At 44.0% G+C, this 239,180-nt stretch overlaps 16 protein-coding genes and 2 long non-coding RNA genes across 38 annotated transcripts in view; 10 read left to right on the top strand and 8 right to left on the bottom strand.

Moving 5' to 3' along the window:
- Window positions 1-4,041: 4,041 nt before the first annotated feature.
- Window positions 4,042-9,976, bottom strand: EBP (EBP cholestenol delta-isomerase). Its single transcript, XM_075185567.1, has 5 exons — window positions 9,900-9,976; window positions 6,815-7,130; window positions 6,392-6,428; window positions 5,876-6,006; window positions 4,042-5,551 (listed from the first exon to the last, which is right to left on the bottom strand). The coding sequence occupies exons 2-5, from the start codon at window positions 7,110-7,112 to the stop codon at window positions 5,328-5,330; spliced, it is 690 nt and encodes a 229-aa protein (XP_075041668.1). The 5' UTR covers window positions 7,113-7,130; window positions 9,900-9,976; the 3' UTR covers window positions 4,042-5,327.
- A 948-nt stretch (window positions 9,977-10,924) lies between these two features.
- On the top strand, window positions 10,925-19,957 carry PORCN (porcupine O-acyltransferase). 2 transcript variants are annotated; one of them, XM_075185564.1, is made up of 15 exons: window positions 10,925-11,049; window positions 11,172-11,347; window positions 11,694-11,886; window positions 11,966-12,009; window positions 12,646-12,827; window positions 12,992-13,122; window positions 13,713-13,730; window positions 14,713-14,727; window positions 15,396-15,521; window positions 15,694-15,794; window positions 16,418-16,494; window positions 16,909-16,972; window positions 17,726-17,811; window positions 17,905-18,015; window positions 19,452-19,957. In XM_075185564.1, exons 2-15 carry the CDS (start codon window positions 11,212-11,214, stop codon window positions 19,551-19,553), a joined length of 1,386 nt encoding a protein of 461 aa, XP_075041665.1. In that variant the 5' UTR covers window positions 10,925-11,049; window positions 11,172-11,211; the 3' UTR covers window positions 19,554-19,957. The 2 variants fall into 2 exon arrangements, with proteins under 2 accessions (XP_075041665.1, XP_075041666.1); XM_075185565.1 differs by lacking the exons at window positions 13,713-13,730; window positions 14,713-14,727 and having other exon boundaries at window positions 10,927-11,049.
- A 46-nt stretch (window positions 19,958-20,003) lies between these two features.
- On the bottom strand, window positions 20,004-27,411 carry LOC142101244 (uncharacterized). The gene is made up of 3 exons (XR_012678976.1): window positions 26,164-27,411; window positions 25,584-25,644; window positions 20,004-20,370 (listed from the first exon to the last, which is right to left on the bottom strand). It is a non-coding gene; the product is annotated as an uncharacterized LOC142101244 (long non-coding RNA).
- A 3,236-nt stretch (window positions 27,412-30,647) lies between these two features.
- Window positions 30,648-49,591, top strand: LOC142101242 (organic solute transporter subunit alpha-like). The gene is made up of 7 exons (XM_075185563.1): window positions 30,648-31,303; window positions 32,661-32,812; window positions 33,448-33,521; window positions 33,604-33,759; window positions 34,283-34,394; window positions 46,509-46,761; window positions 47,448-49,591. The coding sequence occupies exons 1-7, from the start codon at window positions 31,237-31,239 to the stop codon at window positions 47,909-47,911; spliced, it is 1,278 nt and encodes a 425-aa protein (XP_075041664.1). The 5' UTR covers window positions 30,648-31,236; the 3' UTR covers window positions 47,912-49,591.
- On the bottom strand, window positions 49,538-54,877 carry FTSJ1 (FtsJ RNA 2'-O-methyltransferase 1). Of its 2 annotated transcripts, none has more exons than XM_075185561.1 (11): window positions 54,797-54,877; window positions 53,137-53,265; window positions 52,730-52,799; window positions 52,545-52,644; window positions 51,471-51,549; window positions 51,270-51,322; window positions 50,773-50,826; window positions 50,584-50,686; window positions 50,166-50,249; window positions 49,975-50,078; window positions 49,538-49,890 (listed from the first exon to the last, which is right to left on the bottom strand). In XM_075185561.1, the coding sequence occupies exons 2-11, from the start codon at window positions 53,255-53,257 to the stop codon at window positions 49,675-49,677; spliced, it is 984 nt and encodes a 327-aa protein (XP_075041662.1). In that variant the 5' UTR covers window positions 53,258-53,265; window positions 54,797-54,877; the 3' UTR covers window positions 49,538-49,674. The 2 variants fall into 2 exon arrangements, with proteins under 2 accessions (XP_075041662.1, XP_075041661.1); XM_075185560.1 differs by lacking the exon at window positions 54,797-54,877 and adding an exon at window positions 54,330-54,425.
- Window positions 54,493-56,098, top strand: SFT2D3 (SFT2 domain containing 3). The gene is made up of 2 exons (XM_075185562.1): window positions 54,493-55,158; window positions 55,199-56,098. Exon 1 carries the CDS (start codon window positions 54,536-54,538, stop codon window positions 55,136-55,138), a length of 603 nt encoding a protein of 200 aa, XP_075041663.1. The 5' UTR covers window positions 54,493-54,535; the 3' UTR covers window positions 55,139-55,158; window positions 55,199-56,098.
- Window positions 56,099-60,642: 4,544 nt separating this feature from the next.
- LOC142101725 (synaptonemal complex central element protein 1-like) lies at window positions 60,643-71,087 on the top strand. 11 transcript variants are annotated; one of them, XR_012679137.1, is made up of 13 exons: window positions 60,643-60,686; window positions 61,109-61,159; window positions 61,709-61,752; window positions 61,845-61,904; window positions 62,400-62,474; window positions 63,400-63,447; window positions 64,040-64,094; window positions 64,397-64,486; window positions 64,817-64,880; window positions 65,632-65,698; window positions 66,143-66,260; window positions 67,628-67,764; window positions 69,665-69,752. XR_012679137.1 is itself a non-coding variant. In XM_075186117.1 (13 exons), the coding sequence occupies exons 3-13, from the start codon at window positions 61,713-61,715 to the stop codon at window positions 70,945-70,947; spliced, it is 837 nt and encodes a 278-aa protein (XP_075042218.1). In that variant the 5' UTR covers window positions 60,644-60,686; window positions 61,109-61,159; window positions 61,709-61,712; the 3' UTR covers window positions 70,948-71,087. The 11 variants fall into 11 exon arrangements, 10 of the variants coding, with proteins under 10 accessions (XP_075042218.1, XP_075042208.1, XP_075042216.1 ...); XM_075186117.1 differs by lacking the exon at window positions 67,628-67,764 and adding an exon at window positions 70,815-71,087 and having other exon boundaries at window positions 60,644-60,686; window positions 61,848-61,904; window positions 69,665-69,754; XM_075186107.1 differs by lacking the exon at window positions 67,628-67,764 and adding an exon at window positions 70,815-71,087 and having other exon boundaries at window positions 60,644-60,686; window positions 69,665-69,754.
- A 1,529-nt stretch (window positions 71,088-72,616) lies between these two features.
- Window positions 72,617-79,207, top strand: LOC142101239 (uncharacterized). The gene is made up of 8 exons (XM_075185559.1): window positions 72,617-72,760; window positions 73,242-73,394; window positions 74,925-75,098; window positions 75,556-75,656; window positions 76,382-76,541; window positions 77,029-77,121; window positions 77,956-78,065; window positions 79,043-79,207. The coding sequence occupies exons 1-8, from the start codon at window positions 72,736-72,738 to the stop codon at window positions 79,121-79,123; spliced, it is 897 nt and encodes a 298-aa protein (XP_075041660.1). The 5' UTR covers window positions 72,617-72,735; the 3' UTR covers window positions 79,124-79,207.
- A 7-nt stretch (window positions 79,208-79,214) lies between these two features.
- On the bottom strand, window positions 79,215-89,094 carry MON1B (MON1 vesicular trafficking associated B). Its single transcript, XM_075185557.1, has 6 exons — window positions 88,978-89,094; window positions 84,961-85,044; window positions 82,684-83,487; window positions 80,916-81,714; window positions 80,091-80,238; window positions 79,215-79,669 (listed from the first exon to the last, which is right to left on the bottom strand). The coding sequence occupies exons 1-6, from the start codon at window positions 88,982-88,984 to the stop codon at window positions 79,442-79,444; spliced, it is 2,070 nt and encodes a 689-aa protein (XP_075041658.1). The 5' UTR covers window positions 88,985-89,094; the 3' UTR covers window positions 79,215-79,441.
- Window positions 89,095-97,610: 8,516 nt separating this feature from the next.
- Window positions 97,611-144,861, top strand: PTPN18 (protein tyrosine phosphatase non-receptor type 18). The gene is made up of 15 exons (XM_075185556.1): window positions 97,611-97,762; window positions 124,459-124,567; window positions 125,410-125,486; window positions 125,699-125,794; window positions 126,199-126,237; window positions 127,774-127,842; window positions 127,928-127,990; window positions 129,449-129,591; window positions 130,022-130,088; window positions 131,252-131,329; window positions 131,701-131,787; window positions 134,739-134,824; window positions 136,796-137,142; window positions 142,820-142,885; window positions 144,441-144,861. The coding sequence occupies exons 1-15, from the start codon at window positions 97,670-97,672 to the stop codon at window positions 144,503-144,505; spliced, it is 1,485 nt and encodes a 494-aa protein (XP_075041657.1). The 5' UTR covers window positions 97,611-97,669; the 3' UTR covers window positions 144,506-144,861.
- A 19,195-nt stretch (window positions 144,862-164,056) lies between these two features.
- TUBA3E (tubulin alpha 3e) lies at window positions 164,057-169,455 on the top strand. Its single transcript, XM_075185552.1, has 5 exons — window positions 164,057-164,197; window positions 167,052-167,274; window positions 167,655-167,803; window positions 168,156-168,836; window positions 168,998-169,455. The coding sequence occupies exons 1-5, from the start codon at window positions 164,195-164,197 to the stop codon at window positions 169,292-169,294; spliced, it is 1,353 nt and encodes a 450-aa protein (XP_075041653.1). The 5' UTR covers window positions 164,057-164,194; the 3' UTR covers window positions 169,295-169,455.
- Window positions 164,251-166,541, top strand: LOC142101236 (uncharacterized). The gene is made up of 2 exons (XR_012678975.1): window positions 164,251-164,747; window positions 165,296-166,541. It is a non-coding gene; the product is annotated as an uncharacterized LOC142101236 (long non-coding RNA).
- A 388-nt stretch (window positions 169,456-169,843) lies between the features above and the next one.
- On the bottom strand, window positions 169,844-177,952 carry IMP4 (IMP U3 small nucleolar ribonucleoprotein 4). Its single transcript, XM_075185553.1, has 9 exons — window positions 177,835-177,952; window positions 173,083-173,191; window positions 172,920-173,003; window positions 172,572-172,681; window positions 171,326-171,458; window positions 170,950-171,104; window positions 170,558-170,652; window positions 170,412-170,485; window positions 169,844-170,011 (listed from the first exon to the last, which is right to left on the bottom strand). Exons 1-9 carry the CDS (start codon window positions 177,835-177,837, stop codon window positions 169,899-169,901), a joined length of 876 nt encoding a protein of 291 aa, XP_075041654.1. The 5' UTR covers window positions 177,838-177,952; the 3' UTR covers window positions 169,844-169,898.
- Window positions 177,953-177,968: 16 nt separating this feature from the next.
- On the top strand, window positions 177,969-181,299 carry VMA22 (vacuolar ATPase assembly factor VMA22). 2 transcript variants are annotated; one of them, XM_075185555.1, is made up of 6 exons: window positions 177,969-178,027; window positions 178,816-178,961; window positions 179,235-179,338; window positions 179,674-179,789; window positions 180,441-180,593; window positions 180,680-181,299. In XM_075185555.1, exons 2-6 carry the CDS (start codon window positions 178,833-178,835, stop codon window positions 180,790-180,792), a joined length of 615 nt encoding a protein of 204 aa, XP_075041656.1. In that variant the 5' UTR covers window positions 177,969-178,027; window positions 178,816-178,832; the 3' UTR covers window positions 180,793-181,299. The 2 variants fall into 2 exon arrangements, with proteins under 2 accessions (XP_075041656.1, XP_075041655.1); XM_075185554.1 differs by lacking the exon at window positions 177,969-178,027 and adding an exon at window positions 178,487-178,616.
- Window positions 181,300-181,982: 683 nt separating this feature from the next.
- LOC142101232 (rho guanine nucleotide exchange factor 3-like) lies at window positions 181,983-190,546 on the top strand. Of its 2 annotated transcripts, none has more exons than XM_075185550.1 (12): window positions 181,983-183,043; window positions 183,262-183,319; window positions 183,411-183,464; window positions 185,323-185,427; window positions 186,028-186,189; window positions 186,650-186,712; window positions 187,278-187,374; window positions 187,959-188,035; window positions 188,123-188,380; window positions 188,463-188,633; window positions 188,972-189,161; window positions 190,106-190,546. In XM_075185550.1, the coding sequence occupies exons 1-12, from the start codon at window positions 182,991-182,993 to the stop codon at window positions 190,342-190,344; spliced, it is 1,527 nt and encodes a 508-aa protein (XP_075041651.1). In that variant the 5' UTR covers window positions 181,983-182,990; the 3' UTR covers window positions 190,345-190,546. The 2 variants fall into 2 exon arrangements, with proteins under 2 accessions (XP_075041651.1, XP_075041650.1); XM_075185549.1 differs by having other exon boundaries at window positions 185,320-185,427.
- Window positions 190,547-193,920: 3,374 nt separating this feature from the next.
- On the bottom strand, window positions 193,921-200,406 carry LOC142101231 (transforming protein RhoA-like). The gene is made up of 5 exons (XM_075185548.1): window positions 200,301-200,406; window positions 198,631-198,788; window positions 198,423-198,543; window positions 196,801-196,931; window positions 193,921-195,173 (listed from the first exon to the last, which is right to left on the bottom strand). The coding sequence occupies exons 2-5, from the start codon at window positions 198,784-198,786 to the stop codon at window positions 195,000-195,002; spliced, it is 582 nt and encodes a 193-aa protein (XP_075041649.1). The 5' UTR covers window positions 198,787-198,788; window positions 200,301-200,406; the 3' UTR covers window positions 193,921-194,999.
- Window positions 200,407-204,259: 3,853 nt separating this feature from the next.
- UBA1 (ubiquitin like modifier activating enzyme 1) lies at window positions 204,260-221,726 on the bottom strand. Of its 3 annotated transcripts, none has more exons than XM_075185544.1 (26): window positions 221,626-221,726; window positions 216,277-216,390; window positions 216,132-216,190; window positions 215,306-215,474; window positions 215,076-215,210; window positions 211,817-211,923; window positions 211,507-211,597; window positions 210,922-211,054; window positions 210,716-210,813; window positions 210,466-210,612; window positions 210,196-210,372; window positions 210,008-210,118; window positions 209,832-209,912; window positions 209,542-209,697; window positions 209,201-209,366; window positions 208,701-208,897; window positions 208,519-208,583; window positions 207,627-207,822; window positions 207,433-207,507; window positions 207,139-207,343; window positions 206,916-207,004; window positions 206,748-206,840; window positions 206,346-206,537; window positions 206,164-206,265; window positions 205,867-205,967; window positions 204,260-205,127 (listed from the first exon to the last, which is right to left on the bottom strand). In XM_075185544.1, exons 1-26 carry the CDS (start codon window positions 221,722-221,724, stop codon window positions 204,992-204,994), a joined length of 3,294 nt encoding a protein of 1,097 aa, XP_075041645.1. In that variant the 5' UTR covers window positions 221,725-221,726; the 3' UTR covers window positions 204,260-204,991. The 3 variants fall into 3 exon arrangements, with proteins under 3 accessions (XP_075041645.1, XP_075041646.1, XP_075041648.1); XM_075185545.1 differs by having other exon boundaries at window positions 207,154-207,343; XM_075185547.1 differs by lacking the exon at window positions 221,626-221,726 and adding an exon at window positions 218,889-219,003.
- A 6,444-nt stretch (window positions 221,727-228,170) lies between these two features.
- The window catches only part of CCDC120 (coiled-coil domain containing 120), a 71,906-nt gene continuing 60,896 nt past the window's right edge, over window positions 228,171-239,180 (bottom strand). For 4 of the 5 annotated variants that reach the window (XM_075185541.1, XM_075185539.1, XM_075185540.1 and 1 more), the window contains 9 exons: window positions 237,180-237,252; window positions 236,006-236,139; window positions 234,481-234,597; window positions 232,553-232,793; window positions 232,164-232,214; window positions 231,885-232,047; window positions 231,057-231,158; window positions 230,025-230,903; window positions 228,171-229,233 (listed from right to left, as the gene is read on the bottom strand). In XM_075185541.1, coding sequence (XP_075041642.1) covers window positions 229,125-229,233; window positions 230,025-230,903; window positions 231,057-231,158; window positions 231,885-232,047; window positions 232,164-232,214; window positions 232,553-232,793; window positions 234,481-234,597; window positions 236,006-236,139; window positions 237,180-237,225 — 1,842 coding nt within the window. In that variant the 5' untranslated portion in view covers window positions 237,226-237,252 and the 3' untranslated portion in view covers window positions 228,171-229,124. Of the gene's footprint in view, window positions 229,234-229,469; window positions 230,904-231,056; window positions 231,159-231,884; window positions 232,048-232,163; window positions 232,215-232,552; window positions 232,794-234,480; window positions 234,598-236,005; window positions 236,140-237,179; window positions 237,253-239,180 lie in introns of those variants that run through there. The other variant, XM_075185543.1, reaches the window with a different exon arrangement.

The raw sequence follows: 239,180 nt of genomic DNA, 5'->3' as shown, positions 1-239,180 counted from the left end.
TAATATAATACACGTCCCTGGACTGTACAATAACATCACTGTGTACTATTAATTACTAAGTCCTAATGTAGTAACAGACAATGAAACAGAAAGTGAGAGAGTCCAGATCCCTAGAGCCTATTAGGGGGGGGGATATAGCGATATGGAATTTGCTGCCGCTATATAAATAATTTTTGATGATATAACAATCCAATCCATAATATATATATATATATATATATATATATATATATATATATATATATATATATATAGTCACAAAGATATAGGTGTTGGGAGATCCAGTCCAGTTCCCTCTTTACTGTCCAGTTCCACCTAAGTGGACCTGCTTAGTCTACGAACCCACTGAAGTTAAAATTATACGTTTGACCTCCATTGTTAACGCACGTTTAGTGCGTGGAAATGGATGTGAAACTCAATCAAATGAGACCACACATATTTGTATTTTTTTCTGTTGTTTTTTTTTATAAACCATCTTTGAATGATTTGTTTTCCAAAGAGAAGTAGGAGGGTTACAGAAAAAGCAAAAGGCAAGGCAATCCCAGAGATACAATGCTAGGTAACCAGTTGACATCTCAAAACAACTACACCCTATTATCAAGATTGAACGTTAATAATTACAGCATGGTGAGAGGTGACCTTAGGCACAAGTAGAGATGGCTTTATAGACACATTTTGACTTTAGAATTTGTTTGGGCAATCGTGGATTATACTTGTATTATGTTCTAGGTGGTGTATCTGCCAGTCTTGATTAGTCACAGCTAAAGCAAGGTGGGGGGGTGCACACTGGCAAGCTTATCCCACTCATCGACTAAATTAGATTATGTACTCCACACCAAAACCTGGTTAGCTTGGGATAATGTCACTACAAATGGTACAGGGTGCACCCCTCAACCACCAAAGTCTCCCCCATGTCCTCCTCCCACTTCAACTTCAGGGGATCTTTCTTCGAGAAAACCAATAATCAGTAAAATGTTGAGCCTACACCTGTGGAGGTTGCTTTATGCAAACAAAAGGCTTCTAGTCGGGATGGTTGACACCTGGCGTGCATTGCTACCTGGCGTTGCCACCTGCGTGGCTGAGGACCGGCTGAGTGAGGTGAGCTGCTGAATAGTATTTTTGTATATTATTCGGCAAACCAAGTCCGCCCTCTGTAGAGAGTTTCTGGAGTACTGTGCACATACCCAGGGCCAAGAGATATGGGCACCAAATCTGTGTTTTATATTCCCATAGATATGAAAACTGGTGTTGATCGAATCTCTCAAAGCCAGGAGGTCTAAGGGAAAACATCAGCACGTCTCAGCTGCCAGGCCACCCCACTCTATCCCACATATTTGCGTTTTTAAAACGTGCACTTACTCGCTGTGGGCATTTTTATTCCACGTCAATGCATTTGATGCACGTCAACGCAGTGGAAAATATAAGTTCAGATGAAAAATTCCATCTCATCCCAAATCCAGTACACAAATGTAACGTGATTTACATGTGATTTAATTTGACTTTTAACATGCATTAAAAAACACAATCAAAATGCTAGTGTGTATGTAGCCTATATGAGTATTGCTCTCTAGTGTACCAAGTCTGTTATCATTCCTCTGTCTGTGATGGAAGCATTACACATCTATGACATCATGTCATCCTGCTAAAGTACCACCCCCCCAACTATGCCAATTATATCAGGACTGTCCCGGTATCCGCCACAGTAAACACTATCTTGATTTGTGACTGTCCAAGCTGAGCTACACCAGAAAGGGAACGAAAAAGCAAACTAAGGGGCTTGTTTGGTCTATAAGTGAATAATAGGCGACGTCAAAAGGAGCGGGGCTTTGGAATCATTAAATGTTCGTTATTTTGTGACTACAGTATCAATATTTGAACGTTATACTTTTATTTCAAGCCAAGGGGAGAATCCAATTAGTCGCCATAGAGGTAGGAGAGAAAATGAGCGGAAATTTCTACCGTAATTGTCGGCAATGTGTGTGGCGCGATGTAGGTGTGTCATATCGCTGCCAATTGAATTCCCCCCAAACAATAACAACATTATCTTGTATTAAAAGGGGTTTTCACTATTGTTTAACAAACTATTTAATATTCTTTGGGGGGAATTCAATTGCGGCCGATGTGGCGGATGGACATCGTTCCACGCACAATGTCGGCAATTACGGTAGAAATCTCTGCTCATTTTCTTTTGCACCCCAAAAATGAGAGATTTCTGTCAAATCTCCGCTGCGAAACGTCTCACGGAAATTCTGGAGACACTTTGCGGCTAATTGAATTCCCCCCTTTGAACGCCAAAAAAGTAAATTAGGAAAGAGTGTGCTAGTGAGTAATAGAGAGCATTTGTGTCATCACCGATTCAGTGGATGTTTTCAGAATCTCTTTATCACCCCCCAAAAAAGTTGATTTTTACAAGTCCTTTGAGTGGCAGAGATCAGACTCCGGCCATTATTTTCATAGGGAGGTATTTTACGCCATGCAGGCAAATTCCCATTAGTAAGCAAATTCAAACCAATGCAATAAAATAATACGATGTAGAAATGTAACACATGAAATGAATACTGCCGCGGGGTCCCTTTCCACTAAAAATAATCCAAGTTTTAAAAAAACGAGGGTTGTCCAAAAGTGATAGTGGCCAGAATTTCATCTGCATGAATATGTATCTGTTTAGTAAATGACCAGAATAGTATTATATTGTTTTTAGGCACAAGTGCATCGTTGGCAAACATTTTTACCTATTTTTGACACAATATTCTGTGGTCAATGGGTGTTTTTAATGTTCACTGGATGCAAGACATCCACTGTATGCACCGTTACTGGCATCACCCTTCCCCTTTATTGTACAGAAATGGGAAATTCACAAAATCCACTGAAAAAAAGTAAATACATTGTGCTTTACACTGTCTCGGGGTCCTTGGAGCACCACAATTCCCATTAGGTAATCTTTACTGTATTTCATTACAGCATATTGCTTTGTATTTTGAAACACTTCTCTTTCCACTTATTTTAAACTTTAAGGGGTAGATTTACTAAAACTTCTAAAAAAAGAAAAGTGGAGGTGTTGCAACCAATCAGATTCTAGCTATCAATTTATCCAGTACATTCTAGAGAATGACAGCTAGAATCTGATTGGTTGCTATGGGCAACATCTGCACTTTTTCTTTTTAGACGTTTTAGTAAACCTACCCCTTAGTATCTAGAGGATAAGAATAAATGGCACAATGTATGTATCTAACATGCGGTAAAGTGGAATTGTATGGTTGGTATTTTGTCACTATTAAAAAATAGAGACACTTGCAGGGATAAATATTAAACATTTGGGACTATACCTGAAAATTAGGAATAGTTGGCCACGTTACAAGACAGCCAGTGATTGGAGCATGCCTACAGTGAAATGGATAGGATATCTGTACAGCAGGCCAATTTTAGATGCAATTAGTCTTTGCATGAGGAAATGTTACCATCACTTCAACACGTTAGGGGGAGAAACAGAATATAGCCCTGGAAACAGGATCCATGCAAGACTAGCAAAGATGACCTCTGACCTGTGCCCTGTGACCTCCAAGCTCTGGCTGATGGATTCACCATGTGTCTGTCTGGCTGCCAATCTGAGTTATGTTAGGCTGACACTGATCTACCCACCTGCAAAACCACTTGTCTGTCAGGGTGTGAAAGTGGCGGACACATTATATCTCTAAAGAATTCCACCCTCCAATCACTTTACACCCACAACTAATAAAATATTTGCATTTCTGCTCCTTAACCACTGCTTGTTTTAGCCACGTTTATGGCTTAAGCTAATCTTGAGATCTACTCTGTACTTAATGAGGACCCCCCCCCCCACCTCCTAGCAGCTAGTGCAAACTTCTGCTACACCACAAATGCCGCCATTTTGTTCTGCAAACCCGCGCACCTTGGTGGATAGCTAGGCGTGTATGGATTCTGAGCTGTGTCTCAGCCTTTTACACAATATAAACGGGGCCCAGAGTAGTTTAGGCGACAAATGTTGCTTCGTTCAGGAAGAAAGACTGCAGGAAATAGGTATTGTTATTAAAAATGAATATTTATTTTTATTATTTAACCGGTAAAGCACAGGAAGCCAGTTCCATGTCCTGGAGACCGATACATTTTTCTCAGTTGTTATACGTCAACCCTCCAATCTGACCTCTATATAGACAGAGACCTTATCGATGTCCTCTCGGTAAACAAAGATTAAACAGGGCGAAGGGCGCTTGTCTGAGCAAGACCTTGGGGTAATCACAACACAAAGTCCAAGAGATGCCATCGGACTATTGTATAGATAATTGGATAAGCCACAGCTTAACAAAGGTTCACAAACAATCTTTATAGTAAATGATCACGCAACAAAACACGGTGTAGATAAAGTGATTAAAAATGAATTATCCTATGGTCGGATAGACTATTCTACCCTTTGCTGATGATTTTAAGAGCTTGATGAAGGCTCCTAGGGGGAAAATGTACCAAGCAATGAGTTTCCGGCGGGTTTAAAAAGTGGTGACGTTGCCTATAGCAACCATTCAGATTCTAGCTGTCAATTTGTAGAATGTAGTAAATAATATATCATATGTCTGGATGGTCTCTAAAGTAATCTCAAAATGAAAGATATGCCCTTTATGTACCTTTCCTCTACCAAAAGTACAATGATGGAGACTAACATTATTTTTACACTGCTAGAATACCTGCTCACTCTATCTCTTCTCTTTCATTTCTATATTATGTCAGTAGCAAAAGAAAGGGAGAAAACAGGTAAAGGGGCTTGAGAATTTAGGAAGATCCTTCAAATATTGACTCCACTTTTGTACTCGGTTATTCTCAGGACTGCAGACATGATGGTAAAATGAACATGGAAAGAAATAAGCAAGTCAGGAAAGTTGTATAATTCCAGACTGACAGATGCCTCTATTACTCCCGGCCTTGTTACAATGAGAATTATAGTCAAAAGGAAAGTTAAAGACTTGAAAACAGCAGGTACTTAAAAAAAACATTCTCACGGTGGTACATATGATATGTCTGACATGTAGACATATGAATAAAAAAATGTATTTAAAAAAAAACGTGAATATAAAGCCTTCGGTAGTACCCAAGACGAGCAGGTCCCTCTCTAACCTCCGTCTGCACCGTCTCCATCAAATGTATTGTCTGTTTTCATGTATGATTTGTTGTTCTGTACGATTCTTTTATGCTTGGTTTGTTATACCCACTGTCTGGCCCCTTAAACATAATTAACGATGATACAAAAGTCAGGGTCTTTCCTACAGGCCGCCAGCCAAAGACTGTGACCTCCTGCGAGTGGGTCAGAACAAAGCTGGTCAGTTCCTTTTCGCCTTGCTCGGCGGCCGGGCAGCGTCAGCTTTGGCCTGCGAGTGGCTAAGGTTTATCCAAGCATCTACGATCAAGCAGGAGGGGATGACAATCCACAGGGCGTTCATGAAAACAAAGTAGAACCAGAAATAGATTGGGTGCCACATCTCACTGTGCGAGAATCCCTCCCGGTACTCGGTGTAGAAATACAAGACGTCACCGTAAAGCTGCCCTGTACGGGGAGAGAAGAGTTAGCAGATCGTTCCTACAACAAAGTCCTTAATAAATGGAGGGGAGTCTAGAAAGTCGTCTCTCCCAAGCGAGGGAACCTATCAAAACACTGATGTATGACTTTGAACCAAAACGGGTTACTAATAAATTACCAGACATTTCTTTTGTCTACGATTGTCCATGTCTAAGAGTCAACCATGCCGAGTTCTCCCCAGCTTCACCTATTGGCATTTAAACCACAGACAACCACCAACTAGGTTGTCCGTCTCCCACTTGGAGGAACCCCAACCCAGTCCCAGGAGCGTAACACCGGGGCACTTCTCACCAAGAGACACGATGAGTTGCAGCACAAAGCGGTACGGATGTTTCCGAAAGAAGGCGATCACGGTCCACAAACTCAACGGCCCCCAGGCCCAGGCGGTGATGGACTCCATGCAGACCGTAAAATTATCTCCTCTGTGGGAAGAAAGGAGTGTGACGGAGGGCATAAATAACAGAATACGAGACAACCACCAGCAACAGAGGCAACATGGCTAGACCTAAATCTGTACTTGGGTCAATGAGGAGCCGGGGACACCGATATGGAAGAAACGAGAAGGAGACATTCACTGAGGAGATGTTAGGTAGAGACACCCAATAAAGAGAAGACCAGAGGCAGACACAGGGAAGAGACAACCACACAGGGATAAGGTAGGAAGAGACACGAGTGGTAGTGATCAGTCTTACAAAGGAACATTCAGAGAGAGAGACACACAGAGAAGACAATAATAACCGAGATTGGAGATATGGGCCAATACACTTGCACAGAACACATTGGAAGGATGCGCCATTGAATACTCACATGACATATCTACTGTCCCCTTTGCCATATTCTTTCCCTGGGAAGAGATATAATTACAGACTGATGATACAGATAGAAGACGATCACCCATCCCGGAGATGTCCTACTAAAACCACTTGCATGTCGGTCAATAATGGAGCGTTACCAGTTGTAGACAACGCCTACAAATCTAGAACTGGGTCTTCCTCCATACAGAGGGTCTCCTCGTGATACCAGTCCTACTCCACGTTTCATTCTCAAAGCCCCCCACCCTCGTCTAATGTAGGCCACCCAGCCGTTGGACCATGACCCACCGTGATCAGGAAAGACATTGTTCTCACTTACCCTCCTACTGACCCTTATAAGCCCATTTCCTGCTTACTAGCCCGTCCAACCAGAGATTTCCTCCAACCCTGAGACAACCCCCCGCCATCCCCTTCTTACACAGCTGCGACAGAAACGCCTGGTCCTTAGGGATGACCGAGTAGTACCAGGAGAACCAGCCCTCGATAACGCCATGGATGAAGGCACAGATCATGAACCAGCAGACCGCCAGGCGGCGTGCAGGACTCATACCGGACACCTTTCCGGAGAGGATCCATATTAAAACCAGTAGGACCCCTGACACAGAGAACAGGAAGGTCAAGATCTCCCACATGGGACGGTCATTGGGACGGTAACCCTCTATGTGCAGGTCACGGGGCCAGTAAGGGTGGGGAGGAGATCCTGTGTCCGGAGCCATGTTGTGTCTTGAGTCCACCTGTTGGAGAGGAAGGACAATGAGTAAATCCAGCACAGAATATACATCACCAAAAGAACACACACTGACCCTGATTCATTAAGGAACATGTATGCCGATATGTGCTGTATTTTGCGTAAAATCGCTCCATGCACGGCCCAAACCGGACCAAACACCACTGAACACAGCAAAGTCCAATTCATCTTCGAGCCCAAAGTACCCTTACTCCAGCCTACGATTTCATGAGCGAAACAGGGAGGGGACTGGTGGTATATACAGTAGTGAATGTACAGTAATGGCGTGCCAAGCTGGAGCTCACACAGCAAAGTCCGATGCAAGCTTGGGACATCTCTACTGTATGTGATTTTCTGTTGTATCACTTGCACCAGCTACAGGTCTGCTGTAAGTGCCGATTACTAGTGATGACGGCTGTGTGTGCAGCTAGAACATGTGTTTGCAAACAAGAGCAGCTGTAAAAATTAAAGTTATGTACAGTAAACATTAATAACATCCTAATAAATGTATACATATAACAAATGCAAGGGAAAAATGGCGATTTTCCCCTTGCATTTGTTAGATGTATATGATTATTGAGTACCATTGGGAATTGTGTACTGTAAGGTAAGAGGCTGCTTTTAGGTCTTATTGCGCAGGAATACCCCAATTTTGTTTTGTGTATATAACCTAATAAATGTATTATATAGGGGTGACAAAAACTTATTTTTATTTTTTAATGTTTTGTCATTAATGACTACATTATTAACAGGTGACATTAATTGAATTTTTGTTTTCTGTGCGTGACTCTATATTCCACATATGTATTGGCCGTATCCTGCAGCATGTTGTCTGTTAGAGCAGAGCGGACCTAGACCCGTATTTATCAACAGACGTATCTTCACATACACTCCTTGTTGAATACGGACGAGCGTACGCCCAATGTACGTGCTTAAAAAAAACAAAAAAGCACATTACATATTCTATGCGTTCCTTGATGAATCAGGAGTTCTATGTGCAAGAAACAAGGGTAAAAGGAGATTGACAATCTCTGCACCAAAGTACCTACAGGAAACTAGTTCCCTAAACTCTACACATGTTCAGGACAGAATGTGTCGGTATAAATCCACCATTGGGGCTATTCCTGGATTCCAAGCAGAAGATACTCAGACTGGGGGCATTAGATCAGGTAGTTTTACAGTCAGCGTAGAAAGGGGTAGTCACACAGGGGACGATGGGCGATTCACTAAACACATTTAAGAAACTGACATCCTTTCTTGTAAGTTTTGTTTGTGAGATCTATAAATTAAACTCTATAAGTAAATCCCAATTGTAAAGCGCTACGGAATTCGTTGGCGCTATATAAATAAATGTCGTTGATGATGACTCATTGGTGTCACTAATCTCTGGGATCCGGGAGGAATTGATATTCCTTTGAGAGTGTAAATTGCCCCCTGTGTCTGTTTCTATTATTCTAGAATTTATCAGCACAGTCACACTATACAAAAGACAGTTTGCAGGATATGTTACCCCTGCCTGCATGATTCCTTATCACATTGCGACAATAGTCTAGTTCTATTTTTTTCACCCACTTATTTTTGCATTGCAACAACTGAATCAATAAAATTGAGCAAAAATCATATCTCTTTTTTTTTTTTACTTTTTTAAGTTTTGAGTTTATAAAGTAAAGCAAAACAAACATAACAATGTATAGGAACCATTTAATGAATGAAGAATGAAGAACACCCTACAGTGGAATATCTGAAACCAATGGTTTCCATCTCATAGCTGCGCTGTATTTTGGCAATAATTTTGGAGGTAGTGGAGACTTCCAATGCTGAGCTATAGCAGCCTTACTGGCGATGAGTATATGCCCAGTAACGTAGGGGTTATTGCGTTGGAGATGAGGCAGGTATAGGTGTAATATTGCTACAACAAGAGCAAGATAGGACATTGGATTTAGTAACCTGGGATATCAGATGGAAAACCTCGGCCCATAGTGACCTGAGTCCGGGTCATGCCCAGAAAATGTTCACGAAGGTACCAACATCACCACATCCTCTCCAAGTGTTTAGATACTGAGAGCCAGATTTTGTGGAGCTTACTTGGGGTAAAATAGATCCTGTGGACTAACTTAATCATCAACTCCGAGTGGTTGATGCACTTGGGACATTTTATAGATATTCTGAATTTTTCTTTCCCAATCTTCTTCTGAGTTACTAATCCCCAAGTTGGTTACCCAGGTAGCTTGGACCGGGAGGTCACGAGAGTCAACGGGGGGGGGGGACAGAAGGGTCTGGTACCATATTGGAATGCCACCAGCATGGGAGGGGGGAAGAGAGTGACATTCATACATGGGTGGGGGCAGGCTTTAGTGCTGGGGGTTGTGATGGGTAAAATTGTATCCAGTGTCTGATCTGGAGATATGTATAAAAATCTGAAAATCATATCTTTAATATGAATGAACTAACAACTGGAAACTAGCATGGGGAAAAAGTCAAACAAATGTAATATAATATAATATAATATAATATATATATATATATATATATATATATATATATATATATATATATATAATATGTGTGTGTGTGTGTGTGTATATATATATATATATATATATATGTATATATATATATATATATATATGTATATATATATATATACACACACACATATATATATACACACACACATATATATATATATATACACACACACACATATATATATATATATATATATATATATATATATATATATATAGGGTAATACATATACATTCTATGCACTCACCTGCTCTTCTGTCTGCAGAACTCACACACCTCTCTCTGTACAATCTATTCTATACCCAGAGTAACCCCGCCCACTTGTCACACTTCCTCCAATCCCTGCCTGGGGGGTGTCATGAGCCGGCCAATTACAAAGTGAGGTTTCAAAGACTCATAGAAGAACGACAGCGCCCCTCCCTATTGTTGATTGAAATACCACACATCATTGGTTAAAGCGAAGAGGGCGGGACTTACTGTGTTCAATGGACCTCGCAAGACGCTCGTCCCATGCCCGCTGATTGGTTAGAAACAGAGAAAGGGGCTGGCACACACGGTGTTCCTATAGCGTCGCTGCTCGCCCCTCCACGATGGGCGGTTACCATAGTAATACCAGCGCTAGACACTGGAGGGCGGGCTTTCTCTCAGAAAGAAAATGTTCCAGGTCAGTGCGCCGCCATTTTATTGGTTAGACAAGAGTAATTCATGAGAGAGCCACGTTCCTAATCTGGAAAATCAGTAAGATCTATTATTACCACATGATAATACGTTAATGCCACTGGCACTTAGACAATGACATGGTTCAATTAAATTAAAAATAAAAGCACAAGCTGGCATTGTGTGTCAGCTAGTAATATCCTGTCATACATTCACTCTATGTTTAAATTTAGATTTGATTTATAATAATGTCCCATGTTTCAAAAATAATATCTCCATTATAGACATATATAACAGCACTAAATGTCATTTTCAATTTTCCCGCCTCTGTCCCACTCTTATTGGTCAATGTGACTGACAGTCACTCTAACCTCTTCATAGATTGGAGCATTGGAACGTTCCCGACTTCCTGCTTTCTCATTGGTCCAGCTGATCGGTTCCTGTTTGGTGATTGGTCAATCCCTGCCTCTTCGCTCTGTGACCAGGATAGGTATGCATATCTTAATCGGTGATTGGTCGACTTCCCCATGTCTTGGTCTGTGATTAGACAGTTTTTATTGTTCCTTGATTGGTTTATCTGATACAGTCCTGCTTTGTCATTGGTGTATCTTTTTTTATACTCTGCCCCCATTTGTTCCCTAAAAGAATTAATGATACCAGCACCCCCTCTCCTAGGGAGAATGGGAGAAGGAATGGAATAGAGCAGATGAAGAGGAGGAGGAGGAGGAGGGAGCTGTTGGGTAATATATGTGGCAGTTTTGTCATTCAGACCATTGTGTGATATATATATATATATATATATATATATATATATATATATATATATATAGTGTGCTGATAGAACTGTGTTATGTGTCTACAGGTTGGGACCACTAAAGCCCCCTGGACTTCCAGGACCAAAAATGGCCGCCTTCAGCCGCAGGGAATTCTATGAACAACTTCTTCATGGATGCGTCTTCCCCACCGCCCTGCAAGGACTGGAGCAGATCTGGGTCCTTCTCCTGATGTGCCTGGTCTGCAGGGTGCTATGGAGGCTGGGTGAGAAGATAGATGCAAATCCTGACACATGAATACATGTTCACATGCATTGTGCATGACTGCACAGGGAAAAAATAAATAAATCGCATGCCCCATGTGTAAATCATATGTGTCTGGATGTACATGGATGATATGGCAGCACTAAGGGCGAATGTCTAGTTCAGACACCTGTGTAAACTGTCAGGGCATGAATTCCATTCGAGGGACTGATCCAATGATCAATAACCAGTGCATGAGATGGGGACTGATGAGAAAAAGGGTTTTCTGAGGAGTTGTGATTTTATGCGATCATAGGATGCCTGATTTATAATTTTATATCACTATATCCCTCTCTCCACCGGTCCAGGTCTTCCGTCCCACCTGAAGCACCTCTTCACTATCGCTGGCGGCTTCTTCTGCCTCTATCACTTCTTTCAGCTGCAGATGATCTGGGTGGTCCTACTGAGCCTGCTGTGTTACCTGGTGCTCTTCCTGTGCAGACACTCTCAGCACCGGGGGGTCCTGCTGTCCACCACTATCCTCATCTATCTCCTGATGGGGTGAGAACCAGCAAAGCTGCTTATTAGGCGTTAATCACACTCACACACTTTAACTATCCTATTTCTTTCTCCACCACAGGGAGATGCACATGGTGGATACAGTCAGCTGGCACAAGATGAGAGGTTCGTATCCTAAGACATCATTTGCATGAATAAAATATGTTTAGATTCAGCGTCATCAATGTTTTTTCTTGCAGACACCAAATGAGCCGTTATTGTTCTCTGTGATCATTTTAGCCCTAATCATTTATTAAATACTCTAAACCGTGTGTTTCTTTCAAAGCAGTCACAATGTTTCTAGACTGTGTCCCCTGTATAACCCATCACAGCTCCGCTCGTCAAATTCCTGATCCTTTCTATGGTACTGTGGATCTTCTTTTCTTCTCTCCTGAAATGAAGATCCAGTGTGGTCTGTAGTGTAGACGGCATAAAACGTTCTCTATAGGGGTTCAGGCCATTCATTTAAATATGGTAATTATATCGCCCTGTAAACACCTCTTTTCTAGTGTAAACATTGTTACCTGGACTCCTTCCTGTGTCCTCCTGGAGGTGTCCCACATTTCTCCAGGATACTTCCTCTGTTCCGGCACTCTTCCCTGGTTACTCCTTCTGTTCCGGCACTCTTCCCTGGTTACTCCTTCTGTTCCGGCACTCTTCCCTGGTTACTCCTTCTGTTCCGGCACTCTTCCCTGGTTACTCCTTCTGTTCCGGCACTCTTCCCTGGTCGTCTTCTCATCGTATTTTCGTTCTTAATTTTAGGAGCGCAGATGATTGTGGCGATGAAGGCTGTGTCTCTGGGCTTCGATGTGGATCGTGGCATCGTCCGCTCTATCCCGTCTCCAGTGGAATTCATGGGATATGTGTATTTTGTGGGGACCGTCATCTTTGGACCTTGGATCAGTTTTACCAGTTACCAGCAAGCAATAAATGGGCGGAAACTGGTGAGCAATGGGGATGGGGAAAACTGGGGTGACCGGTGTCTGCTACGGGGGGTTACGTGAAGAGGACACGTGGGATAGGATTCGTTGTTGCATGAAGAGGGAGGTTGTTTCCTGTCTCCTCCTTTCTGTCTGGTCCTGATTTCTTTATTTTTATTTGTTTATAGAGTTTCAGTTGGTTCCGGCGCGTGTGCCGCAGTTTGTTTCTCTGCCTCCTGTGTCTCCTGGTGTCCACGTGTATTTCACCGTATCTCTTCCCTTACTTCATCCCCCTCTATGGAGACCGGCTGCTGAGAAAGTGAGTATTCAACTCCCAAGTCAGGAACATGGACATAGTAATTCACGCTCCCCTGGTCTCGCCCAGCACATGCCTGTTCCGTGTTCTTCTACTTCTCCTGGCCGTTAAGTTTGTGCTATAAAGTGCCATGGGGATGCGCGGAGCTGGTTGGTGGGAGAACAGCGTACGTAAAAACAGTAACATGGCAATAAGAGGAGTGCAGATGTGAAATAAGGGTGGAGACGTCCATGATCTCAAAGGCTTACAGTCTAATGGGGTTATAGTTGTGCAGCAAGTGTGACTTAGGATGGGGTTTGGGAGGAGTGGGTCAGGTTGCTGGTGAGTAGGCTGTAGAGAAGTTGGGGGGGGGGGGGGAGATAGTGGAGCAGAAAGTGGGGTAGCGGAGAGGAGGTAATGGGAGCTCCTTCATAGCACCTATCTAGTCTCCCTTGCGCATCAGCCCTTTTAGGAAATGATTCTCCTGGAAGACGTTACCCCGATCTCCATGTCCTGTATGACCGCCATCTTCTGTTCCCTTCTCAGTATTTGAGGTCACTTTCTCAGCATTTTCTCTTTCCTTCCTCTTCTTTACGCTTTCATGGATCCTCCAGTAAGAAACGGAAAGCCAGGTATTCTGCTGTCCTCTGTGTCATCTTACACCTCTGATTACCCCCCCCCCTCTCACTCTCTCCCTCCCCACTCTTTTCCTCTCTCCCTCCCCACTCTTTTCCTCTCTCCCACCCCCCTTCTCTCTCTCTCCCCCCTTCTCTCTCTCCCTCCCGCCCCCTCCGCCCTTTTCTCTCCCTCCCGCTCCCCCCTTATCTCTCCCTCTCGCTCTACCCCCCCTTTCTCTCTCCCCCCTTTTCTCTCTCTCGCTCTCTCTCCCCCCTTTTCTCTGTCTCGCTCTCCCTCCACCCCTTTTCTCTCTCTCGCTCTCCCTCCCCCCTTTTCTCTCTCTCGCTCTCCCTCCCCACTCTTTTCCTCTCTCTCGCTCTCCCTCCCCACTCTTTTCCTCTTTCTCGCTCTCCCTCCCCACTCCTTTCCTCTCTCTCGCTCTCCCTCCCCACTCTTTTCCTCTCTCTCGCTCTCCCTCCCCACTCTTTTCCTCTCTCTCGCTCTCCCTCCCCACTCTTTTCCTCTCTCTCGCTCTCCCTCCCCACTCTTTTCCTCTCTCTCGCTCTCCCTCCCCACTCTTTTCCCCTCCCATTTGCTCTCCCTCCCCACTCTTTTCCTCTCTCTCGCTCTCCCTCCCCACTCTTTTCCTCTCTCCCTCCCTCTCCCTCCCCACTCTTTTCCTCTCCTCGTCCCGCTCCCTCCCCCCCTTTTCTCTCTCTCCTTCCCCCCCCTTTTCTCGCTCTCCCTCCCCCCTCTCTTTGTGTCTGTTTCTTATCCTTTCTCATTGTCACTCACCTGTCTTTCTGCTTCTCACCCTCCCGCTCCCTCCCGCTCCCCCCTTTTCTCTCTCTCGCTCTCTCTCCCTCCCCCCTTTTCTCTCTCTCGCTCTCTCTCCCTCCCCCCCTTTTTCTCTCTCTCCCCCCCCCCTCTCTTTGTGTCTGTTTCTTATCCTTTCTCATTGTCACTCACCTGTCTTTCTGCTTCTCTCTGCGGCAGAGGGTTTGCTGTGAGGTAAGTTCATCGCGCCTCTCTGCCTTTTTTTTTTTTGTTTTATCTTATTGTTATGAAGAATAGACCCTTTTTTTCCTCCCCAAGTGCAGCAATGCATCATGGGAGGTTGTCCCTCATTGGGGAAAATACTGAATAAAAAAATCAAACCTTAGAATCATTTATAATACATTTTGCCCTTCTGGAAGGCAGTGATTAGCTGTCCAAATGGAGATACATAATTACTAGCAGAGGGCAGTAGATATATATTTCTTTTAAGTCTGGTCTGGGTACCTTGTTTTTGGCAAATGTTAAAACAAAGGACCTCGGACCTCATGCACGATGCATCAGGCTCACATCAAGGTCAGGAACGACCTTGGCAAATGCGGTCCCTCTGCGATGCCCATTGCGGTGCCCCCCTATCCCATTGGAGGGGACGTAGCTATTGCTATAGGGCGCGTGGCTGGGCTCAGAGGGGTGTGTGTACCCCACGAAAGTTGACCCTGGATGAAATAATGTTGTTTGTCCGAACCTCACCTGCCTATTAATCCCCTTCCTGCTTATTCTACAGCGCTACATAATATGTTGCCGCTTTATACATGTGATGTGACACCCGGTCCCCACCTCTAAGCTGCTGATCTCCCCTCTTCCTATATGACCCCCGCTTACGGATGTATCTGTCTTCTCTCCAGGTGGCTGCGGGCCTACGAGAACACCTCTTCCTTCCACTTCAGTAATTATTTTGTGGGGTTCTTGTCGGAAGTGACAGTTGTCCTCTCCGGAGCTGGGTTCACTGAGGAGAAGGATCACATTCACTGGTGAGTCCGAGGGTGAGTGGACCCTCTGTCTGCACTCACTCCTTCTCATACTGTGGTCCATGTCATTTGTTTGTCCTTCTTGTAACTGTTATTCCAAAACTTCCCGTGTTCCCGTCTCCGCTAACTTTCCATGTCAAGCGCATTCTATAAACTGCTCCCCGATTTTCCTCAGGGACCTCACGGTTTCTCGCCCCCTGAATGTAGAGATCCCTCGCTCAATGGTTGATGTTGTGACCAGCTGGAACCTGCCCATGTCCCGATGGTTACACACATGTAAGTATCCACTAACATACATGTGAGCTTACTCCAGGCACACGCAACTCAGCTCCCGGCGACGAGCTCACTCCGGGAGTACGTGGTTCTGCTCCCGGCGGCGAGCTCACCCCAGGCGCACGCGACTCTGCTCCCGGCGGCGAGCTCACTCCGGGAGTACGTGGCTCTGCTCCCAGCGGCGAGCTCACCCCAGGCGCACGCAACTCTGCTCCCGGCGGCGAGCTCACCCCAGGCGCACGCAACTCTGCTCCCGGCGGCGAGCTCACTCCGGGAGTACGCGGCTCTGCTCCCGGCGGCGAGCTCACCCCAGGCGCACGCAACTCTGCTCCCGGCGGCGAGCTCACTCCGGGAGTACGCGGCTCTGCTCCCGGCGGCGAGCTCACTCCGGGAGTACGCGGCTCAGCTCCCGGCGACGAGCTCACTCCGGGAGTACGTGGTTCTGCTCCCGACGGCGAGCTCACCCCAGGCACACGCAACTCAGCTCCCGGCGACGAGCTCACTCCGGGAGTACGTGGTTCTGCTCCCGACGGCGAGCTCACCCCAGGCGCACGCGACTCTGCTCCTGTAGAGGAGCTGATTCAGTGTTCTCAAACTTTATTAATCTTCCTAAATATCCTCCTCAGATGTGTTCAAGAACGCGCTGAAGCTCGGCACTTTTCACGCCATTATCGTGACGTATGCAGCCAGTGCTCTACTCCATGTAAGTGTTACATATGTGTATGACGTTCTGTGTGTATTCTAGATGTAAGGATAGACCCCGCCCCCGCGGATCACTGGTATTGTGCTGTGTAATATGGCGGCTCTATATAAATATTTAATAACATTATGTAACACCCCCATTATTATTACATATGACTCAATGGGAATAACCATTGTCATTACTGAGATCATACCAGTAATCCAGGTAACAGGAAAACACTAACTGGACCTTTTACATAAACTGGTGCACTAGTAACTCTGCGGAATAGGGAGCGACAGTTCCCCGAATGATTCTATCCTCGGTCCAGCTTCCTGTACGTCCCCAATGTGTCTGTGGGAAAGTCTGACACCAGAGGGATAAGACACCATATGTGCGTGTTTACATCATGTATGTGTTTTACATGTGTCTTCTCAGGGTCTCAGTTTCCATCTGGCAGCCGTGTTATTGTCCCTGGGATTCATAACATACGTGGAACACGGTGAGTCTCTTCTAATATAACGATTCACGATACGATGAGTAACACAATCTCTAAACCCCCAATTATACTGTTCCGTAGAGCGTTCCACCCGCCACGTCGCACCCACAGTTATTGTTAATATTAGTATTATTATTGACGCCTGCTGTATCGTGCCCACACCTTCCCCGGCAGCGTAAACAGCAAGTGGGCATTATAACCATTACATAACATATACACAAACATGAGGCATCAAAGGAACTTGCAACCAAAAAGTATCAAAGCAGTAACTCCGCAAACATTATATGTCAGAGAAATGTGCCGTTAAAAATAAAATCGGTGAATAAAAAATGTTATATATAGTACATGTATGTATATAGTGTGTGTGTGTGTGTTTATATAATATATTTATATCTGTGTGTTTGTTTTACCTGTGTTCTTAAGTGTTTTACCGCACATCGTTACTCCCAGCGAGTAAACTTTAAAAATAATACTACATGTTAGCAGCCTTTCAGATTTCTCCTTCTATGGTAAATTAAAGGAGAACGCCACCGCCACTGAGCCGTGAAGGCAGCCATATTGGGGGGCGGTACTGATACGTGTATGAATACTTATCAACAGTGGTATCAAGGTAACGGCCCTATCTGAGTTTCCTGGGTAGTACAGACCCGGGGTGAGGAATTGTATGTGGTCCGAGTTCTCCTTTAAGCATGATGCACCCTAGCGTTTAACCATTACCCTCTCCCACCATGCACATACCCCTGCCTTGTATTCCAGTGCTCCGGAAGAGACTGGCGGACATCTTTAGCGCCTGCATTACGTCAAAGAAATGCCCCCCGTCTTGTGCCCACCGCCACAAGAAGGTGAGAATCTGCTCTCCTATAACAGAGAAATGTCCTCATACAGGACTCTGACCTCCTCGCTCTCTCACGTTCATTATGTGTCTCTTCTACCAGGGCGTCCTCGTGTATCTGATTAACATTCTATTCGGGGTCCTGGCTGTACTTCAACTGACGTACCTGGGGTCTTTATTTGATACAGACTCGGAGGACACCAGCGAAGAAGAGGTAAATCTTTTGTATCAGTTAGGACTTGCTAAACCGTCTTCTAACAGATTTGACGTTGATCTGACCACCGTGGGGCGCCGTTCCATGATATTTAATTCTCTGATAATTCCCAGGGGACTTAATTAATGTCAATGTGCTCGCAGGTAAGTGTCACTGTGCAGTATAAATCATACCCCTATCTACATTCATAGTAAATTGAAGATGAATCCTACTTCTATTTAGATGTAGACTTTTTAGTACATTAGCCCACACTTCTGTATACTTTATTGTTCCAGCATATGATAGTATAAGTGTTGTACTTTCCGATATCTAAATTTGTTACACACAGCTCGGTTGTGTCTGCATATTGCCAGAGAAACACACTGGACTAAAACACAGTTGTTTAGGTTCCTTGTGAAGGAGACAAAGCAGCGCCGGGATAGGTCCGTTGTGATGACGTCTTGTGCGGCTGTGAAAAGGCGCTAACTCAGCAGCGCATACGCCATAGCATCTCCTAACGGGACACGATTTCAGGATTTCCCTGTGTGAAATCTAGCCCTTAAAGGAAAACCATAAAACGTGATCTGTTGCGATCACTTCAGATGTAAAATAGCAACAGAGAGAATTACCCTTCTCTGGTCATATCCGAAAATTTAAATTTTGGGGGTTTAAAGGGCCATTAAATGGTTTGTTATTATTTTAAACAGGTTACTATGGTCACAAAACCTGTTCTTTACCTATGATTTAAATTTCTGCTTCAAATCGGTCACGTCTCCCTCCCCTTAGATGGTGTATACAGGGGCAGTTAGTGTCCTTTTAGGGTATGTTGTTTCTGTGCTCACCACACAGACGGGACATATAATAAGGATCACTGATCCCTACTGAGAATGAGGTCCTAAAATACACAAGCGTCCAACTGGATTGGTGCATCGTGCACTATTATAAGTCCCCTATGGGGGTGATGTTCGCTGTGAACATTCATGCTTATTGTAGACTAGTTTTCATTAGGGATTAATGATCCCTACCCTCTCTTCTTCCTGATGTTAATGGAGCAGAGGTGCACCGTATCTTGGGCAGTACAACACCACCGTTATGTGGTAGTACTTATCCAGGGTAGATGTGGTAATTATTGGGGCGCATACCTTATAAACTAAAGTGGTTTCAGAGTTTCTGGAACATTATTGGGCGTTTAGGCTAACGAAGGTCACAAGTCCCTTGTGCTCCACCTGCTGGCAGGTTGTAGCACAGCAGTGGTATGTATGAAAGATTTAAAGGGGATCTCCAGCCTCAGAGTTTTATTGTCCAGTTTGTATCCAATGTACAGGCCTGAGCTTAGGCTGCATACAAGGACACCAAAAATGAGCAACTTGACCTTAGAATACTCTGAAGTTGGAGTTGCCCTTTAAGGACGGGACTTGACGGGACTTTCTCTCATTTTCTCTTTTCTCGTTCTTCAGGGTTACGGGATGTCGCACACCATTAATAAGTGGTCTGAGCTGAGCTGGACTGGCCACTGGCTTACCTTTGGCTGTTGGGTGCTCTATCGCTTGATTGGCTGAGAGGGGGACACCTACAAGACTCACTCTGTGACATCTGCCAATGAAAATGTCTGCCATCTTGTGGGTGTGACCAATTCCTGTCATTCAGTATTTCAAGAGAAGCCTAGGGTATTTAACGACTGATCACACAGCACATGGGGGGGTTTGGGGAGAGGGGGTGTCTCTCGGTGCCTTGGCTTACAGCTAGGGAACGAGAAACGAAGATGTCTTCTCTCTGCAGAGATTGATGTGAACTGCCAGTTCTGTGTGCTCTACTGACTGTCTGTGGTCTTACAGCCCCAATAATCATATCCGTCTTCTGGTGATACAGACTGAAAGTCTCCTTTGCTACAAGGGGAGATTGGATAAAGGTCATGACCTCACTGCCTGCCCTGATTCTACTAATAAAGTTGTTTTGTAAGGAATGTGTTTTCTTGTACCTGTTCCAGAACAAAAACCCTCAACATGTAGACCATTCCAAAAAGATCTTTAATCCAAGAGCCAAGCAACATCACAAATACAACTCTATGATACAGATGTGGCCGTCCCGGGGAACCAGGAGGCAGGCTAGGCTCACGACACATACCAGCACACCGTCAGATCGTCATTCATGCACACTCGTTTATCATCACCCTCAGAACCCCCTCGTGGCTCGCACCAACAGGAAGGGCCTGACCGGAAGACTGTGCCGGTGCCAAGACATCAAAGTTTTGCTCGGCTGCACGTGCTCTGTGGACACGTGATGAATCCCGCGTTTCCTGCGGCATGAACCCAGCAGCGTCTCCAGCGCCATTCGCACAAAGGCCTGGAAATTACTGCTTCGCTCTCGTCGGCTGTCCTTCAGGAGGCAAAAAGAAGAGGACAGGTTGAGCTTATCATGGTGCAGGGGAAATGAATGGATGACAAGGTGTATTAGAGGTTGGGGGAAAGCGAGGGATAGCGCAGGCTGTTTAAGATAGAAAAGAGACAAGATGGAGGGTGAGGGACAATGTAGATGGCATCAGATGTAATAGAGACAAGATGGAGGGTGAGGGACAATGTAGATGGTGTCAGATGGAAGGGAGACAAGATGGAGGGTGAGGGACAGAATAGATGGCATCAGATGGGGGGTAAAGAACAATGTAGATGGAAGAGAGACAAGATGGAGGGTGAGGGACAATGTAGATGGCATCAGATGGAGGGTGAGGGACAACATAGATGGCATCAGATGGAATAGAGACGTGATGAAGGACGAGGGACAACATAGATGGCATCAGATGGAATAGAGACAAGATGGAGGGTGAGGGACAACATAGATGGCATCAGATGGAATAGAGACAAGATGGAGGGTGAGGGACAATGTAGATGGCATCAGATGGAGGGTGAGGGACAACATAGATGGCATCAGATGGAAGAGAGACAAGATGGATGGAGGGTGAGGGACAACATAGATGGCATCAGATGGAATAGAGACAAGATGGAGGGTGAGGGACAACATAGATGGCATCAGATGGAATAGAGACAAGATGGAGGGTGAGGGACAACATAGATGGCATCAGATGGAATAGAGACAAGATGGAGGGTGAGGGACAACATAGATGGCATCAGATGGAATAGAGACAAGATGGAGGGTGAGGGACAATGTAGATGGCATCAGATGGAGGGTGAGGGACAACATAGATGGCATCAGATGGAAGAGAGACAAGATGGATGGAGGGTGAGGGACAACATATATGGCATCAGATGGAATAGAGACAAGATGGAGGGTGAGGGACAACATAGATGGCATCAGATGGAATAGAGACAAGATGGAGGGTAAGGGACAATGTAGATGGCATCAGATGGAGGGTAAGGGACAATGTAGATGCCATCAGATGGTGGAGAGACAAAATGGAGGGTGATGGACAACATAGATGGCATCAGATGGAAGAGAGACAAGATAGATGGAGGGTGAGGGACAACATAGATGGTATCAAATGCAATAGAGACAAGATGGAGGGTGAGGGACAACATAGATGGTGTCAAATGCAATAGAGACAAGATGGAGGGTGAGGGACAACATAGATGGCATCAGATGGAATAGAGACAAGATGGAGGGTAGGGGACAATGTAGATGGTATCAGCTGGAATAGAGACAAGATGGAGAACCAGGGACAACAATGGCTGCATAAGATGGAAAAGAGATATAATGGGGGGTGAGGGATAGCATAGATAGCATGAGATGAAAGAGACAATATAGAGAGTGAGGGACAACATAGATGGCATCAGATGGAGGAGAGACAAGATGGAGTGTGAGGGACAACATAGATGGCATCAGATGGAAGAGAGACAAGATGGAGTGTGAGGGACAACATAGATGGCATCAGATGGAAGAGAGACAAGATGGAGGGTGAGGGACAACATAGATGGCATCAAATGCAATAGAGACAAGATGGAGGGTGAGGGACAACATAGATGGCATCAGATGGGGGGTAAAGGACAATGTAGATGGAAGAGAAGATGGAGGGTGAGGGACAACATAGATGGCATCAGATGGAAGAGAGACAAGATGGAGGGTGAGGGACAACATAGATGGCATCAGATGGAGGAGAGACAAGATGGAGTGTGAGGGACAACATAGATGGCATCAGATGGAGGAGAGACAAGATGGAGTGTGAGGGACAACATAGATGGCATCAGATGGAAGAGAGACAAGATGGAGGGTGAGGGACAACATAGATGGCATCAGATGGAGGAGAGACAAGATGGAGTGTGAGGGACAACATAGATGGCATCAGATGGAGGAGAGACAAGATGGAGTGTGAGGGACAACATAGATGGCATCAGATGGAAGAGAGACAAGATGGAGGGTGAGGGACAACATAGATGGCATCAAATGCAATAGAGACAAGATGGAGGGTGAGGGACAACATAGATGGCATCAGATGGGGGGTAAAGGACAATGTAGATGGAAGAGAAGATGGAGGGTGAGGGACAACATAGATGGCAGCAGATGGAGGAGAGACAAGATGGAGTGTGAGGGACAACATAGATGGCATCAGATGGAAGAGAGACAAGATGGAGGGTGAGGGACAACATAGATGGCATCAAATGCAATAGAGACAAGATGGAGGTTGAGGGACAACATAGATGGCATCAGATGGGGGGTAAAGGACAATGTAGATGGAAGAGCAGATGGAGGACGAGGGACAACATAGATGGCAGCAGATGGAAGAGAGTCAAGATGAAGGGTGAGGGACAACATAGATGGCAGCAGATGGAAGAGAGACAAGATGGAGGGTGAGGGACAACATAGATGGCATCAAATGCAATAGAGACAAGATGGAGTGTGAGGGACAACATAGATGGCATCAGATGGAAGAGAGACAAGATGGAGGGTGAGGGACAACATAGATGGCATCAAATGCAATAGAGACAAGATGGAGGGTGAGGGACAACATAGATGGCATCAGATGGGGGGTAAAGGACAATGTAGATGGAAGAGAAGATGGAGGACGAGGGACAACATAGATGGCAGCAGATGGAAGAGAGTCAAGATGGAGGGTGAGGGACAACATAGATGGTAGCAGATGGAAGAGAGACAAAATGGAGGGTGAGGGTCAATGTAGATGGTATCAGATGGAATAGAGACGAGATGGAGGGTGAGGGACAATGTAGATGGTATCAGATGGAATAGAGACCAGATGGAGGGTAAGGGACAACATAGATGGCATCAGATGGAATAGAGACAAGATGGAGGGTGAGGGACAACATAGATGGCATCAGATGGAAGAAAGACAAGATGGAGTGTGAGGGACAACATAGATGGCATCAGATGGAATAGAAACAAGATGGAGGACGAGGGTCAACATAGATGGCATCAGATGGAATAGAGACAAGATGGAGGGTGAGGGACAACATAGATGGCATCAGATGGAAGAGAGACAAGATGGAGGGTGAGGGACAACATAGATGGCATCAGATGGAATAGAGACAAGATGGAGGGTGAGGGACAACATAGATGGCATCAGATGGAATAGAGACAAGATGGAGGGTAAGGGACAAAGTAGATGGTATCAGATGCAATAGAGACAAGATGGAGTGTGAGGGACAACATAGATGGCATCAGCTGGAATAGAGACAAGATGGAGAACCAGGGACAACAATGGCTGCATAAGATGGAAAAGAGATATAATGGGGGGTGAGGGATAGCATAGATAGCATGAGATGAAAGAGACAATATAGAGAGTGAGGGACAACATAGACTTCATAAGATGGAAGTGAGAAGAGATGGAGAACGAGGGACAACACAGGCTGATTAAGTTAGAAGAGAGACAAGATTAAGGGTGAGGGACAACATAGATAGCATGAGATAAAGATGGCGGGTGAGGAATAACACAGACTGATTAAGGTAGTAGAGAGACAAGATGGAGGAGGAGAGAGTTTATAGGCTGCATAAGATGGAGGATGAAAGACAGAATAGGCTGCATAACAAGTGAGTCTTTGGTAGACAAAACATGTTCTGTTCAACAGTGGCAAAATATGAACAGATAAAGGAAACAGATCATTTACTGACATGTAAAACAGTGGGTAGAAAGAGAACCAACAATATAATTGTATAAAGCAGCGGCTCTCTGGCCCACGTTGGGTGGATCTCATACCTGGAGCTCAGGTGAATGTATCAAGCTGAGCTAGTAATTAATCCACCGGTGCTCCTGGGAGAAGATCCATAAAACATGCCAGGAAAAATAGAAGCAAGAGGACAAGTTTGAATAACTTAGCTCTTAATCCTGTCCTCTGGCCTCACCCACAGTGCATGTTTTCAGGATTACCTTCCAGGAGAAGAGGTTGAAAAATAATTGATCCATCAATCATATATATATATAATATCCATCCAAAGCAATAACTTTTGATGAGAACAAGTTTGAGAACCACTAGTCAACAACATGGTTGGTCATCTCCAGTCCTGAAGTACCCACACCCGGACATGTTTTCTGTATTTCCCTCTGTCAAATTCACCAATTCATCATCCAAAAAGTGAAAACGTGAAACGTGGGGCACTTGAAGACCAAAGCCTGGTCTGGATTACTCACAGAGGCTCTGCTGTTTATAGCAGAGTGGTGGGAAAGAATAGAGGCTGTTCTAGAAGGGTAACACTGAGGACCTATTGTTCTAGACGGATCACGGAAACAATTATTAACACAATAAAACATTTTTGCCACAGGTGTGAATCAAAGGACAGATTATATTGTTCCGTCTGTGTAAAAGTGTACAGGTTTCTAAATACTAGTGTGGGGATGGGGGGTTTACTAACAAAATATATAGCCGTAACTAATGACACATTTTCTTTGTATTAATGAAGGCCTTGTTGCACATTGTTAGTGAACAAAACACACTATAGGTTGTTGTAGAGAAATGGAGAATGCCTAGAAGAGAGGGAGTTTGGAGAATATTAACAGGAAAAGAGGTTCTGTAATCCTTAGAAACCTTCTTTAAACAATTAAAACAAATGTCTCATTGGCTGCTGCGGGTTACAGCCATATCTCCCTTTGAATCCGTTTTGATAAATGTTGGTAACGGCATAGAGTGTTCTAGAGTTTGGAACACAGGAAACGAAACATTTGTTAAAGGGCGTGTGGGTGTCAAGCTGAATGGATTTTTCTAGATGTCCACACCAGGAAATTTGTTCTAGAGGAAAAAGGGCAGTACACTGAGTATTGTGAACCAATATTCCCAGCATGCTCTGCAGATCAGAGGCTGGCAGTCAGCAGTACCGCCTGCTTTGAAAGGCGTCAATCATGGCAGCTCCTATGATGGCACCTTTTAAAGTGTGCTGAATATACTGAGAATAAAGATAATTTAATAACCAAAATGCACTGCTCATATTTTTCCTTTAAAATGTGATATGCAAAGAAGAAAAGTTTGCTGTGTCATATATTACTACTGACAGGTGTATTTACTGACCTATATCAGTTACTTGGCATGTGGGACAAATTTTCAAAGAAATATGGCAGCGTGCAATGAGCAGTACCAACAATCAATCTATTCAGAATTTTTCTGTTGCGTCTATTTCACAAACTGTTATTTTGTTACCTCTTTGCTTTTTAACATGTGTTTTTTTCTCTTGCACCCGGTGCTTGTGTTCTGGGAGATTCTGGGGAGAGAAGAGAAGTAGAGAGTCATGGAGAACATTCTGGGCTGAGAAGAAAGGGTGGAGGCCACCGGCCAAGATTGGGGGGGAAAAGACTATATATAGTGGGGTGGAGACAGGGAAGACCGGGGAGTACTGGGAGTGGGCAGTGGAGATGACAGGGAAGGTTATGGGAAGAGGCCACTTGAAAGTTTCTGGGTGGAAACCGGGGTAGGCAGATTCTGGGGGGAGCGGAGGGGGTTTAGAGTAACATGGAAGATTCTGGGGAGGGGATTTGAGAGTCATAAGGAAGATTTTGGAGAGAGAGCAGAGGTTGACTGTCAATAATGAAGTTTATGGCGGAGAGGAGAGGTTGAGAGCTACTGGGAAACACTGTAGGACAACGGGACAATTCACCTATGCGTGGAATCTACACATATACCAGGCACACATGGTCAGACTGTGATTACAAATCTTCACATTGGTGCCAGAAGTGGGGAGGGATAAATTTGGCACAGAAGAGAAAGTATAGATGTCACTTACCTTGTGAGGTTTGTTTGACTTATCCTCTGCGGGGAAAAAACACAATTGATTAAAAAGAGAATTGTACTTTTATGATATAACATAGACATGACCAGATTAAAATGCCCATTTATCTTCCAATTACCAATGCACATTTGGGCAGCAGAGAGTGGACTACAACACTGCAGGTGTACCGGTAGTGGTATAATGACAGCCTCAGACAGTATCAGGGGACTTTGTAATCTTGTAAAATGTGCAAAGCAATCCTGAAACTGTTGCAATCAGCAATGCGAGTGCGTCAAAATTTTAAATGACATTTAAACATGTTATAAGGACTGAGGATGTTCATCATCTCCAAATTTGGCTGTATATTAGCACCGAAAATCTATAGATGCCTTCTATTAGGAATGGCTGAATTTGTTAGTCCCCTGTGGGGTAGATTTACTAAAACTTCTAAAAAAGGAAAAGTGAATTTGTTGCCCATAGCAACCAATCGGATTCCACCTATCATGTATGTAGTACATTCTAGGAAATGACAGCTAGAATCTGATTGGTTGCAATGGGCAACACCTCCGCTTCAGTGCAGTTCACTCTTCACTCTTCGGCAATCTGTAGCGCTCCAGCTTGGGCAGAACTACAAGTCCCAGCAAGTTTTGAAGCCTGCTAGAACTTGCAGTTCCTTGATAGAGGCACAGGTTACGCCTCTGTCCATACTATGTGTACCTCTTACAGATAAGTGCGGTGTTCAGAAGTGGGGTAAACAGGCAAGAACACAGTTCCAAATTCAGTGTTAAAATAAACCCAAATTGTGGATTATTTTTGATTTCTAAAATGCATGGGGGGAACATGGGGGATGTTCTGCAGACCTCTCTAGAAATGCTCTGCAGGAGAAGAGTTATGAATTACTAACCAGGTGATACAAGATTATACGTTGATACTTACAGTTCTCTTATATAAATACATTTTACTTCCGTCCTGTTTCTTAATGATAACGTAGTGGTCATCCAGATGGGGGGGAGTCTGTCAATTACTGGGGTGCAGCAATAAATTATTGAATAATAAACGTAACGTTTCTAAGCGCACCTGTACCCCAGTTCAGGGGTTCCTGTGGTTTCTCTTCCTTTCCCAAATATAGCAATCTCTCAGTTGTCAGACAAGTATTACTAAAATAATCCCTGGTAAATATTTCAATTATGATAAGGGGGTCTCCCAGTTCTGATTTGTCTCTCTGTTAAGGGGTCTCTCAGTTCTGATCTGTCTCTGTTAAGGGGTCTCTCAGTTCTGATCTGTCTCTGTTAAGGGGTCTCCCAGATCTGATGGATGTTTGTCTCTGTTAAGGGGGTCTCCCAATTCTGATGTTTGTCTCTGTTAAGGGGGTCTCCCAATTCTGATGTGTGTCTCTGTTAAGGGGTCTCCCAGTTCTGATGTGTGTCTCTGTTAAGGGGTCTCCCAGATCTGATGCTTGTCTCTGTTAAGGGGTCTCTCAGTTCTGATCTGTCTCTCTGTGAAGGAGGTCTCCCAGTTCTGATGTCTCTGTCTAATAAGGGGTCTAGCTGTGAAGTGTGTGTCCTGTGATACGGGGGTCATTCAGGTTTGGGGCATCCCAGGCTAAGGGTAGGGGGGTCCGGATCGCTCTGCACAACGTACCTTTTGCCTCTGGCATCTTGCCCCAGTGACTGGGTTTCAATGACTGATACTGAGGGTCTCCGTGTAGTGTGGGCAGATTCTGGCACCACCCACATTTATTGCCCCTCCCTGAATGCCCCTGGTGCCGGACAGAAGGGGCAGATTCTAGAACTGGGCAGAGAATCTGCTTATTCAGGTAGATGTGCTGACCTAGCACAGAGACCCCCCCAGACCCCCCCCCCCCCCCCAGTTGTGTATCACTGGCAGGATTAACCCTTACACCACCAGACATGTCACACAGTGTGATCCCCATTAGTGTGATATATATTCCATACATTACGTCTGGATTTTTACTTGTTTGTTTGTTTGTTGAATCTCTAATAAACATGTTTACATCGCTCAGCAGACCTGGAAACTGACCACAAAACATTTGCTAAATGACTGAAATGCACAGTTAGTGTTGTCACTCAGCGTTTGTGCAGTCAGTGACCTTTATTAATGCAGATTATTACAGTTGTGCCCCGTCTGTCCCTAAGTCCCTGCATTCAGCCCTTTGTAATATCAACCCACCTCCAATATTAATATATTTTACTTATATATACCAACATACCATGAATGAATGCCCTGTTCCCAAGAGCTTGCCATCTAAGCCTGGATACACCTGCGGTGTCAGAGAATAACCCAGATATGGCAGCGGCCACAAAATACAGTCCCTCGGTGTCACCAGAATGGACGTCTCTTGCATTCAATGTTTAATGGGTTTTAAATATTCTTTAAATCTTTTTTACATTTTTCTTAGTGGAACTGAAAGCCTAAATCTAATCCCATTTAACCCTTCCTGCCCCGAGCCAGTCTTGCCGGGGCAGTTGAGTATGCCATAATTGACTGATGATGTCAGAGATTAAAGAGGATATATGGAACAATGCAGCAGCCAACAGTGATACAGATACTACGAGTCATTGATAAGTTCCGTGACCATACAGCAGCACAATCCTGTAGGTACAGCGCTATGATATAGGTCACGGAACTCGGAGGTAACTTCTGTTATCCCTAGAATTCATGTTAAGGGGTGAATTATTCCTTATAATTCACGCAGGAAGTAGAAGCCAGAATAAGGGTAGTTTTTGGGGGGGGTTTTTAGACGTGGTTCTGCTAGGGGCCTGATTAAGGGTTCAGACCGCCCTAGGCTAATGCGCTCGCCCAACGGTGACTCATTGTCTTCAGCCTTTACCATAGGAATACATCAAGATTAAAACCTTACTACATGTTTTGTTCATGCCATTTTTTTTTGCATTGGAGGACAACAATTCTCTTATATTTTAAAAATGAATTTTAGTGTATATCTCTCCCTGTCACAATTTTACCCCCTTTCCCCCCCTAAAAAAAGCCTTGCACCCTAGGCTGCAGTCTATCAGCCTATTGGATACTCAGGCCCTGGGTATGATTGGTAAGGTAACTCAACCAGCATGCAGTATGAATTTATAGTTTTATTACTGGACGATAATAATGTATTATTTTATTACGGGGGATAATACTATTTGAATTATAATGAGTGCAGTAATAATGTATTTATGATGGGGGAGGAGGCACCATTTATAGCGCACACGTGTGAACTTTATATAGTATGTAGTGCCCCCATCATGAAATAATAAGTGTTGCCCCTTTATAAATACATTATTATTGCACCTGTTATAAATCAAATAGTATTTACCCCTGTAGTAAAATAATACATTATTATTGCCCAGTAATACAATTATATCAAAATATTGGCTTTTTTAGTAAATAAACTGTTTGAAGCTGAAAACCACATGTGACGTGTGGCGGTTTGCAAACCGCCCAAAAATACGCGGCTTAGAACCTGTCTTGTGAGAGGATCACATGATCGGTTGCGGCAGCTTTGACTGAAGTATTGTGGAATGAATTAGAGAAGCTGTGAGTATTGTTCAAACACAGCGTATGAACAAATGTTATCTTTGTTGACCAGTGATGTCAGCTTTGTACTCACGCCACTTACGTATCAGTTATCAGTAACCATATTGTTAGGTATATTTTTGGGAGTTTTTAGTGATTGGGAAATTCTGATGATGTCCTGCTCTTTTCTAAGATTAGTTTTGCAAGAAAGGGGCACTGATTCCCATCTACGCAGACATGTCAGTGCACTTTGGCTGATTTCCAGACACTAATAAACATAAAACACACCTTACTATACACTGTTTGCAACAACATGACGGCAGTAAAAGTCACAATAACATGCCTAGTCAATGGGAGTATGCTTCATATATATATATATATATATATATATATATATATATATATATATATATATATATATATATATATATATTTATTTATTTATATATATGTATATATATATATGTCACCTTTTTCATAAAGGTGGGTTACCCAGTTGGCTGACAATGCATATTGGGAGCTTAACTTATATATATTCTATATATTTACTAAACTGCAGGCTTGAAATAGTAGAGATGTTGCCTATAGCAACCAATCAGGTTATAGCTGTCATTTTGTAGAATGCACTAAATAAATAACTAGACTCTGATTGGTTGCTATAGGCAACATCTCCACTCTCACAGTTTAGTAAATATACCCCCATAATCTTTCATGTGTCGTGGTCAACAACCAAATCCGGCCCCCTTGTGTCTTATGACTTGTTTAGAAACTGTTCAGGGTTGAAATACATGTCAGAAAGGGGGACAAACATGGCGGCCCCCAATTAGGGGGTGGTTGCAGACCCCTTTTCCACTCCAACATAAAAAAAACGAGAAGTATTTTAGGAGACAAATAGAAAAGTGTCATTAATGAACGGGGCTGGTTCTAAAATGGTAGTAGAGTGGACTTGGAGATTTTAACACCATCTAGACCCTAAATCTTATTGTATTCTTATTATATGGGGTGACCTTACAAAAGTGGAATGTTAGCGTGCGCCTATGTAAAGGCGGACAGATTGGTGCATGAGTTCATGCAAAAAGGCATTGTATGGGACATGTTTGCATAGTCATAAATAACTTTTGGCAAGCATAAAACTAGATATGATTTGTGGGTTTGTAGGGTGGACCAATGCCGGGGAAACTTATGAGCCAGTCAGAACCGTGAAACGGGGGGTGTATCGGAGAGTAAGGATGTACTAATTTAGGGCCCCCATCGCAATCTCTGAATACAGCCTGATAATCCGGAGATTTATTAATGATCAGTGGAAATGTGGGCGTGGTCCCTTCCCTCCCCAGGTAGATGTTACCTGTGGACTTCAGTCAGTTACCTGGACACCTGCACCTGCCTCTATTAATGATTAATGCTCTGAGGTTGGGAGCATCCTGTGTTGGAGACAAGGGGGGATCTGTCCGTCCAGGAAAGAGGAGGATGTCACAGGGGTTGGGGAGAGGCTGCCTGGAGAAGATGGAGGACGGAGAGAGATCCTCTAGGAGGGAGTGAGAGAACGCAAGCGAGACCATGGTGAAGGCGTCCAACTGCTCCCTGGATGGGGGGAGTTTCCCCCTTTCTTCCGAATTTTTCCAAGGTATTACGGTTCTTATGCTGTACGTGCCATTGTATGATCTGCACAGACCCATATACTTCCAGTGGTTGAGGTTCTATGTTTGTACAAAAGTATTACTGAGACCAGCTAGACAAGCCTACAGTAATTACTGGATTAACCAATTCATATTTAGCGATGTAGTGTAAATAAAATCCATAACCTAGTTCTTCACTACCCGAGCAGCCATAGATGTAATATCTTATCTCTGTTATAGATGAGGCTAGGTGGGCAGCAGAGGTGGCATAGTTATGTACGGTCACATCCTTATCAGACGTCTCTGTTTGCATCTTAATATAGAAGGTTTATTCATTGACAATCACAGTGTATAGAGTGCAGACTTGCTGCATGTAAACAGACAAGGTAAATGATGATATATTATATCACATAGTTTAGTCACAATTGGTATAAATCGGGAATATTTTAAGACCACTTAATTGCTGAAAAAGTGCCGCCTGACATTAAAGCGATATCTGGCTTCGCCCATTGCCAGCCAATGTGGTAGGAAATCTACACTTATATTTAGAGGTGCGAGGAAAGATGAGCGGAGATTCCAGCCAGAACATCATTGGGATGTGTCACCCTGGATGTTCCAGAGACACGTTGGATTTAATCTCCCCCAAAGTTCCAGGTGTACACATTAGAGCTCTTCACAAGTGCTCATTGGTGTGATCTCAGGAATATCAGATGTGATCTCAGGAACATTAGACCTAGATTAGGTGTGATCTCAGGAATGTTAGATCTAGATCATGTGTGCTCAGGAATAGTAGACCTAGATCAAGTGTGATCTCAGGAATGTTAGATCTAGATCAGGTGTGCTCAGGAACATTAGACCTAGATCATGTGTGATCTCAGGAACATTAGATCTAGATCAGGTGTGATCTCAGGAACATTAGATCTAGATCAGGTGTGATCTCAGGAACATTAGATCTAGATCGGGTGTGATCTCAGGAACATTCGATCTAGATCAGGTGTGATCGCAGGAACATTAGATCTAGATCAGGTGTGATCGCAGGAACATTAGATCTAGATCGGGTGTGAACTCAGGAACATTAAAACTAGATCGGGTGTGATCTCAAGAACATTAGACCTAGATCAGGTGTGATCTCATCACTATTAGATCTAGATCAGGTGTGATCTCAGGAATGCGCTCACCGGAGACATCTTGGGAGTGCGCCAGTTTCTGTTATATTTGGTGAGTGCCTTCTGACTTGATCTTAGGAACATCTGGGCTGGTGCGAGGTCAGGAATGTGCCCAACGGTGTTATGGTGATAGAGGTGGCGTCATCTTGTTCTTCGTTATAGTATTTGTCCCTCCTGGTGTGCTTATTTTTCTCTTTAGTGATAAAAAAGGACCTGTGGATATTCCTCATCCCCCTACTGGCTGGTTTGGTCCAGCTAGCTTTATTCCTGGAGGAGATGGGATTTTTCCTACGCAATATTCGGAGCACGCGGAGAACGGCCCTGTACCTCTGGATCCTGGGAGTTTATCCGGTGAGAATCGACCTAAAAGGTCCAGCAGGAACGGGGTTTAGCTGCAAATGGGTTCAATTATACCGTTCACTTCCCTGAGAGGAAAAAATGTTTAGTGATTGTTGTGTTGTTTTTTTGGCATGAGAGGTAATGACTGTGTCCAGCCCATTAGCATGAGAAGGGTCAAACTGGACACGTCACACACATGGAGGCAGCCATTTTGTGTGATGAACCAATATTATGGAGAATTCACTAAGAAATATTACCTCATGAATACAAGTCAGACCTGATGAATGTTAGTCAGGCAGTGCCTCAGCGATGTCCCTGGTTCCTAGTGAATGAATAGCCTGCATACTGGTTTATCCCATAAAATGGCTGCCTCCACAGCGGGTAGACCCACTTTAAGTGTGGTTAGGCTGTTACAGGAGAGAGGGCACCTGATGCTGGACTCTGAGAACGGTTAATTGGTGCTGGACTTTGTCAGGCGAGGGTTTGAGTGATACTTGGCTCCGGTAGGTGAGGGGTGAAGCCATACTAGACTCTGGCAGGATAGGCGTTAAGTGAGGTTGGGTTCTGGCACTAAAGGGGTGATGCTAAATTTTGGCAGGTGAGGGGTTAAATGACATTTCCTTCTTTCTGTATCACCCCCACATTAGGTATTCTGTGTCTCCGCCCTCATCGGACTGTACATTCCTCGCTCCTCAAGTATCTGTAACTTTGTGGCTTCCATGTAAGTCTGGGCCCTGGGGATAGAGTCTAAGCCGTGAGAATCACCCGAGTCTCCATTTTTAAATCTCTCTCCCCGTCCGCAGATATCACTCCATAACGCTGTGGAAGTTCCTGGACCTGATCACGGATTTCTTTGGGGGTAAAGCACAGATGCTAAAAGAATTGGGAGGTCGGACCATCCCCCCCAACCCTCCGCCATGCTGTTGTTGCTGCTGTTTCCCGAACATCACTGTGAACAGGTGGGCTACATGGCTCCCTCGATTGGTCGCTGGTGGATTTGTAAAGTGGAGATGTTGCCTATAGCAACCAATCAGATTATAGCTATCATTTATTTAATACATTCTACAAAATGAAAGATAGAATCTGATTGGTTGCTATAGGCAACATCTTCGCTTTTCAAACCCACCGGAAAACTCTCAGCTTGATATATTTACCCCCTAGATTACAAACAGGAAGACACATTGTGCACTGGGGCAGGCAGTAGGCTGCTACCTTGTAATTATGGTTTTCAGAAAATAAAAAACGTGTAATATATATTTTTAGATTAGGCAACACTCAGAAATGTTTACCCTGTTTAGCAAGGAGTTCAAAGGTCAACAAATTGCCCACAGCCCATGATCTGTCAGACTTCACGATACACTCATAGCCCCAGATCTGTGGCCTAAATTTCACATCCTGCTTTGTAGTGTAGCAGTAGGCGTCCATACTAGTGGGCCATGTGTATCTTTTAATATTGTACCTGCACTTCTTTCTGTGTCTCAGGAGTAATTTGCGGTGGATGAACATCGCTGTGTACCAGCTATCGGTTGTCCGGACTCTACTGTTTTTCATGGGCCTAATACTATGGACAGATGAGAAGTATGATTACGGAGATGTGAGTAATACCCAGAGTGGACTCCTGCTTGACTTCAGCGGAACAATATCCCGAATGACCACATTACTAACAGAACGGTGTCCCTAATGATTACATTACTAACAGAACAGTGTCCTAACTGATTACATTACTAACAGGACAGTGTCCCAAATGACCACATTACTAACAGAACAGTGTCCCAACTGACCACATCACTAACAGAACAGTGTCCCTAATGATTACATTACTAACAGAACAGTGTCCTGATTACATTACTAATAGAACAGTGTCCCAAATGACCACATTACTAACAGAACAGTGTCCCTAATGATTACATTACTAACAGAACAGTGTCCCAAATGACCACATTACTAACAGAACAGTGTCCCAACTGACCACATTACTAATAGAACAGTGTCCCAAATGACCACATTACTAACAGAACAGTGTCCCAACTGATTACATTACTAACAGAACAGTGTCCCAACTGACCACATCACTAACAGAACAGTGTCCCAACTGACCACATTACTAACAGAACAGTGTCCCAACTGATTACATTACTAACAGAACAGTGTCCCAACTGATTACATTACTAACAGAACAGTGTTCCAACTGATTACATTACTAACAGAACAGTGTCCCAAATGACCACATTACTAACAGAACAGTGTCCCAAATGACCACATTACTAACAGAACAGTGTCCCAAATGACCACATTACTAACAGAACAGTGTCCCAAATGACCACATTACTAACAGAACAGTGTCCCAACTGACCACATTACTAATAGAACAGTGTCCCAAATGACCACATTACTAACAGAACAGTGTCCCAACTGATTACATTACTAACAGAACATTGTCCCAACTGACCACATTACTAACAGAACATTGTCCCAACTGACCACATTACTAACAGAACATTGTCCCAACTGACCACATTACTAACAGAACAGTGTCCCTAATGATTACATTACTAACAGAACAGTGTCCCAAATGACCACATTACTAACAGAACAGTGTCCCAACTGACCACATTACTAATAGAACAGTGTCCCAAATGACCACATTACTAACAGAACAGTGTCCCAACTGATTACATTACTAACAGAACAGTGTCCCAACTGACCACATCACTAACAGAACAGTGTCCCAACTGACCACATCACTAACAGAACAGTGTCCCAAATGACCACATTACTAACAGAACAGTGTCCCAACTGATTACATTACTAACAGAACAGTGTCCCAACTGACCACATCACTAACAGAACAGTGTCCCAACTGACCACATCACTAACAGAACAGTGTCCCAACTGACCACATCACTAACAGAACAGTGTCCCAACTGACCACATCACTAACAGAACAGTGTCCCAACTGACCACATCACTAACAGAACAGTGTCCCAACTGACCACATCACTAACAGAACAGTGTCCCAACTGACCACATCACTAACAGAACAGTGTCCCTAATGATTACATTACTAACAGAACAGTGTCCTAACTGATTACATTACTAACAGAACAGTGTCCCAAATGACCACATTACTAACAGAACAGTGTCCCTAATGATTACATTACTAACAGAACAGTGTCCTAACTGATTACATTACTAACAGAACAGTGTCCCAAATGACCACATTACTAACAGAACAGTGTCCCAACTGACCACATTACTAACAGAACAGTGTCCCAAATGACCACATTACTAACAGAACAGTGTCCCAACTGATTACATTACTAACAGAACATTGTCCCAACTGACCACATTACTAACAGAACATTGTCCCAACTGACCACATTACTAACAGAACAGTGTCCCTAATGATTACATTACTAACAGAACAGTGTCCCAAATGACCACATTACTAACAGAACAGTGTCCCAACTGACCACATTACTAATAGAACAGTGTCCCAAATGACCACATTACTAATAGAACAGTGTCCCAACTGATTACATTACTAACAGAACAGTGTCCCAACTGACCACATTACTAACAGAACAGTGTCCCAACTGATTACATTACTAACAGAACAGTGTCCCAACTAACCACATTACTAACAGAACAGTGTCCCAATTGACCACATTACTAACAGAACAGTATCCCAAATGACCACATTACTAACAGAACAGTGTCCCAACTGACCACATTACTAACAGAACAGTGTCCCAACTGACCACATTACTAACAGGACAGTGTCCCAACTGACCACATTACTAACAGAACAGTGTCCCAACTGACCACATCACTAACAGAACAGTATCCCTAATGATTACATTACTAACAGAACAGTGTCCCAACTGATTACATTACTAACAGAACAGTGTCCCAACTGACCACATTACTAACAGAACAGTGTCCCAACTGATTACATTACTAACAGAACAGTGTCCCAACTGATTACATTACTAACAGAACAGTGTCCCAACTAACCACATTACTAACAGAACAGTGTCCCAACTGATTACATTACTAACAGAACAGTGTCCCAACTGATTACATTACTAACAGAACAGTGTCCCAACTGATTACATTACTAACAGAACAGTGTCCCAACTGACCACATTACTAACAGAACAGTGTCCCAACTGATTACATTACTAACAGAACAGTGTCCCAACTGACCACATTACTAACAGAACAGTGTCCCAACTGATTACATTACTAACAGAACAGTGTCCCAACTGATTACATTACTAACAGAACAGTGTCCCAACTGATTACATTACTAACAGAACAGTGTCCCAACTAACCACATTACTAACAGAACAGTGTCCCAACTGATTACATTACTAACAGAACAGTGTCCCAACTGATTACATTACTAACAGAACAGTGTCCCAACTGACCACATTACTAACAGAACAGTGTCCCAACTGATTACATTACTAACAGAACAGTGTCCCAACTAACCACATTACTAACAGAACAGTGTCCCAACTGATTACATTACTAACAGAACAGTGTCCCAACTGACCACATCACTAACAGAACAGTGTCCCAACTGACCACATCACTAACAGAACAGTGTCCCAACTGACCACATCACTAACAGAACAGTGTCCCAACTGACCACATTACTAACAGAACAGTGTCCCAACTGACCACATTACTAACAGAACAGTGTCCCAACTGATTACGGTACTAACAGAACAGTGTCCCAACTGATTACATTACTAACAGAACAGTGTCCCAACTGATTACATTACTAACAGAACAGTGTCCCAACTGACCACATTACTAACAGAACAGTGTCCCAACTGACCACATTACTAACAGAACAGTGTCCCAACTGACCACATTACTAACAGAACAGTGTCCCAACTGATTACGGTACTAACAGAACAGTGTCCCAACTGATTACATTACTAACAGAACAGTGTCCCAATTGATTACATTACTAACAGAACAGTGTCCCAACTGACCACATTACTAACAGAACAGTGTCCCAACTGACCACATTACTAACAGAACAGTGTCCCAAATGACCACATTACTAACAGAACAGTGTCCCTAATGATTACATTACTAACAGAACAGTGTCCTAACTGATTACATTACTAACAGAACAGTGTCCCAAATGACCACATTACTAACAGAACAGTGTCCCAACTGACCACATTACTAATAGAACAGTGTCCCAAATGACCACATTACTAACAGAACAGTGTCCCAACTGATTACATTACTAACAGAACATTGTCCCAACTGACCACATTACTAACAGAACATTGTCCCAACTGACCACATTACTAACAGAACAGTGTCCCTAATGATTACATTACTAACAGAACAGTGTCCCAAATGACCACATTACTAACAGAACAGTGTCCCAACTGACCACATTACTAATAGAACAGTGTCCCAAATGACCACATTACTAACAGAACAGTGTCCCAACTGATTACATTACTAACAGAACAGTGTCCCAACTGACCACATTACTAACAGAACAGTGTCCCAACTGATTACATTACTAACAGAACAGTGTCCCAACTAACCACATTACTAACAGAACAGTGTCCCAATTGACCACATTACTAACAGAACAGTATCCCAAATGACCACATTACTAACAGAACAGTGTCCCAACTGACCACATTACTAACAGAACAGTGTCCCAACTGACCACATTACTAACAGGACAGTGTCCCAACTGACCACATTACTAACAGAACAGTGTCCCAACTGACCACATCACTAACAGAACAGTATCCCTAATGATTACATTACTAACAGAACAGTGTCCCAACTGATTACATTACTAACAGAACAGTGTCCCAACTGACCACATTACTAACAGAACAGTGTCCCAACTGATTACATTACTAACAGAACAGTGTCCCAACTGATTACATTACTAACAGAACAGTGTCCCAACTAACCACATTACTAACAGAACAGTGTCCCAACTGATTACATTACTAACAGAACAGTGTCCCAACTGATTACATTACTAACAGAACAGTGTCCCAACTGATTACATTACTAACAGAACAGTGTCCCAACTGACCACATTACTAACAGAACAGTGTCCCAACTGATTACATTACTAACAGAACAGTGTCCCAACTGACCACATTACTAACAGAACAGTGTCCCAACTGATTACATTACTAACAGAACAGTGTCCCAACTGATTACATTACTAACAGAACAGTGTCCCAACTGATTACATTACTAACAGAACAGTGTCCCAACTAACCACATTACTAACAGAACAGTGTCCCAACTGATTACATTACTAACAGAACAGTGTCCCAACTGATTACATTACTAACAGAACAGTGTCCCAACTGACCACATTACTAACAGAACAGTGTCCCAACTGATTACATTACTAACAGAACAGTGTCCCAACTAACCACATTACTAACAGAACAGTGTCCCAACTGATTACATTACTAACAGAACAGTGTCCCAACTGACCACATCACTAACAGAACAGTGTCCCAACTGACCACATCACTAACAGAACAGTGTCCCTAATGATTACATTACTAACAGAACAGTGTCCTAACTGATTACATTACTAACAGAACAGTGTCCCAAATGACCACATTACTAACAGAACAGTGTCCCTAATGATTACATTACTAACAGAACAGTGTCCTAACTGATTACATTACTAACAGAACAGTGTCCCAAATGACCACATCACTAACAGAACAGTGTCCCAACTAACCACATTACTAACAGAACAGTGTCCCAACTAACCACATTACTAACAGAACAGTGTCCCAACTGACCACATTACTAACAGAACAGTGTCCCAACTGACCACATTACTAACAGAACAGTGTCCCAACTGATTACGGTACTAACAGAACAGTGTCCCAACTGATTACATTACTAACAGAACAGTGTCCCAACTGACCACATTACTAACAGAACAGTGTCCCAACTGACCACATTACTAACAGAACAGTGTCCCAACTGACCACATCACTAACAGAACAGTGTCCCAACTGACCACATCACTAACAGAACAGTGTCCCTAATGATTACATTACTAACAGAACAGTGTCCTAACTGATTACATTACTAACAGAACAGTGTCCCAAATGACCACATTACTAACAGAACAGTGTCCCTAATGATTACATTACTAACAGAACAGTGTCCTAACTGATTACATTACTAACAGAACAGTGTCCCAAATGACCACATTACTAACAGAACAGTGTCCCAACTGACCACATTACTAATAGAACAGTGTCCCAAATGACCACATTACTAACAGAACAGTGTCCCAAATGACCACATTACTAACAGAACAGTGTCCCAACTGATTACATTACTAACAGAACAGTGTCCCAACTGACCACATCACTAACAGAACAGTGTCCCAACTGACCACATCACTAACAGAACAGTGTCCCAACTGACCACATCACTAACAGAACAGTGTCCCAACTGACCACATTACTAACAGAACAGTGTCCCAACTGATTACGGTACTAACAGAACAGTGTCCCAACTGATTACATTACTAACAGAACAGTGTCCCAACTGATTACATTACTAACAGAACAGTGTCCCAACTAACCACATTACTAACAGAACAGTGTCCCAACTGATTACATTACTAACAGAACAGTGTCCCAATTGACCACATTACTAACAGAACAGTATCCCAAATGACCACATTACTAACAGAACAGTGTCCCAACTGACCACATTACTAACAGAACAGTATCCCAAATGACCACATCACTAACAGAACAGTGTCCCAACTGATTACATTACTAACAGAACAGTGTCCCAACTGACCACATTACTAACAGAACAGTGTCCCAACTGACCACATTACTAACAGAACAGTGTCCCAACTGATTACATTACTAACAGAACAGTGTCCCAACTGACCGCATTACTAACAGAACAGTGTCCCAACTGATTACATTACTAACAGAACAGTGTCCCAACTGATTACATTACTAACAGAACAGTGTCCCAACTGATTACATTACTAACAGAACAGTGTCCCAACTGACCACATTACTAACAGAACAGTATCCCAAATGACCACATTACTAACAGAACAGTGTCCCAACTGATTACATTACTAACAGAACAGTGTCCCAACTGACCACATTACTAACAGAACAGTGTCCCAACTGATTACATTACTAACAGAACAGTGTCCCAACTGATTACATTACTAACAGAACAGTGTCCCAACTAACCACATTACTAACAGAACAGTGTCCCAACTGATTACATTACTAACAGAACAGTGTCCCAACTAACCACATTACTAACAGAACAGTGTCCCAACTGATTACATTACTAACAGAACAGTGTCCCAACTGATTACATTACTAACAGAACAGTGTCCCAACTGATTACATTACTAACAGAACAGTGTCCCAACTGATTACATTACTAACAGAACAGTGTCCCAACTAACCACATTACTAACAGAACAGTGTCCCAACTGATTACATTACTAACAGAACAGTGTCCCAACTGACCACATTACTAACAGAACAGTATCCCAAATGACCACATTACTAACAGAACAGTGTCCCAACTGATTACATTACTAACAGAACAGTGTCCCAACTGACCACATTACTAACAGAACAGTGTCCCAACTGACCACATTACTAACAGAACAGTGTCCCAACTGACCACATTACTAACAGAACAGTGTCCCAACTGACCACATTACTAACAGAACAGTGTCCCAACTGATTACATTACTAACAGAACAGTGTCCCAACTCACCACATTACTAACAGAACAGTGTCCCAACTGACCACATTACTAACAGAACAGTGTCCCAACTGACTACATTACTAACAGAACAGTGTCCCAACTGACCACATTACTAATAGAACAGTGTCCCAACTGATTACATTACTAACAGAACAGTGTCCCAACTGACCACATTACTAACAGAACAGTGTCCCAACTGACCACATTACTAACAGAACAGTGTCCCAACTGATTACATTACTAACAGAACAGTGTCCCAACTGACCACATTGCTAACAGAACAGTGTCCCAACTGATTACATTACTAACAGAACAGTGTCCCAACTGATTACATTACTAACAGAACAGTGTCCCAACTAACCACATTACTAACAGAACAGTGTCCCAACTGATTACGGTACTAACAGAACAGTGTCCCAACTGATTACATTACTAACAGAACAGTGTCCCAACTCACCACATTACTAACAGAACAGTGTCCCAACTGACCACATTACTAACAGAACAGTGTCCCAACTGACCACATTACTAACAGAACAGTGTCCCAACTGACCACATTACTAATAGAACAGTGTCCCAACTGATTACATTACTAACAGAACAGTGTCCCAACTGACCACATTACTAACAGAACAGTGTCCCAACTGATTACATTACTAACAGAACAGTGTCCCAACTGACCACATTGCTAACAGAACAGTGTCCCAACTGATTACATTACTAACAGAACAGTGTCCCAACTGATTACATTACTAACAGAACAGTGTCCCAACTAACCACATTACTAACAGAACAGTGTCCCAACTGATTACATTACTAACAGAACAGTGTCCCAACTGACCACATTACTAACAGAACAGTATCCCAAATGACCACATTACTAACAGAACAGTGTCCCAACTGATTACATTACTAACAGAACAGTGTCCCAACTGACCACATTACTAACAGAACAGTATCCCAAATGACCACATTACTAACAGAACAGTGTCCCAACTGATTACATTACTAACAGAACAGTGTCCCAACTGACCACATTACTAACAGAACAGTGTCCCAACTGACCACATTACTAACAGAACAGTGTCCCAACTGACCACATTACTAACAGAACAGTGTCCCAACTGACTACATTACTAACAGAACAGTGTCCCAACTGACCACATTACTAACAGAACAGTGTCCCAACTGACCACATTACTAACAGAACAGTGTCCCAACTGATTACATTACTAACAGAACAGTGTCCCAACTGATTACATTACTAACAGAACAGTGTCCCAACTGATTACATTACTAACAGAACAGTGTCCCAACTGACCACATTACTAACAGAACAGTGTCCCAACTGACCACATTACTAACAGAACAGTGTCCCAACTGATTACATTACTAACAGAACAGTGTCCCAACTGATTACATTACTAACAGAACAGTGTCCCAACTGATTACATTACTAACAGAACAGTGTCCCAACTGATTACATTACTAACAGAACAGTGTCCCAACTAACCACATTACTAACAGAACAGTGTCCCAACTGATTACGGTACTAACAGAACAGTGTCCCAACTGATTACATTACTAACAGAACAGTGTCCCAACTCACCACATTACTAACAGAACAGTGTCCCAACTGACCACATTACTAACAGAACAGTGTCCCAACTGACCACATTACTAACAGAACAGTGTCCCAACTGACCACATTACTAATAGAACAGTGTCCCAACTGATTACATTACTAACAGAACAGTGTCCCAACTGACCACATTACTAACAGAACAGTGTCCCAACTGATTACATTACTAACAGAACAGTGTCCCAACTGACCACATTGCTAACAGAACAGTGTCCCAACTGATTACATTACTAACAGAACAGTGTCCCAACTGATTACATTACTAACAGAACAGTGTCCCAACTAACCACATTACTAACAGAACAGTGTCCCAACTGATTACATTACTAACAGAACAGTGTCCCAACTGACCACATTACTAACAGAACAGTATCCCAAATGACCACATTACTAACAGAACAGTGTCCCAACTGATTACATTACTAACAGAACAGTGTCCCAACTGACCACATTACTAACAGAACAGTATCCCAAATGACCACATTACTAACAGAACAGTGTCCCAACTGATTACATTACTAACAGAACAGTGTCCCAACTGACCACATTACTAACAGAACAGTGTCCCAACTGACCACATTACTAACAGAACAGTGTCCCAACTGACCACATTACTAACAGAACAGTGTCCCAACTGACTACATTACTAACAGAACAGTGTCCCAACTGACCACATTACTAACAGAACAGTGTCCCAACTGACCACATTACTAACAGAACAGTGTCCCAACTGATTACATTACTAACAGAACAGTGTCCCAACTGATTACATTACTAACAGAACAGTGTCCCAACTGATTACATTACTAACAGAACAGTGTCCCAACTGACCACATTACTAACAGAACAGTGTCCCAACTGACCACATTACTAACAGAACATTGTCCCAACTGATTACATTACTAACAGAACAGTGTCCCAACTGACCACATTACTAACAGAACAGTGTCCCAACTGACCACATTACTAACAGAACAGTGTCCCAACTGATTACATTACTAACAGAACATTGTCCCAACTGACCACATTACTAACAGAACAGTGTCCCAACTGACCACATTACTAACAGAACAGTGTCCCAACTGACCACATTACTAACAGTACATTGTCCCAACTGATTACATTACTAACAGAACATTGTCCCAACTGATTACATTACTAACAGAACAGTGTCCCAACTGATTACATTACTAACAGAACAGTGTCCCAACTGACCACATTACTAACAGAACAGTGTCCCAACTGACCACATTACTAACAGAACATTGTCCCAACTGATTACATTACTAACAGAACAGTGTCCCAACTGACCACATTACTAACAGAACAGTGTCCCAACTGACCACATTACTAACAGAACAGTGTCCCAACTGATTACATTACTAACAGAACATTGTCCCAACTGACCACATTACTAACAGAACAGTGTCCCAACTGACCACATTACTAACAGAACAGTGTCCCAACTGACCACATTACTAACAGTACATTGTCCCAACTGATTACATTACTAACAGAACATTGTCCCAACTGATTACATTACTAACAGAACAGTGTCCCAGCTGATTACATTACTAACAGAACATTGTCCCAACTGATTACATTACTAACAGAACAGTGTCCCAACTGATTACATTACTAACAGAACAGTGTCCCAACTGATTACATTACTAACAGAACAGTGTCCCAACTGACCACATTACTAATAGAACAGTGTCCCAACTGATTACATTACTAACAGAACAGTGTCCCAACTGATTACATTACTAACAGAACAGTGTCCCAGCTGACCACATTACTAATAGAACAGTATCACAACTGATTACATTACTAACAGAACAGTGTCCCAACTGATTACATTACTAACAGAACAGTGTCCCAACTGATTACATTACTAACAGAACAGTGTCCCAACTGATTACATTACTAACAGAACATTGTCCCAACTGATTACATTACTAACAGAACAGTGTCCCAGCTGACCACATTACTAATAGAACAGTATCACAACTGATTACATTACTAACAGAACAGTGTCCCAACTGATTACATTACTAACAGAACAGTGTCCCAACTGACCACATTACTAACAGAACAGTGTCCCAACTGATTACATTACTAACAGAACAGTGTCCCAACTGATTACATTACTAACAGAACAGTGTCCCAACTGATTACATTACTAACAGAACAGTGTCCCAACTGACCACATTACTAACAGAACAGTGTCCTAACTGACCACATTACTAACAGTACAGTGTCCCAACTGATTACATTACTAACAGAACAGTGTCCTAACTGATTACATTACTAACAGAACAGTGTCCCAACTGATTACATTACTAACAGAACATTGTCCCAACTGATTACATTACTAACAGGACAGTGTCCCAACTGATTACATTACTAACAGAACAGTGTCCTAACTGACCACATTACTAACAGAACAGTGTCCCAACTGATTACATTACTAACAGAACAGTGTCCCAACTGACCACATTACTAACAGAACAGTGTCCTAACTGACCACATTACTAACAGAACAGTGTCCCAACTGATTACATTACTAACAGAACAGTGTCCCAACTGATTACATTACTAACAGAACAGTGTCCCAACTGACCACATTACTAACAGAACAGTGTCCTAACTGACCACATTACTAACAGAACAGTGTCCCAACTGACCACATTACTAACAGGACAGTGTCCCAACTGATTACATTACTAACAGAACAGTGTCCCAACTGATTACATTACTAACAGGACAGTGTCCCAACTGATTACATTACTAACAGAACAGTGTCCCAACTGACCACATTACTAACAGGACAGTGTCCCAACTGACATTACAATGGAAATTAGTAACATGAATCATTACTTTTGAACAAAGCTCTAAGACATGCATCAAAAAAAGCTTTCCTGTGGTTATGATGAGTATAATACCTAGATACAATTTTCTAGGTATTAGTTTGAATCCATTTATTTGAATAAAAATCCAAAGTTGTAAGTAAAGTAACAGGGGGGGGTGGACAAAATAATGTATGTTTTAAGACCAGTCAGCTAGATCTGGTAGCGAGCAGGATCTATGAAGGAACCAGATAATATGAACACCCGTTGATACGAGTAGAAACGGCTCCCGAAAGTTAGACGGCAGAAGTTACTTTATAGGCGCATTATCTACCTGGCATCTGGGATTTGTCCAGCCCTGGTCTCACTCTTGCCCAATATTAAAACCAGTGTGTTTGTTTCTCTCCAGGTGCATTACACCAACCCCAACTCATACATCAACATCATCATCGGCCTGTCCACGTTCCTGTCCATCTATGGCTACTTACTGTTCTACAAGGCCACCAAGGTATCCCTGGAGGGCTACAGTCCACGTTCTAAATTCATCTGCATCACGCTGGTGCTGGTCCTGGGGAGTCTGCAGAACGGGATCCTAGAGACGATGTCCGCCCTGGGAGCAATCCCTTGTGTGCCCCCCTTCACGGTGGAGACCCGTTCTCAGAGTAAGTGAGAAGGTGGGGTAGGTGGCTTTGAAAACTAGGCAAAAATCCCCGAAGGGCTGTAGGTTGGCAGGATCCAATTACCTTGGCTATAAAATGTATTCCTGTCCTTTGGTATTTCTCATTTTCTTACATCATGGAGTCAAAAACGGTGCAAGTCTAACACTGCGCATTGTCCATAACGTGAATCATGTTGGCATGACCATAACACGGTGCTTCAAAGACGGGGAGAGGTTGCCCTCCTGCAGAGGCCCAATTATAGCCCATACTGTAACCCCATGAAGAATCAGTGGAACAATCGAAGAGAAATCGATTGGACGCTGAAGACTGTATCCAAATTGCTGACATCAAAATGCCCCTATATGGATGCTCTCGTATAAAAAATGAAGCAACATCATTTCTCCAAAACTGGAAGTTTTGAAGTTGAAACTTTCAAAGAAATTTTGAATAAATTCAATAAAATTTTGAATTCCAATAATTAATAATATATGATTTCTTTCCTTTCAAATCAAGGAGGTAACGTCAGCGTATCTAAATATATTTGGGGGTAAAAAGGTAAAAAAGTTTCCTGACCCCTGCACTAGGGGAAGGGTGTTCACTATAATATTGGAATAAGAACATTACTACTCATATGTTATAACAGTATAATATGCATCTGAATAGATCAATATATTTATATATCTCCACAGCCATCTACAATTATTCCATCACGCTGGAGATGTTCTTTATCAGCCTGTTCGCCCGCTACTGTTTCCGGAGGGTGGAGCCGTGCCCCGAGAGAGACTCGTTGACCCACGAGGAGACGCACAACAAGTCCTCGCAGACCACCCCGATGGATGTGTACAGTCTGTCCGAGGAGGATGGGGTGGGCATGAACGCTGGTTACATGAGCGACGGAGACGAGACCCTCTGCCACATTGAACACGCGCCGCTGGATAAGTACGACTTCCTGCAGGCAACCGTCCCGGTTCTGCCCCGCCACAGTACTGTCAAACCCCAATTGCGGAACACGGGCCTGGAACTGGGTAACATGGTCTTCCCTCCGGGACATGAAGGTTCCGATGTGTCAACAGCGCCACCAACTGGTAAAGGTGGGCTGCAAGTGCAAGCACAGATTAATTATATCGGCATTAATGACGCGACGGTCGTTTGACAGCTGGGATAAGAATCGAGTTCTCACTACTAGAACTTTATATCTGACTGACGGCTGACAGGGAATGCCAAGACTTGTAGTTCCACAACTTGTCCATAATGCTCTGCACTGTGATAGGTACACGTCGGTCTACATCATTAACCAAGTCCCAGGCGCTCAAGAGTTTAACACATCCAGAGGACTTTAATTCATCTGCTTGCACAGGCCTGCGACTTTAACTACATCCAGTATCCTGTGGTTTCCTTCTGAGTGTTTCCAGCGGTGTATCTGTATCATGAGATGGAGATTTAGTTCCCTCGCCCACAGAGAGGACACAAAGCCGCCCTCTAGATACGACTGTACCCGATGCAGAGCGCAAGGTCGTATGCAGGCGCAAAGAAAATCAACAACTCTGATTGATGATGCAGATACATGGCTGAAAACACAGAAGACAGAAAAAAAAAAAAAAGAAAGGTGTTTTGTAAAGTTGGAAGGAGAGCAGTAAATTAAATTCGTGCGAAGGTGGACAAACCTTTTCTTGTAAAACGCGCTGACAAATCTCAGCGCTTGACGTAATGGCTCTTAAAGCAGGAGTAGGCAGCGGGTCAATTATATGCTGAGCAGAACGTCATTATATAAGAAGAAGCAGAACTTTATTGTAGAGAATGGAAAAACATGCAAAGTGTTTCGGCATCTTCAAACAGGAGCTTCGTGTGATGGGACTTATTATAGAAAATACAGATAGTTATTTTTATAAAGGTGCCACAAAGGTCCTCAGAACAAAACAGCAACAAATTACACGGTACAGTGGGGGAGGAATACAAGCAGACCAGCGTGAGACAAGCCTGTGCGCAGGAACATAGACGCAGCGTACAGACTAGGAGACGAGGCAGGGAGAGACGTAGACACCAGGCAGGAGGTGACTGAAAGGGGTCCTGTAGGTGGACAAGACCGGGGTAGGCTGGAAAACAAGAGGATAGAGAGGCCTGTTTCTGAGAGCTTACAATCTAAAGGGGAGGGGTTGACACAGAGTGGATTTGTAGGTGTGGGGCATGAGTTAGGAGGAGGGCTGGTAGGCTTTGATGAAAAGAGGAGGTTTGTGGGAACATTTGAAGCTTTAGAGACTGGTGTAAAGTCTGGTTGGACGCAGGAGTTCCATGAGTGGGAAGCAGCACGGGAGAAGTCTTGGAAGCGGGAGTGGGGAGAGGTAATCAATAGGGAGTTGAGACGGCGGTCAATGGCAGAGCAGGGAGGGCGAGATAGAGTGTGGCTGGAGAGGAGGTCAGAGATTTTGGGGTAAGAGAGGATTGGCTGAGAGCTTTACAGGTGAAAGTCAGGAGTTTGAACTGGATTACGTAGGAGACAGAGCCAGTGCCGCGACTGGCAGTGAGGGGAGGCGGAAGTAGGGCGACGAGAGAGGATAATCAGTCAAACGGCGGCATTGAGGATTATAGTACAGGTACAATAATAACCAAACAGAATCAAATACAAATAAACTACAAATCTTGTGTCCATATACAATGCTCATGTTTTACATTCTCTACAACACAGCTCTGCTTTCACCTATTTCCCCGAACGGTAAGCCAAAGGGTTGGCCAAACACAACGCACCAATTCTTCCCCTGTACACACACACTCCAAACTCTAATGAAGATGTACAAGTCCTTCTTTATTTTTTTTACAATTAAAATGCTAATAAATAAAAGAACGTTTCATTGTGTATAAAATAACATACGACGCTCTAATCGTTAAAAGATAAAAATAAAACCATTAACAAGAAGGACATCAGGAGGAGATGGAAAGACGCTGGATGGGCGCCCCTTCGCGGACGTCGGAGCCTTCTCCCTCGTTGGCTGTTGCGTTAGGGGGCTTACTCAGCGGGGACGGCGGTCTTTCTTTGGCCAGAAGATTATTCTTCTTTAAGAAGCAGGCCTCTTCGTACGGTGGGTGAATAGGGGGCTGATTTGGGGACATGTAGCAGTATTCTTTACCAGTATCCAACTGCAGAGAGTAGGAGAAAAATCAATGCAGATGCGAGATGTCTATGCTCTAGTAGGAATCCTAACATGTATCGCACACACTTACCTGCAGAGGGTATGTTCTGTCAGAGTCATAGGCACTCAGATCCCCACACGCCAAGAAGGGTACAATCACCCGGTTAGGACCTTCAAGCTGGTTAAAGTCCACATCTAGTGAGGAAAAAGAATATAATGTGATTACAGCAAAGCGCGGCGCTAGATCACAGTCTGGACCGTAACATGACCCCTCCTGCTCACCGTAGCAGTGGTCCAGTAAGGGATTTGACATGTTGGGTATGTACCCCTCGGGTGGGCAGTAGCCTTGGCACACAACAAAGGCTTCTGCAGGAGAGACGAAAAAATTAACAACAAACTGGAAGGAATCGCGGCTCCAGGTACACAATATTTGTAATAATAATTACATCTTCATGTACGAGTTTCATATCCCATTGCGTTATTGATAGTCTATAAAAAACAGCCCTTGTCCCCCAATCCATAGGTGCCATAGACTGAATACAACCTAAGTTCGCGAACCTCAACCTGAAAACTATCCAATGCCCCCTCCTCCATTTTTATACTTTGATGCTTTGTAAAGACATATAAAAAGGAGAAGATGAACTAAAGTCAATGTAACCCCCCAGAACAGTCCCCAGGCCCTTCCTCCATCTCGCTTTACCGATGCTGGAATTCCGGCTGCTTCGGGGCTTAGCACAGGTGACCTCTCGGAAAAAGATCTTCAGTTGTGAATACAGAAGGGTGACGTCCTTTCCTCGAAATATCTGAAAACAGCGAACCTCCCGTCGGTAAGTGGCTCAGCTGCCTGTTATATAGTCAGAGAAGTAACCACTGACCTGGGGGTACCCACCTTAGCCACGAACGTGCCCCCATTCCTCAGCACATGAGTGGTAATGTTTAGAGCCTGCGAGGAATCAGACAATGTTACTACAATGGGAATCGGGCTCGGTCCTGTACAGGTAATATCACGTGAACTAAAGCTGGTTACAAGTCAAGCGACCATCATTCAAGGATCATCGTGCAATGGACGGACGAGCTAGGTTGATGTTAAAACATACCTAGGAAATCATGTATTACTTTTATCAAACAGTTCCATGAGAAGACTTCAAGTCAGTGACTTAGGGTAATAACTGTACACCCTGCCAGTAGCAAAACTATATATATTGTTAAGAGTTTATAGATTTAAGTCAGTGACTTTTAATTTGCTTTCTCTAAAATATGACAGCCTCCATCAAACAACTTGTAGATTATTTTCTGACCTCCAAGGAAAGCCTTTGATTATATATTACAATGTATGGAAAAATCTTTTCCCACTTTTTCCGAAGCACGATAAAAACGTAGACTCACCGCCAGTAGAAGCTGTGCTTGAATATATTCATCAATGTCATGTAGACCGGTGACTAGAAGCCAAAAAGAAGAGATCAGATCAGGTAGTGACCTCGGCCATGTTTACTAACAACACCGGGGGACAGAACGAAGAGGGGAGAGTAACTGCAGAGAGACGTCACAAACAGGGGAATTGGGGGGACGGAGGATGGTCGTCATTACCATCCGGAGCGCCGTCGCACACCACAAGATCCGCCGGCTGTCCCTCAAAGTGACGGATGATCTCATGAGCTGTGGAAACCTGAAGTGAAGGAAAACCAAAAGAGCTTACAATTTAGAATGCAGGATGTGAGCCCAGCATGTTCCAATTAAATACATGGAAAAGCTAATTATTATGTAATTTTACACAGTATAAACCAGAACTGACAAATTTAAGACGCAACTAAAGATAAGATATGAGTTGATTCAATATGAAAAAACTTTTCCTGTTCATCATCAGCTATTTCTATAGCACCATTAATTCTGCAGCGCTGTACAGAGAACTCACATCAGTCCCTGCCCCATTGGAGCTTACAGTCTAAACTTGCACACACACAGACAGAGAGAGAGAGAGAGAGACTAGGGACAATTTGATAGCAGCCAATTAACCTACCAGTATGTGTTTGGTGTGTGGGAGGAAACCGGAGCACCCGGAGGAAACCCAGGCAAACACGGGGAGAACATACAAACTCCACACAAATAAGGCTCTATACACTGACAGAATCATGATAAAAAAAAAATACGGTGTCATGAAATGGAAGAAAAAGACGGCACTGTCCAACTGAGCTTACAATCTAAGAGGTGTGGGTATTTTGCATTTTTGTTTAGTTTTCAGTGGTACGGCTGGAATGAGCAAAGATGATGTAGACATAAAAATGAACATTGCGTTGGCAGCTGCGGACACAAACAAGAACGTGGAGATGCCCAAAGGAGGAGCTAGACTGCCCACCGGTGATGCATTCATCGGAGAAGGGGTACAACGCTAGTCTCACATGGACTCTGCCGATTCATCTCTGGGGTACCGTTGGCCTTGAAAAAAACGCTAGGGAGCAGAATACCAGTCCCCTTCCGCCTAATACTGTATATATATAATATCAGACCCCAAGTTGTGTTATGTTATCAATCCATCAGCTGCTTATACAGTTACGGAGCTGCACTTTTCGACTGCCAAGACTCAGTATTAAAGCAAAGTCTTAGCTAGATGCTCCATCAAATACCCAACCACAGCTGGTACTAGGATACCGCAAAAGAAATTACCTTGGTAATATCACCTTGAATTTGGATTACTCCAGGTAGAGGAGCCATGGCTTGCAGATCCACCGCGACAATCTTCACCTCCGAAGTCTCACCGCTAGTCCTGTGTGGACAGAAGACAAGTCCCTCACCTGCTCTAGATCATACGTCTGCCCCAGACGAGGTGTAATACAGAAGACCCCTCTCACCTGAGCTTCCTACTGAGAACCTGGCTCCAACTCCCAGGTGCCGCACATAGATCCACTGCTCTCTGCACCCCTAGAAGACAAAGAAACGCGCTGCGTCATCCCAACGTCACCATAGCACATTGGGGTCATAGATCGTTGGAGCCGTCGGAGGGATCCGCCCTATTGGAGAACTAATCGAAGATAAGTAAAGCTCTGTATTTTATCTCATCTTAGCGAACTCTACCCAAAACTAAATTTCAACTTTTGGGTGCAATTCTTTATTAATGTTCCTGGGACAGAGCTGTGTGTTATCAGAGAGCTGGCCTGACACGGCGAGGTGACCTATGCAACAGACTGGAGTATTACAGTGGTAGACGCCACGGAGCTCCGGCACTGTTGCGGTGAGCGTAGCGTTGTTATGATAGTACCTTGGAAAAGCTGATACTCCTCGTCCAACTGAAGCAACTTAAAAGCACTACGCGCCCTCCAGCCCTCCTCTTTTGCCAGACGGTAATAGATGTCCCTCTTGTCCTTGGAGGAACGCCCCATGATTTTTCCTAAAAAGAATAGAGGAAATAGGAAAAGATCAGCTCAGCGATGAATAACAATTCAGGTATCACAGGGAAAGAGAAGGGATACCGTAAGTGGATGTCAACGTTAGAACAGGGTTAGGCAAGCTGTGGCTCGGAACTAGTAACACCGTGCAGCCTGTGTACTATAGTAAGGAGTTAGGATAGCAACCATTAAAACCCATATGAAAAACTCATGCCATACGGGTTTCTAATAAATGTATACTGGGTTATGGATAAAAAAAAAAACCAGGATATTCTAATCAGTTCCTGGACACTTATAATTTTATAGTAATATTTTGCATTTTATTTGTTTTGTTTTTTAATTTGGAGATAAGGGGTATATAGTACGTCTGCAACCAGTTATCTGGCATCAAAACCAAAAATGTGAACATACTTAAACTGTAAAGAGAAAAGAGCATATAAACTTAATTTTTGGATTTATTTATTTTTTTGATACTTAAAAATGCTAGTATGACCTCCACTAAGTGATCATTAATGAAGTGCATACAAAACACAATTTAAATTACATGGGGACTAAATAGTTACATTACTACTATATTTTTTAAACAGCAACAATTTATCCTACAGCACTTTACGGTGTAATGATAGGAGCATGACGGACATATTAACAGATGAGAACAGACTGAAATAGAGAACTCTGCTGCCTCTGTGAGAGCTCACAATATAAATATTATCAGATTTTGTATCAAACCCCATAATCTATTAATGCAGGTGATTAGTAATACAGGAGACTGACAAATACAAAATATAGGACAGAGAGGATTGAGCTGCAGAACTGTCCACAGGGCTACTAGATTGTATGCATCAAAAGTAAATGACCACTCAATGCAACATAGGAAACTTGTGGCTCTTCAGATTTTGGAGGACTACAAGTTGCAGCAAGCCCTGACAACCTCAGTGTTGGGACCTGTAGGTTGCTTGTGCCTGTTTAAATGGCGTGGTGCATGGGGTGCAGACAGCTAGTGGCAATATGGTGGAAGGTAGGGGGCAACAAGGGTTCACTTAACGTGGCTGCAGATTATACTCACCCACCAGCTCCCTCCTGTGTGTCCCAAAATGAAAGAACTGTCTGAGAGGCGGATTTGTGACCTCACAGTTTGTCTAATGCTAAGTCTCTAACAAAACGGCCGACAGCGGACATATGCGTGTACCAAGGGTAATACTCTAGTGACGGTAACTGAGGAATATTCACCCAATTTTATTAACACAGAACAAACCCGGAAGTGTCGCTGCGATGGCGGAGCTGGGCCGGCAGTTACAGGAGTACGTGGCGCAGAATAAAGCCGGGAGCGGCGGGAGCTCCGCGGCCTCGGCCCCCGGGGAGAGCTCGGAGCCCGGCTGGCGGGCCTGGCTGCCGTCCTCCGGCGTGGTGTGGTCGTGGAGCCCGGTGGACGCGGACCCCTGTCTGCCGGGGATGACCGGGACGCAGCGGCTGATGGCGGCCGGAGGGTGCGCGGCGATGGCGGCTCTGTGCTTCGGGCTGGCCGGCCTGTACCTGCCGCTGCTGGTGCTCCGGGCCCGGAAGTTCTCCATGCTGTGGTCCCTGGGCTCCGTGCTGGGCCTGTCCTCCGCCGCCCTCCTGCGGGGCCCCAGCCGGCTGCTCCGGGAGCCCGAGCCCTGGGCCCTGCTCTATCTGACCGCCCTGGGGGCCACGCTGTATGCGGCCCTGGGGCTGCGGAGCACCCCGCTCACCCTGCTGGGAGCCGCCGCCCAGGTCATCACTGGAGCCGCCTTCCTCCTGGGGTTACTGCCGGGCGGAGCCGCCGGGAGACGCTACATCAGCGGCCTGTGCGGGTCCCTGGTCCGGAGAGGAGTCTCCAAAGCGCTGCCTGTGTGAGGGCTGACCCTGGGGGGGGTCTGAGGAGCTGAGGATCTCTGCCCTGGTGTGGCCCCCTACCCTCTGTGGCCCTGAGGAGCTCTGCCCTGGTGTGGCCCCAACCCCTGAGGATCTCCGCCTTGGTGCCCGCTACCCCCTGAGGATCTCTGCCCTGGTGTGGCCCCTACCCTCTGAGGATCTCTGCCTTGGTGTGGCCCCTACCCCCTGAGGATCTCTGCCCTGGTGTGGCCCCTACCCTCTGAGGATCTCTGCCTTGGTGCCCGCTACCCCCTGAGGAGCTCTGCTCTGGTGCGGAGCCCCCCTACCCTCTGTGGCCCTGAGGAGCTCTACCCTCTGTGGCCCTGAGGAGCTCTGCCCTGGTGTGGCCCCAACCCCCTGAGGATCTCTGCCTTGGTGCCCGCTACCCCCTGAGGATCTCTGCCTTGGTGCCCGCTACCCCCTGAGGATCTCTGCCCTGGTGTGGCCCCTACCCTCTCAGGATCTCTGCCTTTGTGTGCCCCCTGTACCCTCTGTGGACATGAGGAACTCTGCCTTGGGAGACCTGGAGACCCCCCCCCCCCCTTACCTGAGGATCTTTGCCCTGGGGGACTCCCCACCCTGATGAACTCAAGATCTCTGTCTTGGTGTGGCGTCCCCTGAGGAGCTCAGCCCTGGGATACCGATGAAGGACAGAGTATAGGCCTCCTCTGCACCAGAGTAGGGTCTGTGGCCATACAGATAATAAACTGACTTAACAATATTTTAGGATATGGATACAACTCTTGCTACTCGTGAATGTGCTACGAATGGTGGACACTGCTTCTTGTCATTCACAAGCCTAATGGCAGGGACATGGCCATTAGTCATTACCTTAATATCCGTGAGATTAAACACAGTGCATTAATTCCAACAATGGGAGCCCCCTGGACGTTACCTCTTTGACATGAACAAAGTCTTCATTTTGCTACTAAGTTTGACTAACTGTAATACAGAAAACAAAATGGACAACTTATTAATCACAATGATTATTGGCACTTTAAGCAGAGTATTAAGGGGACCTCCACCTTCATTCAAGGAAATGTGTTTTTAAGTTACTCTTCGATAAAACAACAGATCTGCTGTGTGGCTACGATTGTCTCCATCTATCTGTTATATGCAGTGGTAATGAAAATTAACAAACCTGCTAGGAAAAATAATTCTCTAAAGGTCTAGGCCCCCTTTATCATCATGGGGGGGTTGTGTTAACTGTTCTTGGATTTGACCTGTCTGTTGTGTTCTGTGAATTACATGCGGATGTATTTAGAGTTCAACTTTGTTTATATATTGCAGGTCAATAAAATAAGAAAGTGTCTTCTACAAAGCACAGAAAAAATTCAGAAACAAGTTTATTTTGAGGTGGAACCCCCCCCCCCCCTCTCTCTTTCATTTAGTAATATCTTCAAAACAATCTTTGGGATGGTTTGGAGATTTGTGGTCAGAAATAGTTTAATTTTAACTATGTTAATGCCAGCTGAAGAGACCGGATACATACTATGACACTTTTTATTGACGTGAAAAGGTTATTACAGATTATTCATTGGTAGGTGATTTAAATAATATGGTTAGCCTTATTTCCGCTGAGAATCTTTTACATCACATGATTTAAAAATGATTTATTTTTTTTCTAATTAATAAAAATTGTAAGTTATTGTACAAAAGTGCCCATAGTATTGTTATAGTATTATTTTTTCCCCCAATATTTCTAGTTTTCTAATAAATATTCCTTATATAAATGTGGCTGAGGGTTTTTTCTTTTTATAAACTACTAATGAAATAGTATTATGTTGCACACTCCTGATTTCTTGTTAGTCTAGTACAGTGATAGCTAACTTGTGACACTCCAGGTGTTGTGAAACTACAAGCCCCAGCATGCTTTGCCAGTAGATAACTAGCCGATAGCTGGCAAAGCATGCTGGGGCTTGTAGTTTCACAACACCTGGAGTGTCACAGGCTAGCTATCACTGGTCTAGTATCATAGGGATATTTCGCAATGTTTAACGTCAGTAAATTGTGATGTTTCGTCCGGGACAGTGTGGATTTCTATCGCGTACAGGTGACGCTAACTTTAGGGTGATTTAAGTAATTGTATTCTGTGCTTCTTGCCCAACATCCAGCAACGTTCATATAGTCTCTCTCCCATAGTGAGAATCCTCTTTCCCTGTCACATTAATCCCGCTCAGCATGACTATTCCTGTGTAAACACTACACATGTTTTTACAAGATTTACCTTCAAACCTGCACTGTTCATCTGTCCATGTCATCGGCAGAACAGATTGTGACTCTGTAAACTCTACGGACATCTGGTTGTGAGTGCAGACACACTGCAGAATTGGAACAACATTGTTCCATCGTCGAACGAGATTTTTAGTCCGTTTATAAAATCAAATCCAATGTTACAATAAGCTTTGGAACGATAATCGTTCATCGTTGGATCGTACAAACTAATGTGATATCGGGCCAAACGGTCGTTTATTGGGGGATTGGTCCGATCGAGTGAAAAACCTGTAGTGTGCTCCCATTATCATCAGATATTTATATAGCGTCACTAATTCCGCAACGCTGTCCAGAGAACTCGCATCAGACCCTGCCCCAGCCTAATTGCAAAGTATAATTGGTTGCCTGCTCTCTCATGCACCCACCAGCGTACTCGTTCAATTAGTCCAGCAAGTTGTGATTCAAGTAAGTTAATTTTATAGACGGATAATTAATATATTATATCCATTTTTACATAAAAAGGGTACCCTGGCTTTTCCAAGCAAGCTCTATCTCTGTACACAGTTCTTATCTCACACAAATACAGGAGAAATATGTCTGAGAATGTGTCTTGATACTTTTTATTGCAATAAAGGATATGATATACACTCTGTGTTATATAGGGGAGGCATTTACAGTGCCCCCATTGTATACCAGCAAGAATATTCTATTTATAAAAATACATTAAAGGAGTAGGATGGTGTTCTAGTAGCAGATTAGGCTTCATGACTGTAACAGGACCCTTCTCAACCCAAATACTACTCAAAGAGAGGGCATCTAAAATATATATTGTAAAGTGGGAACATACCTTTTAATTTAGTAGACTGATTAAAGCTAATTAGAAAAATATTTTACCTCTGTTTATGGCCCTCTTAAATTAATAGGATTTAGGTGAAAGAACGCTGCTTAGCTGAGGTTCTGAGATCCTCTCAATTAAACACACAGAATTTAAATCCCAACCTTATAAACAATATTTAATAATTAATTCATATATCCAGTACTTCAATCTACAATCTCCATTCTTTATTTTCATAAAAATTCATATAAAATAGTATGCTCCAGACAAGGAAACAATGCTAATTGCAGCGTGATTACAGCTAATTGGCATCAGATACTGCACTATTATTTTATTTAAAATAGTTTATATAGCGCCAATCATATTAAGCAACGTTGCACATTGAACATATAGTCCTTAACGACAGTCCCTGCCCCATTTGAGCTTACAATCTAAATTGACACAGACACTAAGCTCCATTCGACAGATGCCAATTAACCTACTAGTATGTTTTTGGACTGTGGGCGGAACCCCACTCAAACATGGAGAGAAGATACAAACTCCACCCAGATAGGTCAATGATGTCATGACCTCCAGCGCTACTTTTGAACCTAGGTTGGTAAATAACTCCTATGGGGCTATTTGTAATATAGCAGAATGCTAGGCGCCATCACTCAGGCTCTGCCTGACCAATATTCATGAGACCCGATTTATATGCATGAAGTATTGGTTCCTAGTGAATTGATAGGCTGCATTTTAGTCCTGCCCACAAAATGGCTTCCTCCGCCGTGTGTAGGTGACCTGTACACTCGTATTTGCCCCATGTTGTTCAAAATGAGCAAGGGGAGATCCAGTGACATCACTAGAACATCCCGTCACTATCAGACAGGCCAGAGAAAGGAACCAGAGACCCAACATCTCGTCTCCATTACCAGTCTGTGCGGTTAGAGCCAGGAAAACTGTATCTAAAAAAGCTGGTTTACTAGTACTATTACCATTAAATAGTAATATTAAAAAAATGATAATATATAATTTAATAGTATATATATAAAGAAAAGTACTATAAGCGCTGGCCAATGCAAGACTTTGGAAATAACAAACTTAAAGTGCACCTTTCATCCACACACAATGGCAGCGTACCTCACAAAAGTGAAACATTAGGACAAAACTAAAAATACAATCCTGAGCGCACCCAAACCTGGCCTGACCTGCCCAACAGAGTCATCTTGTGGGCTGACGATGCAGCCTGTCAGTTCACTAGAGGTAAGGAGTGACGGCAGAACCAAGAGTTAGGGCCATGTGCCATAAGCACTGGTCCTATTTAGTGGATGAGCTACAATCTCAGCCCTCACATCTCAGCTCATCCACAATGTGTTATATAATGACATTGTTCATGTACTCCACTAACATGACAAGGTCATCAGGTACTGCGATGTGTAATAGCCATCTGGGGAAACAAACTACAGGATAACATCCATCCATGAATGAAAGTCAGACACTAACGATAATCCATATATATATATATATATATATATATATATATATATATATATATATATATATATATATATTCCCAAAACATACTAGTAGGTTAATTGGCTGCTATCAAATTAACCTTAGTTTGTGTGTGTGTTGGGGAATTTAGATTGTAAGCTCTTATGCGGCAGGGACTGATGTGAGTGAGTTCTCTGTACAGCGCTGCGTAATTAGTGGCGCTATATAAATAGCTGCTGTTGATGATGATATATACATACTTGCCTACTTTCAGTAGCCGACGTCTGGGAGAGGGGAGGGACGTGACTAATGGGTGAGAGGGGGTGGGGCGCCTCGAAGCATTTAAAATGACGTGATTCTCTGTGGTTCGCGTCATATTAAAAAGGGAATTCTGGGATGCAGGAGAAAAGCCAGCGCTCGCGGGAGCCCGGGAGACTGACCCTGAATTTCGGGAGTCTCCCGGACTTTCCGGGCTAGTTGGCAAGTATGGATATATATATTACATTAGACACTGAGAACACTCTCACTCTCTCTTTATAATACATATATAGATATATAGATACATATGTATAGATATAAAATAATATATCAGATACTAAGGATTCTCTTTCTCTCGTCAGACACTAACGATAATCCCTATATATATATATATATATATATATATATATATATATATATATATATATATATTGTATTTATAGATAGATAAAATTAGACACTATATGTATAATGTATCAGACACTAACAATAATCCATATATATATATATATAGACATAGATAGAAAATAATACATCAGATTCCATTATCTCCCCTCCCTATATATATATATATATATATATATATATATCTCAAACACCAAAGCACGCACACGTACACGCACACGCACACGCACGCACGTACGTGAGGGCATGCCAGGCTGTGATCAGCTGCACATGTCTGAGCTCCCAGGCAGAAGCAGCCGATCGCAGAAATTTGTGTAGAGGGGCGGGGCTAAGTGACACCTTGGGGTGAGAGGAGAGGGAGGTGACTGGGGTGTGAGTCTCAGGGGACATATGAGGTAGTTTAGTGTTAGCTGTACTGTGTGAGGGGGCAGATATATAAGAGTGAGGTGAATGTGGTGGGATGAAGATACACACCTGGGGTTTGTCCCACAAACATTACTGTGGTTGTCATGTTTGTTCACCATCCTGTCATTTAAAATGCCAAAAACCAGTTTACATAATTATAATGAGATTCACAGCTGAAAATGTTGTTAAAATAATTTATTTATTTTTTTATTTAAAAAAAAAAAAAAAAAAAAAGATATATACATTGTATTTGTTATAATATTTTGGAAACCATTTTTGAATAAAAAATAATAATATTTCTAATGGGATAATGTAAGAAAATGAAAATATTTCCACCTTTTCACTCATTGTTTTTACTTTAGGTCATTTGTATAGAATAACCCCCCTTTGTAGGGTACAGACGGCTGCTCGATGTAAGTGACGCCTGACAATGTTTCTCTAAGGGTTGGGATGGGTGAGCTGTAATTACTGAAGGGTAAATAAATTAAATAGAGATCTGCGTGAGATACAAACAAGCGAGTTTGAAAATTGTATATTTGATTCTTTACCTATTGTGTTTGAAGTATTAATAACATACAGGGAGCCACGGATCAGTGACAGAGTTAGCAGTACACATGAACGGTGCTTGCACTCAGATAACAAGCATACATTCAATTTCAGTTTTAAAACTAGTGCAATACTATTGGAGATATTTTTTACATCACCTATAGTTCTGGGACAAAAGTTATTAAATGCATAGGAAACTATTTAAATCCATTTATCGCTGACACATTTTGGAACCTCTAAATTAACTCTTTATAAGCTAGGTGTCAGCATCTGTTTATATTATGTACAGTAATATTTCTTTCAGGATAACACTTTTCTTTGTGCTGAGTGTTGTTTTTTCCTGTGTACTTTGGTACAATAGTTTTTGGGCGACCTCTAACCATTATAACCGACTGTTCTCTGTTACCTTGATGTAGCAACATGGAGGCATTGCTGAAGCAGTTTCGGGAAATGCATGGAGGTACGTATGGAACAAAATAATCTAAATTTGCATAGCAAATGGGGATATACGATCACACCCTTGAGACTCATAGAAATATTGTCTTTACACAGCAGGAAATGAAGACCCAAAGATGGAAGATATTCTGAAGAAGCTCAACATGATTCAGAAAGGTTATTAGGACTATGGAAGGTCCCAGGGCCGTCACCTGCTCCGTACTTTGACTTGTCTGTGTCGCATTTCCGTGCCTCTTCTTGCGGTTTATAAAAACAGATGCACAGATAACTGTGCAAAACAAAAGTTCTAAAGCCCAGAGCAAAATAATTCGACTTTAATAAGTTTTTCTAGTACAGTTTAGAGAACGGAAGCAATGCACACACACACTGGAAGCAGCCAGTTTTTGTAATATTAATGAGACTGCAGCCTATCAAGTCACTAGGAACCAGTAGCTTATGAATATTAGTCACACCTCATTAATATTAGTCAAGCATTGAGTTGCTGGAGAACAAAAGTTTCCTTACACAGCTGTGCCCCTTATATCGCCAATATCCATCACAAACCAAAAACTTTGTGTACCTACCGATACTTTTCAGGGGTTTTTGGGGGAGGGGGTTTGTCCTGTGATTACCTGAGTCTGATCGCATCCATCGCTGTGTTTGTGTTTACAGCTCGAGAACAGACGGAGGAGGAGAGGCAGGAGTTAGAGAAGCAGAGAGTTGCAGCGCAGGACGAGCTAGAGAAACGTAAGCAGCCGTCTATCACCCGGTCTCACCGGTGTTGCCTTTGCTCAGATGCCAACATGATCCATAGCTCCATGCACTTATAGCTCATTACAGGACCCCGAATTTCATCCTTTAATAACACATAGCCAATTTACATCAAGTTCTGTGAAGTACAGATATAATATTATTATAATACTGGAGCCACTCAGAAGGGATGCAATAAGTAGTACAAAGAGCCAAGCATATACTTCCTGCACCCTCTGTAGTTCAGCATCCGATTCAGCTGATTATCAAAATTGTCTGCAATATTGTAGATAATTTAGCACTTTGGTCCCCAAGCTATTAAAATGCATATGTCAACCCCACTTTTGGGTCATTACTTTGTATTGTACCATTGATACTGTATTGTATCCAGTCACTAGGAACCAGTGACATCACAGAGAATGCAGCCTATCCCTTCACTAGGAACCAGTGACATCACTGAGAATGCAGCCTATCCCTTCACTAGGAACCAGTGACATCACTGAGAATGCAGCCTATCCCTTCACTAGGAGCCAGTGACATCACTGAGAATACAGCCTATCCTTTCTCTAGGAACCAGTGACATCCCTGAGAATGCAGCCTATCCTTTCACTAGGAGCCAGTGACATCACTGAGAGTGCAGCCTATCCTTTCACTAGGAGCCAGTGACATCACTGAGAGTGCAGCCTATCCTTTCTCTAGGAACCAGTGACATCACTGAGAATGCAGCCTATCCTTTCTCTAGGAACCAGTGACATCACTGAGAGTGCAGCCTATCCCTTCACTAGGAGCCAGTGACATCACTGAGAGTGCAGCCTATCCAGTCACTAGGAACCTGTGACATCACTGGAAATACTCATTTGCAAATAAGTGTGAATAAGGAATTGTATGAATTTTGCGAGATATTATTTCATTTGTCTTTCAGTACACGCAGAGAAGATAAGACTACGAGACACACTTCAGAAGAAGCAAGGTGAGGCTTTTATAACAGTTTGTGGAGGCAAATAGAACTAAATGATGTAATTTGAAATTATCTAGTACATTGAGACAGTACACACTGAATCATTCTGAGGGTGGTGTCACACAAGAGCTCTTTCTACTTCAGTTTTCCATTAGATGACAGCAAACTTTAAAGACGCTTCCTTACCTAAATATTTTAGGTTTGCTTACAAGGTGTCACACAAGCACATTTGCTGCACTGACAGCTGTTAAAAAGTTGCAAGCTCAGTTTAAAACCAGCAGTGAACTATCTTATCCACCAATCCACGACTGGTAATGGATGTAAACCCTAAAGGGGTCTAAAAATAGCCAGACAGGGCCTGGATGAGCAATCCTGTTAAAACCCACTGGGTTTTGCCTTTAAAACAATTGCCGTTTTCAATACCACCAGGAAAATCGTCAAAAATCAGCACCTTTTAAAAAAAAACAAAAAAAACGCTGATTGATAGATTTACCCCTTATTCTACAGCCACATTTGTAAAAGACGTGTCAGTGTGTTCACAAGTGACATTTAATATACACGTGAAAAATCCCAATGACCTCGCTGTTTTTCCAACACTTTCTAGAAAGCGTCCAGGTTCTGAAGCTGCAACGTGACAATCAGCTGGAAAAGGAGAAAAGGTGAACACAGGTTTCTTGTCAGTGTTTACGTGGCTCTCACTTGTTCTGCAATGTCTACTGACTTAAACATCCCGGCTGCACCAATTTATTACTCTTGGCTGCCGCCATATTTGTTTCTGTCAGAAAGTGTGAGATTCCCTGTAAGTCACATTTACTCATAATAAGTTGCAAGTAAATTGCTCTAAAGATATTTGCCCATGTATGTTATATAAAAGCTGCTGTAGTAACATCGCTTTAGGGCTCCTTGAGTTCTGAACTATTGCATATTAAGTCTCTGTATTTCATAAAGTGCTGTTCTGCAGGCAGCAGGGGCAGACGGAACAGTCCAAAAAGAGAATTGACGACCTGGCTACCAAAATTCAGGAAGAAAAGCTGAAGCAGAGGAAACAGAGGTAAGGGAACCAGAAATGTCCGTTTCCCAATTCATAATCTGCTCCGTCTTCCACTATATCATCCCAGAATAAAGAAAGATTGGGGTTTTCTGTAACCCATCATTTTTAAAAATGAATAATTAAAATACTATTAAAGTTAAAAAAATAAAGAAAGATTGGGGTAGATTTACTAAATCTTCTGGAGGTGTCACCCATAGCATATTTTCCATTTAATGTAATCATCTAAGATTTGGATATAATATTTGTAAACTTGGAGAGTCTGTATAATTATTGCAGTATTGCGTATAACCGCGGTTCTCTTCAACTAACTCTTCTTCTCCGTTGACCTAGGATGGAGTTTCAGGATCAGCTGGAAGATCTGATGGCGAGACACAAAGCCCTGGCGGAGTTTTATGTGAGGGCCTAAATGTCGACTTCCGATTTACCAAATACACCTTTATCTCACACACACAGAAGATAGGAACGGGCAGTGTCGCATCGTAATACGTCAGCAATCTGTTGCAGGTGTCCCAGGGGGGGGCGAGCTACACCTCCTGTTTGCGCACAGCGGGAGCCGCCATTTGGTGTCTTTCGCCAACGTTCCTGAGAATGTTGCCACAGGGACCGAAAGAGAGATGTCACTGGTTCCTAGGACTGCGATAGGCTGCATTCTCCATGCTGCTGTGATGTCACAGGAACCTAGTGATTTCATGGTCCGTATTCTCTCGATCATTGATGTCCTACACAAAATGGCTGCCTCCGATGTGTGACAGGTACTCCTTAAACTGTATATAAGGGATAATGTAGCTCTTACTGTAAATTATAAGGATATTATAAGTCACTGACGAGCTCTGTTACCATGTCAGGGCCGATGGACGAATGCTTTTATGTAGATCCCCGAACTCAGTTACAACACAGGGTACCATAAAGTCTTTACGTATAGAAGTGTCAATGGTTTTATTTATATATATATATATATATATATATATATATATATATAATAAAATAAAATCTCTGCCGCGAAGTGTCTCTCGGACATTTGGGAGACAATTCGCAGCTAATTGAATTCCCCCCTTAATGTTTTAAAGATAAAAAAGTGTTTTCGCGTGAGGGTAACCGTCTCATTTTAGTCTTTCCTTCCATTTATTTTCACCGTTTTGCTACAGGATTCAAAGAGACTTACAGCGGACATCTGTCAGATGGAGGAACGGAAGAAGGACCTGCTAGGAGAAGGCTGGTGTTGAATGACATTACAGAATTTATACAGGGCGGCCCTCCATACACCCAGGGCGTGATAGCAAGTAGAGGTCTGAGATGGGAGTAGACGTATAGAAGGAAAACACTGAACGCAGGGGGTACAGCTAAGATGATACAATAAACTGCTCATACATAGCCACGTGGGCTGGAGAACACGTATAACGGGAAACAGACGGCTCTCGCGATTTATAAGCTTGAAGCAGTGATTAGAGAATGAGCGGGAGGAATGAGGGGGCACCAGTGAAGTTTTTGCCCCCTAATCTTAGGTGCGCTATTGACAGCAAACTCCCTCGTCTCCAGGAAGGGTCACATGCTTAGCTTTAGGGCCACATCCTCTGACAAAATGGGCTGCTAACGACTGATATCCTGAACGAGGGGGACAGGCCTATAACAGACAATTCGCTCTCTTGTTTTCCACAGAGAGAGAGAAACTCGCGAAGCTAAAAGAAGTAAACGAAACGCAAGCCAGACTGCGAGCGCAGGGCGTCCTGACGCCTGAAAATCTCTTCCTGCACAGCGAGGAGGCAGCGAGCGCAATGTACTGTGTCCACCCTCATAAGACTGACATTTCTTATTATACCGTTTTATATTATTATTTATAAGTTGTCTGTATTGTACTAAAGTTACCTCTTATAGTAGATTTCTTAAAACTTCTAAAAAGGAAAAGTGGAGGCGTTGCCCGTAGCAACCAATCAGATTCTAGCGGTCATTTTCCACAATGAACTACATAAATGACAGCTAGAATCTGATTGGTTGCTGTGGGCAACACCTCCACTTTTTCATACGTTTTAGTAAATCTATCCCTTAAGCTTTTAATTAAAAATATCTAAATGTGTATTATAGATGATTATGGTGTGTAAGGATAAAATCTTGACATAACAACCATACATATAACATTTATATGTACAGCTTCTCTACATATGTATAAATATGGTGCAGTTTAAATACTTATAGAGGTTTCTGACTGTAGATTATAAATCTGTTTAATTTTTTCTGCGTTGTACTGCCCTATGTTATGAACCCCACCATCAGCAACTGATAAAGCAATAATAAACGCTATGCAAGCAAGCGCCAGTCAGGGGGTACAAAAATATATATATAAACAATCAAAACCAGTCTAAAAAGTCCAAATCCAAGGGACAGACAGATCTTCTGCTATGGTCCAGGAAAACTTCATAGATCCTCATAGATCAAACATACAAAAGAAAAGAACAAAAACATAGTGCAAACTGCAAATATAAGTAAAAATGAAAGGGACAAAAGACCCTTATAGTCTCCGTGTATTATATAGCGAAGCTGGATCACCACGTGATTTCAAAGGGTAAAAACTTAACCCCTATGGGCTGCGCACTCACCAGTAGGTGTATATCATCAAGCCCATAATATAAATGTCACTCCTTCCACAGGATAACTGATAACCTCTATACAGATACAAAGGTACTCCCAGGCGCAAGGATTTGAACATAAGATGAATCTAGGTGTATAGGTAAAGTTGATGTGTATCTATAATTTATTCTACACAATACCTTCAGTGCACTGGGTATAAACAGAGTGACAATACAAGCATTAAAATCAATTGATTAAAGGTTCCCCTTATAACCATAAACAAACAAACAATCAAATATTATTGACAATGTTGTTGAAATTGGTATGATATACCGATACATGGCTCCTTTTTGACTTTTAAGTTCACAGATAACAGTTTTCGTTCACTCCGATAACAGTAACAGGCAACGGCAGGTGAACCAATTTAGATTAAGTAACGTTTCTCTTTACAGATTCGTACCTTTCACCCTGAAGTATTTGGTACTTAAGGCAGTCAGTAAATAAATCTCGTTATTGGGGTATTTAATAAGACTTCCATGGTAGCTTGCTTCTTATCGGAGTTTGTTTCTCCCTTTATAGAATGCAGTGAATCCGCTACAGAATGAGTGATGTCTTCTTTTAAGCTGTTACTGAGACTAACCTCTGTCCAAACGTTTTGGTCTCCGTCTCCTCTTTCTCGATGCAGTGGTTTCCCCAGCGGTTGCTCTGTACCTAAGGTCCTGTATGGCCGTACAAAGGTCTTTACAGATGTGCGCGTGATGTCAGCATACAATCTTCGCGCATACGGGCGCTCTATTGTTCGCATCCTGTTAAGGCTTGGATAGTGATAATCACAAAAGTTCGTCAGTAGTGAAATATCTGAATTGTATGAATGAAAGAATATAGTACTTACGCGTTTCGCCCGCTTGGGCTTTCTCAGGGAACAGTTTGTGAGAGTTGAATGTGTGGATCACAGTCCACATATATAAAGGGTTGGATAGTGTCCATAGTCTCCTCTCATTGGTTGGTCCTTTAGATTGACACATAAGGGAGCATTTTAGGAATATATTTGAAGTCTCTCACTTTTCTTAATAGTATCCAAATACTTATACATGGCTAGAATGTTACATCGATATTTTAAACACTGTAGATAAATGTTTTCAAAATCATACTGTATAAGGTCTCATAAATAAACTCTTTCCGTCTTGCTTATATACGATTGAATTCAGTACAGGCTGAAAACGACAATTAAACGCTGAACAGTAATATTTTATATATAGTATTAATTAATTACCGTATTTCCCCATGTATAAGACGCACCTTTTTCCCAAAAATGTTGGGTCTAAAACCTGGGTGCATCTTATACAGGGGCAGTGGGGGGGGGGGGGCGAGGGGGAGCGGGGCATCGTTACAGTGGCAGCAGGATCCAGCAGGCGGGGGACAGGCAGAGTGGCAGCAGGGGATCTAGGAAGAGGGGGACAGAGGCACAGTGGCAGCAAGGGGGGGGGGAGCAACTGCAGGGAGAGTGTGCTGCATGGTTGCTCTGATTACAATCAGAGCAGCCGGCCATTACACTCTCCCTGCCTTTTTTGACAGCTACCGTAATATTTTTTTTCCCAAATTTCGGGGTCAAAATTAAGGTGCGTCTTATACATGGGAGCGCCTTATACATGGGGAAATACGGTAGGTTGAGAACCTACGTTGCGGGATGTTTTTCACCATCTGCAGCCGCTTTTCCCAGAACCACACTGTTGACTGGTACTTCGTTGCCCCCTGGACTTGATCCCAGTAGTGCATAGTTGTTAACAGCCGTGAATGAGTCATGGAGGCTCACAGCTATGAAGCAACAAGTAGACAAAACAAGACAACCAGGAAACAACTGAGGATAGTCAACCAGCAGGCCGGGTCAGAGGGCAGGAGAGGTATACAAGGTCAATAAACAGGCCAAGAGTTCAATGGCAAGTAGAGATCCAACAGCAAGGTCCAGTAAACATAGCCAAGGGCAAACACATTGAATCCAGCAGCGGAAAATATATCAGTCTATATAGAACAAAGGTACAGGAACTAGCCTAGGTAAAGTCATCAGAGCAAGGCAATAATGGCACTGAGTGTATTTATGTAGGCCCTGGCTATTCAGTTGCTAGGTAGAAATGTGAGCAGAGAATGTTGGCTGATCAGCCGCTAGGTAGTGAGCTGTAATGAGTCTTACAAGAGCCGATAAATCAGCTGCATTGTGGAATCCCTGTGAGGGTGAGTATGGTTGCTTAGCAACCTCTCGCACACAGAAACACAAGTCTGACATTCAGCAAAAGCCTGGAATGGAGTCTGTAGACAACAGAGGAGTCAAAACATAACACCTTATAGTTCAGTGGTGGCCTGCTCACATTTTGTTGGCTGAACTAACATCCAGGTGAATTCAGCCTATTCGCTGAGTTAATGACACTACTTAGACATGAGGCACCCGAGAGTAGGGATAGTTATGAGGCACTGACATTTTCAAAAATATCAGAAGTAGACAAGAAAATGTCTGTTCACTGCGTGGAGGTCACTGTTGTGTTGTTATATTATATATATATTATTATGTAGTATATTATTATGTTCTTATGATTGTCTGTTTCTCTCCTATATGCCCCACAGAAAACTGTTTGAGGATGAAAACATTTGTGTCAAGACCATGCTGGAAACTGCAGCTGCAGGTCACACTGATTTACTAAACCAATATAACAGGTAACTTGGGAAACCTACACAGCTGCACAGACTTCACACAGAAGGGTTAAGTTAAAACAAAGCTAAATATCAGTAAGTTGTATAAACCGATTACATAGAGATGTGCACTTAACCTCACAATTGCCCAGTATCAGTGTAACAAAAGCCTCATGTCACTCACTACATATGCTGCTGGGGACCCTGCTCCTTCCACTATATAACCCTGAGTCTGCTGCCTCCATTCCCCTCCTCAGATCATGTCACTGCCCCTGTCACATGCAGCCCTGTCCTCACTAACACATTACTCATCTCCTGATATACTCTGTGCTGCTGGGGACCCTGCTCCTTCCACTATATAACCCTGAGTCTGCTGCCTCCATTCCCCTCCTCAGATCATGTCACTGCCCCTGTCACATGCAGCCCTGTCCTCACTAACACATTACTCATCTCCTGATATACTCTGTGCTGCTGGGGGACCCTGCTCCTTCCACTATATAACCCTGAGTCTGCTGCCTCCATTCCCCTCCTCAGATCATGTCACTGCCCCTGTCACATGCAGCCCTGTCCTCACTAACACATTACTCATCTCCTGATATACTCTGTGCTGCTGGGGGACCCTGCTCCTTCCACTATATAACCCTGAGTCTGCTGCCTCCATTCCCCTCCTCAGATCATGTCACTGCCCCTGTCACATGCAGCCCTGTCCTCACTAACACCTCACTCATCTCCTGATATACTCTGTGCTGCTGGGGGACCCTGCTCCTTCCACTATATAACTCTCAGCAGTGCAAGAAAGATATTGGGAGACAGCATTATGACTTGTGCATAAACACACACTCACTCCAAACAGAACCTGTTCAAAACCCTGGACCCCAGGACTGAATTGGTTCCATAAAACTACAAAAATAGAAGCTGTAACCCGTAGGAACCAATGAGACGCTTGGTTTAATTTTTGCAGTGTGCTAGAAAATATGACAGAATCTGATTGGTTGCTATGAGTCACAGTACTTTTGTGCACGTACCTGTGCCTCCATATTCCTGCTCCTCAGAATCTCTGATAACTTTGTCTTGTGTCTCATAGAATGAAAGCAGAGCTGGAAGCAGCAGAGAGGAGCCATTCTAAACCGGCAGAAGCTCCCTCTAGTGATCCCCTATGTGAGAGCAGCCAGGGGGAGCTCAGATCCCAGAGTGCCCTATTTCCATGCATTAAATAGTGTCTGTATCCTGAGTATCCTACAAGAGTTGGGGGCTTTCCTCTATATTCAGACCTGGTTCTTTTTCTTCCATTAGTAATTAATCAGTAGAATGTTTCTGTCCTGTAGTTGTATCAATAAAAGAGTTTTCTCCAGTTTAACTCTTGTCTGTGGTTATTCACTCTTCCAATCGATGGGATTGAAGGATAAAAGAGCTAATCTGTGACATACGGAGGATTTGGTTGAGAGTAATTTTAAAACTAGGCTCTAGGACTTGGGCTCCAAGACGCTGAACACCAAAGCATCACTTCTCTCTTAGGTTTACTAGGTGGAGAATACAGTGTCTGTAGTGCATACACATACCAATTACAAACATCAGACAGGGCCTCCACAAACTAATTGGCCCTTGAATTGCCCGGATGACTGTGCAGACAACTTTGCAGTTTCTATTGGTTCATGCTGTTAGATCACTGTAGGTTGTACCTACAGCAGTGGGTGTTGCTGGAGGGAGGGGGGGGGGGAGTTTTCTGCTCCAGAGCCTGAACTTTCACCTGAGAACCTGTCCATGTGCCATAGTTCTAGGTACCACCAAGTATCCACGTGCTGCAGTTCTACACCCCCTAGTGTCCACAACCCATAGTTATAGGACCCCAAGTGTCCACATGCTATAGTTCTAGAACCCCAAGTGTCCATGTGCTATAGTTCTAGAACTGAGTGTCCACGTAGCATAGTTCTGGGACACCAAGTGTCCATAATACAGTAAGATCACTCTGGTGCACCAAGTGTCCGTCTGCCATTTGGGGTCAAAACCCACAGGTTGCCCAACAAAAGGGTTAAATGCAGGGCTAGAACAGTGCAAAGTCATCAGGACCCTAGCAAAATGTGGGTAAGGGCCTGGCCATGCCACTTTGGGCTTCCAGGCCCCTGCTCTGCACTTAAAAGATATTTCTGGTCTAAAAAAAATATCTAACAAACATTACTGCATATAAAACACTGCATTAAAAATAGACAAAGTATTAAAGACATACAAAATCATTCAGATAAACTCTCTGACACCTGTATCATCTATATGCTAGTACCCAGATATATCGGTCATTTATTCATTTTCAAAGCCTCCCTCGCAATAAAAAAAAATATATACTCTGGCATAGGCCATGGCATGTTTTGTTCCCATTGCCGTACCACAGACTTCAAGTGAAAAATGCAATAGTTGCACCACAGGATGAAATTCAGTGTTGTGGATTTGGGTACGATTCCAACCAAACAACTGTCCGCGTGGAATTTGTAATTTCTCCCTGTGTTTTTAATGGGGGCTCTGTTTTAAGTCCATAGCTCTAAGACATAGTGGTAAGTTCACTGACCTCTGACTTGTGTGTGTCAGGTAAATTAGATTGTAAGCTCCACAGGAGCAGTGACTGATGTGAACAGTTTCCTAATAATAGTGCAGCAGAATATTATTAAAGATTAATAATAAATTGAAGAACATTGATGCAAAAAGAATATGAAAAGGGAGAATAATAAATACAATTAACATAAACCTTTACTTTCTGTGCTGCTAAACGATGCTGCCCTAGGCAGGTGCCTAGTTTGCCGACAGTGATAACATTTACACCCCTCCTATACCCCACTAAGTCACATGATACATTTGCACCAACCCTTCTGTTTGTGTGTGTCTAGGAACCTCCGGTGTCAAGGTGCATAGGACATAAGTCCGTACAGTTAATTTCACTTTAAGGAGTTTCCTGTTGTGGAGTCTGTTTCACTTTCACTGTCAGGAGGTTGGAAACACGGGCTGTTGCATTTACAAGAATGCAGGATTTGCATCAGCAACCAGGTAAGTTACATACACTAAGCAGGTGGCAATAGCTTTTTAAAACATGGTAAGTGGCCCCTTTGAAACACCACTAATTTTCTTTTTGTCTTTTCAGGTAACATCTTCTCCTCAATGTCTGCGTTAGATGTTGTGCTGTCTACATAGATAATGGTTTCACTTTGTTATCAGACATTTGTTTTGAAGAGAGAGAAGATTGGGGCAGAGGGAACCCCCGAGGACCGTCATGGCAGCCTCCTCTGTGCACAAACCACCCCCTCAGTGGGTTAAAATCTTCTGTTTATCTCTTAAAATGCTGCTCAGTTTAACTTCATTTAGGCTTAAGTTAATTATGAAAGTAAAAGGTCATCCGGGCTGTTCTCCTTACATGCGGCAATTTTGTCAGTACAGCGCCTGAGGCAGAGGTGTAGCCTTGAACTGCTTTACCTTTCCGGGACTACTCCCCTCGTCTTCTCCCTCATATTCTTTCCATATTGCGTTGCAGAGAGAATGGATCCAGCTGAGAATTTCGAGATACTACAGAGATCTTTCATGAGAGAAGCTGCAGAATATGATGATCTCCCGAGTACCAGCTATTTTGAACCGAGTTCCCAATCAACTTTGCAAATTTCTGGCTGCAGCAAATTCTCCGGACCTGGTAAGACTCAAGGCTAAAAATGTCTGTAATAACATTGTTTAACGGTACGATTTTGGAGAACCCCATACGAATATATCGCCCCCTTTTACATGAAGCCAGGAGCTGGATTAAATCATTTTCACAGCAGCATAGCAAGGCCTGCGACTTAAATGAATTACATTTGTTGCCCAAGATCCCACTATAATTATCCGTCATTTTGTATATGTTAGGTAGAGATGTCCGAGTTGTGCAATAAGTAGGATGCCATTGCAGCAAGGGTCTCTATCACCAGGCTGAACTTCAGGGGAGACGACGGGCATCCTTGGCTGCTATTATAGATGAAAACCACTTCCGAGTTGGTGGCGTTGATCGTTATCCGAGCTGACGGAGCGGAATACAGCACCTCTATGCTTGGATAGTCCGAAAGGTTTCATGGTTTGGACCATTAATTACCAGGAGATCCTTCTATCAAAAGAACCGTAAGTCAAGGTTCTCCGGCCGTTTGAACTTTGGATCAGGTCAAAGGCCATCGTCGTGTTGTCCTTTACCCGTTACTCCAGGATGTCCCACATTTGATCATTGTGCACCAGTACAAGGAGAAACTGGTTCAATCAATTAGCCATAACCTTGGCGTAGACATTGATGTGGTTGTTCAGGAGATGGTTGGGTCTGAAATTCATACTATTATGTAGATCATTATCTTCTTTATGGTTTAAAGGTATTCTAGCGTCAAGCATGGTTTCCAAGAAGAGTTCTCTCTGAAGTACAGCATTAAACAAGTAGCGGAGTTGGGGTATAATCCGTATTAAAAACATAAATGACCTTGCATTATAAATGTGTTAGAGGTATATTAGAAGTTGGGGGACAAAATGTATTACACCTGATGTGGCCCCCAAACCTACGTGGTATTACTGCGCCAGCACCAGTTGCCCCACAGCACGCGCTTCTGCCCCCACACGGGCACTTTCACAACGTCGAGGGGTATAGAATAACTGCAAAGATGTTCCTTTCTTTTCCTGTAGTAAACTTGGCATATTTTACATTTTAAGCAAGTTACCATTTTAGTGCAGCCAAGTCAAATGAGTAAAAGGTCTTAAATGTGACTCTCGGACCCAAAAAAGTTTTACGCCCCCTGGAGCAAGAATGGACAAACTTCCGTATCTCCCAATTGTGAGGTCAAACTTGGACTCCCCTCCACACTAAATTATTTAGGAGAACAAGATTTCTTCTCTATGTGCTACAAATTCTTTACCCCCATTGTTACCTAGTGTTGGGAGGGGGATTTGTGAAGATACACAGAGATATGTTTAAAAGGGAGAAGATTGGGAGAGAAGAGGGGGCAGAAGGGACTGTATAGAACTATGTCCCGTCCTCCTACTGCTTTACATAAAATATTGTTTCCTTTATTCAATTATATATTCTTGGCCTCTAAGGGTGAGATTCAAACATATTCCAAAATTTTGGTAAGCTTTTTTTAGAAAGAAGCTTTAACTTGCTCCCAAAAGAACCCGCTACCTCCATGAGTTAACCAAGAACAATATTGTGTTACAGAGAGAAGAGAACCAGTAGAGGATGACGAGAGACATCAGGGAACTTTCATGAGAGAAGCGACGAAATACGATACAAATGTTGAAACGCTGCGTTCTGGGGAACCGTATTCTGATTCAGAAACCATCTCTTATAGAGATCTGCAAATTTCTGACTCTAACCCACTGTCTGGACCGGGTAAGGCTAAAAACTGCTGAACTAACACAATTGAAAGGGGAAACGGGTTCCACTTTTGGGCACCCCCTTATTTGATCCATGGCCCACATGTGTAGCAGATAAGAAGGGGGGGGGGGTCTCCCTTACTCTCTGGTATGTGAAGCTAGGATTTGGGCTACAGCAATATTCAGATACAGCCTATCAAATCATGGAGTCGCTATGACATCACCGAGGTACTTTGAGCATCAGTGATGTCATGGTCTCCTAGTGACTCAGCAGGTCACATTGTCATACACATTGCTTTGGACCGCAAATTGACTGTCTCCATTGCATGTAGGTGCCGGGGAAAGGCAGAGATCTGAAGCAAAATATAGTGTTTTTAAAACCGAGAACAAAACCAACTAGATGTTATTTTGCATTATTACAACGCACCATTAGGGAGTTTGTGAGCACTATACACAGAATATTTTATTTACAGGTTTCCAGTGGTCCCCGGATGTTCTGTCTGTCCTTAGCAATCTCTCGGATTTTAGCCCAGAGGAAGCGACGGCCCTAATCCCGCTATTAGGGCCCCCAGGGGTAAGTGCAACTCACCAGCACCTATTCTCACATCGTGTTCTCCCCACTGAGACGGCTGCTCCGACATGTCCTGCTCCACAAATTATTTTATCACATGAACTACACCATATGCTCCATAATATATTCTATGTTTTTCCTTCCTGTACACTTCATGCTGTCCAGAATTATACATCCACAAACCCTTCTGTCCATCCCACTACTCCTCCGTACCTAGTTGTTCTCCCATCTTGCTCTCTAGCAGCCAGCTCCAGGCTGAGCCTCTAATTACCCGTTACCGGTCAAAAATAATTGCTAGGATTCAGACTCATCCACTTTAGTGTTAAGTCTAGTGTGTTATGTTCAGTGCAATTCTCACACTTCCCAGTGTCCATCTCTCCCCCTCTATTGCACTGCATGCCCCTGGTAGTGTGCCCCCCTTCAGTGCACTGCATTCCCCTGGTAGTGCCCACCCCCACTCCCCTCCAGTGCACTACATGCCCCTGGTAGCGCCCCTCCCTTCAGTGCACTGCATGCCCCTGGTAGTGCCCATCCCTCCCCCTCTAGTGCACTGCAGGCACCCGGTTTATACCCTCCCCCACTAATTCACTGCATGTGCTTCCCAGTGTTTGACCCTTATCCTTTAATGCACTGTATGGTCCAGTGTCTCCCCCCTCAGATCACCTGCATATTCCAGGGTACACTGTCTGTCCTGCAATCACCTGAACATATAATCATATCTCCCCCAGACCACCCGCCCCCTGCACGTGAGGGATTACCTACTGGCCTTCCAGAAGGAGCCAGGTTATCATAACCGCCTGCGGATGCTCACGCAACAGCTGAAGAGCCTGGGCAGAGGAGATGTGGTTAAAGCCCTGCACCAAGACAGAGAAGCCCTCCGCTGGCTGGGTGAGATACCTTCCGACACTCCTCTAGCGCCTCCTACAGTTTTATAACAGTCCTGCAGCCGGCTCTGTATTTTCTAATTCTTAGGAGTGACTGGGTAACACTCAGAAAACACGTAAAATGCACAAAATATACCGATATATTCAAAACAGAATGCATAAAGTAAATGGTTGCTACGGTTCTACTCAATTATACATAAAAAGTGAGAGACGTCACCCTAGCCGAAGCAGATTACTAAAAACAACCCACAGCCTCCAAACAGCGGCGGTAGCCATACTGTGGACTGAACCAATGGTCCTAAAGAACGGAGCCCGTGAGCCCCCAGTGATGTCTCCAGGTCCTAGTGAAGGGGCGAGCAAAGTTCTTATGAGGATTCCCGCCACAAAATGGCTGCCTGCGCGCTGCGTGGGCAACGGTTTCACTTTAATCAAGCCGGCGGTCATTACGGTGCCACCTGATTAGATCTCATTGCTTCCATCTCCGATTACAGGTCCAGTTTTGCCGGAAGAGCACCTGGTAAAAGACATCGTCCCTTCTCTGTGGGAGCCATTGACAACAGCGCTCAGCGTTTCTCATCCTGGAGGTAGGACGTGAAGGCGCAGAGACATTAAAACATTTCCTGAGAAAAATAAGCCCGCACTCGGTATATCCCACATTATATATGGTACCCGCTGCTTGGCAATAAGCCCGCGCTCGGTATATCCCATATTGTATGTGGTACCAGCTGCCTGGCAATATAAATGCCCATATATGTATACAAAACAAAAAGACAGTTGTCAGCGCTTATCCTTTACACTGCATATCTGTGTGTGTCTAGCAAAATGAAAACATGAGGTATTAGTTCATATTTTGATCAAAAGAATTAAGCCTGCATCCCAACGTCAAGGGTACCTCATTATATGCAGGTCCTACACTGACCTATATGCTTTAAACACCATTAAAATCCGATGCACTCACCTCCCAGGTATAGGGGTTTACATCTAGCAAGGGCTGGCTTGTGAGCCACACCTAAATGTGCCTTAAATAGGCTTAATGGACAGCTGCTATGACAGAAAGGCAATATTTTAAAACAAAACCAGAGAAGAATAAGCCCGCGCTCGGTATATCCCACATTATATATGGTACCAGCTGCTTGGCAATAAGCCCGCGCTTGGTATATCCTGCATATAATGAGGTGCCCTTGACGTTGGGATGCAGGCTTAAAGCTTTTGATCAAAATATGAACTAATACCTCATGTTTTCATTTTGCTAGACACACACCGATATGCAGTGTAAAGGATAAGCGCAGACAACTGTCTTTTTATTAAAACATTTCCTGTCTGGAAACCGCCTTTTAGATGGGCCGATAAATTGGGAGGAAGATGCTAGAACCCATCTCTCCCTCTCCTTACGTGGTAATAATCTGTTCCTTCTACAGGTCATGACTGGAGGCTGCTGGCAGAACATCTAAAGATCCCCCGTGGACATATTGACCTGTGGCAACAAAGAGAAAAGAACCCAGCGGAGGTTTTGCTGAGAACCTGGCAGGTAATGGGCCAATGTGTACAAAACAAAAACACAGACACGCCCTGGGAGGTACGTTAGAGACGTCTGTTAGCTGAAGCTTGCGCTAGTCCAGTCATTAAAAATCGCCGGGTGGACGTCGCCATTTCGTGAGGTGAACGGATGAGCATAATGCAGCCTATTAGTTTACTTGACATCACTAGTGACAAACAGCGGAAACGGCCATTTTGTAAGCCGAACCAATGTTTATATGAAGCCTATCGCCCGTTAAGAACTAGCGACACCATTGAGGTACATAATACAGAAAGCGCTCTTAAAAGGGGTCGTTCTTTGTATAGCAGACGTTCCACAAAGCCTTTTCCTCCACCTGACAGCCGGTTTTATAGGTATTCGGAGGAGGCAGAGATCAGACCTCAACCTTCGCTTTCAATGGACACCTTCAATGCCCTTTATATGTAAAAGGAGCATTATAGGTACCGGTCCACGAATGCAATTATATGTGCATTTATATGTGTAATAGTGATACATGAAATAAAGGCCGTCCCCTCACAATTACGATTAATTTAAAGACATGAGAGGATAAACCGAGCAGTATTTTAAAACGATTAAAAAGGAGAAAAGGTGACATCATGAAACAGGTGGCCCTAAATTTGCAAGATGCTTCAATCGTGCATTTTCAGCTATTCACGCTAATCTGGTTATATATAGGTGCATATGCGTATTGGTTTTTTTATTCCCATTTATGACGGCAAACAGTGCCCAGACGATGAATAAGAGCATTATCTGGGTAATCTTAAAATTAGCCAATCAGGTCTTAAGATGATTGAACCAAACGGAGTTTAAAGCTACATGCAGTATTGTTATATCACACGTGCTGAAATAGGGAACAGATTAAATAAAAAATATAAATTTCTCCAGGTAAGCTTTACAGCTGGAGGACCCATAACGTGTATCATTAGTGCTGTGTACGGGCGATTAATATTTAATCTCTTCCTCTGCAGGTAAAGGTGAGTCAGGCCACGGTGGGGCGGCTGTTTGACCTGTTGATAGATAACCGGGAAGATCTGGCCGCTATGTTATGACACTCACAGTATGGACTTGAATTCAGACCCCCTACTCTATGGCCCAGGACATTGTTAACCGTGATAATAAAATAAAAATGATATAAAAAGGTTTGTCTGGAGCAGCTTTATTCTGAGGAGTTTTTATACTGTAGAGAAAACGAACAGAAAGCGTTAGACTGACATAACAACTGGCCTCCCGTCTCTCCAGTTCTATAGTCGATGGAAGAGATAGTCCTACGAGGAGTCCTCTAATGCCGGAGGTGGATCGTAGAGCATAGCGGTTAGATGTTATTATATGGGGGCAGACAGGGCCGTTCCCTGACAGCTCTTTCTCCACTAGAGTCCCGTAAAAAAGCCGTTCTGAGAGGGATCAGTCCTATGTGTCCGGCTGGATTTGGCCCCTTTCCCTGGAAGAGGAGTCGTGGAATACTTTGGGGGGCAACGTATGAAGAGACGATCTTCCTCCCTCTTGATCCAGCGGAGGAGTTTGGTGATGACGTTAATGGCACCAACTTTAGTCACCAAGGAGCTGAAGGACGTGTACAGTTCAAACTTGCTGGTGACCTACAGAGATAAAAAGATTTATAAGCTACCAATATAAGCAAAGATACACCATAGGTCCAAAACAACAGACAATCCCACTCGGGTAACTGAAAAAATAAATCTGGTTGGCTGACGACTGCCGCGGTCTACGACAGTAATCGGCCGTCACAAGATACAGTCGCTTAGCTCAAGTGAAAGCAGCTGGGTGTGTACACACAGATTTGCTCATTCAGCCGAATTACCGATTTCAGCTACACACACATTATGCTGGCAATGAGCACTTAAGGCAGACATCATAACGTCAAATTCCCCTATTACCGCCCTTCCCAATCTCCTTCCTAGCATTAGACAACCTGTTGTCCCTCAATCTAACCCCGAGCTTTCTCCTTAATTTTGAGAACAATCGCACCAATCCAGAACCCCAAAACATAACATTAATCACCCAGGCCAGCAGCGTCTCTTTCTCCGCCACGTGGTAAATCAGCCGCAGCGGTCTCGCCGAGTTGTGGATGCGGCAGTGTAGATAACGGTATAAGTCGAACAGTCTCTGTCTCTCCTCCTGATTGGTGTACGGCCCATCAGGCTTGGGGCTGTGGGGACAACACATTGTTGACACTAAATGGTACATTCAACTTCAGATCTGCTTTACTGTTTGAATTTCTCCCCGCTGTGTACTTTAATGGGCTTATTGACAGGAAGTCTGGTGTACACAGCGAGGGAGAAATCTCCCCCCATGATTACAGCTTGATATCAAATATCTTTAGTTCTGCCACGTTCATGAATATTGTACAGTATAGATTACATATTCAAAATAAAAACTCAAAGACCTAGTGGCATAGAGGTGCAATGCTATGCATAGAACGAACGCACTCCAATTTGGAACGCGTTAAATTGTTTTGCCGTCAATGCTCCTTAGAGAATTCCCTGGGTCTGTAGAGTAAAACGAGTCCTGTTCCATTACAGTAGGAACTTTGTACCATGAACGCCTAGCACAACCCATACGAATACTAAAAATTGTTGGGTGGTCAAAAATGATTAATACAAGTCAAGTTATCCTTAAAATTAAAGCGATAGGACAATGGGCAAGACTAGACTCCCTACTACAGAGCAAGAACTTGTCTCCATACCCCACCACCAGGAGCGGCTCATAACAAATAACCGTTTCTCCCCCGGCATGACATTCCGAGGTCAGCTGAAAGATCTACATTAACGTTACCGGATTATCTTTGAGAAATTCAGGCTGCTTTGCGTTAGCTCAGTAAAATACCTTGTAAACTGAGGGAGCTGTTGGTAGGTGTCTGGGATGTCCAGGGGTTTGTACACAAAGTGCAGGAGCTCCGGGATCCCCACCAGAGAGACGCTGTATGAGCAGCACTGGAGGGCCCCGGCCAAGGCCTGCAAAGAGTTCTGTGCCTCCATGGCCTCTTGAATCTTCTTCTTGCAGCCAGACACAGCATAGAAAGATTCCTTATCTGTGGACAGTAGCACCAGACACACTGTGCACTGGGGGTCCAAGTAGGAGATGTAAGCATAAAAATATCCGTCAGGGTTGAAGCGAGGGAGGCAGATAGGAGTCCAGATCTCCCCGGCCTGGAAGGCAGAGGAGGCCCCGATGAGGTTCAGCAGAAGGTGGAGGTCGGAAGGGTCTAGCCGGCAGTCCTCGATGACCGCCCGTTCCTGCACCACAGTCACAAGCTGCTGGTCTGCTACTAAAATGGAGAACACCAAATTGGGAGTGATGGCCTTGGTGAGCATGGAGCTCAAAGAGTCTCGGAGCGGGCCAGCTAAGGCCAGGCACTGCACAGCGCCCAGGAGAAAGCCGGGATCGGTGTCTAGCAAGTCCAAGAGGCTGTCCAGGATCTTCTCGGAGCCGGCGAGGAGACGCCGCAGGTCGTAATTCTTCTTGCGCTCAAAGATCCGAGCTACACTGGCCTGCGTCAGCATGCTAATGATCTGGTAGTAGACGTACTGCAGCTCCCGTCTGAGCTGCTCCTCCGACTGAGGGGACCGGGATACGGACACCAACACCAAGGGTCCCTGCTGCAGGAAGACCACCTTCTGTTTGTCTGTGGAAAAAGGAACAAGGAACAATAAGAATCAGTTCTCACCCTTCCTGTGTCCTCAGTAACACAACCTTACCACTATCAGCAAGTACTATACAGCAGTAAGTCTCACACCTATCTAATATATATCTGCAGGGAAATCATTACTAGAATAGTTGCATCATCTTTCTCAAAAACTACCAAATATCTCTGATCTCTATTTTCTCTGCAAAATAACTAAAATCCACACCCCTCTCTCTCTCTTTGCACAGATTACGGTCAAAGGATTCAAACTGCATTACTAGAAAAGCATAAGAGGTCACTGCTGTACAGCAAAGCGTTTACAGCAGCTCCCAATGATGGGGGTAGCACCTTTTCACTCAATAAGAAAAGCCCAACTGTATTAAGAAAGATCTTTTTATAGCACCATTTGAGCACAACACTTCAAACACAAAAATTTTTAAAAACTTACAAAGAACTAAGACAGGTTACAGGTCTGTATTATAAAGAAGTGTTTATGTATTTTGTTTGCACCATTTCCTCAATAAAAATGTAATTTAAAAAAATAAATAAAAATGATCTTTCTGCATTATCAGACTTCTAGAATTGTTACAGGATTCTCCTGGATAACGTTACTAATCCATATAATGCATTGGAAGTGGTGGAACTATTTAAGAGAAGTCGTTGGATGTCATTTTTAGCCAACAAATCTCGCTCTTGCCCTATTTTGATCTAGACACATTTAAGGGTCATTTTCTGGCCTGGCACTAAATAGGTCAGTGTACCTAGAGTAAGGATTAAGTGTTGCCCGTTTTTTCCATAGGAAATACTCCTAAAATACAAAGATATATTATTAAACCAAATAAAAATACAGAATTATTTTGTTACGCTGAGGAATTAAAAAATTAAACTCGCCCAAACATATTGCAAAAGATCCCGATGATTGAGGTGCAAACTACCAGCGGATACGGAGGGGTTAAGGATGTCACATACCTGAATGGATGGAACGGATACAGTTATTTCCACTCTGGACAAAACTGACCAGCGCCATCATCACGCCCATGGTAGAAGACAGGGCCTCCTCGTTACCGTAACGGGAGTAAATGGGCTTCCCCGCCTCGCTCAAGACGAACACGTGCTTCCGTTTGGTGCGCCAGCTCTCCGCCGTGATGTCCTCGTCGCGCTGAACCGGGGTTGTAGGCGGGGTCAGCTCAGTGGTTACACCTCCAACAACCGAGGAGATGCTACTAAAATCTCCCGAGTCCTCAAATGTATTATCGGTAGAGGCTGAATCCGTTAGTTCCTTGAGGTCATCCTCAAATTCCACACCTGCAGGCCCGGGCTCAGAATAAATAAAATCCGGTTTAGCGGAACCGTCTACAGTCTTCTCAGTGGACTCGATGACCTGTTCATAGGTCTGCGTCAAGTCATGGTCTATAGTAGCGGTTCCCTGCTCTATAGGAGTGTCTCTTAAGAGTGACAAACCTTCCTGGTCCAAGCCTTCACTCATATCTACCCTATCCTGTACACAGTCACCATCTACGGCAACCACCTTGTGGTCCAACTGTACAGCCCCGTCTATGACCCAAACGGGGACGTCCTTTGAGTCTCCCTCCTCCAAAGCGCTCTGCTCAAAAACTCCTGCAATCTGATCATCAGCTCCATTGCAGTCTAGAGGCTCATGTGAACTATTACCCAACGCGTTTTGCTGAAATTGTGTGACCTCCTTTGTTGAGGGGAAATCAAGGGGCGATGGCAGAGTTGAATGATCATCATTGGTTGGACTTTCCAGCGGGCCTGTTGGGAAACAAAATAAAGTCATTGTAATCAGTGTATCCGTTGTACATAACAGTATATCATAACAAACGCCCATAAACAATAATACAAACACTTCAGTCTCTAAGTGTTCCATGCTTTGTAAAAAAGTAACCAACAAATAATCTGCCCACTAGGGTCACTGCTCCATCAGACTTTATGGGTGATATTTTATTTAAACCAGCCTAGCAGGTAAAACAGCAGATTACACTCGTGTTAAAATGACCCTACTGCCTAGATATTGTAGGCTGAGCCCATAGTCACGGGAATGTTGCTAATCAACTTAATAGGAAACAGTAACATCACTAACAGTGACATCACCTCGTACTCAATGATGTCACTATTCTCTAGTTATCAGAAAGGCTGAAAATTGGTTCAGTGAACAAAATGGCCGACTCGACGTCCTTGACTAGACCGTAGCCTGGTGAGCAAGGACGTATCTCTCTCTCTGTACCAGCATGTCTATTTGTATGGAGGAATTATAAAGACATTGCAGAATATTCTGACACTGGTGAAGCCTGAAGTCGTCACCAATTACTTCCTAGGTTTAGAGTACTCCAACGGAAGCTTTTGTGGTGAGCTATGACAGAGAAAGGCTTTCTGGTACTGACTAGACGTTGAGTAATATTTAGTTTTAGGGAAGTGGCTCTGAAGTCAGTTACAACTAGAGGTTCCCAATATCCTTAATTATGCCGATGGAGATGGTGGCAGTAATCTTAATGCCCGATAGCTAGCTTATTAGGTGTTCATCAATTACCACCAGGCACCGTGGTCGTTTTCAGACCAATTTCCGCAAAGTGTGACCAGCATTGGAATTGAAGACATCTGGCAGAATTTTCTTGATAACCAAACTGAGATTTTCAAGATAACGTTAAAATGGAATTTTCCCAATTGAATCTGTTGTCTGCTCATCTCACATATTGCCCAATTATTTAGCACTATTATACACTTCTTTCACCATCCTTATTGACCGATTTACATGTCTACAATGTGCATCACGAATAGAAATTCAAAAGAAACGTTAACAGCATTTTCACATACAGCAACAAAATACACCCACCCCAGTGTCAAAAATATTAGAGGGACCCTCGCCCAGAACCCTGTTATTTTGCCACACGCCAGCTCAATTGAATCAGATGACCGAGGAAGGGGATTTGCTAGAGAGTATCTGTAATGCGAGACAAGATACATAGAATCGGCAGCCGTCATTTCTCGCCGTGCTTCAGAAATCGTCGCTTACAGAAACAGTCTCCGGGATGCGTCCATGCGTCCATCTAACTGATCATACAGATTCCAGAGGAGGGCAGCTGCACGTGGCAACCTCCAGAAAGGGGCTCCAATCTGTGTAATAATCTGAAGGGAGGTAAAACCCAACATTCCCCCATAAACATGGCAAATCCTTCCAATATCTGCCCTAGCCTTACTATTAAAGTCATTTAATCTCCCCTCCATTACCTCTCTCCAACTCCTCCTCTCTCCCGCGCTCCAGAATTGCCGATTCCGGTTCTTCAGCCATCATCCCCACATCGCTGCCGGCACCTTAACGATGGAAATATATAAAGACATGTTCAATCGGCCATCAGTGACTGACGATCACTACAGATCTCTCATAATCCCATAGAGGAAAAGTATAATCCTGTATAGATGACATCGGAATCACTGGTCTCAATAACCGATGGAGATTCTATTTGATGTAACAGTTGATTATTAGTCGGTTTACACAAATGTTACGGTGGCGTCTCACACACAGACTGAGCACTATGACATAAATCAGGATACCAACATGAATCTTTCATCCTCACACATGTGGTTTTGAACCACAGACTGTCTCTTCACTGTCATTTGCATACAGGAGGGACCCGGAATTATTCAGGAAATGCAGGAAACAGAGACCAGAGATTTAGAAGAAAAAGAAAATATTTCAGAAACAAATGTATTCATTTTATTGCATAAAAGTGCCAATGGATTACACAGCGCTGCACGAGGAGACACGACGACATTACAAGGTTATAACAAACTGATGGATAGAGCTGAAGACTCTCCTGCTTGTGACAGCTTACAAGAAAGGAGATCTAGCTGTCTTTATATACTATTAGTTAAAATATGTTATTTTATGGGGACAAGTGCACCTACATAAGATTGAGGCACCCGTCTTGTGGGCTCGCCCTATATTCATGAGAATGCAGACGATAAAATCACTAGGAACAAGTGATATCACTGAGGCATGAAAACAATGTGCCTCGTGCCTCATAGATATCACTACCTCATGACACATCGTGACAATGCAAACTGGCTCCCGACTGTCTGCCCTCGCTCCTGTACATTACACTAAATTTAATAAATGAGAGCCACAAGATAGTAATGAAAAACAATAAAATATTCAGACACCCTCTGCAGAGTTACACTAGTGGGTAGATTTACTAAAAATTCTAAAAAAGGAAAAGTGGAAGTGTTACCCATAGCAACCAGATTCTAGCTATCATTTATCTAATACATTATAGAATGTGATAGCTAGATCCCGATTGGTTGCTATGGGCAACACTTTCTCTTTTCCTTTTTAGAATGTTTAGTAAATCTACCCCTAAATCTCTAGAGCACAACAGAATATTCGTAAGTACTGAAACCAGCCCAGGGTGCGGGACGAGTTGGAAAGTCCCCATGAAGGGAATGCCAGTATTTTATTTATTTTTTTTGCTTTGCAGATTAACTTCCAGTTGTCCGTAACAAATAAGCTCATATTAAAGATATTCCTAAACTATCTACTTCTGAGCTGGAGATTTATGCCGACATTTATCAATTCACATTTACAGTTCGGACAGCGCAGTTCAAACCAGGCGCCGTCTGAAAACTCCCCCCAGAAAGCAAAGGAAGGAAGACGGAAAAACACTTGTGTAAAACAAGCCGGTTGTACTAAAACAGTAACCCCCCGGGGCCTCAATAGCCACAGGTGTCAGATTTGTGCTGCCTGTACTCTTACTTGCGCTATGCAGCCTGGCTATTTTCCAGAAGCTGCCGGCTCCATTGAATGCGTTTAACGGAAGTTGCATACGTTGAGGTCAATGGAGTGACCTCGAAGTACCCGGCTTTACTGCTACTGAGACACTAATACGTTTTTATGTTGATTAATAACCATTAAAGAAAAAAAAAAAAGAGGAAGAGGAACGAAAAACATAACAGAACAACAAAGTTAGCAAACGTCATTTGGGAGTATATATACCCTATGGCAGTGGTTCCCTGTGTGCCGCGGCATCTCACAGGGGTGCCCCGGTCAGGGCCGGTGGTAAGCAAGGCAGGGGGACAACTTGGAGATTATTTTGGCTGAGGGGTGCCTTAAAAAAATGATGGACACCCTAAGGGTGCCTTGAACTGAGAAAGTTTGGGATCCTCTGCACTATGGGCTTCAAAAAGATCTACAGAGTGAAGGAAATGCCATCATCCACCAAAGAATATCCCTGAGAATCGGCCATCAATTCATGAGGCACTTATGACATAAGTGATTCGAGCCTCGTGCCTCAACGTCACTACTTCCTAGAGAACGATCAGTCCACAACCTGACCCTGATCACCGTGACCACGTTAAAGAATGAAAACCGTACATTGACAGAATATTCACTGCAAAAGCCCCTCAGTAACAAGACCCATCAGTTAATATGAAACACGAGCACACGGCCGTCTGCTACAGTGATTAGGAATCACATGAAGACTGGAGCCTGGTCTGCAGCACACACAGAACATCCTTGTCTAGATGTCCCAGAAAGTAAATCTGCTTAATAATCCCTGGACTATGTCAGCAGCGTGACTCATGCTGGAGAATAATAACAACGTAACAGTCAGATGTCAACACAAGTACACTAAAGTCCTATCAAACTCTGCAGAACATGATGGTGCACACACAAAAAGCAGCCTGGCTGTACCCCTCTGCCAGCCTGGGTGCCAAGAGGGGTACAGCCAGGCTGCAAGCGTGTGTGTGTGTGTGTGTGTGTGTATGTATAATATATATATATATATATATATCTCCCCTTTGTTTCTACAGCACCAACTTACTACACAGCGCTGTATACTGACGAAAGCGGAATAAAAATAAATTATGTACAACAGCAGGGGTAAAGATGGCCGTGACCACATGAGCTTACAATCTAGTAAACACTGCAGAGCGTACACAGATCCCTACTGATAGTATAACCTTAACCGACCCCTATGCATTATGTAGCTGTATATAAGATACTCAGCAGTAGCACTTCTATCTGCAGCTGTTATTTCCCGGAGGTCAGTATATGGACAGCGCAACATTTTGGAGCTATAGGTGTATACATTACAATGCCAATAAGAAGTAGGTTTGAGTAATGCTGCTGTGTACATATAAAGTTTGTATGCATGCTCTGTGATATAAGGAGGATATATATATATATATATATATATATATATATATATATATACACATGGTCTGTGATATAAGGAGGATAGATATATATATATATATATATCCTCCTTATATCACAGACCATGTATATATATATATATATATATATCCTCCTTATATCACATACCATGTATATATATATATATATATATATATATATCCTCCTTATATCACAGACCATGTATATATATATATATATATATATATATATATATATATATATATATCCTCCTTATATCACATACCATGTATATATATATATATATATATATATATATATATATATATATCCTCCTTATATCACAGACCATGTATATATATATATCCTCCTTATATCACGGAGCATGCATACAAACTTTATATGTACACAGCAGCATTACTCAAACCTACTTCTTATTGGCATTGTAATGTATACACCTATAGCTCCAAAATGTTGCGCTGTCCATATACTGACCTCCGGGAAATAACAGCTGCAGATAGAAGCGCTACTGCTGAGTATCTTATATACAGCTACATAATGCATAGGGGTCGGTTAAGGTTATACCATCAGTAGGGATCTGTATATGCTCTGCAGTGTTTACTAGATTGTAAGCTCATGTGGTCACGTCCATCTTTACCCCTGCTGTTGTACATAATTTATTTTTATTCCGCTTTCGTCAGTAAACAGCGCTGTGTAGTAAGTCGGTGGTGTAGAAACAAAGGGTGTGTATATATATATATATATATATATATATATGGTCTGTGATATAAGGGTGGAATAATGTACATATATACACATGCTATGTTATAGAAGGAGGGTACAGTGTGTGTGTGTGTATACACACAAACACAGACATGCTCTGCAACATAAGGGGTATAATATACATATATATATATATATATATACATGCTCTGTGATATAAGGGGTATAATATACATATAACTCCATATATAACATGTTTATATCTATACAGTGATGTTATACACCTCCATAATACATCACCCCCACCCCCACATAAACACACACTGTATACACCCGTACAGACCCCCATATAACCCCCCCTCCCGGTATACCGGACATAGGCGCTCCGTGCACGCGCTCCTCCGTCCACTCTCGGGGACGCGCACAGACTCCTCGCAGAAGCCGATGCGGATGGTAAAAGGGGGCGGGGGGTCAAATCCGACGACTCAGAAGCCGATAACATCAGGTGACCTTTTCTCATCCAATCAGAAAGTGTCGAGGTTCAGAGACGGAACTCACACCCTAAAGCAAACAAAAGTATCACATGTTTACTGGGTGAACAGGTCCCGGGAAGTCGGCCATTGTTCCGGAGACCAAAAACTGATAAACCTGGAGAAGATCCGGGTACCCGATGCGCGACGATAATGTGTCGCCCTTAGAGCCCCGCCATTGTATTGGAAGGGTAAATGGATGTGAAATAAATGTGACCCATAATAACCCAAAGTATGTTATTGCTCGAGCACATGTCCACATCAACTCTCATTATTTTTTTATTTATAGGGGAGAGTGAGATATTACACCACAGGGAAGTCCCCTGAAATGTGATTGGCTAATTCAGTTGATGTTATAGACACATTGAGGTTCACTCACAAAGTACATAAATGCTGCAGGACAGAGTAAGTGTAATTTCATGACATAATACAACTACTTTCTGAGGTGCCAGGCTGCCCCCAGCCCCCATACCAAGAAGTGAGAGACCGGTCCAGGGGGGCAGATGCCCCCAGCCTGCCCCCTGTGATGTTATTGTATATTACCAAAACACCCCCTACCCATTCCTAAAAACATCCTGGTATTGCTGCATACACCGCTTTTGGCAGGACTGTCCCTATTTTTGGGCTCTGTCCTGCGGTCACACCTGCGGACATGTTTGTATCTCCCGCTCACTGCTGCGCTGCATAGCACGGGTTCGGCGTACTCGCTACTGGTGTGTGCTCCAGTGTTTGGATCATACCCGAAATCCGGGTCGGTCTCCCGGACTCCTGGGAGAGCAGGCAAGTCTCCCGCATCCGGCAAATACCTGGCCCAAATAACGCCATTTGCGTCATTTTGCCCCTGTCCCCCGCATCAAAACATAATTTTCGACGCGGGGGATTCAAAATGACGCGATTGACCACTCCCGCCCCCTCCCGTCCTCCAGTCACGCTCTCTGTCCGGGATCTCCCGGACTTCAGTGCCTATAAGTAGGCAAGTATGGTTTGGAGGGGTAGGGCGGTTTCTATGGGTAAATGAGAGGAGATAGGGTTGCGCTCTACTCCCAATGCTGGAAGAGCTGCACTTTTGTTTAAAAATATTACCTTATTGTCATAGCAGCTGGTACCATATATAATATGGGATATACCGAGCACGGGCTTATTTTTTTCTTAGGTCCTATTGAACGGCCAGTTTTATTGCTGACTTATGCTGGGTACACACTGCAGACATTTTTTGACCAATGTGCTATCTACAACAATTGTACTAACTCCTGTTGAAAAAAAAAAAAAAAAAAATTCCCGATCAGCATGGTGATTCATGTGTACACACTTAACACATTTTACAATATTTACCCTCAAATCTGTGCTGTTTATCTGTCATAACCGTCAGCTGAAAAGTTCTTGACTCTATGGAGATCCTGAACGTTAGTGCATACACACTGCAGGATTGGAACAACATCGTTCCATCGAACTGGATTTTTAGTTCAGTTTAAAAATCAAATCAAACAGAACTGCCTCTCCTATCTCACGTACGTTGACCTTCAGGCTAGCAATAATTAATGCAGAAGTCAGAGGCTTTATGGGGTGTTTATTGTCAAGAGCGCTTCGTCCTTAAATTCTGAATTAATAAATTAGCCTTTTTTGAATAAATCCTTTCTTCATTGCCAACTTCTGTGCAAATATTAGCAAATCTTTTACCTTTGTGACGAGACCACACAATCTGGTAGGTGAGAAGGATATTTCAGAGACCTGTAGTACAAAGTTAGCCAAATTAATGATAAAAATTTGTATCAAATCTTCTTGACTGTTTTTAAATAATTTTTTGCTTTTCTCCCACTCCTCCTCCTAAGTAAGTGTTTTTCTGCATCTGTTTTTTCCCTCAACCTTAGAAAACAATGTCCATTAAAGTATTTTTTCAACTGCTGTTTCTGTCTCTCTTAGGCTGGGTACACACTGCAGAAATTTTCTCCCAATGTGTTACCTATAAAGATTTTACCAACGACTGATAAGAAAAGTCCCGATCAGCAGCCGATTCCTGTGTACACACTAAACATATTTTACAAAATTTACCTTCAGATCGTGACTCTGTATCCTCTATGGAGATCCTGATCGTGAGTGCAGACACAATGCAGGATTGGAAGGACATCGTACCATCGTTCAATGAGATTTTTAGTTCAGTTTAAAACTCAAATGAAACCATACGATGTGCTTTGAAACGATAATCATCCATCGTTGCAACGTACACACTAATATTGGGCCGATCGTTCGTTCACGGAGTGACTGGCCCGATAATCAGCTGAAAACCCTAGAGCGTGTACCTAGCCTTCGTACTGGTGGCTTTCAAACTATCCCTCTCCCCAAAATCATTTCTATCTTTAAAAAAATTGTGCCATTTGTTAACAAACTAGCTGTAGGAAAGAGCTTGTTGAGGACTTTGAAGCGACTGTTGCTTTTTCTTGGTTAGAGTGTTTTCCTTACATATGGAAAAGCTGGATCTGGGATGTTCACGGTGGAAAATTTTCCCGGACATTTCAGGACAGTAGACAACTATGCGTTAAAAAAAAGCAGCTAATGAATCTCTAGAGACTGAAGTGTCTTTTACATTTCTGTCTCCATTACTGAAGTCATGTTGTCTTACCTGTCAGTTTTTGATTAAATCTTGGTCCCTATGAAAAAGGCCACCTCCATAGGCATCAATACATGGACATAGGACACAATTTCTGAACGGTGTCATCATGTCACAGATGGTGAAGCCAACCACGTCTTGTACTGGCTCAGCATCAGGGAGAATGCCAGACTCTTCAGGGGGTGAGGGAGATCACCCCTAGTTCAGGGAGTCTCCCTGACATTCAGGGAGAAATGGCAAGTATGACTGTGACTGGCCCGGTCTATCTAGCTCAGTCGTGGATCAGACCCTGCACTCGTTTTACCCAGTTTGAGTGAGAACTAGCACAGTCTGTCTGACCCTAGTGTGTATGTGTGTGTGTACACTATATAAATACATTTTAATAATAATAATATTCCATCTAGGAGTATGGACTATTAATGGAGGTCGGTTAATGTTTTATTAAAGTAAGCTAACTGTATAGCACTTATGTAATTCTTTCTCGTGTTTTATAAAGTTTCTTGTCACATCCTGTGTAGCAATATGAGGCTTCCTTGGATACAATTTCATGTATTGTGATATAAGTATTGGTACAATATAATGACAGTTACGGTCTCAATGTTTGTGGTTAAAGTACCAGATTAATTACAGTTTGTGGCTGTCTGGTAGTAACAGAATCTGTCGTATGTCTTTGTAAATAAAATCCCTGCGTTTTTATAGCTTATTCAATTAGTAATCAATATCTGTCTACAGTCTCAGGCTGTAGATACCGTTCCTCGCTCTGTACCATTGAAATTATTATTGCAGTACTCTCCCTGGTACCTTGGTTACTTTGTGCTGTTATGTTTTCTCTTTTGGTGGTGATACTGTGTGTAATGTCTCCATGTTGTCGCAGTGTTTGTTGCTTTTAGAAGATCTATATCTTCTTGTAGGTACACTGCTTCCTTCTCTCAACCTGTCTGTTGTATTGTTTCAGTGCAATTTCAAGATATATATATATAAATGCTTAGTGGCGTCTGTCTGTCTGTGTGTGTGTGGAAAAAAAACACCAAGTTGCAGCGCCACCTGCTGGGCAGAGTTATACACTGACCTACTAAATTCTTAGTGTGTGTGGGAAAAAAAATTCAAAAAGGGCTGAAATTTGGTAGGGCTCAAACTCATTTTCGTGAGGTAATTTTACCTCATGAACACACATGTGTAGAGGTGTGCGTTAGTGTGTGTGTGTGTGTGTGTGGAAAAAACTATTTTCTCAGAAAGGGCTCATCCAATTGACCTGAAATTTGGTATACTGACATTATTTGACAAAAAAATTAGAATAGTCAAGTCAGTTAACTTCCATCATCCCCCCTTCCCCCCGTGGGAGGGGTAGTAAAGGCTAAATTTACGAGTTGAGGGGTCAAACTCATTTTCGTGAGGTAATTTTACCTCATGAACACACATTAAAAAGGCCGCTTGCGTCGGGAACTAACGATCTTCCCCTGAGGAGGCCTGGGCTAGGTCCAAATGCATGACAAGAACCTTTTTAAGACCTTAAGTATCTTGATTTGACTAGAATGCATGAGTATCATGTACAGGTTAACTATATATATATATATATTTATGTATATACACACACATTATATGGAAAAAAGTATTCGGACGCTTGACCATTACACCAACAGGACTGTAATGACATTGTATTCAAATACAAATACTTTAATATGGAGTTGGTCCCCCTTTTGCAGTGATAACAGCTTCCACTCTTCTTGGAAGGCTTCCACAAGATGTTGGAGTGTTTCTGTGGGAATTTGTACCCATTCATTCTGTAGGACATTTATGAGGTCAGGCACTGATGTTGGAGGAGAAGGCCTGGCTCGCAGTCTCCGTTCCAGTTCATCCCAAAGGTGTTTGATGGGGTTGAGGTCAGGGCTCTGTGCGGCGAGTCAAGTTCTTCCACACTGAACTCATCAAACCATGTCTTTGTAGTCCTTGCTTTCTGCACTGGGGCACAGTCATGTTGATATAGAAAAGGGCCTTCCCCAAACTGCTGGGACAAAGTTGGAAGCATAGCATTGTCCAAAATGACTTGGTATGCTGAAGCATTAAGATTGCCCTTCACTGGAGATAAGGGGCCTAGCCCAAACCCTGAGAAACAGCCCCATACCATTATCCCTCCTCCACCAAACTTCACAGTTGGCATTATGAAGTCAGGTAGGTAACGTTCTCCTGGCATCCACCAAATCCAGACTCGCCCATCTGACTGCCAAACAGAGAAGTCTGATCCATCACTCCACAGAACACGTTTCCACTGCTCCACAGTCCAGTGTCGGGGTGCTTTACACCACTCCATCCAACGCTTGGCATTGGTCTTGGTGATGTGAGGCTTGCATGCAGCTGCTCGCCCATGAAAACCATTCCGTTAAGTTCACGCCGCACAGTTTTTGTGCTTACATTAATGTCAGTGGAAGTTCGTTACTCTTCAGCTATGGAATCAGCAGAGCGTTGGTGACTTTTACGCACCATGCGCCTTAGCCGTCGTCTCTGTGACTTTACGTGGCCTTCCGCTTCGTGGCTGAGTTGCTGTTGTTCCTAAACGCTTCCGCTCTGTAATAATATCACTTACAGTTGACCGTGGAATATCCAGCAGGGATGAAATTTCACAAACCGTCTTATTACTAAGGTGGCATCCTATCACATTACCACGGCTGAAGTCACTGAGCTCTTCAGAACAACCCATTTTGTATCACAAATGTTTATAAATGGAAACTGCATGCCTCATTTTATATACCTGTGAAACACCTCAATTCAATAATTAACAGGTGTGGCCAAATATGTTTACTTTTGTCTATATAGTGTGTGTATATATATATATATATATATATATATATATATATATATATATAAATATATAATATAGGTAGATATATGCACCAATGCAGATTTGTGTGATGTTTCCAGGCAGCACCTGGAGAGGGGGAGTCATTGTGTTTGGTCAGGGGCAGGTGTAAATAGCGGATAAAGATCATAGTGGTCTCCGGCACTAGTAAACCGTTTGTGATGGTACGCTTGCAATCCCATTCAGCGGGACCGTAGTGAGCTATAAGTTGCAACGCTATCTTCAGTTAAGTGGAATAAACTAAGACTTTCTCAAAGTGGGATCTTTGAAAATAAATACTGGCGGTGGCAGCCTTTGAGTAACAGAGAATGTATCACATCACAATAGCGATACGCTGGATTTATCAATAATAGGGACAGAACATAGGAAGGTAACGGCAAGGGGGGCGGCTTGCAGGATATTTAATATCAGACACCACTTGCCAGATGCAGGGGCTGAGTGCCCCCCAGGCCGGTCCCATAGTAGGCTACCGTGGGCTGGGTCACTGGTCCACCTTGAAATATTTGCGACCCCCCGTTTCGGTAGGCCGTGCACGATTGTATGTGATTTAGTAATAATTACCGCAAATGCAAGTGGGACCGGTCGCTTACACTGCTATTTATAGACTGTCCTCTGACAGCTCTCCATCAAATCTGTGTATAGAGATCTTGCTTTCAACACATTAACCCACAATATTTATTTATATACAAATGCGTGTACAGTAGCGATGTTCTCATATCTTTATGTTTGTGTATAGAAGAAAAAGCCTTATTTTGTTTTTTCTACTTCCTTATTTATCTAACCTTTGTCTTATTGCCAGGTACTAACAAGTAAGACAGCTTTGAATGTGCTACTATCTCTGCTGTGGATTGTGATACTGATGTTATACAGCCTAACGGAATGTTGAGATATAGCTGAAAACAAATATAACTCATTGTGTTACTGTTTTACTGCTCCCTTTCGTACTTCGGACCTCTCGTACTCCTGCTGGGCTTTTTAAATTACAATGGTTTATATCAGTGTCTTGCGGCAGCTGACATAACTGATATAACTATGCTTTGCTGGTTTATATATTATTAACATTAGCTTACGGCAATCTCAAAATTTAATCGAGCAATATATTAGTATATTTATATTCCTTTATATCCAGTTATTAGTTTACTAATAATGAAGTCTACTTGATGGAGGAACTACACAATTATTAAAATACTGGAGAAACGCGTCGGGTCTAACTAAATTGCTAAGCTTTATTTCGACATCTAAAGGAGTAAACTTTCAGATTATATGCAATAAGGTTACAATATGTATTAGGAGAATACATTGTAGCCGTTCCGAATGAACGCTGTGACGTTATGAAAACGATCTGAATGACTATACTATCACTATATGATGTCTTTAACCAACAGTACAATGACTTCTATGCTGGCCTGCAATAAACTAAATATGTAGTGAATGTGATGTCTGATTGCAGTATTTGGTTATGTGCAATGTCATTTCAGGATCAAAGTAGTAACTTCTTAATTAGTTCTTGTCAGTTTCATGTGCTAGTTAAGCTTGGTTATCATAACACAGCATCATTGAAATATAGGGGATTGTTTGGTTTCAGGTCTTACAGTCTCTTTTCTCTCTCACTGTGTTTTGTTAGTCTTTCATTCTCCCTATGAATTTGCAGTCTCTCACTCTTTCTATATATTGGAAGTCTCTCCCTATGTATTGGCAGTCTTCCTGTGTTTAGGATGTCTGTCCCCTCTGTGTACAGACAGTCTCTCTATGAATTGGCAGTCTCTCTCTCCCTATGTATAGGCAGTCTCTCTGTGTATTAACAGTCTCCCTGTATACAGCAGTCTCCCTGTATTAGCAGTCTCCCTGTATACAGCAGTCTCCCTGTGTATTAGCAGTCTCCCTGTATACAGCAGTCTCCCTGTGTATTAGCAGTCTCCCTGTGTATTAGCAGTCTATCCCTGTATACAGCAGTCTCCCTGTGTATTAGCAGTCTATCCCTGTATACAGCAGTCTCCCTGTATACAGCAGTCTCCCTGTGTATTAGCAGTCTATCCCTGTATACAGCAGTCTCCCTGTGTATTAGCAGTCTATCCCTGTATACAGCAGTCTCCCTGTGTATTAGCAGTCTCCCTGTATACAGCAGTCTCCCTGTGTATTAGCAGTCTCCCTGTATACAGGCAGTCTCCCTGTGTATTAGCAGTCTCCCTGTATACAGCAGTCTCCCTGTGTATTAGCAGTCTCCCTGTATACAGCAGTCTCCCTGTATTAGCAGTCTATCCCTGTATACAGCAGTCTCCCTGTGTATTAGCAGTCTCCCTGTATACAGCAGTCTCCCTGTGTATTAGCAGTCTATCCCTGTATACAGCAGTCTCCCTGTGTATTAGCAGTCTCCCTGTATACAGCAGTCTCCCTGTGTATTAGCAGTCTCCCTGTGTATTAGCAGTCTCCCTGTATACAGCAGTCTCCCTGTGTATTAGCAGTCTCCCTGTATACAGCAGTCTCCCTGTGTATTAGCAGTCTATCCCTGTATACAGCAGTCTCCCTGTGTATTAGCAGTCTCCCTGTATACAGCAGTCTCCCTGTGTATTAGCAGTCTCCCTGTGTATTAGCAGTCTCCCTGTATACAGCAGTCTCCCTGTGTATTAGCAGTCTATCCCTGTATACAGCAGTCTCCCTGTGTATTAGCAGTCTCCCTGTATACAGCAGTCTCCCTGTGTATTAGCAGTCTCCCTGTGTATTAGCAGTCTCCCTGTGTATTAGCAGTCTCCCTGTATACAGCAGTCTCCCTGTGTATTAGCAGTCTCCCTGTATACAGCAGTCTCCCTGTGTATTAGCAGTCTATCCCTGTATACAGCAGTCTCCCTGTGTATTAGCAGTCTCCCTGTATACAGCAGTCTCCCTGTGTATTAGCAGTCTCCCTGTGTATTAGCAGTGTGTATGATGACAGTGCTCCTGCACTAGGTGTTGGTGATCACAGGGTGTAGGACTCAGCTGGAGGAGTGTCTGTCACATTCCTTCTCTGGACACTTCCTCATTCTGCTTCCAGTTCCCCGTCCTGCGCTCCTGTGTGCGGGGACAGGTGGGCTCTCACCATGAGCCACATATCAGACAACCTGCACAGCTTCCTGGCCAGAGTGGAGGCCACTCACAGGTTGGGCGAGGACATGGTGGGGAAGGAGTTCCAGGTAAGTCACAGCTTACACCTCTCTGCTATTCCTGTGCTATTCCTGTGCTATTCATGTGCACCACAACACGTGACCATTGTCCCTGTGCAGTGCACCACGTGACCCTTGGACCTCTGCTATTCCAGCTCAATTATACCACTGGTCAATAGCTGTTACTCTGCTGGATCTTCATACTCTGCTTACATGATCTCTGTATATTACTATATTACTCATAGCCCTTCACCTGATGGATGTGTATTACTCTGATATTCCTTCCACTACACCTGATGGATGTGTATTACTCTGCTATTCCTGCCACTACACCTGATGGATGTGTATTACTCTATTACACACTATCTCTGTATATTGCTGGTGCTCCCGCTCTTCCTATAGGTGTTTATTACATAGCTGCTCCTCTCCCTACACGTGATCTGTGTATAGGTCATTGCTCCTCATACTACTACTATGTAATTAACCCTTCACATTTCTATGACTCTGCTGCTCACGTGATCAAATGTTACATTGTATTTCCAGCTCCGTATATAACACTGCACCGTCCTCACTACTACACCGATCAGTGTCTGTTATTATCTTATTTCTCTTCTATCAATCAACAAATCTCCCTATACCACCAGACTCTGCTCTCTGCTATTCCAGTACATTACATACTACACCAGACTCTGCTCTCTACTATTCCAGTACATTACATACTACACCAGACTCTGCTCTCTGCTATTCCAGTACATTACATACTACACCAGACTCTGCTCTCTGCTATTCCAGTACATTACATACTACACCAGACTCTGCTCACTACTATTCCAGTACATTACATACTACACCAGACTCTGCTCTCTGCTATTCCAGTACATTACATACTACACCAGACTCTGCTCTCTACTATTCCAGCACATTACATACTACACGAGACTCTGTTCTCTGCTATTCCAGTACATTACACTACTACACCAGGCTCTGCTCTTTACTATTCCAGCACATTACATACTACACCAGGCTCTGTTCTCTACTATTCCAGCACATTACATACTACACCAGGCTCTGCTCTCTACTATTCCAGCACATTACATACTACACCAGACTCTGCTCTCTACTATTCCAGCACATTACATACTACACCAGGCTCTGTTCTCTACTATTCCAGCACATTACATACTACACCAGGCTCTGCTCTTTACTATTCCAGTACATTACATACTACGCCAGGCTCTACTCTCTACTATTCCAGCACATTACACTTCTACACCAGACTCTGCTCTCTGCTATTCCAGCACATTACATACTACACCAAACTCTGCTCTCTACTATTCCAGCACATTACACTATAACACCACACTCTGCTCTCTGCTATTCCAGCACATTACATACTACACCAGACTCTTCTCTCTGCTATTCCAGTACTTTACATACTACACCAGGCTCTGCTCTCTACTATTCCAGTACATTACATACTACACCAGGCTCTGCTCACTACTATTCCAGTACATTACATACTACACCAGACTCTGTTCTCTACTATTCCAGCACATTACATACTACACCAGGCTCTGTTCTTTACTATTCCAGCACATTACATACTACACCAGACTCTGCTCTCTACTATTCCAGCACATTACATACTACACGAGACTCTGTTCTCTGCTATTCCAGTACATTACACTACTACACCAGGCTCTGCTCTTTACTATTCCAGCACATTACATACTACACCAGGCTCTGTTCTCTACTATTCCAGCACATTACATACTACACCAGGCTCTGCTCTCTACTATTCCAGCACATTACATACTACACCAGACTCTGCTCTCTACTATTCCAGCACATTACATACTACACCAGGCTCTGTTCTCTACTATTCCAGCACATTACATACTACACCAGGCTCTGTTCTCTACTATTCCAGCACATTACATACTACACCAGACTCTGCTCTCTACTATTCCAGCACATTACATACTACACCAGGCTCTGCTCTCTACTATTCCAGCACATTACATACTACACCAGGCTCTGTTCTCTACTATTCCAGCACATTACATACTACATCAGACTCTGCTCTCTACTATTCCAGCACATTACATACTACACCAGACTCTGCTCTCTACTATTCCAGCACATTACATACTACACCAGGCTCTGCTCTCTACTATTCCAGCACATTACATAGTACACCAGACTCTGCTCTCTACTATTCCAGCACATTACATACTACACCAGGCTCTGCTCTCTACTATTCCAGCACATTACATACTACACCAGGCTCTGTTCTCTACTATTCCAGCACATTACATACTACATCAGACTCGGCTCTCTACTATTCCAGCACATTACATACTACACCAGACTCTGCTCTCTACTATTCCAGCACATTACATACTACACCAGGCTCTGTTCTCTACTATTCCAGCACATTACATACTACATCAGACTCTGCTCTCTACTATTCCAGCACATTACATACTACACCAGACTCTGCTCTCTACTATTCCAGCACATTACATACTACACCAGGCTCTGCTCTCTACTATTCCAGCACATTACATACTACACCAGACTCTGCTCTCTACTATTCCAGCACATTACATACTACACCAGACTCTGCTCTCTACTATTCCAGTACATTACCCTACTACACCAGACTCTGTTCTCTACTATTCCAGCACATTACATACTACATTAGACTCTGCTCACTGCTATTCCAGTACATTACATACTACACCAGGGTCTGCTCTCTACTATTCCAGCACATTACATACTACACCAGGCTCTGCTCTCTACTATTCCAGCACACTACATACTACACCAGGCTCTGTTCTCTACTATTCCAGCACATTACATACTACACCAGGCTCTGTTCTCTACTATTCCAGCACATTACATACTACACCAGGCTCTGCTCTCTACTATTCCAGCACATTACATACTACACCAGGCTCTGTTCTCTACTATTCCAGCACATTACATACTACACCAGGCTCTGTTCTCTACTATTCCAGCACATTACATACTACACCAGACTCTGCTCTCTACTATTCCAGTACATTACATACTACACCAGACTCTGCTCTCTGATATTCCAGTACATTACATACTACACCAGACTCTGCTCTCTACTATTCCAGCACATTACACTACTACACCAGGCTCTGCTCTTTACTATTCCAGCACATTACATACTACACCAGGCTCTGCTCTCTACTATTCCAGTACATTACATACTACACCAGACTCTGCTCTCTACTATTCCAGCACATTACATACTACACCAGGCTCTGCTCTCTACTATTCCAGCACATTACATACTACACCAGGCTCTGTTCTCTACTATTCCAGCACATTACATACTACATCAGACTCTGCTCTCTACTATTCCAGCACATTACATACTACACCAGACTCTGCTCTCTACTATTCCAGCACATTACATACTACACCAGACACTGCACTCTACTATTCCAGTACAATACACTACTACACCAGACTCTGCTCTCTACTATTCTAGTACATTACACTACTACACCAGACTCTGCTCTCTGCTATTCCAGTACATTACATACTACACCAGACTCTGCTCACTACTATTCCATTACATTACATACTACACCAGACTATGCTCTCTACTATTCTAGCACATTACATACTACACCAGACTCTGCTCTCTACTATTCCAGTACATTACATACTACACCAGACTCTGCTCACTGCTATTCCAGTACATTACATACTACACCAGACTCTGCTCTCTACTATTCCAGCACATTACACTACTACACCAGGCTCTGCTCTCTACTATTCCAGCACATTACATACTACACCAGGCTCTGTTCTCTTCTATTCCAGCACATTACATACTACATCAGACTCTGCTCTCTACTATTCCAGCACATTACATACTACACCAGACTCTGCTCTCTGCTATTCCAGCACATTACACTACTACACCAGACACTGCTCTCTGCTATTCCAGTACATTACACTACTACACCAGACTCTGCTCTCTACTATTCCAGCACATTACATACTACACCAGACTCTGCTCTCTAATATTCCAGTACATTACATACTACACCAGACTCTGCTCTCTACTATTCCAGCACATTACATACTACACCAGACACTGCACTCTGCTATTCCAGTACATTACACTACTACACCAGACTCTGCTCTCTACTATTCTAGTACATTACACTACTACACCAGACTCTGCTTTCTGCTATTCCAGTACATTACATACTACACCAGGCTCTGCTCTCTACTATTCCAGTACATTACATACTACACCAGACTCTGCTCTCTACTATTCCAGCACATTACATACTACATCAGACTCTGCTCTCTACTATTCCAGTACATTACACTAATACACCAGACTCTGCTCTCTACTATTCCAGCACATTACATACTACACCAGACACTGCTCTCTGCTATTCCAGTACATTACACTACTACACCAGACTCTGCTCTCTACTATTCTAGCATATTACATACTACACCAGACTCTGCTCTCTGCTATTCCAGTACATTACACTACTACACCAGACTCTGCTCTCTGCTATTCCAGTACATTACACTACTACACCAGACTCAGCTCTTTACTATTCCAGCACATTACATACTACACCAGACTCTGCTCTCTGCTATTCCAGTACATTACACTACTACACCAGACTCTGCTCTCTACTATTCCAGCACATTACATACTACACCAGACTCTGCTCTCTACTATTCCAGTACATTACATACTACACCAGACTCTGCTCTCTACTATTCCAGCACATTACATACTACACCAGTCTCTGCTCACTACTATTCCAGTACATTACATACTACACCAGACTCTGCTCTCTGCTATTCCAGTACATTACATACTACACCAGACTCTGCTCTCTACTATTCCAGCACATTTCATACTACACCAGACTCTGTTCTCTACTATTCCAGCACATTACATACTACACCAGACTCTGCTCTCTACTATTCCAGCATATTACATACTACACCAGACTCTGCTCTCTACTATTCCAGCATATTACATACTACACCAGACTCTGCTCTCTACTATTCCAGTACATAACATACTACATCAGACTCTGCTCTCTACTATTCCAGCACATTACATACTACACCAGACTCTTCTCTCTACTATTCCAGCACATTACATACTACACCAGACTCTGCTCTCTACTATTCCAGCACATTACATACTACACCAGACTCTGCTCTCTACTATTCCAGTACATTACATACTACACCAGACTCTGCTCTCTTATATTCCAGTACATTACATACTACAGCAGACTCTGCGCTCTACTATTCCAGTACATTACATACTACACCAAATTCTGGTCTCTACTATTCCAGTACATTACATACTACACCAGACTCTGCTCCCTACTATTCCAGTACATTACATACTACACCAGGCTCTGCTCTCTACTATTCCAGCACATTACATACTACACAAGACTCTGCTCTCTACTATTCCAGTACATTACATACTACACCAGACTCTGCTCTCTACTATTCCAGCACATTACATACTACACCAGGCTCTGCTCACTACTATTCCAGCACATTACATACTACACCAGGCTCTGCTCTCTACTATTCCAGCACATTACATACTACACCAGACTCTGCTCTCTACTATTCCAGCACATTACATACTACACCAGACTCTGCTCTCTACTATTCCAGTACATTACCCTACTACACCAGACTCTGTTCTCTACTATTCCAGCACATTACATACTACATTAGACTCTGCTCTCTGCTATTCCAGTACATTACATACTACACCAGGGTCTGCTCTCTACTATTCCAGCACATTACATACTACACCAGGATCTGCTCTCTACTATTCCAGCACACTACATACTACACCAGGCTCTGTTCTCTACTATTCCAGCACATTACATACTACACCAGGCTCTGTTCTCTACTATTCCAGCACATTACATACTACACCAGGCTCTGTTCTCTACTATTCCAGCACATTACATACTACACCAGGCTCTGTTCTCTACTATTCCAGCACATTACATACTACACCAGACTCTGCTCTCTACTATTCCAGTACATTACATACTACACCAGACTCTGCTCTCTGATATTCCAGTACATTACATACTACACCAGACTCTGCTCTCTACTATTCCAGCACATTACACTACTACACCAGGCTCTGCTCTTTACTATTCCAGCACATTACATACTACACCAGGCTCTGCTCTCTACTATTCCAGTACATTACATACTACACCAGACTCTGCTCTCTACTATTCCAGCACATTACATACTACACCAGGCTCTGCTCTCTACTATTCCAGCAGATTACATACTACACCAGGCTCTGTTCTCTACTATTCCAGCACATTACATACTACATCAGACTCTGCTCTCTACTATTCCAGCACATTACATACTACACCAGACTCTGCTCTCTGCTATTCCAGCACATTACACTACTACACCAGACTCTGCTCTCTACTATTCCAGCACATTATATACTACACCAGACACTGCACTCTGCTATTCCAGTACATTACACTACTACACCAGACTCTGCTCTCTACTATTCTAGTACATTACACTACTACACCAGACTCTGCTCTCTGCTATTCCAGTACATTACATACTACACCAGACTCTGCTCACTACTATTCCATTACATTACATACTACACCAGACTATGCTCTTTACTATTCCAGCACATTACATACTACACCAGACTCTGCTCTCTACTATTCCAGTACATTACATACTACACCAGACTCTGCTCTCTACTATTCCAGCACATTATATACTACACCAGACACTGCACTCTGCTATTCCAGTACATTACACTACTACACCAGACTCTGCTCTCTACTATTCTAGTACATTACACTACTACACCAGACTCTGCTCTCTGCTATTCCAGTACATTACATACTACACCAGACTCTGCTCACTACTATTCCATTACATTACATACTACACCAGACTATGCTCTCTACTATTCCAGCACATTACATACTACACCAGACTCTGCTCTCTACTATTCCAGTACATTACATACTACACCAGACTCTGCTCTCTGCTATTCCAGTACATTACATACTACACCAGACTCTGTTCTCTACTATTCCAGCACATTACACTACTACACCAGGCTCTGCTCTCTACTATTCCAGCACATTACATACTACACCAGGCTCTGCTCTCTACTATTCCAGTACATTACATACTACACCAGACTCTGCTCTCTACTATTCCAGCACATTACATACTACACCAGGCTCTGTTCTCTACTATTCCAGCACATTACATACTACACCAGGCTCTGTTCTCTTCTATTCCAGCACATTACATACTACATCAGACTCTGCTCTCTACTATTCCAGCACATTATATACTACACCAGACTCTGCTCTCTGCTATTCCAGCACATTACATACTACACCAGGCTCTGTTCTCTACTATTCCAGCACATTACATACTACACCAGGCTCTGTTCTCTTCTATTCCAGCACATTACATACTACATCAGACTCTGCTCTCTACTATTCCAGCACATTATATACTACACCAGACTCTGCTCTCTGCTATTCCAGCACATTACACTACTACACCAGACACTGCTCTCTGCTATTCCAGTACATTACACTACTACACCAGACTCTGCTCTCTACTATTCCAGCACATTACATACTACACCAGACTCTGCTCTCTACTATTCCAGCACATTACATACTACACCAGACACTGCACTCTGCTATTCCAGTACATTACACTACTACACCAGACTCTGGTCTCTACTATTCTAGTACATTACACTACTACACCAGACTCTGCTTTCTGCTATTCCAGTACATTACATACTACACCAGACTCTGCTCTCTGCTATTCCAGTACATTAAATACTACACCAGGCTCTGCTCTCTACTATTCCAGTACATTACATACTACACCAGACTCTGCTCTCTACTATTCCAGCACATTACATACTACACCAGACTCTGCTCTCTACTATTCCAGTAAATTACACTACTACACCATACTCTGCTCTCTACTATTCCAGCACATTACATACTACACCAGACACTGCTCTCTGCTATTCCAGTACATTACACTACTACACCAGACTCTGCTCTCTACTATTCTAGCATATTACATACTACACCAGACTCTGCTCTCTGCTATTCCAGTACATTACACTACTACACCAGACTCTGCTCTCTACTATTCCAGCACATTACATACTACACCAGACTCTGCTCTCTCCTATTCCAGTACATTACACTACTACACCAGACTCTGCTCTCTAGTATTCCAGCACATTACATACTACACCAGACTCTGCTCTCTACTATTCCAGTACATTACCCTACTACACCAGACTCTGTTCTCTACTATTCCAGCACATTACATACTACATTAGACTCTGCTCTCTGCTATTCCAGTACATTACATACTACACCAGGGTCTGCTCTCTACTATTCCAGCACATTACATACTACACCAGGCTCTGCTCTCTACTATTCCAGCACACTACATACTACACCAGGCTCTGTTCTCTACTATTCCAGCACATTACATACTACACCAGGCTCTGTTCTCTACTATTCCAGCACATTACATACTACACCAGGCTCTGCTCTCTACTATTCCAGCACATTACATACTACACCAGGCTCTGTTCTCTACTATTCCAGCACATTACATACTACACCAGGCTCTGTTCTCTACTATTCCAGCACATTACATACTACACCAGACTCTGCTCTCTACTATTCCAGTACATTACATACTACACCAGACTCTGCTCTCTGATATTCCAGTACATTACATACTACACCAGACTCTGCTCTCTACTATTCCAGCACATTACACTACTACACCAGGCTCTGCTCTTTACTATTCCAGCACATTACATACTACACCAGGCTCTGCTCTCTACTATTCCAGTACATTACATACTACACCAGACTCTGCTCTCTACTATTCTAGTACATTACACTACTACACCAGACTCTGCTCTCTGCTATTCCAGTACATTACATACTACACCAGACTCTGCTCACTACTATTCCATTACATTACATACTACACCAGACTATGCTCTCTACTATTCCAGCATATTACATACTACACCAGACTCTGCTCTCTACTATTCCAGTACATTACATACTACACCAGACTCTGCTCTCTGCTATTCCAGTACATTACATACTACACCAGACTCTGCTCTCTACTATTCCAGCACATTACACTACTACACCAGGCTCTGCTCTCTACTATTCCAGCACATTACATACTACACCAGGCTCTGTTCTCTTCTATTCCAGCACATTACATACTACATCAGACTCTGCTCTCTACTATTCCAGCACATTACATACTACACCAGACTCTGCTCTCTGCTATTCCAGCACATTACACTACTACACCAGACACTGCTCTCTGCTATTCCAGTACATTACACTACTACACCAGACTCTGCTCTCTACTATTCCAGCACATTACATACTACACCAGACTCTGCTCTCTACTATTCCAGTACATTACATACTACACCAGAATCTGCTCTCTACTATTCCAGCACATTACATACTACACCAGACACTGCACTCTGCTATTCCAGTACATTACACTACTACACCAGACTCTGCTCTCTACTATTCTAGTACATTACACTACTACACCAGACTCTGCTTTCTGCTATACCAGTACATTACATACTACACCAGGCTCTGCTCTCTACTATTCCAGTACATTACATACTACACCAGACTCTGCTCTCTACTATTCCAGCACATTACATACTACATCAGACTCTGCTCTCTACTATTCCAGTACATTACACTAATACACCAGACTCTGCTCTCTACTATTCCAGCACATTACATACTACACCAGACACTGCTCTCTGCTATTCCAGTACATTACATACTACACCAGACTCTGCTCTCTACTATTCTAGCATATTACATACTACACCAGACTCTGCTCTCTGCTATTCCAGTACATTACACTACTACACCAGACTCTGCTCTCTACTATTCCAGCACATTACATACTACACCAGACTCTGCTCTCTGCTATTCCAGTACATTACACTACTACACCAGACTCAGCTCTTTACTATTCCAGCACATTACATACTACACCAGACTCTGCTCTCTGCTATTCCAGTACATTACACTACTACACCAGACTCTGCTCTCTACTATTCCAGCACATTACATACTACACCAGACTCTGCTCACTACTATTCCATTACATTACATACTACACCAGACTCTGCTCTCTACTATTCCAGTACATTACATACTACACCAGACTCTGCTCTCTACTATTCCAGCACATTACATACTACACCAGTCTCTGCTCACTACTATTCCAGTACATTACATACTACACCAGACTCTGCTCTCTGCTATTCCAGTACATTACATACTACACCAGACTCTGCTCTCTACTATTCCAGCACATTTCATACTACACCAGACTCTGTTCTCTACTATTCCAGCACATTACATACTACACCAGACTCTGCTCTCTACTATTCCAGCACATTACATACTACACCAGACTCTGCTCTCTACTATTCCAGTACATTACATACTACACCAGACTCTGCTCTCTAATATTCCAGTACATTACATACTACAGCAGACTCTGCGCTCTACTATTCCAGTACATTACATACTACACCAAATTCTGGTCTCTACTATTCCAGTACATTACATACTACACCAGACTCTGCTCCCTACTATTCCAGTACATTACATACTACACCAGGCTCTGCTCTCTACTATTCCAGCACATTACATACTACACAAGACTCTGCTCTCTACTATTCCAGTACATTACATACTACACCAGACTCTGCTCTCTACTATTCCAGCACATTACATACTACACCAGGCTCTGCTCACTACTATTCCAGCACATTACATACTACACCAGGCTCTGCTCTCTACTATTCCAGCACATTACATACTACACCAGACTCTGCTCTCTACTATTCCAGCACATTACATACTACACCAGACTCTGCTCTCTACTATTCCAGTACATTACCCTACTACACCAGACTCTGTTCTCTACTATTCCAGCACATTACATACTACATTAGACTCTGCTCTCTGCTATTCCAGTACATTACATACTACACCAGGGTCTGCTCTCTACTATTCCAGCACATTACATACTACACCAGGATCTGCTCTCTACTATTCCAGCACACTACATACTACACCAGGCTCTGTTCTCTACTATTCCAGCACATTACATACTACACCAGGCTCTGTTCTCTACTATTCCAGCACATTACATACTACACCAGGCTCTGCTCTCTACTATTCCAGCACATTACATACTACACCAGGCTCTGTTCTCTACTATTCCAGCACATTACATACTACACCAGGCTCTGTTCTCTACCATTCCAGCACATTACATACTACACCAGACTGTGCTCTCTACTATTCCAGTACATTACATACTACACCAGACTCTGCTCTCTGATATTCCAGTACATTACATACTACACCAGACTCTGCTCTCTACTATTCCAGCACATTACACTACTACACCAGGCTCTGCTCTTTACTATTCCAGCACATTACATACTACACCAGGCTCTGCTCTCTACTATTCCAGTACATTACATACTACACCAGACTCTGCTCTCTACTATTCCAGCACATTACATACTACACCAGGCTCTGCTCTCTACTATTCCAGCAGATTACATACTACACCAGGCTCTGTTCTCTACTATTCCAGCACATTACATACTACATCAGACTCTGCTCTCTACTATTCCAGCACATTACATACTACACCAGACTCTGCTCTCTGCTATTCCAGCACATTACACTACTACACCAGACTCTGCTCTCTACTATTCCAGCACATTATATACTACACCAGACACTGCACTCTGCTATTCCAGTACATTACACTACTACACCAGACTCTGCTCTCTACTATTCTAGTACATTACACTACTACACCAGACTCTGCTCTCTGCTATTCCAGTACATTACATACTACACCAGACTCTGCTCTCTACTATTCCAGTACATTACATACTACACCAGACTCTGCTCTCTGCTATTCCAGTACATTACATACTACACCAGACTCTGCTCTCTACTATTCCAGCACATTACACTACTACACCAGGCTCTGCTCTCTACTATTCCAGCACATTACATACTACACCAGGCTCTGCTCTCTACTATTCCAGTACATTACATACTACACCAGACTCTGCTCTCTACTATTCCAGCACATTATATACTACACCAGGCTCTGTTCTCTACTATTCCAGCACATTACATACTACATCAGACTCTGCTCTCTACTATTCCAGCACATTATATACTACACCAGACTCTGCTCTCTGCTATTCCAGCACATTACACTACTACACCAGACACTGCTCTCTGCTATTCCAGTACATTACACTACTACACCAGACTCTGCTCTCTACTATTCCAGCACATTACATACTACACCAGACTCTGCTCTCTACTATTCCAGTACATTACATACTACACCAGACTCTGCTCTCTACTATTCCAGCACATTACATACTACACCAGACACTGCACTCTGCTATTCCAGTACATTACACTACTACACCAGACTCTGCTCTCTACTATTCTAGTACATTACACTACTACACCAGACTCTGCTTTCTGCTATTCCAGTACATTACATACTACACCAGACTCTGCTCTCTGCTATTCCAGTACATTAAATACTACACCAGGCTCTGCTCTCTACTATTCCAGTACATTAAATACTACACCAGACTCTGCTCTCTACTATTCCAGCACATTACATACTACATCAGACTCTGCTCTCTACTATTCCAGTAAATTACACTACTACACCAGACTCTGCTCTCTACTATTCCAGCACATTACATACTACACCAGACTCTGCTCTCTGCTATTCCAGTACATTACACTACTACACCAGACTCAGCTCTTTACTATTCCAGCACATTACATACTACACCAGACTCTGCTCTCTGCTATTCCAGTACATTACACTACTACACCAGACTCTGCTCTCTACTATTCCAGCACATTACATACTACACCAGACTCTGCTCACTACTATTCCATTACATTACATACTACACCAGACTCTGCTCTCTACTATTCCAGTACATTACACTACTACACCAGACTCTGCTCTCTACTATTCCAGCACATTACATACTACACCAGGCTCTGCTCACTACTATTCCAGTACATTACATACTACACCAGACTCTGCTCTCTGCTATTCCAGTACATTACATACTACACCAGACTCTGCTCTCTACTATTCTAGCATATTACATACTACACTAGACTCTGCTCTCTGCTATTCCAGTACATTACACTACTACACCAGACTCTGCTCTCTACTATTCCAGCACATTACATACTACACCAGACTCTGCTCTCTGCTATTCCAGTACATTACACTACTACACCAGACTCAGCTCTTTACTATTCCAGCACATTACATACTACACCAGACTCTGCTCTCTGCTATTCCAGTACATTACACTACTACACCAGACTCTGCTCTCTACTATTCCAGCACTTTACATACTACACCAGACTCTGCTCACTACTATTCCATTACATTACATACTACACCAGACTCTGCTCTCTACAATTCCAGTACATTACATACTACACCAGACTCTGCTCTCTACTATTCCAGCACATTACATACTACACCAGGCTCTGCTCACTACTATTCCAGTACATTACATACTACACCAGACTCTGCTCTCTGCTATTCCAGTACATTACATACTACACCAGACTCTGCTCTCTACTATTCCAGCACATTTCATACTACACCAGACTCTGTTCTCTACTATTCCAGCACATTACATACTACACCAGACTCTGCTCTCTACTATTCCAGCATATTACATACTACACCAGACTCTGCTCTCTACTATTCCAGTACATAACATACTACATCAGACTCTGCTCTCTACTATTCCAGCACATTACATACTACACCAGACTCTTCTCTCTACTATTCCAGCACATTACATACTACACCAGACTCTGCTCTCTACTATTCCAGCACATTACATACTACACCAGACTCTGCTCTCTACTATTCCAGTACATTACATACTACACCAGACTCTGCTCTCTAATATTCCAGTACATTACATACTACACCAGACTCTGTTCTCTACTATTCCAGCACATTACATACTACACCAGACTCTGCGCTCTACTATTCCAGTACATTACACTACTACACCAGACTCTGCTCTCTAATATTCCAGTACATTACATACTACACCAGACTCTGTTCTCTACTATTCCAGCACATTACATACTACACCAGACTCTGCGCTCTACTATTCCAGTACATTACATACTACAGCAAATTCTGGTCTCTACTATTCCAGTACATTACATACTACACCAGACTCTGCTCTCTACTATTCCAGTGCATTACATACTACACCAGGCTCTGCTCTCTACTATTCCAGTACATTACATACTACACCAGACTCTGCTCTCTACTATTCCAGTACATTACATACTACACCAGACTCTGCTCTCTACTATTCCAGCACATTACATACTACACCAGCCTCTGCTCACTACTATTCCAGCACATTACATACTACACCAGACTCTGCTCACTACTATTCCAGTACATTACATACTACACCAGACTGGGCTCACTACTATTCCAGCACATTACATACTACACCAGACTCTGCTCACTACTATTCCAGTACATTACATACTACACCAGACTCTGCTCTCTGCTATTCCAGTACATTACATACTACACCAGGCTCTGCTCTTTACTATTCCAGTACATTACATACTACACCAGACTCTGCTCTATACTATTCCAGTACATTACACACTACACCAGGCTCTGCTCTCTACTATTCCAGTACATTACATACTACACCAGGCTCTGCTCTCTACTATTCCAGTACATTACATACTACACCAGGTTCTGCTCTATACTATTCCAGTACATTACATACTACACCAGGCTCTGCTCTCTACTATTCCAGTACATTACATACTAAACCAGGCTCTGCTCTCTACTATTCCAGTACATTACATACTACACCAGGCTCTGCTCTCTACTATTCCAGTACATTACATACTACACCAGGCTCTGCTCTTTACTATTGCAGTACATTACATTCTACACCAGGCTCTGCTCTCTACTATTCCAGTACATTACATACTACACCAGACTCTGCTCTCTACTATTCCAGCACTTTACATACTACACCAGACTCTGCTCTCTACTATTCCAACACATTACATACTACACCAGACTCTGCTTACTACTATTCCAGTACATTACATACTACACCAGACTCTGCTCTCTACTATTCCAGCACATTACATACTACACCAGACTCTGCTCTCTACTATTCCAGCAAATTACATACTACACCAAATTCTGGTCTCTACTATTCCAGTACATTACATACTACACCAGACTCTGCTCTCTACTATTCCAGAACATTACATACTACACCAGACTCTGCTCTCTACTATTCCAGCACATTACATACTACACCAGACTCTGCTCTCTACTATTCCAGTGCATTACATACTACACCAGGCTCTGCTCTCTACTATTCCAGCACATTACATACTACACCAGGCTCTGCTCTCAACTATTCCAGCACATTACATACTACACTAGACTCTGCTCTCTGCTATTCCAGTACATTACATACTACACCAGACTCTGCGCCCTACTATTCCAGTACATTACATACTACACCAGACTCTGCTCTCTACTATTCCAGTACATTACATACTACACCAGACTCTGCTCTCTACTATTCCAGCACATTACATACTACACCAGACTCTGCTCACTACTATTCCAGTACATTACATACTACACCAGACTCTGCTCTCTGCTATTCCAGTACATTACATACTACACCAGACTCTGCTCTCTACTATTCCAGTGCATTACATACTACACCAGGCTCTGCTCTCTACTATTCCAGTACATTACATACTACACCAGGCTCTGCTCTATACTATTCCAGTACATTACATACTACACCAGACTCTGCTCTCTACTATTCCAGTACATTACATACTACACCAGGCTCTGCTCTCTACTATTCCAGTACATTACATACTACACCAGACTCTGCTCTCTACTATTCCAGTGCATTACATACTACACCAGGCTCTGCTCTTTACTATTCCAGTACATTACACTACTACACCAGACTCTGCTCTCTACTATTCCAGCACATTACATACTACACCAGACTCTGTGCTCTACTATTCCAGTACATTACACTACTACACCAGACTCTGCTCTCTAATATTCCAGTACATTACATACTACACCAGACTCTGCTCTCTACTATTCCAGCACATTACATACTACACCAGACTCTGCGCTCTACTATTCCAGTACATTACATACTACAGCAAATTCTGGTCTCTACTATTCCAGTACATTACATACTACACCAGACTCTGCTCTCTACTATTCCAGTGCATTACATACTACACCAGGCTCTGCTCTCTACTATTCCAGTACATTACATACTACACCAGACTCTGCTCTCTACTATTCCAGTACATTACATACTACACCAGACTCTGCTCTCTACTATTCCAGCACATTACATACTACACCAGGCTCTGTTTTCTACTATTCCAGCACATTACATACTACACCAGGCTCTGACTCTACTATTCCAGCACATTACATACTACACCAGGCTCTGTTTTCTACTATTCCAGCACATTACATACTACACCAGGCTCTGACACTACTATTCCAGTACATTACATACTACACCAGGCTCTGTTTTCTACTATTCCAGTACATTACATACTACACCAGACTCTGCTCTCTACTATTCCAGCACATTACATACTACACCAGGCTCTGCTCTCTACTATTCCAGCACATTACATACTACACCAGACTCTGCTCTCTACTATTCCAGTACATTACATACTACACCAGACTCTGCTCTCTAATATTCCAGTACATTACATACTACACCAGACTCTGCTCACTACTATTCCAGTACATTACATACTACACCAGACTCTGCTCTCTGCTATTCCAGTACATTACATACTACACCAGACTCTTCTCTATACTATTCCAGTACATTACATACTACACCAGACTCTGCTCTCTACTATTCCAGCACATTACATACTACACCAGGCTCTGTTTTCTACTATTCCAGCACATTACATACTACACCAGGCTCTGACTCTACTATTCCAGCACATTACATACTACACCAGGCTCTGTTTTCTACTATTCCAGCACATTACATACTACACCAGGCTCTGACTCTACTATTCCAGTACATTATATACTACACCAGGCTCTGTTTTCTACTATTCCAGTACATTACATACTACACCAGACTCTGCTCTCTACTATTCCAGCACATTACATACTACACCAGGCTCTGCTCTCTACTATTCCAGCACATTACATACTACACCAGGCTCTGCTCTCTACTATTCCAGTACATTACATACTACACCAGACTCTGCTCTCTACTATTCCAGCACATTACATACTACACCAGGCTCTTTTTTCTACTATTCCAGCACATTACATACTACACCAGGCTCTGACTCTACTATTCCAGTACATTACATACTACACCAGGCTCTGTTTTCTACTATTCCAGTACATTACATACTACACCAGACTCTGCTCTCTACTATTCCAGCACATTACATACTACACCAGGCTCTGCTCTCTACTATTCCAGTACATTACATACTACACCAGGCTCTGTTTTCTACTATTCCAGTACATTACATACTACACCAGGCTCTGTTCTCTACTATTCCAGTACATTACATACTACACCAGACTCTGCTCTCTGCTATTCCAGTACATTACATACTACACCAGACTCTGCTCTCTACTATTCCAGCACATTACATACTACACCAGACTCTGCTCTTTGCTATTCCAGTACATTACATACTACACCAGACTCTGCTCCTTACTATTCCAGTGCATTACATACTACACCAGGCTCTGCTCTCTACTATTCCAGTACATTACATACTACACCAGACTCTGCTCTTTACTATTCCAGTGCATTACATACTACACCAGGCTCTGCTCTTTACTATTCCAGTACATTACATACTACACCAGACTCTGCTCTCTACTATTCCAATACATTACATACTACACCAGGCTCTGCTCTCTTCTATTCCAGTACATTACATACTACACCAGGCTCTGTTATCTACTATTCCAGCATATTACGTACTACACCAGACTCTGCTCTCTACTATTCCAGTACATTACACTACTACACCAGACTCTGCTCTCTACTATTCCAGTACATTACATACTACACCAGACTCTGCTCTCTGCTATTCCAGTACATTACATACTACACCAGGCTCTGCTCTCTACTATTCCAGTACATTACCCTACTACACCAGACTCTGCTCTCTGCTATTCCAGTACATTACATACTACACCAGACTCTGCTCTCTACTATTCCAGGGCATTACATACTACACCAGGCTCTGCTCTCTACTATTCCAGTGCATTACATACTACACCAGACTCTGCTCTCTACTATTCCAGTGCATTACATACTACACCAGGCTCTGCTCTTTACTATTCCAGTACATTACATACTACACCAGACTCTGCTCTCTACTATTCCAGCACATTACATACTACACCAGACTCTGCTCTCTACTATTCCAGTACATTACATACTACACCAGACTCTGCTCTCTACTATTCCAGCACATTACATACTACACCAGACTCTGCTCTCTACTATTCCAGTACATTACATACTACACCAGACTCTGCTCTCTACTATTCCAGTACATTACATACTACACCAGACTCTGCTCTCTACTATTCCAGTACATTACATACTACACCAGGCTCTGCTCTCTACTATTCCAGCACATTACATACTACACCAGGCTCTGCTCTCTACTATTCCAGCACATTACATACTACACCAGACTCTGCTCTCTGCTATTCCAGTACATTACATACTACACCAGACTCTGCGCCCTACTATTCCAGTACATTACATACTACACCAGACTCTGCTCTCTACTATTCCAGTACATTACATACTACACCAGACTCTGCTCTCTACTATTCCAGCACATTACATACTACACCAGACTCTGCTCACTACTATTCCAGTACATTACATACTACACCAGGCTCTGTTTTCTACTATTCCAGTACATTACATACTACACCAGGCTCTGTTATCTACTATTCCAGTACATTACATACTACACCAGGCTCTGCTCTCTACTATTCCAGTACATTACATACTACACCAGGCTCTGCTCTCTACTATTCCAGTACATTACATACTACACCAGGCTCTACTCTCTACTATTCCAGCACATTACATACTACACCAGGCTCTACTCTCTACTATTCCAGCACATTACATACTACACCAGGCTCTGCTCACTACTATTCCAGTACATTACATACTACACCAGACTCTGCTCGCTGCTATTCCAGTACATTACATACTACACCAGGCTCTGGCCTCTACTATTCCAGTACATTACATACTACACCAGACTCTGCTCTCTACTATTCCAGCACATTACATACTACACCAGACTCTGCTCTCTACTATTCCAGTGCATTACATACTACACCAGACTCTGCTCTCTACTATTCCAGTACATTACATACTACACCAGACTCTGCTCTCTACTATTCCAGTGCATTACATACTACACCAGGCTCTGCTCTCTACTATTCCAGTACATTACATACTACACCAGGCTCTGTTTTCTACTATTCCAGTACATTACATACTACACCAGGCTCTGTTATCTACTATTCCAGTACATTACATACTACACCAGGCTCTGCTCTCTACTATTCCAGTACATTACATACTACACCAGGCTCTGTTTTCTACTATTCCAGTACATTACATACTACACCAGGCTCTGCTCTCTACTATTCCAGTACATTACATACTACACCAGGCTCTACTCTCTACTATTCCAGCACATTACATACTACACCAGGCTCTGCTCACTACTATTCCAGTACATTACATACTACACCAGACTCTGCTCGCTGCTATTCCAGTACATTACATACTACACCAGGCTCTGGCCTCTACTATTCCAGTGCATTACATACTACACCAGGCTCTTCTCTCTACTAATTCAGTACATTACATACTACACCAGGCTCTGTTATCTACTAGTCCAGTACATTACATGCTACACCAGACTCTGCTCTCTGCTATTCCAGTACATTACATACTACACCAGACTCTGCTCTCTACTATTCCAGTGCATTACATACTACACCAGGCTCTGCTCTCTACTATTCCAGTACATTACATACTACACCAGGCTCTGCTCTATACTATTCCAGTACATTACATACTACACCAGCCTCTGCTCTCTACTATTCCAGCACATTACATACTACACCAGGCTCTGCTCTCTTATATTCCAGTACATTACATACTACACCAGGCTCTGTTTTCTACTATTCCAGTACATTACATACTACACCAGGCTCTGTTATCTACTATTCCAGTACATTACATACTACACCAGGCTCTGCTCTCTACTATTCCAGTACATTACATACTACACCAGGCTCTGTTTTCTACTATTCCAGTACATTACATACTACACCAGGCTCTACTCCCTACTATTCCAGCACATTACATACTACACCAGGCTCTGCTCACTACTATTCCAGTACATTACATACTACACCAGACTCTGCTCTCTACTATTCCAGTACATTACATACTACACCAGGCTCTGTCCTCTACTATTCCAGTGCATTACATACTACACCAGGCTCTGCTCTCTACTAATTCAGTACATTACATACTACACCAGGCTCTGTTATCTACTAGTCCAGTACATTACATGCTACACCAGACTCTGCTCTCTACTATTCCAGTACATTACATACTACACCAGACTCTGCTCTCTACTATTCCAGTACATTACATACTACACCAGACTCTACTCTCTGCTATTCCAGTACATTACATACTACACCAGACTGCTCTCTACTATTCCAGTACATTACACTACTACACCAGGCTCTGCTCTCTGCTATTCCAGTACATTACATACTACACCAGACTGCTCTCTACTATTCCAGTACATTACATACTACACCAGACTCTGCTCTCTACTATTCCAGCACATTACATACTACACCAGGCTCTGCTCACTATTATTCCAGTACATTACACTACTACACCAGGCTCTGATTTCTACTATTCCAGTACATTACATACTACACCAGGCTCTGCTCTCTACTATTCCAGCATATTACATACTACACCAGACTCTGCTCTCTACTATTCCAGTACATTACATACTACACCAGACTCTGCTCTCTACTATTCCAGTACATTACATACTACACCAGACTCTGTTCTCTACTATTCCAGCATATTACATACTACACCAGACTCTGCTCTCTACTGTTCCATTACATTAAATACTACACCAGACTCTGCTCTCTACTATTCCAGTACATTACATACTACACCAGACTCTGCTCTCTACTATTCCAGCACATTAAATACTACACCAGGCTCTGCGCACTATTATTCCAGTACATTACACTACTACACCAGACTCTGATTTCTACTATTCCAGTACATTACATACTACACCAGGCTCTGCTCTCTACTATTCCAGCATATTATATACTACACCAGACTCTGCTCTCTACTATTCCAGTACATTACATACTACACCAGGCTCTGCTCTCTACTATTCCAGCATATTATATACTACACCAGATTGTGCTCTTTGTGCTCTCATGATGATGATTCCTAATCAAGCCGGGTCCAGTCTATCTCATCCACCCCTCACAATCATTCTGATCAGCCCTCTAACGTCTAGGCATTGGCAATATCTCCAGGACCCCCTATCTATATAGGCCCAACGTACCATGAATGTGTTATGTGTTGTATTGTAGGATATTTAAAGTAGAACAGGACAACTGTTTTGTTTAACAATACATCCTGTCATTTGCTGCCATTAATGTATTCACTGTTGTCTTGTTTTTATTAAAATACTGTAAATCATTTCACACCGAGGTGCACACAATTTTTAAGATGCAGATTTTCCTTCCCTTATGAGCTTACAATCCAGTGGTTGGTGCATTCCATACGTAATGGGCTTGATTTACTGCAAGTCCATTTGTGCGGAGCAAAAACGGTGGCTTGGGTGACATTTGTTGCACTTGACCCACGCATTTCTCGCCTTTAGATCTGAGCGCGTTATTCTTTTGCTTGAAGAGGCGGACAGAGGGTGTTCAAAAGTAAATTTGGGGAAAGGCAACCAGGCCCCTCAGAGATGCGTCTGTTTTTCGACTTGCGCATATCTTTGAAATGCGGCTTTTAGGAGGCGTACCGTTGCATGTCCTGTAGGCGTTGTACAAGTTTCCACACCCAATTGCGTTTTTACAAACGTCCGGAGCGCTACCTCTTCCATTTCTATATATTTGCTGCATTTTAAGTACCCACTTGTGTTGCACCAGCAAAAGATAGTGAAAATGCGTGTCCAGCGCACATTTGTTTGCTACTAGCAATTCCCTAGTGTTTGTAACTCACTACCACAATGTGTTCACTCATGAACTCCGAAACGCCTGCCGGAACACTTGCAAGCGCTGATAACGGCACAAGTGGTGAGGGCAATGTTAGAAATCACTTTTTCCAGTGTCCTATCCATGGACACGCGTTTTACCAGCGTTAACATGTCATGGTAGGAAAACCTTTTAGGTGAGGTTTTGGTTTTTTTGAAGCCCGGTTGAAATCTCGGAGCAAAGATTTGCAAAATGATACAGAGTCTGCTCAGACGGACATGGAAAAGCAGAAAGACCTCAATCTTTGGGCGTTCTTGGAAAATAGGCACCTCGGATACATTACAATGCGCTGTAGTCCCAATTTTTCACTAAAGACTTATTCACGATCACAAGGAACCAACAATCCACTTAATATATTTCTCTTGTACACCCCCCCCCCCCCCCACCCCCCAAGCATTGCTTGTTCATACCGTCTACCTCACTCATCCACATTCCTCTATTATTATAGACTACTTATATCACTGGTTTCATGACCAGACAGATACAGTCCCATTAAAACATCACCGTTCAGGTAGTAAGAGTTTATGGTAATTAAAGTGAAAATTGTGTGGGAAAAAATGAGGTGTGCGTGTTGTTTTTAACATATATCACTGTGGCTGACTGTAAGAAGAATATTAGTTATTACCCTTTTTCCCTTAGTTTGTTTCTTCAGACTGTTATTAATGTTTAAAACCCTTCCTAATGTCCGGGTTGTTGTGTGACTACCATGGCAACCACAGTAACATGGCACAATATGTAGTGAGCTGAGAGGCTTTGACACGCCCCTCTGAGCTTTTTTTTTTTTTTACTGTGAAATCCTCACCCCCTCCCCCTTTCTTCCTTGTGACCCTGTGCCAGACATTCTTTGTGACCCTCCAGAGCTATACTGAAAAGGAGATAACGATTTGTGGTAGGATAGCTAAGAACAATGACTATCAGATGCATGCTTAAAAAGTACTTGACTTGCTATTTAAAGAAAATAAAACTATGTGGGATTGCTCTACTTTAAAGGGTCCAAATTCCAAATTTTAAGTTTAGCAACTAGTTTTGGCTTAATTGCCATTAATAAGCTATGCAGATACTGCTACAACCGGTTGCAATGCTGTACTTTAATTTCTACCTGGGCAATCTGTCAGAGGGTAGTTGGAATGGGGCGATGTTGTTCTTCAGATCTCTAGAGAAATTAAACTAATGACCTGCTGATGATAAGTACAGCAATTAATGCAATTGGTCTGTAGGACAGGAACTATGAATTGCTACAAGTTTAAAGGACTTTTCACACCTTCAGATCATTTACATTTATCGGCTTGTACAGGTCCTCCTGCAACTTTAAGTAAATGCACCATCCTTTTTCTTTTATCTTATTTTTCTTCGGTCTGTGTATTTCAGTTATTTCTTTATATCACTAAAGCTGTTTATTTGTATTTCCTTGTAATAGAACTTAAAACTCGCTGGATACAATTATATCTTATGCAGAGAGGACAGCGGAGCTGTTTTATAACTCCAGGGGCAAACGCAGGATTTGTAGAGGGGGGGTTTCCACACCACGCCGACAGTGGGCGTGACCAGCATGCTTGGGGGCGTAGCTATAATATTAGACAGTGCTTGGCTGCTCTCCAACTCTCCCTATCCCCACAATATACATGGGCAATGCTGCGTGCACTACTGTTAGGTACATGCAGCTCTCTCTTTTCGAGCAGAGCTGTGTGAAGCGGGGGCAGGGTCCAGCCACCTCAATTATACAGTGCCCCAGGCTTGGAGGGGGGTTTCCAGGCACTAGAACTCCCCCCCCCCTCGGTTTGCCTATGAACTCAGAGCATCACAAATAATCCACTGTTTTTGGGATCTATATAGAGATTTGCTGAAATGCACAGAAACCAGATAAAGAAAGCCATGTGCTTAGTAAAAGTTGTCAGAGGGTGCTTACAAGCCAAATACATTTAACCACCTACCGGTTCACAACCCCTTTAAGTTCCTGGAAAAAAAAATATCTTACTTTCTTTGTCGCTTGGCTGATTGCTACCTATTTGTGGACAGTTCTGTCAAAAATGAAAATGTACAGTAATTAGGGATCGGTTTTAGAGAAGTCACACGTAGGTTGAACAGTATCTGATGCAGAATTTTGTAGCCACTTCCTTACAGAAACCGAAGGGAGGTGGAGCTGAGTATTAATAGTGTTAATATGTCTGCCATAGGGGGTTTTGGGAGGGTAGGGTGCGTTCCCCGCGGACCAATAGCAAGCCACTTGCAGCCGTCTATTGGTTTGTGGCTTCAATCCTGTCTAGGTGACATGCACAGTATCGGCACAATCCCCCAGACCAAATTTATTTATTTTTTTGCAATATGCCCCCGACCGAAATTTCCACCACCACTTATAACCTCTCGCTTAGTTTTAAAACACTGTCTGTCTCTATACCACCATTGCTGTGCCTAGTTCTGTCTGGACTAATAAACCAGTTACGTCATCCAGGTGTTTTATATCATAGCGTTCCGGGGAATAATTACACGTTGCAACACAATTCCTATTAAAAAACAATTTCCAAGCACTAAAAATAACCTTAGGAGTATAGCTATAGAAACTAATTTATCTTATTAACTGCTGCTGTAAACAGGGGATATGTTAACCCCGTATATAGTGGGGGGGGGGGAAATCAATACCTGAAGAGGGACAACTCTAGTAGATAAGTGACGGGGAAAATATCCTATTCTGCTGAGGTGTTTTTTTATAAAACCATCATAAGAATAATCAAATGCTATAATGTAAGCAACAAATCTCTATTAGAGAACGCATTCGTAACAAAGAACAATTAGAACATACGTATAAGTACATTCCCAAGGTATTAAACAGAAAGCTATATTATTAAAACATTAAAATGCATAAATCGATAAAGCTCTAATCGAGAAGTAATGCTATATATTAAAACATTTATTATATTAGCAATACAAGAAATGCATATATACTGTTGACCCACTAAATAAAATCCTACTCAGTGATAGTTTACTGACGCGTTTCTCTTAGTGTAATAAGTTTCATCAGAGGCCATTTAAACTGAGCGTGTTCTAAGTATGTAACTTCTCACCAATCAGGATCCACCGGGTCTAATTATACACCTCAACAAATTGCACACATACCTCATTAACTTAGGGAACTTAGATGTTGTAACTTTCACAGTTAACCTCTTGGGTGTGTTAAGACAATATCTCCAATATCGCCTGTGATTTTTATTCGATAACACTAAATTGGTGATAATACAAAACTCTATTTTCATATAATTTTAATACAATAATACAAACACACAGGTAACAAGCTTAATTTAATAAACAAGAATGTTCCCCGTTCTCTTAATTGTGCTTATTGGGGAATTAACAAAACTTGGGGCTAGATTTACTAAGCTGCGGGTTTGAAAAAGTGGGGATGTTGCCTATAGCAACCAATCAGATTCTAGCTGTCATTTTGTAGAAGGTACTAAATAAATGAAAGCTAGAATCTGATTGGTTGCTATAGGCAACATCCCCACTTTTTCAAACCCGCAGCTTAGTAAATCTAGCCCTTGATCTTTGTATAACAAATCTGTCTTTATCTGCCGGATGTATTTGAACGTAGAAGTCTCACTAACATGATATTACTTTCCCAAATTTTTGTACCAAATTTAATATCTCACTTTGCATTTGAAATAAATCCGTCTAGGCCTCTGTAGAAAGTTCACTTTGAAATCTTGTTGTAAGGTTTCCTTGATCTGTGTTTTTAGGCTATCAATAGACAATCAAATAGTTGGCGTTGACTCTATATATCTCCTCACTGCAGTTGTGATATCATATTAGTTGTCTTTCTGTGTAACAGAACTGACGCGTTTCGTTGGGCAGAGCCAAAGTTTCTTTTAATACAATTCACGCGGTATTCTTCCTATCTAAGTTAGTTTGATAATTTTATAGTTTCGTTGTCAGATCTGTGTTGGATATAGGTCGCAGACGACATTTTCTTCCTTGCCTGGTTTCCAGTAAGCTGGTACCTGTTGTTCTTGCAGGAAATTAAGGATCAAGCTGCAGCGTTGCGACAGGATAAAGGTTGCACAGCGGAGGTGGGAGGAAACCAGGAAAACCTAAAGAAGAATCGGTACAAGGACATCCTGCCGTGTGAGTATGTGGGGGGGTCTCCCCTCAAAATATTCTGTACATCGGCGTAAAAGTCATAAAACGGCAACGACAAGAAGTTAATCACAGCTCGGACAAAGGGCGATGTTTTCCAAATTCACTGACCATTTGCCTGTTGATACAGTTATGCAAAACCTGGGATTACAGATTAAATGAGCTTCATGGGATAGAGAGCATAGGCAAACCAAGGGGGGTTTCCTAGTGCCTGGAAACCCCCCCCTCCAAGCCTAGGGCACTGTATAATGGAGATGGCTGGACCCTGCTCCCATTTCACACGGCTCTGCTTGAAAAGGGAGAGCTGTGTGCACCTAACAGTAGTGCACGCAGCATTGCCCATGTATATTATGGGGATAGGAATAGTTGGAGTGCAGACAAGCACTGTCTAATATTATAGCCACGCCCCCATGCATGCTGGCCACGCCCACTGGTGGCGTGGTGTGGAAACCCCCCTCTGCAAATCCTACGTTTGCCCCTGGAGAGGGCGTGTTTCTTGGGGTGTCCCCAGTTTATCCCATTTCCCTCTGCAAAATGACTTGATACTGACAACGCCTCGGAGGTGGCAGCGGTCTGACCTCAGTCTGTACAATTCATGTGAAGCCTTTTGGGCCACATAGGTGCAGTTTATAAAGGAATCCGATTTATAGGCGCATGAATACCAACGCAATAAGACAGGCTCCTTGTCCTCTTACTACTTGAGCGAAGTAAGTATATACCTGTATATACCTGCTGTTAAGTCTCCTTGATCTGTATCACTCATTCATATTACACAACACGATTCACTAGGCATAAAGTTCTACATTTTGATGTTGTTTGTCGTGTTTCAGATGACCAGACGCGGGTTCCTGTCACATTACTTGCAGATGAAACGGGATCTGATTATATTAATGCAAGCTTTATAAAGGTAAATAGTTGTGACGCCTCTTAAGCATACCTTTCAGTATTCCAAGGTATAAATACTATGGGCTGTCGGCTTGTATCAATTCTACAAACACAATGTTTTCTAATTGGGCGCAACCAACTTTGTGCAGGTGACGGGTTCAGTATCCGCTGTACTCTGTCTGTGTCTCTTGTATGAAGCTATATAGTAAGTGAATATGTGGATTTCTTCTGCAGGGTATAGATCAGCAGCCTCGATACATCGCCACACAAGGACCACTGAGCCACACAGTGGTGGACTTTTGGAGGATGATTTGGCAATATCAAGTTAAGGTAAGGCGTGTTTATTACAAGTGTGAGTAAGGAATTTATGGTATAGTCATATCGGAGTTAAACAGAAGTTGAAGTCATATGAGAGTTGAATAGGAGTTGAAGAAGTCATATGAGAGTTAAACAGGAGTTTAAGTCACATCGGAGTTAGACAGGAGCTTCATCCATATTAATATAATGGGACTGCGCCTATTCACCCCAAACCATAGGCGCAGATTGATGTTTATGGTGGTGTTTCCACAGACCGTGAAGCATCCCTGGAAATGTGCTAGGCAGACACTTAGGTGTCCATGCGCACATCAAGAAACATTGGGTCAGCGTGTTTTACTTGTTTCGTAAATTAGCCTTAAAGCAAAACACAAACCAATCATCACCACCCTCATCATGCTCCTGTTACTGTCTCACAGGTGATCGTGATGGCATGCCGAGAGGTGGAACAGGGGAAGGTGAGTGCGACCCTCCATGTGTTTTTAAACCCTGCGCATTTCATGAACTTTTATAGAATTGGTTGTATTTTAGACGATGTTGTGTTATCTCTGCGTACAATAACCCTACTGACATACACTACAGGGAGCTTTATAACGGTTGATAACAAAGGACAAATGATTCTAGTTGGATAGGAAATAGCACCTTGCTCCACATGTGTGCAGCCTTCCTCACCATTAATTAGTTCCTTCATTTCAAGCATTTCACTGCAGCAGCTCAGAATAGAGGAAGGGCCTAATGAAGGAACTATCTGGGCATCACTGAGGCCTAGGTGCAAAGCAAAATAAGTTACAACGTAAAGGGTGCAAATTAATTAATTTATTTGTTGCATGCAGGGAAATCCTGGCTGCTTTTGCATTTAGGAGACCAATAACGGCCACCTTTATTGTTGCACCGCGATTTAGAGATGATCTAGGACACGCCCCCTTACAACTCTAAATCTTTCCGCACATTTTTTAAATATCAAACCGCAGGCAAGCTAAAGTAAAGACGCGCGGTTTGTGATATGGAAAGCCTGGATCACGCAACCCAGTCCTGCCGCCATCCAGCTAAAAATAGACAACACCATATACGGTTAGAAGAAAAAAATACAAAAACATTCATAAAAGATAAAACAACTAATAGCAGAAAGATTAGATAACTAACATTGGGTAGTAAAGTGCATGTGACCAGGTTCGTTTATTTAGTCCAAGAAGGAACTAATTAATGGACTTGCCCGGCCATCCACGTACTTAGAACCAATGACATCTCCATGAGTTATTCAAATATCCCACTTACAGCTGGTAACTAAGTCAGTTGGATGGGATAGAGAGCCCCTATATTGGTTGGCGTATCCCATCAGCTCACCCCTGTGGCTGGCTCCTTGGTAGACTGGCGAGGAGGAGATATCAGTTGTGCTGTTGGATCTAGTTCTGCTATGAATTGGGGACACCGGATGTGCGGATGGGTACGGGGGTTGGCCAACCACCTCTTTATCGACCACAGATCTCTGGAGAAAGGAGGCGAAGGTTAACATGGTGTAATAAGACGGCAACTTGGCGAAATCTGACCACAAGTGTTATCCTACACTGATTTGATGTGATTTATCTGAACGTTACCTGTTGGTAACATGCCAGTATTGACATTGGCTGAATTTGTCCGCTACACTTGAGACTATGGGCCTGGTGCATATATTTTAGGATTTCTAGTTTATATTTAAATACTAAATACATTTTCTTTCTTTAATTTATAGACAGGAAGGAAGGTTATATCATTTTCAGGTCATAAATTAAGCCCAAGATGCGTTCAACTCGACACCAGGCCCTATATCGCTAATTACAATTGATAGTCAACTCCTGGAACTTAGTTGGCCGTTGGGATATACATAGATTTCTTTGTTTCATTCTCTACTTCGGGAAGTTTGGCATGTGCCTGGTTTGACCATGGTTCTTTAGAGAATAACCAGTGCTGATCCTGTTTTGTGTCCTCTGCTGAAATGACTGAGGTTTCTCCTGCAGAAAAAGTGTGAGCGCTACTGGCCTATAGACGAGGAACCCGCCCAGTACGGACCGTTTATCGTCAGCACGGTCAGTATACCGGGATCTCTCAGTGATACCTTGAAACCGTCTTCTCCAGTTTGGCCTCATTTTTGGTTTCATTTCCCGTTGTCAGGTAGCCAAGGTCATGGTGAATCCAGAGGTCGTCTTTCGGAATCTCAGGGTGACGTTCCAGGAGGTGAGTGCGGTACTGAGCTATAGAATGCAGCGGAGGAAAGCCGGGTACAACACTCTGACAGAGAGGTTGGGTGGTTACATCTCCTGTAGGGTAGTTACAGAACATTCCCTCAAGGTGTCATCATGATGGGTGTTAGGAAAAGTCTCAGATAATTTCACCTCTGGCCACCAGAGGTCACTATTGTACCTACATTTGTTATTGAACTTACCCTTATCCAAAATGGCCGGCACTGCTTCAAAACAATGCATCATGAGTCCGGTTCCCCGTTTAGGACTATAAATAGGCCCTCCCTAATTGAAGTGTTTGAGTCTTTTATTTGTTCAGCTCTTGCTACCTGAATCTGTTCCTTGGATTATTGGCTGCCCCCTTGTGTACCGACTACCAACTATTCACTTGTGTGCTAACACGGAATTCGCCTGACTACCCGCTTGTGTGCCAACCTGGCGTTTGTCTGACTTCCCACTTGTGTGCTGACATAGCTGACATCTGAAGATCTTCTATTCATATATATGAAGTAGTTTAAATTAAGGATACTCCAAGATGCTTTAGTATAACACCACTAACACACCGGGATTGTGACAGGTTACTCCAGCCATACTTTATGAATTTTGCTTGTCCCAAAATCAGGACAGTGTGGGCATGCACCACAATGGGGCAAGGTCACTTCACACATGACCGTGTTGCGTTGGGGCGTGCCATCTTCCACTCGAAGCGTGCCCAGCGCTTAGGAAGTGCTAAACCATCCCCAGTCTTTTCCCAATCCTCTAAAAACACCTTTCCAGTGCCAGAACGCACCTGATGGTATGCGGAGCATTGAAACGGGAACCGTGCGGGATATATCTCCCAAATGTTCTGGAGTTAAAAGTCCTGATCTGTGGGCTAGACCCTCGAACTGGGCTAAATCGGGACAGTTGGGGGGGTATGCTCAAACCCTCAGTATGGAGTCTACTGACGACATATCTATCCACACAGATAAGGCCCTGGTCAGGAATCGAACTCATAACCCCAGCGCTGTGAGGCAGAAGGTTAAAGTTATAGCGTTATCTTCTGTTTAATGTAAGGGACGGTCTGATACAATCAAATACAAGTCTGACCACCTGCTTGTCTGCCGACCTGGCTACAAACCTGCGTGCCACACCAGCTTAGGTCTGCGTGCCACACCAGCTTAGGTCTGCGTGCCACACCCGCTTAGGTCTGCGTGCCACACCAGCTTAGGTCTGCGTGCCACACCCGCTTAAGTCTGCGTGCCACACCCGCTTAGGTCTGCGTGCCACACCCGCTTAGGTCTGCGTGCCACACCCGCTTAGGTCTGGATATCTGCTACTACTATATATGAGATAGTCTATAGTTGGGGCATTCTTGTTGCATCAGTATAATGGACGATTTAGCCCTATCAGATAATGGACTTTAGCTAACAGACCAATATTGTGACAGTAGAACTCTATTATGTGTCTGCAGGAGGTGCGGGAGCTGGGTCACTTCCAGTACATTGCCTGGCCTGACCATGGGATTCCTGACTCCTATGCCTGCTTCCTAGAGATGATCCAACTGGTGCGTCAGCATCAAGGAAAACACACTGCTCCCATGTGTGTGCACTGCAGGTGAGTGCAGGGGTGTGTGTGAGACTGCTACAGGTGAGTGTGAGTGTACAGGGGCAGTAGTGTGGGTATTGTGGGATGAGTGTAACTGTACAGGGTCAGTACTGTGGGTATTGAGGGTGAATATAACTGTACTGGAGCAGTACTCTGGGTATTGTGGGATGAGTGTGACTGTACAGGGTCAGTACTGTGGGTATTGAGGGTGAATATAACTGTACAGGGTCCAGTACTGTGGGTATTGAGGGTGAATATAACTGTACTGGGGCAGTAGTGTGGGTATTGTGGGATGAGTGTGACTGTATGAGATATATCACTGTGTCTAATGAACTATCGCCCCCCGCAGGCCCAGCCATTACTGGCACACTGACAGCCGCGAGATCTTATGTTATTGAGTAATTGTTTAGTGTAACCCGTGTTCATGTCTGTTGTGCAGTGCAGGATGTGGTCGCACAGGAGTCATCTGTACGGTGGAACACATCCAGAACCTCCTACAAAAGCAGGTAAAGAATTGCACTACAGAGGCGGCTCCACCAGAGGGCAGCACTGAGTTCCTTTCTATGACAAATTACAGTAATAACACAATTCAATTACACCAAAATAATTTATTTTTTCATGTTTTCCTTGTGTAAGGCTCAGAGCCCCCTCGATAACCCTTTCAAAAGGAAAACATGAAAAAATGGTTATATTGGCAAGATCAGTGGCCACTCCGAGCTAGAACATGGTGTCTGAACTACCAGGGGGCAGCTAGTGCAGATTAGATAATTTAATTCAATAACTGCTTTTAATTTCCCATCTGTTATAACAGCACTAACAGGGACAGACACAGCCTTGATGTCTGCCCAATACGGTACAGAAATCTCAGCTCATTATCCATCGCATCTCTATGGGAAATAATAACATGGCGTAAATACAAAGGATACTCTGTGACTGCAACCAATCAGATATTGGCTTCTAACAGCCTAGAGATGTCGGAAGAAAGCTGATATCTGATTGGTTGCTGTGCGTCATACTTAATGTTCTTACTCCATGTTGCTTAATGGACCCTACAATATGCAGAGAGATTATTGGCTGTGATTGTACCATATGGACCAAGTCCGCTGGTCAGGAGTTATAAAGTAGAAGGCTTGGGACGAGAGAACCAGCTGGGGGCCCCAACATGTAACTTTAAAGCCCACATAATTTTGCTTGCATGGAAAACTTTATGTGTTTACCGTCTGTCTGTTAGCAGTCTGTAGATAGCTGGCACTGATCTGTCATTAGTTGGCACTGATCAGCCATTAATTGGCACTGATCCTTCATTAAGTTCTTTCAGAGCCGCCCGACTTTAGTGTATAAGGGGTATATTTACTAAACTGCGGGTTTGTAAAAGTGGAGATGTTGCCTATAGCAACCAATCAGATTCTAGCTGTCATTTATTACGTACATTATACAAAATGACAACTCGAATCCGATTGGTTGCTCATGGCAACATCTCCACTTTTTCAAACCCGTAGGTTAGTAAATATACTCCTAAAAGTCAAACATTTATTCATTAGAGGAGTTCACCTGAAACTTACAATTAAGTATAGGCTGACATTTACTGTGTTAAGGTAAAATCCAAAGACTCCTATCTGTGTTACCATCACCAGGTGTCAGATTATGTCCTTTTTTTTTTTTTTTTCAGAGCATTCCAAGTGACTTCAGTATCTTTGATATTGTGATGGACATTAGACGCCAGAGACCATCCGCTGTGCAGACCAAGGTGTGTCCTGTACAGTCCCTGTCTCTCTTAATCATCATTTACACGAACTTCTCGCACCATAGCCTGTTGGCTCTGTGTCTCCTACACACTCTACAACGGACCAGAACATCAGTGGTGCCCATCGTTGATTTTCCCGTTACCCCGGTGGGCTAGTCCAACCCTGGCTACACTTTTTCCATCACATTCAATTCCCATCTAGAACTGCAATCGCACAAATGGACACACACCGTTAAAATACACCTGACATGAAATGCACAATGTTTCCCCATGTTTTGTGTTTAGGAAATGATCCCTACCGTCTCATGCTGTAATGCTCCCGCTTCTGCCTTCCCTCCATAACTCCCTCTCCCCTTGTGTTCATCACCCCGCAGGAGCAGTACAACTTTCTCTACCACGCTGTGACCGAAATGTTTGAGAAGCAGCTGAAGAATCATCGGAACTATGATAACCTGAAACAGGTGAGTGGAAAAACTGGTCATTCTGTAGGTAAAAAGGGGGCAGCGCAGGATCTGCACAGCAGGAGAATTAGATATAGCAATTGGATTCATGCTGATCATAGGTATAGAGAGTATTTGGAGCACCAGTAAGCTCTTTGAAGCCCACTCTCTAAGGTTAGGTACACAGAAGAATTTTTCCGACCTACGTGTTATCTCAAACGATTGTACCAACGACTGAAGGTCCGATCAGTCTGAGGATTCATCCATACACACTGACACGAGTTACCTTCAGATCTGTGCTCTTCATCTGGTCCTTCATCTGGTTCTCTAGTCTTCAGAGAATGACAGCACAATATTCATTCATTCATTACTGTCACATTGTCACACTGATTAAACCTCCTTGTTATAACTATCCACATGTCCTAACGAATCTCGTTAGCTTCTGTGACTCTGAAATGAAACATTCTGTCTCAGAACGAACAAATGAATTATCCCTTCTACAACATTCTCTACATTTATTCACCGGGACATTCATCGCTGGCATCGGCTGAAAAGAGCCCGACTCTGTAACCTCTATGGAGATCGTCAGCATGAGTGTATACACCCTACATGACCGGTCAGTGATTGGTCGGAAAACACTAAACAGTACGACCAACCAGATGAAACGATGATCGACACTTTGGGACGACTTTAGATCATCGTGTCACTATACACACTCACACAATATCTGACCAACCGGTCGGATGTCGGCTGATTGGAGGTTTTTCGTGCAATCATCGGGCCAGTGTGTACTTAGCCTTAAATACACAAAGGTAGATAACGATACACAGTCCGCAGCCCCCAGAATAAACTGGTCCTTCTTACAATGGATGAAGGTCAGCAGTTGGGAGAGAATAAAGCATCATTTGCCCCCCTATTAACGGTCACTAATCATGTCATTATACAATAGTAGTATAGAACTATTTCACACAACATCAGATTACTAAGCAAACTTGCGACAATTCTAATATCGGTCAAGGTATTATACAATGAAATTAAATACAAATTGTTAATGTATCTCGTTCTGTGGAGGAGCCGGCCGGGATAATAGAAACTCATTTGTCAGCGCGCTGAGATGAGATGTGTTTATGAAAACACATCGGGCCTGAATCATTAGGGAAAGTAAGGGAAAAAAAAGGAGTAAATGTTCTCTGGAACAAACCATATTACAATGCAAGGGGTGCAAAACAGTTTATTATTTTGCATGTAAGGAAATTACTGGCGGATTCTTCATCTAGCACACAAATACTTGAGAGCTTTATTTTTACACTGAAATTTAAAGTTGGTCTAGGACATGTGCGTGCAAATAGCAGACACCTCAGGTGAGCGCATTAAGTGCTTATTATATTTGACAATACAAATACCAGATCCTCCCGTGCCGTAGTATCCACTGTGCTATGGAGACAGATAGCCTGAATGTGGCATTTAATTACTTGAGCGTGGCAGCTTTTCCACATTAAGTGCAAACCTGACTTTAGGAGCGTTTTGGATCAGCCACCTTCTAGATATAACACTGTAGCCTGTCTCCGGTGTGACACTGGGACACAGAGCCGGATAATTGCTACTGAGAGACGCTTAGACAAACATCCTGGCATTTTCTGTGTCTCTGACCGCTGGAGCTGCTGTGAATTGATAGGTTGCGTTCTCGTGAATATTGAGAGAGTGTTTGAGAGAGAATTACATGTAAACCACGTTCTGTCATTCTGGTGCACAGACTTTAGTTTCCTGTGATTATCGCGACCAGTGTGTGAGCTGTTTGCCAAATTAGGGCTCAATCTGGACGACTCTTATTTTATATCAAGTCACATGATTTTTAGGCACTGGTGAAACGCGTTGCAACCCTAACCGGTGACCAGATTTGGGCAATGACCGAGAGAGCAGCCAGGCTTGAGATTGGGAGGTGGTTAGTTCTCCCCAAAACATTTTATTTTATTTTATCCTCCCCAAATTTACATTCTATTTTATGGCTACTCAACAGGTCTTTCTTAAAGCGGTTGTCCTCCAGCCCCCCCCTTTCCCCCTTCGTTATCACCCCCTTGTAAGAAAAGGGGGGAGGTTTTTGCCCCAGGAGCCCTCCGCTACCTGAAATTAAGAGCGGGAGGTCCTCTTCAATAGTGCAGAATATATGTTCCCTGTTCGCTACGTGAGGGTTTATAATGAGTTGACAACCCCACAGTGATACTTACAGCTGCATCGGTTGGGTTTTTGATTCATTAGATCTGAATTGATCTTCCTCACTTGATTTATAGGATCACTGGCACCAAATGTAGTTCTGCATATCAGACTTGGCACCAGATGTGGCTCAACATTGTACACTTGGCACCAGACATGAGTCAGCTTGGTATACATGGCATCGGGCACAATCAGCAGATTATCCCTGGCAATAAATATGATTCCACCCATGTCGGCTACTAACATTTGAAGCTGGCTCCTAGATTTCGCCGGCTGAGTGAACGTATCGCAGGACAGGCTCTGTTAGACACTCTGCAGCAAAACACCTCTACTCCAAGTGCATCGGAGGAGGCTGTAGTTGAAAAAGTAGTAACAAAACAACGAGGGCAACGGAGAATTTGTGTATTGGGGGTCGTATAATGTAATTGGTAAAGTGGTGTTGGCATATGACTCGCATTTGCGTAATGACTGTCAATGAGACATGCAAAATTGCATTTAGCAGCCCCCAACCTGATTTTAATTTGTGGTCCCATGGTGCCTCAAACCGGCCCTGGATATTCTGTACCACTAGGAGAAGATCACTATGAGTACTCCACATTATCCTGTGGATAGGTAGCAGGGGGTTAAACTAGAATGTGGCTGACAGTGAAAACAGGAAATAAGACTTCCTGATTTTGACAGAGATCAAGTTATCGCTCTATAATAAGCCGCTCTCTGTGGCTCGTTGTCTCTGACATGACATTGTCCTTCTGTCCGCACAGAACAAAGCACCTTATTATGACAATGTCGTACCCCTGCTAACCAGCCCTCGAATCCAGACACGCAGGAAGAAGGACATCGGTGCATGGTAAGTGGCCAGTGACTATAGTCTGGGATGGGACCGCTGAGGCTTCTCTCTGTCTGTTACTGAGTAAACCAAAAACAGAATAATCATCACTTCTGCATTGTGATAGAACCGACGGAGTCAGCAACTTTAATGGATTATTGGGCACAGCCATTAAAATACTGATTTATATAGTAAGGGGCAATACGGGTAAGAAGGTGGAGGCCCTGATTATACATTACACTTCTTAATTTGGTCACATCTGGAGTATTGGGTTCAGTTCACATCTCCCCAGGGATATAAACGAGCTAAAGACAATTCAAGCGTGAGATTGTAAAGCCACCCACCTGCGTTACAATCTTTTACCAACCAATCACAATTGTCAGTTGTGTCAAATGACTTGCAATTTCCCCCACCCACTATATCCTGATATTATTTCAGAAATGAAATGCATACCATCTAAAAAAAAAAAATCAAAATTACCCCACACGCCCAAAAAAAAAAAATGTTCTTGTTTAATTTGGCAGAACATCTGCAAGAATTGTACAATTGCAGCACACATACAATTCGATTGACTTAAGATAAGAAAAAAAGTTTCAACTCCACTAATCTGAATTATACACAACTCGATTGTATCATTTTGATTGGATGCGATTGTCTCCTGCATACCGAAATATTTGTTTTTGTTCTAATCACAACCAAGAACTTTGTATGACTAGTTTGTTACCTTATGATGGTGACCAGTCTTAAAATAATACTGAAAATTATCAACCCAAAGCGGGTCATTTTACAGAAGCGGACTCTGAATAAATTGTGTACAAATTACATTGTTGTTCTCTAAAGTTAACGTAAATGTAGGTTATTAAAATAGGCTATTTTTTTTTCTAAAGAGGACTTAAAAATCTATGGCAATTCCCGAAATTAATACTTAATCTACAATATGGTGTTAAAGTGTCCTAAAAAATATTGTTTAAAAAAAAGCATTTTTCGTGTAAAAAGAAATGATCGATGTAGTTGTAGGAAAAAGTTATGTAAAAAAAAATAATTAAAAAGGTTGAAAAGTTAAAAGGTTGTTTAAAAAGTCTTTCCAGGGTGAAAACGTCTTTAATTTTTTAAAAGTGATGTTATTTTGGGAGTAGCTTGATACCATGCCAACTTCTGCTAAGTAGCATTAGATGTGGAGGTTGTGGTATTCAATTTCACCGGAAATAAAAGTGTTTTATTTTTCTTAGAATATGGAACTCGTGTAGCAGAATTTTAAAGACGATTTAACCAGTGGATTAATCGGAAAAAGGGTTTCACAGGGAAGGGGGGGTTTCCTGTGGTACACCACTAATACTAATACATCTAATAAGTCTAACTCAAATTGAATAGTTTCCATTTATAAATACTTATTCCCCTAGACCTATTATTTTCATTGCATTGTATGTACCAGACTGTTATGTGGAAAAGTATTGAACACTTTTGCAACATCCAAATATATTGCTTCAATTGCACTGCCTCTCTCCAGTTTGAACCTTCTCATAACAACTGATCATGTTTGTGTCATGAAACTACGCTGACACCATGCAAATTATTTTCTGCATCATATTTCACGATTCCTTCCTCGGAATCGCTTTAAATAGTTGACACACAAATGAAGTCAGTCTCACATGTCAATAACTTCCTTCTTTATTTCATTTTTAACATTGATACCAAGATACGAAGCAGTCCATAAATATAATAGGGGTCTATCTGTAACTGAACTTAACTCCTTCAAGACACATGGGTGAATGATATCTAGGCCAAATGCTTTATCTGTTTGTTGGTTTCTAACCTGATTAACTTTTTTACGGATTTTGCTACATTCCTTGTATTAACATACTTAATGTTCAGTTCCATCTAACTTAAACTATTTAAATGATGTCTGGATGGACCATTGACCTAGATCTTGTGTCAGTGTTAGGAATGCGATGAAACTCTCACACTCTGTTCTCCTCTCTTCTTCCTATACAGTGTGTCTCTCCCACTGGATTGCTCCAACATGAATGACACCTACGCTGTCGTAAACAAAAAACAGGCAGCTCCGGGGGTCCCTTCTGAATCGAAGACTCTACCCAACACGTTAATCACCCGGGGCCCAGCTCATGCTCAGTATGATAACGTTGGACTCCGCACCATCCCAGCTTTACCCGTGGGTCAGCTCTACACCTCCGTGGCTCCTAAACAAAACCGGGCATCTGCATTTGTAGCGATGCCTCCGAACACTGGTCCCATCTCCTCCTCCTATGTTTTGGCCGGAGCCAGAGGTCCTCCCGAGGTTCCCCCTAATGAATATAATCAGGTCCACCTACCAAGTCCAGGTAAAGGGGCAACCAGCAGGTTTAAAGTGCTAGGTTTTGTACCAGGTGTGATTCGTTCCTTGTGCTGTTTTGTGTCGGGGGAAATGGATTGAGACTTTGGTTCAAGGCCACTGCAGAGATTGGCATATGACCTGGGACCATCAGACGTAGATGGTGGGTTCTCTAGGTCTTCATCTCCTAGATTCCTAACGCTCTATGATTGTAACCAGGAGCCTATTAATGTCTAGGTGATGGCAGCTGCGTGTAAAAGTTTGCACTGTCCAATGGGAGGAGTTGGGCGGATCATAGCCTTCCTTGCCGAGTGCAGATTAGGCGCAAGTTTAACCCTATTTTAGCACCTAAATGCAAAGAGACACCTCCTGCTCTGGCTGTACTTGTGCCACTGGTGCTCCCTGGTTATTGTCCCCACACCGGGACATTCTCTGAGCTGGATAAGACTGTGTAGCATTTTGCATCTTCCACTTGCACCAGTGCAGAGCAGCTTATTCCTAAGCTTTGTATCACATTGGCCGAACACACAACAGTGACACACGTAATAAACACAGACAGATGTCTGATTGCTCTCATATTAATTTTAGCCACATGCCAGGCTAAAATGAGCTGTATTTTAGGACAAAAACTGCAACGTTGCATTGACTGAAGGGGTGGTTTTAAAGTGTTAAATAGATTGGTCTTTACGCTCTTCCCACTATTTTCAAGCGTATCCGCAAAGCCATGATGGGTGATTGGCTGGAATGTTTGCTGCATTTTCTCTATTGTTCCCCAAAAGCCAATCAGAACTCAGCTTTGGAGATCATTGAGAGGTTGTATTCCAACCAATCACATCACTGGTTATTTGGAGCGGAGTAAATCCTCAAGACTGGCTAGAGGTAGCAGCTAGTAATACTGGTCAGAGGGTCTCTGTATATTGGTCCAATGGGTGTGGGCACTGATGCTGGGTGGCTACTGTTCATATATGTGCTATATAGTGTCAGAGTATATAGGTGCTGGGTGTTTACTGGCCAAATGGGCACTTTATAGCATACTGATCAAAGGGGTACAACGTTATATTTACTATGTTATATTGATGTAAAATGGGCATGGCCTAAAAATGTTGGAGCGCGTTGTGCGATGCATTTTCCAGTTCCCATAATGTATGCAATGTGGGCATCTTCAGACGTTAGAAAGGGCAGATGAAGATAGGCCATGTTCAGTAAGGGCATGCCAGCACAGATGCGGCCGATTCAAGTCCTGGGTTTCTATAAAAGTACCTGTGAATTAGCCGTATCATTTGCCCCAGCTGCAGGGCAGGTGTAAGTGCCGACTGATAGTGATGACTGACAAGGTATTTGTATTAAAAACTACACTGTTCTATAGCCCACATCATGTGTATGTAAGGAAGAGAGACTATAAAAAACATTGTATGTACAGTACTGCTAAAAAAAATTATTATTTTATTTTATTTTTTTACAAAATATTTTTTTTTAACAATTATGGTATTAAGAGTTGTTCATTTGTTTTATAAAATATTTTCTTTTTGCATGCTTTGTGAGGGGACTTTATAGCACACATATGCATGTGCATATCCTGCAGTCTATTCAGTCTGTCTACGGCAAGTAACACTTAAGCAGAATGTACTTACACCCAGATTCAAATGGAAACCCATCTTGAGATCCTCTTGGATTTGAATACAGGTGGAATTACGCTCAAATTCTGTGCTCGGTTAATATTTTTGCTTCTATTTTTGCCTGCAGTTTACGCCCAAAGATGAATCAAGCCCTGTATCTCTTAATTGACTCCTCTTTTTAACTAGTCTTCCCTGCATGCAACACTGCACAGAGCCCTGAAGGCAAATTAATCATTTATAGATGTGTTTTTAGAAGCAGAACTAATTTATAGAAGTTTTGTAGGAGTAGAACAAGGAAGCACTATTGTTATATGTTTTTTTTTTATTTTGAGAAAGAATAATGTGCATTGTCTTGCGTTGGATGTGTTTATTGGCCGAGAGATGGAATGTCTGTTTGTTCTGTATTTTTGTATTTGTCTGTTGTTAATAAAGCTTTGTTTTCTCTGTATGTCTCTTTGTGACTATCGGGACAGGTGGGAGCGGTATGATGATGTCACAGAGCTGGCACCTTCGCCAGGGTTGCCATCACTTAACCTGGCAACGGTTACACAAATGTATTGACATGCAACATTAGTGTAGTGACATATAAATAAATGGGCAGACTAGATGGGCCAAGTGGTTCTTATTCTATGTTTCTATTAATGGACCAATTCCCAGTGGGAAACAAAACAATATTTTTTTTACCCTTGCCACCAAAACAAGGACTTTTTGTGCCTATGTCATTTCACAATAGAAGATGCAGAAAGGTCCAACTTATTCCTTTTTAATGTAATATTTTTGCCCTTGTGCAATGAATTCCACACAATTCTGCTCTCCGCACTTTGGTTGGTGAAAAGATTCTGGGACAGTGGGATTCAAGTACTAATGTGTTTGAATCTCACTGTAATTCACAAATAATGTAGATTTATTTTAAAAGAAAAAGCAATAACCCCCCCCCATTCATTACAACAGCCCATTCATTTCAGTGGATTTTCCAGGGTGTGGAAACGTCATTTAAATGAATGGGCTGTTGAAAAAAGTGGAAGCAGCTCTGTTAATAGATAAGTTTTATTTTTATTTTTTTAAAGGGAGCATGCCTACACCACCCCTAAGATCCATAACTGTCCCCATTTTCCCACTAAAATGGGGACAACAAGTTTTGGGTCATAACAGGAACTAGCACCAGCCTGATTGGTTCCCAAACCCTTGTTCACTACTTTTGTGTAAAATCAAATCTCCTCTCCTTGTTCTTGTCATTCTGTAAAAGATAAAAAAACAGCCGTCAAAGGCGACGCAACTGCTCATATTGAGCTATCGACAGAGAATGTCTGTTACCCGGAGTGACCAAGAGTCCTAGTGGCTGCTCAGCCAGTCACAAATATTCCTCCCCACACACTGGCTGGTCATGATTGGCTAGTGGTGGGTGGTAATAGCGAGCTGTTGCGTGGGCATCTGAGTGCCTGCTGTACTAGGTTTGTCTGAGTGCCTGCTGAACTAGGTTTGTCTGAGTGCCTGCCATCCTGTTTGCTGTCTGTCTGCTTGTGGCATCTTTGGTGCAGTATGTAGCTGGGAATAGCAGGTAGAGAATAAAATGGTTTAAGACTGTTGAACTTGCTTTGACTTTCTGCCATAGAGGTCTGTTGCCAGCGTGGTAATCATCTATCTGTATCGCTGCAATTTATCATGCCGGGGCTGCTCTGGGAATCCCATAGGGAACCCCCCTCCTCAATGAAGTATCTTCCCTCTTCATCAGCATCCGAACGCTGCTAGCGAATAGAGAAAGTGGTTTGCGCATGACCATAGCCGGAGGGTCCAGCGGAGCCAGGGAGGCTGCAGCTGGAGCCCAGTGAACAAGACAAGTAACGGAATCCTGAGATGCTTTGCTTAATAAATTGACTAATGCTGCTGTCCCCATAGAGGTGTATGTGGACAGTGGTTAACTCCGGCAATGAGGTTAATGCTGGAGAAATCTTCACCGCTTCTTAAATACACCCCATAGTCTTTACAAAGACACCATACATTAACAACCTACAAGGAGATAAGAAGTGGGGCCAATAGCACCAAACATGAGTATTGTACAAAGCCCAGTAAAAATTCTACCCCCTCTTATAGATACCTAGTCTCACAAACGCACAAATAACCAGGCTTCTTTTCCCAGAATCCCCAGGTTCTCCGCTAGTATGACTGCTGCAGTTACCAGAGAAACCACCAGTGGGCACAAGTAGGGCCGCCGAGAGGACGAGTCCCTGCCCAGAGTGGGTCTGCATGGACCAATAGGAAGCCACGGGCTCTGCTATTGGTCCTCACTCACACCCGCCCTTGTTTTGTTTAAACCTGTTCTGCATAGGTGGATGAGGCATTTGTCTGTGGCACAATAGCTGCTTGGGTTAATCAAAAGCCCCTGGGTGTTGGGGACGGTAAATATCACCAGAATTTTGGGCTGAAAAGTGGGGACACCCATGTGACCCAAAGCTTGTTCCCATCATAGAGCAAACCCCATACTGCTTTTTAGGTCTCAAATAAGGTAAAACAGTTATAGGAACCTAATCACACTTTAGCCTCGATTAGCTAAATTCAGGAGAAATAAGCATTGTGAGTTAAAAAAGATTTTGGATGGAAATATAGGAGACCATTCTGGGAAAATTGGGACAAATAAGAACCATAGGTCATTGGTCACCGCTGCCATATTGCTGAGTAAAGACATACATGTTACTTGTTCCTGATGTGACAAGAGACACACAAGGTAAGTGTCTGGGAGGTCTTATAGCTATTTCTAGACTTGAGATGGCGTGGCAGAGAAAGGTTAAGTGAACAGATATTGCTCTAACACCGGATACATTAAAGGCAGGGGCAAACGCAGGATTTGTAGAGGGGGGTTTCCACACCAGGCCACCAGTGGGCGTGACCAGCATGCATGGGGCGTAGCTATAATTTTAGACAGTGCTTGGCTGCTCTCCAACTCTTCCTAGCCCCATAATATACATGGACAATGCTGCGTGTACTACTGTTAGGTGCACGCAGCTCTCCCTTCTCAAGCAGATCCGTATGAAGCGGGGCAGGGTCCAGCCACCTCAATTATACAGTGCCCCAGGCTTGGAGGGGGGTTTCCAGGCACTAGGAAACCCCCCCTCGGTTTGCCTATGAAAGGGGACCTCCATCCACCTCTAAATCAGCCCCTTAAACTGTTTTAACTGTTTTGTCTAATTAAAAAGAATGATGTAACTTCCTTCTTTAGAACAGTACACATACTTCTAGGAATCATCAGTCAGGAGAAGCAACAGCGACACCTGCTGGTTATTTATGAAAAATAAACAGACTGAAATTGTGTTATGAAAAGTTTTTTTATTTCTATATTCTTTAAAGTGCAGTTATGTTGAATTTAGGTATAAACAAATTAGTCAAAATTTGTTTCTCCTTAATAGATTTCCCTGTACCCAAATCTGTCTGTTAACACCATTATAAAACACAACAATTCCTCATCTGCTTGGTGCAGATAAAATCGGTCTCCTCTAAAATACAGCTCAGTTTATCCTGATTTATTTCTTACATGGGTCATGAGAATGGTGGGGACCTTGGAACTTTAATAAATGTGTCACAAATGTTTTTATTACATTGGTCGTAATGCATTATATTATATTATATGTATATGGCCAGCTCAGAGGGTGTGTAAAAATCAAGTCCTTTTATGGGGAGAATTATGCTGGGGGCCCTTCTAAAATACAGGGAGTGCCTCTAAATGCGCCTTCTCTATACTTTTACATCATTTAAATAATCTCGTCCCGCAAAACAAAAACCTAATTTTACATCTGGGCGCACAAGTAGGTCATGTGCTTAGGCCAGCGCCGAACATGGAACAACGTTAATATCTCCATCTCCTCCCATCTGATCGTTGGACTCTCGTAGGCGTCGCCATCTTGGATCATGAGTCCATGCACTTTCCCGTAAAAACAGGGGCATCTTCACAAAATTGACTCACAACGTCACAAAAAAGTATTTAGGCTGGACTTTAGTAAATTACCCCGAGTGGGTAAAGATTTGCAGAGATATAACTAGGCTCCAGTAACTGCATCTCTTCAAATGATTTCATTGCAGCTCAATCTCTTGACGATTATGAAGATTTGACTGACCCTTCCAAAGGACCTATGCCGGCAGGAATAGGTGAGAGCCGGGTACAGCTGGCTGAGAAACTGGTTGGACCTCTAGCTTGGTTTTAATACATATTGATGTGTTCTGTGTCCATGTATGTTACTATCAGGAATGCCATCAGAAATCGTGGGGCCCAGTACAAATGAAACAGGCAAGGCCCCCCCTCTTACTCCTCGACCCCATCTCCCTTAAATAAGTAGCACCCACATTTAACAACTAGCCCCAATATTAAATTAATGGTATTTCCATTTAATAAATAAACCTATCTCCCTCTCCCCAAACACTCCAAGCAAAGAATTACTAGCATTTACATTTAATAAATATACCAATTCCCACAACTATCCCCAACAGCAAATAATTCATATTCACATTTAATAAATAGCCCCCCTTCTCCCCAAACTCAGCCCCACATTAAATTAAGAGCTCCCAAACCACCACAACATTAAATTAAATGTATCATCACTCCACCTTAATTAATAGGACCCACTATTAAATAGCCCCACTATTGTCAACAAATAAATTAATAGCACCGACCCTCATCTCACCATTAAATTACTCTCCTAACCTAAATTAAACCACCTCCCACCAACATTACATTAAGATCCCCCCACATTACATTAAGATCCTCCCACATTACATTAAGATCCCGCCACATTACATTAAGATCCTCCCACATTACATTAAGACCCCCCCCCCCCACATTACATTAAGATCCCCCATTCCTTCTTTCACCAGTGCTGTGTTGGAGAGACAGACTCTTCTGTCTGCCTGCACACGTGGGACAATGCGTCTGTCATGTGATGCGTGTACCTTGTGAAACATGTCAGGGACAGAGATAGGAGGTGGACACACATATGTGTAGGGAGGGAGAGGAGACGGATCATACGATCTGCGGCCTCATGAAGTAAGGTTATAGGGTCTGTGGAACTGCAGGTAAAGTCTTGCTTGGGCTGAAGTCTAGTGTGGGCTGGAGCTGCTATATTCTGAAGATATTAGGTCTCAAAATTAAAGGATGTAAAGTTTGATAAGTCAGTTGTCCTTTATACAAGTTCACCGTCTTATATAAGTCCCATTCATCATAGCATTGTCCAAGATGCAGGGTGTTCCGATGTGTAAACCTCAGGGGTCCCCAATGTTAACCACTAGTATACTTCTCCAGATGTCGCTGTTCACAGTTCAAACCAGACCGATATTCCATTAAGTAACACACAGTTTACTTACCTACACCTTTGATGTTTACTGGACTCTTATCCACCTTGTGAGAAATTGTACAGTGGTCAAAACCAGTGTCCTTACAATCTTAATACATTACAGCAGTAAGCCTCCGTCCACATGTTATTCATGGGAAGATAGCCTACTAATTGAAAGTGAGCAGGGCTGGATGAGAGTTTGTTGGCTGGAAAACACACTGGTGTAGTGGAGAGAAAGTTAAATAGAGCTAGAAGTGAGTTTGAGGAACTGGAGGCAGAGAGTTCCTGAGAATAGGTGCAGCTCTAGAGAAGTTCTGTGGAGCTAGATGATCAGTCATTGCCCTCTAAAGAGCCATTTCTCTTTTTAACCTCCGCAGGATTTAACTGCCGCATTGGCAAACCCAAAGGCCCTCGGGAACCCCCGCCGGAGTGGAGCCGATGAAAGGACCGGACAACTGATGTTTCCATAAAATGTTTATCCTCCTCCTACTTACACATTATACCCTGACTGATCTCGCCGTATGACTAAGATCTAGAATCAAACCCGCAACTGAGAGTAATATGCGTGTATATGTCTGTGACGTGACGATGTTCCCATGTTAACTCCCTGACGTGACCTCATCGCGAGGATTCTAGGACGGATGTCAAAGAGATCAGACTCAGATCATGTTTAAATGTACAAGTAATAGACGATGCTATATTTAAGGCATAAATTTGGCATTTTGGTTATATGTATAAAATGAGCGCTGACATATATGTAGTGAAAAATACAAATACATTAAAATATTGTGTGGTGTATGTCTGTGTATATCAGTGATGTATAATGTCTGGAGGGGGATTTTGCCTACATAAACAGAATAATTTTCACACTAGGGCTGGGTACTCACTGGTATTAAGAAAACACCAGAACTACTGGTATATGATTCAAAGAGGAAAAACTTGGAGGTGAGGGGAGACAAACAGGGGATTGAGGAGGAAGAGAGGGGAGGTATCCAAGGGGGGCACAATGGTAATTGGATTCGTCTATGGTCGCTGGAACAAGAGTCTGGTATATCTAGTCAGTCATCTCTAATTAGAAAGAAGTGTGAGGATAATGAGTTAAAATAGGAGAATGTCAAATGGTAGATAGGGGCGCTTCTGCTTCGTAAAAGGATGTCCAAGGGTTCCACACAGCATGGAATTGAATTGGAGCATCATTGAGGTATGCTGACCAGATAGAATTTATGGTCGCAGTAAGTGAAGGTGGGATCGAGCTCCTCCAGTGAGAAGCAATCAGGCAATTGGCTGCATTCAATATATGCCTAATTAGTTTTTGGGTTGGGCGGGGTATATTAGGGAGAGGTCTAGGGAGTAATGAAAAGAGAGGTGTATCAGGGATTTGAATATGTGTAATGGAGGATATCAATTTACGGACTTGTTGCCAGTATGAAACTATCTTGGGACAGGACCACCAAACGTGCAGCAGGGAGCCCCTACAACCACACTCCCTCCAACATCAGTCCGAGGAGGCTGGGAATATAGTATGAAGACGCGAAGGAACCAGATACCATCTACTATATATTTTTAAAGAGTTTTCTTTGACTCGAACAGAAATAGAGGGTTTGGCCAGATTGGTTCTAATCTTGGTCCATTCTTTAGGATCTATAACTTCTCCTGTGTCTTTCTCCCATGCGAGGTCATGGGGTTCTTTAGATGGAAGGCCAAAGTTATTTATTAATTGATATAATGTGGATATGAGGCCTCTTGTTGAGATTGGATGTCTGCAGAGTGATTCTAGGAGAGAGCACTGATCTGCGAGGGTTGGTTTGGGTAGGGAGAGCTCTCCTTAATGACTCAGGCCCAATGTGTTTAACCAGCATGTAGACCTGCAGTCGTCCATTGACCTACTCATATTCCCTTGCAGTGGACGTGTGAATAGAATCCGCAGCATCCAAAAGACACAGATACAAGGGAACGCATGGGAAAGACTTTAACCGACGTGTTGTATACTGTGCTGCTAATATCTGCGTTTTGCTAGGCAGGCCCGGCGCTCCCATTAGGCAAGGTTAGGCAGCTGCCTAGGGCGCCGGGCTCTGGAGGGCGCCTCTGAAATCGTGCACATCTATAAAGCTGTCCGGCGGCCATGGAAGTTAAACTCACCGGCCACCACACAGCTTTATAGATGTGCACAATTTGATCCATGGCGGGGGTGGGGTGATCGCATCTTCCCTCAGTGACTGTCGGGAGTGACGTCGTCATCATCACGCCCCAACAGTCATTGAGGCTCCCGTCAGAGAGGAGCAGAGCATGGAGAAACTCCATGGTAAGTAGAGACAGAGACACAGAGAGAGAAGAGAGAGATGGATGTGTTGCGCTGCGCTGCGGGTTGCATGTTCAAGCAGGGGGGGGGGGGGACAGAGGACATGGTAATGCAGTGGGACGGGACAGAGGACATGGTGCTGCAGGGGGGGACAGAGGACATGGTGCTGCAGGGGGGGTGGGCAGAGAACATGGTGCTGCAGGGGGGGGGCAGAGGACATGGTGCTGCAGGGGGGGGGCAGAGGACATGGTGCTGCAGGGGGGGACAGAGGACATGGTGCTGCATGGGGGGACAGAGGGCATGGTGCTGCAGGGGGGGGCAGAGGACATTGGTGCTGCAGGGGGGGGGGCAGAGGACATGGTGCTACAGGGGGGGCGTGACAGAGGACATGGTGCCGCAGGGGGGGCGTGACAGAGGACATGGTGCCGCAGGGGGGGATAGAGGACATGGTGCTGCAGGGGGGGGGGACAGAGGACATGGTGCTGCAGGGGGGGGGGACAGAGGACATGGTGCTGCAGGGGGGGCAGAGGATATGGTGCTGCAGGGGGGGGGGTGACAGAAGACATGGTGCTGCAGGGGGGGGACAGAGGACATGGTGCTTCAGGGGGGGGGGGCAGAGGACATGGTGCTGCAGGGGGGGGGGGGAACAGAGGACATGGTGCTGCAGGGGGGGGGGGACAGAGGACATGGTGCTGCAGGGGGGGGACAGAGGACATGGTGCTGCAGGGGGGACAGAGGACATGGTGCTGCGGGGGGGGGGGCAGAGGACATGGTGCTGCAGGGGGGGCAGAGGATATGGTGCTGCAGGGGGGGGATGGAGGACATGGAGCTGCAGGGGGGAGACAGAGGACATGGTGCTGCAGGGGGGGGGAACAGAGGACATGGTGCTGCAGGGGGGGGGAACAGAGGACATGGTGCTGCAGGGGGGGGGACAGAGGACATGGTGCTGCAGGGGGGGGATAGAGGACATGGTGCTGCAGGGGGGGGGACAGAGGACATGGTGCTGCAGGGGGGACAGAGGACATGGTGCTGCAGGGGGGGGGGGGCAGAGGACATGGTGCTGCAGGGGGGGGCAGAGGACATGGTGCTGCAGGGGGGGGGGGGGCAGAGGACATGTTGCTGCAGGTGGGGACGACAGAGGACATGGTGCTGCAGGGGGGACAGAGGACATGGTGCTGCAGGGGGGGGGGACAGAGGACATGGTGCTGCAGGGGGGGGGACAGAGGACATGGTGCGGCATGGGGGGGACAGAGGACATGGTGCTGCAGGGGGGGGGCAGAGGACATGGTGCTGCAGGGGGGGGGCAGAGGATATGGTGCTGCAGGGGGGGACAGAGGACATGGTGCTGCAGGGGGGGGACAGAGGACATGGTGCTGCAGGGGGGGGGGACAGAGGACATGGTGCTGCAGGGGGGGACAGAGGAGATGGTGCTGCAGGGGGGGGGGGGACAGAGGACATGGTGCTGCAGGGGGGGGGGGGCAGAGGACTTTGCCTAGGGCGCTGAGAACCTAGCACCGGCCTGTTGCTAGGGCATTTGTAAGCCTCGAGCTGATGCAGGACTACAAGTCCCAGAAGGCTGTCGGGGTATGTTGAAACATATTTCCACTGGAGAGACAAAATTACATTGCTTAAATGGTCTGACAATTGAATGTATGTATGTGTATATATATATATATATATATATATATATATATATATATTAATATTTAGTTTTATTTATACACAGATTTATTTTAATTTAGGAAATTTGCCTTAAGAGGCGTGCATTATAACTGAGGTGTACAAACTATTTTTGGCTTTCCCAGAATTTGTTTTTGAATTCCCCCGACTGTCATATAGTCAGATCACTGCATGAAAGGAAAACGCCACCCAAGATGCAAAAAATGTTACAACACAAATATATTATCAGTATCTTGATATATAACTGCTGCTGCTTTTATCTCTGAACTTATTATGGCTAAATTGCCACTCTCGTTGACAACAGCTGACCCAGTTCAAAATATGGTTGTGCTGTTGTCAATGCCCCTCCCCTTTTTGGGGGGCAGCGGCTCACAGACTTATATGGAAGTCTCCCCTTTCCCTTAGGGGACGGATTAAAAGAATGGAGGCCCCCAGGCTAATGGAGCCCCCCTCCCGCACGAGATCTCCACAGTTTCACCTACCAGAGCACCCCTATGTGTTAAATAAGGTATTTATTAAATGTTATCTAAAAAATACCAATATTTGCTTCTAAACCATTATATAATACATATATTTATTATTCACTGACATTTATTTGGGAGCCAAAATGTTAGGAAGTACAGTATGAATTCCTTTGTGTGACCTGCTCCTTGAGAACACATAGGGGACGCTCACGACATACACATCCTTACAACCAGCTCTACATAAAACAACGCACAAAACAAAAAAACAAGATTAATAGAGGTAAGAGTGCCAAAGATAAAGTATAGTACAACTAATACATTTAATCAAACAAAGAGACGCCAATCAGAATGACAAAACAAATGTTACTTACAACTTAAGGGTTAACTCCTCTCCAGTTTCCAACCAATGGGACGGGGGTGGGTGGTGACATCCTGGAGAGGATATCCTGCACAAACCATGCTGAATCCTTCTTACCCGCTGGAATTCAACAGGACGACATCGGACAGGCTTAGTATCATTACTGCATTGTTTTCTCCTGTCCCCATGCATTGTTCCCTTTGTGTTCTCTGCTGATTTGTACTGTCTCATTGGTGATTTATACCTTTTTGTACCTGTTTTTCTTACTACTTTCTCTCTCCTTTCAGGCATTCCCTGCCCCCCTCTCCCCCATGCTCTGCTGTTATTGCTTCCTCCTTGGCTCTACCACCCTTTCTGCTATTGCTTTTCTGCACCCTGTCTACTGTTTCCCCTGCTAGTATTAAGTCCCTGCATATAAAACGTTTAGCTCTCATTGTGTTGCTGCAGCCACATTAGAATTTTGTTTTAGATTACAGGCTTAGTATCGATATTATATTGTTACCCTGCTGTTTTTTTGCTGCTCTAAGATAGTGTTGCCTTTGCTTCCTCTGTTCTTGCTGTTTTTCTCTTTATTTATAGTCTTTTGTTTCCACTCTTCTCTGTTATTGTGTTGGTTTCTTTTATTTCTTTGCTCTACGACCTTCCACTATTTCTATTTTACATAATCTTTTATCCGTGTTTCCTGTTTTCCCTGCTATTATTATCCTCTTCATATATCTCGTTTTATACCTCATTTTACTGTGTTTGCTGCAGTCCCATAAGGTCCCCGTTGTAAAATGCCCCGGCCACGTAGATCCGCTCCCCCTCCTGCTCGTTCCTCTGACCCCCCTGCAGCTGCGGCCAACGTGGGGCGCTCCAGACAGACCCACCTTCCATACTTACCTGCAGTGGAAGAAGAAGAAGCCGCCGCGTCTCCTGCTTCCAGTCGCAGCAGGTCCAGGTCTCCGGAGCGGGCAGCACAGACAAACACCCCCCCTGACCTAGAGCAGGTTCTGTTTACCCCCCTGTAATTTATAACCCAGGGGAACAGACTAGAGAGCAGCAGTCTGTTAGCCTCCCACTGTATGAAGACACGGCCAACAATCCCACTGATCAGAGGTACGAGGCCAGGTCCATTTCCGGGTCTCAAGACTCCTCACTCCATAATTTGCAAGGCCAAATTTCCAACTACTTGGGGTTTGGCAACCCCCAAGCCCCCTCTTATTGGCAACGGGCCCAAATCCCCCTCCCCTTCATGTCCCTTGACACTCGCCCTCCTGTAAACTCCAATGCAAGGTATCAGCCGGACCAGGCAAACTCTTGGCCGTGTCCCCCGTTAATTTTTGATTACGGGCATCACACTGGGGTTCCTGACAAACAAGTTTCTCTTCAGACACAAGGTCGATGGCCAGCCCCTTATCCTACTTCTAGTGGTTTGCACCCTACAGCCCAGCCACCCGTTTTTTGGGACAGAACTGTGTCGCAACAATTTCCCTCGTCAGCTGTTGATTGGCCCCAGATGCCATTATTATCAGTAGCGCAACAAATCATAGCGCGGCCAGGCAGTTCACCAAGTAGCAGAGATCAAACTAACCCTGTCGTTTCATCAGCACAACAGATTAACGCTGCAAGTTCAGCAGGAATTTCCCCGTGTCTGAACGAATCATCAGGGAGAGCGAATCAGATGACGGGGCAAACCAACCGCCCACAACCGGCAAGCGAAGACAACGCGTCAACAGCACGGACGGCAGCGGAGGGTACAACAGCGACGTCAGGTGAGCATGAAAGAATTGATGCCTTACGTTCACAAACACACAGTCCGCCTTTATCGTCCAGCGACGACGATTCGTCAGATGATCGTAAATTTATGAAAATTCTCCACGATTATTTCACGGGGTCCAACACTCAGCAGAAGGAAAGTCCAATACCCACTAGGCCAGCAGGGCGCAGCGCAGACGTGGATGAAAGTCCTGATACAGCCTTGCTTCTCGGGCTTCGTCCGTGTATCAAAGACAGAATAAAAAAAGGGTTTTATGTGGATCTATTCGAAATCACTGATGAAGCAAAGAAAGAGTTAGCGACAGCCAAAGAGAAAGGGGGTATAGGCGAGGATGCTTACAAAACCTTCCCTCGATGGGTTTCAGGTTACTGTTCATTTGCAGCCACATATATTGAGACGCGACCAGAGGCAGCGACAGATGTGTGGCGATACTTATATCTCATTACCGATATATTCCTGAAAGATGGGGGATCGCATTGGCGCATTTATGATGAGAAGTTCAGGACAAAAGTATCTGGGCAGCATATAATCCCTTTCAATCGTAAAGATGTAGAGGTTTGGCTAGACATGGTGCGCCCCAGTACAAGCGCGGCCGCAGCGGCCCCTTCCACTAACTCACAAAAGCGACAGCGAGGGAGGCAAGGTCAAGGATCGCGCAATAGATGCTTTGCTTTCAACAACGCGGCGTGCACCCGTGGAACCAGCTGTAAATTTAGGCACATCTGTATGCAATGCAGGGGGCCACACCCAGCAAAAGATTGCCCGCGTCCTCCACCAATGCCGGTAAAAAACGCGGAGCACCCACCCCCACTACTTCCTAAAGCCATCTCCCCGATCAAACTGTTAATGTGCTGGTTCCGGTTACCTCCGGATACAGAACTAGGGCCTGATTCATTAAGGAACTTAAATAAAGAAATTTCTTATTTAAGTCTCCTGGATAAAACCATGTTACAATGCAAGGGTGCAGATTAGTATTCTGTTTTGCACATAAGTTAAATACTGACTGTTTTTTCATGTAACACACAAATATCAACTTTAAATTTCAGTGTACACATAAGCTATCAAGTATTTGTGTGAAAAAAACAGTCAGTATTTAACTTATGTGCAAAACAGAATACTAATTTGCACCCCTTGCATCGTAACATGGTTTTGTCCATTAGACTGAAATAAGAAGTTTCTGACGTTAAGATCCTTAATGAATCAGACCCCTAGGGGGTAAATGTATTAATGTCCGGATTCTTCAACTCCGGCGAGTTCGGCGTCTTCAGCGCTTAAATTTTACAAGGCAGCGCCGCTTTAAATTTAAACGCTGAAGACGCCGAACTCGCCGGAGTTGAAGAATCCGGACATTAATACATTTACCGCCTAGTCTCCTTTTTACGTAACGGTTTTCAATTCGGTATAAAACTCCTGGTACAGAAAGAAGTAAAAGCAAAGGTAGTTAAAATTTAAAATCAGCATATGCCCTACCCCATATAATCAAAGAGAAAGTTATCAAAGAAGTGTGGGTCGTATGTTAGGACCCTTTCCCGTCCCCCCGATAGATAATCTAATTTTTTCACCTGTCGGTGTAGTACCTAAAAAAAGCAATTGGAAAATTTAGATTGATGCAGCATTTGTCACATCCCCCCAAGAGGATCAGTAAATGACGCCATTGATGCCGACGACAGCTCTGTGTCATATCAGTCCTTCGAGTCAGCTCTGGACATGGTTAGATCATTCGGTCAAGGGGCATTAATGGCGAAACTATGGCACATGACAAAACAGAGAGTCCCACCCATTGCTTTTCTTTCCTAGGTATTGAGATTGACACAATAGAAGGGCGTTGCTGGTTGCCCAGGAACAAAATAAAGAAATTGCAGAAATACATAGACTCCGCTCAGGCAGCGCGCACTCTCACGCTGAGACAAGCACAGACTCTACTTGGTTCATTTCATTTCGCATGCAGGGTTTTACCGATGGCAGGGTTTTTTGCAGGAAGCTCCCAACTAGCAACGGCAGGTTTAACCAGTCGTCATAGTAGATTAACGCTGTCAAAAAACATCTGAGGAGACTTGGCAGTTCGGTCAGAATTCCTCTCGACTTTTAATGGCGTGCTATATGTCCTTCTGAGGCGGCATCTTCTGTCTCCCTAGACTTTCATACTAATGCTTCTGGGTCATAGGGTTTCTTTGCTTATTTCCAAGGATTATGGTGTGCCGCTCTTTGGCCCGAGTCCTGGGTCGCGAGTGGTTTGGTTAAAAACCTGTTGGTATTAGAACTATTTCCTATAATTGTCGCAATAGAGTTGTGGGCCCCCGAAACTGAAAGGGTGAGACATTGTTTGCTGGTGACATAACTTAGGAGTGGTGGAATATATAAACAGGCAGAGTGCTTCCGCACCGCAAGCTATCAACCTGCTGAGGCACACGGCACTCAGAATCTGTCATACATTTCTTTTAAATTTCTTTTGGCGGAAACATCATTAGCCCAGTGTACCGGTCAGCATGGCTACAATGGCTATTTAGTACGGCTTTCTCGATGGCCTTTTTCAGTGCGCTGAGATTAAGTGAGTTAGTGGCGCAGTCACAGTACAAAGTAGGCAATGCGTTGCTCGGTAAGTCTGTTACAATTGATCCCTCGCAGGTGGCGTGTAAGGTACTTCGGTCCAAAACTGATCAGTTAGGCAAAGGACATTGATTGATAATGAAGGGCCTGATTCATTAAGGATCTTAACTTAAGAAATTTCTTATTTAAGTCTCCTGGACAAAACCATGTTACAATGCAAGGGGTGCAAATTAGTATTCTGTTTTGCACATAAGTTAAATACTGACTGTTTTTTCATGTAGAACACAAATATCAACTTTAAATTTCAGTGTACAAATGAGCTATCAAGTATTTGTGTGTGACATGAAAAAACAGTCAGTATTTAACTTATGTGCAAAACAGAAAACTAATTTGCACCCCTTGCATTGTAACATGGTTTTGTCCAGGAGACTTAAATTAGAAGTTTCTTAAGTTAAGATCCTTAATGAATCAGGCCCGAAGCTATCAAAGGACACTGGTATATGCCCCGTAGCATGGTGTACTCTTTTTTTTTTTTTTTTTTAAGCATTACGCCCCCACTGAAAGGAGTACCCTGGTTAGTACACGCAGATGGAACATTTTAGACGAAATATCAGTTCAATGCCCTGTTTAAGTAAGCCTTGCAACGCACTGGGCTGGACCCTACTCTGTTTGACACACACATTCGTTCAGAATTGGGGCAGCTACTGCTGCCGCTCAGTTAGGAACCTCCATTGACAACGTTAAGTCCCTAGAAGGGTGGAAGTCAGACTGGTATAGACGATACATACGCCCGTAGTCATTAACCAAGTCATCAAATTAACGATGGTTACAATGTTGGCAAGGAAGGGCGTAAATTATTTGAACGTGATTGATTGTCTTGCCTCTAATCTTTCCTTCTTCCTTATCACTCCCCTCCCCTTTTCCCCTTCGCCGGTAGTGCTAGGCTTAACCGCCCGTCACGTTATGTGGGGGCATGAAGGATTTTTCCCATCTTTCTCCTTGGACTAAGGCCTAATTAGTGGTGAGCCGCCGGGGTTTTGGGTTTTCGCCTTCATTGGGGCTACCGGCCTCCTCCCCTCCCCCCCAGCTTTTTTCTTTAAATGCTTTACCCCGTTTATTGTATAATCCCCTGAGCAAGTTTTGGTTAAGGTTGCAGTTGGTCAGCTTAGGTGCTGCTTGACATTAGATTATGTTGTTATTAAAAAATGTTGTTGTTATCGACCACAAGTAGTTAATATTCGATGGATAGGTAGACGAGGTATGCAATGGTCAGCCTTTATTCCCTGCTGTCCATGGAAATTGCAAAAGATAGTGTCCCAGACATATTAGTAATACATCTAGGATGTAATGATTTGGGTCTAGGTAAGTCCCTCGAGTTGATGATAGCCATAAGAGAGAATTTGCGGGCAGTTAGAGCCCGATGGTCATCGGTCTATCTTTGTTGGTCAGAAGTCATACCCAGACTAACAATGCCCTATTGCTTCCTCTATTATGAAGCTTATTATCAAGAAATTGAATCAAAATATAGGTAGAGTGATAAGATCGTTAGGTGGAACTAGCATTAAACCCCCCCAAATCACAGTCGATAGGTACAATTATATCGTGCAGACGGGGTACATCTCACAGACAAAGGTTTAGGTCATTTTATTAAGCAATTCTTTAGAGAGTTAGAAGAGGCGTGTAGTGCAATCGGTGGAGGGCGTTAGGCCGTAAAAGTCCTCCAACTTTAGCAGGTAGACAAATTTGGTGAGTCGGCAACGCGGTGCTATCACTGATTGGCAGAAGGGAACTACCCTCTTCGAAGCACCTAGGCTTCCTGGAGAGGATATACTGCTGGACAAACCATGCTGAATCCTTCTTACCCTGCTAGAAATCCCATCGCAACCTCCCTCTATGTTTGTCATTTGTCATTAACCTTTTGCTTTGCGGAACAGGTTTGTGGCAGTAAGGCAAATTTGGTGAGTCGGCAACCGGTCGCTGATTGGCTGAAGGTCACTACCCTCTTCGAAGCCCCTTGGCTCTTGGTTCTTTAAACAGGACTGACGCCAGAGCTAGCACCGACCAATTGTAAAGGGTTTGTCCTGGGACCAGTGGTTAGTGCCGGATGGCCATACACTGTTTGGCAGTGCGGACGCCAGAGTTAGCACTGACCAATTCGTAAAGGATTTGTCCTGGGATCAGTGGTTAGTGCCGGTTGGCCATACACTGTTTGGTATTTTTGACACAGGTTGGGTCGTCTCACCGATTTGCCTTCTCCACCACCGATTTTAAATTTAGAAGCAAATTCCAATTGAAATCTAATAAATTGCAACTTAAATTAGAGATAAATTTAACAGTTGTCTGGTGTCGTTATTTTTAATGTTAAGTTTTCAGAGGTTTTTTTTATAGGGGTATAGTAACAGAAGTTAAGAACTTTTCAGTCTGCAGTTTAATAACATAGCAGCATTTTAAACAAGTATTATAAGCGATAACAAACACGTGACAATAAAGCAGGATGGAGCTAAGGGCCACGGGTGAAAGCTCGAAGGGCCCTTTGACCAGTAACAAAGGTTAATATAAAACAGACATACAAGTCAGTGCAGTAATAGGTGAACTTGAAGCTGTCATCTATGGGGGAATTGAAATGCGCAAGAAGCCTCGTCGGATGCCTGCGTGCACTTCAGGTAGTAAAACATTGCTGATTGTTGTTTACACTCCTCTACTGTAACATTTCATAGGCTCATCACGTGAGCTTCAGACGGGACTTCAAGCAAAACTTAATCCCCCCTTAAGAGCGGTTCTTTGGCATTGTATTGTATCTTTCATGTTGAACTGTATTATATTATGCAACATATTATAGGTGTACTATGCGGAGAGATGTACCACAGGGGTGCACGATGGTGCAGAAAGTCAGGAAATTGCTTAATACAGCCAACACACATGACAGATTTTGCACTTGATAATGGTCTGCTACAGTGGTCAGGGAACGGGGTAAATTACCCCAAATGGGGTAAAAATTAAATTCCTGGGGGTAATGCTGCCGATTCAGATGCTGTCAGTTGGATTGTAGAAATTGCGATATTGCTGTTGTACCAGAAGAGCCTCAAGGGTTGGCAGAGGAACTTCTTGAGCTTCGATGCAATAATGAAGCACGTATTGCATTTGTAAAACAAAGCAGATCTGTCATATTTTTGGATGTCAACAGCTGCAAAGGCATCAAAATTGCACACGAGGAGGCAGTCAAAAAGTTGCTGCCTTTTGCAACAACCTACCTGTGCGAACAAGGATTTTCCACTCTAACGAACATAAAAACAAAGCAGAGAAATCGATTGGACGCTGAAGACTGTATCCAAATTGCTCTGACATCAAAATGCCCCAATATTGATGCTCTTGGTTCAAAAATGAAGCAACATCATTTCTCCAAAACCTGAAGTTTTGAAGTTGAAGCTTTCAAAGAAATTTTGAATAAATTCAATAAAATTTTGAATTCCAATAATTAATAATATATGATGTCCTTCCTTTCAAATCAAGGGGGTAACGTCAGCGTATCTAAATATATTTTGGGGTAAAAGATAAAAAAGTTCCCTGACCCCTGGTCTACTAGGATGCAGATGGTACATTATCATGGACGTAGGATGGTTCAATAGCACTTGATAAATGCTGAACCTCAAAGGTGATCCCCAAACTGACATCATCTACCATGTGTCTCTCAATTAATCTCAGGTACATAAGGTGTACACCATACTACAGTCATTTAAAAAACACAACAAAAACACATATATATATATAATATATATACACGGTATACATATATGTATATACACTGTCTCTACTCATTCCAACCGTACTACAATTGTTATACCGCTAACATATATCAAATGCTCCCCACACATATTAGATTGTAAGCTCATTTGGCCAGGGCCATCTTCAAATAGTAATGCAAAGCAGATGCGTACCTGGCCTTAGAACAGTATTAAAGCAAGTAGGACGAAATAGCTAATACTCAGCAGCGGTCATTATTAAAAACAAGGGCTATTGTCAATTGCAAAAAAATCCAAGGACAAATCTCTGATGATGGCCAGAGCACTCGGTGACCGTTGCCACCAGCAGTGAGTGATCTGCATCAAACAATGATTTCTGCTTTGTTTATCACTAGTGTCTAGTTTAATGGTCTAGTTAACGGCAAGCCCCCTACCCACGATAGGAACAAGCCCTGTCCTGCCACTTTGTTCTGTGTTCCCTGGTAGAGCAACCTGTGCCTGGAAACCAAACTCAAACATTACATCAAAGTACCGTGTGCAATATCAAGAACAACCCAGTATTTATATATACACATATATATATATATATATATATATATATATATATATACACACTAGCAGTACACTGCTATTATACAGGAATGTATGAATGAGAAACGCCCAACAGGAAGTAACATCAATGTATAACAATATAAATACATACTAGAGGTATATAAAGAAACATACATAGAACTGTGTGGAGTTTGTATGTTCTCCTAGTGCATGCGTGGGTTTCCTCCTGGTGCTCCGGTTTCCTCCCACGGTCCAAAAACATATTGCTAGGTTAATTGGCGGCTGTCAAAAATAGACCCTAGTGTGTGTGTGTTTGTGTAGTAAGGAATTTAGACTGTAAGCTCCGATGAGACAGGGACTGTTCTGAATCACACAGTATTCTATGTACCGCACTCAGGGATGGTGTAAGGTTTCTCTGTGCCCTAGGCAAAGCTTCAACTTACCTCCTTTATTAATGCCTCATCTTCGCCACAATACCCACCCCCCAGACCCTAGGACATGCCTGGCTTTTGTACATTAAAAATAATAACTCGTATCTCTCTCCTGGCAAGGCTGCAGTCCTGATGTGCCGATATCTGATGCATGGCCAGGCTTTGCGTCACATGCCCCCTGTCCACCAGCTATTTTTCTCACATGCCACCCACCAGCTGTTCTCTCACATGCCCCTTTGCTCACCATCTTTTAATAAATAGTTTACTGTATCTATGTAACGTCACTATTTTACCTTTAATTATACAGTATTATCTATATTAATGGTACAAAATGATAGTAGAGTTTCAATAATCCATGACCTTAGATTGGCAAAATGATATGTCCTCCAAATAGTCAATGGGGCATATTCAATTGTTGGCGGTTTTCGCTGCAGAAAAAGTATTACCGTTATTACAGTAATACTAAGCCGTATTTCAGCTCGCAGCGTGAAAAGTACTGTAATAACGGTATTTACGCGCACTATTACCGTAATGACGGTAATAGTGTGCGGGGCGCGTTACTTTAGGCTGTAATGCCAACAATTGAATATGCCCCAATATGTCCAAAATAGCTATAATTATCCAACAGTCTCTTCCGCAGATGTTCATACATAAAAATAAACCAGAGTGTCACATCATAGCGTAACATGCATGTTAATTGAAACGATATAAAACCCGTGAACACCAGTGTCTATATGGCCTTATACTTATAGCATCACGTGATATAAATATATCCCCTTTGGTTTCAAACTTACAAGAGGAAAATCTTGAATCAACATGGCTCACAAGGCACAATGGAGAACTTCTGATATATCGGGTCAGTCTCCCTGGTATAAAATCTTTGCGGCAATTACCGGAAAAACAAATGCTAACAATAGTGCATTATCCCAGTAAAAAAAACATTTAATATACACAAAACGATCCAATGAACAATTAAAATAGATAAAAGAAAAAAATCCACAGAGGAAATCAACACCACTGATAAGGTTGGAACCTTATCCCATTTAGAATGAAATTAAGCATGTAGAAAAAACCTCTGATGCCTTTCCATAGATCGGGTACCCGGCTAGTTAAGTCCACAAACTTCTATAATCGTGAATGGGTCACCGCCCCTTTCCGACGCGTTTCAATTAAGGAAATTTTTATCAATGCAAAGCAATGCGATAACGGCAAACATGACATCCTTTAAAGAACTTTCATCCAATTGTAGAGTCCCAAATTAACGTATGATTACCATGGTAACATGAACGGACTTTTACCTTTCTCTATAACTACGCGGCTATTCAGTACAAGATCATGATGAAAACAACAACACAGATTCCGATGACATTCATAACCAAATGACTAAAAAGTGTATCCACATCGTTAAAAGTACATAATATCACTATACTGATAAATAATCTACTAAGACGGCAGGGAACTGATGTAACAAACATTTAAAAAACAATTCATACCATATTATGTAATCACCTTACATGCATAGAAGTTATCTCAGTTCTTTCTATCCTTACTAATAAATAATCATACATGGAGGGAATGCGAATGATATCTGAAATTTGTTCAAATACCCCATTCGCTATACAGGGGCCTTGTTTTATAAACCAATTACTTACAACATAAACCCCCCCCCCCCCCTCCCCACAAACAAGTGAGGGAGTTGAAAAAAAGAGGGAGAAAGGGGAGACAGAAAATACCTAAATAGATGTGAATTAAAATGTATAAGGACAATGCCAAATAATCCATATATTCTAAAAATTCTCTTCTCCTATGAGGGTGCCGAATATCTGGCGGGGAGTGGAGAGGAGGGAGTGCCTCACTGCGCCTCTGCTGGCTACTACTGAATGTTATGTGTGTGTGACATCATTAGCAATGGCCGCGCCCGTCCCCAGTAATATACAAGCTATGCAGCGGCTGGTGGCCGTCGACAGAATTAAGTACATAAACAATGTATCCTTAAGAGACGTTATTAACGCTTGTTGATGATTTCCGTGGCGCCGCTGTGACAGTGTGGGTGTCGCACACTGGATTGAGAAATGATGTCAACGAGTTCTCTGTACAGCGCTGCGGAATTAGTTGCGCTATATAAATAAATGACGATGATGATGGGGGGCTTTACTATGTGCGGAGAAAGAAATAAATGATAGTAAATAAAAAATAAAGGAACATGAACTTTGCCAACATATTACAATCATTATCGGTGGACTACTATATGTGGGATGCTTTTTATTACACTGGTTAATATGAGCCTGGAAATGTGATTATCTGCTGCAATGCATCATGGAAGTGCAGAACGGGTCGCATTAAAAATATAGGATGATCTCAGACAGCTCTGATTCGGTGCAAAACTCAAGTCCCTTGTGTGGAAATGACCTTGGTCCCTTCCACACCTAAAAACAGGGACTGCTTTTGCGTACAATAACAGTGGGACCACAGAAGATATTTCAGATATCTGATGCGGTCCTATAGTTATAAATAACTACCATACTTAAAAATGTGGTTTTCAGGGGATTTAAGGCTAGAGGGACCTTAATATATAGGCCCCTTGATCTTTACATTTTTATTACCCTTTTGCGTTGGAGAAAAAAAAATAAAAAATTCTAGTTTCTATATTTCTCTGCAGTAGTTTTGCAAATGTGGAAGGTATATGTAGAGATATGTAGCAGGAGCTCTGTTCAGCATTAGGAATGACCCCAGGGACATATAACAAATGCATTAGTGTATATATTGATTTGAGATACATTGTGTATGTATTGATATATGAGGTAAATGTATATATTAGAGCCACGTTCAGCATTACATCGTATATGTATTGATATATACAAGGTAAATGTATATATATTGCAGCCATGTTCAGCATTACATCGTATATGTATTGATATATGAGGTAAATGTATATATATATATATATATATATATATATATATACACAGTGACGCACGTAGGGGGGGTTTCTGGTTCTTCAGAAACCCCTCCCCTCCGGGAACCAACAGTACTGTACAGCAGCCGCGGCGCTGTCAAAGAAGCGTCCGCGGCAGTGCTGTATTGTAGTTCTAAATCCTGTGTTTGCCCCTGAAATATATATATATATTAGAGCCACGTTCAGCATTACATCGTATATGCATTGATATATGAGGTAAATGTATATATATTAGAGCCACGTTCAGCATTACACTGTGTATGTATTGATATACGAGGTAAATGTATATATATTGCAGCCACGTTCAGCATTACATTGTGTATGTATTGATATATAAGATAAATATATGTATATATATTGGAGCCACGTTCAACATTACATCATGTATGTATTGATATACGAGGTAAATGTATATATATTAGAGCCACGTTCAGCATTACATCATATATGTATTGATATATGAGGTAAATGTATATATATTAGAGCCACGTTCAGCATTACATCGTATATGTATTGATATATGAGGTAAATGTATATATATTAGAGCCACGTTCAGCATTACATCGTATATGCATTGATATATGAGGTAAATGTATATATATTAGAGCCACGTTCAGCATTACATCGTATATGCATTGATATATGAGGTAAATGTATATATATTAGAGCCACGTTCAGCATTACACTGTGTATGTATTGATATACGAGGTAAATGTATATATATTGCAGCCACGTTCAGCATTACATTGTGTATGTATTGATATATAAGATAAATATATGTATATATATTGGAGCCACGTTCAACATTACATCATGTATGTATTGATATACGAGGTAAATGTATATATATTAGAGCCACGTTCAGCATTACATCATATATGTATTGATATATGAGGTAAATGCATATATATTAGAGCCAAGTTCAGCATTACATCGTATATGTATTGATATATGAGGTAAATGTATATATATTAGAGCCACGGTCAGCATTACATCGTATATGTATTGATATATGAGGTAAATGTATATATATTAGAGCCACGTTCAGCATTACACTGTGTATGTATTGATATACGAGGTAAATGTATATATATTGCAGCTACGTTCAGCATTACATCGTATATGCATTGATATATGAGGTAAATGTATATATATTAGAGCCACGTTCAGCATTACATTGTATATGCATTGATATATGAGGTAAATGTATATATATTAGAGCCACGTTCAGCATTACATCGTATATGCATTGATATATGAGGTAAATGTATATATATTAGAGCCACGTTCAGCATTACATCGTATATGCATTGATATATGAGGTAAATGTATATATATTAGAGCCACGTTCAGCATTACACTGTGTATGTATTGATATACGAGGTAAATGTATATATATTGCAGCCACGTTCAGCATTACATTGTGTATGTATTGATATATAAGATAAATATATGTATATATATTGGAGCCACGTTCAACATTACATCATGTATGTATTGATATATGAGGTAAATGTATATATATTAGAGCCACGGTCAGCATTACATCGTATATGTATTGATATATGAGGTAAATGTATATATATTAGAGCCACGTTCAGCATTACACTGTGTATGTATTGATATACGAGGTAAATGTATATATATTGCAGCTACGTTCAGCATTACATCGTATATGCATTGATATATGAGGTAAATGTATATATATTAGAGCCACGTTCAGCATTACATTGTATATGCATTGATATATGAGGTAAATGTATATATATTAGAGCCACGTTCAGCATTACATCGTATATGCATTGATATATGAGGTAAATGTATATATATTAGAGCCACGTTCAGCATTACATCGTATATGCATTGATATATGAGGTAAATGTATATATATTAGAGCCACGTTCAGCATTACACTGTGTATGTATTGATATACGAGGTAAATGTATATATATTGCAGCCACGTTCAGCATTACATTGTGTATGTATTGATATATAAGATAAATATATGTATATATATTGGAGCCACGTTCAACATTACATCATGTATGTATTGATATACGAGGTAAATGTATATATATTAGAGCCACGTTCAGCATTACATCATATATGTATTGATATATGAGGTAAATGTATATATATTAGAGCCAAGTTCAGCATTACATCGTATATGTATTGACATATGAGGTAAATGTATATATATTAGAGCCACGTTCAGCATTACATCGTATATGTATTGATATATGAGGTAAATGTATATATATTAGAGCCACGTTCAGCATTACATCGTATATGCATTGATATATGAGGTAAATGTATATATATTAGAGCCACGTTCAGCATTACATCGTATATGCATTGATATATGAGGTAAATGTATATATATTAGAGCCACGTTCAGCATTACATTGTATATGCATTGATATATGAGGTAAATGTATATATATTAGAGCCACGTTCAGCATTACATCATATATGTATTGATATATGAGGTAAATGTATATATATATACATATACATATATATATATATATATATTAGAGCCACGTTCAGCATTACATTGTATATGTATTGATATGAGGTAAATGTATATATATTGGAGCCACATTCAGAATGTATGTATTAATATATGAGGGAAATATATATGTTGGAGCCACATTCAGCCTACAGCATGTATGTATTGATATATTAGAAGTATATATATATATATATATATATATATATATATATATATATATATATATATATATGTGTGTGTGTGTGTGTATTGGGGACATGTTTAGCAATACAGCCAGCATTTATTGATAGAGGAGGTGAATGTGTATATACTAGAGCCACATTCAGCTTGTATTTATTGGTATATGAGGTAAATGTATGGAGGAGGAGGAGGAGGAGGAGGAGGACACTAGTTATACGCAGACAATTTGCGTCTCACTGGACCGTTAAACTCGGGGCCGTTATGAGAGCCTCGCGCTTCCCGCGCACTGGCCCGTGACCAGCCAACCAATCACGGGCACTCGGCAGCCAATCCGCGCTCAGGCTGCCTCTGCAGGGTGGGGCGGTGTCTGCAGAGATACAGGTTTTTTTTTGTGGAGCGCTCGTGAAAGATGACCGACTGACGTCATAGCCCCGCCCCCTTGGCGGCCTCACCCAATCAGCGGCCGGACACATGCTCCAGCGCGAGGCAGCTGTGTGATAAGGGGAGGCGGTGGGCGGAGCAGCTGGCAGTTGGCGAAGGACCGAGGGAGGAAAGAGACCGTCAGACATCAGTCCGCATCTCTCCATCTACAGCCGAGGCCCAGAGCAGCCCAGCATCCCTGCCAGTGACGTCACCCTCCAGATACAACAATGGTAACGCCCGGGTGCCGCAGCCGCCATCGTCCTGCGTAGCCTGGTCCCGGCTACTGGGGGAGGCCGGAGTCATTGTCCTCTGGGGGGGGGGATGGGGGGGTTCATCGGATGATAGCGGAGAAAATAGCTTATCTGTTATTGGCTAATTAAGGAGTAAGGAGCAGGGATGGGATTGGATGGTTGGGGTGTAAAAAACCCGGCTGTAATTGGCTTCTGGTTCCCAATCCTTGTGTAGCCTCCATCCTAATATAACAATGACTAGCAAGTATCCCCTATTGTCCCTCTATTGTGTATGCCTGATTCTTAAGGAACAGCTGATGTCCTTACATATGGAAGAAACACGGTTATAATTCATTGTTACAATGATTCATTTATTAGTAATACCTTACACTGGTATTCTGAGGTTGTTCCTTGTGACGAGGAGCTGTCACTAGCTAACCTGTGATTGGCCGCTGCTAGAGTAAGATATGTTAATGGGGTGGGATTGGCTGTTGGTAGAATTGGGCATCATTATGTAATAGCTGTGTTATGGGGTGGGCTGGGATTACATGTTAGTAGAATAGAGAATAGGCGTGTTATGGGTGGGCTGCTGGGATTGGCTGTTAGCAGAATAGGACATCACTGTCTTATGGGGTGGGTTGGGATTGGATGTCTGTAGAACAGGGTATCACCATGTAATAGCCGTGTTGTGGGTTGGGCTAAGATTACATGTTAGTAGAATATGGAATCGCCGTGTTATGGGGTGGGCTGGGATTGCATGTTAGTAGAACAGGGCATCACCATGTAATAGCCGTGTTGTGGGTTGGGCTAAGATTACATGTTAGTAGAATATGGAATCGCCGTGTTATGGGGTGGGCTGGGATTGCATGTTAGTAGAACAGGGCATCACCATCTTATAGGCGTGTCGTGGGTTGGGCTAGGATAGCATGTTCATAGAATATGGAATCGCCATGTAATAGGCGTGTTATGGGATGGGCTAGGTTTGCATGTTAGTAGAATATGGAATCGCCGTGTAATGGTCGTGTTATGGGGTGGGCTGGGATTGCATGTTAGTAGAACGGCATCACCATCTTATAGGCGTGTCGTGGGTTGGGCTAGGATAGTAGAATAGGGAATAGCCATGTAATAGGCGTGTTATGGGATGGGCTAGGATTGGCTGTTAGCAGAATAGGACATCACTGTCTTATGGGGTGGGCTGGGATTGGATGTCTGTAGAACAGTGCATCATCATGTAATAGCCGTGTTATGGGTTGGGCTAAGATTACATGTTAGTAGAATAGGGAATTGTCATGTAATAGGTGTGTCATGGGGTGGGCTAGGTTTGGATGTTAGTAGAATAGGGCATCACCGTGTTATGCAGTTGTCTGGGATTGGATGTTTGTAGCCTAGGGCATCGTCATGAGATTGGCATGTTATGGGGTGTGCAGGGGTTAACAGGATATAAATAGAATGAGGGTATAAATATGGGATGGGATTGGCTGCTTGGAGAAGTGAAACTTAATATTCAAAATATAGAATAGTGAGTGAAAATAAAAAAAACCTGAAATTGTGTATATTGGGGCTCCCAATAAAGCAAAATGAGACGCTTAACTCTCCTTAATTTATTATGTTCTTGTATATCACCCCCACATTCCTAGCACTTTACACTGAATATTTAATAAGTCACATCAGTCCCTGCCCCATTGCAGTTTACAGTCTCTGATGACGTAAACCCTGGCCCGTAACCTTATTTATGTTATCTGGGAGTGGGTTATAGATCCTGGGATTGTCCACTGGTGAGAGCTGCGACACGAGTTCAGGATTTTTAATAATGATGAAGCATTTATGCATATTGCAGTGTATTTGCATTATCTTCTATGATGAACCCCTGTCATATTGAAGACATTTAGAACAACTATTTCACAGTTAACTGCAGGAATGGATCTTGGCCAGTGAACACTCTGCCATATTCTTTAAATTTTCTGTGCTGGAAAAACTGACCAAATCTGATGGGTTAATAGAATATTACAGTGCTCTAGATCTACTGTAAATAGGAAACACTAGAGGGCAGAATTACATGGAAGCCACAGAAAACCAATCAATAGAATAAATTAGGTGTTTATTTCATACACTATGGGGCATATTCAATTGTTGGCGAAAACGCCCCAAAACTCATGGTGCGCGCACTATTACTGTTCTTACGGTAATAGTGCACGTAAATACCATTACGGTAGTTTTGTCGCTGGATTTCGGCTCACAGCTCCCTGAGCTGAAATCCAGCTTACTATTACCGTAATAATGGTAATAGTTTAACGCTGCGTCATATTCAAACAATTGAATATGCCCCTAATAATATTAAAACTCTTTTATACTAATAAAAGGAATAGTGCTACTCCTGTAGCTCATGTACAGCATCCATATATCGAGACTGTTTTCTAAAAATATAAAGCTTATTCAGCAGATGTTTGATAAGTGAAAAAGAATGGGAGTAACCTATACCCTGTGTGGTAGCGTCATTCTGAGTGGGTGGATAAAGGATTCCATAGTTGGCTCTAGCTACAAATAACCAGGTTGAGTTTTGTAATATAGTTAATGTCCATGGGACATCAAGGACTAGGATCTGACACATAAAAAAAATGAAAATAGCCTTTGATTTCAGAAATTGGACACCCGTTATCAATATTGTCCAGTTATCTGGTAGACAAATATTAGGAACTTGCAATCTGTCTACCAATAAAAAGTGGGGCTAGACGTTTTCACTGTACAGTGTAGAATTATGAGGCGATATTTATGGCTAAATTACATGTATATGTCTATTTATATCTCTCGACTCCTCAGTACTAAGAGCATTAAAAACACTCCTTTATTTTTGCAGCGTGAGTGTATTTCCGTCCACATTGGCCAGGCTGGCGTCCAGATGGGCAACGCGTGTTGGGAGTTGTACTGTCTGGAACATGGGATTCAGCCGGACGGACAGATGCCCAGTGATAAAACCATTGGGGGAGGAGATGACTCTTTCAACACCTTCTTCAGTGAGACTGGAGCTGGCAAACATGTCCCCAGGGCTGTCTTTGTAGATCTGGAGCCCACCGTGGTTGGTAAGTAATGATAGAGGGGACTGTCTAGATAGGAGGTTACCAAGGAGCTTAGAAACTGTATGAACACACCCTACCAGGTTATAAACCTGCAAGAAGTATGATGTGACAGTAACACAAGTGACACTTCTGCATTGTGGGCTATAACATGAGCAGCCTGGTCTATCACAGCAACTTCTTAGCCCCAGACTTCACCTATTACTAATATGTCCATTCCCTCTCTGGTTTGACAGAGATTGCGACTTCTGATTGGTTCTTGTGCTCATGCACCCCCGCGCCCCCCCCTCCTCCCCTCAGCAGACATTTTATAGGGGCCGACTTAAGTTAAGAAAATGTAATCTAGTCCTGAAAGCCCATTGATCACATACATCCATCATGTTTAGATGAAGTGCGCACAGGAACATACCGTCAGCTCTTCCACCCCGAGCAGCTGATCACAGGAAAGGAAGATGCAGCCAACAACTACGCACGGGGACATTACACCATCGGGAAGGAAGTCGTCGACTTGGTTCTAGATCGTATCCGTAAGCTGGTGAGTGTCGCTAAGGACTGAGCTGCACAATACTCTTTTGTTTGTTTTTTTTTCTACCTAGACTGAGGGTGTCCTGGCTTAGACTAACGTTTTATTGTAACATTCCATAATGCTGTACAATCCTATCTGAGCAGAAGTATGTGGTGACTTGTAGCTGTCACCACCATATTCAACCCAACGTAGTCTGTTCAGTCACTATTCCTACAATGGAGCAATTGCTGCAGGATTTAACAGACTAATTCATAATCAAAACATTGAGGTGAATCTGTTCATGTGAAGTAATAGCTGTCAGACATACTGTTCTGTGGCGTTAGTCCTGAGCACATGGATGATCTGTGTCTTCTCTCCGCAGGCCGATCAGTGCACCGGGCTACAAGGATTCTTTATTTTCCACAGTTTTGGAGGAGGTACAGGCTCAGGCTTTGCCTCTCTTCTGATGGAGAGACTGTCTGTCGACTATGGCAAGAAATCCAAGCTGGAGTTTGCCATCTACCCAGCCCCACAAGTCTCCACTGCGGTGGTGGAGCCGTATAACTCCATCCTGACCACACACACGACTCTGGAGCACTCAGACTGTGCTTTTATGGTAGACAACGAAGCCATTTATGACATCTGTCGCCGCAACCTGGACATTGAGCGTCCAACATACACAAATCTAAACCGCCTCATCGGGCAGATTGTGTCTTCCATCACTGCCTCCCTGAGGTTCGACGGGGCCCTGAATGTGGATCTCACAGAATTTCAGACAAATCTTGTCCCATATCCTCGCATCCATTTCCCGCTGGCCACCTACGCCCCTGTGATCTCCGCAGAGAAGGCCTACCATGAGCAGCTGTCCGTCGCCGAAATAACCAACGCTTGCTTCGAGCCGGCAAACCAGATGGTGAAGTGTGATCCCCGTCACGGAAAATACATGGCTTGCTGCATGTTATACCGAGGGGACGTGGTGCCCAAGGATGTCAACGCTGCCATTGCAACCATTAAGACAAAGCGCACCATTCAGTTCGTAGATTGGTGTCCAACCGGATTCAAGGTTAGTCTCTGGGCTCACAGACGGGTAATGCCAAGTCTGCATTCATCAGACATATACAATGGGGATGGGGTACTAGATATTATTCTTACTCAAGTAACTGTCTGGGTTACAGTCCTAATATCACACATTATAACTAGTAACCATGATATATTTCTCTACAGGTGGGGATCAACTATCAGCCCCCGACGGTGGTCCCAGGAGGGGATCTGGCCAAGGTGCAGCGTGCTGTGTGCATGCTCAGCAACACCACCGCCATTGCAGAGGCCTGGGCCCGGCTCGATCACAAGTTCGATCTAATGTACGCCAAGCGGGCATTTGTGCACTGGTACGTGGGGGAGGGGATGGAGGAGGGCGAGTTCTCCGAGGCCCGAGAAGATCTGGCTGCATTGGAGAAGGATTACGAGGAGGTCGGGGTGGATTCAGTGGAGGATGAGGCGGAGGAGGGAGAGGAATACTGAGGGTGTAGTTACAGGTAGCCAGAAACGCTAAATGCTTGTTGCCTCGAGTTTAATGACTTGAGAAATAAATTTAAATGTTTAATTCATTTCCTGTGCTGTAAAACGGTTAACTTTGCTTGAACCTTTCAGAGTTACACAAATAAACTGATTGAATGATGAAATCGTGGAATAATTTATTATGGGGGGGAAGGGGTGGAGCAAAACACAACAAATAGTCCGACTTATGCAACTCCATCCAATCCATTTAGGATGAAAGTTACTGGAACAACTATGACAAAAACTGACATTAGCCAACATCTGACTGTCTGGTGGTCTCCACAACTGTTATACCCTAAGGGAGGGGGGCAAGAAGTGACTCATCTGTAATTGGAGAGGGTGGGGGGACATGAAGTATAACAGCAGACAGACAGTATCATTACTGGACATCTGTCCGAAAAGTAGGGAAGGCTCCATCAGGGATGAGACAGATTGTGGCCATGACAGCAGGAGACATTCTGCACTAATCCTGGTATCGTACGTAAAGTGGAAAAGATCATGTGATCGCATCAGTTCATATTGGTCTAGAAAAGATCTTTATTTACACCACAGACAATGTACATAACCACTATTCGGTGCTGAGGTATTTCCTCTTCTTGGCAGTGTTGGTATACGGATGCCAGCGCCACTCCACCTCCGCTGTGTTCTCATTCTCCAGGGTGCCCAGTCTAATCATATACACTGCAAATATTACAAATTACCATTAGTCTAACATGTGATTGGTGTCTGTGGGTTACAGCATCCTATAGCCAACCTGCGGCTCTCCAGTGGGTGTGAAACTACAAGCCCCAGCATGCTTTGTCAGCAGATAGCTGGCCATGCTGGGGCTTGTAGTTTCACACCACCCAGAGAGCTGCCTTAAAGTGTCCCTCCTGGAGGTCACTGCTGGGAGTGCTGCTGTTATATACCCCACTCAGGGCTGATCCCAAATTAGGTTGCAGCTGATTGGCTGCTGCAAGATGGAGATTGTCCAATAAGCAGCCCTAACACATTGGCATCAGTGATACAATAAATACAGGGCGGTATCTAGGGTCAGGGTCTAGAGAATAACAGATGGACTCGCAGGAACTCTGATACTCACCTTTCATATCGAAGCGAGGGCCGACCTCGGACAGCTCTATATTGCGGTGGTCCGTCTTCTTGTACACGTGGTGCCTGTCGTAGAGAGGGGGGTGTCAGTAACGTGAGTGACAGACGACAGAACATGGCCGCTGGTTACACACTTACCTGAATGATATGTAGTCGTCCTGGTTAGCGAATGTTATTACTCTCTTACTCTCCTCTTTGGGAACAGGGAATAAGTATTTCATGATGTTGGACACCTATAAAGGAACACGCGTGTTTAGTCACTGCGCAGCCGTGTTACATGGAGCAGCTTTAATGTGCCAACCGGTGATTGTCATCTTACCAGTGATCAGAATACTGACACCAGGGATGTAGGCAGCTAAATGCAGATAGGGATAAAGCACAAATAAAGAGCTATGGGGGGTGTTTTATAATCACTTAACGTTAGCGCTGCCCGACCACCGCTGGGCTTCTGAAGTAACATGTCGCTGTCTGCATCCCTGTTGTCAGAGTTCTAGTCATCACTAATCATACCCCACCCGCGCCAGCCTTACCCGCTGTCCAAGCCGGGAAGTGAAGTTGTGTAAGATGAGATGTGGATACGCCTCTGACATGGTGCCCAGGTCCGGGATATCGTGTCTCATGACGACATTACACAGAGTGAAATAAGCTGTGGGTCCGAAAGGCAGGTGACAGACGATCAGCCCATCTGAAAGGCAAAACAGACATTGTAACTATACTGCCACCCTGTACCCATGTACGGCTGAGGGGGAGAGATAGACGTAGGATTAGGAGAGATGACATTGACCAGACGTCTCCATATTGAGCAGTAATGTTCTGTATACTTTGGGTATTAAGCCTGTTTGGCCCCTGGACCGGCCACTGCTGGTCCCCATACATACAGCTGTACCGATAACACAGGACACCCACCTGGCATGCCACGGTGCTCGTGAACCATGATGAGGTCCGTGACGTCGTTCGCTTTGCACGCCTGAACCAGTGACCCCACCTCGTGCTTCCCTCTGTTCATGCGCTGGGCATTGGGGAAAACCAACTTCAACTCCTGAAGTAGGAAAGAAATGTTTTATATTCTAACCGGCTGAATAAGAAGTTAGTGTTACACATAAAGTCAGGTAAGTGCTCTGTACCGCTGGTCATCCCCAAATCATGTGAGCAAAGTGACCCCTAGCGGCACGTTCTGACCAACCTGGTATAATATAATCTAAGCGCTCAGTAAGTACACGGTGCACTAATCAGCAGTATAAAGGACAAGTATAATCATTTCACAGCACCCATGTGTACGAGACATTATGGTCACAAGACAAAGAATTCTAAAATCTACATAGAAAATAAGAGATCAAGGGGGAGATTTACTGAACCTTAACAGATAAGTGGAGGCTGTGACTATAACAACCTATCAGATTCTAGCTCTCATCTTCTAGGATATAGTAGATAAATGATAGCAGAAATCAGATTGGTTGCTAGGAGCAAGTATACAAAGCACAGCACCATTCAAATTCCTCACCACCACCTACAAGGCTCTCTCTCAGTCTACTGCCCCCTATATCTCTAACCTCCTCTCCATTCACACTCCCGCCCACTCCCTGCGCTCAGCCAATGATCGCCGCCTCTCCTCCACTCTGATCACCTCTTCCCACTCTAGAATACAAGACTTCTCCCGTGCTGCCCCCCTTCACTGGAACGACCTCCCTCGCTCCATCCGTCTCTCACCCAATCTGTGCTCCTTCAAGCGGGCTCTTAAAACTCACCTGTTCCTTAAGGCCTACCAACCATCCACTTAACCTCTCATCTCTTCTGTTTCTCCCCTGCCCCCTTTCTCTCTCCCCGTTGCTTCACTGGCACCCTTATGTACCTGATTCTGTTTACCCTCCCTTAGGATGTAAGCTCGTATGAGCAGGGCCCCTCTTCCCTCCTGTCTCCAGACCTGTTCTTCCGCTCCGTCTCTACTGTATCTGCCTGCCTGGAGTTTCTGAAGTACTGGTACTTTGTGTTTATTGTTCTGTACTGTCTTACCCTGTATAGTCTACTGTTTGTACCATGTACGGCGCTGCGGAAACCTTGTGGCGCCTTACAAATAAACGATAATAATAATAATAATTCAGTAAAATACCAAATGATCTCGCCCTCCAATGACAATGGCCCACAGCGCTCGTACCTTGGCAAACATTTTCAGCCGAGAACTGGGGTCCCTCGAGGTCGTAATCATGACTTTCGGATCTTCAACACCAGCCCACTTATACTCATCGTCCATATGTGAGGAGACCCCTGTGAGGATTCAATTCAATGAGACGCAAAACCAAATAAAACAATACAGACAAACGGCTCAGCCTGAGCCTAGAATTAGTTCCAGGTTACAATGTAAAGTCAGACAACCAATCATCTACCACCATTGTCTAGTATCGAGGTTGTCAATCTGTGGCTCACATGTTGTAGAACTACAGGACCCAGCAAGCTGGAACTACCTCTGGTCCAGTGAGCTGACATTCTAAGACATGTCCATTACCTTCACCACCCTCATCGTCAAACTCCAGCTGCTTCTGTAGAGAAAGGGCCTCTCTCCGGATCTCCGTGGGGATCAGCCTGTTTTCTGTGGATAGAGAGAGGTGCGGTCAGTATCGGGATCCTCACGTGTAATGCACACAGGTAATTATCACCACAGCACCAACCTTCCAGCGCTCGCTTCAGCCGCAGCTTCTTGTCCTCGATGCTGTGCTGTTTGGCCTCTTGTGCTTTCCTGTAGAGGTATTCCCTCCGCAGCCTGGCCTCCCTGCGCAGCTGTAGGGAACAGTGTGTCAGACATCAACCCCCTGCTTGTGTCCCAATCACCCGGATCTCTGTCACCCGCTCCCATCATCCTCTGCTGCAAGACATTACCGACTCATACTACAGCAACCACGCCACCTTCCAACGCCGTAGGTGCCAACAGTTACCAACTCGGCTGCTGGCTAGGGGGCATCTAGGACATGGGGCACCGTGGGTGGACACAGGCTACTAGAACCTAATTATATTGGATTTTAAATGCTAATCTTCAATAATTCCTAATACAGAAAGCAGAGAAAGCGCACAGATGTCATGAACAGGGCGTAGTGTATATAAGAAGTGGTACTATGCAACCAATCAGGCGTTTGCTTTAATTTTTTTAAACTGCGCTAAAAAATAAATCGACATTTAATTGGTTTCTATGGGCGACACCACTCTTTTTATAACTGTCCCCAATAATCTGTTCTCATCAGTCCTCTCATGATAGAAGCATCAAACTACGGCGAAAACTGGCGGCAGCAATGCATGCTGGGAGCGCGGAGAGTGGGGTGCGTTGGACGCTACATATAAGGATATCTCAATGTTGTTGTAAAGTTCCCGTCTGTTAATGATCTTCATGAAAGTAATTAACTTAATGAAGTGGCCACAATGTACGTACAGAATAAGTTAAGAGAACTGCAGAGTGCAAGAGAAGTAGTACTGTGAATTATCAATACACAGAATAACGCAGGATGCTAAGAATAAGGGTACAAAAGAAGTAGTTCTGTGCTGTTATCAATATATAATAATATATAAAACATAATACAAGACCTGACACAGAAATACAGAACATAAGTAGCACTGTGCAGTTCTCAAGATATACCTAATAAGACCAGGTACTGAGAGTTACACGGTATAACAGGAGTAGCACTGTGCAGGCATCAGTACGTACACAGTAAGACCAGGTACTGAGAGTTACACGGTATAACAGAAGTAGCACTGTGCAGGTATCAGTACGTACACAGTAAGACCAGGTACTGAGAGTCACACAGTATAACAGAAGTAGTACCGTGCAGGTATCAGTACGTACACAGTAAGACCAGGTACTGAGAGTTACACGGTATAACAGAAGTAGTACCGTGCAGGTATCAGTACGTACACAGTAAGACCAGGTACTGAGAGTCACACAGTATAACAGAAGTAGCACCGTGTAGGTATCAGTACGTACACAGTAAGACCAGGTACTGAGAGTTACACGGTATAACAGAAGTTGTACTGTGCAGGTATCAGTACGTACACCGTGAGACCAGGTACTGAGTAACACAGTATAACAGAAGTAGCACTGTGCAGGTATCAGTACGTACACAGTAAGACCAGGTACTGAGAGTTACACGGTATAACAGAAGTTGTACTGTGCAGGTATCAGTACGTACACAGTAAGACCAGGTACTGAGTAACACAGTATAACAGAAGTAGCACTGTGCAGGTATCAGTACGTACACAGTAAGACCAGGTACTGAGTAACACAGTATAACAGAAGTTGTACTGTGCAGGTATCAGTACGTACACAGTAAGACCAGGTACTGAGAGTTACACGGTATAACAGGAGTAGCACTGTGCAGGCATCAGTACGTACACAGTAAGACCAGGTACTAAGAGTTACACGGTATAACAGGAGTAGCACTGTGCAGGTATCAGTACGTACACAGTAAGACCAGATACTGAGAGTTACACGGTATAACAGGAGTAGCACTGTGCAGGTATCAGTACGTACACAGTAAGACCAGGTACTGAGAGTTACACGGTATAAAAGAAGTAGCACTGTGCAGGTATCAGTACGTACACAGTAAGACCAGGTACTGAGAGTTACACGGTATAACAGAAGTAGCACTGTGCAGGTATCAGTACGTACACAGTAAGACCAGGTACTGAGAGTTACAAGGTATAACAGAAGTTATACTGTGCATGTATCAGTACGTACACAGTAAGACCAGATACTGAGTAACACAGTATAACAGAAGTAGCACTGTGCAGGTATCAGTACGTACACAGTAAGACCAGGTACTGAGAGTTACACGGTATAACAGGAGTAGCACCGTGCAGGTATCAGTACGTACACAGTAAGACCAGATACTGAGAGTTACATGGTATAACAGAAGTAGTACTGTGCAGGCATCAGTACGTACACAGTAAGACCAGGTACTGAGAGTTACACGGTATAACAGAAGTAGCACTGTGCAGGTATCAGTACGTACACAATAAAACCAGGTACTGAGAGTTACACGGTATAACAGAAGTAGCACTGTGCAGGTATCAGTACGTACACAGTAAGACCAGGTACTGAGAGTTACACGGTATAACAGAAGTAGCACTGTGCAGGCATCAGTACGTACACAGTAAGACCAGGTACTGAGAGATACACGGTATAACAGAAGTAGCACTGTGCAGGCATCAGTACATACACAGTAAGACCAGGTACTGAGAGTTACACGGTATAACAGAAGTAGCACCGTGCAGGTATCAGTACGTACACAGTAAGACCAGATACTGAGAGTTACACGGTATAACAGAAGTAGCACTGTGCAGGTATCAGTACGTACACAGTAAGACCAGATACTGAGAGTTACATGGTATAACAGAAGTAGTACTGTGCAGGTATCAGTACGTACACAGTAAGACCATGTACTGAGAGTTACACAGTATAACAGAAGTAGTACTGTGCAGGTATCAGTACGTACACAGTAAGACCAGGTACTGAGAGTTACACAGTATAACAGAAGTAGCACTGTGCAGGTATCAGTACGTACACAGTAAGACCAGATACTGAGTTACACAGTATAACAGAAGTAGCACTGTGCAGGTATCAGTACGTACACAGTAAGACCAGGTACTGAGAGTTACACGGTATAACAGAAGTAGCACTGTGCAGGTATCAGTACGTACACAATAAAACCAGGTACTGAGAGTTACACGGTATAACAGAAGTAGCACTGTGCAGGTATCAGTACGTACACAGTAAGACCAGGTACTGAGAGTTACACAGTATAACAGAAGTAGCACTGTGCAGGCATCAGTACGTACACAGTAAGACCAGATACTGAGAGTTACACGGTATAACAGAAGTAGCACTGTGCAGGTATCAGTACGTACACAGTAAGACCAGATACTGAGAGTTACATGGTATAACAGAAGTAGTACTGTGCAGGTATCAGTACGTACACAGTAAGACCAGGTACTGAGAGTTACACGGTATAACAGAAGTAGTACTGTGCAGGTATCAGTACGTACACAGTAAGACCAGGTACTGAGAGTTACACAGTATAACAGAAGTAGTACTGTGCAGGTATCAGTACGTACACAGTAAGACCAGATACTGAGTTACACAGTATAACAGAAGTAGCACTGTGCAGGTATCAGTACATACACAGTAAGACCAGATACTGAGAGTTACACGGTATAACATAAGTAGCACTGTGCAGGTATCAGTACGTACACAGTAAGACCAGGTACTGAGAGTTACACGGTATAACAGAAGTAGCACTGTGCAGGTATCAGTATGTACACAGTAATACCAGGTACTGAGAGTTACACGGTATAACAGAAGTAGTACTGTGCAGGTATCAGTACGTACACAGTAAGACCAGGTACTGAGAGTTACACAGTATAACAGAAGTAGCACTGTGCAGGTATCAGTACGTACACAGTAAGACCAGATACTGAGAGTTACACGGTATAACAGAAGTAGCACTGTGCAGGTATCAGTACGTACACAGTAAGACCAGGTACTGAGAGTTACACAGTATAACAGGAGTAGCACTGTGCAGGTATCAGTACGTACACAGTAAGACCAGGTACTGAGAGTTACACAGTATAACAGAAGTAGCACTGTGCAGGCATCAGTACGTACACAGTAAGACCAGGTACTGAGAGATACACGGTATAACAGAAGTAGCACTGTGCAGGCATCAGTACGTACACAGTAAGACCAGGTACTGAGAGTTACACAGTATAACAGAAGTACCACCGTGCAGGTATCAGTACGTACACAGTAAGACCAGATACTGAGAGTTACATGGTATAACAGAAGTAGCACTGTGCAGGCATCAGTACATACACAGTAAGACCAGATACTGAGAGTTACACGGTATAACAGAAGTAGCACTGTGCAGGTATCAGTACGTACACAGTAAGACCAGATACTGAGAGTTACACGGTATAACAGAAGTAGCACTGTGCAGGTATCAGTACGTACACAGTAAGACCAGATACTGAGAGTTACACGGTATAACAGAAGTAGTACTGTGCAGGTATCAGTACGTACACAGTATAACAGAAGTAGCACTGTGCAGGTATCAGTATGTACACAGTAAGACCAGGTACTGAGAGTTACACAGTATAACAGAAGTAGTACTGTGCAGGTATCAGTACGTACACAGTAAGACCAGATACTGAGAGTTACACGGTATAACAGAAGTAGTACTGTGCAGGTATCAGTACGTACACAGTATAACAGAAGTAGCACTGTGCAGGTATCAGTACGTACACAGTAAGACCAGGTACTGAGAGTTACACAGTATAACAGAAGTAGTACTGTGCAGGGTATATTATATACCCCAGCTAATATCCCCTGATATAATACCCCCGGGCTGAGGACGTATAATCCCGGTCTCCCCACTCACCATGATCGCGGCTGGATGGATCTCACACGTGGAGTTGATCACCACAGGTCTCTGGAAAACTGACAAATCACGAGCCTCAGCTCAGCTGCCCTCAGTAAAGATGGCGGCGATCTGGTGCACCACACCCGGAAGCGGCCGAGGAGAGGAAGTATTTCCGGGTTGCGGAGGTCACATGACAAGTAAATGTCAGAAGGTGAGAACTGTGATATAGGGGGAGCAGAGAGAGAGAGTGCTGGGGGAGGAGAGGGGGTAGGTTGAGTAAGAACAGGGGGTAGGTTTGGGTAACTTGGAATGACAGGGGGTAGGTTTGGGTAAGGGGATGAGAACAGGGGGTAGGTTGGGTAAGAAGGTAAGGAGAGGGGGTAGGTTTGGGTAAGGGGGTAAGAACAGGGGGTAGGTTGGGTAAGGGGGTAAGAAAAGGGGGTAGGTTTGGGTAACTGGTAATTACAGGGGGTATGTTGAGTAAGGTGATGAGAACAGGGGGTAGGTTTGGGTAACGGGGTAAGAACAGGGGGTAGGTTGGGTAAGAACAGGGGGTAGGTTTGGGTAAGGGGGTAAGAACAGGGAGTAGGTTGGGTAAGGGTAAGAACAGGGGGTTGGTTGGGTAAGGGGGTAAGAACAGGGGGTAGGTTTGTGTAAGGGGGTTAAGGAGAGGGGGGAGAAGTGAGTGTTTGTGGAGCTTCTAGATTTCTGCAGCAGAGAACAGGGCACCCATGTAATGTAACCTGAAGTTTGCTCAGACTGAAGACCCAACCTATATTTCACTTAAGGTCTCAAATAAGGTGAGACAGTCTTAGAAACACAATCACACTTGTCATGTTAATTGGGTTCGTCAGGAATGTAAACATAAAGTATTGTGCGTTGTTTTTTTGGATGTAAAGTGGGACTGTCCTGAGAAATCTGGGACACATCAGAGTCTTAAGTACGTCTCCGTCTCTGATCAAAAAAGGAGTAACCTCAGTCTGTACCTTTTCCGTCCAGGCCCCCTGATCTAGAACATGGCTCCGGCTCCAGAAGAGAAGCTCAGCGAGGTCTGCCACAGGCTGGATCAGCTGGTCCTACGGCTTCTGGAAGACTTGGAGACTCTTCAGGACAAGAGGGAACGTCTCAACGGCCTCATTGAGAAGGTTAGTGATGGCCACGTGGATCGCTAATCATCTGTATTTATCTTGTTAAAGCATCCCGCCTCACCTATAGGGAGCGCGGGTTAGACAGATGTTCATGAGGATCCAGCCTAACCATTCACTACTCCTAGTGACCTCGCTGAGGCATGAGGCACAGAGTTATAGTCACTTCATAGGCTGAATATTGGTTCGGTACACAAAGTTTGCTCCCGCTGCTTGTGGGTGAGGGGTCCACTTCATATGTCACCTGTTCACTCCTGTGTTTTTATTCATCAGGGATGGTTCTTCCTCTCTCAGTCTCGATATTCTATGGGGAATAAGTTTGTGTCCTCTCTGCAGTACAAACAAGATATGGTGCCTTCTGTCTGTGTCCAGGACAGGTGAGACTTGTGTGATCTCTGTTTCATAGACCTCACTGACATTCCTGTAAACACTGAGACGTCACCAACACGGGGCCAGGAGATCATTACTGGACTTGTGGCCATAAATGTATAACTCTGTTATTTAGCAACACTACCTAGTATTACATGATACCACATTACAGATGTCCTGTTTACATATAATAGTGGTTTTGAGGGGCTCCTCTGGCTCTAAGTAAAATATATATATTTAATAGATTACACACCAATAATTTGTTGATTTAAATGACACAAGACAGCTCTGAGGCCCTAACCCCACACACATTTCTTCCTCTTCTGGGTCCTATGTAATCCAGCTCTGCAGAGGATGGTACCAGGTCTTTTCATATAGAGCACACTGAGCCCGGTCAGCTCGACGGGATGAAAAAAGAGGAGATTCCAGAGGTAGAGGAGGTTGGAGCAGCGGATCAGGGTGAGTTTTGTATTTTAACAAGCCGTTCTCTTTGATTTATGTAGATCAATGTTATATAATGTCAGAGATTCTAGTCCTGAAACTTGACAGTGCAAAGAGAGGGGTGGAAAAAAAGCCATTGAGAGTAGGTGGGTGGAGGATCAAGGATTTCGAAGGAGGAGAGAGGGGAAGCTCCTCGTTGCACCTCTGGTATAAGGTCAGGGGACAGGGATGGGAGGAGGCGGGCAGGAGGAGAGACTACAACAGTGTTGGCTAACCTGTGACACTCCAGGTGTTGTGAAACTATAAGTCCCAGCATACCCTTCTAGCAATAAGCTGCTATATATTGGCAAAGCATGCTGGGACTTGTAGTTTCACAACACCTGGAGTGTCACAGGTTAGCCAACGCTGGACTACAAGATGGAACAAAGGGAGGGGGACACCCACCAGTGGAGTAATGAGACTAAATGCACAGACCAGAGAGTGAAGGTCTTAATTAGGGAAGGGGTGTGAACCAGGTGTGGAACTGCAGGGGGGGCATCTGGAAAATAGGTGAAATAAGAGCGTGAGTTATGGGAGGACAGAGCGATCTCTTTAGAGGGAAAATCTAAACTCCTATTATTAAAAGCAAAAAATTCGACATTAATATGATGTCTTTCTGTTCCTTCCCAGTGCTGAGACACAGAGGAACCACTGAGACCCCAAAACTCCCTAAAACAGAGAAAACGGAGAAGCCGCGACCGCCGACCTCTCATGACCCCCTGCGCTGGTTCGGAGTCCTGGTTCCTCAGAGCTTACGCCAAGCACAGGGCACTTTCCGCCAGGGTCAGTGAACGGGACATCTGAATAGTAATTGTATGTATGCGGCTGACCCCAGCGAGCGCTAACAGTGTCCCCCTCCTTCTCTCCAGGTGTCGTCCTCGCTACGGAAGTGGCCTCACTGCAGAGCAGCATCGACGAGACCCGCAAACAATACCGCGCTTTACTGGTCAAGAAAAAACAGATGCAAGCTCAGTCTGGCTGAGGGTGGCAGTGTTGCGCCCGTAAACGGACACACCACTAGGGGGCAGGAGCGTTCACAGTGGGTGAATTGCCACAAGTGTGGTATCTTCTGTGAACTGGGAGATCAGCTGATGTATGAACGTATTCTCTCTAAGTTATATTGCAAGAGTCACCGTCTATCACAATAATGGAAACTCTACAACTCCCATTTTAACCACTGAGTGCAGAAGACTGATAAAATCTCCGTTATATTGATGCAAACTGGTGCACAGATGACCGAGCGCAGTTACCAGTGAAGGGGTTTATACAACAGCGCCCTCTTGTGTTCACTAGACAACACCTTGATTCTGTTCACGCGTTTCTGTAGTTTAACAAATACCTGTAACGTGTTTTTCATTTACATGTTAAATGCTGTCTTGTGTGTTTGATTTATCTCTTTATGTCAAAATGATAAAATTTCTATTTAGGAAAATCAGACGTGTTGTAGATCTGTTATTGCACAATTGTTACTAATAAAGGCTAAAATATAGATATACAAAATATCCCTTCATTGTACAGATAGGACCTCAAACTAGAGCTGTAGAGAGAGACAGATCGCGGTACCTTGCGCCAAGTTGAATCTGCATTTACATTTTGATTGAATTGTGTCCTACCACCTAATTGCCGTAAAAGGTTTGTGTGATTTCAAGTAATTAACTGAGCCCAGGTTACGTCAGACAAAAAGTAAATAGGGGATTCTGATCTTGACAAATGTTTCTCCAACAAAATGCATCCTTGATTCATGTCTGTGCTGTTATTCTCATCTGAAACTCAACACGAGCGTTTGTTCCAACATTACTCATTTCACCCAGGACACAATGTTCTGCTCCTGTTTTTCCTTCCTATGTTGCAACGCAGTCTCAGAGACCCAATGATGATAATATATTTGACCCATCATTATTTAATTCAGGACAGACTATACCACGTCACCTCCCTTTTTGTTCATTTAAATGTCTAGACTTTTATACAACGCTGTAGTGCGCCTAAGGAGTTGCGCTTACGGCCTCCCCTGATGAGTGGTACAAATGTATGCGCGTTTACAAAGCCGCCATCTTCATATGAATGGGGGCTGGTTTTGATGTGTAGAACGCGAGTATTTGCAGGTCAAGACGGCGGTCCTTGGAAGGCTGTAGGTTCCACCTTTCAATTGGAGGAGGAGCGTTGATTGGTTAGTAATATGGGTATCACACTGCGGGACAAGGATTATTACATGAAAGAAAGGGGTGTTGGCAATATATTTAGGGGGGCAACCTCTTTTGGGGAGCTGACGCAGCCTTTGTTTTGTATACAAGGATTTGATATTTCCGTGTAGTTTGTGGTGGTACAGATTGGGCCCTGCCCCTTGCCTTCAATGTGACGCCATTTTTCACCTTGTTAGTCTGCTTTTACAGTTAAAAATGCATTTCGAGGACGTAGTCCAAGCAATATAATAAAAAGTGGCAGAAGCTTTCCTTGTGAGGTGGCTTAGTTCTACGCTAAGGGCTTCCAGCAGGCCAGGATGTAGGAATATCCTTGGTGAAGATGAACCCATCACATACACACAGAAGAGGCAGCCATTTTGTGAGCTAAACCAATAACGCATCCTATTCGTTAAGTAGCGGCATTACTGAGGCACGAGCCCACTTTAATATATTGTACGAGATACTCCACAAGAAGCCAGCAATGGAAATAATACAATTAGGTCAGTTTGGGTGTTAGCTGCCACGAAGATGGGATTAGTTCCAAGTGAACTGATGGCCTTAATATTGGTTTATCCCACAAAATGGCTTCATTGTCGTTCAACCTTAAGTGGAAGACGTTATACATCCACATAAGAAAACTATACGGGTCACTATGCTTGTAAAAAGCAACTTGCTAACACGAGGTGAGGTAATTGTAGTCGAATTTGCAATTGTTTTCAGTCAGGAAGTGGACGAGCAGCTCACGAACACTACAAGCCGCAGCTGAGCTCCTAGTGATAGGAAGTGATGTGTTCTACTATAGACCACACTGACAGCTACCGACATGCCAGGAAGCGGCGGCCACAGACGGAAATATCACTGAAGCAGCTTCAGAAAGCCTGGTGAGGACAATAAGACACACAGCCTAGAAGATGAATTTGGATCGACGCGGAGAGCAGCCGCCATGACACACCAGAAACGTCCACCGATCCAGCCTTGATGGGACCTGGGAGCCGAGATCATGGACTCGAGTGAGAAATCCCAGGATGTCGACGAGGAAGAGAGCGAAGCTTGGTGAGACTGATTTTGGGGGGTACCTGAGCACCCCACAACTATACGAGGTCTAGTAGGAGCTTTGCTGCGGTTATCGGTTGTTAGAACATACAGGATTTGGGCCATACCAAATCCATTCATTTTTAGGAGGCAGTAACCCTAGATGACAGTTCTGACATGGCGACCATTTCATCTTGAATAAAAGTGTTAGACTTTTTTTTTTCCCCTTCCTCATACAGGGTTATTGTGCAGAGAGAACGTTCCTTCACCACTGGGTCCTTGTCGGAGAGCTCTGGGGTACGTAGACGTCTACGTAGTGTCTGTGTGGGGGTTGGGGGATGTGTTAGGGGGAAATCGTTTTTACTTCTTCCCTGCTGTTCTATTTCAGCTAAAGAGGAGGAAGCAAGGCGAGCGGACCCCTGCCCAGGTAACGGAGGAGAAGGTGAGTGAACCGATAGGTAGAGGACTATACATCTCTCTGAGTTGCCGTCCTATCATCCTGTCGTTGCGGTGGTCTCGCAATCGGTGCCTCATCCCCACATTACAATGTCTTATTGCGCCATTAAGGATTTCCCTCAGTCCAGAGTTAGGTTAAAATGACAGATTAAATGAAATTTAAAATGAGCAAGTTAGGGTTGGTTTGGATTTGGTTTGGAGGTCTGCAAAATCTTTTGTAGAAGGGTTTGGTATTTTGGAACCATAGAATATTGATTTAGTTTATACCTCTCGCTTGGTTGTGATTCATTGCGTCAGTTGTTGATCAGAGTTTAAATGGCCTTTATGGTGCAGTGCAGTCTAACGCTGCGTGATGTTACTAGTGATCTAGCGATGACTTCATGCCTGTGCTCATTGCTTCAACCCACAAGAAATACCAGTGTTCTTGTTTTGTGGTAAATGCATTTTAGTAAAGGGTGAATTGGTGCAATTTGGGGCAGGATAAAGATACAGGGCTTCATCGCAAAGCAAAAATAAAGGAGCAAATTTGCTCCTTGGCAAAACCATGTTGAACTCCAGGAGGGGAGGGGGCACAAATTTAAAATGTGCGGACAGATTTTGAGTTGGGAGGGGTCGTGTGTAAAAATGAAACTGCCCAGTATTTTCCCTGCATGCAAATAAAATAAATGCACCCCCTCCCCTCCTGCATCATAACATGGTTTGTGCAGTGAACATCCTGGAGATTGGAAACAGGTTGCTGAGCAAAGTGACACCTAATTTTGTGCAAAATCTAGAAATTGTGAATATCTGCAAACATGAGAGACCCCATAACGCATCTCCTGTGCATCGAGGGTCTCTGCGTAGCCATCTCCAAATACCTGAATCAAAATGAGTCTGTGGACGTTAAGTATTGGAGCTGGGAGAGTTTAGTCTTTTATCATTTACCTCTGTAGTAATTACCTCCTGCACTTGTGGGAGATTTATATATTACATGACTGTAATCTGTATCTGGGATACAGGAAACCAATTTCCAATGCACCAGTGTCGTGTCCGGTAAGAAAGTACATGCGGGAACAGAACTCACACATCACTATCATCATCAACATTTATTTATATAGCGCTAGCAGATTCTGTAGCGCTTTATAAATGGGAACAAACAGTAATAAAACAATACTGGGTAATACAGACAGACAGAGAGGTAAGAGAACCCTGATCACAAGCTTACAATCTATGGGACAATGGTTTGATACACAAGGGTAAGTGCTACATCATATAGCGCACTGGACCAGCTAGAATGCAAAGGTTACAAAGTATTTAGTGGGCTGTGTGATCAGTCACACAATTATGTTGGTCAGAGAGTTGTTGTCTTGTGTTAGCTGTGTAGAGGGTGGTAATAGGGTAACCTAGGGAGAGTAAGAGGGTGGTTGAGGAATATTATAAGCGTGTCTGATGAAGTGGGTTTTCAGCGAACGCTTGAAGGTTTGATGACTAGAGGAAAGTTACTGTGCGAGGGAGGGAATTCAACATACTTGGTGCAGCCCGAAAAAAGTTCTAGGGGTAAATATATCAAACAAAGGCAAGTTTTGCCTTTAAAGCCATTGCCACTTTAAATTTACCATGCAAAGTTGCCGGGTATCGTCGATTTGCAAAAAATCTAGAGAGAAAAGTGCCACAGAAACTGTAGTGGAACCATGTTTAGCTGCTGGCGTGGAAACCCCTCTTTAGAAACCCTGTGTTTGCTCCTGGCTCCATATATGTGTTTGTGGGAATCTCTGTAAAATGTGGGGTCTTAAGTGACAGCGTATAGACGGGAACCACTGCGGTGACGAAAGTGTCAAAATCTGCCCTCTGTGTATCACCAGCAGGAGCCCAGCAACAAGAGGGTTAAACCCGTCACCAAGACTTTGTCGGCGGCCAGCAACCCACAAGTGAAGGTCACCCCGCTGAAGAAACTCACCTTGTCCATCCAGGTAATAGAGAGACCTGTTCTGGATTACGTCCTAGTTTTAAAAGATGCTTCCACTTTCAGACTACTTTAATTTATTGGTCTGTATGCACCCTACTGCAACTGTGATTAAGCACAGTGCTTTTACTTTTTATGGTTCTTGCTTATTTAAGATGCTCTTGGACACAACACAGTTCAGCTCTGCTCTGTGAGCTGGACACAATGGTCTCCACAGAGCAGTTTTGTGACATATCCAAGGGCAACAAGAACACAACTAGATGATATAAAGGATTTAGTGGGAAAACCGGATAAGACCAGAGGGATTAGCACAATGCAATATAATCAGTGCAATTTGCAGGAGGTGAAGTACGAACCAATAAAGTCGCCTGAAGGTGCAAAGGCAGGGGAAGGGATATACATAGTGCAGGCAGATCAGGTTTGGTGTCATTAGTGTGTTGGGGGTTAGGTGGTGTTTAGGTTGAAGCAGATCGTAGCAGGTGGGTTTTATTTTCCCAAAACGTTGTTTTGGGGCCTAGTAACTCCTAGTTACGCCTCTGGGTGGATGAGTTCTGTTTTGGGTTGCTATAGATTTTATCACCCGCTGATGTCCCCCCGATCTGTCCAGCGCTCCATAGGCTGTCGGAATGAGAGCCGCCTGTTCAGCTTCTCCCCGCGGACTCGGAACCGGGATCAAGCGGCGGCGAAGAAGAGAAGCAGCAAATTGTGGAGCGAAACGTTTGATAACGCGGGGGAGGAACTGTCTGCTCTGGAGATCAAGCGGCAGGAGGTGAGGGGGCGGAACACCCAGTTATGTACCTCCTGTATGTTATATTACACACTATGTACCTCCTATATGTTATATTACACGCTATGTACCTCCTGTATGTTATATTTCACGCTATGTACCTCCTATATGTTATATTACACACTATGTACCTTCTATATGTTCTATTATATGACCTTGTACCTTTAATATGTTATATTACACGCCATTTTACCTTCTATATCTTATATTACATCTATCTTATATATTGTGTTATACATCTACCTCTCACACATTGTGTTCTACATCCATCTCGCACGTTGTGTTCTACATCCATCTCGTAAGTTGTGTTCTACATCCATCTCGTACGTTGTGTTCTACATCCATCTCGTACGTTGTGTTCTACATCCATCTCCTACGTTGTGTTCTACATCCATCTCGTACGTTGTATTATACATCTACCTCTTGTACATTGTGTCTATAGGTGATATTTGAGCTGATGCAGGGAGAACGCACGTTAATAGAAGATCTGAACCTGGTGAAGAAGGTAATGTACATGTAGAGCAGACCGTAGCTCTTACAGGTCTTTAGCTGGTAGGGAATGCTGAGATTTGTAGTTCTCCAGCAGCCGGAGAGCCCCGTGTCTACCTCTGCTTAGAACACTGAGCCATGATCAGAACTGCTGATCATTCCTAGATGCACAATAACATCCAACATACATCAGAATCTAACCCCGGTCTCCACATTGATGAATGCCACCGATTCCATCTCATCAAGAAATAGTTTTCTCCGGTGAGCGCACAAACATTCGGCATCTTTGCAGCTTGTTCCGGTCACCAGAAGACCGCTGACATTGACACCTTCAGTTTGTCCAGCATTAGGACTATTTGAGGGTCTTTATCAGGTTCATAAATAAAGACTATAGAACACCCCAAATATATAAGTATATAGTTAAGCCTCCATGATTATTCTGCACCCCCCAGCGTAGGGCATCATCTGGGTGAAGAGGCGCGTTGACCCTTCCTCTCTAGTGACCCTCAGGCCATCCCCTCAGCTCCGACATCACTCTATCCACCCCCCACCTTGAGTCCTTATCTCTTCTGTGTTTTCAGAATTACTATGAGCCCATGTTGAAACTGGCCATCATGACTCAGGAGGAACTGACCCAGATCTTCAGCATCCTGGACACGCTGCCCCCGCTGCACCGAGGTCAGGCTCCCAGCTGGTTCTTCGTTCTCCACATTAGAATGTTGTGTTTCTTTCTCAAACTTCCAGACATTCTCCAGACTCCGAAGAGTCCACTGGGCAGATTGAAGGATGCCGAGAGTCCTAAGTGAAGCAGCGACCTGCAAAGCTTCTCTATGTGCACACGTTTGCCTAGCGCATGGTAAAACAACGACCTGTGCCATGACGAGTGTTGATCTGGGTGTAATGGTGCAAAACCAAACTGTTTTATCCAGTGCGCTCCGTCAGTTGGGTCCTATATCTTTATTATACACATATGAAGATTTGAACTTTGCCGTTTCCATTTCAGTAATTGTGAAGGTGGGACAATCCAGCCCCCTCCTAAATGATAATGATGCACAATCAGGGTATATTAACACTGCCAGGTCATTACTGTGTAATGTTCATAGAATATGCATATCAACTACAAGTAACCTTTTATATCACATTTCATTGAGATTATTTTCTAGACTTGCTTCGGGCAACACCCCCAATTTTCCTTTTTAGAAGGTTTGACAAATTTACCCCCTATTTTTAGAACTTAGTCCCTATTTTCTAATCACTCTTAGATCTCTTTGACCGTCTGGTCAGATTACGGCGTGAAGATGGCACCGTAGAGCAGGTGGGACCCACCATGTTGGAATGGGTGAGTATAACATAATGATCTCTAACGGCGAACAGATGAGGTTCTGCCCTCACGTTTCTTACCATAACGTCCCTCAATGTTCTGCAGCTTCCGTGTCTCCACGCCTACAAGGCCTATTGCTGCAACCAAGTAGCCGCCAAGGCCCTGTTGGACCACAAGAGGCGAAATCCGGCTGTGCACAACTTTCTTCAACTGTGCCAGGAATCCGCCTTCAGTCGTAAGCTGGACGTATGGAGCTTTCTGGACTTGCCCCGGAGCCGGCTTGTGAAGTACCCGTTGCTGCTGAAGGAGCTGTTGAAACACACAATGTCGGAGCACCCTGACCAAGCCCCATTGACCCAGGCTGTGAGTATGAGTCCTGGCCTACAGGTGTAGAAAGCATGGGGGCTGGAGATCTGTGATACATATATGACTATTCCTTGTCTAGGTGTGTGTGATCCAGAACATCATTAGTCTGATCAACAGCAAAGCTGGGGAGGCTGAGTGTGAATATTACAGAAAGAGACTGTCCTATCTGTACGACAGCCAGAAGGAAGACCAGGTGTCTCTCTCGCGGCTCCTCCTCTGCCATGGGGAATTGAAGAACAACAAAGGCCAAGTGAGTACCAGGTTAAGCACCTTCTATATGGTACAAAGTATAGCCGGGAGCCATCACAGATGGTTTTAATCTAGGGTGTTGAACTCGGCTATCTTGAGTTGAAGCTCTTGGCTATGCCGAGCTGAGGCGAAGGTCATTGCTATGTTTGACATAGGGTTCGGCTGAGTTGAGTTGATGTGATGAGTTCATTGACCTGAAGTTTTTGTTGTGTTGATGGGGTCACAGTTGGGTTAAGTTGAAGTTATGGTTGGTTTAGGTTGAAAATTGGGACATGGCACGGTTTTCTCATTTCTGTATGTCTCTGTTAATGAAAACTCCTTTTAATTTTTCCCCACTAGAGGCTCCATGTCTTCCTGTTTGAGACCGTCCTGGTCTTCACGCGCCTTGTGACCAACAACGATCAGTTGCAGTTCCAGGTCTACCGCCAGCCCATTCCTCTTCCGGAGCTCGTGTTGGAGGACCTACTTGATGGAGAAGTAAAGGTTGGAGGCTCCATCCGAGGGGCCTTCACTCCGGCCAATGACAGAGGTACAGGATAATGGCCCAACCATACTCAATGAGGCCGCATGATTAGCAAAGTCTTTACGTCTTCCGCATTGACCAATTATCCATAGGTGATCTAAAACATGTTTTGTCTCTTCACTTTATATATTTTGTTTATGTTGGCAGCCTCACATTGGCCATCGAGTTATGTAAATTATTATAAAAATCTCCACCAATTTCCTGTCTGCCAGACATCTTCACCACACTTTTACACTCAGCCCGACGCTGAACACAGCTTACACTACATCTCCTGTAGGGATCATTAATCACTTAGTACACATAGCGCTCATTTTGAACACTGGATGACCAGTAAAAGGAAATCACCAAGGAGGGACCCTGGTCCATTCAGCAGTCAAAATTAGTCCAATGTGCCTTACGTAGAGCCGTCTCGGCAACCCCAGATTATGTTCTGTAATGCAGATTGGGATCCTGTGGTTCTCCAAGGTTGGCAGAGAATGACGGGACCTTTAATTCCACAACAACTGGAGTCGCAGGTTGTCAATGTCTGCTCTAGAGCCACACAGCATTAGGAGTCCTATTATCCACCAATGAGATGATTCCTCGTACCCCACCATGACCTTGTAGTTGGGACTGTTCCCTGATGTCGGTGAAGAGATCTTCAAGTGCTGGAGAACTCGCAGCCATCCATAGCTTTTATTGTGCTGCAGATGGGGGCGTGTTGTGTGAATACATTTGGATTGGCTGCTGTAGTTGTCCAATCAGCAGGTGCTTTAACCACAAAGCTGCCAGCATCGTATGCTCAGCTTATCTGCCTTCTGTAGAGCTTCAGTGCTTGAAGCTCTCTCTTCTGACAATGGAGGGAGGTACAGATTACAAGGAAATGGTGGATGGACCCCCTGTTGAATAACTAATTGTTTGGTGTGGTCACCTACTAAGGACTGTTTTCTCTCTCACTGTTTTGTTGACAGCCAAAAACTTTTTCCGGGTCAGCTTCCGGGATCGATCCAGGGGACAGTCTCACACCTTGCAAGCCAATGATTCCTTCAACAAACAGCAATGGGTCAGCTCTATACGACATGCCATGGTGGCCGGCAGGGAGCAGAGGGCCGGTCCTGCCACGCCCCAGGAGACCCCCTGCACTCTGATTGACATTTCGGACCTAAGTTTGAGCTGCCACGAAGACAGTGACAAGATGGAGGATGGGTAGAGACTCGAAACGCAACCAGCCCACCGACAGAGAAGAATGTCACAGTGGATATATGTCCTAGGACACGCTATCACCACGTGGAACTCTGTGCCTCAGTGTTGGAATTCTGAACAATGTCCCAAACGGCACCATAAGTCCCCCAATACCGCTTATCCCTCTATCCTTGTGTAAAATAATTTTTAATGAAACAGATTTAAGCATATTTTTAAGGACTACATTTGTTTTTTTTATGCAGAGTGTATTAAATAAAATGTTTAGGGTCTGGAACACCTTTTGACAGAATGAAGCATTATGGCTTGACATTAAATTATAATAGAGCCTATATAAGATGCAGGGTACCTATTCGCTGTATTTCCACTTACCGATAAATAACTTTCTCCAAAGACAATGTGGATCAGCTCCGTCTTCATAGTAAGGGCATTTGAAAAAACAAAAGAAGGCTTTTCCTACTTATCGCCTCCCTTCCAGCAGGGAAACGTCAGTGTGTATGAGTATCTATAACACGGCTATCGTATCCAACAGTTAAAACACCCTTAGGGGTATATTTACTATACTGCGGGTTCCGAAGAAGTGGAGATGTTGCCTATAGCAACCAATCAGATTCTAGCTGTCATTTTGTAGAATGTACTAAAAAGACAGCTAGAATCTGATTGGTTGCTATAGGCAACATCTCCACTTCTTCGGAACCTGCAGTTTAGTAAATCTACCCCTTAGAGACTTTACGTGAACCATCACCTTTGCTGAGGGTCGGTCTGTGCCTCACATTGGCTTAGGAGGAAAGTGTTTATCAGTAAGGAAAATAATCCAATTTTCAGCTATTTTGGGGATAGAAACTAATAATAGGGACAACACAAAGTCAAATATGAAGTTGACTTAGGACCAGCTCTTACGAGTAGAATAGCAAACAGTGCAATTCTTCTACAACCGTCCACCTTCATTTGTACAATGAAGGCGGGAAGTCGTCCTCTATCTTTTTATGGGACGTGTTTTGTGCCTGTGTTGCATGTTGAGTGGGTGGAATAAAAAGTTTTACACACAAAATTGTGAAGAGGGTTCAACCTCCACTCCCGTCCCAAACATGGCCCTGTTTACCCTTTGTGCTCAAGATTAATTTAAGCCGGGAAGGTTATAAAGTGGTAGGAGGGTGGACCATGCAGCGCCCTATTCCCTTTGTCACTGCTGTGGGTGATGTAAGTTCCTGTCTCACCAAGTTGTGCTCCCTTCATCTGCTACCATCAGGTTAGTCTCCACTTAAGTACCCAGGAGCGGAACTCTCCTTCATGGGGCCCCATTGCAAAATTTTGAGGCGGGCATCATCCATGCCTCACGGGTCCCCGCTCATTTCTCAGATGGTGGAGTCTAAGTGAACGACGGCCACAAAATTCAGTAAAAATATATCCATGGAGACGACCCCTCCTCCTCCTCCGGCGGTAATTGCTGAAACGCAAAATGGCCAATCCCCAGCGCAAAAGCTTTTCTGGCCACGCTCAGCCATGTCCGAAAAAGAGCCTAAAGCTGGCGGCGATGGGGTCATGTTGCACTTCGGCGGAGAAGGTATTTGCGGAGGCACGCTGACCATCGGCCCGCAGGTAAGTGCCCCATGGGATACAGACCTGGTTATCCCACTTTCTCAGGATTATTTTAAGCCACATATAAAGACAAGCAGCAGTTAGGAGAAGAGTGGCCTTGATTGGAAGGGTTGGCTAGACTTTTTTTTGGTAATTTTCTGTTTTGTACATAGTGCACCTATTAGGCGTGCTTGTAAAGAGGGGTCTTTATCCTTTACGCAGTAGCCACCAGCGGTCTGTGTCCATACAAGGTTAAAAAGTGGGGACAGATAGGCATTAAGAATGACACGATGAATGAACGTAACACCTATAAAGTGCTATCAATTACAGTAGGAAACCAAATGATCAATCTACAATATAATTCGTATATAAGAAAAAAAAAAAAAAAAAAAGAGTAATGTTATAAAACAAAGAAACAATTTAAGATAGAGCGATTACAAACGACACCTTTCTGTCCTCAATGACCAATAATTGATTTGTCCCTGCGGGGACCTCTGGGGGACGTATACTAATGGTGACCTGGTTTGAAAGGGCTGACGGGAGGGTTAAATGGAGAACGGCGTCTATACCAGCGTGTAACTCTCTGTTCTGGTTAAGGTGTGGCGAGGGAATATGTTTATTTTTATACAGGTTATAAAGAAATCTCTGAAAACCAGGGGGGGATAAATGGTTGCTGCTTCTTAGGATTAATACACAGACCTAATTTTCTATGATTTTGGTCATTGTGCCCCGAATTACAGCAATAAAAACCTTACCTTGAAAACAGCAAGTCCCAAATATTCTGCATAATAGATCCTATACCTGTATTTAGTACCTTCATATTAACCTGTGGGTGAAGGAGATCCCTGACCAGCAAATCTCATTAATAACGGTATTTATGAAACACCTTTGGTCAGAGGTTCTCAGCTTCAGTCCCCACAAACAGATCGTGGTTTCAGGAATGACCTGTTGGGGAGCTTGAGCACAAATGCCGCAGGTCACACACATCAACCACAAAGGGTGAAGAGAGTATTAAGGTCTTCAACCAAAATTGTTTTCCCCACACTGGATGAGGCTGATGGAGAATAGGTAAATGGCCATCACCTGACCACATATAGAACTACGGCTGTGATCAGAAATGTCATTCACATTGGTCCCTGTATTATGGGAGCTTACTGTCCTTACCACACATACTAGGGTCCGTTTTTCTCAAAAACCAATTAACCTACCAGTATGTTTTTGATCCGTGGAAGGAAACGGAGCACCCGGAGGAAACCCACGCAAACACGGGGAGAACATACAAACTCCACACAGATAGAGCCCTGGCCGGAACGGAACCCATTGGTTATATTATATAATACTCTGTGTATGTGCTCTGTCTTGGAGGGATGAAAGTTTGTCTTTTGCTTGAATACGGCAGGATCGCCCATCGTATGGTAGTTGGGGTGAATTTATGTAAAGCACTCGGGATCACATCTCCCCCTCAGCCCTAAACTACCACAGGGATGTAGAGGAACGGATGCCAATGCTTTAGGGGCACTGCTACTGAACAACAGGATTAATGTCAAGTGTGAATATTAACTGTATGAACGATGATATAGAAGTGATATCTTCTTAATGCACATCCCCATCTGTGGGTTATATGAAGCCATCAACCCTGTATAGTTCTAATCCCTGGATAATAGCTCTTTCTGCAGCTGTAAATTATAGTTGTATAACCACCATTGGGACAACATGAATTTCTCAGATTCTACTACAGGAATAACGACGGACCCTACTGTAAATTATGACGTATACTAGAAGTCTCCATAGTGTAATATCCCGTATACAAGCAATAATCCCGATATATCTTTGTATGGTCCTAGAACCCCATTGCTGACTCCTGACTCCTATAGTTTACAATAGGGGGTGCGTTATCCCTATAGAATATCAATATAATATATTGAATATAGACAATGATAAACAATTTATATTCTATCGGACACTTATCTGTGTCCCCAGCACAAAACATTTTCTACAGAGGCAGAGACAGGTTACTAAACATGACTACACAGTTTTATTGTGAAATTCTGCTTGCTGAGAAAGGGTGTAATTCAGTAAAATCTTTTTTATGAAAAAAAGACAATATCAACATGAAAAAGGAGGAATAAGATTAGACAGCTTTTAAAAACACACAGGTAAAGCGATGGCTGGGGCCAAGTCTCGGGGAGGCTGAGGCACAGGATAGGGTGATATGGGCACAGAAACGACCAGAGCCAACGCTCCGGTCACCGTTGTACTGTTCCGCAACACACTTCCCTTTCCTGTGGCTAAACCCCACCCTGACATCAGACAAGAGAGAGGAGCTGGTCAACCCAATGTTCCTCTCTCTCTAGACCAGACAAAAGCGACCAAAGGCACTCCAGCTGCTGTGGAACTACAGGTCCCAGCATGGCACGCTGGAGAGCCGCAGGCCGCCACGTCTCTGCTTTAGAAGATTTAGCCCAGCTGACTGGTATACAAAAACATCTGAAACATATATATATATTTATATATTTATAGAAAGGGAAGATCAGTTTTTGTGAAGCAGAATAAAATCCCCCCAAAAACTGTGCTGCTCCGCAAACCCAGAACCAGCACTGATTTCTGGAGAGGTCGAAGCAAAACCTGGCACTGCCCGCTGCCGCCCCCAGGAAGGGAACCAGGTAAAGATGGCACAGCCTGCCCAGCTCCTTCAGAAGTCCTAGAAAACTTGGCACTGGAGCCCAAACCCCTTTTCTTGAAAATGTCCTGAAGAACATGGCACTGCCCATGTGCCCCATGGAAAGGACCTGTAGAGGATGGCACAGACCATGTGCCAGGTGGAGGGGGAGGCTGCAGAGGATGTCACGGACCATTTCCCAGGTGGAGGGGAGGCTGCAGAGGATGTTGCCTCCCCCTTCTTCCTCACAATAAGGCAGTGTGGCTGACATAGAAGGAGAGGTGCGCGGCTGCGTCTCGGGGGCCCCTCCTCAGCCCCAGGGATAGAACTGATCTGGAGCCGTATGGGCAGAGGGGGGGGGGAGACGGAGTGCGTGAGGAAAGGGGGGCGGTGGGGGAGGTTGTTTCCATGTGCAATTCGGCTGCGCCTTAGAGCAACTCGCACGTGTTCTTCTTCCGCCCTCTCTTGGCCTGTAGAGCGGCTCTTGTTGCCATTTCAAACACTTCCCGCACACCGTCCTTTGTTTTAGCAGAGCACTCCAGGTAGCCAAAAGCACTGATCCTATTAGCCATATCTCGGCCTTCTTCTGGCTTAACCGGCTCCTGCGCAGAAAAACAATGTCAGGAACACAGATCTCTCTGTCCTTCTCCTTATACAGTGATATGAACAGTACCCTAACCACCCCCACCTCGGCGAGTCCCTTCCCTTTCTACTTGCCCAGCCCTGACTGCTCACCTCACCCACCTTCTACTTTCCCTGCCTTCCTCCCCCCCATCTACTTTCCCTGCCTGCCTCCCCCCATCTACTTTCCCTGCCTGCCCCCCCCCCATCTACTTTCCCTGCCTTCCTCCCCCCCCATCTACTTTCCCTGCCTTCCTCCCCTTCTACTTTCCCTGCCTTCCTCCCCTTCTACTTTCCCTGCCTTCCTCCCCCCCATCTACTTTCCCTGCCTTCCTCCCTCCTCCCCTTCTACCTTCCTCCCCTTCTACTTTCCCTGCCTTCCTCCCCTTCTACTTTCCCTGCCTTGCTCCTCCCCCCCTCTACTTTCCCTGCCTTCCTTCCCTTCTACTTTCCCTGCCTTCCTCCCCTTCTACTTTCCCTGCCTTCCTCCCCTTCTACTTTCCCTGCCTTGCTCCTCCCCCCCCCTCTACTTTCCCTGCCTTCCTCCCTCCTCCCCTTCTACTTTCCCTGCCTTCCTCCCCTTCTACTTTCCCTGCCTTCCTCCCACTTTCCCTGCCTTCCTCCCCTTCTAATTTCCCTGCCTTGCTCCTCCCCCCCTCTACTTTCCCTGCCTTCCTCCTCCCCCCTCTCTACTTTCCCTGCCTTCCTCCCCTTCTACTTTCCCTGCCTTCCTCCCTTCTCCCCTTCTACTTTCCCTGCCTTCCTCCCCTTCTACTTTCCCTGCCTTGCTCCTCCCCTTCTACTTTCCCTGCCTTCCTCCCCCCCTTCTACTTTCCCTGCCTTCCTCCCCCCCCTTCTACTTTCCCTGCCTTCCTCCCCCCCCCTTCTACTTTCCCTGCCTTCCTCCCCTTCTTCTTTCCCTGCCTTGCTCCTCCCCCCCCTCTACTTTCCCTGCCTTCCTCCCCCCCTTCTACTTTCCCCCCCCCCCCCCTTCTACTTTCCCTGCCTTCCTCCCCTTCTACTTTCCCTGCCTTGCTCCTCCCCTTCTACTTTCCCTGCCTTCCTCCCCCCCTTCTACTTTCCCTGCCTTCCTCCCCCCCCTTCTACTTTCCCTGCCTTCCTCCCCCCCCCTTCTACTTTCCCTGCCTTCCTCCCCTTCTTCTTTCCCTGCCTTGCTCCTCCCCCCCCTCTACTTTCCCTGCCTTCCTCCCCCCCTTCTACTTTCCCCCCCCCCCCCTTCTACTTTCCCTGCCTTCCTCCCCCCTTTCCCTCCCTTCTACTTTCCCTGCCTTCCTCCTCCTCCCTTCTACTTTCCCTGTCTTCCTCCCCCCCCCCTTCTACTTTCCCTGCCTTCCTCCCCCCCTTCTACTTTCCCTGCCTTCCTCCCCCCCTTCTACTTTCCTTGCCTTCCTCCCCCCCTTCTACTTTCCCTGCCTCCCCCCTATTACTTTCCCCGTCTTCCTCCCGCCCTACTACCTCCCATGCCCCGACAGCTCGCCTCCACTCCTTTCTGCTTCCCCAGACCCGACGACTCGCCCAACCCCCCCCATTCTACTTCCCCAGCCCCAAAGGCTTGCCTTATCCTGCCCATTCTACTTCCCCACACACCTGCTTCATTTTGGCCAGCTCCCGACGGGTGTGCTCGTCATTCCTCAGATCCTTCTTGTTTCCTACCAATATTATGGGCACATTGGGACAGAAATGTTTCACCTCCGGCGTCCACTTTTCAGGGATGTTCTCTGGACACGTGAGAGGAGGAAACAAGTTGAGAAATCACAAGTTTACATCTCTCAGTGGCCATAGCTCCTGGGTCACAAATATTATATATAGGTATATTATCATAGATTATATGTGAGGAAGGAAGAATGACCACCGTGACTTACACAACAGATCTTCTCTTTCTTAAAGGGGATTTCCACCTTTCTGAATGCACCATCCAACAACTTTGACTAAATGCAGAGCTTTTTCCTGGTCTTTCACTAACCTTTATATTATCAGGCAGAGTTACAGATTTCCCTTGTTGCCAAGCATAACAAAAAATGACTGTGGATACAACTGCACTCGTTGCACAGAGCGGACCTGCGTTGCTTTTGAATACAACTGCGCTGCGTTGTATTCAAAAGCAACAAAAACAAACAATTCTGCTTAGATGTCACAAAGGCCTGGAAGACAAGGGCACAAAGACCGAAAGCTAAAACAATGTATCTATTAAAAGTTGGAGGGACGCATGCGTCAGTTAAAGCTGCGTGACGGTTGAGAGCTCCATTACAACGTGACCATCTTGAGAATATATCATAAGCTGATGAAAGTGTATTCGCTGTAAAGAGCAAAATACAAAAAAAACTAAACAAAAAGAATTTCAAATCCAACAGACAATTGTCTCTACTTCCGGAGGACTCAAGTCACTTTACTATAAGAACATATTTCCTCTTTTCAGCATGACTCGGTATCCTGTTGTGGACCGATACCTGGAAGTGTGTGGTGCAGACTAAAATCTACTTTATGCTCTTAACAACCTCTGCTAAGACACACAGAATAACTTCATGCGACAGGGCTGAGCTCAGGGCAGGGGTCCGGCTACAAGTGGCTAAGCCAGAGGTGGAAAACAAAACGCAGAGGAAGCTGTCAATCAAATTTACGATCCAGTGAGATCTTTTCAGCAGCCTGGAAAGGACTTCCAGGAGGGAGGTGCCAGAAGTCATTTTGTAAGCACATTAACTCTCTGGGTTTGTTCAGGTCGGACCTAAGCTTAGTACACTACTCAGAGTCAGGGTCACTCATTACATTAAAAAGGAAGCTAAACTTTCCCAGAAAGTGATTTCCAGGCCGATCTGCGGTTGCTCTGAGATATGACAACAAACCTGCTGTGTATATAGTTGTTTCCAATGCACAGACCTAAACAAACAAACAAATCGGTCGGTAGGATGATAATCTTGAAGTCTCTATTTAAATGAAAATTTCTATGCAACTTATTTTGGGAAGTTTAAAGGGCCCCCTACATCTAGTGCGTGCAGCCAGTATTTGCCTCTGACCGAGAGTCTTGTAGCTGCACGTGAAATGTTTCATCACGAGGGAGACAAATTTATACAAAACCAGTATGTTGTATCTCTTCTAGCTGGATGGTGAAGACACTCACATTTGTACAGATAAAGGTATATACAACTCAATGGATGGGCAATCCTGTCTCCATCATGAGAAACGTGCGATAGATTCATGGCTGGAGCACTCACCCAAGCTGTCAGGGCTGTCGATGGAGAAGCACATGAGGATGACATCAGTGTCAGGATAGGACAGTGGTCGTAGACGATCGTAATCCTCCTGGCCGGCTGTGTCCCATAGAGCCAGCTCCACCTGCACATAAGCCGGTGTTATTATACATGGTATTAGGAGATCTCATACAGCACTCAGTCCACGTCGGGGAGTGAGGTCTCTCCTTACCTGCTTGGAGTCAACCTCTATATCAGCCACATAGTTCTCAAAGACGGTGGGCACGTAGACCTCAGGGAACTGGTCTTTGCTGAATACGATCAGTAGACAGGTCTTCCCGCAGGCACCATCCCCAACGATCACAAGCTTTTTACGTATGGCAGCCATTCCTGAGAAAAGGAGAGACAGATGATGTCACAGGCAGCAGGTAGGAGGTCAATGAGAAAGGACGTGAAGAGTTTATTCTTTCACCCCACTCTAGCAGTGATATACAGACATACATCACAACAGAAGACTTATCAAAGGCCTCCTCTAGTGGGTGCAACAGTTTTTGGCTCCCTGATTGTTAGACATTCTATTGGGAACCACCTGCCTTAGGATTAAACAACAATGGCTCTTGTGGCCCCCCCTGTGTAACGATGGAGACTTGGGGTGCAAAACATAAAAAAAAAAAAAGTGCGCTACCTATATAGTACAACGATTGTTAAACAGCGTGTCAGGACACATATGTATGTCATGATAGCAGACTACAGTGGTTAGCACTTCTGCCTCAAACAGCTGGGGTCATGCAGTGTTCTCCCCAGAAAATGTTGCCAACCGAGTGGCATTAAGAAATAGCTGGACGGGTTGGAGGTTATTGCCCACACCTGCCATGGCTGGTGGTCAGTGGTCTAACATACACTGCTGGCTGTAGTGCTCACACAGTGCCTGTTATAATAGGAGACACAATTATTTATTCTATTAAAATAGGACTCCAAGAGCCAGGTGGAGCACCTGGGAAATAGGTGCCAAGTAGAACACTGTCGTGAGATCGATTCCCGACCGCGGCCATATTCGTGTGGACTTTTTTAAGCATCGGTTTCCTCCCACATTTAAAATAAACAACAACATACTAGTAGTAGATTAATTGGCTGCTGACAATATTTACCCTATTGTGTCTGTGTTAGATAATTTAGAGAGTGTAAGCTCCAAGGGCGAGGGGACAGCCGTGAATGACAAATATTCTCTGACCAGCGCTGCACACTTGTTTGTGCCATATAAACACAAGCAGTATATGGCAGAATATAGATAGCACCCATTGTTATTTACAATAACACACATTATATATATCTATCGCAATATTATTATAAGTTTGTCCTCATGGAATAATTGTGTATAGTGTCCCGCTATAGACAACGTTATGCCACACACACAGTGACCTCACTGGCTGGGGGTCATCCCTCCCCTCCACTAGTTACATCATTGTTCCAATACCCTCTATAGTATGACGTCATAAATTCAGTGATGTCACCAATAAGTCAAAATAACTCTCTCTAATCAGGGCCCATCACCCCTATGCCTGAGGGTACCCCAACCTCCATTTATTTGCCCTCCTCTGACCCCCTTAGTTCTATAGCCCCGCCCACAGGGGGTCATGACGTCATACACACGTTATGACATCACTAGCACAGGGTAAACGGTGGGAACAGGAAACCCCCTCAATGATGACCCCCCTCCCCCGCTCCCCGTGACGTCACGCACGGGCTATGACGTCATAGGACCGACGGGCGGGAAACACCCAGTCAGCGCGCTCCCGTGTACTCAGACAGGGCCCCGTCTGACGGGGACGCGCAGGGCCTATCCCCCCCAGGGAGAGGGGAGCGGCCAGGCCGGGGCCGTGTGTCCGAGGAGAGAGAACCTACCGTCCGCTCTGTCCCGCTGCTTCCACCCGTCCGACCAGCCGTGACGTGTCAACACCCCGCCTCCTCCGCCAATGACAGCGAGCGCCGCCCATGACTGACAGCCCCGCGCACCAATAGGGGGGGCGGTTCTGGGGAGCTCACGAGTGACAGGAAGAGGCCGTGATTGACGCTTCAAACGAGCCAATCAGAGGCAGGGCAGCCTAGCCAGTGGCTAGACCGTACTGGCGATGACGTATAACGGGCGCGCCGGTCACATGACAAGCCGGAAACGGGACCATATTGGAATATGAAACCTGTGTATATGATCAGTGCTAGGTGGAGCTCTAACCTGGGAAGAGCTGAGGCTGGATGGAGCCAGCTATTGTTACCCCCACACTGTTGGGGACTGAGCAAAACAGATCTACACAGTGGGGTTTATATACCAACACTGCTCAAAGGTGAAACATGGGCACTAAACCACAGCAGCCAATCAGACACCGGCTTTCATTTTGTAAACTGCACCTGACAGTTTCAAGCTCATTGCTGATTGGTTGCTGTAGTACAAGGAAATGTTTGCACCTAGTTGCCATGTTAGTAAATGAGCCTCATAATATTATGGGATAATCCTAGTTTCAGACAACAAATACCCTGCAATGCGCTTTGTAAACACTTAAAACTAAGTGAAACAATCAAAGAGGAACTGTTGCAATAAATATATTAACATTTGCATCTTTATCTTCTGTCATGTCATTGTATTTTATTTATGTGCAGCATGATCCCCATAATGTAACAGTGCTACAGAAAATGTTGCTGCTTTACAAAAAAAAAAAGGGCAATATCTGTATTTACATTGTTTTTATTTATTGCTTTCTGTACTATTTTCAGATTCACCCCTATATAAACCCCCTCTGGCCATATTGTCAGGGGTAACTGTACCTCACACTAGCATTGTCACTAAGTGGATCTAATGCCGTCTCAGTTCAGTTTCTGGATCCAGAGAGTTCAACTGTCATTGCTGTTGCTATCTCAGTCCTTTGGTGATCTCTGTGGCCACCTTGGTGTAAGCAGCTACCACACGGGACATGGGGACTGGCTCCTGGTTCTGTTTCCAAAAGACAAACACCAGGCTACACATAGCTACTCCAAGCTGGCACATAAGTGTGGAGATGTGCCCTGCAGCTGCCGTGCCCAAGAAGAGGGCGAAGTAGATGTGCCTCCAGGAAGTGCCCGTGAAGAGGGCGAAGAGAGAAGAGATTGGAAGCTACTCACCGGTCCTGCGTTCCAGCAGTGAGTATTTCTCTTCTTCTCCTGCAGGTTCCGGCAGCAGAGGGCGAGTGAGCCAATTCAGAGCTCACCTTCCCCTGCTGGCCAATCGGCCAGCCAAATAGGCGAGCCAATCCTGGCTCACCTCCGGCTGTTTGAATTGTTGGTGCTGTGGTGAGCCAATCAGGGCTTGCAGCGCCGCCGAGTGACGTGAGCACAGAAACGGCTATTTAACCTGCCGGGCGCCACCATTTTCAGTGCAGTGCGGTGGAGCCGACGGAGTAGGACATCATGAGACGTCCAGAAGAAAAGAAGACGGGGACGCCGGCGGAAGTGGCAGGGAGCCCTTGTAAGGGCTAGGAGCTACCCTGCCAAGAAGTCAGCGGGGACCCCAGTGCTGAAGAGGAGAAGCGGTGCTGCCATCTTGATGGTCTGGAAAATCCGAAGATGCCGGGGGAAGCAGGGTATCCTGCGCGGAGCAGGTGAGTATAAGATATTCTGCTTAGGTTGGGCACAAGGTCTGTGGGCAGAATTCAAGTACTATGCCTGTGGCACAAGTAGTGGGCACAAGGCCTTGGTGCAGTTAGGGCATAGGCAGGGTCTCTTTGGGCAGTAGGCCCATTTGGTAGATCCGGGCATTAGGCCCCATAGTTAGGGAGGGGGCATAAGGCTCCAGTAGCAGTTAACTGGGCACAAGGCCCAATAGGTAGTTATTTGGGCACAAGGTCTGTGGAAGTAGAGTGGATGCAAGAGCCCATGAGTTTGAATAGGGCGCAAGGCCTTTGAGCGTAGGCAGGGCACCAGGCCCAGAGGTGTAGAGGCACAGGCCTCTGAGTTAGTGGGGCGTGAGGCTCCTGATAGTGTAGCAGGGCAGCAGCCCTGATTGTTAGGACATTAGGTCCTTGTGTTTAGAGAGACAGTAGATCCTGGTTATTAGCAGGGCAGTAGGCCCTTATAGTTGATAGCAGGCGATAGGCCTTGGCTTAGCAGGTTCTTGGTAGTGTAGGGGACACTTGGTACCTTGATAGTTAAATGTTTAAGTTGTTGAAAATGGCATATAAGGCCCCTCTGTCTGAAAGGGCATCTAAAGTCCCGAGACCCAAAACAAGGCAGGCTTAACAGCCGGGGTTCAGGCCGCGGGTGGCCTGAGTTCCAACGGATACGGGTGGCCTAGAGCAGGTAAGTAGGAGCGGTACTGGTCAGTTCCCAGGTAAGTAGCTGGTAACCATTCTTAAGGTGGTCACTGGCAAGTAACATACAAACTGTTTAGTGTATTTCCCTGCAGGGTCCAGGGGTCAGACCTTCACTGAAGACAGTCCCGATGGAGAGCGGCTGGGGTGAACGATGGGCGGTCATCGTAGAAGGTAAGACGTCTGTGGGCATCTGTTCCGTTTCCCCCGCAGGCGTTAAATAAGCACAAAAGCACCCCCCCTTCCCCTGCTGCATGAAAGCAAAAGCTTCTGAATCAGAAGAGGAAGGAGATCCAGGTAAGATATTTGTTGACGGACAGCTATGATTGACAGCATCTGACTGTTTTAAGATTTCTACAGCGACTGGTTCGTGTCTCCACCTTCCAACCATGACGCACCACCAGTTACCAAAGACAGTTTTAGTATTGACAGCTGTCATGCCACTTTACGTTAACCACACACATTTTACCCACTAGCAGCTACAATTGTTATTCCAAAACTCTTCGATTGTAAGCTCATGTGGGGAGTGTGTCATTTGTTTATATCATGATCCCTTCAGTGTTCAGCGATGTATAGTAAGACAAGTTATTAAAACCAATGCCAGCCAGCCAAACTAGTCGGTAGAGCATAAGTTCTATTGAAGCTCCGGCCAGGAGTAATCGATTTGACAGTTGTTTTATTATAGGGCACCAATGCAATGTTTTGAGGACTAACCCACAGGTCCCATTTAACAAGTTTTCTACTTTAAGAACTTTACTAAATCTCATTTCCCAATAATTGGACTTTTATAGCTGTATAATAGTGATATTTTTGAGAAGGACTTAGATTTAGTAAAGTTCCTTTAAAAATGTGCAAGAGTCAGAAAACTGTATTAATAATTATTGTATAGTTTAAAGCATATACATAGATTTACAGATGTAAAGTTTAGGTCTATAACCTTTATTCAACCCATTATATGCACTGGTAGGATTAGGGTCAGTAATATTTTCACTTTGTTCATCTGTGGTCTCCGCTCAGTGATCTCTCACCTACGAAGATAAAGTGCTATTTACTGTACTGTAACCTGGATACATTTTATCATATTTTTAACTTGTATTAATGCAAGTCTGGTTTATAAATTTGAAGTTGATATATTAGTAGGTGATACATATCAATAATGACCATCACTCTGAAGGGAAACTCTTAACAAAATGTCTAATACACAGTCATGTATCATTTTGGGAGAGGGGAGGGTGTTGCAAATTACCTTGCAACACCCTCCAAAAATGTTTTTTTTATTATTATTATTATTATTATTATTAAGTGTATGGGGTAGATTTATCAAGCCTTTTAAAATGGAAAAGTGGAGGTGTTGCCCCAATACCAATAATTCCATATTTTTTTTATTCTACAGACCATCTAGAATATGATTGGTTGCCGAGAACACAAAGCAGTTTTACGGTGCAGAAACTATTTGACGAGGTCTAAACTGACCCGAGTGTCATCGTTTGTTAAAAAGAAAAAAAAAAAAATACTCAAAATCACAAATTTAAGGATTCATTTTTATTATTTTCAGATTTCAAACAAACACAGTATAAAGAAACATTTCTACAAGATCAGCAGTACTGTATGTCTTGTTACACTAAAGCTGTATCTTACTGGTCTTTTAGCCCTCGGATAACTGGCACGGTCTGGGTGTTGGTGTGGGCAAGGCAAGAACGCTCCCCATGCAACTGGCATTACAGGTATGAGCACTGTACTCTCCGGCTCATCTCTCGACAGCCAATAACCCTTCTCCCAGCAGAAGATCCACGTGCGGCAGAAGGGTTAAGCAAACATGTGCACTAAACAACTAACGATACGAGTACATGGAGCAGAGGATGTATCGGTAGTCAGCGCTTCGCCAACGGAAGCACCGACGAGATTGGACAAAGGGGGGAAAAGAGAACCAAGCTTGGGAGTGAGCACCTCTAGAGGTGTTGAAAGTGTGGGGGAGAAGGGTGGGTTGCAGGCAAGTTGATCTAGGTGTTAAAAAAAGTAATATCACGGAAAATGCTCACCAAACCCACACAATACCAGACAGGTGATAGGATAAGTTACAATGAGGTTCGTGCACCCCCCTTAGTCACGTCCCCCTTCACTGCATCGAAGGGGTTAATATCTAGCAGTAGAACAGTCATCCCAAATCTTTCACTCCTCCCACTAATTCATGTGCACCTTTTCCAATCTGCTCCAGAATCCCTCCCACCCCCCCCTCCCTTGGCGGCGATCCGGCGATGCTCAGCGGATGGTGTAACGCACGTAAGGGACCTCGACGTCTTCTCCAAGATCATCGTTGCAGCAGAGCTCGAAGACCAGAGCTTTAACGTGTTTCCCGATCTTCTTCTTGGACACTTTTGTGACAATTTCGGTCATCCTAACAAGACAGGAGACAGCACATTACACAAAGGAGGTAAACACCAGTCTCCAGCTATATTTAAGGCATTAATCAGGCCAGTATTGGAACGGGACAGTATATAGTAACTATTATAACTCCTCAGCCAGGTGCATTAAAAGGTCTTTGTACTGTATTAGTTGTGTCTAGCAACCTGACTTTATACCTGGACAGAGTTCCACCAGTCTATTTACACCAAGACAAGTGCTAGAAGACCAATCCAATATGGGTGCAACGCAGCACTAACCAATTCTTGGCTAAGTGGTTTTCTAAAAGTGGTGCATTGGGAGGGGTACTGTAACCCATAGCAACAAATCAGATTGTCAGGAGGTGTGTGGAGCCACCTGAGCGTCTGCTCTTGGGTCTCAGTGATAAACCAGTGTCTGCACAGACACTGCAGCTGAAGAACAAGGCAGCAAAACATTTGACTGAGTGCCAATAGCAAACAATTATTTTTTTATTTCTTTGCACAGTTACCCAAGTGGCCTCCACCTCATTATGTCAGCTTAGAGTAGAGACCACGTTGGTTTTCTGCAGTGAAGGGAGAGACTAGGCCCTAGTTCCACACCAGGTTTCTGCAGTATGTGGTATTTCTGTGCACCCTCCTTATGTGTAAACTGCAGCAGAATCACACTGGAGGCCACAGCATGAGCTACAATGCCCGATAGCTGCGTCTCTACCCTATACAGTGTCCCATGGGACAGGGAGGGAAAATACGTACGGTAACTCCAGGCGTTCCTTCAGCTTAGCAGCTTGCATGAAGAAAGAGTACAGCATGGAAACTCCCTGTGACAACATGGTGATCTCCAGCTTGTGTTCATTCTGCAGACAGGACAGACAAATGTTTATGCAAAAAAAATCATTCCAAGTCTTCATAGAACTTGAGAAAGTCAAAAAAAGGACAGGAAGGAATATGCATTCGTTACAATCAAAAACCTATTCCTAAATCCAGTTGACCAACGGAAAAAACCTTGTAGAGTCTACACCTCAGGAAAGCCAACGTCTGTGGATTGCTCACCTTGAAGTAATCCAGGAACTGCTTCAACGTCATCTCGTTTCCATTGTCTTGGATGCCCTTCACTTCAAACCGGTCCCACAGTGTCCATTCATTTTCATAGTACTATTAGAAAGACGGAAGGAATCTTACTGACGTAGAGAGGAGGGGAGGGGTGAAGACGGCCACATCCCAAGACCTCTTACCTTGTGCTTTGGGGCTGCAATGGGCTCCGAGAAGCCAAAGAACGGGAGGGCCAGATTCATAAAACCATTCTTGAAGGATTCAAGTTTCTTGTGTCCCTGGACAATCTTGTACAGCTCCAAACACACCAGTCCCACCACCGCAGCTGTGGTCGTGGCAATGGCAGGGATGATCTTTCCAGCTATCAACTTGCTCTGCAAGACAGAGAGGTCAGAATGAAAATATGAAAACCATAACCAGCAGCCATCAAACTACAGTGCCATTAGACCACCTACCAACTAACCATCCAAGCAGTCAAATGAAAACAACCTTCTAACGCTAGTGGCACCTTTACGCTGCCACCACCACTAACCAGTCCATAACTAGTCCTGTGCCCACCAGATACACTAGCTCAGTTCACACACCTTGTGGCGATCTGCCGGTGGGATGTCGTAGTTCTCGGCTCGCAGGTTCGAAGCTGCCACAATGAAGTCCATGTGAAAATTGGAATCATCGTCCTACGATGGACAACATTAATTATGAGGGAACACCCGGTGTACGAAGGAATGTGCGACCGCAAAACTATTGTTTACCTTTTCAAAGTCGATGGGAAACATTTTGAATCCGCCCAGACTGTCAACAATGGGGAGACCCTGCTTCAGTTCCTCCAAACGACTGTCATCTAGGACATAAAGGAAGAAGGTTTCTTCTGAATCACAGCTTGGATTGTACATCCATACAACAACTGTTACAGGAGACAGCTCCTCCACACATCTAGCCAAAACACTCCCCCCCCAAACCCCTGAAAGAACACACCACTAACGTATGTACCAAGGGAGGCGTGAGCGTTCTGCATCTCCTGGTCCGACACGTGGATTTTTACTCCGGATTTGGGGGTAAACTCTGCCACTTTGACAGTCTTGAGAATTTCTAACAGAGCCGCTCTGTCTGTGGATACAGCGATACCGTAGGATTGTGCAAGGAGGTTAGCAGCAGCCAGGATGTAGTCCACGTGCAAAGGCTGCGGAGGGATGAGAACATACAATGAATTCACTTCCCATCACCTCGGCTCTAATATCAGACACGACCAGACCACGATTTAGAACTTACTGTGTTTCCACTAAAAGTCAATGGGTGAGGACATCTCTTGGGGCCTGACCAGAAAGGAGCACCAGAAGAAGTCAACTAAAAGATGATGGGAGGAACCAAAAAAAACTTTATTAATTGAAGATTCAGAGCACAGAACACTCCACAGTTTTAAGGAACCAAAAGACAACAAGAAGCGCCTAATCGAGAGCACTCACCTGCTCCGGGGGAAAGTTGTGCAGAAGTTGACGGATGTTGTTAGAGTACTGAGTGTGCCAGTGATTACAGGCCCAGGATACGCAGTCTTTAAAGTTCTTGGGCCGGTCCGTAATTAAACTTTTGTACACGGCTTCAATGACCTCCAAAGGCTGAGACCCGGGCAACTTCAAGGTCCTCTCCATGAATTTTGGATCTCTGAGGAACGAAAGTGGAAAAATCAAATACAAGGATATATATATTTTGACTCCACAACCTTTTAGTAGGTCTTTGCAAGTGTTCGAGCACCTCTTCATTGTGGTGGTTGGATTATAGTCAAATCAATCATTTTTAGCCCTAAGTCCAGATGGCAGATGACCACTTTCACTCCACAAAAAAGGCCTTCGCACCTGACATGGCTGATCAGACCAAGAAAGGTTGGCTTATCCATTTTGGTAACACACGTGGCCAAATGAATAACATTCTGTCATTCCAACAGAGTGGCAGGATTGGCGTGTGTTTGGCTGGCTTATAGAGGACCTGCCACTTACAGCAGAGGCAGCCATTGCATGGGCTTAATGAATATTCATAAGAATGTAGCCTATTAATTCACTTGGACCGCGTACCTCATGCATAGAAGTCAGGCCTCACGAACATCACTCAGACAGTGCCTCAGTGATTTAACTGGTTACTAACAAACCGATACTGGTTAATTCCAAACAAGGTCTGACTCCACTTTATGTAGGTTCTACAACGGATTCAAATGTCTCAAGTCAGAAAATCCTATAAACCAGATCTGTTGGGGAGTTGAACGGATCATTTGCAACTGTCAATATAAATTGTCATTACACCATCCATACAAAACTGCTCGAGCAGGAGCTGAGGGAAAGTGATGAGTTTTCATTGGTAACTTACGTTAAATACTGATTGACGTTATCTGCTGGTTGCTTGAAGAGACCTTCAAACTCGTCCCGAGCCCACTGCAAACAAACATAGAAGTGAGGTCAATGTCACTGAGGCAGAAGTGCTAACCACCGAGCCACCGTGCTCCATGATCCAGAACACACCACTGACTAATCTTGATGCCATCACCTCACCTGTAATGTGTGCTCAATGGCGTTGGGAAAGTTTTTCAGGGTACAGATGGGTATGGACTTCTCTGGAGGGTCCTGGCTGGAGCTGTAGGACTCTGTGAGGAACGGTATGACGACCTGGACGTTCCCTTTAGTTCCCAAAGTTCCAGACTCCAGAAGCGGCTTACGGTAGTACACACAGCGGCGGTCCATGTACATCCCTGATGGAACGGACACAAAAATGAATGAAAGGGGAATAACCGGGCAATTACGTCACGCTGACCCCACAAGTAACTTATGACCCAAAGCATTTGCTACCCAGCCATAAGGAAGGTGGATCCTTCAACGTCACCATCTACCCAACTCGTCATTACCACCTATGGTTGTACCAGCTCTCTGGCTGGGAAAAGCCACCAAGACAGACCGTAAAAGCTGCGGAGATAGTTGCAGCTATATATAAAAGACCAACTACCTACAGCCATTAAAATGAAAAATTGCAAGTAACTATTACTAGCTCTACTCACTGGCATCCACATTATCAAGTGCGTTGGCCACTCCATCCAGCGCCTCAAAGAAATCGTCATCATAAACTTTCTCTGTCTCTGTGCCCACGCGGTTCTGGTGCCCAGTGACGTTCAAGTGAGGGTTCATCTGTTTCACCGCTGCCGCCGCCGTTTCGGATTTCATTTTCTGACAGTGGAACGGGAAAACACAAGATTAGTTATACATTACACCAGCAATGTGTCCAATGGTTGGGTGTAAAGGACGGTTTACTAATTACGCTAGTGGACCTTGTTTGGGTTTCCTAATCACCAATACAAGGTGGTAAACTGAAGAGATGAAGGGGCCTTTATCTCACACTCACCGTAACGTCCCATGGTCTGAAGAGGAACTGTCTGTTCAAGTTGGACTTCTCTATAGTGTCCATGTCTGTCACAGTGATCTCTCCGCCTTCTCCTGCCCCCAAGCCAATCATGGCAAAGTTTTTCAGCAGCTCACAGCCAATGGCACCAGCACCAACCTGCACAGATTACCGATATGTAATATTAGATATAAGGCCTTTAAATGGTCACGAGATAGAGCGTCTGCATGCTAAATGACACAAGTCGGTACAACATTGGTCCTGCTCAGATACACAGCGAGATTGCCACATACCAGGAAATACTTCTGTTTGCTCAATTTCTCCTGCAGGCCGGATCCGAACACAGCCGTTTGCCCGTCATAGCGAGACTTTTTCTATAAAGTAGCAAAGCAGAAACAATTTGATGCAAGGGAACTGGAGACCCCCAATCTCTAGTCATTTAATACAAATGTGGCAATAGGCGACTCACGGGGCTGCAGTTCTCCTCCGTCAGCAACGCCTCCTCGTTCTCTTCAGGCAAACATTCTAAGGCATCAAAATACAACCACTGCATGACCGGCATGAACTTCCCCGATAAGGCCTGGAGACAAGAGGACAGTGAGTACGGCCATCAAACAGAGGAGAGATGGAGGATCGAGGGCTGGAAAACCCCATTACCTTCATGGCCTCCTGTGCTGCCAGTCCTCCAACGAAAGCGTTAACAGGGGCAATGTTCCCGGTGGCCTGGAAGGAAAGCTTCTTCAGGAGGCTCTCTTTCAGCTCCTCCTGCTTGGCAGAGCCCGACAGCTTCTCATTAATCTCTTTGGTAAGAGCCAGTACCTCGCTCGCATCAGCCTGGGGAGCGACACGCAAGTATGTCATCTATCTAGATAAACAGAGACTCACGGCGTTGCATGCAAGACCTCGGACACGGCTTTGACCACTCACCTCGTTGCGAGGCTTTGGAAGTCTGCCATTCTTCTTCTGGAAGGCGTGGAGGCCCTGGAACCCCAGGTGCAATTGGGACGGGTGGTCAAACTTGGCAAAGTCTGTTACAAGGAACTCTGGCTCTTCAAGAGATTCTTTTAGGGGTTTCTAGGAGAAGACAGACATTTGTGAGCCAATATTCACCCTATAAAACTGTGGAACACATACATCATTTGTAGAAGATAAATCTTTGCAGTTTGGGGTCACTTACAAAGCTGATCTTTTTCGGCATTTTGACTTGGCTGACAATTCCACCGCGAACGTAGTCTGAGAATTTGGTTGTATCGCAGATACTGAATGTGTATGGTCCTGTGGGGAAAGAATCAATGAAAGAATGATGATACATGGGAAGTACCCCACTATGGGGGGGGGGGGGGGGGCGTCTTTCGAAGGGGGTAATGTGGACCTGAAGCTTACCTAGTACTTTTATCTCCACTGGATCATAGTTGTTCAGCTCAGTCATGCCTTGGATTTCAGTGAAAGTTACAAAGTCGCCACTTTCAAAGCCGTGACGGGCCTCATCCAGACAGGTGACCACACCAGGGTTATCCTAGCAAGACAACAGTCTATCAAACATGTCCAATTGCTGGGTCTTATACTGAATTTTTTACTACGATATCAAACCATCAATTCACAAAGTACAAGCGACATCAATGTGCCTTGTGTCTCTGGCTTCTAGTGAATGGACAGGCTAAATATTGGCTCAGCAATGATTTCCTGACAATATAACATAACTATGTACATCACACCCAAGCTTGGAAGAGAAGGAGTCTTACCCAGGGCTGGGAAGACACATTTTGGAGGCTGGGGTCAATTTAAGAAAAATCATCATTGTGTGTAACATGTACACATTCTAGTGCAGATGTAAGTGTCTCGCACGAAATGGGGAGGTGTGTGTTTATTTTGTATCCATAGAGATAGATTTACTGGTGGTTATAGGAACACTGGCAAATCGACTGCAGCCAGTTAGCAGGCACTAGTGTATGTGTGTAGCTTAGATACCTTTGTGATCATGGAAATCATGGCACTTAGAGGCTGCTCTCCATTGGGATCCAACACAACCATTTCATCACCAAAGTCACAAAACAGCTGCCTGTAACAGAGGAGAAAGTCAAAGCACAATGAGACGAGAGGCAGCACATAACATATATTGACTTAGTCCTTCTCCTGTCCTCAGACTATACCCACCACCACTTTACACGGCTCATTGTGACATTCACACTACAAAGGATCGGAGACCACCACAGCCGTCCCCCTGACTGCGCCAGTCTGCGCAGTACACACATCAGCACACTTGCCATACATCACTCACCCAAACAGACCCCGGGTGTCTGCCACGATGAACTTGATGTTGGTTCGGTGGCAGAAATCGTCAACTCGCAGCTGTTCCTCCACCGTTGAGCTTGAGAGAATCACCAGCTGAGGAAAGAGGAGACTTTGAGGCGGTGGACGGGGAGGAAAGGATTGCACGGACAAAAGATCGATACATTAAGGGGATGTTCATTTAGTCCCTTCTAACAAACTTTGTCAGAAGATCTGTTATTTTGAAGAGCTGCTTTTCTGCTGAGTGGAAGATCACTGTCTGTAACTCACTAAACAGTTATTAAACAACTGCTCAATTACTAGAGTGTCAGTGAAGAAGAGAGAGACTTCTATAAAAGCCCTTTTCTTCTTGCATGAGCCGTTTCACGGCTGGCCCTAAACCAGTGGCTATCAGTATGCACCACGTACACATTTCTAATTGTCAGCACTGTCTGACCATATATCCTTCTGCCACCACTCCCTCACCCCATATTAAAGGCCTAACGCCTGGGCGGCAGATAAAGCTTGAGCTTTAAATCTGCTTGTGCGACACCCTCTAGACAACACCCATTCATTTCAACAGGAAAGTATGTTAAAACAACAGAACAAAAACAAATTTTACCTGTAGCTGCAAACACAGCAGTGATGACACAAAGCCAATTTAAAGCATTAAACATGTTACATTTGCCAACGGCACAACTCCCGTCCATTTAAACAAGACCGAAAGTCTAGCCAGAAAAGAAAAACCCCCTCTTATTTTCACACCTCGTGCAGAACACAATACAGCAGGTGCAGATGTAGTCAGCCATTACAGCCCGAGGGTACAGCTGGTGGCTGCGTATGGAGAAACCATCACCACAATTTTCAAACTTAGTCACAGCACAGAACAGTCTTCCTTTAACCCATTCAGACCCTAGTCAGTCTGTAGGTTAGGGAATTTAGACTGTAAGCTCCAATGGGGCAGGGACTGATGTGAGCGAGTTCTCTGTACAACCCTGCGGTATTAGCGGCGCTATATAAATAGATGATGATTTATTGTCGGAAGTATATATATATTCCCCACAGCAGCAGACAACGCCTTATATTCCAGTAATGTGTTAGCACGCTGGGTAGGACCAGGATCTTTTTCCAGCAGGGTAAATCAGTCATCACACAGAAATGGCGGCACCGGACAGCGCCGTCTAGGAACGGTTGTAATGCAAATTTGCCTCTTTAAACTAGACCTTGGTGTGTGAAACATAACTGTTCTGGTTTACCTGAAAACCCCCAGCCCGGGCACCAGGCCTTTGTGATGGAATAATATGAGAAAAATAATAATGTCATTTAGAAGGTCCCCTCATCTGTCGATCAGCAGATTATACTGGCAATAAGCACTCCAACAAAACAAAGAACGGTTTTATTGAACACATTTACTTTATTCTGGACTTGGGTACAATATTAAATAAAACTGCCGCTGAGTAGTGTAAAAGACGCTTTTTACACAGATGATTCAGGGTAAGGATTACAAAGTGAAAGGGATTCTTGTGTTTGTTTAACAGGGGAACTCCAGCCTGAGAATGGATTGTGTGCATTATCTCGGGAGGGGACAATGAATCATACAACAGGTTTATGAGACACACAGAGACAAATCTCCATAGATTGCTACAGTCCCGACTAAAGTCTTCTTGCACAGCGGATTGCTGCACTACACTAAATGTACACCAGACAGGACTTAACGCAAACTCCAATGACCCCTCACGCCTAAAAACACAATGACATCGCCTCACCATAGAGGTCAGCAAACTGAACGACAGGAATGTTTCAGAATAGAACGCAGTAGTCATGTACAAGTGGCACCAACCAACCAATAATTAACACACAACATCAAAACGTTGAATTACAGTGGAGAGAAATTGCCAGACCTGACCCTATGGAGTGAGTGACCCAGGTAGAGTTGCTTATTACTAGGTGTGCAGTCTGCATTTTAATGCTTATGGTGGACGGCATACAAGTACTTAAGCCATAAAAGAATGAGGTCAATATCCGAGCACTACAGAAATCAAAGGATGGGTAACAACATTACCCCAGTGCCAGAGAAAGCAACAATAAGTGTGATAGGAATTAAGCAACACGATAAATTAATTTGTTAATAAAGAACTACCGCTGAGTACAATGACCGCTAGCTGAAGCCCCACGGTTAGGAGGACCAGCAACAAACTGCAGACAAGAGATTACAGCGTGGGAAGGGTCCTCTTGTCCTAATAAGAGATGGTGAACGTTAACAACTTGCTGATTCTGTATTACAAAAACGCCAGGTCCCAGGGAAAAAGTAGGGGCTCTGGCTATGGGGGGAGGGCACATTAGTACTAGCTCAAGGGTTATAAATTGGCAGGGGGCATTGGATAGACTCCTGTGCCACCGCTGCTCCAAGTGTTTAGGTGAAATACCAGGAGGAACTCCTGCTGCTAAAGGGTCTTCTTGTGGGACCAGAAAACCCCCAAACACCTGTTCTAAAGAGAGTTCTAAGACGTACAAGGGCCGCCTCTCAAAAGACAAAACAAAGATTGATAGGAATAGGCTTAACGCCAGTCCTCAGAGACCGCAAACAGATTCTAGATATGTCCAGAGCACAGATTTAATAATTAGTTATCGACTTAAATAAACCAATGGCACTAAATCCACCTTTGGTCCTGCAACGAGCTGTGATACCATAAACTACATGCGAGAGTCTCTTAACTTATCAGCATTTTGCTGCATATCCTGACCAATACAAACAAAATAATAATCGCTGACATAACAAACACTAAATATCTAGTGTTGGCTCTTTCACAGATTGTTAGGCGGAAGGCACTTCTCTATCTGAGCCAGCAGAGATTGTATGACAATCCCTTACGGGCCTACACTGTGTTTCGGGGCATTGATATGCAGCGATAGCACTATAACAACTTGAAATGTCAGCTCTTTGACTCCTCTACCACACCATCCTAGAGGTATCCTGGCTTCAGCTGATTGTACGAGCAGAGAGGGAAGATCGTTTTACAGTTCTTATATAAATGGTCCTCATTATTCCCATGGACACATGACATTTGCTGTAATTTTTTTTTTTAAAACGGTTTTCTATTTCTACAATTACCCACAGAACAACTTTAATAAAATGTTTGTTGCTTCTGGCTGTTAAATTAAGGATGAAATATAACAATTCTACATACATTAGTGAGTGCGGACAAATAAGACATTCACATATCAAATGCGGATAAGAGACATCCGGATTCGGACTTCCTGTGCCGTACCTGAAAGCCGGAGAGGAACTCCTCGGTCAGGGGGCTGGTGGAGGCAGACACAGGTACGTAGGTGTTCAGCTCAGCCAGTCTCGGGTGAGATACCTCTGCACGATTTTTGCCAATGTCTCCCTCCCGGAGGTAGAACTGTGAGAGGAAACAAAAAAAATTGCTGATTCATTCCAGACAAACAACGAGCTCATCATCATTGGCGAGGAGACGTCTTACAGTGGTCTGGTTACCTGAGAGGATAGATCTCCCCACTCTGTGTTGGCCTGGTCATGAATGGTGACAGACTTCACTCCCCCCAGGATAATGTTCTTTGCGATCTCCACTCCGAGGCCGCCCATGCCCGATACGAGGACATTGGAGTTCTGCATCCGCTTCATTGCTTCATGACCCAACACATAGCTGAAAGATCCAACCAGCATTAATGGAAGGCAGCGCTATGCCTACGTAAGGTCTCTCCTCTTAGCATATAGACAGAGCAACCTGACAAGTCTATGGAAGCTCACCACACACAGTTCCATCTCTACCTACCTCATCACAAACCATCCTCTACTTGGCCACCAGGTTCAATTCCTTGTCTACCACACACAACTACACAAGCTGTTCCTTGTCTCTTGCACACACCAATCGCTTTATTTTAGGTCTTCAGACACTTTTTAGCAACAGGAAAAGGCAAAATCCATGCTGACAACTGAATAAAACCCCGTACCCGTCCCTATTCCAGAATCTCTTATGGTTTATCAGTTGGGATGAGACAAGCAAAGAACCCAGAAAGGTATAGATGGAGATGCAATAGGAACCAGTCTGTTAAATCTACAAATAGCTCACGGCTGTTGGCCGACCCGAGCATTAGACTAGATTACCAATAGCCCGAGGAGGACGACTCCGGGACTGACCACCATGGCAGTTCTGCCTAACAAGGACAGTTGCAGGTTTTCTGGCCTTTACCCATGCTATTAAACAAAGGACCACGTATAGGCCAAGGATGTGTGTGACGGGTAAAAGCTTTTATATTGCTATTTTTTCTTCCTTGTGCTACGCAGCAAAGTGCATACTTACAGCTGACGCGAGTAAAGCCCCTCATCGATCTCTGCATCATTCCCGTTTCGAGCCATGCCCTGCAATAAAACGGTAACGTTAGCAGCTACAGCAACAACGGATGAACCGTGAAAAGACAGCAGGCGGGTAGGAGATGGACACTTACGTTGGCTGGCGTGGTCTGTCCCGTGCTAACAGAATTGGAGGATGAGCAGTTTGAACCCGTCTTTGTATCAGATACGGCCACGCGACGCTTCTTGGACTGCGGCGAGCTGGACATCTGACCAGGAGAAAAGGGGGGGGGGGGGGGGGGGGGGGGGGGACAACAAAGACTGAGTTACAAGACTGACAGGTACAGAACCCACTGGTAGCCACAAGGCTTTGTGCTTTGCCTCACACAGTAGCTTCCAGATGGTACAGACATCATAAAACACTAAACAGATAACACAGCACAATTAAACTGTTAAAGTAAGGAAACATGACCCATAACAACAAGACTGATCTAAAGGAGATTTGCATCTTAAGAAGCCTTTATTAATATAGATCTAGCAGAGGTCAGGCCAACCTGCGACTCTCCAGGTGATGTGAAACTACAAGTCCCAGCATACCTTGCCAGCCATCAGATGGCTACCTAATGGCACAGCATGCTGGGGCATGTAGTTTTACAACACCTGGAGAGCCACAGGCTGACCAAGCCTGGTATAGGAAGTTTCACTGAATTTTGTTTATACTTATCAGCTGTGCCCTTATCTCAGCAGTTCTTGTGTCCTTGTGCATGACTACTATACAGAAGTATTGGATAACTGTATCCAGAGACCATCAATCGTCCCGAAGCACAACATAAATGACCTTATGTCATAACACACAATTGCTTGTCAGACCCGTTTATATACTTTCACCAGTGTCAAAAACACATTGAAAAACCACCAGCGTGAGGCCTTATACCGTTCACTAAACCACAAGCTCTCCCACACCATGTATGTGCAGATATCAGTGTCCATTCCAGCTATTAACCAACTGCAGATAGTGTTATAGCCCAATCTAATGAATTAAGGTAACTGTCTAAATATTTTCTTTACATTTCCCAAGCAGCAGTACGAATCAGAGAAGCAAAATTCATACCCCACACATACAACTTCCATGTGTTTCACATCCAAGAATGCTTTATAGAAATCTTATCTGAAGGTTTGGGGACTAGTAAAAACATAACCATAAGTAGGGACAATACCCTGTTGAATTACTTCAGACACTGATACACTGAGAGAAAAAAATGGTGACTCTCAGGAAATGGAAAATTCCTACCGGGGACCCACATCACACCCACTTGCTCCATGGAGGGGAGGCAGTAACGGTACATACACACTGGTGGCAGAAATCACATGTTTAACATACATTTTTTCATGAATACGAAAATAAGCCATTGTCCCAAATGGTAGAGCTCAGCTTATTTTTAACGCATCTTGTTCCACTTCAGTGTGTCCAACGCATGTTACCGAGGTGAACGCCATTGCCCATGTACCCTCAGTGCTTCATCAGAAGATTAATCACGTATATATGTTCCCCTTCTTTAAAGCATTCGTCACCATTGTCGATGAATAGGTCGCAAAACACAAGATCAGAGTATCGTGTGATCTATCCATAGAAAATAACCCTTTACCCTAAGAGGGGGAGGAAAAGCTGACATATGGTACCTACTCGGGGAATAGAAAGTAGAAGTGGAAGCTGGAGAGGATGGCAAGTAACCAGAAACCAAGCTCTATGCTGCTGGACTCTATACTAATCATTTACCAACCAGTTTTAAAATGAATAAAAATGTAATATTAAACCGACATTCTGACTACACTCCCTGGTATCATTAATCATCATATCTCCTATACTACTAATGCATGTATCATCAGCACCCCCCCCCCTGCAATGACACAGTAAGACAGGACAGGTGCCTAGAGGGTTAATCAAATCCAGGAAAAGAAACAGAGCTCTGGGTGGCGACCGGCGTCAGGTTCGCACAGCACACACCCAGGACGAGAATCTATTATGTAAAAATGATATGGCAGAAATTAAAAGTCCACATCCTCCGTGCTCAGTCCAGCATCTGCCGGCATTTAATACGAATAGAAAGTGGGTGAACATTACACCATGCATGAAATATAAATAAACTGGACCTATACACACACTGTTATACAGGAGTACAGCAAACTGGAAAACAAGTCATGCACAAGAAATTCAGTGTGAAGTGGGAATATTATATCGCTATATAGACACTATAGTGTATGGATATTAAATTATAGACTATATACACCTATATATTGCATAGAAAGCTGACCACCCCACATACAGACCACCCATACATTGTGTGTATAGTTTGATAATGAAATATATATATATATTTTAATTAGTGTGTGTGTGCCTGGTTTGTATGTATTCTAATATTAATATATATATATTATTTGTGTAAAATATATAATATATTTATTTTACACAGATATATATATATATATATATATATAACTGTAAAATAAATATATTATATATTTTACACAAATAATATATATATATATATATATATATATATATATATTAATATTGGAATACATACAAACCAGGCACACACACACTAATTAATATATATATATATATATATAATACACACAATCAGTTTGGATGACTAAGTGTCAGGAGATCTCAGACTGCCGCTCACGTGACAGTGATCCGGGTACTTACAGGTAACCCCCCTACCCGAACACCCCCCTCAGCCACGTCCCAGCCCGCAGCACTCACCAATCCCCCCGGGGCGCGCCCCGCTCTGCTCACTGACTCCCTCACACACCCGGCTCCGGCCTAACACACAAAAACAAGATGGCGGCCGCCCGGAACACGGCAGAAAAAGAGCGCAGCGCGCCCGGCCCCACTAATATACGGCAGAGGCGGGGCCTGGCCTCCTCCAATGAGCGGCGGAGGAGCAGCAGCCGGACCCCGCCTACCCGCGTCCTCTCTGACAGCGTCCAGATCACGTGCCTGCGTGTCAGAGGGCCGGCGGATAGACAGCCAGGCGGGGTCGCGCCTGAGGGGGCACGAGCACAGCTGAAATGGCGCTGCGTTCCACGGTGGAACGCAAGGACCGTTATCCCTCAAATATGGCCGCCTTCGTGGGCACGTGACATAACGGCTGCGCAGATAGACATATCCCACGTGTGAAGAAGTGATATATATATATATATATATATACACACACACACACATTTTTTTTTTTTAGATCACCATTTCATTACACACTATATGGCATCCCACGTCATATTATGTACTCTAGATCACGTCCAATTCATTGTTTACCATATGTCACATTATATTATAGATTCTGTATTCCATCAATACAGTGTGTATTTTATATATTGCATTTCCAGCTCATAAAAAAAAATTACACAATCACATTTGAAATCCATTATATAATTTATATCACAAAACCAATGTTCCATATCGCTTATAATGTAGTTTTACTAGAATATGCCCAGTCCAGTTATGCACCAGTTCATGATAGACTCAACATAACATATCCAGTCCCTTATATACTCAATACAGTCCAGTGCATTATAGATTCCATATAAAAATTGCTCATATAATAATAGCCTATATCAGTGTTGGCTAACCTGTGATACTCCAGTGAAACTACAAGTCCCAGCATACCCTTCCAGCAATAAGCTGCTATATATATATATATATATATATATATATATATATATATATATATATATATATATATATATATATATAGGCAAAGCATGCTGGGAGATGTAGTTTCACAACACCTGGAGTTGTCACATGTTAGCTAACACTGGCCTATATCAAAACTGATCAGCCACAACATTAAAACCACTGACAAGTGAAGGGAATAACATTGATTATCTCGTTACAATGGCACCTGTCATGTAGTGGGATATATTAAGCAGCAGGTAGCTCTTGAACTTGATGTGTTGGAAGCAGGAAAAATGGGCAGTGTAAGGATCTGAGTGACTGTGACAAAGGCCAAATTGTGATGTCTAGACGACTGGGTCAGAGCATCTCCAAAACAGCAGGTCTTGTGGGGTGTTCCTGGTATGCAGCATTTAGTACCTACCAAACGTAGTCCAAGGAAGGACAACAGGTGACAGGGTGGTGGGTGCCCAAGGCTCATTGATGCGCATGGGGAGCGAAGGCTATAGCCCGTCTGGTCCAATCCCACAGAAGAGCTACTGTAGCACAAATTGCTGATAAAGATAATGCTGGTTATGATAGAAAGGTGTCAGAAAACACTGAGCATCACAGCTTGCTGCATAGCCACAGACCAGGCAGAGTACACCCCTTCATGGCAGCGGTATTCCCTGATGGCAGTGGCCTCTATCAGCAGGATAATGCACCCTGCCACACTGCAAAAATTGTTCAGAAGTGGCTTGAGGAACATGACAAAGAGTTCAAGGGGTAGATTTGGCTTCCAAATTCCCCAATTCTCAACCATATCAAGCATCTGTGGGATGTGCTGGAAAAACAAATCCAAGCCATGGAGACCTCACAGGAGTTAACGGATCCGCTGCTAATGTCTTGGTGCCAGATACCACAGGACACCTTCAGAAGCCTTGTTCATGCCTCAACGGGTCAAAGCTGTTTTGTGGGCACAAGGGGGACCTACACAATGCTAGGCCGGTGGTTTTAATGTTGTGGTGTATATACCATCTCTGGCACACAGTGTTGCATTTACCACCCACCAGCCTTGATGCAGTGTTATTTCATCCACTGTACATTATATTCCATACAGCACAGAGCCCACGGAGCACCTCTAGCCTCTATGGCACAGAGCCCACACAGCACCCCCCAGCCTCTATGGCACAGCACCCCCCAGCCTCTATGGCACAGAGCCCACACAGCACCCCCCAGCCTCTATGGCACAGCACCCCCCAGCCTCTATGGCACAGAGCCCACACAGCACCCCCCAGCCTCTATGGCACAGCCCACACAGCACCCCCCAGCCTCTATGGCACAGCACCCCCCAGCCTCTATGGCACAGAGCCCACACAGCACCCCCCAGCCTCTATGGCACAGCACCCCCCAGCCTCTATGGCACAGCACCCCCCAGCCTCTATGGCACAGCACCCCCCAGCCTCTATGGCACAGAGCCCACACAGCACCCCCCAGCCTCTATGGCACAGAGCCCACACAGCACCCCCCAGCCTCTATGGCACAGAGCCCACACAGCACCCCCCAGCCTCTATGGCACAGAGCCCACACAGCACCCCCCAGCCTCTATGCCACAGAGCCCCCCAGCCTCCATTCTCTATGGCACAGAGCCCCCCAACCTCCATTCTCTATGGCACAGCACCCCCCCAACCTCCATTCTCTATGGCACAGAGCCCACACATGGCTGCACATGATCTCTCCTACCCCGGTGCCAGCATGTAGTCTCTGTGGTGCCAGCAGCCTCCTATCACTCACCCGGCGCCCCCAGCCCCAGCACATGTCCCGCACGGCCCCCACCCCCTTCCTCTACCTGCGAGCGGTTATCACACAATGAAGCGTCGCTGTCCCTCGCCGGCCGGTCCTCCATGTCTCCCGCGTCGCCCGTTATGACGTCCATAGACCGGCGCATGATTATGACGTAGATAAAGTTTGGAGCTGTCTGAATAATGTCACTTCTGAGCGACCCCCCCCCCCCCTTGAGTGTGAGGAGGAGGGGCAGAAAGAGGGGCTGTAACTGGGGCTCCAATGTTACTTATAGTCATATGTGAGAGGAGGAAACAGCGGGGTGTAAGGGGGGAGAGGGGGTTATAGGGTGTAAGCGGGGTACTGGTTGTTATAGGGTGTAAGGGGGGTACTGGGTGTAAGGGGGGTTACAGGGTGTAAGGGGGTTATAGGGTGTAAGGGGGAGAGGGGGTTACAGGGTGTAAGGGGGAGAGGGGGGTTACAGGGTGTAAGGGGGGTCACAGGGTGTAAGGGGGAGAGAGGGGGTTACAGGGTGTAAGGGGGTTATAGGGTGTAAGGGGAGAGGGGGGTTACAGGGTGTAAGGGGGTTATAGGGGGAGAGGGGGGTTACAGGGTGTAGGGAAGAGAGGGGGTTACAGGGTGTAAGGGGGTATTGGGTGTAGGGGGGAGAGAGGGGGTTACAGGGTGTAAGGGGGAGAGAGGGGGTTACAGGGTGTAAGGGGGAGGGAGGGGGTTACAGGGTGTAAGGGGGAGAGGGGGGTTACAGGGTGTAAGGGGGTTATAGGGTGTAAGGGGGAGAAGGGGGTACTGGATGTAAGGGGGAGAGAGGGGGTTACAGGGTGTAAGGGGGAGAGGGGGGTTACAGGGTGTAAGGGGGAGAGGGTGGTTACAGGGTGTAAGGGGGAGAGAGGGGGTTACAGGGTGTAAGGGGGAGAGGGGGGTTACAGGGTGTAAGGAGGGTCACAGGGTGTAAGGGGGAGAGAGGGGGTTATAGGGTGTAAGGGGAGAGGGGGGTTACAGGGTGTAAGGGGGAGAGAGGGGGTTACAGGGTGTAAGGGGGAGAGGGGGTTACAGGGTGTAAGGGGGGTTACAGGGTGTAAGGGGGTTATAGGGGGAGAGGGGGGTTACAGGGTGTAAGGGGAAGAGAGGGGGTTACAGGGTGTAAGGGGGTATTGGGTGTAGGGGGGAGAGAGGGGGTTACAGTGTGTAAGGGGGAGAGAGGGGGTTACAGGGTGTAAGGGGGGGTACTAAGGGGGAGAGAGGGGGGTAAGGGGGATACATGGTGTAAGGGTGCAGGATGTAAGAGGGGTTGGGCAGTATAATCGGAGTCAGTAGAACAGGGGTACATGAAGTTTGCAGCACAAGGTAACTAGGAGGGGTAATGTGAGAATGGGGTACAGTACACCCCTTCCTCATTTCCAGTCAGATTCTGTTGTGATCTGTGCCCCAATCGTCACTTATTGTATATAGGGGTTTCATAAACATACAGCATGTTCCTCTAGAAACCACCTGATAACAACACACTGATATTTCTCCAATCTTACAAGCAGGGTTCAGAGTGCTGGACAGCCCTCTTCATCTCCCCTAAAGGTTGGGGTAGGATAGGCTATAAGTGATGAGGTGGGTTTTTCGAAAGCACTTGTAAGACTGAAGGAAGGGGGGCAGTTTGAAATGAATTTCGGAGGGAATTACAGAGCGGTGCTGTGGATGAGGAGAGGAAGTTTAGTCTCGCTTTGTAGAGGAGACACTAGTGACAGGAAGGGCAGATAGGAGGAGGTTGCAGTAGTCAAGGTAAGCGATTATGACCTAAAAAGAAAAGGATGTATTTTGGCAATTCTCCAAAGGAGGAGACGAAATTGCGTAAGAGACTGGATGTGATGACACCAAGGCAGTGGGCGTGTGGAACTGAGGCGAGCGTGTAGTTGTCAACCATGAGAGAGAGACAAGGGGAGGTCTAGTGACACTAGGTGAAAAGCTGATGAGCTTCAATTTGGACATATTGAGCTTGAGGTAGTGCTGAGACATCCAGGAGGAGATGGCAGAGAGGCAGTTGGACACTTGGAATAAGAGTGGAGAGAGATGTCATGTGTGGAGAGGTATAGAGATAGTGGAGCCGAACAGGAAGGGAGTGTGAGTCAGAAGTAGATATAACAAAAGAAATAAAGACCACTGGGAGAGATCATGAGAGTGGGAATGGTGGCTCGGTGGTTAGCACTTCTGCCTCACAGCACTGGGTTCATGAGTTCGATTCCCGACCATGGCCTTATCTGTGTGGAGTTTGTATGTTGTCCTCGTGTTTGCGTGGGTTTCCACTGGGTGCTCCGGTTTCTTCCTACATTCCAAAAGGTAATTTGGTAGGCGGTGCAAGAAATGTTTGCATGGAGGGTGATTGGATAAGAGAGGACATGAGGGATGATAGTCGAGAAATTGGGTACAGGTGGCTGAATTGGCAGAGAAGTTGAGGCGGACAACAGTGACAAAGGAAATAGCAATCAAGAGTGGTGTGAGGAATAAGTGACTGCATAAAGGAGAGAGTGTACAGCAGCAAGTACTTTTTTTTTTTTTTTGCCAGTTGGTTCTGCAAGGTCAGGAATCTCTTAGTAATAGTCTGTAATTTTTTTATTCTGAGTTGATTGGGGTTTCAGTTGGCATTCTGGAAACAGGACGGTGCATGCCTCTAGATTGCAAATAGAATCACGTAAATATAGCCCGATGCTAGTAAGGAACTGATCCACCTCCTAGGTTATAATAAGCTGCGCTGAGGAGCATTATTACCTGCAGTGTGCTTTAATACAAAGAAACAGAGGCACTTTGTTTCGGGGTCTGGCCCTTTCCCTAAGTTTACACTTTGCGTTCTTCCCTACATTTGAAATTTCAAAAAGGGGGTGTGTCACTGTCACAATGGGTGTGGTCACGTCCTTGGGGGCATGTATAGAGATTTGAAGCGCTAGGCCGAGGATACTCCCCTGACACTTCAATTGTGTTTAAGCACAAACGGAATGCTCAGGGAGAACTAGCTGTGTGGCTCAGTTAACTGGGTATAAGTTTCTGTCATGCCCGATAGACAGCTCCTAGCATGCTGATTGGTGGATAATTGGAACTATTCACCAACCAGCATGCAGGAGACAGCAAGGGGCCGCTGGAGATCAGGGATGTGCATTTTTATCATTAACAGATTGGACGGAGGCTACATTATAAATCCACCAGATCTGGGTTCAGTATACTATATCCACCATAGGTCTGGGTCTGCATTTTATCACCAACAGAGATTAGGGAGTGAAATACATTTAAGGTCACCAGATATCCAAGGTTTGTATTTAATCACTATCAGAGATTTGGGTTGAGGGCTGCATTATAAAGCGAGCAGAGATGTTGGTGGTGAGCCAGATATATGTGGTGGGCTGCATTATAAAGCCACACGTTTTTACAGTATGTATCTTATAGTGGCCCCCAGAACAGGGTTGACGTTGCATAGTAGTCACTAAAATGTATTGTTTTAACTAGCGGTTGCAAGAATGCTCTCTGTATTGTATAGAGGCCACTAGAATGCTCTCTGTATTGTATAAATGTCAACAGATGGCTCTTTTTTTGTATATTGTTCACAGTGTTCTCTTTGTATTGTATAATTACAGGAATGCTCTATATCATACAGAGATTGCTAGGATGTTCCCTGTATTGTATAGAGCGCATCAGAATGGTCTCTGTATTGTATAGAGGCCACTAGAATGCTCTCTGTATTGTATAGAGGCCACTAGAATGCTCTCCGTATTGTATAAAGGTCAACAGATCACTCTCCTTTTTTTGTATATTGTTAACACTGTGCTCTCTGTATTGTTTAATTACAGAAATGCTCTATATCATACAGAGATTGCTAGGATGTTCCCTGTATTGTATATAGTGCACCAGAATACTCTCTGTATTGTATTGAGGTCCCCAGAATGCTCTCTGTACTGTTTTATCATTATAATATTGTATAGAGATCTGACCATAAGCTCTGACGTGCAGGGCCCTATCATCTTCTGTCTTCTTGTCTGCTCCACTGCTTCTACCTCTCCGTCCTTATATTATACCTCTTGTATCTTCTGTATGACACGTGTTTGTTATATACCTTACCTATTATGTCTTATGTAGTTTTATGGTTAACTTTTTGCTATTCTTGCATTTGAGTGTCCTGGATTTTGCCTGTTGGTCCTCTACGGTTTTGTAATATGCTAAACTTCCCCATGGAATGCAATGCAGAATTTTGTAGCGCCATATAAACGATAATGATAATATAGAGGTCACGAGAATGCTCTTTTTATTGTATAGACTGAAGTCCTTAGAGTGCTCTCTGTAGTGCTCACTAGAATGTTCTATTGTATGTATATTAAAGCGCTCTGTGTCTTGTACAGAGATCTCGAGTGCTCTCTGTATTATGTATCTGTCACTAGAATGCTCTCTTGTACAGATGGGCCGTAGAGTGCTCTGTATATTGGTCACTAGAATGCTCTTATTTTATAAAGGTTACTGCAATGTTCCCTGTATTGTACAGTATATTGGTCACTAGCATGCTCCCTGTATTGTACAGTATATTGGTCACTAGATTGCTCCCTATATTGTACAGTATATTGGTCACTAGATTGCTCCCTGTATTGTACAGTATATTGGTCACTAGAATGCTCCCTGTATTGTACAGTATATTGGTCACTAGAATGCTCCCTGTATTGTACAGTATATTGGTCACTAGAATGCTCCCTGTATTGTACAGTATATTGGTCACTAGAATGCTCCCTGTATTGTACAGTATATTGGTCACTAGAATGCTCCCTGCATTGTACAGTATATTGGTTACTAGAATGCTCCCTGTATTGTACAGTATATTGGGCACTAGAATGCTCTTTGTATTGTATCGAGAGGACTAGAATAATATCTTGCCAAAGAGGGCTGGTAGATGTTGTTTTTAATTATAACTCTGACATAACACCTTTTTATATCTTTTACTGGTTATCCAAAGGTGAAAACCCTCATTAATATGCACTTACCATGAATTAACATTTTCTAATATCCTCACAAGAACCATTTGACATGATCCTAATTCTTTGTTTCACCTTCTCTGTTGGTACGTTGTCTATTGCCTCCGACATAATATGTAAGCATGAGAGAAGACAGATTCAGCAGGAATTCTAGTAGTTGCAAACGATGAGATGATCCAAGTCCCTATAGACTCATAGAGGGGAGTCAGATCATTACAAATACTCCTTTCCGTTTTGACACCAGGGGGTAAATGTATGAAAGTCCGATTTCTGCAAGCCGCCGGAAATCGGCGACTTTGCAGTGAAAATTTGCCTTTACAAGCCATCGCCGCTTTAAATTTTCACTGCAAAGTCGCCGATTTCTATATCCACTATAGAGATAGACCAGATAACGTTAGACTGTGCGTCGCTTCTTGGGACCCACCAGGTTTTTTTTTGGTTTTTTTTGAGGCTCCGCTTCTCTTCAAATATTAGTTGAGCACTCTGCGCGCTTATAGGTACAAAATACCAGTCTTGCATTAAAACACGTGCACAATACTCGCATGTATAAGGCCATTATTTCCATTATAATTGTAAAATAAAAGGGGCTTAAAACTATGGAACATTTTAATTATTCTGTTCAAAAGTCACTAGAATGATTTTTAGATTAAATCATTCATAGAATCACAATTAAACTGAAACTTACACTTTTCCAAATTAATACAAGTGACTTCAGCAAGGACCCAATTTTTCCGTGGCTTAATGAATTATACAAAAGGCCTTTGCGGGCATGAACATGTCACAGACGGCCCTGGGGCACCCCGACACCCCAACATTTCCCTCTCCAGTGGCCCTCTTAGAATTCGCTCAGCCCAATAAACAGGCTACACCCTCCGGCACCCCTGCTATGCTGGGAGTATTTTCAGACTGTCAAAATGCAGGTTAATGTGTTTTGATGTATACTCGCACTCTTCTGTATGTATATTGCTGATTTTATGAGTCTTGCTTTAACTGAGTGACTCCCCATACAACACCAACCTACCATCTCACAAATTCTAAATTATCTTTCCATTTTCTACAAACCGCAGCTTGAAGTCACCCATTGGCGTATTTTGTGATGTAGTAGACAGATTTTTTTTTTTTTTGGACTTAAACGACAGCTGTCAGTTACACACAGTGAAGGCGGCCATTTTGTTGGAGGCCTGTTAAGCTGACCAGCAACATCAAATGAGGCAGATCATTAGTGATTCAATGATACCCGTTTCCTACACAGAGTAGAGGCTGAGGTCTTGTGGGACGGAGCCAATATTTATGAGAATGTAGTCTGTCCATTCAGTAGGAACGGGTGACATAATTGTGGCACTTGAGTACTGTAGTACATATACGTCACACAGTCTGTGCTGTCATTGGTTACGCTAATCGCATTGCGCTTGTTATATTCCAATCGGCTGCTTGGAGTTCACAGATGATTGACAGCACAGACAGCTAATGGCATACGCGGCCCTATCACAGTCCTTGCACACAGAAAGTACTCTGCTCTGGTATTTCAGAGAATTAAATGCAATTTTTATTTTTTTTGCAGAATTTATTGGTAAATTGTCCCACCCAATAAACAAATTAAAGCCCCCCCCACTCCACCCAATAAAATTTGAGTTTGTACATATTGCACAGTGTTATCCAGTCACAATTTAGGGTTAGTAACAATTAAAACGAATCACAAGAGATATTACAAAGTCAGTTGCTTCTTTTAAGATAATCCCAACCGACAGAAGACTACAAGTCCAGCTCGGTCTCCTATCCTTCCGGCGACCGCCGTAAAGCCCCCTCCCTCCCTCCAGTGTCCCTACTTACAAACATTCAGTGTGAATACAGGATATCAAAATATACAGAACTTTATAGAGCGGCTCCGAGACCGCCCAGCGAGCGGTTTTCAGTCTGTCGAGTCCACGGGTTTGGCAAAGGGTTGTCGTACGATTCTACAAGCTTTCCACCCACGTGTAGGCTTGATTCCTGCGCTCTCTCTTTAAGGTCAGAACTTGCCGTTAGACATGTGCGTATCGAGGGGATACAGAGAGGCAGCATCATTAATTACACAGTAAATAGTAGTTTCTCACTTCACCCCCAACACTGCGGGAGACAAACGCCAATGAATGTACAAAGAAACGGAACACACAACTGATCAGAACATACAAACATTCGTTATAGAACTCACACCCCCCCCCCTGCCAGGGAGGCACTTCTAGAGAATGGTTACTTGGCATTTGTGGAGATGAGGAAACGACCCCCCCCCCCTCTCCTTGTAGAAGACCAACCCTGTTCTGCCCAGATTGTGGCAAAAGAAGGTGGGTACTTATTGCACTTAAAAAATGGAGAGGCGATGATAGGGGGCAAAGCCCATTAATTGGGGACAATTTCTCTCCTGCTTCACAACCCCACACAAGTAGTGTTATTGCTGAAGAACCGATCAGATGGTGCGGATTCCCTGGTTCTTCCTGGTGGAAGATCTGTCTTCATTTGTTTGCTATGAAGTGGGGGGCTTCGTACTGTGGCGCGAAGGACGCGTCGTCATCCAGTGTCAGACTAATGTCCCAGGCGGGGTGCCCTCGGCTGACTGCTCTCCCTGCGATCGGTTCAGCATAGTCCCCTGGCTGTACAGGTCCTCATCAAGATACTCTGAGAAGTGTCTGGTGTGGCAGGTAAGTGACAGATGAGGGAGGTGGAAAGATGGAAAGTTTGTGGGGTGGTGAAGCGAGTGAAGCGCGAATCGCGTGGTGGGATAAAACCGGGAGCAGATAATATATAGGAATGAGGAGAAATTTCAGCAGCAGGTTGATATTAGTAAAAGGGAACAAAAAGGTGGGAGGGAAGAAGTATAAATATGACAAAAGTGGGAGAGGAGTAAAATAAAAATTACAAAAAATAAATCATGGTATTTGTTTTTATTAGACGTAGGGAAGGGACAAGGAGGGGATCGTGCAAAATGAAGTCAGGATAACGACATGGGTGTAAAATGGGGAACATATTACACAGTGGGTGGAACAGGAAGAAAGGAGAACGGAAAAAGGGGGGGAAAGAAGTATTAGAGATTACCAAAGCAGCTACACAAACGGAGAACTTAAAAGGGCATGTCCAACCCCAATAAAAAAAATAAATCTAAGTAATGACCATCCCAAGTCACTATTTTTCAAATATAAGACTTGTTATTGACATCACCCACTTTCCCCCACCTCTACTTTATTGTGATTGGCTGGCTTATCATTTGGTAGAACCAATCGCAATATCATACCGTTCTATTTTGTTTCTTAACATTATATTTGAAAAAAATGTGTTTTATCTGTGATGGCAACTGTGTAGGTCTTTAATACTACTGAAGGCTGTAATTTAATAAGATTCCTAAAGTTATTGCAGGGCCGGAAGGACCAACGAGGAGCCAGCATGCACGAAGAGGAGGAGGCTCTAGTAGAGCATTTCATACCTGCCATGCAGAGGGGCCCCGGTGAAACTGATGGAATGTGGAAGAGGGGATCCAGACTGATAGTGTCCATCATGGTACCCAGTGCGATAGTATCGCTGATATTGCATGTGGGAGGGAATAGGGCCCCTTTGCACTCCCCCAGGTGCTGCTGAATTACGCAGGTACCAGTCCCGAAGTCCCTCCAATGCCAAAGCTTTGTGAACATTCCTCTCCATTGTCTCTGGTGGAGGAGCCCGGGGCTGGCTCCGAGACCGCGGACCTTGATGAGAGCCCTGGGGAGCAGAGCGCTGTTGGAAGCCATCGGAATGCCAAGGCTGCTGAAAGTGGGTAGCGTCAGTCAACTGGGGACCACATGACTTATTGCGGGCAACAGTCCTGCGCTGTTGGGTTTCGGCGCGGCTCCGGAGGGCTGGACTTCCTGGATACCCATCATAATAACCATCTCTTCGCGAGTAATGGCTGTTGCCTTCAGGTTCTGCCCACCAAGGAGCTTCAGGTTCCACCCACCAGTGGCCTTCAGGCTCTACCCATCCTCGTGTCTGCTGTTGTTGCTGTCGCTCCAGATAATAATCTAGTAATATCTCCTCATAAGGAAGCCGAGAGTTGCCACTAGGTGTCCGGGGATCTGGAGATCTTGCCCCCCTCTGTTGGTGGTGGGACGCCGGTGGACCAGGCTGAGGCCGCTCACTCAGAGCCTCTGAACTTTTGAAGGAAGGTTTTCCTTGTGTCTCGGAAGGAGGAGGTCTCTCGATCAGAGCTTCGGAACTGTTACTGCGCCGGTTTCGTGCCGATTGGGCATTTGTGCGGTCACTGGGGAAGCCCACTTGAGAGTCTTGACTTCCAGACCATTGTCTTTGAGATAATCCAGAACCCTCCGACCTGGGAAAAAAAAAAAGGGATAGTCAGCTGGTGTGGCGGAGATCCATGAACTCAACTTTTGGTCATCACTATATCTGAGCGTTGGGAGATCTGTGATGGGACGACTGCAGTATCGAGTGGCATTACCCACTTCCATGATCTGGCGGTACCCACCTTAGCGCAGAGCTGCTGCAGGCATTACGACTCAGTATGGGTGTGGCGGGGACACTCCGACCTTCTAGGCTGGACAGACTCCGAGGAAAGGAGCGAGTGGGGCTGTGGGTAAGAAAAGAGGTCCATTAAAACATATAGGTATTGTATAATGCAGACGAATAAACAATGGGGGAGATTTATGAAACGGAAGGCCATAAACAAAGCAGAAATTGGTGCAGTCAATACAGCTCCCGGCCATACAACTCCCAGGCAAATAGGTATAGTCTATGCACACCATGGTCATTCTACTCTACTCCATACAGGACCCGATCATACAGCACAGGTTCAAACTGCCTCCAGCCATACAGCCCCAGGACAATCTGCTCTAGTCTACATGACACCATGCTATACAATTCTAGTCCATATAATACATTTCATATATATCACTTTAGCCTAACAAAAGACATTACAGATATAACATATATAACACTAAACTATGCAACCCCCGGCAGTGTACAGCTCCCACCCACGCAATCCCCCGGCCGTGTATGGCTCCCACCCCCCCCCCCCCGGGCCGCGTACGGCACCCACCCACGCCACCCCCCAGGCCGCGTACGGCCCCCACCTACGCCACCACCCGGGCAGCGTACGGCCCACGCCACCACCCAGGCCGCGTACAGCCCCCACCCACGCCACCACCCGGGCCACGTACGGCCCCCACACGGGCCGCGTACGGCTCCCACCCACGCCACCACCCGGGGCGAACAGTTTAAATTTGTACGCAGATTAATCCTCTGCACACCCCCCAGACCTGGTCTCAGCTGTCCTGCCCCATCACCCTCACCACACCTTGCCGCACTGGCCATGGAGTTGCGCCGGTTGCGGATCTCGCAGTACATTTCCATGGGTGAAGACTTCCACCCAACCCTCCTCTCTGGACTGCTGGAAACGGCACGGGAGTGTTCAGAGATCCGACTGGTGGGCGCCCTTATTCCGGAAGCCAGAACATCATCTACAGGACAACAGCAGAATTAGAAGTGAAATCAGTGTCCTCACCACTGCTAACAGTCAGTAAGTTTACTACACAGTCACGCCCCAGTACACATGTAGTCAGTAACACTGACTCACCGTAACTAGCGCTCTCCGATAATGAACTGCACTCTGATTGGTAAGCTTCATCTGTAATGAGATAAAGCAATGATCACAAGTCATATACCCATATCAAAGACACACCCAATACCCAGACCAGGTGCCACACCAAATACCCAGACCAGGTGCTACACCCAATACCCAAACCAGGTGCCACACCCAATACCCAGACCAGGTGCCATACTGGCACACCCAATACCCAGACCAGGTGCCACACCCAATACCCAGACCAGGTGGCACACCCAATACCCAGACCAGGTGCCATACTGGCACACCCAATACCCAGACCAGGTGCCATACTGGCACACCCAATCCACAGATCAGTTTCCACTCCCTTGACCGGGTGACGCATTGGCACAATCACTCACCCAGCAGACTGTGTGGAACTCTGTGTGTGGGTCTGAGTCCCAGTTTCCTGCGCAGGTTGTTACTTTGTTCCTCTAACTCCTGAAGTCTGCGCAGAGCATCCAGATAAACCAGCCTCCGCTTCCTGCGCTGCTCCACGGTCAGCTCCGCACTCTGTTCAGCTGCCACGCTCAGCTTCCGGGCTGCTTCCGCCATCTGCAGCTGCAGAGCAAAGTCTCTCTCCAAGCGCTCTAGCTGCACCTCCTGCGGGAGAAAGCCAGCACAGGTTATTGTGTGTGTGGGGGGGGGGGGGGGGGAATCTCAGAGATAGTATACAGCATATCAACAAACGCAACTTTATTGTACCCCACCGAAACAGCTGTAATACTATAAATAGTCACTAGATGGCAGTCAAAAAAGACGATAGAGTTGAGCGGAATTTTCAAAACCTTTTCCGCAAAATATTCGCCTCATTCTATGGCCTCGGAATTTTGCATGTGTGTCCAGCGGAATCTGGCCTAGACTACAGATTGCACAACATGCAAATTTACAAATATAGTGCAGAATGACATAATGCGGAACAGTGAAGCAAAATCGGAACAAAGATTGTACTGTTGAAATTTCGGACCTCTGGGATACAGCCGGTTCTGCTACGACGCTGGAAACGATAACTTCCTTCTGTCCTAATAATCTATATTACATTACCAGAGTAATTATGGGGAAGTCGTTTTATTAGACTGAAGAAAGAGCAGTAATGGTTTATAGTTCATATAGTGTAGGGAACGGGCAGGAGTGTGAATGGTTAGAAATATAGGGGGTAGTTGAGTGGGAGAGGGCCTTGTAGGTGAGGGTGAGGAGTTTAAAGAGGGGAAGGGGAGCCAGTGTAAGGCTAGGCAGAGAGGGGAGAAAGAGGAGGAGCGCCGTGAGAAAAAAAATAAGTCTCGCAGTCGCAATGAAAATACAGGGAAGGGGGACGGGATGGGAGTGCTGGTGCCCGGTGAGGAAAAGGCTGCTGTAATCAAGTTGGGAAATAATGAGTACATGGATATGGTTTTAATAAAATTCAGCTTAGGATAGTGAAACGTTATAAAACGCAGCCCCGGTGTTCACTTGCCATCATCATCATTTATTTATATAGCGCCAACATATTCCGTAGCGCTTTACAATTGGGGACAAACATAGTGAACTAATGAACAAACTGGGTAAAGCAGACAAAGAGGTGATAAGGCCCTGCTCGCAAGCTTACAATCTATGGGACAATGGGAGTTTGACACATGAGGTTAAGTCTACATTTGCAGTCGGCCCAGCCAGACTGCAGAGGTAAAAGTGACTCATAAGCTAAATGATCCTGTCACACAACAATGTTGGTCAAGGGCTAGTTGTACAACGGGTGGTAATAGGGTAATGTAGTGAGGTTAAGAGGGTGGTTGAGAAATATTATAAGCTTGACTGAAGAGGTGGGTTTTCAGAGAACGCTTGAAAGCATGTAGACCAGAGGAGAGTCTTATTGTGCGAGGGAGAGAATTCCATAGAGTGGGTGCAGCCCGAAAAAAGTCCTGTAACCGGGAATGGGAGGATGTAATGAGGGTGGATGAGAGACGCAGATCTTGTGCAGAACGGAGTTGCCGAGTTGGGAGATATTTTGAGACAAGAGAGGAGATGTATGTTGGTGCCATCATGATTACTTAACACAACTGACGCTCAAACAAATATTATTGTAGGAAAAAAAATAAAAAGTGAAAGAGGAAGCTGGTCCCAAGGTAGACAGCACTCTGAAACCACTTGTTGCACCAGGATTTGCTGCTAACTTCTACTATTGAGAATGTTCACACTAACGACATGATTAAACATATAAAGAAAAATAAAAGTGGAATTAGAAATATGATATCTACTACTTCAGCTGTAAATAAAAGGGATAAGATGAGGAGGGGACAGTTATTATTCCGCTCACCTCGGCTCTCGTCACAGCTGCTGCGCTCATTCTAAACGCCCTCTGTCTCCTTGTGACGTTCGGGGCTCTCTCGCCATACTCCAAAGGGTACTCAGCGGGCACCTGTCCCGTCAGTTCCTGTAGGGTGCGAGGGAAAGCGTTATATAAACTAAGGTGGCGAGAGGGTGGGGGTTGGGCGATTACACATTACTCTTGCTTTGATGGGGTCAGTCAATACAGCTAGAAGGAATCAGTAAGACCGGACAGGGCAATAACACATGCATTAATCACAGCGTCATCCCCGGCAGCCCCAATCACACTAGTGGAAGCAGCATCTCTCTGAGACATTAGCAACAATCATGTACGCAGGGCAAGTGTTAACTTGCAAATATATCCCAAATAGCAGACACCGAGGAGTAAAATAACGATAATTAATAACAAGAAAAGTCATCATTTCACATTTAGGGGTAAAGGATCACAGCCCTGTAAAGACTCGGATAGTTTTAGAGCTTTAGATAAGTTTACTGTCAGGCTCGGATTAGGGCAGAGAGCTAATGTTACGTCTAGGAATAAAGCTTGTGGAATTTATTATTCCGGCTAATGATAGGGTTATGTAACGGATGGGATTATAGCTGCTAGTTTGAGGTTTAGTTTTCTGCACTGTTTTTTTTTTTTACCTTTTTAGTTTGACCCAGAAAAATACCATAGTTCCTGCAAGGGGTCTCTTGTCTGCCAAGTACAAGAGGGCCGGGATAGACTTGTCAGGGGTTGGAATGGTCAGCCAGCTATCCTATTTTCCCACTGTCCTCAGTGGGAGAATCATACGGACAATGGGCCACACTTAATACAATTGTCAGAGAGTGGGATCATTCCTATACTGGGGCCATAGGCATACCGAGGGGGGTTTCCTAGTGCCTGGAAACCCCCCACAAAGCCTGGGGCACTGTATAATTAAGGTGGCTGGACCCTGCCCCCGCTTCACACGCCTCTGCTTGAAAAGGGAGAGCTGCGTGCACCTAACAGTAGTGCACGCAGCATTGCCCATGTATATTATGGGGACAGGAAGAGTTGGAGAGCAGCCAAGCACTGTCTAATATTATAGCCCCGCCCCCATGCATGCTGGTCACGCCTACTGGCGGCGTGATGTGGAAACCCCCCTGTACAAATTCTGGGGGGCTACAATTGACACTACTCTGAGAAATCGACCCCTTTAGGGCACCCAGGGATAATCCTATGTACCCTCGCCTGTCCCTGGCGACCCTCCCCTCCTCTTCAGCCCTGCCTGAAAACCTTGGGGTAGTTTGAGTGGACGGCTGTGTGGGTTTGACCAATCACAAGCCACAAACAAGACATCGCGGCTTGCGACTGACCCTCCCGCTCACATAACCCAATTTACCCACAGTTTGAGTTGGCAAAATAAATAGATTTTCTGGTCCTGTATTGTAGAACAAGCAGACCCTGGTGCTAGGGGAAGGGGTGCCCTGCATGACCCTCTCTTACCAGGTGACTAATTTAAACATTTATAGCGATAAAAAATAAGACTCACGGCCTCCTGCAAGCACAGTCTCCGCAGCTCGTTCACTTTCTGCCGCAGAGACTCCTGCAGATCTTGCTGTTTCTCTGCCAGCTCCGAGATCAGCTGAACTCTCTGCTTGGAGGTGGTATCAAACAGGGCACCGCCTGGGGAGAGAGCAGGAGGAAACACATAAGGCCAACGTGGAAAGAGCAACGTAGAAGTGGGTTAAAGCTACGGAAGACGTCCTTTAGCTGTATGGTGGGTTCTGGGAACACCAGTCCGAAGGGGGAAACAAGAGCATGCGATGGAGGTCAGATCACAATTCGGATGAGAGCATAGTTTTAGCAGTGGTATTTTTGGGTGCAAAGAAAAACAAACCAACAATAGATTCGTATTCCCAATAGTCTGGCGTCATGGTTAACGCAGCTACATTCTAAAAGTGAGAGTCAATTCGGCGCAAGGTGTCTCCGGACAGTCAGTGAAGACACCTGGCGCTGATGTTACGGCAGGAGACTCCTACCGTAACTGTCGGCAATGTGCACAGCTGGACAATGCGGTAATGTCTGTGCGCCACATCACCGCCAACTGAATCTCCCCCTAAAGGGCAGAATCAAATTAGCTGAAAGGTGCTTCTAGACATCACCGCGATGTCCCGGCTGTGAACCATCATCACCATTTATTTATATAGCGCCACCGACTCTGCAGCGCTGTACAGAGAACTCACTCACATCAGTCCCTGTCCCATTGGAGCTTACAGTCTAAATTCGCTAAAACACAGACAGACAGAGAGAGCGAGAGAGACTAGGGTCAATTTTGATAGCAGCCAATTAACCTACTAGTATGTTTTTGGAGTGTGGGAGGAAACAGGAGCACCTGGAGGAAACCCACGCAAACACGGGGAGAACATACAAACTCCACACAGATAAGGCCATGGTCGGGAATTGAACTCATGACCCCAGCGCTGTGAGGCAGAAGTGCTAAACACTTAGCCACCGTACAGCCGGCTGATACGGTAGAGAGACCTCATCCCATTTTTCTCCTCGCATCTCTACAGGACGCGAGAGAAACGGAGACGAGATCTTAGTAAAAACTCTGACATGGGACACACTGCATCGCCTCGCTCAAACTGAATTCCCTCCCCTAAGAATGAATATTACTAACGCCAATAAAATTACAAATTTAAGACTAGCTGTGTTCCTCTTACCTGCTGTAGTGATCCCATAGGGACCTTTCACCTCCATGTTTGTCATCCAGCTTCAGTCAGTGCCGAGGGAAGCCTACAGGGAGAGGACAGGCCGGTCAGAGTAAGCACTTGTGAGGGGGGAGAACATTGCAGTACACCAGGAAGAGAGATAAGCCACAATGGACAAATTAGGAGAGAGGGGGAGTGAATACTACAGAGCTACATGTCTTATGTATATTTTGCCAACACGTAGCAGCATTCTGCACTGACAATAAAGCTTATTTAAATTGAAATGAGAGGAGAAAGGAAAATAATGGATGAAAAAAGTGGTCGGGGGATGGGGGAGAGGAAGAGTTAAGCTCTGCACCAATAATCTTTTGCAAAGTCCAACTCTCACCCCCTTTCTCTAGCAGCACCAAATGTCCCATCTGAAAAGTAATAAACACAGCCAATAACTTAAAGGACATCGGATTTGCAGACAAGAAAATAAGTACCCGATAAAAAGAGGCAAAAAGTATTTATTTGTGTTGCCAACATTTCGTGACACAAAGTGAAACAGACTACGGTAAAGAGATGAGGTGTTGGTGGTACAGCCGGATGCACACACCTCGGCCGGCTTTCAGATGCAAAGTAATATGAAACAAAAACACAACTATACACAACACTAACACAACATACAGCAGGTCGGGGGTGGGTGGGGGGGGCGAGACATTACATTATAGAAAATCTAGGAGTGGGTTAAAGGTTTATGGGATCCATTCAACACGGATTGAAAGATGATCGCTTTTTGGTCTGTGGGCATCTGCTAATTTACTGTGTGATGACCACGGTGCCTCAACAGTCCAAAGAGACAGCAACAGTCCCAAGAGACAGCGGAACGTAAGTGAAGCAGCAGGATCCAGAGAATGGACAACGAGGAGGGAAGGGTCTGCGCACAGCACTCTAAAACTACTATAGTTCACCAGCACATTAGAATAGAATCCAAATATCAATATCTAAATATATGGAGGGTTATAACAAGGTGCAGGAGGGAAACATTCTACAAAGGAAGAGAAGTACTAGAACACGAGGACATGTACTGACACTGGGGGGAAGAGAAGTATTAGAACACGAGGACATGCACTGACACTGGGGGGAAGAGAAGTATTAGAACACGAGGACATGCACTGACACTGGGGGGAAGAGAAGTATTAGAACACGAGGACATGTACTGACACTGGGGGGAAGAGAAGTATTAGAACACGAGGACATGTACTGACACTGGGGGGAAGAGAAGTATTAGAACACGAGGACATGTACTGACACTGGGGGGAAGAGAAGTATTAGAACATGAGGACATGCACTGACACTGGGGGGAAGAGAAGTATTAGAACACGAGGACATGTACTGACACTGGGGGGGAAGAGAAGTATTAGAACACGAGGACATGCACTGACACTGGGGGGAAGAGAAGTATTAGTACACGAGGACATGTACTGACACTGGGGGGAAGAGAAGTATTAGAACACGAGGACATGTACTGACACTGGGGGGAAGAGAAGTATTAGAACACGAGGACATGCACTGACACTGGGGGGGAAGAGAAGTATTAGAACACGAGGACATGTACTGACACTGGGGGGAAGAGAAGTATTAGAACACAAGGACATGTACTGACACTGGGGGGAAGAGAAGTATTAGAACACGAGAACATGTACTGACACTGGGAGGAAGAGAAGTATTAGAACACGAGGACATGTACTGACACTGGGGGGAAGAGAAGTATTATAACACGAGGACATGTACTGACACTGGGGGGAAGAGAAGTATTATAACACGAGGACATGTACTGACACTGGAGGGAAGAGAAGTACTAGAACACGAGGACATGTACTGACACTGGGGGGGAAGAGAAGTATTAGAACACGAGGACATGTACTGACACTGGGGGGAAGAGAATTATTAGAACACCGGGACATGTACTGACACTGGGGGGGAAGAGAAGTATTAGAACACGAGGACATGTACTGACACTGGGAGGAA

Source organism: Mixophyes fleayi, chromosome 9 (genome assembly GCF_038048845.1).
Source record: "Mixophyes fleayi isolate aMixFle1 chromosome 9, aMixFle1.hap1, whole genome shotgun sequence".
NCBI classification, from domain to species: Eukaryota; Metazoa; Chordata; class Amphibia; order Anura; family Limnodynastidae; genus Mixophyes; species Mixophyes fleayi.
The sequence above is the reverse complement of the archived record's forward strand: the minus strand, read 5'-3'. Positions and strand labels throughout refer to the sequence as shown.

Bases quoted from the DNA above. Each gene is read 5' to 3' on its own strand.
- EBP (XM_075185567.1), bottom strand. From the start codon at position 7,112: ATGGCTCCGGACACAGGATCTCCTCCCCACCCTTACTGGCCCCGTGAC. The intron at 6,429-6,814 runs GTAAGAAGGGGA...ATCTCTTCCCAG, and splicing joins GGCGTTTCTGTCGCAGCTGT to GGAAAGAATATGGCAAAGGG. The intron at 5,552-5,875 runs GTGAGAAGTGCC...CTCCCCGTACAG, and splicing joins GCAACTCATCGTGTCTCTTG to GGCAGCTTTACGGTGACGTC.
- PORCN (XM_075185564.1), top strand. From the start codon at position 11,212: ATGGCCGCCTTCAGCCGCAGGGAATTCTATGAACAACTTCTTCATGGA. The intron at 15,522-15,693 runs GTGAGTCCGAGG...GATTTTCCTCAG, and splicing joins GAGAAGGATCACATTCACTG to GGACCTCACGGTTTCTCGCC. The intron at 16,495-16,908 runs GTAAGTGTTACA...GTGTCTTCTCAG, and splicing joins CAGCCAGTGCTCTACTCCAT to GGTCTCAGTTTCCATCTGGC.
- LOC142101242 (XM_075185563.1), top strand. From the start codon at position 31,237: ATGGTGAAGGCGTCCAACTGCTCCCTGGATGGGGGGAGTTTCCCCCTT. The intron at 33,522-33,603 runs GTAAGTCTGGGC...CCCCGTCCGCAG, and splicing joins TGTAACTTTGTGGCTTCCAT to ATATCACTCCATAACGCTGT. The intron at 34,395-46,508 runs GTGAGTAATACC...GTTTCTCTCCAG, and splicing joins AGAAGTATGATTACGGAGAT to GTGCATTACACCAACCCCAA.
- FTSJ1 (XM_075185561.1), bottom strand. From the start codon at position 53,257: ATGGGGCGTTCCTCCAAGGACAAGAGGGACATCTATTACCGTCTGGCA. The intron at 51,323-51,470 runs GTAATGACGACC...TTTGGCTTCTAG, and splicing joins GTGCGACGGCGCTCCGGATG to TCACCGGTCTACATGACATT. The intron at 49,891-49,974 runs GTAAGTGTGTGC...TACTCTCTGCAG, and splicing joins ACAGAACATACCCTCTGCAG to TTGGATACTGGTAAAGAATA.
- SFT2D3 (XM_075185562.1), top strand. From the start codon at position 54,536: ATGGCGGAGCTGGGCCGGCAGTTACAGGAGTACGTGGCGCAGAATAAA.
- LOC142101725 (XM_075186107.1), top strand. From the start codon at position 61,713: ATGGAGGCATTGCTGAAGCAGTTTCGGGAAATGCATGGAG. The intron at 61,905-62,399 runs GTTATTAGGACT...TTGTGTTTACAG, and splicing joins GCTCAACATGATTCAGAAAG to CTCGAGAACAGACGGAGGAG. The intron at 64,095-64,396 runs GTGAACACAGGT...GCTGTTCTGCAG, and splicing joins CAGCTGGAAAAGGAGAAAAG to GCAGCAGGGGCAGACGGAAC.
- LOC142101239 (XM_075185559.1), top strand. From the start codon at position 72,736: ATGCAGGATTTGCATCAGCAACCAG. The intron at 73,395-74,924 runs GTAAGACTCAAG...ATTGTGTTACAG, and splicing joins CAGCAAATTCTCCGGACCTG to AGAGAAGAGAACCAGTAGAG. The intron at 76,542-77,028 runs GTGAGATACCTT...CTCCGATTACAG, and splicing joins AGAAGCCCTCCGCTGGCTGG to GTCCAGTTTTGCCGGAAGAG.
- MON1B (XM_075185557.1), bottom strand. The intron at 83,488-84,960 runs GTAATGGAGGGG...GTTTCCCAACAG, and splicing joins AGAGGAGGAGTTGGAGAGAG to GCCCGCTGGAAAGTCCAACC. The intron at 80,239-80,915 runs GTATTTTACTGA...TTGTCCCCACAG, and splicing joins CAGCTCCCTCAGTTTACAAG to CCCCAAGCCTGATGGGCCGT.
- PTPN18 (XM_075185556.1), top strand. From the start codon at position 97,670: ATGAGCCACATATCAGACAACCTGCACAGCTTCCTGGCCAGAGTGGAG. The intron at 127,991-129,448 runs GTGAGTGCGGTA...ATGTGTCTGCAG, and splicing joins TCAGGGTGACGTTCCAGGAG to GAGGTGCGGGAGCTGGGTCA. The intron at 134,825-136,795 runs GTAAGTGGCCAG...CTTCCTATACAG, and splicing joins AAGAAGGACATCGGTGCATG to TGTGTCTCTCCCACTGGATT.
- TUBA3E (XM_075185552.1), top strand. The intron at 167,804-168,155 runs GTGAGTGTCGCT...TTCTCTCCGCAG, and splicing joins TAGATCGTATCCGTAAGCTG to GCCGATCAGTGCACCGGGCT. The intron at 168,837-168,997 runs GTTAGTCTCTGG...ATTTCTCTACAG, and splicing joins GGTGTCCAACCGGATTCAAG to GTGGGGATCAACTATCAGCC.
- IMP4 (XM_075185553.1), bottom strand. The intron at 171,459-172,571 runs GTACGAGCGCTG...TTCCTACTTCAG, and splicing joins GGCTGAAAATGTTTGCCAAG to GAGTTGAAGTTGGTTTTCCC. The intron at 170,653-170,949 runs GTAAGGCTGGCG...GTTCCTTTATAG, and splicing joins CTTCCCGGCTTGGACAGCGG to GTGTCCAACATCATGAAATA.
- VMA22 (XM_075185555.1), top strand. From the start codon at position 178,833: ATGGCTCCGGCTCCAGAAGAGAAGCTCAGCGAGGTCTGCCACAGGCTG. The intron at 179,339-179,673 runs GTGAGACTTGTG...TATGTAATCCAG, and splicing joins TCTGTCTGTGTCCAGGACAG to CTCTGCAGAGGATGGTACCA. The intron at 179,790-180,440 runs GTGAGTTTTGTA...GTTCCTTCCCAG, and splicing joins GGTTGGAGCAGCGGATCAGG to TGCTGAGACACAGAGGAACC.
- LOC142101232 (XM_075185549.1), top strand. From the start codon at position 182,991: ATGGACTCGAGTGAGAAATCCCAGGATGTCGACGAGGAAGAGAGCGAA. The intron at 183,465-185,319 runs GTGAGTGAACCG...GTGTATCACCAG, and splicing joins CCCAGGTAACGGAGGAGAAG to CAGGAGCCCAGCAACAAGAG. The intron at 186,713-187,277 runs GTAATGTACATG...CTGTGTTTTCAG, and splicing joins ATCTGAACCTGGTGAAGAAG to AATTACTATGAGCCCATGTT.
- LOC142101231 (XM_075185548.1), bottom strand. From the start codon at position 198,786: ATGGCTGCCATACGTAAAAAGCTTGTGATCGTTGGGGATGGTGCCTGC. The intron at 198,544-198,630 runs GTAAGGAGAGAC...GCTTATGTGCAG, and splicing joins TAGAGGTTGACTCCAAGCAG to GTGGAGCTGGCTCTATGGGA. The intron at 195,174-196,800 runs GTGTGTGGGGAA...TTTTCTGCGCAG, and splicing joins AGCTGGCCAAAATGAAGCAG to GAGCCGGTTAAGCCAGAAGA.
- UBA1 (XM_075185544.1), bottom strand. From the start codon at position 221,724: ATGCGCCGGTCTATGGACGTCATAACGGGCGACGCGGGAGACATGGAG. The intron at 210,613-210,715 runs GTAAGTGACCCC...GTCTTCTCCTAG, and splicing joins TGCCGAAAAAGATCAGCTTT to AAACCCCTAAAAGAATCTCT. The intron at 205,968-206,163 runs GTGAGCAATCCA...TCCTGTCTGCAG, and splicing joins AGTTCCTGGATTACTTCAAG to AATGAACACAAGCTGGAGAT.